The sequence below is a fragment of the Gorilla gorilla genome, chromosome 20 (assembly GCF_029281585.2).
Source record: "Gorilla gorilla gorilla isolate KB3781 chromosome 20, NHGRI_mGorGor1-v2.1_pri, whole genome shotgun sequence".
Taxonomy (NCBI): Eukaryota; Metazoa; Chordata; class Mammalia; order Primates; family Hominidae; genus Gorilla; species Gorilla gorilla.
Window position 1 is genome coordinate 44,312,908 of NC_073244.2, and position 264,641 is coordinate 44,577,548.

Below are 264,641 nucleotides of genomic sequence, written 5' to 3' on the forward strand. Positions count from 1 at the left end.
TTGACCTCAATCACTGTGGCACCTCTTTTTTTTTTGTTTTGTTTTGCACTCTTGTCGCCCAGGCTGGAGTGCAATAGAGCCATCTCGGCTCACTGCAACCCCTGCCTCCGGAGTTCAAGTGATTCTCCTGCCTTAGCCTCCCAAGTAGCTGGGATTACAAGTGCCTGCCACCACACCCGGCTAATTTTTGTATTTTTAGTACAGATGGGGTTTCGTCTTGTTGGTCAGGCAGGTCTTGAACTCCAGGACTCAGGTGATCCACCCTCCTCGGCCTCCCAAAGTGCTGGGATTACAGGCATGAGCCACCACACCTGGCCTGGGGCACCTCTTTTAAGACGTGTTTGGAAGCAGCATTTGAATGCAGATCCCCCCTGCCCCGCCCCATGGCTGGAATTCCTGTAGACACATGCAGGAATTGTGCAGCCAGAGAGGCCACCACATACGTCCCTCATTTTCCCGATTTCCTCTGTCCTTGCTGCTATTGGGGCTCTGTAACATTGTCCCAGCTGTGTTTGTCATTTGGCTCTGGCTTTCCATGCACACCTGTGGGTGTTTGTTTATAGAATGCAGACACCACCCCTTTGGCTGCCACGAGGGACTGGCCCCCCTCCAGGATCCCCAGACAGATTTGCTTCTCTGCCTTCTAATTTTTTTTTTTTCTTTTCAAGACAGGGTCTTGCTCTGTTGCTCAGGCTCACTGCAACCTCTGCCTCCTGGGCTGAAACAATCCTCCAACTTCAGCCTCCCAAATAGCTGGGACTAGAGGCATGCACCACCACGCCCAGCTAATTTTTGTATTTTTAGTAGAGACAGGGTTTCACCATGTTGCCCAGGCTGGTCTTGAACTCCTCGCCTCAAGTGATCTGCCCACCTCAGCCTCCCAAAGTGTGGGGATTGCAGAGGTGAGCCACCGCACCCGGCCTTCTCTGCCTTCTTTAAAGCAAAAGGACTGGAGTAGCAGGGATCACTCAGGGTCCTGGCTGAAACCAAACTCACCCCTGATGATTCCAATAAAGGGATATTAACCAAGGGGCCAGTTTATGGAGGTGTGAGCAGGGATAAGGGAATGAGGATGGGATGCTGAGGCCCCAGAAGCTGGCCATGGCAACCATCATCACCACCTATCAGGCTGAAGGGGCGAGGGGAGGAATCGATGCTGCTGGATCCTTGTGGAGGGCAGAGAACAGGCCACCTGACAGGGGTTGTAGTCTTGCGGGTGCAGATGGGGCATGGACGCAGAAGAGAGCAGAGAAGAAACACCGCAGCCTCTCTCTCCTTCCTCCGTCTGATTTCCTGCTGGTGCCGCCCATTGGCTAAACCCAACAGGAAGCCAGACGGCCTGAGGCCCTGAGTGCGGCCCACACAGAGCAGACTCCAGGGCCCAGGGCAGGATGCAGAGGGGATGGGGGCAGAAAACCAGCACAGGCGGGTAAGGCAACCGGGAACAAGTCTATGCTCAGTCTTGGTGCAAATCCTCCTTTTCTGTGGCTCCATCCACCTCTGGCCACAGAGCTTCCTCACTGGGCTGACAGAGGTCCTTTTGCTGGTCATGACCCATGCTCCACACACCAGCAGAGTAATCTTAATAAGCAAACCTGGCCTGGTACGGTAGCTAAGGCCAGTCATCCCAGCACTGTGGGAGGCTGAGGGGAGTGGATCGTTTGAGCCCAGCTTGGGAAGCACAGCAAGACTCCGTCTCTACAAAAAATTAAAAAGTTAGCTGGGTATGGTAGGACATGCCTGTAGTCTCAGCTACTTGGGAGGCTGAGGCAAGAGGATAGCCTGGGCATGGAAGGTCAAGGCTGCAATGAGCTATGATCACACCACTGCACTCTAGCCTGGGCAACAGAGTAAGACCCTGTCTCAAAAACAACAACAACAACAACAAACAAACAGAAAGCAAACCTGTCCTCCATGTTCTGTATGGCTCCAGTTGCTCTTGGGATATTGACTAAAGTCTGAACCCCTGCGTGTGAGAGCCTGTGTAGTCTGACCCAGCTGACCCTCTGACCTCGCCTCTTGTCCTCCACCTCCCTCTACGCCCCACTCCCTGCTCTGTGCACTGTGGCCACACTGGATATTTTTCAGGACCTAAGAATGTCATGTTCCTTCTCAATTCTGAGTTTTGTATATGCTGTTCCCTCTGCTGGGATTCTTTTGCTCCAACCCCAACTACTTATAAATACCACTTCAGATCTTCAGATCTCAGCTTAAGAAAACACACCCCTAAGAGTGACTTCCCTGAGTCTACAAAGCAGGTGAGGACTCTGGGCAGACACTCTCACCACCCCTGAATTTCCTTACTTCACAATATGTGTCACAACTGCAATTAGCTAATAAATTGTGTCACTCTCTGTTTACTGTCTGTCTCCCCAGAGAAACTAGGAGCTCCCCAAGATCCTGGTCTGTCTGCCTGTTTCACTGCTGTGCTCACAGCATAGTGCCTGGCACATAGGAGGCACTCCACCAACACTTGATGAATGAATGAAAGGAGGACTTCCAGTTCCCAGTACAGGCACACTTGATTATTTGGGCTTATCCTCTTGCTGTAAACAGCTGGATTAAAAAAATTAAAATGTATTAAAAGGAAGGAAGGGAACCACCAGGCCAAAATTGAGGAGAAAAGGAATCCAGACAGGTGAGCAAGAGAAGAAGGCACTTTTTCCCTGGGACACATTCTGCACCCCAAAAATGCAAATCTTGTTTTGATAGCCTCATGGAATGAAAGAGACAGAAATCAGACTTTGGGGCTCATACAAGGTGGGGCATATAATAGGACACCCATCCCATGTTGATGCAGAACTTCAAAGGGCTACACCCTCGGGATAAAGGTGAACCAGAAGTAAACCAGAAGTAAACCAGCCCTCATATGAACTTCCAATCTAAGTTCTCATCTCCTGGATGGGATAGGGACCACTAAACCTTAATAGTTGATTAAGGTGGCCCTGGAATGTCAGTATTCCTTGGTGTTTGGCAGGAGAAAATGAAAATGATCTCCAGTGGAAGGCACCTTTGTCCTAAATCTTTCTTATAAACGATTTATCAAAACAATGACCAGCAGATAGTCAAAGATAATCAGACACACACACAAGACACTGTGAATAAAAATTGGAAGAACTGATACACAGACTTCAAATTATTGACTATAAAGTAATTGTGCCTATGATGTTTAAAGAAATAAGACATGCTTAAAAATAACTGCAGAAATGGGAATCTATAAAAAGTGAAATATCAGATCTGCAAAAGAATCAAGTAGGATCTCTAAAAATGAAAACTACAATAACCAAGACCAAGAACATCAATGGACAGGTTTAATAGATTAAACACAGCTGAGAAGGGAATTAGTAAACTAGAAAGGATGTCAGAAGAAATTATCACAATTGTAGTACATAAAGACAAAAAGAAAATACAAAAGAGAAGATATGAGATAAAGAATAAGACCTAATATATTTCATATTGTCCTTGAAGGTGAGGAGAGAGGAAATGGAGTGGAGCCATTGTTTTAAGGATGAATATGGGTAAACATTTTCTGGAACTGATACATGACTGCGTGAGAAGAAAAACTGAGTCATTGTGCCTTGGTGACAATCAATCCATCTCCATGTTTCAGACAACCTAGAATTCAAAACATACTAATGGGAGATTCTGGACCTAGTCTACTCTTGGTCAAAGGCCACAGCGTTGTACAATACCAAGTAAAATATAGCAAATGACACATGAAAACAAGATCAGGAGTGAGAAATCAACTCTCGCCTGTCTCCTGCCTCTGTGGTTCACCCCTGCCTTCTTAGGAACTATTTGGGCCACTCTGAGATGACCACAGCTGTGTCCTCCTGTTCCTTCTTCCCTCCCAGGGGCTTTGCTGACCAGCACTAGGAGATAGCAAGACAACATTCCACAGGCAACTGGGGGTCCAATGGCATGAGTGGGTGGGTGAGGAATGCCTCTCTCCCACCCTGATTCAGTGCCGATGCTGATATCTTCCTCCTAGACACTGTTCCTCTTCTGTCCACCGACCTTTGTCTCCCCATTCTGTGCCTGGGCCCTTAAGGGTGCTTGGTGGAGACTCATTCACTAGCTGACTGATATGAATTGGTCCAAAGGAGCTTTGTCCCTCGCTTCCCAGCACACCAGCATCACCTGGGACCTGGCTGTCAAAGACCTAGGAGCTGGGCTCCAGGGGCAGGCAGGGTATTACCCAACCCTGGGTCCTACCATCCTCTACCTCCCAGCCTTGTGCTTTCTTGGACAGGCGAGTGATCTGGCTGGCAGGTGGGCAGCTTGTTTGTGACTCACACTCCCCACCTTGGTGGCCAGGTGGCCTGGTCCCTGGCCTCCTCATGGTGACTCGTCCTGGAATCAGGTTCTTGCAGTTGCTCTGTTCTGGAGGGACACCATTCATCATCTTGCCTCTGGGAATCTCGGCACGCCTCTCAGACATGCTCAAACAGAGAGGCTGCCAAACCTGTGCCGGGTCACACAGCAGGTGTGTGATGAGGCCAGGGCGCACACACAGTCCCACACCCCCAGTGGGTGGGAAGGCAGGCCCAGCCCTTGTGTAACCAGCGTCAGGGCCTGGGCGCTGTGAGCAGCTTCATGGTGGAGCTCAGGTAGGCCCTGGTCCCACCCTTGTCCTCAGGCATGTGCCAGATTCCCCCACCCCCAGCAGCAGGTCCCTCCAGGCCCCTGTGTTGGGCAGGACACCAGTCCCAGGGCAAAAGCAGAGAGGGGTGGCCAAGTGGTGGTTGATCTCTCAGCCCCTGATGAGCGAAGCCTGGGGTGTCATGTGGTCTCCCAGATCTGGCTCTGCAATGTCTCAGACATGCCGTCGATTTTGAAATTCTCAAAGATGTTCCAAACAGCATGTAGTTGATTTAATTTTTTAAATTGAAAACTAAAGGAAATTGAGTTGAAGAATGTTGAGTGGAGGCAGTGGCGGGAGGTGTGATGGAATTGAGCCAATCATGAGGGCATTAGGGAAACAGGAGCATTTCACTCCCCTGGGTGGATTTGGGGGTACAGAGGGTTAAACTACCCCACTGGATGGGGAGTCTAGGAGCTCAGGTGCCGCTCCTGCCTGTGTTCCAGCCCTGGTCTTATCACTGCTTCCGGTGAGAAGGGTCCCTGAGGGGCCTAGGCTCTATGGCACTCGGCACCTGGCTGGGGCATCTCCTAGGATGCCTGGCTCCTGGGTGAGCGGCTGGGACCCTGAGGAGTCTGATGCTTCCCAGGGAGGCAGAGGAACCCAGAGCAGGCTGCTGTCCCTCCAGCGTGGCTCACGCACCCCCTCCAGGCAGCGCTGCCCCATATAGCAACATCACTGCCTCGCTCAAGATGCTCACCTCACCTCTGACACATTTCAGGCTTGGAGCCATCGTCCCCACCTCCCCTCGGCTCAGGGGCCTGGCCTGTGACTCATGCCTCCACCTCTCCCAGACAAGATTGCTCCTTGAACAAAGGAGCACAGGCCTTGGTGAACTTGGGAATTGCACTTGAGGGGACCCTGAGCCCCTGGGTCTGACCCCTCCAGCCCTGCATCGGCCTTGAGATCGCATGCAGGTGGCACGTGGCTGCACCCGCACCAGCACCCCCACATCGCCCCTCTCCCCGGTTGCTCTGGGAGTCACCCACACCCCAGCCTCTCCTCTGTCCTTTCTGCTGCCCTGCACCGAGCCCAGCTGATCCGCAGGGTGAAGAAGCCAATGATTTAAGGCCTCCCAGCCCCTCTTCATAATTGTGGCCCTCCTTTGCCTTGGCAAGTGGAATCCAACAGCTTCCTGTGCTTGAACAGGGAGACGAAGGGGCCCAAGAGCTGCCTGCCTTCCTTGCCTGAGGAGTTTGCTTATTAACTTGAATTACCCTCGTGGTAGCATTCCTGGCAGGGCAGGGAAGAGCAGGGTCGGTTTCTAGAACCTTTTCCTGTTGGCGGCCCCGGCGCTAGGGAAGCTTGGCTGAGGCCTCCTCCTACCTGCCTTCTTGCCCCTCCTCCAGGACACCCCAGGACCCCAGAAGCTTCCCTGGTTGTTGGAAGCCCTGCCTGGGTGGCTCTCCTGCAGGGCTCACGCTGACCTCCTGGGCCCGAGCTGGGTTGGGCAAATGGAAACCAGCTGTGATGCCAAGTGCTGAGACGACGCAGTTGGGAAGTGAGGGGGCAAGGGAGCAGGATGTGTCCCCCATCCCTGACACACACAGCACATGTCTCTGGCTCCCTTCTCACCAGCAAGGGGAAGGCAGGACCCCCACCTTCACCCCTTTACTTGCTGAGGTCACAGCCTTCCAAACAGAAGTTAACTGGGAGGCCCTTGGGGCCGAGGACTCTCTCAGTACCTGGGGAGGCTGCCACCCCAGTGAGAATACTTGTTCTCTCTTGAACTCCCCATGGGTCGTCACCTGGGATTCTGCACTTGTATGAAGGACATTAAAACAAATCTTGTAGAGATGGGGGTCTGGCTATGCTGCCCAGTCTTGTCTCAAACTCCTGGCTTCAAGCCATCCTCCCACTTCGGCCTCCCAAAGTGCTGGGATTACAGGCATGAACCACTGCGCCTGGCCCACGAAGAGCATTTTACTTCGACAAGCACACGGGGCACCTGTGCCTGCTCATCTGAGTGTCGTACAGGCTTTGACCACTGTGCTTAGCCTTCAAAGTCACTGGCAAGGGGGCTCTGCCCCCAGAATGAGCTCATTAAGTGTTTTCTAAGCAAATGAAAGGCGTCCTTTGTGGTGGGGAGGGGGTGTGGAAATCTAAGCAACATTAAAATGACTTCAGTTGTTTGGTTATTTGGAACAAGCATTTTGCCCTAAATTCTTAAGAAGGCTGTCTCCTTCCACTGCGTTTTTCAGGGACCAAGGTGTGCCCTAGCCTCCCACTCTGCCTTCTGCCCCAGCACGTGGGAATCATTAGCTGGAGCCAAGTGTCTCATAAGCTTTCCCTGTTTACCTTTCACAACTCCATGACATGCTACTTGTTTTGCATACATTTTGCATAAAAGGAAACTGAAGCTCGGAGAAACTGACAGACGCAGTGCGGGGCCACCCAGTCAGCAGGAGGCAAGGCCAGGATTTGGTTTGATGCCAGGATGGCACGGCCCTCTTCCCATGGGCCATCCTCATCACGGGATGGGAGAAACGCCTCCTTGTCACCCGTGAACAAACTGCTTTGCTCCAGAAACCAACTCAGCACACACCTCGAGTGTGCACTGTGTCAGGGTGCCCGGGCTTCACTTACGTGTCCAGTACGAGACTGAAGGCCCACTGTGAGCCAGGGTTCTGTAGCCTTCAGCTCCATGCCCAATGGTCCTGGCTCCAGGCAAGTAGCACTTGCGATGCTGAATGAGGCATATATTTCAGCATGACAGACCACAGTGCCTTCAGATTGTTCTGGGATAAATCCTTTGTCCTGTGGCCTTCTGGGCTAAGGTCAATTAAACAGCTGCCAGGTAGGGCTTATTCCCTATAAATCAGTGGGAATGTGGCCACGTGAATTTTAAATATCAGATTAAAATCAAATTAGTGGGAAAATTTGGAACAAATTGCCTTCAAGTACAGTGAATGAGTCTATTTTTAAAACACTGCCGCACCAGGCAAAAGAGTGAAGCAAACACACATTTCCTAACAGCGAGTAGACACCGTGCTGGGAGTGATCTGTCATGCTTAGTCACGGTAATTGCTCTAGCAAAACTCAGGAATCAAATAAAACGTGTTTGCAAATTGTAAATCGCTCCAGGAGGCTACTTCAGACGGGTCCTAACCTGATGCTGAAGGTCACGGCGGCTCCCTTTGGAGCAGACACCCAGCCCTGACGCCCCCTTGACCCATCCCCACCCCCTTTCTCTGAGCAGGGGTTGAGCCGGCTGAGACCATTGCCCAACATGTGCACGGGAAAGGCCGCCGTAAATCAGCCACATTTCCGCATCTGTGGGAGGGCATGGCATTCTTGGGGGGTGCTGGGGAGGGTGCTCTGGTTGGCTGGAGGGAGGTGAGGGAGTCTCCGAGGCCTCCATGGCCGAGGCAGAGAAGAAATGGCGGCGGTGGCTCAGGGAAGAAAGGCTGTGTTTCTGGTGAAAGGTTGGGCTGCCATTTGGCTGAAGAAAAGATCTTCAGATCCAAGAGGGCTTGGGACAGGCGGTGAGGGCTCCCTCAAGCCCCGTCCGGGTCCCTGTGTGACATGCCCTGGCTCTAGGCCACCACATTTGGTCCCTAGCGTCCCCACCCTCAGGCTGTAGTCCCTCAATAACAACCTTGCCAGTCGTCCTAGAGTGGAGATAAGAGGAGAGACATGAAGCCTTGAAATAGCTTTTAAAGCAGAAATGTGGCCGTTCTCGTTCCCCCGTGCTCACCTGCGGCTCCTGCAGCTTGGGGGCAGACAGGGCTGCTTCTCCCCTACCCTGTCCTCTCTTTTGGAAATCTTACCTCCTCCCCGCACAGTCTCCTGCAGAGCATGACTGTCTCTCTGGGGCCTGGCCAGACCTCTGATTCTGGTGATAAACTAATCACATGAAGGCAGGGAAGATTATCTAGGACCGGATGGGTTACCTTTCTTAGGATTCTTGAATGTTAAAAGTAACTTCAGGGGCCGGGTGCCGTGGCTCATGCCTGTAATCCCAGTGCTTTGGGAAGCCGAAGAGAGAGGGTCGCTTGAGCCCAGGAGTTCCAGACCAGCCTGGGCAACAAAGTGAAACCCCTTCTCTACAAAAATATTTGAAAATTAGCCTGGTGTAGTGGCATGTGCCTATAGTCCCAGCTACTTGACCTCCTTGAGTCCAGGAGGTGGAGGTTGTACTCCCGCCTGGGCAACAGAGAGAGAGACCCTGACTCAAAAGAACAAAACAGGCCAGTCGTGGTGGCTCACGCCTGTAATCCCAACACTCTGGGAGGCCCAGGAGGGTGGATCACCTGAAGTCAGGAGTTCGAGACCAGCCTGGCCAACATGGTGAAACCCCTGTCTCTGCTAAAAATGCAAAAAGTACCTGGGTGTGGTGGCGTGTGCCTGTAATCCCAGCTACTCGGGAGGCTGAGGCAGGAGAATCACTTGAACCCGGGAGGTGGAGGTTGCAGTGAGCTGAGAATGCACCATTGCATTCCAGCCTGGGCGACAAGAGTGAAATCCCATCTCAAAAAAAAAAAAAAAAAAGCCAGGCGTGATGGCTCACACCTGTAATCCCAGCACTTTTGGAGGCCAAGGTAGGCGAATCACTAGAAGTCAGGAGTTCGAGGCCAGCCTGGCCAACATGGTGAAACCCCATCGCTACTAAAAATACAAAAAAAATTTAGCCAGGCTTGGTGGTGCATGCTTGTAATCTCAGCTACTTAGGAGGCTGAGGCAGGAGAATCACTTGAATCTGGGAAGCAGAGGTTGCAGTGAGCTGAAATTGCACCACTGCACTCCAGCCTGGGCAACAGAGTGAGACTTTGTCAAACAAAACCAAACAACAAAGTAACTGTAGAAGCTGCAACTCAGTGGGCCACCACGGGGGAGCCTTATTTATTGTGCTCTTGCGTTGCCTCTGACAATGGTGTGGCTTGCTTGGTGGACCTTGGGCCAACCCAGTGGACCCTTGGATAGAAAGGAGAGGGTGAGGATGTCTTGTAAAGAAGGAGAGAGATCCTTACATTCAAACACGTATGTTCAAGATCTGCATAGCCAGACACTGAAAGTCTGCTGTGGCCAAGTTCAGTAGGAGGCTAAGACAGGCAGGAAGGACCCCAGGAGTGGTCATTTGATTTGGCTTTAAGGGGCTGGTGTGACCTTGGGGAGAAGAGTTTCCAGGGAGGATAAAGGTGGAGGATGAGGTTGAGGGGACAGTGAGGATGAGTGTCAGAAAATGGCTCTCTGGCTATGTGACAACCACAAAGGATGTTTCTTAAACAAGCTAGTTTCCCACCCCAGCTTGATGGCTGCAGGAGAACTACGTCTTTAAGTCGGGTGAGCCTGCAGACAAGTCTGAAAAACGGGGCTGCTATAGAAGAGTCTCACTTCTTGGCTCTGCCTAGAAAAGACTTTGAATTCGTAGAGGATTCTTTGCCTGTCGCCCTGGTCCAGCCTCTTCTGGGCCCCTCGAGGTAGTTGGGCAGTGTGAACCCTGTGCCCCGCTGCCCCAGAAATCATGCTGGCTTTTGAGAGCTCAGCTGGTCTTGCTCAAAGTGTCTACCACTTTGCATTCTGTTTTTTCTTATTTTTGAGACAGGGTCTTGCTCTGTTGTCCAGGCTGGAGTGCAGTGGTGTGATCATAGCTCACTACAGCCTCCAACTCCTAGGCTCAAACGATCCTCCCACCTCAGCCTCCTGAGTAGCTGAGACTACAAGCATGTGACACCACACTTGGATAATATTTTTGGAGACAAAGGGTCTCACTATGTTGCCCAGACTGTTCTTGAACTCCTGGGCTCAAGCAATCCTCCCACCTCAGTCTCTCAAAGTGCTGGAATTACAGGTATGAACCACTGCACCCAGCCTTTGCATTCTAAGGGGAGTTTCTGGACTTCAGGCCTACTGGAGTTCCCCAACACTGTCTTCTGCTATTGTCAAGCACAGGCAGCGGATGTGGGCACAGCAAATGGAGAGAAAGGGTGTCTATGCCAGCCGAACCCGGAGAGGCCTGTTCCTAGTGGGTGGGGCCAGAAGGCTAGAAAAATATAAATAAAAACAAACCGAAGGGAAGCAAAGCTCTTGGGTGCCAGAACGGGGCTGGCCAGGGCTGCAGCTGTCTGAGTAATGGGTTCCACATTTGTCTGGCTTGGTCTGCAGCCACCAGGATCCAGGGTGCACTGTGGGCCTTGCAAGGGCTGGAGGGGACAGTCCAGCTGCAGCTGGACCTAGCATACCCTTACGGCGGCCCCATCCCCGGCAGCCACAACAGGGTGGAGATGTCGCTGTGAGCTTCCACTTCGGCACCCCAGCTTCCCTCCCCCCACAGCCCCACCCCTGCGTGGGGCTCCTGGGTTCCCCCGGCCAACACAGATTGTTCGTGTTATTAATGCCGTTTTCCCAGAGATTCCATCTGGCTTTTTAATTGCTCTGGGATGGGGCTAGGATGCTTTGATAGTGAATCGGTATCTTCCCTGGGCCTCAGCTTACGTCAAACACTCCATCCGCAGAGAGGGGCGTGGGGGAGGGGGAGAGGTGGGGTTGTCCAGAGAGAAGAGATAGCAAGAGTCTTTCACAGAATCAAGAAAGCTTTCAAAGGTGCTAGTGGGTTAATTTTATCTAAAGAAAGGAAAAAGAGGCCTGGCAGGGTGGCTCACGCTTGTAGTCCCAGCACTCTGGGAGGCTGAGGAGGGAAGATCACTTGAAGCCGGGAATTCTGAACCAGCCTGGGAAACACAGCGAGACCCCCATCTCTACGAAAAATAAAATTAATCCCAGCAGCTACTTAAAGGCTGAGTAGGAGGCTAAGGCACGAGGATTGTGTGAGTTCAGGAGTTTGAGGTTGTGGGAGTGGTGACTGCACCACTGTACACCATCCTGGGTGACAAAGTGAGACCCTGTCTCTAAAAAAAGAAAAGAACAGAAAAGCCTTCCCGTCTTCACTAGTATAGGAAAGAAACAGCTGGAATATCAACACCATCTAGGCAAGGACTCTGGCCCACGCCTGGAGAAGACCTGTGGGTGCCTTGGAGGCCCCTCTTGGCTAAACAAAGTAAGGGGTTTCTGCTATCCCTTGTCCTTCCCCATGAGTGGCCCCTTCCCCTCCTGTGAGACCAGCAGCTCCTGGAGGAGGCCTGGCAGGTTCCTGCCTGGGAAGGAGCAGGTGGGAGAGCTGGGAGGGGCAGACACTCCTCACCAGGCCCAGTGGCTCATCGCAGGTGTCAGGGCCAAACCCCACGTTCACAGATTCCCAGGAGATCCAGGAGATAAGAGTAATATCCGTGACAGCACTAAGCCATCAGGACGCATCTGGCAGCAGAGGAGATGCCTCCCTCCCTTCTACCCTTGCCCTTTCCTTGAAGGCCAGCTAACCCTGAACAGTGCTGTCACGGGACACAGGGCTCAGGAGTGGCGCAGCAAGGGGGGCGAGGTCCCTGCAGTCAGGTGCTACATGTCAAGGGGAGATCAGGGCAAAGGAGAAGCATCCAGGCATCTTGGGACTGGGGCCAGCAGGAGGCCACCCTCCCCAGGTATTTCATCAAAGCTGCTGCCTCCAGAAAGCCCTCCCTGGTGGACCCTGTTCACACTCTGAGATCCCCTTCATTGCACTTGGCAACCTTAAACCACAGCTTAGGGCCTCAAGGGTGTGAGCTCCCCGAGAGCCAGAGCAGAGTCGGCTTGTTCCCAGCCCAGTGCCCCATCTTTGGCGCAGGCCCTGGCATACAGTAGGCATCCGATAAATACTTGAGGTGTGTTCAGTGCTGGGCTCTTGGAATGGTTCTTCCTGAAGGCTGTGAGGAACTGTGAGGAACCCTGCAGGAAGTGGTGGGTGGCCAAGGGTGACTCTGTTCCCGGGAAGCCCCTACAGCTGGACACGGGGTACATGCTGGGCAGGTTCACCCCATGCCGCCCAAAAGACCTTCCTCCCCTCTACTTTGGCCCCCCCTGGGGGCCTCGCCCTCCTCATCCCTTTCCTGGGGCTGGATGTGATTGGATCCTTCTTATCCCTAACGAAGCCCACCCTGGAACTCAGGACCAGGAGGAGGAATCGGGGTAGGAGGGATCCCTTCCGGGAGCCATCAGCTTTGAAAGAGGAAGCCCCTAGTGGGCTGGCACAGCAGAGAGGAGGGGAAGGAGTGAGGGCAGGAGGGTCGCCCCACCCCCTCCCGTCCTAGGACCTGTTCTGGGGGGAAAGGGGGAAGCCAGGGATCAGCCCCCTCAAACAAGAAAAACTGGAATTAGCACTGAACTCAGAGGGTTTGCTGGGGCTTAGCAAGCTGTGGCCTGCCCCAGGCCTCTGGGCACGCGGCGGGGCTCTGCCTCCTCTGTTCCCAGGGTGGCGGGGCAGGCGCCGCCTCCTCACTGGGCTCGTGGCCTCTCCTCTGCCAAGGGCGGCCGTGGGTGAGGAGGCGGCCAGACACAGGACAGAGTGGGGGGCCGGAAGGGGTGCCAGCTAACCACGCAGGCAGGTAAAGCTAAGCTTCCAGAGTGTAAAAGGAATGTGTAATTTCTCGAAAACGCCCCAGCCCGCATTGGCACACACAGTAAGCCACTCAGTGAACATTCTCTCGGTACAGTTAAAAAAAAAAAAAAAAAAAAAGTGCAATTTATCTTTTACCCTCCGTGAGGGTAAAATCTGAAAAGCACCATCAGCCTCCTGGGCCTCTTCCTCCCGGGACTTGTTAGTTCAGGGATAAGGGCTGCCCTCCCTTGCTTGGCTGTCACTGCTGCTAAGGGGGTGCCAGAGTGCCTGACCTTACAGGGTGCTCATTGGAGTTGGGGGCACACCAGCACTCAGTCCCCTGCTGGGTCTGGGATGAATGCAGTGGGGAGTGTGGATGCTGGGTGGGTTCTTGAACAGCCAGTGTGTGGGGCAGGACCAGACCCCTGTTGCAGGCCTGCCTCGGCCCCCTTTCTTGTGAGGGCTGGGGCTGGGCAGGTGTGGAGGGCTGGATGGAGGGGTCTCTCTCTTCAGGCTGCCTTCGGGCCTCGCAGGGGTAGGGTGTAGCCACATGGTCTAGGGAAAGATGAGAGGGTTGGAGGGTCCTACCACTGGAGGCCTCTTCCTGCTGGCCGAGGGTCCTGCTGGAATCTGGAGCTGCGGTGTGTGTGAGTGAGGCTGCCCGGGCTGCAGCTGTAGGTGATTTGCAAGGAAGTCTGCACAAAGGGCTCCTTGAGCCTAGGGCTGCTTAGCCAGGCCTGCCCCTCAGGCAGAGGACTCCCTCTCCTCCTCCCAGGGGCAGATAAGAAGCCTCGCCAAGGCCTCAGCCCAGTAACCCCTTCAGCCCCCTCCCCTGACCCCAAGAGACTGCCTTCAGGCTCTGGACATACTCCGTTTGGAGCCTTGTCCTCTGCTATTTATTTGTCTTGCCTGGGGGAAGTAAGTCACCCCTTTAGGGTAAGAGGGGCTCAGGATGGATGGAGAGCTCATGAAAGTCAGGATTGCCGCCAGGGAAAATGCTGTATTATTTACAAATGTGACCTGGCCCACAGACAACCTTGGAAGTAGCTTCTTTCTGGTTTTAAAAAGACACCGACATTGACTTTGATATGTTTATATTATAGATATAATACATAAAACATCTAGAGTGAGACTCTACGTTCTCCCCATAAGAAGAGAACCAAGCCGTCCTTCCCTGCTCCCAGCCCCAGTGATGCGTTGGCGGGAGGCCACCTCCCTTCCCGACCAGGAGCCAGGGCCTCTGGGGGACAAGCCTTGTGGGCAGCCCAGGCCAGAGGGGCTGGGGAAAGCTGAGGGCAAAGGAGAACCCCCCTCACCTCATTGGTCCCCCAGGATCAAAAGTAATCCCAAAACCAAAAGGAAAGAGAGTCTCAGACCCTTCCCCCAGCTGCCGACGGAGAGTCTCATTTTGGCAAGTATCCGAGCAAAACCAAAACAAAACAAAAACCAAATAAAATGGTGGTTTAGCAGAGACGCGCACATTCACATTGCACAAGGCACTGCTGGGGCACAGAGGCCAGATACAAGTGTTGATATCGGCTGATAAAGCAAAATATTTGGAAAGCTTGTCATAACTCCGGTCCCTCTGGGATGGACTGATCGTGCTTCGTGTTCCTAGGCAATGCTGAAGGCATACAGTACAAACAAGGCTGAGGGTCCCAGTGGCCCTTCACCCCCCATGCCCGCCCCACAGCCAGATCTCTAGGTCTCCCTCTCCCACCAGGGGTATACATCCTCAGAGCTGACCCACGACCTAGCTTTCTGGTCTGACTCGGGGTGGGGGCTCCCACTGGTCACCTGGTGACCCCCATCGCAGTGAGTTCCGCCCCAAGGGGAAGCCCAGCCTATAGCAGGCTGGGGTGGGGTGTGTGCGGAGGGAGGTGGGAGAGGCGTGGAACTAGAGACCCTCCACCTTCATGTAGAACTAGGGGAATAACCTTAGGTTCCAAGCCCCAAGTCCCTATGTTTCCACCCCTTTCTAAGGACAGGCGTGGAGGAGCGGCTGGGGCTGGCGGGCTTGTCGGGATCTCAGCTCCCTGAGCCCTCCTCCTGCCACGGGCCTGCTCCCCTCCTTCTTTCATGGGGGTCTGCTGTAGCCTCGGGAAGGAGGCAGGAAACCTCCAAATAAAATGACAAGGCACGATTTGCTCCCCCTACTCAGTAGGCATTGGAGCGGTGAGTTTGCATTTCCAAGGCACAAGGTTATCCTAAATACTAGAGTTGCCGGGCTCCCAGCTCAGCCCCAAGAATTCTCCCCTCCTCGCAGGGAGAAGCCACCGCCTGGCCCCCTCATCTTAGACGCACCAAGTCCGGCGCAGAGGAAGGGAGGGGACACGCGGAGCAGGCCAGGCTTTCAGGAGGCACCGGAATCTCCTAGTCCTGGCTCGCACGGCTCGGGCAAGCCTCGAGATCCGGCGACCCCAAACCACTCCCTGGGTCCCCGCCGGAGGCTGGCCCAGGGCGGTCCCACAGCCGCGCGCCTCACGCGCAGTTGCCCATGGCCTTGACCAAAGAGCTCTCTGGCAGCTGGCGAAAGATGCCCCGCAGCGTGTCCAGTTCGCGGCTCAGCTGTTCCACCCGCTTGCGCAGGCGGTCATTGTCACTGGTCAGCTCCAGCACCTTCTGCTGCGTCTCCACGTTGCGCTGCTTGGCCTTGTCGCGGCTCTTGCGCACCGCGATGTTGTTGCGCTCGCGCCGCACCCGGTACTCGTTGCTGTTCTTGTCCACCGACTTCTTGGCCTTGCCCGCGCCGCTGCCGCCACTCGCGCGGAGGTCGGGGTGCGCGGCGCCCAGCCCCTTGAGCGCGCTGCCAGGGCCCGGCAGGCCGGCGGCACCGAGCGCGGGCGCGGGGTGCGGGCTGGGCACGGGCGTGGGCGGCGGCGTGGGGTGACCGGGCTGCAGGTGCATGGTGGTCTGGCCGCAGTGCGCGATCTGGAACTGCAGGTGCGGGGCGGCCAGGTGCGCGGGCGGCGGGTGCGGGTGCGGGTGCGGGTGCGAGGGCGGCGGCGGCGGCGGCGGCTGGTAAGGGAAGAGGCCGGCCAGCGCCAGCTGCTTGGCTTCATCCTCCTCGCGGGGCTCCTGCTTGATCACCAGCGGCCGCAGCGCCGGCGCCCCGACGCGCTCGTACAGGGGCTCCAGCCTGCCGTCCAGGTAGCCGGCGGCCGCGCAGCCGTAGCCGGGCGGGGGCCCGTGCGCTCCCCCGGGCATGACGGCGCCGCCGGGGCCCGCGGGCGCGCCCGGGTAGTCAAAGTCGCCGCCGCCGCCGCCGCCCGTGGGGCCCACGGCCGCCTTGGCCTTCTCCTGCTGCCGGCTGTGCTGGAACAGGTCGGCCAGGAACTCGTCGTTGAAGGCGGCCGGGTCGATGTAGGCGCTGATGTCGATGGACGTCTCGTGCTCGCAGATGCCGCCCAGCGGCTCCAGGGCGGCAGGTGGGGCGGGAGGCTGCGCGGGGCCCGCGCCCCGGGGAAAGCCGAAGGCGGCGCTGCTGGGCGCGTGCGGGGGGCTCTGCAGGTGGCTGCTCATCGGGGGCCGCGGCTCCGCCTCGTAGAAGTCGGCCGCCTCCATGGGGGAGTTAGAGTTCTCCCGGCATGGCGAGCCTCGGCGGCCTCCAGCCTGCGCGGGGCGTCGCCGCCGCCCACCCGGAGACCCTGCTCGCCCGCGCCCGCGCACCTCCGGGTCGCGAATGGCCCGGCCCGCGCCGGCCCAGCTTTTATACCCGGCAGGCCGCGTCGCCCCCTAGAGTCCGAGGCGGCCTCTGTCCCCGGGCTGCGGCGGCGCGGCGCCTGCTGGGTCCTAGCGCGCGGCCTGCATGGGGCTGCGAACCAGCGCGGCCCGGCGCCCCGCTCCCCAGGCAGGCCGCGGCGCAACGCCCATCGCCTCCAGCGCGCCCAGCAGAGCCGCGGCGCTCGCTCCAAGCTCCGCCCCCGGCCCGGCTGTCGCCCCCGCGCCCACGTGGTCGGTAGCGGGGGCCCCCTCCTCCTGCCTCCCCTAGGCTCCCGTATCCAGCCACGGCCGGGAGCCCAGGAGTATCCCGAGGCTGCATGGGGTAGGGGTGGGGGGCGGAGGGCGAGTCTTGGTCTTGAGCTGCTGGGGCGCGGATTCGCTTTCAAAGCCAGAACCAGGCCTGTCCGGGACCCGCGTCCCGGGGAGGCTGCAGCGCAGAGCAGCGGGGCTGGGGCCGGTGGGGGGCCGTTTGGGACGCGCGGAGAGGCCCTGAGCGCGGTGGCTCTGCGTCTCCTAGCTCTGATCTCCAGGCTACCCCTGTGATTCCTAGCAGAGGCACCTCTCGGAGGACGCCGGGGTCCCATGGGCGGCGCCGCGCAGGGCGCTAGGACCCCGCGGGGAGCGGAGGCGGCCTCGGCCCGGGAGCCTGGAGGACCTGGCCGGTCGATCCGCCCGGGCTGGAAAACTTTCTTTATAATTACTTCTCCAGGTCGGAGCGCGCGGCTTGCTAGGCGCGCGGGGCCGGCGCTGTTACCCGGCGTGGAGTCGCCGATTTTTTTTCCTGCGGGACCGCGGGGCCCCCCAGACTAGCCGAGCTGGACGCCGGGGCGAGCACGGGGAGGGGCGCACCGAGGGAAGAGACAAACTTAACTCTGGGGCCGGGATTCCGAGGCGGGGGCCGCAGCCCTCGAGGCCCGAAGCCACCGCTTCCTCCCCCGCCTCCCCATTCAGGTGGGCGCCAACGGCGGGAGCGAGGGTGTCCAGGCCGCCGGGCTGCCAGGTCCGAGCACCCACAGGGAGAACTCTGCCCAGTGGTTCGCCGGGCGCTGTAGTCCCCGGAATCCTAGGGACCGAGGCGGCCAGGCCCTGGGGCCCCTTGAGTGCGGCAGCTAATGCTCTCACCGCGGCGGGGGAAGGAGCTTGCCACCGAGACCCCCAGCCACGTGCTTCCCTCGCATTCTTTACCGGGACCGGGGTGGCGGCTACGGACCGTCAGCTGGGCCCAGATGGGGTCTTGGGAGCCCTCAAGTGTCTCCTGTCCTTGCCCGCGCCGCCCCTCGCCACTGGCGCTGAGGCCTGACGCCGCCTGGGTCCCGGCTAGAGGCGCGCTTGCTAACAGGTGAGGGAAGACCCCCTTCACCGACAGTGGCCTTAGGCCTGGCAAGGCGCCACGACCCGCCCAGGAGCCCCGGAGGGGGCGCAGCTAAAAACACCGCTGGAGAGCCCCGAGCTTCCACGACGATCGCAGTAAAGAAGCAGTTTCATCTGGGCAACGCACACTGCGCTTTAATCAAGTTCCTATTCAACATAGTCCCAGTGATTAATAGCCCAACTGCTTCGTTTTCGGTCCAGAGCTCATAAACAAGATATTTTTAGCTTGACGCTTTTGGACGGGAGGGAGTAAAAACCAGATACGTTAAATAAATATCCCGATGTGAGCCGAAGAGCTGCTTGCTGAGCCAAATGCAGGACCCATTCATACAGCATTCACCTGTGGAGGGAGACCTGGACGGAAATCAAAAAACACCAAGAGCGATTTGCATTTTTTTCTGCGGTGCTAAAACTAATGGCTTTTCCTACCTAGGAACAAAGAAACGCCACTGTACATGTACGGTTCCCGGCCTGTGGAGTTGTGGGAGGAAGGCGATGTCTGGCCTTTTTTGCACAGCTGCTGTTGCCTGCCCAGAGATCGGGAACTCTGCCCCGTAGGACTGGAAGAAACCTCAGTAATGGGAATAAGACTTTGTCCAATAGGGGGCTGATGAATGTGTGGGGGCGACAATGGCAAGGAGTGGGACTCCCGGCCTGGGGTTCGCCAACCCCAGGGGCCACAGGTCCTCCTACAATTGAACCAGAATTCACCCACCCGGGCCTGCCCTGTGCAGGGTGCCGAGAGCCCAGGGATGCATGAGAGGGTGGCTCCTGCCTCTGGGAACTGGGACAGTGGGAGAGACGGATAAGTTGTCACACAGAGGCTGCTGGGAGGAAGGAGGAGACAGAAGGAGTAGGGGATGGGACTTCATTCATTCATCAAATGCACACGAGGCACAAATGGGAATCAAGGGTGGATGTGCTGTGATGAAGAGAAGTCCTGCCCTGAACAAGGTGGCGCTGTGGAGGAGGCAGAGATCAGATTTGTCTGCGGAGGTGTTATGGACTGAACTGTGTCCCTGCCCCAAATTCCTATGTTGAAGGCCTAACCCCCATGTGACTGTATTTGGAGATAAGGCTTTTAGGAAGTCATTAAAGTGAGATGATGTCATATGGGTAGGGTCCTAATTTGATAGGATTGGTGGCCTTATCAGAAGAACAATGTCATGGGCATGCACAGAAAGGAGGTGGCCGTCTGCAAGCAGGGAAGAGGCCCCTCACCAGAACCTGAGAGTGCTGGCAGCTTGGCCTTGGCCTTGGGCATCCAGCCTCCAGAACCATGAGAAATAAATGTTTATGGTAGGTCTATGATGGCAGCCTGCTTGGACTGAACCGGCGGTGAGACAGGGCCTCATGCAGGAGCAGACCTTTGAGCTGGGCCTTGAAGGTTGAGCAGGAATTTGCTGGAAGGATAAGGGAGGAAAGCTCTTCTACGAGGAGGGAATGGTAAGTGCAAAGGTGGACAGCCTGCCAGTGCATGTGTTCTGGTAACAAAGAACGAGATGTTTGGCCGGCTGGAGAGTGGGGTGAGGGAGGGTGGGGCCTAGATAAGGCTGGATCCGCAGACAGGGCTGGGCTGATGGCCAAGGCCACTGCAGGTGAAGGGGGAACCCTTATCTCCCAGGCTTTTGACCTCCAGATTTTAGCAGGGGAGCTTCGTTGTTGGATTTGGGTTCCTGAGAAGCTACTCTGGCCAAGACGGAGAGGGGGTGTTGACCAGATGGGAAAGGATGGAGACTTGTATTGCCCCAGTAATGAGCGGGCAGGGTAGATTAGAACAAGATGTCAGAACTTGGGGGCTGAATGCCAGGCTTCTGGCTGGGATTACCCCTGACACATATAATGCCCAGGAAACTGGAGGCCCCTTCCCAAGCCCCCAGGAGGCCACTGGGGACTCATTCCAGGATACTCACCTGCCTGCTTTGTGGTTTTGGAGGGGAAGACCTTGGAGCAGTTGCTAAGATCCATCTACCATGTTCTGGTTTTTCCTTGGAAGCCTTAAAGTGTACCTTGGGATGAGGAGGAAATGGTTTTGAGGGCAAGTGGTAGGTCTCTGGCTAGGCCCGGCGGGTTTCTCAGAGGACAGGGGGTGTCTAGGGCCCTAGATAGAAGTGTCCTGCCCAAGCCCTAAAGCAGGAAATTAGCTGGGGAGTTGGGGTGAGACTCCGGGGTCGAGGGAGGCACTTTCCATGGGAGAGTCCCACCGGGTAAGGGAGAGGGGGCTGATGTCTGACAGTCTCATAGACAGTTGGCTTGTGGCTGGAGAAGTGGGAGCAAAGGAGAAATCACCTTTGATTGGGAGAAGTGGCTCTGGCTCGTGTGCAGCTGAGACAAAGCCAGTCATAAGAGCAGCTTGTAAATTCTTCTGTGACCACCTTTAAGGTCCTTCTTCCTGAGGCTGTGGATGGGGGTGTACACAGGCCCAGTGTGGGGGGTTGAGCGTGAGTCCCCGGGAAACGGTGGTCCTGAGTTTTGGATGCTCCAGGATGAAGCCTGATTCTGGAGTCAATCGCAGCACTAACCATTTTGAGAAGACAAACAGAGCCCTAGAAATGTTTTATTTTACTTTGGTTTAACCTTCCTAATGCAAGGCCCACTAGAGAATTAGTACGTCCCAAGTTTGGAAATCAATCAAATTCTGAAGAGCAAAAACGGAACTAACCCTTCTGATGTAGTTTTCTGACTTTATCTGAAGCTGAAATGTGTGTGTAAGATTGGTCGCTCCAAACAGGACAAATTCAGATAAGATAAAAGTCCAGAACTATGATTTCAGGCTCAGCTGAGCTCTGGCTAGGGGCACAAGTATCTAATATGGTATAGCTAATAATGTCTCAGTCATTCAATAAGATACTCTCAAAGGCCTTCCTCAAACTAGACAAACAAAACAAAATAAAAACACTAGTTACTTTTTGTTACAAATGGATTCACAAACGAGTTTTATACTGATTCGCTTTGGGCTTTAGATCTTGACATGTAAAGCATATGAACTCAACGCATAATCAACCCAAAGTCCAGTGTTTCTTTTTCTTTCTTCTTTTTTTTTTCGAGACAGGGTCTCACTCTGTTGCCCAGGCTGGAGAGCAGTGGTTGGATCTCAGCTCAATGCAACCTCCGCCTCCCAGGCTCAAGTGATCCTCCCACATCGGCTTCCTGGGTAGCTGGGACTATAGGCATGCACCACCATGCCTGGCTAATTTTTTGTATAGATGGGGTTTCACCACGCAGCCCAGGCTGGTCTCGAACTCCTGAGCTCAAGTGATCCTCCCACCTCGGCTTTCCAAAGTGCTGGGATTTACAAGTGTAAGCCACTGTGTCCGGCCTAGTGTTTTTTATCCACAGGCGCCCAGCTCTACCCATGAGATTACTTATCCTGTCTCCCCAGGAGGCAGGTGGTGTAGGGAGCTGCTGGGAGGATTAGGGAGAATGTTGTGCCAAGGCCAGTTCCTGGCATGCAGGACACACTTGCTCAGTAAATAAGAGCTTGGCATACGCTTCCCTACTCTCCTTGTCTCTCCATAAGTGCACTTTTGAGGTTCTAGTTTCCCCCAAAACTTTGAATATTAAGCAACTCATTTCTTTTTTCTTTTTCTTTTCTTTTCCCTTCCTTCCTTCCTTCCCTCCCTCCCTCCCTTCTTTCTTTTCTGTCTCTCTCTCTCTTTCTTTCTTTCTTTCTTTCCTTCTTTTTTTTCTTTCTGACATGGGGTCTTGTTGTGTCACCCAGGCTACAGTACAGTCATGCAATCTCAGATCACTGCAACCTCTGTCTCCCAGGTTCAAGCGATTCTCCAACCTCAGCCTCTGGAGTACCTGGGACTACAGGCATGCACCACCATGCTCGGCTAACTTTTGTATTTTTAGTAGAGACAGGGTTTCGCCATGTTGGCCAGGCTGGTCTCAAACTCCTGACCTCAGGTGATCTGCCTGCCTCAGCCTCCCAAAGTGCTGGGATTACAGGTGTGAGCCACCACACCAGGCCTAAGCAACTCATTTCAACACATAGTTATGGAATATTCTGGCAGTGTATTAGGCTGAGGTTCTCTGTGCGTTCTGCGGAAAAGTACCTAGAAGGCATGGTACTCTATGCAGAACGTTCCAAGGCATAACAAATTCTGTCTTCATAAGGTAGAGATCATTTAACCATTAGGAAGTGTAACTATATTGTATGTATACCACATAAAATCACAACCATAAGTACTCAAGTCTATAACGAGTCCATACTGTCAAATTCACAAAAATCAGCTGTTTCCAGTTTTCTCTCTCTCTCTCTCTGTCCTGTCTTTTTTTATTTTTTTTTGAGATGGACTCTTCCTCTGTCACCCAGGCTGGAGTGCAGTGGCATGATCTCGGCTCACTGCAACCTCTGCCTCCCCGGTTCAAGCAATTCTCCTGCCTCAGCCTTTCAAGTAGCTGAGATTACAGGTGAGTGCCACCATGCCTGGCTAATTTTTGTATTTTTAGTAGAGACGGGGTTTCACCATGTTGGCCAGGCTGGTCTTGAACTCCTGACCTCAGGTGATTCACCCGCCTCAGCCTCCCAAAGTGCTGGGATTATAGGCGTGAGCCACCGTGCCCAACCTCCAGTTTTTTCTTAATATTCATCTACTATACCATGTGTGTGATTTCTTTTGTCATTTTTCATGTTTATAATATAGTTAGGCTTTGTGTCCCTGCCCAAATGTCATCTTGAATGATAATCCCTGTATTCCCCACAATCCCCATGTGTCAAGGGAGAGACCAGGTAGAGGTAATTGATTCATGGGGGCAGTTTCCCCCCATGTTGTTCTCATGATAGTGAGTTCTCATGAGATCTCATGGTTTCATAAGGGGCTCTTCCCTCTTCTCTCGGCACTTCTCCTTCCTGCCGCCTTGTGAAGAAGGTGCCTTTCTTCCCCTTCATCTTCTGCCACGATTGTAAGTTTCCTGAGGCCTCCCCAGCCATGGTGAACTGTGAGTCAATTAAACCTCTTTTCTTAAATTACCCAGTCTCAGGCAGTTCTTTACAGTAGTATGAGAAAGGACTAATACAGTTTGTTTATTTTATTTGCTTGCAACTGCTAGCAGGTAAGCAGTAGCTGGCACCAAACATTCTAGAAAAAATTGAGTCAAAATTTAAAAATCAGGGCTGGGCATACTAGTTCATGCCTGTAATGGCAGCACTTTGGGAGGCCAAAGTGGGAGGATGTCTGGAGGCCAGGAATTTGAGACCAGCCCGAGCAATATAGTGAGACCCCGTCTATAAAAAAAATGAAAAAAATTAGCTGGGCATGGTGATGTGAGCCTGTAGTCCCAGCTACTCGGGAGGCTGAGGCAGGAGAATTGCTTGAACCTTGGAGTTTGAGGCTGAGGTGAGCTATGATGGCACCACTGCACTCCATCCTGGGTGATAAAGCAAGATCCTGTCTCTAAGAAAATAATTTTAAAAAAATTAAACATTCAGAAAATTCTATCTAGTAATTTTGTTGAGCAAATTGGGAAAAGCCCTTCATTCTATTTTGGTGGAAAACTTCTTTGGTAAATGATGGGTCCCCAGACTCTGCATCTAGCATTTGGGGAGCACCGCAGAAGGCAAGCATTGGATGTGGCAGGTCGCCCATGCTTCTGTGAGATCCGAGACAAGAGTACAAATGGCAGCCCCCATAGCATCTGTTTAAATATGAAAAGTTACCAATCAAACTGAGAAACTGTTAGAGAAAATATGTTCTACCTTCTTGTCTTAACACATACATCTTTATCATGTCCTAGAAGACCGGATAGAATCCAGTTTGGGAACATGGTGGTGTGGGGATACCCGGCCATACCAATTCTCTTCCCATCCCATCCTCTATTCCATTCCCCGCCAGAAAGGTCCTGAGTCAGGGGTGTGGATTCCCAACACAGGGCGCAAATGCCACCTGTGCCCCTTGAAAAATGCCACACCTTCTTCCTTCCCACATCCTGGGGCTTGGGGGCCTGGTGAAGAGGACCACGCAGGTCCAGGCAGCTGGCCCTGGGCTGCTAGGGCAGGAAACTCCTTCGCCCGTGGGCAGGAGCAGCCAGAGCGGGGCTAGCGGGCGCCCTCTCCTGTGAGGGTCCAGCACGGGGGCCCTCCTGCCTGAGTCTAAGGGTGGGACTAGGCCGGCACTCACAGGGCAAGCAGGAGAGCAGGGACCCCGCTGGTCCTCGCCTTGTCTGGGGGCCCCTGGCCCTGCTTCTGTAGGAGGACACGACAGTTGGCAATAATTCCACACCTGTGTCCCCAGTTTTTCTCTTCCCTCCACCTCACCACGCACATCCTGCTTCTTCCCTTCCCTCCACCTCACCATGCACATCCTGCTTCTTCCCTTCCCTCCACCTCACCATGCACATCCTGCTTCCAGCCCCGGGGCTTTCTCAGCTGGACCACTGCACCAGCCTCTGACTGGCCTCCCTGTGGCTTTCCCTGCCGCCATGCCCTCCACTCTGTCCACAAAGTAGCCCGAGTTATCCCTTAAACATGCACTCAGCCTGTAATCCCAGTGCTTTGGGAGGCTGAGGTAGGAGGATCACTCGGGGCCACGAGTTGGAGACCAGCCTTGGCAACATAGCAAGACCTCCCTCTCTACAAAAAAAAGTTTTTTTAAAAAAACAAAGCGAAACATGCACTCAGATCACGCCACTCACCAATTTAAACCCTCCTGTCACCACCCATTGCGCGTGGGAGAAAACCCGTGTACATCCAGCCGGCCACAGACCCTGCCTAAATTGGCACTCGTCTCTGCTCATGCCCCATCCGCTCCTTGACTCCCTAGCTGGCTTTGCCAAGCAGAGCGTCTCCCAGCCGCAAGGCGCTGCGCTTTGCACTTTTGGTTCCCTGGAATGCTCTTCCCAGGTTGGCATGACTTCTTCCTTCCTGTCGTTTGAGAAGGGGCTCTCAGGTTCCTTGCAGGGACGTGCTGCACACTCATCACCCCTCCCCCATTGTTCCGTAGGCCACTGTGTGTTTTATTTTCCTCACAGCACCCTCTAAAAATGGTATTTTATGTGTTCCTTATCAGCTTCTTCCCACTAGAGTGCCAACTCCACAAACGCAGGAACCTTGTCTGTCCTGTTCTGCCCATTCCCAGAGCTAGGGCCAGCCTCAGCCTATGAGAGAGCCTCAAATATTTGTTGAATGAACACAGATGGATTTGACTGCAGAAAACGGCTACCCCGCCACCCTCCTGGAACTGAGTCTGTTCCTAAGCCTAGAGTTGTTCAAGGGTGGCCCTGAAGGATGCTGGAGAAGACCCGACTGACCCCCGGGTCAGGGATCACTACATCTGACTCAGTCCGGAGCTTCCTGAAGCAGTTTCAGGCAAGGCTGCCAGGGCCTGGAGGGCCTGCTCAGTGCCTTTAGGGTAACTCCAAAGAGGCCACTGACAGGCAGCTATGGCCCCCAGGGGCTTGGCTAAGGAAGAAGAACCTTTGTAGGGAGGAAAATGGGGCCTTTTTTGGGGGTAGCTGCAGTCCAGCCAGGACACAAGGCTTTGTGAGCAGAGGTCACCTGAGTCGGGCCCTACCTGAAGCGCCCCCTCCACCATGGCTCCAGAGCTCCCCCTACCTGTAGGGCACTGCCAGGAGGGGCGCCCAGGGAAGCATGGACATGGCTGGGCATCAGACCCACCTAAGGGAATGGGCCTGTCTCCCAGCTGGCTCATAGGGGCCACAGGGACTGCTCTATCCTGCCGACTTGGCAGACCCCACTGCTTCAGAGATAGGGTGGAGTCCTTGGAGCCCATTCTTGTGCACCCACCGTTCTGAGCCCATTTCTTCTCTTTGCTGAATTCCAAGGATTTGTGCCTCAAGAGGCATCTTTTAAAAAAATTTTAGCTTGATGCCCCAGCTCACACCTATAATCTCAGCACTTTGGGAGGCCAAGGTGAGAGGATCTCTTGAGGCCAGAGTTTGAGACTAGCCTGGGCAACATAGTGAAACTTCGTCTCTACGAAAAATTTTAAAAATTAACTAGCTGGGGCCAGGCGTGGTGGCTCAAGCCTGTAATCCCAGCACTTTGGAAGGCTGAGGTGGGCAGATCACCTGAGGTCAGGAGTTTGAGACCAGCCTGGCTAACATGGTGAAATCCTATCTTTACTAAAAATACAAAAATTAGCCAGGTGTGGTGGCAGGCACCTGTAATCCCAGCTACTCAGGAGGCTGAGGCAGGAGATTCGCTTGAACCCGGGAGGTGGAGGTTGCAGTGAGCCGAGATGGCGCCACTGCACTCTGGCCTGGGGAACAGAGTGAGACACTGTCTAAAAAAAAAAATTAGCCAGGTGTGACGGTGCATGCCTATAGTCCCAGCTACTCAGGAGGCTAAGACAGAGGATTATCTGAGCCCAGGAAGTTGCGGTTACAGTGAGCTATGATTGTGCCACTGCACTCTAACTTGGGTGACAGAGCAAGACTTTGTCTCTAAAATAAAAAAAAAAAAAAAAAAACCTAATAAGGTGAGAAGCCAAATCTTTTGAAAAATCAAAATAAGAGTGTCTAGGGGCTGACTGCATGAAAGCCCCAGTTCTAGCCTTTTTTCCTTGTGATTCTACTCAGCTGCCTCAAGTCTAAGCCCCTCAACACTGTGTAAAGTAGCCCCAAAGTGCAGACACTGAAGCTACGGGAGGAACGAGCTGCACACAGTGGGCTACTTGGAACATTTCCAAAGGCTGCATCTGCTCTAGCACATTAGTTGGAACTCGATTTTTCCCAAAGGAAGCTAGTATCAGGTCCTGCTGTGGCCTGTGGAAATACACTGTCAACTTACAGGTTAAGAAACCGAATTGCAGAGTGTAAATTAGTTCAACCATTGAACTAATGGTTCACGTTGAAAGCAGTGTGGCAATTCCTCAAAGAGTTAAAAGCAGAACTACCATTTGGACCAGCAATCCCGTTACTAAGTATATACGCAGAGGAATTAAAGCATTCTATCATAAAGACACATGCATGCGAATGTTCACTGCAGCACTATTCACAACAGCAAAGACATGGAATCAACCTAAATGCCCATCAATGACAGGCTGGATAAAAAAAATGTGGTACGTATATACCATAGAATACTATGCAGCCATGAAAAAGAATGAGATTCTGTCTTTTACAGGGGCTGTTATCCTTAGCAAACTAACACAAGGACAGAAACCTATGTTCTCACTTATAAATGGGAGCTAAACGATGAGAACTCATGAGCACAAAGAAGGGAACATCAGACACTGGGGTTTACTTGAAGGTGGGGGGTGGGAGGAGGGAGAGGAACAGAAAATATAAGCTTTGGGTACCGGGCTTAATACCGGGTGATGAAATATCTGGACACCAAACCCCTGTGACACGAGTTTACCTATGTAACAAACCACATGTACCCCTGAACTGAAAATAAAAGATAAAAAAAAAAAAAAAGAAACTGAATTGCAAAGGTTACCATTCTTGACATCCAAGATAAAACCTTAACTGAAACAAAGCAAGTTGCAGAATAGCTTGCAGCTTCCACTTTTCTGGGGGAAAAAATAAACCTCTTTAAATATACATTTGTAGGTGTATAGAAAGAAGTTAGGAGGACTTCACATCAAACTGTTAATGGTGGGTTCTCACTTTGTGGGAAGGGGGATAATTTGCACTTTTTAATTTGTATACTCTTGTATTTTGGACTTTTTAAAGAGATGAGTATATATTTATTAATTTTATAGTTTTTAAATTATAAAAATATGTTGTCACTTCAATTTTATAGTTTTATAAACTGTAAATTGTTTTAAGTCACTTGAATTTACTCTACAAGTTATATAATGCTATAATGGATGGCATATTTTTATAATAACTTCAAAATGCTTTTCAGTGACCATATTTTCCAAATAAAAAAATCTGGAGGCTGGCGTGGTGGCTCATGCCTGTAATCCCAACACTTTGGGAGGCCAAGATGGGTGGATCATGAGGTCAGGAGTTCAAGACCAGCCTGGCCAAGATGGTGAAACCCCGTCTCTACTAAAAATACAAAAAAAATTAGCCGGGTACGGGCGCAGGTGCTTGTAATCCCATCTACTCGGGAGGCTGAGGCAGGAGAATTGCTTGAACCCAGAGGGTGGAGGTTGCAATGAGCTGAGATCATGCCACTGCACTCCAGCCTGGGTGACAGAGTGAGACTCCATCTCAAAAAAACAAAACAAAACAAACAAAAATCTGGAAACATGCTCTAAAACAGATTTTTTTAAAACTGATTTGTGGATTTTCTCATATGAAGAATCATATGCAGTTATAGATAATAAGTCACACTTAATTCTACATTTAACAAGTCATCTTTATTTTAAAAGAAAAAAGCTCATTTATTTATACATAAAGAACTTCTGGCCAGGCGCAGTGGCTCACATTTGTAATCCTAGCACTTTGGGAGGCTGAGTCTGGCAGATCACTTGAGGTCAGGAGTTCGAGGCCAGCCTGGCCAACATGGCGAAACCCTGTCTCTACCAATAATACAAAAATTGGCCAGGTTTGGTGGCACGCACCTGTAATCCCAGCTACTTGGGAGGCTGAGGCATGAGAATCGCTTGAATCTGGGAGGCGGAGGTTGCAGTGAGCCAAGATCGTGCCACTGCACTGCAGCCTGGACGACAGAGCAAGACTCTGTCTCAAAACAACAACAACAACAACAAAAAGACCTTCTAAAAATCAGTATGAAAAGGAATTACAATCCAAAAGAAAACTGAAGTATAGAGAGAGTTTATTTTAAAAAGTAAACACAGGCCAGGTGTGGGGGCTCACACCTGTAATCCCAGGACTTTGGGATGCCAAGGTAGGAGGATTGCTTGAGGCTAGGAGTTCAAGACCAGCCTGGGCAACACAGTGAGACCTTGTCTCTACTAAAAATAAAAGCTTAGCCAGGCATGGTGTTGCATGCCTGTAATCCCAGCTACTTGGGAGGCTGAGGAAAGAGGATCCCTTGAACTCAGGAGTTCAAGACTGCAGTGAGCTATGATTGTGCCACTGTACTCCAGCCTGGGTGACAAAGTGAGACTCTGTCTATTAAAACAAGGGAAATGCAAATAGATTTTAAACATGCTTAAAAATGCTAATTCTCTGAAAATGATATACAAATTGATATACAAAATGATATACTAAATGATATACAAACTACACCATTGGACAGGTGAAGTTGAAAACGTATAATAATATGCTGGACTGGTCAATGAATAGAGCAAATAGGTAGAATTCTATATTGATACAACCTCTTTGGAGGATAATTTAGCAATACTTACCTAATTTTAAAGTGTCATTTTCCTTTCAACTTGCAATTCCACTTATAGAAATTGAATCCCATAAAGTCTTATGTATACACAAAGGGGTGCGTGTCGGATATTAACTGGGGTACAAGGGATATTGACTGCAACATTGTTTTTGTTTGTTTGTTTGTTTGAGATGGAGTCTTGCTCTGTTGCTCAGGCTGGAGTGCAGTGGCGTGATCTCGGCTCACTGCAACCTCCGCCTCCCAGGTTCAAGCGATTCTCCTGCCTCAGCCTCCCGAGTAGCTAGGATTACAGGCACACACCACCACGTCTGGCTAATTTTTGTGTTTTTAGTAGAGATGGGTTTCGCCATGTTGACCAGGCTGGTCTCGAACTCCTGACCTCACGTGATCCACCCACCTCGGCCTCCCAAAGTTCTGGGATTACAGGCATGAGCACTGCACCTGGCCAACAGTACCTTATTTTTATTGCTGGCCCTGAAGAAACCTATACAGTACTCAGATACAGTAAAGTTTTTCATACAACACGAGCTCATTTCTCTCAAACATGGACTGGGGTTTCCTGTCATGTTGATTTACCAGTTCGGGGACTGTAGGTGCGGCAGGATTGTCCCATCCCATCTCTCTAATTAGTCTCGTCTCTACCATTTTCAGTCAAAATTCCAAAGGTCACTTGGAAGGCACATAGCCCACGAAACTGTCCAGACACTCCCTTTTGGCCAAATAACCCTCCACAGCCCAGATTCCAGTGCAGAGCCCTGGGAACCAGGGGCATGCTGTTTCCAATCCTCATCTGCTTAGCCAACAGGGAGAGGTGACAATGAACAAATTGAGTTTCAACCAGCATATCTTTAGAACCCAATTTTTGTTATAATTGATTAGAAAATCTAGCTTACATTCCAAATGCACTCTTTTTTCTTCTTTTCTTAATCTTAGTCAAGGTGCAATAACAGTTAAACGAAAACCAGCATGAGTCATGTTCCTATAAAACTGCTCTCAGAGTTCAGCATTTTTCTAGAGCAGGAACATTTGCCAGCAGTCAGCATAGAACGGGGTTATTCTGGCCTCTTACTTTTCTAGGGGAACTCATCATAAGACAAGCAGCTCACATGGAATCTGACACTGACATGGAATGCACACACTGGGTGGACATTGATGGAGTTCTTGGGTCTCACTCTGTTGCCCAGGCTGGAGTGCAGTGGTGTGATTTTGGCTCACTGCAACCTCTGCCTTCTGGGTTCAAGAGACTCTTATGCCTCAGCCAACCCATAGCTGGGATTACAGGCACCTGCCACCATGTCTGGATAATTTTTATATTTTTAATAGAGACGGGGTTTCACCATGTGGGCCAGGCTGGTCTGAACTCCCAGCCTCAAGTGATCTGCCCGCCTCGGCCTCCCAAAGTGCTGGGATTACAGGCGTGAGCCATGTCGCTCGGCCAGGGAACTCTTAAGTAGAATTTGAAAAACAGCAGCAGCAACAACGATACACCTAGGGACATTGGAGTCAAATTGATAAAACTAAATAAAAATACAATCTTGAACATGGTCAGAGAAAACAAGACCTTGCATACAGGGGTGCAAATATTCAAATGACCGTGGACTTATATCAGAAACAAATGAGGCCAGAAGACAGTGAAACAACATCTTGAAAGCACTGGGAAAAAAAACCAGTCAATCCAGAATTCTGTATCTAGTGAAGATATCTTTTAAGAATAAAGGTGAGGCTGGGTGTGGTGGTTCATGCCTGTAGTCCCAGTGCTTTGGGAGGCTGAGGCGGTGGGGGATCACTTGACCTCAGGAGTTTGACACCAGCCTGGCCAACATGGTGAAACCCCATCTCTATTAAAAATACAAAAATTAGCTGGGTGTAGTGGCGCGCGCCTGTAATCCCAGCTTCTTGGGAGGTTGAGGCACAAGAATTGCTTGAACCAGGAAGGCAGAGGTTGCAGTGAGCTGAGATTGTGCCATTGCACTCCAGCCTGGGTGATAGAGCGAGACCCTGTTGCAAAAAAAAAAAAAAAAAAAAAGAATAAAGGATAAAGGCGAGGCTGGGTGTGGTGGCTCACGCCTGTAGTCCCAGCACTTTGGGAGGCTGAGGCTGGAGGATCAACTGAGGTCAGGAGTTTGAGATCAGCCAGGGGAAAAAGGTGAAACCCTGTCTCTACAAAAAAATACAAAAATTAGCCAGGTGTGGCGGTGTGTGCCTGTAGTCCCAGCTGCTCAGGAGGCTTAGGTGGGAGGATTGTTTGAGCCTGGAAGGCAGAATATGAAGTGAACCTAGATCATCCTGCCACTGCACTCCAGCCTGGGTGACAGTGCAAGACCCTGTCTCAAAAAAAAAAAAAAAAAAAAAGAAAAAAAGAAAAAAGAATAAAGGTGAAATAACATGGACATAAAGATGGGAACGATAGACACTGGGGACTACTGGGGGGAGAGGGAAGGGGGTGTGGGCGGAAAAACTACCCGTTGGGTACTGTGCTCACTACCTGGGTGATGGGATCATGCGAACCCCAAACCTCAGCATCACACAATGCACCCACATGACAAACCTGCACATGTACCCTCCAAATCCAAAGTAAAACTAAATATATATATATATAAGTGAAATAAAAATGTTTTTAGCTTTTAAAAAAACTAGGAGAATTTGTTAGCAGCAAACCTGAGCTACAAGGAATGCTAAGGGTGCTTTAGGAGGTCAAGGTGGAAGGATCGTTTGAGGCCAGGAGTTCAAGACCAGCCTGGGCAACATAGTGAGATCCCATCTCTGTTGAAAAAAATGCTAAAGGAAGAGTTCTGCAGGCTTAAGGGTAATGAAACCAGATGGAAACTTGGATCTACAGGACAGAATGAAGCTCATCAGAAATGGTAAATATGTGGATAAGTAGAAAAGATTACTTTTGTCCTCTTAATTTCTTTAAAACACAGATAATTGTTTAAAGCAAAAATTATGTTGTGTTATGGGGTTTATAATTTCTGTAGGTGTAGTAATTATGACAACTATAACATAAATAACGGGGTGTACATGAGCCTATATAGTTGCAAGCTTTCTGCATTTTATGCAAAGTGGTGCAATATAAACTTTTGGCAGGCTATAAAAAGTTAAGGCTGTATATTCTAACCCTAGGGCAGTAACTTAAAAATAAGCCAAAAAGGTGTAGCTGTAAAGCAATGGACAGGTTAAAATGGAATTCAAAAATATATTCAGGTAATCAAAAGGAAGGAAGAGAAACAGAATTAAAAAACAGAAGACAAACAGAAAACAGTAAAATTACAGGCTTAAATCTAATTATATCAATAATTATATTAAATAAGAAGGAATAGCATTGTAGTTAAAAGGCAGAGATTGTCAGAATAGATAAAAATGTTTGGGAGGCCGAGGCAGGTGGATCACAAGGTCAGGAGTTTGAGACTACCCTGGTCAACATGATGAAACCCCGTCTCTACTAGAAATACAAAAATTAGCCTGGCGTGGTGGTGCATGCCTGTAGTCCCAGCTACTCGGGAGGCTGGCAGGAGAATTGCTTAAACCTGGGAGGTGGAGGTTGCAGTGAGCTGAGATCATGCCACTGCACTCCAGCCTGGGTGACAGAGCAAGACTCCATCTCAAAAAAAAAAAAAAAAAAAAAAAAAAAAAAAAAAAAAAAAAAAAATCCAAGGCCCAATTATATGCTGTCTATAAGCAACCTGCCTTTTTTTTTCTTTTTTCTTTTTTCTTTTTTTCCTTTAAGACAGGGTCTCGTTCTGTCACCCAGGCTGGAGTGCAGTGACACCAACACAGTTTACTGCAGTCTCCACCTCCCAGGCCCTCATTTCTCAATCTCCTAAGTAGCTGGGACCACAGGCATGCACCACCATGTCTGGCTAATTTTTGTATTTTTTTGTAGAGACAGGGTCTCCCTTTGTTGACCAGGCTGGTCTCAAACTCCTGGACTCAAGTGATTTGCCTGCCTTGGCCTCCCAAAGTGTTGGGATTAGAGGTGTGAGCCACCGTGCCTGGCCTATAAGCAACCTACTTTAAATATAAAGACACAAATAGGTTGAAAATTGATAGGAAAATATATATCATGTAAACCTTAAGCATAAGAAGGCTTAATTGGCTTTACAAATATTAATAGTTTTCAAGACAAATAATATTACCAGAAAAAGGAATCTTTTATAATGATAAAAGGTCAATACATTATGAAGTTATGATCATTGTAAATGTGTATATACCTAATAACAGAGCCCCAAAACACATAAAGTAAAAATGGACAGAAAAAAAGGGTGTGACTGGAGGTTGAGGGTGGAAGACTTTTCTTTTAATTTCAATTTTATACTTCATATGGTTTAAATTTTAACACCAAATGTGTATTCTGTCATCATCATCATCATCATCAAAAGAGTGAAAATAATATTTGAGCCAAGTCTTAAAAGATGACTAAGAATTTTTCAGAGAGGTGGTAAGGGAGGGCATTCCAGGCAAAGGTCATATGTGTGCCTGCACAGGGAGGCATGAAAGTGCCTGATGTGTTCTGGTCCTGCAGTTTTGGAACATTCACCCGTGCCTGGCACTGAAGCCACAGCTCCCTGTGGGCATGGTGCTTGCAGCTACAACCCTGGGGTACTGGGGGGCAGGAGGGTCCCTTTTTGCTTGGCAGTTGCTTGGCAAGTCTGAAATATAGGATTGGGTTGGTATTACTGAGGAGGAATGGGAGATGAGCAACAGACAAGTAGAAGCCAGATGTGGAAGGGGCTTATCAGTATGCTCATTTGAACTTTATCTTGACAGTCATGGATAGTCACTAATGTGTTTTTCAAAGGGAGGATACAGGATTTTCTCTGGGCTTTAGAGAGACAATTCTGACTGCAGCTTAGAGAATGGTTTAGAGGAGACCAGAGTGAAGGCAGAGTGACTTCTGGGAGATGCTTTAGTAATGCAGATTAGAAATGCTAGGGGCCTAAACCAGGAAAGTAGAGCAGAGATGGAGAAAAAACAAGTGTGGTTTTGAAAGGTACGTAGGGACCAGGCACAGTGGCTCACGCCTGTAACGCCAGCACTTTGGGAGGCCAAGCCAAGTGGATCACCTGAGGTCAGGAGTTTGAGACCAGCCCGGGCAACATGGTGAAACTCCGCCTCTACTAAAAATACAAAAATTAGCCAGACATGGTGGTGCGTGCCTGTAATCCCAGCCACTCAGGAGGCTGAGGCAGGAGAATCATCACTTGAACCTCAGAGGCAGAGGTTGCAGTCAGCCGAGATCATGCCTTTGCACTCCAGCCTGGGTGACAAGAGTGAAACTCCATCTCAAAAAAAAAAAAAAAAAAAAAGGAAAGAAAGAAAGAAAGAAAAATAAAGGTACATAGTAAGCAAAATAATGAGAATTTTGCAATTCTGGATCTAAGTGATGAGAGACATTGACATCTATTAACTCCTGCAAGTTGAGTCTCATGAAACCACTTAGTGACACGATACTTTGTTCCCATTTCCATAAAACAATATTAGCATAATGATATCTACCATTTAAAAAGTTTATTTTATTCAGTGCAATCCCTATAAGAATCTCAACTGGCTTCTTTATGTAATAGAAATGGACACACTGCTGATCCTAAAATTCATGTGAAAATCAAGGGACTTAAAATAGCCAACATAATCTTGAATAGAAGAACAATGTTTGGAGGACTTAAACTTCCTGATTCCAAAACTTACTACAAAGCAAAGGTATTCAAGACAGTGTGGTACTGACATGAGATTAGACATATAGATCAATGGAAAAGAATTGAGAGTCCAGAAAGAAATCCATATATTAATGGTAAATTGATTTTTCAACAAGGGTGCCAAAAGCATTCAGTGGCAGAAAAAAATAGTCTCTTCGATATATGGTGCTGGGACAACTGGATATCTATATGTGAAAGAATGAAGCTGGACCCCTACCTCACACCATATACAAAAATTAATTCAAAATGGATCAAAGACCTAAATGTAAGAGCAAAAACTATGAGATTCTTAGAAGAAAACAAATAAGTAATTCTTTATGACCTTGGTTAGGCAAAATGGTTTCTTAGATATGACACCCAAAGCATAAGCAACAAAATAAATATAGATAAATTGGACTTCATCAAAATTAAAAATTTGTATGCTTCAAATGACACTAATAAGAAAGTTGGCTAGGCTTGGTGGCCCATGCTGTAGTCCCAGCACTTTGGGGGGCTGAGGTGGAAGGACTACTTGAGGCTGGGAATTCGAGACCAGCCTGGACAACATAGCAAGACCCTGTCTCTCAAAAAAAAAAAAAATTAGCCAGGTGTGTGGTGTGTACCTATAGTCCCAGCTACCCTGGAGCTAATGTGGGAGAATCACTTGAGCCTAGGAGTTTGAAGCTGTGGGGAGCCATGATTGTGCCACTGCACTCCAGCATGGGTGACAGAGGGAGATGCTGTCTCAAAAACAAAAAACAAAACAAAACAAACAAGAAAGTGAAACGACTAAACAATGGCAGAAAATACGTGCAAATTGTACCTCTAATAAGGGACTTATATCTAGAATACATAAATAACTCTTACAACCCAAGAATAAAAGTATCCCAGTTAAAAAGTGGACAAAGGATTTGAATAAACATTTCTCCAAAAAAGTTCTACACCTGGCCAATAAGCACATGAAAGGGCACTCAACATCATTATTCCTCAAGGAAATGCAAATAAAAACACAATGGGACACTCACTTCACAGCCACTAGGAAGCCTATAATAAAAAAGACGGCTAGTAAGTGTTAGCATGGGGAGACTGATACCCTCATACCCTGCTGGTGGGGATGTAAAATGGTGCGGCCATTTAGGAAAGCACTCTGGCAGTTTCTCAAAAAGAGCTGCCATTTGACCCAGCAATTCCATGCCTAGGTATATAGGCAAGAGAAATGAAAATATGTTGTATTAGTCTGTTTTCATGCTGCTGATAAAGACATACCTGAGACTGGGTAATTCATAAAGAAAAGAAGAGGTTTAATGGACTCACAGTTCTACGTGGCTGGGGAGGCTTCACAATCATGACAGAAGGCAAAAGGCACGTCTTACATGCTGGCAGGGAAGACAGGGCTCGTGCAGGGAAACTCTCCTCTATAAAACCATCAGATCGCGTGAGACTTACTCATTATCACGAGAACAGCACGGGAAAGACCTGCATCCATGATTCAGTTATCTCCTGAGTACCTCCCACAACACGTGGGAATTATGGGACCTACAATTCAAGATGAGATTTGGGTGGGGACACAGTCAAACCATATCATATGTCCACACACAATCTCATACATGAATACTTATGGTAGTATTATTAATAACAGGTAAAAGGTGGAACCAATCTAAATGCTCACCCACTGCTGAAAGGATAAACAAAATATGGTATATCCACATGATGGAAATTACTTGGCTGTGAAAAGGAATAACATGCTGATATGTGCTACCACACAGAAGGACCTTGAACATATTATGCAAAGTGGCAGAGACAGTTACAAAAGATGACACAGTCTATGAGTCCATTTATATGAAGTGTCCTGAACATGCAAATCTATGGAGACATAGAGGAGATTAATGGCTGCCTAGGGCTGCGAGGAGGGGGTGATTGGGGGTGGCACATGATAGCTAAAGGGGACACAGCAGGTTTGGAGAGTGAAGAAAATGTTGTAAAATTGTACTGATAGTTGCACAACTCTGTGAATATACAAAAAAATCATTAAATTGTACACTTAAAATGGGTGAATTGTATGGTGTGGGAATTATATCTCAGTAAAAAAGTTACCAATAACATTACAAAACAAGAAAAAGAGTTTATTTTATTTTATTGAGAGATGGGGCTTCACCCTGTCACTCAGGCTGGAGTGCAATGGCACCTTCTTAGTTCACTGCAACCTCGAACTCCTGAGCTGCCTCAAACTCCTGGCCTCAAGCGAGCCTCCCACCTCAGCTTCCTGAGAAGCTGGGACTACAGGCATGTACCACCATGCCCAGCTATTAAAAAATTTTTTTTTTTGTAGATGGAGTCTTGCTTTGTTGCCCACGCTGGTCTCAAACTCCTGGCCACAAGCAATTCTCCTGCCTTGGCCTCCCAAAGTGCTAAGATCACAGGTGGGAGCCACTGGGCCCAGCCCTTTTAATTTTTGATTTTTAAGTTATACAGATGATATATGTGTATTTTATTTTTAAGAAAATCAAAGTATAGCAAGGCGTAGAGGAAAACATTTTAAATTACCCCCTTATCCCAAATTTCGAATCCTACCGCAGTTCTAAGAGGAAGCCACTGTCCTCAGTTTAATGCAAATCTTTCTTCACCTTTTTTTGTGATGTATAGGTATGAACGTAAATAAGAAGATGTAGATACATCATTTAGTTTTCTGACTTTAAAAATAAAAGGGTTCGTGTGGTATGTATTGCTCTGCTGCTTGCTTTTTCACTTAACATTGTGTTTTGGAGATCCCTCTGTGTTATTACATAGAGATCTTCCTTTGCTTTAAAAAATACTGCATGGTATAATATTATATAGCAAAGATGTGTGTAGGCTTCATACTTAGTAGTGAAATTGTTGGGTCAAAGGGTGTGGGGTTTAACATTTAACAGAGGCCGGGAGCAGTGGCTCACACCTGTAATCCCAGCACTTTGAAAGGCCAAGGTGGAAGGATCACTTAAAGCCAGGAGTTGGAAACCAGCCTGGGCAACATAGTAAGACCCTACATCTAAAAACTTGGCTGGGTGTGGTGGCACACACCTGTGGTCCCAGCTGCTTCGGAGGCTGAGGTGGGAGGATTGCTTGAGCCCGAGAGTTCAAAGCTGCAGTGAGCTATGATCACACCACTGCACTCCTGGAGGGGTGACAGAGCAAGACACTGTCTCTTAAAAAAAAAAAAAAAGAAAAGAAAAATAAAATGTAACAGATACTACACATTGTTTTTCAGAAAGGCTACACAGTTTCACACACTCACCAGCAGTAAATACATACATCTTTCAATAATATTTTGTAATATCAAATAATGGATATTAATACTTTTAAATTTTGTTTGTTTGATAGCTCATTGTTGCTTTAACTTCTATTTTCCTGATTACTTATAAGGTTAATGAATATGAAATTCCCTGATGTTTTCACTCTGAGTTATTTTTCTTAGGCTGTCTGGTGTATTTTTTACATCTTTTTATTTCAAGGGCTTTATTTTTAGTTTGTTTTACCCATAGCTCTTGTAAACAGCAAGTAGCTGATTTTCTTGGTTGAAGTTCTTATAAATTTACCTGATCTGGCAGCTGAAAAAAAGGGAACTTGCAAAATTTAACAGTTTGTTGATGACAAATCACTAATATTGTTTAAAAGTTGTCTATTTGGCCATGTATTGTCTTAGTTTAGCATATTATCATGTGCTGTAGAATTAAAGTTTATTTATATAGTACATTTTAAGTTTTTGTTTGTTTGTTTGTTTTGAGACAGTCTTGCTCTGTCGCCCAGGCTGGAGTGCAGAGGCACAGTCTCAGATCACTGCAACCTCTGCCTCCCGGGCTCAAGCAATTCCTGTGCTTCAGCCTCCTGAGAAGCTGAGATTACAGGTGTGCACTACCATGCCTGGATAATTTTTTGTATTTTTAGTAGAGATGGGGTTTCACCATTTTGGCTAGGTTGGTCTTGAACTCCTGACCTCAAGTGATCCTCCCCCCTTGGCCTCCCCAAACGCTGGGATTGCAGGTGTGAGCCACTGCGCCCAGCCCATTTTAAGTTTGACCAAAAAGAATTCCACTTGGTCATTATGATGGTTTTAAAACATGTCCACAAATTGTTTGCCACTTCTCTCACTAAACGTGGAGTCTAATTCCCCTGCCCTCGAATGTGAGCTGGCCTTAGTGACGCACTTCTAACAAGCAGAATGTAGCTCTGGTGCTGTGTTCCCTTCCAGCTTCCAGCTGGCTCTTTTCCTATTGGAATCCATGTCCTTGGAACCTAGCCACCATGTTGTGAGGAAGCCCAAGCCACGTGGAGAGGAAAGGAGGCTCCCAGCCAACAGCCAGTATCAACTGCCAGACACATGAATGAACCAGCCCTGGGATGACTGCAACTCCCAGCTTATAAGTCTTCCAACCAAGGCCCCAAACACCCTAAAGCAAAAACAGGCCATCTTCGTTGTACCCTGTCCAAATTACCTATCCATAGAATCCGTGAGCAAAATAAATGGTTGATGCCATTAAATTTTGGGGTAATTTATTATGCGGCCACAGTAACTAGCATATTTATTGATAAAGAGAGTTAGCCAGGCATGGTGGCTCACACTTATAACCTCAATGCTTTTGGAGGCTGAGGTGGGAGAATCACCTGAGGCCAAATATGTAAGACCAGCCCGGGCAACATAGTGAGATCCTCTCTTAAAAAAAAAAATAGCTGAGTGTGGTGGGGCATGCCTGTGGTCCAGCCCAGGAGGACAAGATTGCAGTGAGCTATGGTTGTGCCACTGCACTCCAGCCTGGGCAACAGAGAGAGACAGAATCTCTCTCTTTAAAAAAAGAGAGACAGTTTTAGAGGTGTTTCTCAACACCTTCCAGGTGGGGTGAAAAAAAGAAGACAATCTTGCCTAGAAATGTAATTACGTTATTCTAGTAAATCACTTCTCCACTGTCCTCAGTGAGATATGTTTGAAACTGTTTATACCATCTTATTTTAGGTTTCCTATTTTTATTTCTAAATAGAAATATTTTTCTTTTTTTGTCTTTCTTTTTTCATTAAAAAAAATCGTTTCCTTCATTGAAGAATAGGATTTTCTTTCTTCCATTCTTTTTCCCTCTGGGAATTAGGATATATAGAATTTATGCATCTTTTATTCTTCTAGGATTACAATCTTTTTTTTTTTTTTTTTTTTGAGATGGAGTTTCACTCTTGTTGTCTAGGCTGGAGTGCAATGGTGTGATCTCGGCTCACTGGAATCTCCGCCTCTTAGGTTCAAGCAATTCTCCTGCCTCACCCTCCCAAGTAGCTGGGATTACAGGCATGCACCATCACGCCCAGCTAATTTTGTATTTTTAGTAGAGACGAGGTTTCACCATGTTGACCACGCTGGTCTCAAACTCCTGATCTCAGGTGATCCACCCACCTTGGCCTCCCAAAGTGCTGGGATTACAGGCGTGAGCCACCTTGCCCAGCCTACAGTCACATTTTTAAAAGATATTTTTTCTACCAATATTTAGTGGTGCCCAGTATCTTTCCTGTCCTGAACAAAACAAAGAACTTAGTAGGATTTCACGCCTCTCCTTCTTCTCTGCCCCTCCATCTCTCATGTTTACATCATCTGAACTTGAGTTTTAGACTACCTTTAAAAAAAAGCAATTATTTATCTTTAATTATAAGTTCATGTCCCCACCCCATTTTTTTTTTTTTTTTTTGCTTGTCACTGTTTTTAGTATCACTTATCTTTCTCATGGATTCATTTTCTGACTTGTTGGAATTTGTTTTATAATAAAATTTTCAGGGAATTCTTTGAGGGTAAATTTTATGAGTCTTTAGATGACTGAAAATGTCTTTATTTTGTGCTTTCCATTTTTTTTTTTTTTTTTTTTTTGAGACGGAATCTTGCTCTGTTGCCCAGGCTGGAGTGCAGTGGCACGATCTCGGCTCACTGCAAGCTCCACCTCCTGGTTTCACACCATCCTCCTGCCTCAGCCTCCCGAGTAGCGGGGACTACAGGCACCCGCCACCACGCCTGGCTAATTTTTTGTGTGTGTTTTTAGTAGACACAGGGTTTCACCATGTTAGCCAGGATGGTCTCGATCTCCTGACCTCATGATCTGCCCACCTTGGCCTCCCAAAGTGCTGGGATTATAGGCGTGAGCCACCGCGCCCGGCCTGTGCTTTCCATTTGAATGATGGTTTGACTTGGTGTAGAGCTCTGGGTTTAAAAATTGTATTTCTTTTCTTTTCTTTTTCTTTTTTTTTTTGAGAGAGAGTCATGCTCTGTCGCCCAAGCTGGAGTGCAGTGGCATGATCTCGACTCACTGCAACCTCTGCCTCCCAGGTTCAAGCAATTCTCATGCCTAGGCCTCCTGAGTAGCTGGAATTACAAATGTGCACCACCACACACAGCTAAATTTTTGTATTTTTAGTAGAGATGGGGTTTCACCATGTTGACCAGGCTAGTCTCGAACTCCTGACCTCAAGCGATCAGCCCACCTCAGCCTCCCAACGCCTGTTGGGATTACAGGCATGAGCCACCGCACCCGGCTTAAAAATGGTATTTATTTCAGAACTATCTATAGTGTGTTCTATCATCTCAGCATCCAGTGTTGCCAGTGACAGACACGATGCTAATATGATTGTCATTCTTCTGTGGGGGCCTGATTTCCTATCTCTGTTTGGCAGGATTTTCTCTTTCTCATGCTGAAATTTCATGAGATGAACTTCCTCTTCATTCTTCTCCCTTCATCAATCTTTACCCATCTTCTCTTTTGTTCCTTCTATTGTAACAAGGGAGGTGACCCTCCTTCTGCCCCCGGTCAAGCCCTGTTCTCATGCTCTGGACGCATTTTCTTTCACGTTCTCAGGGGTGCCACCCCACCTGCATTGAACTATGCTCTAGGGTCCCCCACTTAAGAAAACAAAACGCCTCTCTCTGACTACGCACCTTTCCACCCATCTCCCTATTTCTTTCTTTCTTTTTTTTTTTTGAGACAGAGTCTAGCTCTTCTCCCAGGCTGGAATGCAGTGGTACAATCACGGCTTACTGCAGCCTTGACCTCCGGGGCTCAAGCCATACTCTCACGGCAGCCTCCTGGGTAGCTGGGACCACAGGCGTGCACCACTGCGCCCGGCTAATTTTTTTTTTTTTAATTATTTGTAGAGACAGGGTCTAGCTATGTTGCCCAGGCTGCTCTTGAACTCCTGGCCTCAACGATCTTCCTGCCTTGGTTTCCCAAAGTGCTGGGGTTACAGGCGTGAGCCACCACACCTGGCCCTTACTTCTTGACTCTTCACTCATAACTAAACTTCCTGACAGAGTTCTCTGTAAACACTATCTCTGCCTATTCACCTTTCATTGATATCCCAATGCGGTTTCATCTGCTCCCTACACTTTACTGAGGTTGTTGTTGGAAAGGCGCCCTCCCTGTTTTAAGGCCCAGCAGTGGCCCCTTCCCTGGTCCTCGGCAGCGTGCTGCAGCCTCCCGTTGGTGAAATGCTTCCTCTCTTGCTGTCCACCTGCTGCTTCCAGTCTCCGGCATCAGCTCCTCCTCTCCCAGGGGCAGCCTCACTTGTCTCCTCTATCTGCACTGTTCTTCTGGGGACTCTAATCCTCTCCCCCGGCTTTAAATATGATCGCCTTGTTGTTTAGTACCAAATTCATGTCTTCAGCCCAGAGGCCAAGCCTGAGCATCACCCTCTAACATCTGATCTCTCTATCTGTCTATTTCACAGGTATCTCGGAATTAACAAGTCTAAGATGAAATCTTGGTTTCCCTGTGAACTTACCTCCTGCCCCTAATCTGCCCCTTCTTTCCAGTTACTTAAGCCAGAATTTGAGGAGCCAATCTCTACCTCTCCTTCTTCCCCACCGTTCCATGCCTAATCTCTTATAACCTATTCTCTCCTCTTTGGCTCAAAATAGACCTATCAACTTCTTATCCCCGCTGCCAATACCCTAGTACAAACCACTGCTGTCTCCCACCTGGACCACAACAATGGGCTAACCCTAACTGGGCTCCATGCCTGCCTTCCCGTTCCCTTACAATACATTCTCCAACCAGAGGCACTGTTGCAAAAACATAATCCAGTGCATAACTTCCCTTTGCGCTTAAAATAAACCCTACAAGGCCCAGCATGATCCAGCCCCTGCTTCTCTCTCTCCAGCAACACCTATGTCCTTCTCCAGCCCCACCCAGCTTCACACCTTCATTCATGCAGGAACTTCGGTCTTTCAGTTTCAGCCTCTGTGTCAGCAAAGACCCCTTCCATTTTGAAGAGAATCAACCAGTTGAGGAGCAGGTGGATGATAGAGCAAGTTGCCCACAGAGACAGCAAATTGGACTCATTCTCCCTTCCAGTGACGAAGGATATTTATTTTTCTGACTCAGGACTAAAGGGGGCTGAGAGGCCCATGCTGGGAAAAGTACTTGCAATACATATGGCAGAGGAAGGGTTAATATCCTACACGCACAGACAGCCTTGAGAAGAAAAGCACAAAAAATTCAATGGGAAAAGGAGGGGGAGGAATTTAATAGGTTTTCCACAGGAAGAGAAATTTAAATAGCCAATAAATAAGTGAAAAGATCAGTTTCATTAGTAATCAGGGAAATGCCAATTAAAGAAACTAGAGCAGGTTTTTAAAGAAAAAACTCATCAGATTGGCAAAAATTAAAGAGTGGCTGGCTGGTAAGAATACATGAAATCAGACACTGTACCTTGTGGGTAGAATTGCAGCAATGCTTTGGGGAAATAATTCGGCAATGTCATTCAGATAAAAAAAACATACACGTGGCCGGGCGAGGAGGCTCACGCCTATAATCCCAGCACTTTGGGAGGCTGAGGCTGGTGGATCGCTTGAGCCCAGGAGTTTGAGACCAGTCTAGGCAACATGGCAAAATCTTGTCCCTACAAAAAACACAAAAAATTAGCTGGACATGGTGGCACAGGCCTGTAGTCCCAGCTACTCAGGAGTCTGAGGTGGGAGGATTGCTTGAGCCTGGGAAGCAGAGGTTGCAGTGAGCCGAGATTGCGCCACTGCACTCCAGCCTGAGTGACAGAGTGAGACGCTGTCTCCAAAAAAAAAAAAAAAAAAAAAAGGAAAAAAGTTTCCTTTGACCCAGAAATGACAATTCTTGAGAATCTATCTTCTAAAATTACCAGCCTACAAGTATATTTACACCAAGATGGCATTTTAGCACTGTTTGCAATGGCAGAAGTCAGAGGAGAGGGTAGGAAAAGATTCTACCAAAACAGAAAATCACTCATGATGTCATGTTAAGTAAGATAGGAAGAAACAAACTTCTATCACTATTACTCCAAATCTGTAAACATTGACTAAGTATATGGATAAAGGGTAGAGGGTGCCATGTATCTACAGAAATATTGATTTAAACAGCTCATGGAACTGTGGGGGAGTTTTGCTTTGAATTGTAATATTGTTTTTTGCCAATTATGTAAATAATTTTTTTAAAAATTATTTTATTTTATTTTTATTTATTTATTTTTTTTGAGATGGAGTCTTGCTCTGTCACCGAGGCTGGAATGCAGTGGTGCCATCTTGGCTCACTGCAACCTCCACCTCCCAGATTCAAGAGATTCTCTTGTCTCAGCCTCCCAAGCAGCTGGGATTACAGGCGTGTACCACCATGCCCGGCTAATTTTTGTATTTTTAGTAGAGATGGGATTTCGCCATGTTGATCAGGCTGGTCTCGAACTCCTGACCTCAAGTGATCACCCTGCCTCGGCCTCCCAAAGTGTGGGATTACAGACGTGTATTTTAACTTTTTTGAGACAGTTTTAGTCTATCCCCCAGCCTGGAGTACAGTGCTGCGATCATAGCTCACTGCAGCCTTAAACCCGTGGGCTCAAGTGATCCTCCTGCTTTAGCCTCCTGAGTAGCTAGGACCACAAGTGTGCGCCACCACGCCTGCCTTATTTATTTATTTATTTATCTACTTATTGCCATATTTATTTATAGAGGTGGGGGGTCTTGCTATGTTGACCAGGCTGGTCTTGAACTCTCAGCTTCAAGCGATCCTCCCTCCTCGGCCTCCCAAAGTGCTGGGATTACATAGTGAGCCACTGTGCCTGGCCATGAATGGCAAATAATAAAAAAACCCACAAAGAAGGCATAACTGAGCATTCTTCCGTTACTTGATGGATCTGTAGAAAAATTAAACTTTGCTTTCAATAAGACAAACTGCTTTCATCAGAGAGATTTCCAAAAATAGTACTTCCTCACTTTCTGGTGAAACTATTCCTCATTTTGTATTGCTTTATACTAATATTTTTTGGTTTAATATTGAACTCAACCGCTTTTTCAAAATCTTTGCAATACAGCTACTATATTTTCCCTACTGAAGACATCCTCTTCCTTCTAAAAAAACAATTGCTTGGTTGGTTTTGCCCATTATATAATTGTAAACAGTGGACACAGATGACCCAAACTACCCCTTGGAGCTTTAGTCTTTCGTGATGGACCAATTCCTCCATTCTTTTAATAGCTTTGGTTCCTCTTTGCACGCTGCCAGCCAGAAAACTCTACATGCTTGTGGTAGAAAGCTGCCCTAGCTAAGCACAGTTTTCTGGGTGTGGCTCTACCGTACTTCCCTCATCTGAGCAGCCGTGGCTCTCGCTGGCCTTTTTGGGTTCTCTGGCACTAGCTGGTCTGTGACCTTCTCCTGAGAGGGCCTCTTCAGTGTCTCTATGTGGCTGTGCTGCCACCAACTACGGCCACAGTCTCTACCACTCATACTCTCTGCCACTTATAGACTCCACTAAATAGATCTATAATTTCCCAATCACACGTGAGTGTTAACATGTCCAAGCTCACTTACTATGATGACTGTTATCATTTTTAAAAGGAGAATGACAAGTGTTGGTGAGGATGTACAGAAATTGAACATTCATATATTGCTGGTAGAAATGTCAAAGGGTGGCCAAGCATGGTAGCTCATGCCTGTAATCCCAGCACTTTGGGAGGCTGAGGCGGGTAGAACACCTGGGGTCAGGAGTTCGAGACCAACCTGGCCAATATGGGGAAACCCCCTCTCTACTAAAAATACAAAAATTAGCCCGGCGTGGTGATGTGCACCTGTAGTCCCAGGTACTCAGGAGGCTGAGGCAGGAGACTCTCTTGAACCTGGGAGGTGGAGGTTGCAGTGAGCTGAGATTGTGCCACTGCACTCCAGCCTGGGCTACAGAGCAAGATTCCGTCTCAAAAAAAAAAAAAAAAAAAGTGAAAAGTTGCAGTCACTGCAGAAAACAATATGGTGGTTCCTCCAAACATTAACAATAGAATTCCTATATGATCCAGCAATTTCACTTCTGAGTACAGACCTGAAAGAACTGGAAGCAGGGTCTCAACAAGGTATTTGCACATCCGTGTTCACAGCAGCATTATTCTCAATAGCCAAAAAGTAGAAGCACCCCAAGGGCCTATCAATGCATGAATGGATAAACAAAAGATGGTATGTCCATACAATGGAATATTATTCAGCCTTATAAAGGAAGGAAATTCTGGTGTGTGCTACAATATGGATAAACCTTGAGGATATTATGCTAAATGAAATAAGCCAGTCGCAAAAAGCAAATACTGTATATTCTAAGCAAATACTATATGAGGTACCTAGGGTAGTCAAACTTATAGAAACAGAAAGCAAAATGGTGGTTGCCAGGGGCTGCGGGGAGTGGAGTTGTTCAGTGGGTACAGTTTCAGTTTTGCAAGATTAAGAGCTCTGGAGATTGGTTGCACAACAAATGAATGCATTTAATACGACTGAAACATACACTTAAAATTGGTTAAGGTGGTGAATTTTATCTTATGCATATTTTACCAGGATTTAAACTTTTTCTTAAATAAAAAAAAAAAGGCTTGGAGCTGGGATCCAAACCCCATCATCTGGTGGCAGTGCTGACTCTGAACAGTAGGCTATGCTAGTCCTGCAGGTAAGAGGACCCACACACATCAGAAGGCAGTTCATGTTCCCACTCCTGCCACAGCGTGCACCCTGGCGGTCTCACTCCCCAGCCCAAGCAGCTTATCAATGGATTCCTTATATGTACATTCAGAGCACTGCACCTCCACCCCACCTCTGTCCAAGCTGGGTTCTGGTAAACTCATTTCTGTGTCTCCATTAATTCTCTCATGACTGGTGTCTTAGCAGCCACCCTCAATCACACACCACAAAAGCAGCACATCCTCTATCACCTATAAAGCTGGAGCCTGGGCCAAGCGTGGTGGCTTACGCCTATAATCCCAGCACTTTGGGAGGCTGAGGCAGGAGGATCGCTTTAGCCCAGGAGTTCGAGACCAGTTTAGGTAACATAGCGAGACCCTCGTCTCTACAAAAAAATTTAAAAAACTAGCCAGGTATGGTGGTATGCACCTGTAGTCTCAGCTACTTGGGAGGTTGAGGCTGGAGGATCGCTTGAGCGTGGGAGGTCAAGGCCGCAGTAAGCCATGATCTGAGCCACTGCATTTCAGCCTGGGCAACAGAGCAAGACCTTGTCTCAAAAAAAAAAAAAATCTGGAGCCTAGTGAGTGGTGAACACACATTAATTAATAATTTAATAAATTATTAATTGTTGGTAATTAATAATCACCATCTAGTTATTAATAAGCATTTAATTAATATGTAATAAGTAATAGCATTAAATGAATATAGAGGAAAATTGAGAATTTAAAATTGGATGTAAGAAATAACTTCTTGGTAGGTCCACTCTATTTCTTTTATTCTTTTTCTTTTTTTCTTTCCTTTTTTTTTTTTTTTTAAAGCGATAAGGGCTTGCTCTGTCATCCAGGCTGGAGTGCAGTGGTACAATCACGGCTCACTGCAGCCTTGAACTCTTGAAGTGATCCTCCCACCTAGGCCTCCTGAGTAGTTGGGACTATAGGCATGCATCACCACACCTGGCTAATTTTTTTGTTTTTTGTAGAGACAGGGTCTTGCTATGTTGCTCAGGATGGTCTTGAACTCCTGGCCTCAAGTGATCCTCCTGCCACAGCCTTCCAAAGTGCTGGGATTATGGGCATGAGCCACCATACCTGGCCCACTCCATTTCCTAATAGGTGACATTGTGGCATACACTATTTGTACATATCTATGCTATATTATGCCTTTCTGAGGTCATTTATTATTAAAAGAAATTTTTTTTTGAGACAGGGTCTCACTGTTGCCCAGGGTGGAGTACAGTGGTGAAAACACAGCTCACTGCAACTTCAACTTCCTCAAGCAATCCTCCCACCTCGGCCTCTCAAGTAGCTGAGACTACAGGTGCATGCCACCACAACCAGCTCATTTTTGTATTTTTTGTAGAGATGGTGGTCTCGCTACATTGCCTAGGTTGGTCTTGAACTCCTGGCCTTAAGTGATCTGCCTGCTTTGGCCTCTCAAAGTGCTGGGATTACAGGCATGAGCCATGGCACCTGGCCTCTGATGTTATTTAAATCTAATTCTGCTTAATAACAATTTAGGAATATGCTAAATTGCCTCTTAACGTGTTTTCCCATTGGTTAAGTCCAGAATTCATCAGGGTTTTATAGGTCTTACTGACTTACAAGCAAGAGAAACTGAGTCTAGTTAACTTAAACCAAATTATTGAAAAAATATGGAGAAGCTCATAGAAACCAAGAGAAAACCTGGAACAACTGTGCAAATGACAGTCACTAGAGCAACTCCAGGAATCCAGATGGCAGGAACGGACCAGCATCTACTATGGTGCCGCCGCTGCTGAGAAGAACCGGCCCCAGCCATTTTCTTTGTCCCTGCTGTCATCATTGGAATTCACAAGAGGAACATCTGATATTGCTCTAGCCTGCTTAACCAACCAATCTCAGTGACTCTGTTGTGGCCAGGCCAGGCTGGCTGCTCAAAGAAGAATTTGTGCCATTATCAAAAGAATCAGTGGGTGATGACAAGGACGAGCTGTGTCCACCCCAAAGACTCACGAGCCTTTCTCCTTGGCAGTGCCTTCCAACCAAGCATCTTCTTTTTTTTTTTTCGCCCAGGCAGGAGCACAGTGGTGTGATCTCGGCTCACTGCAACCTCCGCCTCCCAGGTTCAAGCGATTCTCCTGCCTCAGCCTCCCGAGTAGCTGGGATTACAGGCATGCGCCACCATGCCCAGCTAATTTTTGTATTTCTAGTAGAGACGGGGTTTCTCCCTGTTTGTCAGGCTGATCAAGAACTCCCAACCTCAGATGATCTGCACCTCTTCGGCCTCCCAAAGTGCTGGGATTACAGGCGTGAGCCACCGCACCCAGTCCCAACCTAGCATCTTATGGACGTTACTTGGCTTATATAGACTCAGGTATGGCTTTAATTTTTTAAATGTTAAGTGATTTTTAACCAGTCCCTAAAATACTGTCACCCTCCGTGACATCACCTCTCTGTCCACACAGAGAATGGACAAGGTCCAGGAGAGCACAAATCTACCCCATCCATTTTGACCCCAATTCCAGTTTATGAAATTGGTAAATACCTGGACTGTCTATGCAAGACACTTTCTTGTGGCAAGTCAAGTTCTATTTTCCTATTAAGTTATTTACAATATTAAGGTTTTGTCCTCTTCATTTTTGACTGTTCTTCAGTAAATACTGGCCATGACTATGGGATTGTCTTATGAATTAAGTGATGCTCTGTTCAAAGACTACTCCATGTGAGATCCTGTAACACTGCTGCTTCAGAAAAGCTGTTTTCTTCTACCTTTGGCTCGCCCTTGAATTCTTTCCCGGGCAAAGCAAAGAACTTCCTTGGGCTAAGCCCTTATCTGGGGCTCACCTGCCCTGCATCAGTATTAGCACAAGGACAGACAAACTGACCAGTGGAAAAACACGTACAGATACATACAGTCAACTGATTTATGACCACAGCCACCTGTATTGCAATGAGGAAAGAAAGGATGAACTCTTCAGCCAGGCACAGTGATGTGCCCCTGTAATCCCAGCTACTCGGAAGGCTGAGGCAGCAGGATCCCCTGAGCCCGGGAGTTTGAGACCAGCCTGGGCAACAGTGAGACCCCATCTCTTAAAAAAAAAAAGAGAGAGAGAGAGATTATCTTTGATAAATGATGGAAATAATGGTGGGTCACGCTGCCCTCTCCTATGTGGATGGGCCTCATCCAATCCACTGAAGGCCTGAATAGAACAAAAGGCTGTGTAAGAAAAAATTCTTTCTCTCTGTGTGGTTGTCTCCAAACTGGGACATTGGTCTTCTCCTGCATGGAACTTAAACCATCAGCTCTCCTGAGTTTGGACTTCTCAGACTCTGTAATTAGGTGAGCCAATTCCTTGTAATTAATCTCTTTATAAACACACAGACAGACACACACATTCTATTGGTCTGTTTTTCTGGATAGCCCTAATATAGTATGTTATACTTTGACAAATAATTTTTTAACTGTTTAAGAAAATATGTGAATAAAAAATCTGGCCTGGTATGATGGCTCATGCCTGTAATCCCAGCAGTTTGGGAGGCTAAGGTGGACAGATGACCTTAGGTCAGGAGTTCAAGACCAGCCTGGCCAACATGGTGAAACCCCGTCTCTACTAAAAATACAAAAATTAGCCGGATATGGTGGCATACGCCTGTAATCCCAGCTACTCGGGAGGCTGAGGCAGGAGAATCACTTGAACCTGGGAGGTGGAGTTGCAGTGAGCTGAGATCATGCCACTACATTCCAGCCTGGGCGACACAGCGAGACTCCATCTCAAAAAAAAAATAATTTCTCCAGTGACTAAGATCTATAAAAATATCATCAAATGGAAAATCTAGTGTGAAAAGGGCAATAGCCAAAATTAAGACCTCAATAGATGGAGTTAACAGTCAATGCACATTGAAATGAGGTCACTAAACTGGAAGGCAGGTGGATTGAAAAGCTGAATGGAGAGATGAGAAGGTCAGTGAACTGGAGGATAGGTCCAGACTGAACTACAGTGAGAGGAAGAACATGGAAACTATAGACAGTAATTTAAGAGGTATGTTAAAAATGTTTAATGTCCTATCATTGCGGTTCCCACACGAGGAAAGAGAGAAGGAGGCCGGGCATGGTGGCTCATGCCTGTAGTCCCAGAACTTTGGGAGGCCAAGGTGGGCGGATCACTTGAGGCCAGGAGTTTGAGACCAGCCTGGCCAACCTGGCGAAACCCCATCTCTACTAAAAAAAAAAAAAATACACACACAAAAAATTAGTTGGGCCTGGTGGCACATGCCTGTAATCCCAGCTACTCGGGAGGCTGGCGCATGAGAATCGCTTGAATCTGGAAGTTAGAGATTGTGGTGAGCTGAGATCATGCCACTGCACTTCAGCATGGGTGACAGAATGAGACTCTGACTCAAAAAAAAAAAAAAAAAGAGAGCAAGAGAATGAATCCTAAGCTGCATATATACAAAGAAAGCCATACTCAAGCACATCCTCAGAAATACACTAAAAATCAAAGAGAAATCTTAAAAGTATCTAGAGGAAAAAAATCACATTATCTTAAAAATGAACAATATAAATGACAGCTGAGTTTCTGATAGAAAGGATAGAAGCCAGGTGAAAATGGGATAATGTCTTCAATGTGATATTAAGACATAATTTTTGACTTCAAGTCAAAAATGACTTTAATAATCAAAAGAGTAATAAAAAAAAGAGTAAAAAAGAAGATAATTGCCCACCAAGAACTCTATGTTTAGTGACCTATGCTTCAGAAAGGAAGGCGAAATGAATAAATGTTTAGGCAAACAACAACTGAGAGAATTAGTTACTTGTATACCCACACTAGAAGAAATGCTAAAGGAGTTTTTTGTTTTTGTTTTTTTGAGACAGGGTCTTACTCTGTTGCCCAGGCTGGAGTGCAGTGGCGTGATCATGGCTCACAGCAGCCTCAACCACCTCTGCTCAAACGATCCTCCCACCTCAGCCTTCCAAGTAGCTGGGACTACAGGTGTGCACCACCATGCTTGGCTAATTTTTGTATTTTTTTTTTGTTAAGATGAGGTCTTGCTTTGTTGCCCAGGCTGATCTTGAACTCCTGGACTCAAGTAATCCTCCTGCCTTGGCCTCCTAAATTGTGGATTTACAGGTGTGAGCCAGTGTGCCCCAAACAGTTCTTCAAGCGTGAGAAAAACCATTCCAGAGTTAAGGGCAGAAATTCAGGAAGGAATAAAGAGTAAGAGAAAGCATAAAATATGTGGGTAAATCTAAGTGAACACTGGCCACATCAATCAAAAATAATAATGACTTCTGGGTTTTATAAACACCTAGAATCAGAATATATGTCAATAACATCACAAAACAAGGGAAGGGACTTTACCAGAAGCAACCCTTGAAACAAAGATCTGAGTCCAAATGATTTATTTGGGAAGTTAACCCAGATCACATCAGTATGGGACATGGGAAGTGAGGTAGGGAAGGGAAGGGAACCAATAAATTGTGCATAATCCCACAAAGTATCGCTCTGGGTAACTGAAGCTTAATGCTGCTTGGAAACCCTGGGAACAAAGGTGGAAAATGCAGCTCAGAGTTAATAGCACCTGAAGCACATAGAAGCTGGGCGAGTTATGCAGCAACTGTGGCCAGTGATGGGTTGAAAACTACTCCAGGGAAATTTTAATTTCCCGGCACTTCTAGCCAGCGCTATACTCAGCCTCCACAGAAGCCCTTGGGCGGAGGTGAGTCACAGATGCTGGGAGTTGTAAACTGAGCCAGGATATGCAGGAATGGGAGTGCCAGGGGATTTAGATGGGGCATAGAAGGCATCTACTGCAGGAAAAGAGGAAGTTAAAATATTCTAAATGTATTCTTAATCATCCGGGAAGAAATAAATGTACCAACTCATACTGGCGCTAGTAAGTACAGGATGCATATTGCAATCTGCAGATTTCAAATAGTAAAATTATATGTATTTGACAAGCTAGTAGAGTGGTGAAATGGAGTAATAAAAATGACTCGGCCAGGTGCAGTGACATGTGCCTGTAATCCCAGCTACTTGGGAGGCTGAGGTCAGAGGATTGCTTGAGGCCAGGCGTTTGAGACCAGACTGGGCAACATAGCAAGACCTTGCCTCTACAAAAAAAATAAGAGTTAATTAAAAACAGCTGGGCACGGTGACTCATGCCTGTAATCCTAATGCTTTGGGAGGCCGAAGCAGGAGGATCACTTGAGTCTAGGAGTTTGAGACCAGCCTGGGCAACATGATGAGACTTCATCTCTATAAAAAATTTAAAAAATTAACCTAGCACTGTGGCACATGCTTGTAGTCTCAGTTATTCGGGTGGCTGAGGAGACAGAATCCCTTGAGCCTAGGAGTTTGAGACTGCAGTGAGCTATGATCACAACACTGCACTCCAGCCTGGGCTACAGATGAGGAATTAAAAAAAATGACTTGAATAATCAAAATGAAGATAAAAGAGTTAAAACAATGGAGAGAGAAGGACTGATGATAGATTTTAATCTTATGTGTCACTAATTGCATTAAATATAAAAAGATCAAATATTCCAATTAAAATACAATTATCAGATTGAATAAAAAACAATCCAACTAAACATTGCTTACAAGAGACACACATTAAATATAAAGATATAGAAAAACTAAAAATAAAACTATAGGAAAATGTAGACACTGCAGACATCAACCAAAACACAGTGGATGCACAGTTACAGTCAGATGGGACAAAACAAGGCTAAGGCAGAAAGCATTAAGAGGTTATGACTAGGGCTAAAGAGGGGTAATGAGAAAAGAATCAATCACCAGGAAGATACTATAATTCTAAACTTGTCTGACTTTTGGCTCTCTGAGCAGCGCCATGGTGGTTGGCAAGAACAAGCGTCTTTTGAAAGGCAGCAAAAAGGAAGCCAAGAAGAAATTGGCTCATCCATTTTCTAAGAAAGATCGGTGGGCTGGGTGTGGTGGCTCATACCTGTAATCCAAGCACTTTGGGCGGCCAAGGCAGGAGGATGGTCTAAGGCCAGGAGTTCGAGACCAGCCTGGGCAACAAAGTGAGACCCCGTCTTTTCAAAAAATAAGTAAATACATACATAAACAAACAGACAAACAAGCAGACAAATAAATAGCAGGGTGTGGTGGTGCATGCCTGTGGTGCCAGCTACTTGGGAGACTGAGGTGGGAGGACCTCTCAAGCCCAGAAGGTCAAGGCTGCAGTGAGCTATGATCACAACATTGCACTCCAGTCTGAGTGATACGGGGAGACTCTGAGAAAAGGAAGGAAGGCAAGAAGGAATGCAGGAAGGCAGGAAGGAAGGAAACAAGGAGGGGAGGGAGAGAGGGAGGGAAAGGAAAGGAAAAGGAAGGAAGGAAGAGAGAAAGAGAGGAAGGAAGGAGAAAGAAAGAAGAAAGAAAGAAAAAGAAAGAGAGAAAGAAAGATTGGTATGATGTGGAAGTGTGAAAGCTCCTGTTATATTCAATATAAGAAATATTTGACAGACACTAGTCACCAGAACTCAAGGAACCAAAATTGCATCAGTTGGCCTTAAGGGTCATGTGTTTGAAGCGAGCCTTGTTGATCTGCAGAATGATGAAGTTGCACTTAGAAAATTGAAGCTGATTACTGAAGATGTTCAGGGCAAAAACTGCCTGCCTAACTTCCATGGCATGGATCTTACCTGTGACAAGATGTGTTCAATGGCCAAAAAGTGGCAGAGCATGATTGAAGCTTATGTTGATGTCAAGACTATCAGTGATTATTTGCTTTGTCTGTTTTGTGTGGTTTTACTTAAAAAATGCAACAATCAGATACGGAAGCCCTCTTATACTCAGTACCAACAGGTTTGCCAAGTCTGGAAGATGATGGAAATCATGACCCAAGAGGTGCACACGAGTGGCTTGAAAGAAGTGGTCAATAAATGGATTCCGGACGGCGTTAGAAAAAGACATAGGAAAGACTTGCCAATCTGTGTATCTTCCTTGCGATGTCTTCATCAGTAAAGTAAAAATGCGGAAAAGCCCAAGTTTGAATTGGGAAAACACATGGAGCTTCATGGGGAAGGCAGGAATTCTGGAAAAGCTACTGGGGATGAGGCCAGTGCTAAAGTTGAATGAGCTGATGGATAGGAACCACCGGTCCAATAATCTGTTTAAAATTCAGACTTTTTTTTTTTTTTGAGACAGGGTCTCACTCTCTCACTCTGCTGCTCAGGCTGGAGTGCAGTGGCCCAATCATAGCTCACTGCAGCCTCAAACTCCTGGGCTCCTCCTTCCTCAGCCTCCCAAGTAGCTGGGACTACAGGTGTGTACAACCATGCCTGGCTAATTTTGTGTGTGTGTGTGTGTGTGTGTGTGTGTGTGTGTGTGTGTGTGTGTTTTGTTTTTTGTTGGCTTTTTTTTTAAGAATTTTTACATCTATATTCATGGGAGAGATGGGCTAATAATTTTCTCTTCTTAACGATATCCTTCTTAGTTTGGGGATAAAGGTCATTCTGTCCTCATACAAGTTGAAAGGTGCTCCCTCTTTTAGTGGTCCCTGGAACAGCAAATATTTATCCTCCTGGAATATTGGATAGAATCCATCAGTGAAGCCACCTGGACTTGAGTTTTCTTCGTGGGAAGGTGTTAAATCATAAATTCAATGTACTCAATTGAGTAAATTGAGTAATGAGATCATTCAGATTTTTCTACTTTGGTAGGTTGTGTTTTTTTTCTAAGTTTCATCTGAATTTTCAAATTCATTGGCATAAGAGAGTCATTGTTTATCATATCCTCTTCTTTTTAATGTTTGTAAGATCTGCGGGCATAACAAAGTACCACAGATTGGGTGGCTTTAACAATGGAAATGTATTTCTTCACAGTCCTGGAGGCTGGAAGTCCATCAGGGTGTCAGCAGGGTTGGTCTCTTCTGACAGCCTCTCTCCTTGGCTTGAAGATGGCCATCTTCTTCCAATGTCTTCACAGAGTCGTCCCTCTGTGTGTGTCTGTGTCCTGATCTCTTCTTGTATGGACACTAGTCATATTGGATTAGGGTCCACCCTGATAACCTCATTTAGTCTTAATTATCTTTTTAAAGGCCCTACTTCCATATATAGTCACATTCTAAGGTAGTAGAGGTTAGGGCTTCAGGATATGAATTTGGGGGGCCACAATTCAGCCCAGAACATGGGGTGACTGAATGTCTCATATGCTTTGAGTGTAAGTTGATAGAACCACTTTGGGAAATGATTGGGCAACACGAAAGCTGAACAGACACACATTCTGTAACCCACGGATTCAATTCCTAGGTGTATACGCAACACAAATGCACATGTGCACATCAGAAGACGTAGGACAATGTTCATGGAGATGTTCATAACAGCCCCAAACTGGAAACTAACCACATGTCTCCAATGGATAAATCTTGGAATATTCACACAGTAGAATTTTATGGAGTAGCAAAAATGAGTTATCTTTTGCTACTCCCAACATAGGTGAATCTCATGAACATAATGTGGAATGACAAGAGCCAGATATGAAAGAGGACCATCTGCACATTCCATGGAATTGCATTTATATCAAGTTTTCTATCAAACAGACAAAACTACTTCATGGTGTTTGAGGGGGAGGGAGGGTGGAGACTGGGATAAGAATCACAAGGGGACTTCTGTTCCTTGATCTGCGTGCTAGCCTTGTGAAATTTCAGAGCTGTGCCCTTATTAGTTCATTGAAAGAAAAGTAAAGCAAGGCCGGGTGCAGTGGCTCATGCCTATAATCCCAGCATTTTGGGAGGCTGAGGTGGGAGGATTGCTTGAGCCAGGAGTTCAAGATGAGCCTGGGCAATATAGTGAGACCCCTGTCTCTATAAAAAAAAATGAAAAAAAAAAAATAGCCGGGCACAGTGGTGCACACCTGTAGTCTCAGCTACTCAGGAGGCTGAGGCAGGAGGATCACTTGAGCCCAGGAGTTTGAGGCTGCAGCGAGCTATGATCATGCCCCTGTACTCCACACTGGGCTATAGAGCAAAATCCTGTCTCAAAAAAACAGAAGGAAAGAAAGAAAAAGAAAAAGAAAGCACCTCAAACAAGCCTGATACTGATTTGCAACTCATTAAACAACAAACACTTTTGTCAGTACAATGCAAGTATCCATCTTCTTAGGTCCTTGCCAGGCAGGTGGCCAAGAGGTCAAATCAGCATGATTCTCTCCTTGCTGCTGACAACATTTCTAATTCAGCTCCTCATCAACAGTTCTGAAAATTTCCCCTAAGGGACTACATTTTCCATGGTCAGAGAAACATTAAATTGACTATTTTTAGAAAAAGGAGCTTTGATAAGAGACTACTTTTCATTATGGAATTGAGAAGAAAGAATTAGGAGAGAAAACAACTTGGGTAAACGAGACAGAAATAGACCCAACAGACGTACCCAGATGTGGTCTTGATCCCTTAGGAATCCAAAACTAATTTACACCATGGATTCTTCTTAAGGATATGGTTTTCTTATTCCCAGCTGATTTTTTAGGAGAATTTCGGTATGAGGTGTCCCAGAGCTGGCCGAGTCTACAGTTGCCATTCCCAAGCCCCTCCCTTCTCCTCTCTCTTCCCGGATACCATGGAAACCCATAATCAAAGGCAACGCCAACAACTCCTCTTCCTTCTCCCACGGGGCAGAGCTGAGCGCTCAGAGATGCAGCCTTGGATGAAAAATGAGAAAAAAAGAAAAGAAAGAAAAGAAACTGAGCTCACTGGAGATTCACCCTTGCAACTCTTAACAAGATTTGGCATCTGTGTACCTCATGTGATTCTGGGAGAATTCTGTATCAAAAACAGTTTTTGTGTGTGTGTGTGTGTGTGTGTGTGTATGTGTGTGTTTTAATGACAATCTTGACTTGATGAATATCCCAGTAATCGAAGGTGAGGTTTTCCTCATATGCCGGTGCCTCTTTTTCCCTTCCCTCTAAGGAGAGCAAACTCCTGGCAGATCTCATGTGAGTTTTTGGAAATAAGTGTGGCTGTTACTAAATCCATGCACAGGAGAACACATTCTACTCTCGGGTGGATCCCACTGGCTCTTGTTTGCACGTGTTTTGGATTGAGAGGCCCCTTCTAAAAGATAATTCACTAAGCATGTCATTTCGGTGAGTTTTACTTAAATTTCAGTTACAGTAAAATTCTCCCCGCAGGAACACATCTCTTGTCAAGAGAAAGGAACTTAACATTTTCCTTTGTAGGAGTCTAGCTGCCTCTGTGAGCACAAATCCTATATATAATCCTTGAAGAGAAGGTGGAGAGGAGGGGAGGAGACATTTCCCAAGGGAGTGACGGTGATTATACCTATGATAGCAGGTGGTAGGAGAAAAAGTGAATTTGGCAGTTTTCAGAGTAATACGACATCTCTAGAAAGCCATTCTAGATAGTCCAATCTCGTGGCCCATTTTGGGGGCTTTGATCCTATTGATGGGACTGTGTAAGTCTTTGGTTCCACATGGCCTTCTCACTGTGGCCTCGGCCATGCTATTTAAAATGTACTTTATCCCACGCCTGTTCCTCTTTAGCCTCCTCCGCTTTCCACCCCCACGATACTTACCGCCTTTTAATACAGCATGCACTGCTAGTGGGAGTGTAAATTAGTCAGAAATAATAGAAAACAGCATGGAGGTTCCTCAATAAATTAAAAATAGCACTACCATAAGATCCAACAATCCCACCAGAGGGTACAGATCCAAAGGAAATGAAATCGGTATGTCAAAGAGATTTCTGTACTCTTATGTTTATTACAGCATTATTCACAATGGCCGAGATATGGAATCAACCTAAGTGTCCATCAAAAGATGGATGAAGAAAATGTGGTATATATACACAGTGGAATACTATTCAGCCTTAAAAAAGAATGAAATCTTGTCATTTGCAGCAACATGGATGAACTTTGAGGACCTTATGTTAAATGAAATAAGCCAGGCACAGAAAGACAAAGTCTATGTGACCTTACTCATATGTGGAGCCTAAAAAAAGTTGATGTGGCCGGGCGCTCTGGCTCATGCCTGTAATCCCAGCATTTTGGGAGGCCAAGGCAGGCATATTACCTGAGCACAGGAGTTTGAGACCAGCCAGGACAACATGGTGAAACCCGTGTCTACAAAAAATACAAAAATTAGCCAGCTGCAGTGGAGTGTGCCCATAGTCCCAGCTGCTCAGGAGGCTGAGGCAGGAGAATTGCTTCAATCTGGGAGGTGGAGGTTGCAGTGAGCTGAGATCACACCACTGCACTCCAGCCTGGGCAACAGAGCTAGACTCTGTCTCAAAAAAAGCGCTGATCTCATAGAAGTAGAGAGTAGAATAGTGATTATCAGAGAAGCAGGGGGCAGGGGGTGGGGGAGATAGGAAGAGACTGATACGAAGTTACAGTTAAATAGGAGGAATAAGTTCTCCTATCTATTGGTGATCCATTGCACAGTAGGATGACTACGTTTGTTTAGCAACATTGTATTGCATATTTCAAAATAGCTAGAAAAGAGAATTTTGAATGCTGTCACCACAAAGAAATGATAAATATATGAGGTGACAAATATGCTAAATATCCTAATTTGATTATTGTACAGTGCATACATGTACTGAAATATCACACTGTTCCTCGTACATATGTGCAATTATTATATGTTAATTAACGCAAAAAAATAAAAATAACACGATGTCCAGCTTACCTCTGTTTTCTATTGTTTGTGGTCTGTTTCCCCTGCTAGAATGGGACCCCAGGAAGGCAGGGAGTTTCCTCTCTTTTAGCCCCTGGTTCATACTAAATGCTTAGGACTGTGCCTTGCATACAGTGAGCACTCAATAGATACTTGTTGGCAGTTTAAAAAATCAGTACCTTAATTAACCAAGTACCAAGGCTTTTAATCTTTTTACCTCAAATCAAACTAAAAACCTTGATTAAAAAGACTTATCCTGTCTCTACAAAATAATTTTTAAAAAATTAGCTGGGCATGGTGACACCTGCTTGTAATACCAGTTACTCAGGAGGCTGAGGTGGGAGGATCTCTGAGACCCAGAAGAGCTGTGATTGCACAACTGCTCTCCAGCAGCCTGGGCAACAGAGCAAGACCCCACCTCTAAAGAAAAAACAAAGTCTTTGCTGTTATCCAAAAGGATAAAACAGATTTTCCAGACAGAGGGTCAAGTTGTGCTATCTTTTTCCATAATATCATTTAAAACAAGTTATTAAGAAATAATAGTTTTCTAATATGAAGTTATACAAATCCTGGACATTAAAAAATTATGTCTGCAATATTTACATAGCCTATGATATAAAGCAAATTTGGGGTTAATCAGTTTCTCTAAAGAACTTAAAGACACATTTGTCTTTAATCATGGCATGAAGTGTCTGATAGAGGAAGATCATATGAAAAAGTCCACATCTGATTATAATTATTAAACTGTGTATTAAACGCTTGGTATGTGCCAGGCATTTTTGCCTAAATTATCTCCAATTTTGCCAACAACACTTCAACGTAAATATTACCATCCTCAGATGAAAAAGTTGGGACCCAGAAAGAGGAAACCGGCCAAGGTCACACGGATCTCAGATGAGGACGTGGGTTCGCTCCACTCCCGGATTTCTCCCCAAACAGCGTTCTGGGTTTTCCAGAGCACAGTGCAATGCAATTTCACATGTGTCATTGGTTTCATATTCGCAGTCAACACACATGTTTTGAGTAATTGTTATGTTCCTGGCACCGTGCAGCCTTTCTTGGAGATCACTGTAGGAAGCTTGGCATCTCGCTGGGAGGTACTCGGGAACCCTGGGCACATTTTGGGATGTGACAGCTGAGTGAGAGCCATTGTAGATGCCTGGGGAGTTCGGAAGAGGGAGGGATCCTCATGGGCTGGGCTCTTGAAGCCTAATCATGGTGTCCCTTGGCCTTCCCAGCCAGGCAGGGGCCATTGTTGGGTCTGGCTGCCTGGCTGCTGCATCCCCTTGCAGGGGCACCTCAGTCTTCAGGAGCAGTGACCTGTGCCGTACCATGTGGTCTTGGCAGAGAGGTAACTTCAGATCCATGTCTCCCACTGTCCCCCGCTGCCCCCCTGGCCTCTGTGGAAGCTGGAGAGGCCAATCCTCCTTCTCTGGGATGCTGGGGACCGGGGCCTGTGATCCATACTCAGCCAATTTCAGGTCCAGTCCACTGCCCAGAAGACCTTGGATCTTAAAGATGGCGGAGCATCTGCTCACAAGGATGGCGGGGCATCGGTAGGCGGTGATGGCCATGGCGGGAAGAGGCCATAACGGAAGATATCTGGCTGTATCTCCAACTGGCTGTTCCTAAGATGAGGCGGTGACCAAGTTCCCTGAGAACAGGATTGTCTTCCAGCTCCCACCAAACGTGTGAGCCCACGATAGCTTCCCAATCACCTCCTTTTGAATGAATACAATCTTAAACCTGTTGTCCAGCCTGTACTGGAAAAGTAAGCTTTTTCCTTTACCCTTTATCCGAAATTCAACATGGATGGATATAGGTCATGAAAAGACGTTCTGGGGACAATCACAGAATCAGAAGGTGAAATCTGCTTTTAAGGAGTTTTTCTTTACCTACTCTGATGCTTTCTCCACAGGCTGATGAAGGCTGCCTGATTCTTACTTATCAAAGCTGGGAAATTTCATCAGCCTGGGCAATATAGTGAGGCGCTGTCTCTATGAAAAGAAAATAAATACAACTTTAAAAATTAGTCAGGCATGAGGTGAGAGGATCGGTGAAACCCAGGGGTTCAAGGTTACAGTGAGCTACCATTGCACCACTGCACTCCAGCCTGGCCGACAGAGCAAGACCCTGTCTCCAAAAATAGTTATCATAATAAAACGCTGGGAACTTTCAGTGTTTTCTTCATTCTTCCGAAGCTAGGGAATCACACACCAGGACAAGAGAGAGAGCCCATCAATTTGCCACGGGAGAGCTCAGGCTTTCTGGGTTGGGCTGGGGTTCTGGCTGAGGCATCAGGAGCTGGGCATCAAGGCCCTGGGCTCCCTGCTGGGTTTGATCTGTGGATTGATGCAGGGAGAGGCTTTCCTGTATTTTGGCCCAGAGCACATGATCTTATCTGCAAAACCGCAGCACTGTGCCTGGTGCTGAAACCATGAGAGAATTAAGCCTCGGATGACCCAGTTACTGGACAATGCTGTCCAGCTCCAGGACTGCTCGTTGCTTCCACAGTATGATGTATTAATTCGCTGACTGTATTTTCAGAGTCCATCCACTGCCCTAAACTCTCTGCACCCACAGTTCCAATGGGGAGCAGTAACTTCAGTTCATCAAAGCCAATTATTCCAGTTCTTCTTTTTCAGCTTGGACTTTTCCATTTCAAGTCGTCATGGGAAAGTAAGTCTTAATAAATCCCTTTATGCACGGAGAACTAGGGCAATTATTGACATTTTAAGAATTATTGAAACATTTTTTAAAGTTTTTTGATTAAAGTTCTAAAGGACATAAATAATCCTTTTTTGGTTTTTGGAAGGGCTTCAATTATTTTCAAGGACAGAAGTTGGGCACACGGGCTGTTCAAATCTAATTAATTATCTGGCTGCGCCCACAAAAGTCACACCTTCAAAACACTGAGGTTACAGCTAATCATCTGAGATTCTCCCACACTGGGATAACTGTACCCACCCTCTGGGGCCATGACAGATACATGTACAGGATGCGTTATAGGAACTCAAGGTGCACCTCTGCAGGGAAATCAAGTTTTGTTTGTTTGTGACTCAACAATTTAGTCGTGCATTAAATATTCAATATCTGATGCAAGAGATTTAAAATCCTGAGGTGGTACCTTGAAGCAAAAAACACACAGGCTGGGTTAACCAATCACATTAATATTTTTATACCATAAATTAGATTAGAAATCCCACAGCTGGGAAAAGCCAGGGTGGAAAGATCCCAGGGAATGATGTGGCTCCGAAAAATCAGTGGCGAGCAAACTTCATGAGGCTGGATAGGGGTCTGTTTTGGTTTAGGATCAATAGGAAACTGAAGGCAGGTAACCTTTGACCATTGGAGAGACATACCCATGCCAACCAGAGTTCACTGGAGTTGATTTACTGCACTACGGTATGCTCTAAAAATAAGCACATAGTTTGACTCAAACTTGCATTTGAGTTAAAAAAAAAAAACTGTTGTTTTTAGTTTACCATGCATTGGTAAATTTCGAAAGAGGATAAGAGCTGGGCAGGAGGATCACTTGTGGGTGGGAGCTCGAGACCAGCCTGGGCAACATAGCAAGACCCTATCTTCAAAAAATTAAAATAACTTAGTTGGGCGTAATGGTGCATGCTTGTAGTCCCAACACTTTGGAAGGTTGAGGTGGGGAGATCCTTGAGACTTGGAGTTCAAGACTAGCCTGGGCAACACAGCAAGATCCTGTGTCTACAAAAAAATTTTTAAAAACTTAGCCAGGCATGGTGATTTGCACCTGTAGTCTCAGCTACTTGGGAAGCGGAGGTGGGAAGATCACTTGAGCCCAGGAGTTTGAGGCTGCAGTGAGCCGTGATCGTGGCACTGCACTCCAGCTGGGCAATAGATCAAGACCTAGACTCTAAATACATAAATAAAAATAGGATAAGAGAAAAAATACTTGACTTTGAAACCTCTATTGGAAAAGCTGCAGAGGTCATCTGTAGTAAGGCAAAGGAGAGAATGGAGCAGCCACACCTCCGTCATTGCTGAAAGCCAAATTCTTTCTATTGACTCCAGAAGAAGACATATTACGCCAGTTTTTTAAAGCTGCCATATGTCTTATCAGAGTCACAGTTGAGTAATGGTTTGTAGGTCTACGGTACAAATACAAAAATAAGTGTTTGAGCAGGTCACAACATGCCCACACACCGTCAACTGCATCTTTTCTTTGGCAGAGGAGTTTGGAATTCACGGCTCCAAGGAAACAACTGTTTGTCAGTCCAAACCTTGGATGCCGATACTGGTGGGCGGCTCAGTGATGACGTTCCTGTGTGACTCAAGTGGTTTCTAAAAGGCAAGAAGCCATCCCCGTGAGGCATACGGTGACCAGTGCTGAATCTTCCAACACCATTTCCCACAGGGATCAGTTGTAGTCAAGAGAATCTGTTTTTTTCAGAGGACGACGCCCTGTGTGAGGGACGAGAGGGGTGAGCAGCTGAAGGAAGGTGAATGGACAGAAAAGCTGGACACACTGGCCAGACTGGGGAGGGAGGTGGGGGCTCACGCCTGTAATCCCAGCACTTTGGGAGGCCCAGGGGGACAGATCGCTTGAGCCCAGGAGTCCAAGGCCAGCCTGGGCAACATAGTGAGACCCTGTCTCTACAAAAAAATACAAAAATTAGCTGGGTGTGGTGGTGCACACCTGTAGTCACAGCTACTCGGGAGGCTGAGAGGTGGGAGGATCACTTGAGCCCAGGATGTCAAGGCTGCAGTGAGCTGAGATCACGCCACTGCATTCCAGCCTGGGCAGCAAAGCGAGACCTGGACTTAAAAAAAAAAAGAAAAAGAAAAAAGAAAAAGAAGAAGGTGGACATAGCAGGCCAAAAAACTGAGTTCTACTTGATCATTGTTGTTGAATCTGGGAGAAGTGGTATTTGGACCCGAATGCCTGAGAGCAAGTATAATACTGCCAACAGGGGCTATGACTTGGCTACAAATGGCTTTAAACTGAAGTTGCCAGTGTGTGCCCCCTACTCTGTGTGTGCCCCCTACTCTGAAACCTCTGGCAGCACCTCACCTTTCTGAGGATGGGCAGGGAGCAGGGCCGCCACTAACTCCGTATCTCAGTTGCCCAACTTGTTCCGAAAGGCCCTCGACTTTTCGCCTTCACCTTTTCAGGAATCAGATACAGAAATTCATGTGACGAAACCAATTGCTGATGAAAAGTTCATTTGCCAAAGGTCCTCATTATCCTAGGACAGATAGAATGGCGATAACAAAAAAGGAATTGGAGTGAATCCACTTAAAACAGGAACCCATATTGCATATACAGTGAAAGAAGATATGATTGGAGCTTTGCCTTGAGAATTAAACAAGCATTACAAAAAGTCAGTTTTATTTTATATTTCAGAAAACTAGGTTATAGATGCAATTATGCATTGTTCTTAAAAATCAATGACGAATGAGTCAAGTGTTGATGGGGGAAAGCTCTGATGAAGGCACGTGATGAAGGCATGTGATGATATTCTATGGATTTCCCGTTGGACTGTCACAGTGTAATCACAAAGACAGCCACTTTATTAATTTTCCGAAGAGCATCCAAATCCTCTGCTATTAAACTCATTCTCTTTCATGTCAGTATCCTGTATCCACCGATTTCTCTTCTACAGTTGTTAACCTGTCTGAATCTTGTCTCATTCACCTGTCAATGGCTTTGCTCCTGATACAAGCAATCAATATGGCTTTCACAGGCTGTGTATAATCTGGCTTCTTCTGCAATTTCACTTATGGTAGACGTATCTTAATGTGTCTTGCATCCCACTCCATTGCTAGGAAGACACTGAGCCCTCAAAATGGCCACATGATAGGCAAAATGACTCCCCTGTTGGGTCAGGTATAAATAAAGCTTTGACTATAACCTCAAATTGTAATATATACTGTTCACATCACTTTTTTTTTTTTTTTTTTTTTTGAGATGGAGTCTTGCTCTGTCACCCAGGCTGGAGTGCAGAGGCGCAGTCTCAGCTAACTGCAAGCTCCGCCTCCCGGGTTCATGCCATTCTTCTGCCTCAGCCTCCCGAGTAGCTGGGACTACAGGTGCCCACCACCACACCCGGCTAATTTTTTTGTATTTTTAGTATAGACAGGGTTTCACCGTATTAGCCAGGATGGTCTCAATCTTTTGACCTCGTGAACTGCCTGCCTCGGCCTCCCAAAGTGCTGGGATTACAGGCATGAGCCACCGCACCCAGCCTGTTCACATCATTCTTTTCTCTTTTTTATTTTTTATTTTTTTATACAGATGGGGTCTTGCTATGTTGCCCAGGCCGATCTTCACCTCCTGGGCTCAAGCCATCCACTCACCTTGGCCTCCCAAAGTTCTGGGATTATAGGTATGAGCCACTGTGACCGGCCCTCATCATTCTTTTCTAAACATAATTGAAATTGCCATATTGTATCTGAAAGATTTATTATACCCCGAATACTTTTCTTTTTTAGATGGAGTTTTGCTTTTATTGCCCAGGCTGGAGTGCAATGGCATGGTCTCGGCTCTGCCTCCCAGATTATCCTGCCTCAGCCTGCTGAGTAGCTGAGATTACAGGCACATGCCACCACGCTGGGCTAATTTTTGTATTTTTAGTAGAGACGGGGTTTCACCATGTTGGCCAGGCTGGTCTCGAGCTCCTGACCTCAGGTGATCCACCTGCCTCAGCCTCCCAAAGTTCTGGGGTTACAGACATAAGCCACTGTGTCCGACCTCCAAAAGATTTTTAAAAGATGATTTCTCTTTTGATTGGCAAGTTATTTGATTATTTTAAAGATCCTTTTTATTGCAATTTGGACAATGAAAGTCCTACTTTTTTGGAATATATTAACTTTTCTTTATTGCTTAAGGTAAAATTCTTTTGTGTGTGAATGTTCTATCGATACTTAAAAAGAATGTATATTATTTGACCTATACAGCATTAATGTATTTTCTCTATTAAATCATGTTGTATGTTGTTATTCAGATCTTCCTTGTCTATTTTAAAAAACAGACTTATTAAGATATAATTTATATACAATTCAATGATTTAAGGTATGCAGTTCAATGTTTTTTGGTACATTCACAGAGTTATGTAGCAATCACTATATTGTAATTTAATTTAGCCTAACTTACCAAAATCTGTGCATATTTATAACGACTTAGTTCCAGTGAAATATAGAATCCTGAATAGCTCCATTATACTCCCTTCTAATGCTATTATTATGCATTATAGTATAATAGTATTTATGCATTTTTAATAGTATTCCTGGATTATTATTGTGTTTATGCTAATATGTTATACATACTATTATACATATTATGTTTCTATATGTTAAAAACCCAACAATTCTTTGGTATTATTAATGCATTATGTAGTCTGAAGTCTTAAAGAAACTGAGAGAAGAAAGGAGAAAAAGTATATCTACACAGTTGGGCACAGTGGCACATGCCTGTAATCCCAGCACTTTGGGAGGCCAAGGAGAGTGGATGGCTTGAGTCCAGGAGTTGGAGATCAGCCTGGGCAACATAGTGAAACCCTGTCTCTATGAAAAATATGAAAATTAGCCAGGTGTGGTGGCACGTACGTCTATAGTCCCAGCTACTTAGGAGGCTGAGGTGGGAGGACTGCTTGAGCCCAGGAGGTCAAGGCTGCACTGAGCTGTGATCGTACCACTGCACTCCTGTCTGGTGACAGAGCAAGACCCTGTCTCAAAAAAAAAAAAGTATATCTATAGAGTTTTAAAATTTATTTATTTATTTATTTATTTATTTATTGAGATGGAGTTTTGCTCTTGACGCCCAGGCTGCAGTGCATTGGTGAGATCTCGGCTCACTGCAACCTCTGCCTCTTGGATTCAAGAGATTCTCATGCCTCAGCCTCCCAAGTAGCTGGGATTACAGGCACCCACCACCTCGCCTGGCTAATTTTTGTGTTTTTAGTAAAGGTGGGGTTTCACCTTGTTGGCCAGGCTGATCTCGAACACCTGACCTCAGGTGATCCACCCGCCTCGGCCTCCCAAAGTAATGGGATTACAGTGTGAGCCACCATGCCCGGCCATTACCTTTTAATTTACCCATTCCGGTTGTCTTTGTTTATTGCTATAGTTTCAGCTACCATCTCATATCCTTTCCTTTTCCCAGTATAGCTTTGCTCTCACCTTCCATGTAGCATCAGTGTCAAGTACACTGTATTTCAGTAGATTATAGCCCCAACAACACAATTATATACACATTGTTCTATGAAATTACTTTATAAATCAGTTAAAATAAGAAAGGAGAAGAAGGTCAGACATGGTGGCTCAAACCGGTAATCCCTGCACTTTGGGAGGCTAAGGCAAGAGGTTCACTTGAGGTCAAGAATTTGAGACCAGCCTGGGCAACATGGTGAGACCCCATCTCTAGAAATTTTTTTTTTTTTGAGATGGAGTCTCGCTCTGTCACCCAGGCTGGAGTGCAGTGGCGTGATCTTGGCTCACTGCAAGCTCCGCCTCTCAGGTTCACGCCATTCTCCTACCACAGCCTCCCAAGTAGCTGGGACTATAGGCGCCTGCCACCACGCCTGGCTCATTTTTTGTATTTTTAGAAGAGACTGGTTTCACCGTATTAACCAGGATGGTCTGGATCTCTTGATCCACCCACCTTGGCCTCCCAGAGTGCTGGGATTACAGGTGTGAGCCACCGCACCCGGCCTCTACAAAATTTTTTTTTAAAAATTAGCCAGGTGTGGTGGTGCGCATCTGTGGTCCCAGCTATTTGGAAGGGTGAGGTGGGAGGATTGCTTGAGCCCAGGAGGTTGAGGCTGCAGTGAGCTGTGTTTGCACCACCACACTTCTGCTTAGGTGACAGGGTTAGACCGTGTCTCAAAAAAAAGAGAGAAGAAATATACAATTATATACTGTCTTTTGTAATTTCTACATAATTTCCTTTACCAATGTTCTTTGTATGTGTGTATTGTGTGTTTGTGTATGTTGTGTGTGTGTGCATGTTCACATTACTGTCTGGAGTCACTTGCTTTCTGCCTGAACACTTCTTGTCAAGCAGGTGTGCTATCAACAAATTCAGGTTTTGTTTATCTGGCAATATCTTTATCTTGCCTTCGTTTTTAAGAGAGAATTTTGCTGGGTATAAGATGCTTGCTAGATGAAATTTTATTTTCAGCACTTTGACTGTATCAACCCACTGCCTTTGGCTTCCATTGTTTCTGATGAAAAGACTGCTGTTAATCTTACTGGGAACTCTTTACATGTGACACGTTGTTTGCTCCTGTTGCTTCTAAGATTTTTCTTTGTCTTGCAGCATCTTTACGGTAATATATCTGGATGTGGATCTCTTTGTTTGGCATACTTGGAATTTGTTGAGCTTCTTGGCTGTGTAGATTAATGTTTTTCATCAAATATGAGAAGTTTCAACCTTTGTTTCTTTGAGTACATTGATGCTTCTGCCTTTCCTCTTTACCTGCTAATTCTTCTGTGTGTATTTTGGTGCATATAATGGCATCTCACATCTTCCTGAGGCTTTGATAATTTTTCTTTCTCCTCTTCATTTTTTTTAACTCTCTGTACTTATGATTGGATAATCTATATTGATCTAGCCTCAATTTCACTGATTTGCTCCTGCCAGCTCAAACCTGCTGTTGAATCTCTCTAGTGAAGTTTTAATTTTTTTTAATTTTGCTTTTCAATTCTAGAATTTCTATGGGTTTCTGTTTAAATACCTTTGTCTTTTTCTTGATGTTCTCTGTTTGATGATATGTTGTTATCATCCTTTCTTTTAGTTCTTTAAGCATGGTTTCCTTTAGTTCTTTAAGGATGTTTATAATAGCTGCTTTGAAGGTTTTTCTGCTATTTCACCATCTGGTCTCCCTCAATTTCATGTATTTTTAAGTATTTTTCTCCCTGGCCTGTCAAAGAATGAGAGGTATATTAAGGTATCCCACTAAAAATGTGTTTTGTACATTTTTTTCTTCAGGTTTCTAACTTTCATTTAAAAAATTTTGTTGATGTTAGTAGGTGTATAGTTTTCTATTATGGTATTATTAAATATTGAGCAGGTATAAATTAACATTCATAAAATAGGAGTTAAATATTAATGGCATAACAAATATCTGAGTTTCTACCCATCGCATTTGAGAAAACACATTATCACAAATTTTTTCCCTTTTTATTTTGAAGAATGAATTCGGAGGATTTATACTACCAGATGTCAAACCTTATTACTATGTTTACCATAGCATATTATTATGCTATCATAAAAGACTGTGATATTAGCACTAGTGTAGACAGACCATTGTAACAAAACAGAGAGTCTAGAAATAAATCCACACATATATGGCCACTTAATTTATAATTAAGGAGACAAATGCAGAGTGGTAGACTTGATGTATAGAAGCTCATATATTAATAGTAACCCCGTACGTGTTATACATGTTACAAATGTTTTCTCCCATTTGGTAGTTTATTCTTTAACCCTTTAACTTAAACCTCTACTTTTTTCTTAATAGCTGTAGAGTGTAATAAAAAAGAAAAAAAACTCTTTTTTTTTTTTGGTCACACAGAGTTTATTTACTTATTATTTTTATTTTATTTTTTTGAGACTGGGTCTCACTCTGTCACTCAGGCTGGAATTCATTGGTGTGATTACCACTCACTACAGCCTCGACCTCCCCAGGGTCAGGTTAGCCTCCCACCCCAGCCTCCTGAGTAGTGGGGACTACAGGCACACGCCACTATCCCTGGCCAATTTTTGTATTTTTTGTATAGACAGGGTTTTACTATTTTGGCCAGGCTGTTCTTGAACTCCTGGGCTCAAGTGATCTGCCTGCCTTGGCCTCCCAAAGTGCTGGGATTACAGGCAGGAGCCACCGTGCCCGGCCTACTTTTTAATTTTAGGTGGTCAAATATGTTGCTTGTTCTTCTTTGGATCCTAGGTCTCATGAGATAATTACTAGAACTTTCTCTAACCCAAGTTTATAAAAATATTTCCCTCTAATGATACAAAAAGGGCTTTTTAAATACTTAGATCTTAATTTTCATTCAGAACTTATTTTCATGCACAATGCATGGTAGGTGTCTAACAACAGCAAATTGTCACTTTACCATTTATTGACTAAGCCTTTCTTCCCCCAGTAACTTAGAGGGCCAAATTTTTATCCTGTACATTCCCACATGTAACTGTCTGTGCTTTGGGGCTGTCTGTTCTGTTCCACTGGTTTATTTGCCAACTCTTGGGCCAATATCACATTCTTTTAATAAATATAACTTACTACTATATTTAGAGTTGTGCTAGAACAGTGTCTCTTCATAGTTTTTTTCCCCAAGCCTTTCAAATCTAGATGCACTGGCCTAGGCCAGGCAAAGCTCCTAAGTCAGATTCCAAGAAATATCTTTGATGGTAGGGTTCCTAGAAACAACCACACAAATACACTGGACAGAATTCTATCTCCAGCCCCATGCTGCCCTGAAGTCTCACTTTTTCGGGGTCAGCTCTTTTTTTTTTTTTTAGATGGAGTCTCACTTTTTCACCCAGGCTGGAGTGCAGTGGCATGATCTCTGCTTACTGCAAACTCCGTTTCCTGGGTTCAAATGGTTCTCCTGCCTCAGCCTCCCGAGTAGCTGGGATTACAGGTGCCTGCCACCACACTGGGATAAATTTTGTATTTTTAGTAGAGACTGGGTTTCACCAAGTTGGCCAGGCTGGTCTCGAACTCCTGACCTCAAGTGATCTGCTGGCCTCGGCCTCTCGAAATCCTGGGATTACAGGTATAAGCCACCATGACTGGCCCAGGGTCAGCTCATTCTTTCTACTATTCTTCTTAGCTCTCATTTCACACTTAACTCTCTCTGTAAATCACCATCTCTCCTTTTCCTCCTCCAGGATGAACCTTCCTTCTATTTTACAGAGCAAAACCCATGATATAGAAACCCCTTAACTTTCTAATGGCAAACCTAAAAACTTACACTTAGATCCATCTGTTTCTTTCCCTATTATTAAAATAAGAGTAGAGTCCTGCCCTCTCTCTTCCTCCTAAGCTAAAGTAAGCTCTATTGAGTGAGATCTGGTTTCCTCCCATACCCTTAGGATACAGCTCGGCTCTGTCCTCCCTGTCTGTGTTTAAACATGCCTGTCCCTCCCACTCGAACACACACATGTTCACACACACATCTTTAGGCTCCAGATTCTCCTGCAGCCATCTTGCTATCTCCTCTCGTTCAAAGCTACACTTCTAGAAAAAGTTGTCTAACTCATTGTTTCTTCTCTCATTCATTTCTCAGCCTACTGCAAGGACCGCTGGTCACTTCCTTACTGTTAAATCTTTACTAATATTCCTGTCTCCAGTCTTGCTCTCCTCTAAACTGTTTCTCACCATAGAAGCCAGAATAATCCTTTTAAGATGCAAATTTGGATATATGATTCCCCTCCTTAAAAGCTTTCATGACTTCTTATTGATCTCAAGATCCAAACTCCCTGACAAGGCCTCTGCCTCCAGTCTTCTCAATCCCATGAGCCCTTTCCAATCCTAAATCCTGGTCACACCAAGCCTTTCCCTGCCCCTGGCTTCCTCACTATGCGTTCACCTGGTCTTTCATTCCGCACGTTTGCCTGGCTGGCTCCTACTCACCTTCAGTACTCCAGCAAGAAGACGCGAGTGACCACCCCACCACTCCTTCCCCCACCCCAAGGCCACATGAAACACCCCTACTTTGTATTTTCCCGGCACCCAGCACTTATTCCCACTACGTGGAACATTCCTTACACTGTTTACTTCTCTCTCTCTCCAACTAGATGGAAAACACTTTGACAAACGGGGTCATTTCTTAATTATTATTTAACTCCAACATTCAGCAAAGTGCCTATCGCACAGAAGATGGATTATGGCTATCAGAAATGAACGAATAGCTCCTCTATTAGCCACAGAACTCAGCATCACCTGTGACCTTTTGTTTTAACTAAAGCTATTCACTCATTCATTCATCTTATTGCGGTAAAAACACATATCATAAAATGTACCATCTTAGCCATTTTTAAGTATACAGCTCAGTAGTGTTAAGTGTATTTACATTGTTGTGAAGCAGAACTCCAGAACGTTTTCATCTTGCAGAACTGAATCTCTGTACCCACTAAATGATTCCCCACTTCTCTCCTGCTCCCAGACCCTGGTAACCACCATTCTGCTGCCTCTACGAATTTGACTGTGTTAATACCTCCTATACTGAAATCATTTGGTATTTGTCCTTTTATGCCTGGCTTATTTTATTCAACGTTTATCCAGGTTGTGGCAAGTGATGGGATTTCCTTCCTTTTTAAGGCTGCATAGTATTCCATTGTGTGTATATACTATATTTTATCTGTTCACCTGTGAACATCCATGAACATCATATTTTTACCTGTCTGACTTTTTATGATGATTTTCCATAGTATTTAGAATTTTGGATTTTTTGCAAGTTTCTGATTCCACAACATTCAAATACACTATTACAAAGAATACATGCAAATATATGCTTTCTATAAATACAAAGGGCTTTTTAAAATAGAAGCTTTTGTTACTATCATAAAGTTGTTCACACTTTTTGAAATAAGAAGCTCTTTTTGTTCAAATATTTTATATTTTAACATATATTTCACTGTATCAGTCCTTTTTTTTTTTCTCCACAAAAACACTTTTTATTTGAGGCAAAGAGAAGTCTTGCTGAAAGGATTACAGTTCCAAGCAGCCAAAACTCAACCGTTAGTGGCACTATTTTGACCTGGTAGATTTTGCTTCTCTTTGGTCAGAAAAGGGTATTCAGGTTGTACTTTTCCCAGTGGGGCAAAAAGGAGGGCAAAGCAAACTGGAAGAGACTTCTACTCTATTGACAGGGCTCTTCAGATCCAACATCAAGCTAGACACGCCCTCGCTGGCCACTCCACAGGTTGCTGTCCCACTGCTGAGTGACACAGGCCATACTATATTTGCAAGGAAAAAAATGAGACAGGAAACACAGGTATAGGTCACTTAGGGATGAGCAGGCATCCACAGCTTCAAAACTCTTCATGGAAGGGGTAATCCTTGTGGGAGGCACAGCTCACCAAGGCACAGACCCTCCAGTTCCTGTTGTAGCTGAGTAAGGCGGTCATATCCTGGCTGTTCAGTTCAAAGTCAAAAACCTTAAAGTTGTCAGCAATGAGTTCTGGTGTCACAGACTTGGGGATCACACCCAAGTTCCTCTGCATGGGGAACCGGATCAGGACCTGGGCTGTAGTTTTATTGTGCTTGGCTGCAATCGCCTTGATCCTGGGATCCCTCAGGAGGGAAGGGTCCTCGGGGTTGATCCAGGGCCTGCTGGGAGTGCCGACGGGGCTATAGGCGGTCACCACGATGCCTTTGGACTGGCAGTACTGGATTAACTTCTCCTGAGTGAGGTAAGGGTGGCACTCAATCTGGTTAACCACAGGCTTATACTTTAAGCCAGGTTTGTTTAAGAGCCTCTCCACCTGGAGGTGGTTGAAGTTGGAGATGCCAATAGCTTTCATCAGCCATTCATCCACCAGCTCTTCCATGGCTGCCCATGTGTCCAGAATGTTGGTGTCACTGGGAACCACATTACCCAACTCATTCAATGGAAAAATTCCTTCCCAGGCTTAAAGCCAGTCGGCCAATGAATAAGGTAGAGGTCCAGGTAGTCCAGCTTCAGGCTGCTGAGGGTCTTCTCGCAGGCTCCTTTCACCAGGCCCTTCCCATGGTATGTGCACCACAGCTTACTAACGATGAAGAGCTCCTCACGCTTTACCACCTGCTCCCCGAGCTTCTCCTGAATGGCCACCCCCACCTCATTCTCAAGCTAGTACACGTGGGCACAGTCAATGTGGCAGTACCCGACATTGATGGCCACCTTCACGGCCTCAGTCACCCGGCCTGGAGGGGACTTCCAGGTGCCCAGCCCCAGGATGGGCATCTTGGCGCTATTGTTGAGCACAAGGTGGCTGGCCATGGCTGCTGCGCTCCCTGGAATTGTTTCATACTGTCTTGTGTGCCTTGGAAGACTTATCTCCTGTTCTCTGCCATGCTAACCAGTGCTATGTATAACCCTGCCTAGTACAGGGTGGTGAGGGAGGGGTGCCTGTCTCTTCAGCACAAGGCTACTTCCACTCCCCACTCCCAGCAAAAGCTGATCTGACCGGAACAACGATCAAAAGTAGGAAAATAACATTGGCCAGGTGCAGTGGCTCATACCTGTAATCCCAGCACTTTGGAAGGCCAAGGCAGGAGGACTGTTTGAGCCTGGGAGTTTGAGACCAGCCTGGGCAACATAGCAAAACCCCGTCTCTACAAAAAGTTTAAAAATTAGCCAGGTGCGGTGGCACATGCCTGTAGCCCCAGCTACTTGGGTGGTGGAGGTGAGAGGATCCCTTGAGCCCAGAGAGCCACGATTGCCCCACTGCACTCCAGCCTGGGCAACAGAGCAGGACCCTGGCTCAAACGAACAAACAAACAAAACCAAAAAACCCAAACCCACCAAAAAAAAAAAAAGGACAAATAAAAAATTAAGGAAAATAACATTGACATAATACTATTAACAGACTTACAGATCCAATCTGATTATTTTCTCGTTTTCCCACTGATGTCCTTTCTGTTCCAGAATCCATTCTAGCAGCCTATGGGACATTGTTGTCATGTCCCCTTCATCTCCTCCACTACAGAGCAGTTTCTCAGCCTTTCTTCATTTTTCATGATATTTTTGAACAGTACTGGCAGCTATTTCATAGAATGTTCCTCAGCTAGAGTTTCTATGATATTTCCTCATGATCGGATTGAGACTGTGTATTTGGCAAGAATGCCACATGGGAGTGAGACTGTGCACTTCTTGGTGCATTGCAGCAGGGGGTCCGTGATGTCTCCGTGTTTTATTGCTGGTGATGTGAACTGTGATCACTTAGGTTAAGATGGTGTCTTCCAGGTGCACCACTGCGCCCAGCTAATTTTTAAATACGTTTTGTAGAGACAAGGTCTTGCTATGTTGGCCAGGCTGGTCTCAAACTCCTGGCATCAAGTGATCCTCTTGCCTCGGCCTCCCAAAGTGCTGGGATTACAGATCTGAGCCATCATCCGGCAACTCTCTCACTGTTTCTACCCAGTTCCCATATACCTCTTGTAGGTAACCATCTCATTAGCCTCTGATTTATTCTTCCTATACTTCTTTTGCAGATATGATCCCCTGCCCGAGTTTGATGGTAAATCAACAGGTGCAGCAGCCAAGACTTGAGAAGGACATGGTAATAGAGCATGCAGATTTCTCAGACATGAAGGTGTGGGTCACCCCACAGGTGAACTACTTAGACCAGGAGAGGTGTGCTAGCCAAGGGTGAGGGAATCCAGAATGGGTAGTAGGGGAGGCAGATGATGAAAACCAGCTATAGCCTTGAGGTCAGCTGTAGCAGTAGGAGCTGCTGTTCATCCTTCATCCCACTAGCTGTCCTCTTGGAGGCTTCTCCAGGAAAGGAGGCCATCCAGAATCCCAGAGAAGCTGTTCACTGATGGGATTAACTTACTACGTGTAAGTAAGAAGTGGATCCGAGTGACGCAAGAAGTGGATTGTAGTGGAGGTCATTGTGTGCCTCCCAGATCCCACATTCAGGTTGGAGGGACCCATTTCCCCAGCTGTGTTTTCTAAAGTCTCATAGGTACATAGCACAGTAATATGTATATACAACAGAGTCTTGCCATTGGCTCATGCCTGTAATCCCCATTTGTGGGGCTTAGGTGGGAGGATCACTTGAGCCTAGGAATTCAGGACCAGCTTGGCAACATATTGAGACCCTGTCTTTACAAAAAATTGAAAAATTAGCCAGGCATGGTGGTCCACAACTGTAGTCCCAGCTACTCAGGAGACTGAAACAGGAGTCTCGCTTAACTCTTAAGCCCAGGAGGTCAAAGCTGTAGTAGCAGGCCATGATGGTGTCACTGCACTCTAGCCTGAGTGACAGAGCAAGACCCTGTCTCTAAAGCACACACACACACACACACACACACACACACACACACACACACAGAGAGAGAGAGAGAGAGAGAGAGAGAGAGAGAGAGAGAGAGAAAGAGAGACAATCTTCTCTATAAGAACAAAGTATACACACAGGCCAGGACTGAGACTGGAGTTTGGGGAATGGGAAGGATTTGGATATATGGAATTGGGAGGAAATGGCCCACCAGATGGCATATCAGAATGAGGCGGGCATTTCCAGCTTTTCTTGATCATCCTCCACCTCCCTCTCCCTAGAAGGAAGAATCCTCCTCCTTCCCTCTCCCACTTCCTTCTGCCCTAGACGCACTCCGATCTCACAAGCCATTCTGGCTGCTGTGACTTTTAGTTTTATCCGTTGTCTAGCTGAGATTAAACTGGAATGTTCCATTTGCTCTTTTGGCTCTCAAGTTGGCCCAGGGCTTCCCACCTATGGGTGCAGTTGGATCTTTTTCACTGTAACAGAACAAATGCTCTGACCTCCACCACAAAGTGTTTCTGAGGGTGACCGGCCTTAGTGAGTTCCTGGGCACCCCCCGTAATGTACCCAGGCCATTCATATTTAAGGCCCCCAAAGTCTCCTGAGGGCCTCAGTGGAGCCTCTGCTTCAGCTCCTTCTTCTTCTTCACAAAGTTGATACCCCTATGCCAAGGGCACAGATTCCTGATTTTTACAAGAATCACTTCCTAGAGGCATCAAAGTGATTTCTGCATTCACTCCAGTTCCCACTTCGCTGAAGGCACAGGGGATCGTTCACGGAGGTGGGCGGGAAAGTCACTCTCTTTGTAAGGACTACAAAACAGCACTTGTCTCTCCCCAAATCCCAGTTTCTTCTGCACCTCAGTTCCCCCCCAGAAACCTCTGCAAAGGAAAGACAACAACCCCACCTTCCTCTTCCAGCCAAAACCCCAACATTTATGCAAATAGACTGGCGACTCCACCTGCTAAACCCAAGTCAATATGAATCCCAGTTGAGGCTGACACAAGAACTGATTATTACCGTGGGAATCTAAACGAAAAATAAGATGAAAAAGGAGCAGTCACGGCGGCCTAGGAGTGGACGCAGATTCCTGACGCTAAGCACAGGGATTCTAGGCCACAAGCCCACCTGGCCTGGCTGTGTCTCCTTGGCCCTGTCTCATCTGTTGGGCACCAGCTCCCCCCTGCCCCCTTCTCCAGCCCCTTGGCTTGGTCCTCACAGGACTCCCAGAACTTGGGACAGGGCCTGGCTCAGAGCAGGAATTCAATCAACATCTATTGACTGAGACAGATGAAAGAGAATAGGAGAATGAGTGCCAGGGACAACCAAGTCCCTCTGTCTGGGAAGCTTTTCATTTCCTTCTCAGCTCAGTCTTGTGGCTTCCAGGGGTTGACCTGGTGTTTGGACCTTCAGCGGAGGATGGGGCTTCCCCACTAGACCCAAAAATGGTGTCCTGGGCTTCTCCGTCACCCTGCAGTCTCAAAGTGGACCCCTCCACCTCCCCTTCCTTCTTTCTACCCCTCTCTCCTCCTGGAGGAGCTCCTGTAGATCTACTCTCCCTCTCTGCTCCATTTCTCTGCATGATTTGGGTTTGCCTGGCAGAAGCACAGTCACCACTCGTGGACTGAGGGAGGGAGTGGGGCCCAAGGCTCTTCCGCTGCTTTCTTCTTTACCCATTTGGCTAAAATCTGGCCTGGGTTGTTAATGTTTTAAAACAGTACTGTTTTAGGTTAATGTTAAGACTGCAATGCATCCCAAATACTTAAAAAAATTTCTCAGAACTATTTTATTTTTAATTAATTATTGTAAGAGATAGGGTCTCGGTCTGTTGCCCAGGTTGGAGTGGGATGGCGCTATCGCAGCTCACTGTAGCCTTGACCTTCCAGGCTCAAGCCGTCCTCCCGCCTCAGTCTTCCAAGTAGCTGGGACCACAGGCACACGCCCATGCTTGGCTAATTTTTAATTTTTTTTTGTAGAGATGGGGCCTCACTATGTTGGCCAGGCTGGTCTCAAACTCTTGACCTCAAGCAATCCTCCCACCTCAGCCTCCCAAAGTGCTGGGATTACAGGCACTGTGCACGACTCAAAACAACTTAAGATTTATAAAAAATTGAGAAGGAGGTATAGATTTCCCAGTTTCAGCTATTACTAACACCTTACATTCATATATTTGTTATAGTTAACGAAGATATATTGATACATTATCATTAATTGAAGTCCATTATTAAATATTGCCCGTACTTCAAATCTGGATTTCCTTAGTTTCTAATATCCTCTTTCTGTTCCAGGATCCCATCTAGGATACCACATCACATTTAGTCATCATGTCTCTTTAGGATCCTCTAGACCAGGTGTCCCTATTTCCTGAGCCACAGACCCATTAGCAACCGGGCTGCCCAGCAGGAGATGAGTGGCAGGTGAGCAAAAGTTACTGCCTGAACTCTGCCTCCTGTCTTATCAGCAGCGGCATTAGACTCTCACAGGAGCGCGAACCCTATCGTAAACTGTGCATACAAGGGATCCAGGTTGCACGCTCCTTATAAGATTCTAATGCCTGATGATCTGAGGTAGGACAGTTGCATCCCGAAATGATCTCTCCTCCCCTCCTGCTCCCTATCTGTGGAAAAACTGTCTTCCATGAAATTGGTCCCTCTTGCCAAAAGATTGGGGACTGCTGCTCTAGACTGTGATACTTTGTCTGACTTTCCTTGTTTTGATGATCTTGACAGTTTTGAGAAGTCTTAGGTAGGTATTTTACAAAATGCTGCTCTATTGGAATTTGGTGTTTTTCTTAGACTGGGGTTATGAGTTCTCAGGAGGAAGACCAAAGGGTAAAGGGCCATTTTCATCTCATCTTATCAAGGATACTTGCTATCAACACGGTTTATGACTGCTGATGTGGACTTCGATCACCTGCTAGTCTTTGTCAGGTTTCTGCACCATAAAGTTACTCTTTCTTCTCCTCCATATTCTACGCTTCGAAAGGAAGTCACTATGTGTAGCCCACAGTTAAGAATCAGGGAGTGTAGCTCTCCAGCCTGAGGGCAGACTGTCAATTATTTGGAGTTCTGCATGGGAGATTTGCCTCTTCTCTGTCATTTATTCATTTATTCCATCATTTATTAACATCTGTAGGGACTCATGGATATTCATCTCATACTTGGGGTTATAATCCAATACTACGTTATTTGTTTTGCCACTCAGATAGTTCCAGCTTTGGGCACTGGGGGCACTTTCATTTGGCTCCTGTGGCCCTTTGATATAGTCTTATGGATGGAATGTTTATGTCTCCCCAAATTCATATGTTGAAGCCCTGCCCCACATGTGATGATACTTGGAGATGGGGTCTTTGGGAGGTAATCAAGGTTAAGATGAGGTCATGGGGTGGGGCACTCGGGATGGGATTAGTACCCTTATATGAAGACATGCTGGAGAATTCGGTCTCTCCCCACACAGACTCCCCAACAAGTGCACAAAGAAGAGATCATGTGAGCACACGGGGAGATTGCAGCTACCTCCATGCCAAGAAAAGAGGCTTCAGAGTAAAATTTACCTCGCCAGCACCTTGATCTTGGACTTCCCAGCCTCCGGACCATGAGAAACAAAGTTGTGTTGTTTACGCCCTCAAGTCTATGGTATTTTGTCATGGCAGCCTCAGCTGACTGAGACACACCTCCCCAATTGCTTCACTTTCTGAGGACTTCCTTACTTTCTGGCACTGCAAGATGTTCCAGGCTCACCTTGTATATGTCCTGCCCCAGCCCTAGAATCAGCCACTTCTGTAAGGAGCCGGCTCCTGTTATTGGAGAATAGTATTGGAAACCAACAACAGGCTCCTAGGTAGCAAATTATTCTTGGATGGACACACTAGACAACACTTATTTTGTGCCTCCTATGTGCCAGGCACTATGCTAGCTCCTTTTCATGTTGGTTTACTTAATCCTCATAACAATTCCATAAAATATTTACTGTCAATCCTCCCCAGATGAGGACTGGAGGTTTAGCTGGGTTGAGTGCTAGCCAACACCACTCTGTTCTGTCTCCAAAGCCCATCACACTGCCTTGATAAAGACTGGTGTCACATACCTCACAAACACCATTTTTTTTTTTTTTGAGACAGAGTCTCGCTCTGTCACCCAGGCTGGAGTGCAGTGGCGCAATCTCAGCTCACTGCAACCTCTGCCTCCTGGGTTCACGCCATTCTCCTGCCTCAGCCTCCCAAGCAGCTGGGATTACAGGCGTGCGTCACCATGCCGGGCTAATTTTTGTATTTTTAGTAGAGGTGGGGTTTCGCCATGTTGCCCAGGCTGGTCTCGAATTCCTGGCCTCAAGTGATCCCAGATGGCACACATCTCTCCTTATGTGCAAAGATGACAGCCACCTGTGTGTGCACAGATGCATGCAGCTCTCCTCATGTGTGCAGGTGATATGTACCTATTTGCAAGTGCTCACATACCTTTGTGTGCAGAGATGACATGTACTTATCCTTAAGACAGATGATGTGTCTCAACTCACGGAATAATGAAATCTGACAAACTGAAAAGTGCTTTAGAATGGACATTCACAGTACTTGCCAACTGCTCAAGCTTAGACCGTGTCAGATTTTTTGCTATTATCCATAGGACTCCCTTATGAGATGTGGGGATGTTCTAAGACAACCACTTAGCATCACAGCTGTTAGGATTTCAAACAGTGCTTCCAGAGATAAAACTGGAGGTTTACACTTTGCCCTCAAGCATGGGGATCATATCACACAAGAAAGAACGGATTAGTCAGCCAGGGTGAGTAAGGCTTCCATCAGAGCAACCACAGTGTGATCTGCCACTTGAAATGCCTATTGATGGGTTTGTCTGCCCAGCACTTCTTCTTCCTCCGAGATCAGCCCCTGCCAACCTCTCCAGAGCAGCCATGTTCGTCCATCATGACCTGCTTTTAACACTTGATCATTCCTAGATGAGCACGTGACCCAGCGGTGCCAGTCCAAGAGTCCTTGCCTAGGACTGTTGGAACAGGAACTTAAAATGAGAGTTGGCCCTTCTTTAGGGACTGAAGCTGTGAACACTGAGATTGTCATTGGCCATGTGAAGAAGGTTTATGTGCCAGCAGAAAGCATAATGAAATCAACAGGAAGACACATACACACACTTACACACACACACATACACACAGAGAGAGAGAGAGAGAGACAAAGATATCTGTTCTTGGTTCTGACATGACCTGGGTATTTCATGGAGTGGCCTAGCATCTTTCACCAAGGGCTTGCTTAATGCTTAGGCTAGTCAGGGATGGTTTTCACTTACTTCCAACCAAAGAGCCTTAACCAATGCAGAATGATTGATAATCATATTATCACCAACATACTGCAAGACATCAACTGAAACTCAAATCTGACAGACATTTTCCCAGCTCTCAAATATTACAGATACAGTCTGGATCTCCTGTCAAAGGTGGTTAACTTGGCTCTTTAGTTTTTCAGAAACTTTCCAAATATACATTAATTTATTTCAGTTTGCATAGTAAACTTCTATTGATCTGGCTTTCAAATACAAAAAAATCAAATTACTAAATTGTTCCTCCACTCTACCTTGTGGAAACAAATGAAATAAGGTGTGGTAACTAAGGAACTGCTCTAAAAATAACACCTTTTAGGATACAACATAGGGTCAACATCATGACCTTCAATATTATGTGTTTAGTGCCTGAATCAGCAAAGCAGTATAAGCACAGCTTGGCCTCATTTTGCAGTGTGTTTTAGTCTACTATGATTCTATGGATGCAATTTGTTTATAATTCATGTATGAGCATCGTGGTAATAATAGCTTAATACTTTTTTTTTTTTTTGAGACTGAGTCTCGCTTGGTTTCCCAGGCCAATCTAGGCTCACTGCAATCTCTGCCTCCCGGGCTCATGCAATCGTCCCACCTCAGCCTCCTGAGTAGCTGGGACCATAGGCACATGCCACCCATCACACCCAGTACTTTGGGAGACCGAGGTGGGAGAATCATAAGCCCAGGAGTTTGAGACTGGCCGGGACAACATAGTGAGACTCCATCTCTAAAAATATTTCATCTCTCAAAAAATTTTAAAAATAAACCAGGTGTGGTGATGCACGTCTGTAGTCCTAACTACTTGGGAGGCTGAGGTGGGAGGACTGCATGAGCCCAGGAGTTCAAGGCTGCAGTGAGCTATGCTCATGCCATTGCACTCCAGCTTTAGCCTCCCAAAGTGGTGGGATTACAGGAGTGAGCCACTCTACCCAGCCATGTAGCTAATACTTTTGAGGTACCAAGCAGGCACTGTTTTAGGGGCCTAGCACACTAATTCCTTTAATCCTCAAAACGACACTGTTGTCTTCTCCATTTACAGATGACAGAGAGGTTAAGTAATTTGGCCAAGGCTGCACATCTAGCAAGTGGTGAAGCTGTGGACACTAGTGTTCATATCTCTTAGGTAACTAATGTAGTTAATCATAGTGGCTGTCAGGTAACTACAATATTCAATGAATACAACAGCCAACTTCCCAAGTCCTTTGGAGGGTTTTTTTATTTTACATTTTTTTTAAATTAAATAGAGATGAGGGGTCTCACTATGTTGCCCAAGCTGGTCTTGAACTCCTGGCTTCAAGTGATCCTCTCACCTCGGCCTCCCAAAGTGCTATAGAGGCTACTTAGTCTTTGGATTTGTGGAATATATATTGATTACTGTAAGGCAGAGAGATATGCAGGAAATTTTTCTTTTACTGTGATGGCTTGGATTCCTGTGACTTGTAAAAAAGCTACATAGTAGACCTCCAAGGCTTCACCAGGCTCTCATTTCCTTATGGAGAACAAATCTTTCGGAAGCTTCTATCTCTTAGGGTAAAAATCTGAACGCTTCTTGGGCCCACATGGCCCTGCCTATCTTGTTGGTCTCCACTTTACTTTCAGCCACTTTAGCCTTAAATTTCTCCCATCACAGGACCCCGGACAAGAATTCCCTGTGACTGCTGCACCCACGTCCTCTGTATTGCCTAGCCCAAATCCTGTCAATTTTTCAGGCCTCCCCGGACCCATCAGACTAGGTCTGGTTCCCTTCTGATTTCTCACAGCGTCTTGTACTGCTTTCTTGTAGTATCTATGAAAATGGTAATTGAAAAATTGTGGACCAGGGGAGTTAGCTCATGCCTGTAATCTTAGCACTTTAAAAGGCCGAGGTGGGTGCATCACTTGACCTCAGCTGTTCGAAACCAGCCTGGGCAACATGGTGAAACCCCATTGCTACAAGAAATACAAAAATTAGCCAAGCATGGTGGCGCATGCCTTGTAGTCCCAGTTGCTTGGGAGGCTGAGGTGGGAGGATCACCTGAGCCCAGGAGGTCCAGGCTGCAGTGAGCCATGCTCGCCCCACTGCACTCCAGCATAGGTGACAGAAAGAAAAATTGCGTAATTACCAAACGCCTGTCTGCCTGGCTGTAAGTGTAAGTTCCATGTGGGCAGTGACTGTGTGTTTGTCTTGCTCATTGCTGAATCTCCAACACTTAGCCTACGGCTTAGTACATAGTTGGCACCAAATGCATACTTGTAAACTGAGTAGAAGAAAAAACTACCAGCTACCAGCTGAAAAGGAAATAAATACCCGAGTGTCCTGGGCACTGACTAGACTTGCTGGGTGTGTAAGAAGGCCTGCCCAGACACAGATACAAAGAATGCTGGAACAGCTTGGCAGAGCGGTTTGCAAACCAAAGGATAACTGAATATACCTATACAAGTTCTTTTTTTTCCCCTTACACATTTTTCTTTTTTCTTTTCTTTCCTTTTTTATTTTTATTTTTTTTTTTTGAGATGGAGTCTTGCTGTCACCCAGGCTGGAGTGCAGTGGCGTGATCTCAGCTCACTGCCAATATTTGCCTCCTGAGTTCAAGCAATTCTTCTGCCTCAGGCTCCCGAGTGGCTGGGATTACAGGCACCTGCCACCACGCCTGGCTAATTTTTATATTTTTAGTAGAGACGGGGTTTCACCATGTTGGCCAGGGCGGTCTCAAACTCCTGACCTCAGGTGATCCGCCCGCCTCGGCCTCCCAAAGTGCTGGGATTACAGGCGTGAGCCACTGCGTCTGGCCCCCTTACACATTTTTTAAGTGATTAGGAAATATTCAGGGTAAAATTATGATTTTGTGAGCAATAAATCACAATCCTATTTTAATAGTACTAAAATCTTGATCAAAGCAAGTTCAGGCAGGACTTGGTTACTCACACCCATAATCCCAGCAATCTGGGAGGCCGAGACAGAAAGATCACTTGAGCCCAGGAGTTTGAGACCAAAGTGGACAATATGGTGAGACCTTGTCTCTACAAAACATTTTAAAAAAATTAGCTAGGTGTGGTGGTGCATGCCTGTAATCCCACCTACTTGGGAGGCTGAGGTGGGAGGATGGCTTGAGCCCAGGAGGTCGAGGCTGCAGTAAGCTGTGATCAAGCTGTGGAGTGCCATTGCACTCCAGCTGGGGCAACACAGCAAGATCGTCTCAAAAAAAAAAAAAAAGAAAAGAAAAGAAAAGAAATTTCAGCTGAGAATACTGAGAGCCAACATGAAGAAACACACTTGTTTCAATGACACTTATTCTCCTAAGTGTGCATCTGTGAGCATTATTACCTTGTTTTTTTTTTTTTTGGAGACAGGGATCTCATTCTGTGGCTCAGGCTGGAGTGCAGTGGCTCAATCTCAGCTCACTGCAACCTCCGCCTCTCAGGCTCAAGCCATCCTCCCATCTCAGACTCCATAGCTGGGACCACAGGCACAGCGCCACCACACCCGGCTAATCTTCTGTATTTTTGGTAGAGATGGGGTTTTTCCATGTTGCCCAGGCTGGTCTTTAATTCCTGACCTGAAGTGATCAGCCTGCCCCGGCCTCGCAGAGTGCTGGGATTACAGACCTGAGCCACCGCGCCCAGCCCATTTTTCACTGTTGTGACCCCTTTTAATTTTTATTTATTGCTTTATCATCTTACTGATTCCTCGAAACAATCTTACGGGGCGAGCCGGTTCCATGGGCGCTGAAGAAACATTTCCTCTTTCAAAGCCTCAATTTTTTGAACGATACGCGTTGCTAAAGAGGAAGCAATTAAACCTATCAGGCGAGTTCTGCCCTCCGCCCAGCGAGCTGCTGCTTCCTGGTGTTAAAACGCTTTCGGGTCCTCCTGGCGAGTTTTAAGTCACACTGGATCGCTGCTTATTTTCAGAGATCATCTCGCACCCATGCACCTGGAAGGCACCCAAAAAGAATCATTTTAAGAAATTCACTTCATCTCACCCTAAAAACAAAGCACAGCCTGCAGCTTTCACCCATGTGACATCAATGCTAATCCTATGTGTGAAACATCTGGGTTCCTTCGATTTTTTAAAAATTAGTAACTGAGATGGGGTCTCGCTATGTTGTCCAGGCTGGTCTCCAACGCCTGGGCTCAAGCCATTCTCCCGCCTCGGCCTCCCTCGGCGCTGAGATCACAGTCGGGAGCCACCGCGTCAGCCTCCACTCGTTTTTCGGCGACAAAGCCCGCCCGCCTGCGGGGCGTTCCGTTCGCAGAAACTCTGTGAGGGACGCCGCGGGGGCTCCCAGGGGACGCGGCGAAACCAAAACAGTCGCCGGTGGTTCACAAAACCACCTCAGAAAATGCTTCCAAAGGCACGTCTGGCCTCCACAAGGTGACGGCTCTTCAGCCTCCCACTCGAACTTGAGTCGTCCACAGCACTAGGCCGCCGCCAGCCCGGGCGAGCTGCCGAGGGACCGCGGACGCCGCAGCAACCAGCTCCCTGCTCCCGCCACACCCGCCGAGCCAGCCGCGCGGAACCCACTCCCCCACCGTGGGCCCGCCTCCCGCCGCCAGCCGACCCACGATTGGTCGACTGGGCTGCCCGTCGCGAGAGAAGGCGGTGCCTCCGGCAGGCCGGCGCTCCCATTGGTCGGGATGGCGGCGGCGGCGCGCGCGGCCCCGGCGAGTAGGGGAAGCCGGTGGCCGCGGCTGCGGAACGGGCGGAGGCTGCCGGTTTCGTAACCGTCGCTCCTCCTCGCTGACTCGCGGGCTGTGAGGCCTGGGTCGGCTCGGGCCGCACCGCGCGGGGCCGCTCGGAGTGGAGGCCGCCTGGGGGCAGGCGGGCTGGAGGAGCAGGTAAGGAGGCCGCGGCGGGCGCCCTGAGAACGGGGAGGAGGAGGCCGCGGCGACGCCGGCCGCTCGACTGGGTGCGGGCCCGGCTCGGGGAAACCCAGCCCTGGCCCCAGACGGCCGGCTGGCCCGGGAAGGCCACGCGAGGCTGGAGGCGCGGGCGGCGGCGCCGCGCGGCGTCTGATGCAACCTGCCGGCAACACCCGGCGGGGACGCTGAGCTCATGCCTGGCCGCGGCCCAGCGCTGCGGCGCCGCCCGTCGACCCCCGCACTGCCCGGGGCGCCCCTCGCGGCGGGCCGGGAGCGCGCGAACGGCCGGGGAATGCCCCCTGCGGAGCCCGGCCCCCTCTCGGTGAAACGGGCGCTGTGACCCGCCAGGCTCGCATTGGCCCCTGGGGATGAAGGGTGTTCCCAGAATAGCAGAAGGTGGACCGAGTCGAGCTTTAGAATCCTGATCTTCTAGAAGGGCTCAGCTTGCGGTGATCGAAAATCTGTTCAGAAGTTCAAAGACTGATCAATAAAATAGGGAAAGCAACTGGCTTTTAAATGCATGACTTTGCAGAGATAATATTTTGCTTCTTTGTGGAGCTGTTCGAATGTCCTGCACTTTACTGTTGAACGTAGTTTAGAAGAACACGCAACACCTACGGGTCGAATAGAGAAGAAATGAAGCACTTCGCGGGCATAGTTGGAGGGAGCGGAGCAGGGCCGACAGCCAGCAGAGGTGTCCAGATGCGAAGGATGGAAATGCATGTGTCGCGGGGGAGGAGAGTGTTTTCCAGGGCAGCTGGTGTGTTGCTTCTCTTCCGCAGGTTTACGTGTTGGGTTTTCCTCTTCTTTGAAGTTTATACTGTAATCTGGCATCCTGAAATGTATAAGATTTAGAAAGGTCTCAATGTTGATGGGTGACACCAAAATTGGTAGTTGTGTCAGAATTGACTGCTTATATGAATAGGTTGTCACTTAAGGCAGACTTCTCCCAAAGAAATGTGACTTCCAGAGAAAATTTTAAAAGAAAATCCTGTAAGGGCTTGCTTTACGAAGACATTCTACACCTAGAAGCTCTTGATATTTAAGATGTGGTCATCTGTTAGCCCTTGAGTAGTATTTGGGATAACCTGTTCATAAGGTCGATTCTGCTTCTGGAAAAAGTTGCTGTAAACAAGGCTAAATAATTACAGGGTACAAGGGAGCTGAAGCATATTTCAGCTTCTTGATTCCTGCTTCTGGTGGGCACACTTGGCTGGTTCAGTTATTTTTAATACCTGCCTTTAAAAAAAGTAGATGGAAACAAAACTTCATTGAGAATATCCTTTAAATTCTCAAGATCACATCGTGTCTGTCTGCAAGGCTGTCTGATCTTGGAGAGATGGTTTCATCCCTGGGAAATTAAACACTATGTGCTGAGCCCCTGGTAAAGACAAATAGGACCTCGTGGGGCTGAATTTGGTCTCGTGGTCTGAGATTGCCTCACTTGGTCACAGTAATGGTAAATACAGGTAGCCGCGATTCCAGCTGTATTGTGCGTTCTTGGGAGGGTTGGTTCCGTGGGTTGTTATATTGATAGGTACACTGGCCTCCTGCGTTTGTGGCTTTCTAGCTCTATCAGTAAAAAAAAGACAAAAATGAGCATGACCTCCTAATGGATGTTCATTTACAAATAGTCTATTTGTTTTGTGTGTTGTAAATCACTTCAAAAGGATTGGGTTAGAAAGATGATGTTGATGTTCTTCTCATGCTCCAGTGACCCACTTCTGTACTCCCAGAAAGGGGACGTCCCCTTCCTCATGGACCCTGCACTAGATGCTTGTGAAGATCTGCAGGGAGACACGGTGCGGCTGGAGTTGACAGACCTAGGGAACAAATCTTCCCAGATGCCCAAAGAGAAAGCACAGACCATTTAGGATACAGATAGTGGTCTAGTACTGTCAAGATGTGGTGTGAGGGAGGAGAGAGGGTCAGGACCTTGGATTTGATCCTGTAGACTGGAGCCAGAGATGAATTTTCACCAGGAGAATGACTCACTCAGGTTTGAGTGTTCAATTGCTCTGGAGACAGAGGTTGGAGGAAGCAGGCTAGACCAGAGACCAGTGTCCCTGAGAGATGATAGTGGCTTAAGGTGATTTCGATGGGATTGGGATGGAGAGGAAGGGTAGATGGGAAGTTTTTGTTTGTTTGTTTTAGGTGGAATTGTCAAATCCCAGAGACTAAATAGAGTTAGGACCAAGGAGAAACATCTGTGACTATTTTGAAATGTTGACCTTCATTGAGGAAATCGAGTGAAAAATTTATTTTGGTGGGCAAGGGGAGGAATATTGGGTTCTAGGTCTGTGGAGAAAAGGGACAAAAGGGTTAGGAAAATTCTTGATAGGTTTATTTTCCCGGGTGAAACTTGAGAAAAATCTGATTTTGTTTTACTCATTCTAACATTCTGCGCTTTCGATGTGACTGACGTGAATGAACATTACTTGAATTAAGTTTGAATTAAAACAAAGCCTGTTACCCACTTAGTCCACCATTCTCAATATTCATTGGGAATCAGCAGCAGAGGCCCTCAGACTTCAGTGTATTCAGAGTTACTTGGAGGTCTCCTTATGAAAAGATTACTCAGCTCGGTTCTTAGAACTCCTGATTCTAAGTCTGGGGCAGCCTGAGAAGTTACATTTCTAAAGAGTTCCTGGATGATGACGATGCTGGTCCAGGGACCACACTCTGAGAACCACTGCTCTTCAGCTTTCCTGCTGTTTCCTCCTTGAGTGATTCACATGGAAGGAAGCCAGGCGCCGCCCTGCTTCCTGTAGCCTGAACTTTGGAATAGTGTTTGTTCACAGAGGAGCCAGACTTGAATTTAGGACTGAGTGTCCAGCTTTCAAATAAACACTTTTTGCCTGTTGTAGGTGTTCAGTAAATGTGTGTGGAGAAGCAAAGCGTAAATGAGAGTGGCCTTTTCAGTGTAAAATCACTTAGCTCTTTGATCCCCTTTTACTTGGTTAATCTTCACTTTAAGAGCTATTTATATGGTTAAAGAACTTACTAAACAAAACATTCTTGGAGTTATTTTGATTATCTCCAAGTTTCTCTTTCTTACATTTTCACCAGTTTGTAGGTTCAGTGAATACTCTTTTCAGGCCAAAGGGCTTACCTTTAAAACCTCACCTACCACACATGTTCAGCCTAGTACCTTGCAAGATGAGTCAGGCAGAGGTGAAAGAGCCCTTCCCTGTTCCTGTATCTTTGGATACGGAAACAGGCGTGAACGTTGCTGAACGTGGACCCTGTAGTGAGTGAGAGCTGTTTGTTAGTGACTGAAGGTTGTGGTGTGTTGTCTGTAGGAAAGTGTCTTACTATTCCACATCCCTCATTTGTATGTGGGGAACAGACACCCATGGAAGAAAAGAGATTTGCCCAAACTAAAATAGGGGGAGCCACAGCCAAGACAATAACTGGCCTGGTCACTGGTCTCTACCGCTTTGGATCATTGCTATCTCTGAGCATGGACAAGTTGACTGTAGAGAGCTTTAAAGGCTAAAAATATAATTGGTATATTAAAAAAAGTAGAGAAATAAGGTGAACATGCTTATGATTGTTAAGACAGTCTCAGGAGAGGTGTTAAACAAGTTCTTAAAAATTGAGTAAAGCACCTCTCACTTGACACCAAATAGATAATAATAATGTTAGGTGGCACTAAGTGTGGCTCAGATTAATACTAAACAGCCACTTTTCTACTGGAAGAAAAATGAGGCAACCTAATGATGACCAAGGGAAATTGTGAACTGTCCATTACTGAAGATAGGCTTGGAGTGGATCGCCATCATGGTTTGGAGGGATGCTTTTTGTCTTGCCTTAGTGTTGGAGTGAGAACAGATGACCTACTAGCTCAGGGCCGGCTGTGTGGCTTTGAAAACAATGGAAAGTAATGACACATGGACTTTTCAAAGCAAAGATGTTTTTAAAAAGAGACCAATAAACAGTGTACAGAATTGCCTGGCTGAAGGTTTGGGTGTAGCTACTGGTGTTGCTAACTGAGCTTTCCCTCGTTGTGGGATCACTGCATAAATCTGGCTCCAGATTTTTTCCACTGATGTGATTTTAGCAGTTTCGTGAAAAGAGTACAGGATAGTTTTATGTTCCTAATACTGCTTTCTAAATTTCTAAGAGTGCCCTGATTCCTTGGTGGACACCGTTCACTGAACTTAGTTTGTCTTGAAGTGGCCTCATGATGATAGGATAGTCACACTTTTACACTTCTTGGGGCAACTGTAGGGACTTAATTGGATTCAGAGTAATCCACATGTGACTGCTTTTCAAAACCGTGCCTTCATTTTTGCAGGCAGCAGCACAGGGATGCTTCAGAGCTGGTGCGTCCTCTGAGCTCACACGAGCTCATTTGGTAGCACGAAGTGGCCACAGGCACGGCAGCTGCTCAGCTCCTTTGTCCAGCCTGGGTCCCAGGACCCGCACTTCCTTGGATGCATCATGAGGGCTTCTGTTTCTTTCCTTGTGGTTTCAGGTTGAGTGTGTTTCGAGTTTTACTAATTATGTCAAGAAGAAAAAACACACTTTTTACAAGCTTGGTGGGATGGGGAGCAAATTGAGTGTCAGAGCTCCTAAATTCAAGAAACTGACTCAGTAAATTTGGTTAAACTGTGGAATTATCATTTGAGGTCATTAAAAAAATAAAGCAAAAAACTACCTTTTCAAAATATCCGATGAAGAGAGCTCTGGGAGAGAACTCAAGTCCTCGATGACTCCCTCTCTGCATATTAGAACATGGAACCTGCAGAGGTGATAGCATGAGAGCGCTGGAGACAGGGTGCGCAACCCCAGCCTTCTGTTTTGACTTGAACCAACAATGGAAACTTTCCCCCCTTTCATTGCAGGTGTCTCTCCTACTACAGTCAGCTGCAGCTCCTCCCTGGCAGATTGTCAAGTGCTGTTAGTTCACATGCGCCACCTAATTAGTGGCAGTCTTTTGTTTTCCTCCCATTTTTGATAACAATCGCAGAGGGGCAGTGCCCTCAGGGATCCAGGTGGGCTGAGTTTCGCGTGATGGTGCTTCTGTGCTTACTTACCTTTCTAAGTGAAATGATTTAGACTTCAGAAACATTGGAACAGTTGGCAGTTGCTGTAGACTTTACTCAGCAGAATCAATTAATGTTGGCCTGATGTTAGGTACGTACAAGTTTGATCTCATTTGATCCTGTCATTTCAAATATTTTAATGCAATTTATTTTTTAACTAGGTACATGTGAAGATTTTTTGGCAGCTTAGCGTGGAAACCATTGATCACCCTGCTCTCATTTCTACCTGTTCTGTGTTGGCAAGGGAGAGTGCCCAAATGAGCAAGATATCGCAGCAAAACAGCACTCCAGGGGTGAACGGAATTAGTGTTATCCATACCCAGGCACATGCCAGCGGCTTACAGCAGGTTCCTCAGCTGGTGCCTGCTGGCCCTGGGGGAGGAGGCAAAGCCGTGGCTCCCAGCAAGCAGAGCAAAAAGAGTTCGCCCATGGATCGAAACAGTGACGAGTATCGGCAACGCCGAGAGAGGAACAACATGGCTGTGAAAAAGAGCCGGTTGAAAAGCAAGCAAAAAGCACAAGACACACTGCAGAGAGTCAATCAGCTCAAAGAAGAGAATGAACGGTTGGAAGCAAAAATCAAATTGCTGACCAAGGAATTAAGTGTACTCAAAGATTTGTTTCTTGAGCATGCGCACAACCTTGCAGACAACGTACAGTCCGTTAGCACTGAAAATACGACAGCAGATGGCGACAATGCAGGACAATAGATCTCACCCTTTCCAGACTTTAGAGCTTGTGGCTTGAATGTTAAAGGTGCGACCACCGACACCACTCATGTCAATGGCTGAAAGTTGTCCATTTCCATGACTCAAAGACCCATTGGAGACTATTTTCTGAGATCAGCACTGAAGAGTTGATTAGCTAAAAATGTTAGCCTTGTAATTCGAATATCTGGTTTTAAATGATAGAGATTTTTGTGGGAATCAAAATCCCCCAAATGTTAAGGTATTTGGTAAAAAAAGAAATATCTGGGATCCCGATGTTCTTAATAAATCCTGACTTCCGAAGAAATGCTTCTTTTTTAAGTTGACAAAAGGAATGGGGAACTGGCAGGCCGTGCAGAAGGTTCTTGGTTTTAATGGATAGGCTGAATTGGATTAAGAAAAGTTGAATGCCACCTATGGTAATCTATTTGTGATTTTCTTCTAAATTATGTATTATAAATTCGTAGAGCTATAGAAAGCAATGAGTGTGTAATTTGGAGTGATTTTATATATGGCATAAACTTTGTTTTAACATAATTAGTACTGTTTTCCCCCAAAAGTACAAGTTTTTGAATAGTGATGTCAGGTTAAGTAAAGAAACCTCATCACATCTTATAGGTAGTGTGTGGCCAATTGACTTAAAAAATACAAATAACATTTAGGAAGCAAAAAATTAAACACAGAAATAAAACTAAAGCATAGGAATTATGTTTTTGAGATACCTTTGGGCTTAGATTGGCATTGTTTTATTCTAAAAACCCAATTCAGTGGTGTAGAGAAACTTGTGTACCAAAATTTTAGTTTCTGCAGATGCTAGTGTTTTTTTGGATACAATTTTGACAACTAAGTTAGTAAACAAAATATCTTAACAGTTTGATGACACAAGCTACTGATTAGGGTTTGGAATATTAATTCAGAAGGTAGTTTCTCTTGTGTTCAAAATAGCTGCCATGGGGCCGTTATTTTTAAAGTCAAAATTTTCTTCTGAAGGCTCATTTTGGTATTTGATCTTAACCAAGTGATTATTAGAGAAATGTATCAACTCCATGCCATCTCCCAAAATAATTGTCTAAGAAAACTTGAAAGTGTAAGGTTTTAACCTTTAATTTATTTCTCTTAAATACATCTTTTGATATTGTTGTTGTGACATTTCTTTTTCTGGTTAGTGGGCTTTCCAGACTTTGTACCACTGCTTCTGTTTATTCATTTATATGCTTTTGTGTCCCATAAATTATTTTAGAAAATGCTGATAAAACTCAGGATATTGACATTTTTGTTGGGACTAAAAAATGGCAGTCGCTAAAGTAGGGACTCTAGAGTCTGGCTTACGTCAGTGTTGGTAGTTTTAGATTGTCTTTGTCAACGTTTTTTCTTCTCTCTTTTGCTTTCTTTTCTTTCTCTTTTTTTCTTAGCACAGTTCTAGCTCAAATTTGTGTATTTTTTATGTGCCTGGGCTGGAGATGAGAGACTGAGTCATAACTGATTTAAAAGTCTGTGTTATCAGGTATCTTATTTGAACATGGTCATTTTTGGCCACGTTGCTGTTTCATACTAGGACTTGGGATGATGTAGCCAGAATGAAACTCAAGTTGCACCCTCCGGTTGGTGGAAGATTGCTGACCGTGCCGTTTCTGGGCAGGAGAAGACATCATGGCGTCCAGCAACTCAGCAAAGCCGTTCTTAGAGTCGTGAGGTCCTTCTGAATGTAAAACTGGAGCCCAGGAGAAGCTGTCCCAGGAGGGCTGTTAACTCCCTATAGAGCCAGGAGACAGGATGGGGGTTTCTAGGGTCCAACACCAGCTTACCTTGGAGTATGGATCTACCCATGAAGGATGAGAGATGTTTTGAAAAACTAGCCAGGACACACCCACAGGATCCTACTGGCTCCTTAGCAGCTGATTGGTGTTACATAATTAACTTAATTGGAGATGCATTAGGTCACTTGAATGTATAAGCAAGCACCTGTGGTAGGCGCTACAGACATTTAAATCTCTTGGGAATTCGATGCTCACATGGAATTTATGGTTACCAGTTATATGAATTGACTTAAGTATCTTGAAAAAGAAACTTGAAAAAGAAACTTTAGAGAAAGCATCAGGGGTGTGTACTCAGTATTTCAAATCAGAACACAAGATTGGAACTTTTGGAAAAATGGGTTCAAGCTTTCCTATTACCCATGGAAATGCAAAGTTTAGCAGAAGCAAGCAATTAGGCAGAGAACAAAAATGTTAAGCATGGTGTTGTCTGTCTTATTGAAGTGGTTGGAAATGAAAGCTTTTAATTTGATAGATTTATCAGTATAAAATTAGGGAAACCACGTGTGGGGAATGAATCAATTTAGAGCTTTGGGAATTGTAAGGTGACTTTTGTAACTTTTGTTCTGTGTGTGACCTGTGAACCACTAGGATGTGATCTGCCCTTGTGGACAGGTCCAGCATAGTTAGGAGTTAGGCTTTAGCATAAATTTCTGGCTGCATCTGAGTCTCCTGGGATGGGTGCTCTTTGGCTGGTTTTGGCTGCGGATGGTGAGATCAGAGCAGCTCTTCTGCTGCTGGCCCCTGCAATCAGTTGTTGGGATGCCAGTGCAGATACTAGGTAGTAAGATTTTAATCAAACACGACCAGGTCTGAAACGCAGGTCATGAGTGTGAAATTCTCAAATTTACATAAAAAGTAGAAGTATAGACAGTTTAACATTTGGTATTAAAGGAGAGGAAATTGTAGCAGCTTTTCATGTTTCCCAATCCCCATTAGAGGGCTTGAGACCTTGTACCTGAACAACCCATTTTGCACTCAGTGCTTTCTGATGCCTTAGGAATAGGAGAATTGTTTTGTTTCACAAAAGCTGGGAAGGAAAAAGTCCATTCTGCAGCTGTTAGATCTGCCTCTCAGGAAGAAGTACTAACTTGTTCTTTTTGTTCCTGGCTTTCATCAGTTTGTGAGATTTCTCTATTTTTTTAAATATAATTTTATTTCTTTCAACAAATATAAAATAAAAAACAACTTTGGAACAATGACTTGTCTTTCATCGTGGCTTTCTTTATATTAGATACCAAAAAGCAGTCCAGATGTTAAACAGCTGGGAAGCCCAGGCAGGTGCCTTGCTGTCTTTCCTGTTCCCACACTGGACGGCCGGGGGTAGGGGTGGGGAAAGTGGGGAGACAGGCAAGTATTTGTGTCCAAGTCTAGATCTCCCCGTTTGCCCTTAGTGGATAGGAAAATAGTTTTCTCTGAACATGGGATACATCTTTAGTTATATTTTTAGTCACTTGGTCTAAACTAAAAATTATACCAGAATAGGGAAAGGAATAACTGAATAAATGGGTTCCCGCTTAATCACCTAGTGTCTCAGAGCATGGTTTCCATTTAGAGAGGGAAGAAATTCTTATGTGTCGAGGTAGATAAGAATTTAAAGTAAGGCCTTTCCCCATCTGGAGTTTTGTAGTGCATGTGGACACCGTCCTCATTTACGTCATGCCATAGAGTGTCTGTAGAGATGAATTTGCTGATTTCATAAATTGTTGAGTCCAGGGAGCTGATGTGAATTGAATATTTCAAGAGAATGCCATTTAAATGCTTTTCTTCTATGATGCCTCAATTATTTTCATGTCTTGGGAAATAAATCTCTGCTTGCTGTATCTTAATGAAAAGTGGAGGTCAGGAATTATTTCTATGGGAAGTGTGGCCCGTTTCACTTTTTTGAATTAGTTGTAATTTAGAATTCAATAACGTGTCTTGGGGAATTTTACCGAGTGATGACATCTTTGTGAGGGGGGCCGGTCTTTTTCTGACAAAAGCACTTTTAGACCAGCTCATCCACTGCCTGTGCCTAGCCAGAGAGTTCATAAGCGTTTTACAGTTTTACATACATTCAGAGAACACCATTGCCTAGGTATTCTTTTACTGCAATATCCCACTCCTCACAGAGCTCTAGGCCTGAAAGCTGTATAGAGGCATCTAGAGAAATGGGGGTTATAGAATTGGACTTGGAAAAGGAATAGAATTGTCAGTGAAACAGTCACGCGTTACACTTTTTGCAGCCCAAACGCCACCTCTTGTCCCTCCCTTTAAAGAAGCTGTTAAAACCAGATGCGCTTCCACATCGCCACCTTTCACTTCCACCTTCTGAATGGAGCTCCTGTACCTGTCTGCTTCACCCACCCTGACCCCCCATGCAGAGCCATCCTCTTCGCTTGCCTGGACTTGGTGACTGGCTCCTCGTTGGTGTTCCTGGATGGCAGCGTCACTGCCTGCTCTCCAGAACCATCTGTTGCTCCCCATTGCACCCGGGGTGAGACTCAGTCTCCTTGTGTCGTGGCGTTTCCCCTCATCAACTTAATTTCCCTCCATCCTCCTGTGTCACTCTACTTCGGCTCTAGGGCTTTTCCAAGCTCTTTTCTGCCCTTCCTGGGACAGCTCCTTCTGTCTGGAATGAAGCATCTCCTCTGGCTTTTCACTAACAAGTTCCCTCTCTGTCTCAGCCCCCTGGCTGTCTATGCCAAGCCTATCCTGTTGCTTGCTTCATGGCACTTTGCAGTGTTTGAGACAATATATTTGTTCATGCTGGTTTGAGGTGAAGGCCTCGCAGGAGACTAGAGGCTCTGGAAGGAGGGGTCATGTTTGTATCCTGCACTGGCAGAGTAGATGCTCAATTATGTATTGAATGAATACCTAGACACTGAGTTTCAGAAGGGTTGTAGCACTATACAGCTTTCTGGAGGGGTCTCTAATGGATTTCTGAAGCTACGTGAATTTCTGCAGAGGTTAGAAGAGACAGAGTTAGGTACAAACATGGGGGTAGCGGAGGTAGCTACTGCTGGCCCTCTAGACCTGTGCTTCCAAAGAATGCCCTTTGAGACAGGTGGAGACTCACACCTGTAATCCTAGCACTTTGGGAGGCCAAGGCAGGAGGATTGCTTGAGGCCAGGAGTTCCAAGGCCAACTTGGCCAACATAGCAAACTCCTGTCTCTATTTATTTAAAAAAAATTTTTTTTTTTTTTTTTAAAGAGCACCCTTTGACCTACTGGCTCGGGAAAAACATGTGACCTCTCTGTTCCTAGTGACCCTCTGAAAAGTGTTTAGATAGAAATAAGAGATTTCTCCTTGCTCCTTTTTGTTCACTTCTTGATAATCAGAGATGTTTATGTGGAACGGGCAGCTTTGGTATGGAATGTCTGAAAGGAAGGAGAAAGATGTATGATGCACTCAGCTCTGTTTCTCAATTAACAGAACTAAACTGTCCATTTTGAGTTTCATCCTGACTTTGAGTGGTTTTATCCTGAAAGTGGTGGAAATTAAAGCCCTGTACACCAGACTGTGTCTGTCACAGGGGGACAGGGGTGGAGAAGTGCTTGGTGAACTCTTCAACTTTCCTTACACTGAGAAGATATATATATTTTTTTTTTAAGAGACAGGGTCTTGCTCTGTTGCCCAGGCTGGAGCACAGTGGTGCGATCATAGTTCACTGCAGCCTTGAACTGGGCTCAAGCGATTCTCCCACCTTAGCCTCCAGGGTAGGTGGGACTATAGGCGTGTGCCACCACACCCAGCTAGTTTTTTATTTTTACTTTTTTTAAGAGACGGGATCTCCCTATGTTGGCCCAGGCTGGTCTTGAACTCCCAGCCTCAGACGATCCTTCAGCCTTGGCCTCCCAAGGCATGAGCCACTGCGCCTGGCCAAAAAGACATAATTGCTACTGCTCAGTGTCACAGATGGATAGCTTAGGGAATGTATCTGTACCAGCAGAAAACCTTAAAGAATGGATGTTATAAATCTAAGAAGCAGATAAGAGAAATGGTGATTTGGAACCAAGATTGGCTTTTATTTTAATGTGACCACTTTATAAGCACTTCTGTGTTATTACCATAGGAAGAAATCAATTTGTATTAAACTCTTTGGTGACTTTTTTTTTTTTTTTTTTTTAAAGGCAGTCTTGCTTTGTTGCCCAGGGTGGAGTGCAGTGGCATGATCTTGGCTCACCGCAACCTCTGCCTCCTAGGTTCAAGAGATTCTCCTGCCTCAGCCTCCGGAGTAGCTGGGATTACAGGTGTGTGCCACTACGCCCAGCTAATTTTTGTATTTTTAATAGAGATGAAGTTTTGCCATGTTGGCCAGGCAGGTCTCAAACTCCTGACCTCAAGTGATCAAAGTGCTGGAATTACAGGCGTGAGCCACTGTGCTGGCCTTTGGTGACTTCTGAAAATGTCTCTTAAGCTACAGTTTTCCACCCCCTCATCCTCATGGTTTCATCTGTGGCATCCTTCTCACTTGTCATCCTTCACCTTGGCTTCGGAACTCCTGGATGGGAGCTCTGTGAGAAGGCAAACCTGGAATGGTGTACAGAATTCTAGAAACCAGCTCCAGGGGTGGGCTGTTCTGTGGGACCCTGGGAGAACTGGACAAGCGGAGGCAAGGACAGATACTTCACCAGGCATGGCTGGGCCCTGGCTGGCTTCCTGCCTGGTAGAATTTGTTCAAGGACTACACTTAGGGAGGACAAGCGGTCTCTGCAAATTTGCTGTGGCGCTGCCTTCGTTGGCAGTGTCTGTGACAGATGCTGGCTTTGGCTAGTGTGTCCCACATGAAAAAGAAATCAAGGACAAGAGATCCCTGCAAGTCTCAGGTCTTAAATATCTGCAGCTCAAGCGCTACATGATTCTACCACCTTCAGAAATCTAGTTTGGAGGCAGTGACCATATCGGAAAGACTTGTGTTAAATCAGTCCGCCTTTTAACTTGCACAAAGGCATGGCGCGGGGTGACTTGGCCAGTCTGACCTGAGTGCCTAGGATCTTCCTGCAGCGTTGCTTGCCCCACCTCAAACCTCGGGCTGAGCTGGTACTGACAAGCTAAAACCACCTTGCCTGGGAGTACTTCTCACACGTGTCTGTCAGGAGCATCTGGCGGGCGCTTGTGAAATACACAATTCCTGGGCCATTGCCCCTAGAGGTTGGGTCAGATGGTCTGTGGGGGTCCCAGGAATCTCTTACCAAATGCCCCAGTGGTTCTGATGCCTGTTAGGCTTGGGAAACCTTGCAGCAAGTGACAGGGTGACACCAGAGCCCCGAGTCCCAGGGGCTCAAAGCAGGCTCCTCGGGGAGGACTCTGCCCTTGTCCCGCCAGGCCAGTCTGAGGCAGAAGCAGCCGTTAGAGGGCCTGTGCTGCCAGCACCATTTTCCTGGAACTGACTTGACTTGATACTGACACCAGGTGAGCCATCTTTTCAGGGTGCACGGGGTCCCAAATGCTCATCTGCAAAGGAATAAAGGGGAAGCCATGCACAAAAGGACCACTTTAGGAAACCTTTTATTGCAAATGCTATTCTGCATATTGATTTTTGACAGAAAGTATCAGAAATGCTTCTTTCCTGGGAAAAGGAATATAAATGACAGCAAGACACATTTTAGTTGCTACTAAAGAACAGCATTATTTTCAATCATTTTAAGTCACTCAAATTTAATAAGCAAGGTATAAAACAGATTAAAGGTGGGAGCCTGCAAAAGGGTAATTAAAAAAGTGTTTCCTCCCCAGGAAACAGCACTGTTTGGTCTGATCAAATGCCGAAGCTGGGATCTGATTCTGGGTGCCGTCTCTCACTGCTGGAGTGCTGACCAGCAGGCTGCCCATCACGAAAAGAGGTTGCAAGGCCAGGCCCCCAGGTGCGCTGGGATTTCTGGCTGGCTCTACTTGGGGCCAGAGAAGGGGGTAAAGGCCTTGTCACAGCCTGCCATGCATGCTTCAATCTCTTCCACAGTGCGGGGCACGCAGGTCAGCAGCTCTATGCCGCTGTCAGTCACCACGACGTCCTCCTCGATGCGGACCTGGGTCAAGCCGACAGACAGACACACATTGTCATAGAGCAGCCTCATGTGCCAGGCTAGAGGGCCGGGCCCATTCCAGGCCCACCCCACCATGGGATGGGAGCAGCTGACACTCCCTGGGAGACGGGTGGCCTCCGGGCTCCTTCATGGAGCCATCTGCTCATGTCACCTGCTCACCCTGTCTTTGCCAGGTGGATGGGAGCCCCTGGAGCGGGCAGGGGTTTTGCAGGATCTCTGTCTGTTCCTACTGAGGGGTGAGGCTCCATCCTGTGACAGACCACACGAAGGGGCAGGCTGAGCCCACCTCAAGGGAAGACGTCACTAGGGCCCCTGTCTTGGGACTAAGGAGTCTGCAGCTGCAGTGGAAGTGGCAGATGTTCTGGGAGCAAGAATGGGGCCCATGGGCACTCACCCCGCCAAAACCGCGAAAGCGCTGCAGGACCTCGCGGTTAAAGAAGGAGGCGCGGGCCGGGTCCGCCAGGGCCTCATCCAGGAGGTGGTCAATGAAGTAGATGCCCGGCTCCACGGTGAGCACCATGCCTGGCTGCAGGTGCCGTGCAGTGCGCAGGCTCCGCAGGCCGGGCTCGTCGATGCGCTCCACGCCCTGTGGGGAACAGAGGTGAGGGGCCTGATGAGCAGCTCCAGGGCTCACCGTGGCCTCATCAGGAGAGATGGGCATGTGAGGGCCGGTGCCAGTCTCATGGGCTCTCTTGACCATTGGGGTCCTCAGCCTAGACTCGCCCCTGCTGTGCTGGGCCATGGGCACCCTGATAAGACCTTCCATCCTGCACATACCCCTGGATCTTGAGTGTCCCTGGCCACACTACCCTAGGGCTTGCTTGAGAAGCCCTGTGGCCGCCCATGTGCACACACCCGGGGCAAGCTGCCCAGACAGGCCTGTGGGGCTGGCTGAGGGTTGGGCTGCCCTTAGCCAGGCCCTGCTGCTGGCCAGAGGAGTGGCAGATGCCAAACCACTGAAGCCAAAAAAGCTCTTAAGGCGGCTATGAAGCCCCTTGGGGCCACAGCTTTCCTTCCAGGCAGCCCAAGTAGAAACTGGCCCCAGAAGTCGTGGTCCCAGCTCCCCTAGGCCGAGGCCCAGGTTTTCCGTGTGACTGTCCAGGGAGGACAGGTGCCGTCATCAGGGTGGGTCTGCCAGCCTTAGTGCGCCAGTGCAAATGTGCCGTGTGCGCGTGGCTTGGCAGGTGTGGCTCCCAGAGGAGAGCTCGGGGCCTTACGGCAGGGCCCTGGGAAATAGCCCCCAGCCTTGGAGAACGCCTGAGGGACAGTGGTAGAGCCGCTCCCTGCAGGGGCCCCTGTCTGCGCCCCACACTGCCCCAGTGCACACCCAGCCTGGCCTTGTCCACTCACAGGCACAGCTGAGGGGCCTCAGCTTGGCTGAGGGCAGCGGGTGCTCTGGGAATTACAGGAGAGCTCCTGGTCGCCTCAGGTCCCCGGGGCACCATCCGGCCAGAGGCCAGGGCCTCTGAGCCAGTGGGCACGAGTACGCTTTCTGGTCAGGGGATGAGCCTGCCCTGCCCGGCTGCACTCCCTCCCCAGGAAGCCCAGCTGCTGGAGCGGGAGCTGTCATTTCTGACTGTTTGGGGGCCAAGAACATCAGACTCCAATTAGCAGTTCATGTAAGGTAACCAGAAACAGGCTGGCTTGGCCTCCACGCTGGGCACGGCCAGAGAGGCTGTGACTGATTCCATGGAGGGCAGGGACAGCCACGCTGACCTGGAGAGAGCAGGCCGGGCGGGAGGCGATGAGGAGACACCACAGCCTGGCTGGTGTGGCCCCGGCCCCACAACACTTGCCTCTGGGCCACTGAGCAGGAGCTGAGGCCGGAGGGCAGGGATGCCCCGTGGCTGAGGAACCGTATGGAGTGACAGTCCCTCTGCGCAGGTGAGAGGTGCATGTGGACCGAGCTGGGGCCTGTCTCCTGCCCAGAAGCTGCTGGAGGTCCCGGGGTCTCTGCTCCAGGACCTTCCCGTCCCTGTCATCCGAAGCCTGTGCTGGGCACCCCCACCCCACCGCCGCCCATCCCTCTCCTTCATGCTACTCCTGAAGTGTCCGTCCCTGTCTCCACCCACAGCAATCGAAGCCAGGGGCCTGGGGGAAGCAAGGGCCTGCCAACGTCAGGTTTCCTTCCTCCCAGTCACCCCTCCATCCCCATGGGCCCACCCCTGGCTGCTCCATGGTACACGGTTGAGGGGCAGGTTTGTTTCCCCAGAGAAACGAACTTTCCTCCCCTCTGAAATCTTGAGGTCCACCACTGAAATGGGGTGGGGGAGATTAGAAAGGATCCCCAGCGGGCACAGGGCAAGGCCTGCCTCAGCCCAGTGGTGCAGTTGCCCCTTCAGGGTGTTGGCTCTAGGGGCCTGCCCGGGGGACCTGCTGAGAACAGGGCGCAGGCGCCATAAGAGAATGGGAAGGGCTGGGCCGGGTGGAGCGTAGAGCCATGTGGGGAGGGCACGAGCCCCTGTGGCCCAGGCCCCGCAGCCTTCAGGGGTGGGGAGGGGTCCTGCCCTCACCGCGCCCATGCTCGCCTCTGCCTGGGCACAGGGCTTGACAAGGCCTCAACTTTTATTGGGCTCCAAGCAGAGGAGCCCCAGATGTGTCTGCAGGCCTGAAATAAAACAAATGACTTTTATAGGAAAAGCCATATTTTTTCCACAATGTTTATCTGTCAGAAGAATAGACTCTGAGCACAAAGAGGTGCTTACTGGAAAAGATGAAAACAGTTTGCTGCCAATTTTTGCTGGTGGAAAAAAAGCGCTTTGGCGACTAATGAATAACGAACCTCAGCTAACAATGTCTGGAAGGCCCAGCTCTTGGCTCCCTGCACACAATGGGATGAATAGACATTAGGAAATTAAAACTGATTTTGTTTCTCCAAATTTAACTGTTTACACTTGAGGAAAAAAATAATTGAATAATAATGCTTCTCTTAAGCAATTCCCCCCACTGCCCCCACCCTGCCAAAAAATCATCCTTAGTGCTTTCAAAACACCCTGCAGCCAAGAGGCTGAGCCTTGTCTTGGCTAACTGGCTGGGGGGCCCCAGGGCGTGCACGATTGCACAATCAGCCCCCTGCATTGGGCAGCCCGCCAAGGGCAGGGATGGGAGCGCCCCACCCGCCCAGCCGAGAGGCCGTAGCCACCTGCCCGGTTGGGCCTCCCCAAGCCTCACTTACCCTCTGGGTGGTCCTCTGAGGGCTGGGGAACCTTGTCTGGAGATGGCCCCCATCCTCCCTTATCTGCCAAGGGTCCCCAGAATGGCTGGGGATGAGGAGGCTGCAGGGTCCCAGGTGTGCGGCCCAGGGGCCTGGGAGGAGAGGGCGAACCAGCAGCAGAGCAGGGCTGCTCCGGGTTTGTGAGGGGCCAGGGTGAGTCACCAGTGGGTGGGGCCTCATCAACTCCCCACGCCCCAGGTCTGAATGAAGCCAGAGGCGGCAGGACGTGAGGGGTGTCATGCAGCTCCATCACGAAGACCTGTCCTTAGCACCACTGTCCTGTGGGGCCCCATGCACCGTATCCTGACTGTGTGCCACCTTCTGGACAGGTGACACCTGGGCCCAGCATGCAGACAGCACCGCCTCTATGTCCAGTTCTGTGGAATGCTCACAGATGCACCCGTTTTGCCAGGGCCCCGATTCCCCCCTCCTCATGGCCTCCGTGTACCACAGGGAGCCATGGGGCCCATCCCTGCCATCCCAATACACGCCTGCTGCCTCCTAGAGTCCCACCCTGCCCTGGAGGTCAGGCTCAGCGGCAGCTGATGGGCGGGCCACTCCGCCTGCCATGTCCACACTGACCTCTGGGTAGCCTCCCACGTCGTGCACGTCAATGCCCAGGAAGTGGCCAAGCCCGTGAGGCATAAACACGGCCCCCAGGTGAGCCTGGACCATGGCGTCCACGCTGCCGCTCAGGATGCCCATGTGGGCCAGCTCCTCCAGGTGGATGCGGTCAGCCAGGCGGTGCATGTCAGGCCACCAGACACCTGTGGGCCAGAGGGAGCTGCCGTGACCCACAGAGCCCAGCAGCCAACACCGCAGGGCCAGGGGCTGGGAGATGTGAAGCCCTCACACTGGCTGCGGTAGGAGGGCCTGAGGTGGGAGGTGAGGGGGGCAAGGGTACTACATCGGGGGCCAAGGACTAGGGTGGCCCCCCGTGCTGGGCTTTCCCAGCAAAAGCTCTGGCCCTCGGGACCCTTCTTGTCCCTCCATTCTGCCCCTAGGGGCAGGTTCTTGTCACCTGTGGCCAAGGGCCCAGCCTGGGTCTACTCTGTAGCCCATGGTGTGTCCACCCTGAACAGCCTGTGCTTCTGGGCCCAGGGAAACCTAGCCAAATCCCTGGGCACCAGGAGAAACATGCACGTCTCCCCAGTAGCAGACAGCAGAAGACTCTGTGGGCTCTGGCCCTGAGGCTCAGACCCAAACCCTGGCTCAGAGCTCCGATGGGGTTTTGCTGCTGTGGTGTAGCGGGGAAGCCCGAGGCTGAAAAGAGGGGTCCCTGCACATCCCAGAATGGGGATGAATCACCCCTGGAGCTGCTGCAGGGAGCAAAGGTTTCTGGGGAGAAGGTGCGGCTGGCACGGCCCCACGAGTTGGCTGGCAGGGGTTCGGGGTCCCGCCTGCCAACAGCAGTGGCACCATCTCCAGGGGAGCCCAGATGTCCAACTCCCGGCTTCAAATCCAACTCATCTCTGCCACATGTTTGTGGGGCAAAGGCCACCAAAGAGATAACTTCCTAAGCACAGAGCTTTGGGGGCCACACAGGCTCTGTGGGGCTCTGGAGCATGGCCCCTAGGAAGGAGGCCCTTAGAGAGCTCCCCACGTAGAGCCTCAGCAGCCCACGGGTGCGCCCGTCCCATCCCCGGACTCTGTGGAATCCCAGCATCAGCCTCTCCTCATGGCAGCTTCCACTGCTGGACTTGGCTTGAGCACCAGATAAGGACCCGAGGCCGGTGAGGCCTCCTGCCCTGGCCCCATAGGGGCTGGGTTTGGGCAGGCCATGTGCTGGCAGAGGCCAGGGCCCCAGGACACTCTGGCCAGGCACGTGGCGGGGGGCCCCTATCAATGTGCAGCTCACTGGCTGGAGAGGGCGCCCAGCAAGTCCCTGCAGCACCTCCTGGAGAAGTCCAGCCCCACCAGGCGGAGTGACCTTGGCTCCCGAGGGCCTCCCTGCCAGGCTTGCCTTGGCGCAGAGCCAGGGCCTGCTCTGCATGGTCCCGATGACTGCTGTGGGAGGGGCCGGGGAGACCCTGAGCTGGCGAGGGCTGGGCTGTGAGACGCAGGGTTCTGAACCTCTGTGGCTGGCGGAGGGCAGATGATGGGCTCAGCCGGCGAACAGGGATGAGAGTCCACACTGGGACACAGGCCATCACCCCCGACACACTGGGCACAAGTCCTTCATGTTGGGACCCCTTTAGTGCCAGAGTTGGCCACTCTGGTGTTGGGGTCTCAGGCGGGCTGGGGGCGCACGGCTTTGGGCAGGCAGTAGGGCTGTTGCCCGCCATTCACAGCGCAGCACCCCAGCCACGGCAGCAGCCTAAGGGTGGCAGGGGTGGAGATGCCCAGACCTGCCCCCACCCCCCACACAGAGCAGGGATCCTCCTCAGAGCCCAGCTCCCCATCAGCCCAGCCTCCTAGGGGCTGAGGTGGGGGCGGCCGTCCCGGGGTCTGGGGTCTGGCGTTGGGGAGGCCGTCCCGGGGTCTGGGGTCTGGCGTGGGGGAGGCCGTCCCGGGGTCTGGGGTCTGGCGTGGGGGAGGACGTCCCGGGGTCTGGGGTCTGGCGTGGGGGAGGCCGTCCCGGGGTCTGGGGTCTGGCGTGGGGGAGGCCGTCCTGGGGTCTGGGGTGGGGGCGGCCGTCCTGGGGTCTGGGATCTGGCGTGGGGGAGAGCCCGGGCAGACCTGGGGCAACTCTGGCTGCAGCTGCCCTGTGTCTGGGGCAGCCCTGGGCACACACACACCCCTGGCTGGCCCAGCCCGCACCCCTGGCTTTTCTGAGGGGCACAGCATCCCGGAAAAGGACACCTGGATAACTGGAGCCCACTTGGCCGCTCCCCCGCCTCCGTGAGCCTCAGCTGCCGCTGGTCAAACAGTCACAATGCAGGCCCCGGGGGGCTGCTCTCAGAGCCTCTGTGTCACCTGAGGGCTGGAGGCAGCACCCCGGACAGTGGCACTGGCCACCATTCCTCCATTGCGCATGACCAGCCAGGTTCCACACTTGACATTCACTTGTTCCTGGGGGTGTGCGCCAAGCCTGCCCAGCCTCTGCTGCTGCTCTTCTCTGAGACCCCAGCCCGGACAATCCTGGCCCACCTCGCCCTTCCTCTCTGCTGCTGCATCCTCCAGAGGCCAGACCACCCTAAGGCACACAGGCCTTTTTACCTCAGGCCCTTTGCTATGGCCTGTGCCAGGCCTTGGCTTGTGATGCCTCATCCAAGGGGTCTCTGCATAAAAGCTGTCCCCTCTCAGAGGAGACCTTCCTGCCTTGCTGTCCCAGGCCTGGTGATTTCTCCTTGCACGGTCCATCCAGCCTGCAGCCGTCCCCTGGACGGATCTGCTCGTTTGCTTCTCATGTCTCACTCCGAGGGTGGGGGTCTCCCGAGGGCACCGCTGGGCGTGGCATAAAGTGAGTGCCCCTCAGGTCCCCCAACAGCCTGCAAAGTTGGCACATGGGGCTGGGAGGCCTCCTGTGAGTGGCTCGTGCCCCAAGCCCAGCTCAACTGCTTCCTCTTGGACGCGTCCTTCTCTGGTCACCAAAGGGGAGCCCCGGGAAGTGCAGCCAGCTTTCCAACCAGGCTAACTTCAGCAGTGGGCTACGTTCTTGGCCCAGCCTCTGCAGAGGGCGGGAATCAGGTATAAATCATGCTCTGCGGTGGCCCTTCCCAGGGGCAGGCCCGGCGCCGCCCGGACGTGCCGGCCCGGGGGTCCCCTCGGCGCCGCTGGTCTTCCTTGCCTGTGCACCCTCGGGGAAGGCCTTGCACACAGCTCTCTTGGCCGGGAGCAGGGAGTTTCTGCCTGTGTGTGGTTAGGGTTGTGACAGTGATTCAACCTCCAGCAACTTGGCCCCAGCGTCTGGCCCGGATGGTGGTTACGACACCCACCGCCTGGGCGGGGGCCCCTGGAGTGTGTGAGGGTCACTGTCCTTGCACTAGGCTGGCGGGGTGGGCACCAACTTGAGGGTTCCCTTGCTGGCCTGGGCCCACTCTCAGGCTCCTCCCACCCTGGCAGCCTGGAGACACCGTCAAGCTCTCTAGTCCAGGTTGGAAGGCACCCCCAGCCCCTAGCCAGCCTATACCCAGATGCCACACTGAGAATCACACAGCAGAAATTGGGCACCAGCTGCCCTGCGTGCCCCAACCCCCAGCAAGCACCAAACCTCATTCTGGCTTTCCCGAAGCACCCCTGCACCTGCCCCACCCCTCCCGGAGTCTGCCTGGCTCCCTCCCCCGCTGCACGCCCCTTGGATGCCTGGGCCATCTCTTTAGAACGAACGGGGCAAACAGGGCCATTCCCGGCCCCGGACGAAGCCCAGGTTCTCAGCTTGGCCTGGTCTCCAGCCTCTCCCTCACCCACTCCTGGGTGGGGCGGCTGGACCAAGGCCACGGGTCCCAAGAACTGGCCCTCCCTACCTGCTGTTTCCTTAGCTGGGGCCACCTCCTCCAAGCCCGTTTTCCCAGATGTGCTCCCATTCCTCCTGTGGGCCTGTGTGTTGAGGCTCCTCCTCCAGGAAGCCCTCTCTGATTGCCCCTTCCTGTGCTTTGAGAATTCATGGCACACACAGCACAGCTGGGCCTGGTTATGACCTCTGGGTCTTGCAAGGGTGGTGCCCGTACTCTGCTCTGTGCCTGGCATGCAGCGGGTGCTTGGTAAACGCCTGGAAGGAGAGGAGCCCCAGCCTCTCTCATGGCTCTCCTGCAGCCAGTGTTGTGCCCCATCACCCACTCCTTTGTGTACTCAGACCCTAGAACGGGCAGGGTGGCCTCTAGGTTAGTGTCCCATCATGTGCCTCATGAAATGGCAGGGCTCAGGAACAAGCCCCGCTGCTCCTGCCACCCAGGCCCCAGGTGTGGCCAGCGTAGCCCCTGAGTGGTCTTCTGGGTCCACTTGGTCTCCTCAGGCAGCACCCGCTCCTGCTGGGCCTAGGGCCCAGGCCAGCTCCTTGGAGCCTCAAAGCATCCATCACAGCCCCGAGGCCTCCTACCCGGAGTGTGACAGCCCCAGGGGGCTCCCGGGCCTGACCGAGCTACAAAGGCAGCGTCCTCAGAGCTGCCTCCAGACAAAGAGCGCACTTCATCTGTGGAACATGGCCCTCGGGATGGATGGGAGTGAGCCAGGCTCTAGGGGTGTAGGACAGCAGGCTCCGGCTGGGGTCCCAGGGCAGGCCCTGAGGGCTGGCTGAGCTGGCACGGGGCTGAGGACCTCCAGCTCACCCCACCCTGCACGGGACGTGAGTAGAAGAACCCCATCTACTGCCAGAAATTCTGGGGACCCACTCACCCTGCGTGAGAGCAGGGTGCTGTGTTGGCCCAGGCTGCTCCTCGAGTCTCCTCCCCCACACCCTGGCAGAGTGCCCCGAGGAGTAAGAAGAGGCCAAGGAACTGGCTCACCATTGCGGCCGGCAGGAGGGGTGGACATGGTGCCCACACTGAAGACAGTCCTCCCCGTCCTGGCACCTGCCGCAGAGGGTATCTATGGCTGGGGTGGCACATGGCCGCCATGCCTGTCTGCCTGAGCCCTGCACTCCACGCCATCTCGGAGGATGAGGACTGACCGGAAGTCTAGCTGCTGGGCCCCTGCCCCTGGCGCTGGCTGGGAGGGGAGCAAAGCTGGCAGAGGTTCCCCCTGACCACGGGGCCACAGGAGACATGCCAGGTGGGCCGGGGCGGGTGCTGCTGGGTCCCTCTCCCGGCCACCTGGTCATCCCGAGCCTCAGTGCCCCTCTCTCGCCCCATCAGGACTGTTTTGGAGGTGGGGACACTTCCTGCCACTTCTTTCCCCTCTTCTGACCTCACATCGGCAGCACCCCTGTCACTCACAAGTGGCCAGGACCCTGAGGGCAGGGACAGAGCCAGGAGCGGGGTACGAAACACAAAAGAGCTCATGAATCGTGGGCCACCACTGCTGTTCCAGGTTGATAGGGGCTGGGCCCCCAGTGACAGGGGCACAGGACGCTTCTGGGTGAGCACAGGAAAGAGGAGAGAAAGGCGGGGAGGCCAGGGAGGGTGGGTGGGTGAGGAGAGAGGGAGCTGGGTGGGGGCTGGGAGGCGAGGCTACAGGAGGCTCTGGGGCTTGCAGGCGGAGGGCATGGGGCCCTCAGTGCTGGGGTCCTCTGGAGCTCCAGGGTGGCTGCAGGGACTGAGCCCGCAGGACGGGGACAGCTGTGCTGCTTCTAGGAACAGCCTTCCTGCTGTGGCTGTGCCAATGCAGACCCTGACTCAGGGCCACCCTGCCGGGCTCGCCCATCCGTCCCAGCAGCGCCTCCCCCCATTCCCCTCACCATGCATGCAGGGGTCTGCATGGGGTGGGCAGCCTGCCCCAACACAGGAGCCGCGCTGAGCTTGGATCCCACCCAACCTCCCGTGCATGGCACTCCCCGAGGTCCTGCAGCTGCTGGGCCTGCCCTGCCACCCGCCTGTGGACTCCCATCCGCCAGGGTAGGGTCCCCGTCTAAGCGAGCACAGCCTCCTTCCTCGCCAACTGTGAGTGACAGTGAGGAATGCTCCCCCACCAGCCCTAGGATCAGGGGCCAAGGCCTGCATTCCTCAACCCCCCAGGGTCCTGACCATTCTTTCCTGCCTCTCCTTTGGGCTTAGCTATGGGGTTTCCTGCTTTATTTACTCTCCCTGGAAGGTCACAGGATACAGTCGGGCAGTCTCGGTGGGGTGTTTGTCTTGGCCCAGGAATTGAACCCACGAACCCAGGGCATTTCCGCTGGGACAAGGCAGGGGGCTGACCTGGCCATGGCCTCCTCGATGCTATGGGAGGCGACCTGCCCCATCCGGAGGGCAGCTCTGTGGGCCCAGGGCCTGCCCCACGGGCCTTCACTGTGTGTGATCCAGATGGAGTCCGACTCTGCCCTTGGGGGACACCAATGCCACACAGCTCAGTGTGGGTGGTAGGTGTGGGGGAGCTGCTGGGGGGCTGCTCCATTCCCTTACACAGGGATCCTCCAGACCCCAGGCTGGGTCTGGGCAGCGAAGCCCAGTGGTGGGTGGGAGCGGGGCTGGGGGAGGACCTGCCTCCCATGGTCTGATATGAGCCTAGCTGGATTTGACCTGGTGGCCCCAGACACCCCTGCCAGGCCTGAGGCCTGTGCCTGCCCCAAGAGTCAGCATGAACCAGGCAGCACCACGGGATGGGAGACCCAGCTCAGGCCTTTCTCAGTGCCACGTGGGGCCTGGGGACTTGCCCCGAGGTCTGGCCACTTTCTGGATAGAATTGGGGCTGCTGAGTTGGGCCAGGGAGCTGGCCAGGATGCCAGCTGTGGAGATGCCACCCAGGTCCTGCCCAGGCCGCAGCAGGCTTTCCTGCAGGTGAGGCCAGCCAGGGCTGGGCCATCCCTGGTTTCAGCACAGGAGACTGAGGGGTAAGACAATGGCTTTCCCAGCAAACACCCCCCAGACCTTGGCTCCCTATGCTGCGTCAATCCGCCGCCCTGCTCCCCGTGGCCTGGTGCTACCTCTGACACCCTGATGGGCCCGGCACTGCCTGCTGACCATGCTGAGCTCCTCAGCCTGATGCTTGGGTGTACAGGGTTGCTGGGCTTGGTGGGCCCCCGCCCCTCACAGGCTGCAAAGCTCTGCTTTGCCGCTGGGAGCCTCAGCCCCTTGCAGCCTGGGGCTCTGACTTCCTGGACATCTGGATTTCACAACTGCCCGTGGATGTCTGACACTACCACTTGATGCGATGGTGACACAGTTCGCAATGACACAGCCCACCTTGGCACAGCTACAGAGTGGGAGGCCAGCCCCGTACGTGGAGGGTGTCTGAGAGACTCTGGCCCACTTGAGAGGCTGTGCCCGGCGGAGGGCTCTCCGTGGAGGGTACAGGAGCTGGGCTCACAGATACTAGGTGAATACACCACAGGCCACGCTCACCTGCCAAATCCTCCTGCTGGATCTGAAACACTGATCATTCATTCGAGTGACTAGCGGTATTTAAAACTGAGCAAGAAATTCTCATCCCCAGAATGAAGGAAGGAGGAGGAGTGGCACCCCTTGGGCGACTGCTTCGTGGAGGCTGGACTGGATTTGACAGCTAACGGGGGATGCTTCCCATGGCTGAAGAGTCAGAAAGAATAAGAAGGGACGCAGCGAGCAAACTGTCCCGTCCCTTCCTGCACCTCCTTTATGGCTTTCACAGGTGTACGGGAATTCACGCTCTCACTCCCTCTTCCTTTTACCCACAAGGGCCCGCTGGCCATACCCTCTGGCGCTCTTCTGTCCTCACCCACCCATCTGCCTGGAGACACCTGTATATTCATACTCAGGGGTGGCAGCTCCTTTGTGTTTGTTTTTTGAGACAGGGTCTCACTCCATCACCCAGGCTGGAGTGCAGTGGTGTGATCTTGGCTCACTGCAACCTCCACCTCCTAGGTTCAAGCGATTCGATTCTTGTGCCTTGGCCTCCCGAGTAGCTGGGATTACAGGCGTGAGCCATCACGCCCAGCTAATTTGTGTAATTTTAGTAGAGACAGGGTTTCTCCATGTTGCCCATGCTGGTCTTCAACTCCTGACCTCAAGTGATCTGCCCGCCTCTCAAGTGCTGGGATTGTAAGTGTGAGCCACAGAGCCCGGCCTGCTGCTTTTTAAGCAAAGCAATTCCGCACAAAATGCTGTTTTCCTCGGCAGCTGCTAAACCAGGTGAGTCCGATCAGCGCTGTCACCCCATCACGAGCTTATTGACTTTTGGATTTTCTGTCCTGTCTTCCTTTTGGGGCACATCTGGGGTCCCCCTGCTTGCACTCATGCGTTTGTCAAGCTGTTCCTGTTGGATGCGTGAAGGTGTGGGGCTGGGGCCTGGCACTGCCCCCAGCGTCCCTCCGTGGCTCCTCAGCCTCTGGTGGGGGCTCTGGAGGCTGGACTGGGCACCATCTGCAAAAGCCTGCCCACAGTCTGCCTCCTCTGAAAGTGACGGTGGCTGAGGGCCCCTCTGAAGCAGCACTTGGGCCAGCGATCGAGGCTGCAACTCATCCCAGCAACGGGCTGTGGGGCCACAGGGACTGCTCAGTCGACCGCCGAGCCATCAAGTTCTGAGGCCACATTCTGGAGGTTCCAGATCTTTCTTTCTTCTTTTTTCCTTGAACACTGAGGGCGCACTGGGCAGCTGCCAGCTCTCTGTGGGTCCTTAACAGAGGGCACTCCATGTCTAACCAGATGCCACAGTCCAGAGCTGGCCGGGCCCGCTCTGAAGTGGACTCTGCCTTGGGAGAGCAGGGGTCTATCCTTGGCCTGTTTGGGGCTTAAGTAAGGTACCTGGCCAGCAGACGGCAGAGCTGGGGCTGGGCTCGGGGCACTCTGGGTCTGGGGCCTGCATCCTGGACTCTGAAGCCTTGCTCTACTGGGCTATCCCCTCTGCCCGCGGTAAGCCCACCTGGCTCCTGGAGGACGCCTGAGCTCCCCTACACAGGGGGCTGCCTTGGGCCTACCTGTCTCTCTGGAGGTCTGTATAGCTGTGGATGAGAGGCAGTGGGCGAGGGTGGGGGCAAGCTGGGGGGCTGGACTATGACCTGGGCTTGGCCAACACGAGGTGATCTCTGACCTTGACCCAGATGGAGGGACTCCAGGCTGCAGAAGGTGGCTGGAGCCTGTGTGCTGAGGGCGGGCCCTGGCCAGACAATCCAGCTGTGAGTACAGGGCCATTGTCCTGTGCCGCTACAGCCCTGGCCCCAGCCCAGACCTGATTTTCCACCTCTGTGAATTTGTGGCAGCCCCAAATGACCGAATTGGCTGGAGACTGTTCTGTTGCTTATAACCAAAGATGCAGAACCCGCGTGCCTTGGGGGGCCAGCTGTGCCTGGGCTGGTGTGGGCAGGGAAAGCCCCTCTGCGCTGCAGGCTGGATCCTGGCAGCTGCCGAACAGATCTCAGTCAGAGTCGTGGGAGCCATGTGCCTGTAGAGGGCCAGGCCTAGGGGGTGGCCAGCACATGGTGATCCCATAGGAACCTGCCCAGGCTCTGGTGAATCCAAGGATTACGGCAGGGGTGCTGTGTTGAAGCCCTGGAAGGCTTGAAGCAAGAACATGAGAAGACCACATCCCTCAATTCTCTCCTCTGGGCAAAGGTGACAAGCCAGGACCTCCCATCACTGCTGGGAAATGGTTTCTATTGTTGCAGGGCAGAGAGCTGGGGTTCGATCCTGTGGGTGCTAGACTCCACCCCTGCCAGGGCTATGGAGGACCCAGGGGTCACTCGGCAGGAGGCTGGCTGAGCGGGATGGGGACAGCGGGAGGTGCCCAGGGGGAACTCCTGAAAGCTGGCCTTGTTGGGAGGATGCTGGCTCCCCTCCAGGGGACCTCCTCTGCCTGCCCTGACAGACATCAACGGCGTGCGGTGGGAGGTCAAGAGGTACCAGTGGGGCCTGTGCAGGCTGCCTGGGGTTGGGAGGGGTGAGGGCAGGACAGGTTGGCCTATGCTGGCCGCTGGGAGAGAGAAACACCAGGCCCATCCTGGCCTCAACATGGCCATCACGGTGGTGACTGTGACCCCTGCAGGGCACTGCCACAGGCCAGGCGGCCTTGCAGGTGCTTTACACAGCTTCACTCAGTCTCCATGAGTCGCTGCCTCCCCATTTACAGATGTGGAAATGGCCACCCAGAGGAGGGCTTTCCATCCAAGGTCACAGAGCGCTGAGCGGCACGTGAACCTGCTCTGACCCCATGCCAGTGTCCAGAGTGGGTTGAGCCCTCCCTGGAGTAGACACCGCTTAAGGACAAAGCAGGAGACAGGCTGGCGTGCTAGTGGCCAGTGGAGATGCGCAGGTGGAGGCCAGCAGGCCGGGGAGCCTTGGCCTGAGACCCCCAATCCCTGGTTCTGTCTGTCCCTGCCTGGTGGTCAGCCTTGTGTCCTAGGAGTGACCCTGGAGGCCTGACGCCACTGGAATCTCGGGGACTAAGCATCTGGAGTGTGGCAGATTCAAGCCACACAATGCAGACCTGTTCCTGCAGGCACCTGCCACACAGCAGCGCCCCCAACGCCACGTCAGATGCGCCTCCCCCCACCGACCCGCTGCTCACCTGGCTTCATGGCACCCATGACGGCACGGGAGCTCCGCAGCACTGCCTCATAGACGGCCTTCTGGTCTGCAGTGAACTTGCCGTTGGCGGGAAAGGAGCAGGTGATGTCGGAAGCGAAGCAGTAATACTCACCGCCCATGTCGAACAGGCTGCAGAGAGAGGAGGGCAGGGCAAGTGGGTACTGGGGTGCCACCGCCCCCTTACCCTTACTGCTCCCCACCTGCCCTGGACTCGAGGGCAGCTGGCCTGGGTCCCGGATGCAACTCCCCCTCACAATGAGACTGGTGTGGGGAACTGCCACCTGGTGTCTCCCACGGGTACGTGGGCAGCAAGGAAACCCGAAGCCATCCTGGAAGACCTGTGTCTTCCAGGGAAAAAGGGGCTCAGGGCTCAGCCCAGGCAGGGAAGGCTGAGGGGAGTGGGGCTGTCCTATGCAGATGACACCCACCCCTGTGGCCTGGCCTCCGAGAGCTCAGAGCCATGGAGAATTGTTTGGAGAACTAAGGAGAGGCAGAGATGCCCCAGGACCCCGCCCGCTGCCTGGCCTCCACCCGGCACCCCAACAGGCCCTCCCAGGTCTCCCTGCACCCAGCACAGAGCACAGGCTGAGGCCATGCTTGTGGGAAGCAGAGGAGGAGGGGGCTGGGCAGGGACCCCGGATGGGATGCACGGCCTAGAACTCCAGGCCTGAATCACACCACCTGCTTCTTCCAGGACCCAGAGCATGTGGGCAGACACTCAGTCGGCGGCTAGGGCCTCTGGCTCTGCTGCAGCTCTGGGGCCCCCTAGCTGGAGGGGTGTGCCCGACACTACCCCTCTGCCCACGGGGATGGGACGGACGTATTCTGCCAGGGCCCAAGGGGAGGGCAGGGAGGAAGTGCCAGACAACCTCATGTCCAGCAAGGCTTTCCCAGGGCCTGCTGGCCACATGTCCCCGAAGCCAGGTGGGCCCCCTCACCCTGTCCACCTGCACCCTGGCACCCTCCAATGGCAGGCAGAGACCAGCAGGACACAGGCAGGGGCGTGAAGAATGGGGCAGAGGTGCCAGCTGTCCAGGACGGGAGGGGCCTGGGGGCCAGCAGAGAGGCAGGATGGCATGGGACAGATGGCGTGGGACAAACAGTGTGGGACAGATGACAGGAGGCCTGCTGAGGCAGGAGGATGGTGGCTGGGGCTGCCCTCTGGATGCCCTGTAACAGGGACCCTTGGCACAGCAGGGCCCAGAAGGAGTAGGGCCTGTCCTTGCTGTGCAAAGGACCTCGGGGCCCTCTCCGGGCAACGGCGGAGAAGCAGCCTCCCGCTCATCCTGTGGTGCGGAAGGGACAGGATACGGGAAGGGCTGCTGGATCCAAACCTGGCTCTCAGGACTCCCCGGAAGCAGCCCAGGTGGACAAGGCTGGGCCTGGCTGAGGGGGCGGAGGGGCGCAGGTGGTGCCCCTTTCCATCCATCCCACCTAGGCACCTCAGGAGGCTGCAGGCAGCAGACACAGAGCGGAACCCTCGGGTCCACCAGCCCCTTCACAGGTCATGGCCAAGTCACGACACTGATGGTGATGACCCTGGCTGGCGGAGGCTGGTCTAGCCCTAGGACCAGAGCCCACCACGTCTGCAGGGTCCAGAACCAGAGCCAGGAGGGCTGAGGAAGTGCAGCTGCCCCTCTTTGGCTCCACCCTGGGCTTCCCATGGGGTCCATCTGTAGCTGGGTGAGTCCTGACAAGTCTGAGGCCAGGGGCACAGCCGCGGCTTCCGTCACGAGGGCCTCTCACCCAAATCCCAGCTCTCACGGTAAACACAACCACTCCACAAACATTCCAGAAGCTGCCTGTGCGCCTGCCTGTGGGGGGTCCTGTCCCATGGGAGGGAGCCAGGGGGTGGAGGACCCTGGCCTCATGTGGAGCAAGGAGCAGGGCCACGTGGCTGGACAGGCAGCGTCAGCCGCCCCATGGAGGCAGATTTCTAAAGGAAAAACTTGAATGCACGGCCAGGACGCTTTGCTGAAATCCAAAGTCCCCAGCCGGGCACTTTTTAATCTCCTGTCTTTTCTGATTGCAAAACACCATAAGCAGTGTCAACAGGGCAGAAAGGTCCAGATAACACCTCAGGTGACTCTCAGGCTGGGGGGAGGAGCCCCGCCTGCATGACAGGGAGCTTTGGGGTGGGTCAGAGTCACAGGATCTCTGGATGCAGTGGGCTGCTTAGGCCAACAACTGCCTGGAAGTTTACTCCTGCACAGGGCCTAGGCTTCCCCACGGCTGGCCGGGAGGGCGGGGCACATGGAAGCTCTAAACTGAAGGGAAACTGAGGCTCAGATCACGGGTCCAGGAAAGCCCTGAGTCAGGAGGGTAAACAACTCAAAGCCCAGCAATGGGTTCTTCGGTCCTGGCGGCAGCGCTCAACCTTCACGGCCTCAGTTTTTCCATCTGTAAAATGGGACCCTCCCACTGCTGTAGCTCTGGGGAGTGGAGCCATATGGAACACAGCCCAGTTTTGCCTGGGGACAGCTAAGCGTTTTCATTTAGGTTCCCCAGAGTCAACCAAGAAAAATGGTTTGTGGTTTGTTGGTTTTAGAACATGCAAGAATAGCCTTGGCAGAGAGGACAGGGCCAGGAGTATGGGGGACACGGATTCCTAGGAGGCGCCAAATCAGAAGGTGACCTGCAACAGCAGCCGGGGCAGAAAGTCCTACCGGACTGTGCTGACACAAAAGAAAAAGCAGAAACTGAACTATCGTTTAAAAAAAAACAACAACAACAACCAGGAAGCCCACAAGAATACCCCGAACGATGAAATCATCTAGGAATGTAAAAACAAGACTGTTCTCCAGTGCAGACCAGACTCAGATCCCAGTTCCCCAAACTCCTGCCAGCAAAGCAGAAAGACCATGGGATGGTGGGTGCCTGGATATCATCCGCCAGCCTGACTTTATCTTTCAGCTTGTAGAAGACTGTAACTGCATTTCTTGTTTGAAAATGATCCGCTTTCTGGAGGGGGAAGTATACACCCAGCCAGCCAGCTCCATCCTGCCCAGCGAGGCTCGGGTATGGAGCTGAAGTCTATTTTCGTGCTCCTCTCAGTTCCCTATCTTTTTCTGCCTTAAAAAAAAATCCCCCTAGAGTTTCTACACACATAAGTTATTCAGATGCAAGCTTTTCTGGAATCTAGGGACGAAAGCCATGGCTTTGATAAATCATCTCCCTCCCGCTCCTCTGCGTCCACTTCATCCATCCTCTGAATGCAAACCGACAATGGAGAATTCGGTCATACGCTGGCTCAATCGAGAACAGGCATGCAGGATCCCTCCTTCCTGGCTGTCTGGGGACCCTACCATCTTTGGCCGAGTGAGTCGATGATAATACAAGACATCTGGGAGACAGGACGCATCTCCAAGCAACATGCTGGCGTCTCACTCCCCACATGTGTTCTGAGGGCTCTGTTTCTGGCTCCTTCTGGGTAGCTTTGGGCCTGGGCTACCTGCCACCACTGGCCCACCCAGACCCTCCCTGGGCCCCATGGCAGGGACCCGCCAGCCCAGAGGCAGAAGGCCTCCAAGATGGGTCGGCCAGTGACAGAAGGCTTGGGAACAGTTTTCTGGGGGAAATGCTGCAATGTTTATATGAGAGCCACTTTGGACTTGGTTTGCAGTTTCATTTGAATCTCCTGAGTAGTGGCACGGCTCTTAGCTGTTCAATCCAACAGTTTACACGCGCTCATATTCGGGGCTGCAGAAGCACTGCAGACTCCGATGTGCAGCTGCCCTGGTCAGTGTCCCAGGCCAGGCTGGGGGATTGCTGAGCAGCAGGAAGCCCTTGCTTCTCCTCAGTGTGAGACCGAAAGGGAGGCGTATGGGTCACTCTTCCCTTCATCTGCCCCAGTGGGTGGCCCCTGCAGACACGGTGGCGAGCTGTGGTCTCCAGGGTGCATGGGCCGGCTGCCTGCTCCCAGCCAGGCCTTCTGTGGAGTGCCAAGCTCCAAGCGTGGCCAGCAGGGACAAAGGCCACCACTCGGAGTCCCTGAGGCTCCCCGTGCCATGGCCTAACCCACCAAGGGGACCTCTCTCCAGTGCGTTCCTGGGCATCTCTGCCCCCTTTTTGTGTGACGGCCACTCCTCCAGGGCCTCGGCAGACAGGAAAGCTGCCCGTGCCGCCAGCCCATGACAGCAGCAGCTTCTGGTCCCCAGAGCCAGCAATCCCTGGTGCATGCGGTGGGTGACGGGAGCAGCTGCGTGCTGTGGGCCTCCTGGGTGCCTGGAGGGAACTGGCATTGCCATTTTATGCATGACATGGACAGAGGCACGGCACCAGTGAGGGGCCCCGGGTCCCAGAAGAGCACTGTGGGGTGCCTCGTCCAGAGGTGGGTGAGACACAAGGACAGCTGCCAGGAAAGCACAGTGGGGTGAGGCCCGGGCGTCAGGGCAGTGGCCTTGGCAGGCGGGAGGGAGAGTCACACGCGCAGCACATGCTGTATTTTGCTTTTTTTGGTGACCAGTGTCTCATGATGTCTGGGAGCACCCAGGATGTCTGGACAAGTGCTGTTCAAACTGTGGGTCATGACATCAGCTGAGGAGGGTGCAGCCACGAAGCACAAACAAGAGACAAACCGAAAACGCGTGGGCAGGTGTCTGCTCATAACCAGGCCTGTCCATGTGTATGAGGATGGGTGAGAATGGAGAGCACGCTCCTAACTGGGATGGGATGGGACGGCCATGCCTGTGGGTCTGGACCCTCCTGAGGGCGTTCTGTGGCCCCAAGAGCATGTCTTTAAGACCGCAGAGTGCTCAGGGCAGGGCTGGCTGGTGACAACAAGTCTCCCTCGGAGGAAACAGCAAGGTGGTGGGGGAGAGCTGGGCTGGGCCAGGCAGCAGAGAGCAGGCCTGGGGGCAACGCTCTACCCTGGAGCTCACCAAGGCATTGGGCCCCAGGTGGAGTGGGGCAAGGGGGTCCCCAGGAGCTTGCCACCCGTGGGGGCCGCAGCGCGATGGTGGCAGACAGACTCAGGCTGAGTAGACAGCAGGAGCAGGCTGGCCGCATCCCAGGCTGCAGGGCCCATGTGAGGTCAAGGTGGCTGCTGAGGTCCTGGGTGAGCGGGCACCCCACGGCCTGCAGGGTCGAGGTCTCGCCATTATCTAGGCAGGGAAGGAGGGGAAGAGGGCACTGGTGGCTGCTGAGTGTGAGGGCTGGGACAGGTCTCTCCTCCTAGCCAGGCTGGCCACCCACCCCCCATGCCCAGGAGCAACACAAAAGACCAGGCCCAGCAGGGGTGAGGCCTGGCCCATCGTCCTGAGACAACACTGCCCTCTTCTGGCCAGTGCTGGAAGGACAGGCTTGCTGCCCACCAGCTGCATCCCGACTGGGACAACCAAGGCCTGGGGCATCCTGCGACACGTGCTCTAGAAACTCTGCGAGGGGCCACAGTAGATTAAGGCCCCCCTCCAACCCCCACCACCTGATCGGGAAGTGAGGGAGGCAGGAGGAGTGTCCCAGCTGCTTTCCCAACCAGAGCCCTCCACCTCTGCCCTGTGGGGTGAGCCTCTCTGGGACCTGGGGCGGCCTCAGGCCCGGAGTGCTGCAAGGGATGGGCCCTCTCTGGGCACACTGCTTCCCAGAATCGTGGACCATGCGCCCCCTGCCCTAGCTGCGAAGCTTGCTGGCCTGCAGTGGCTCTGGTGCCCACAGCCCAGGCTGTTTGTGGAAGGAGGGGGGCGGCACATGGGGGCTCAGAAGACGACCAGGAGAAGCAGGGGGATGAGTCCTGGCCACCTCTGTGCTCACACAAACCTGTTCGGGGCTGGAGTGAGTGGGGAGGGGTCTTCTGGGGCCTCCCACTTAGGAATGGCCTCCAGTGATCTCAGGCACCTCAATCTGTGTGAACATGTTGAAAGTGTTAATTAGCAAGTGTGCTGCGCTTTTGTAACCCTGTTCTTGAAGGTCTGCCTGAGGGGTTTAAAAAGGAAAACAAAAAAAGCAGCAAATGGCCCCTCTGGTACAGTGACTTGGAGATGGGGTTCATGGCGAACCCCAGGATCACAGCAGGAAAAGACTCTGAGAACAACAGCAAAATCCCCGGAGGCTTGGCGGCTACAGGCCCCACATGGGGCCGCTTGGCTCTGAACCAGGCTGAGGGTGTATGCAGCCACCACAAAGTCCCGTCCCTCACCCCTGCGTGCATGCGAGTGGGTGTGGCGGCATCACACCCAGAGAAGCGGGAAGGGGCCCGGGGGTGGCTGGCTGGGGGTGAGGGACGGCCCTCAGGATGTCTGTCTCAGTCCTTGGCTGACAAGCCTGACCTGAAGCAGGAACCAGGGTGTCTGGTTCATAGGCCCTCTTGGACCATGACTGTGGCCAACAGTGGACTCAGCCTAGCTCCAGGGAAGCTGCTGGAAGGGTAAGGACGGAGGAGTAGGAGGGGGGCCTAGCCAGCCCCAAACCCCGCTTGGTGTACACATGATGGAGGACACTTTTGGGTCGAAGACACAGAACAGGACAACCACGGGACGGGAGCTGTCTGAGAATAAACCAGGCCTGGCCCGAGCTCTGCCTGTGGCTCCCACCTCCAGCCTGTGCTGCAGAACCAGCTGCTGGAAGTGGGCATCAGGGCCTGGCCTGCCCAGCTCGGTGAGGACACCGGGGCTGCTGCTCTTGCCCGAAGAGGGCCCACGCTGTGCCAGGTGGCCACCAGGGGCTTACACTGTGATCACTGCCACGCAGCACAGCCTCGGTCGGTTCCCTGTGTGTGTATCCATGTATGTGCGTGTTGGGGGAGTGCTCATATCTGGGACTGTGGAGAGAGGGATGGAAAAGGCTGGCCTCCTCTTAGTACCCCCCACCCTTCTGCAGTACAGCTGTATAATCTGGCTGCCCTGGACCAGCTCTGATTCACCACAAAATCCCATTCCTAGAAGCTAAAATATCTCTGGGGTGTCTTCCCCCAGTCAAAGGACTAAAACCCAGAGCAGGCCGTTGCAGTAGGCGCACTGCTCTAGGAGGCGCTCGGCTTCGGGGGAATTCTACGCTGGGCTCATGCTTTAGTTTCATACCTTAGGATGAAGCATCGTGGCTTTCATGTTGGGATAACAGACTGATTTATTATTTACCGAACGCAGTAGGCGCTCGGCAGATCAATTTCAATACAACAATGGATTATAAATGCCACCAGCAATCTGGCAGTAGCAGTAATCAACAAAACATGTTGTTCTAAATGCTGCATAATAAATTGACTACAATAAACTCATAATTATTCTACTGGCTACGTTTCAAAGTTAGCACTAGAAAAATCAAATCACCAATTTGGACTTGGCATTAACATCCTCGGATCACTCCTGCCTCTACAGCTGCAGCTGGGAGATGCAGGTGCCATGTGCTGTCCCGGAGGGCCGAGGCCACAGCATCTGGGATTATGCCAGGACCCTCTCCGGGGCAGATAAAGAGGGTCATAAAGGAGCAGTCACTTCTTCTGGGGTGTGCTGAGCCCACAGAGGAGAAAAGCTCATGGCCACGTGGCTCTGGCACAGGGCTCTCCAGCCACCCAGAAGTGCCCCCTGGACTGTGAGGACCCACTGATGTGGCCTCTGCCGTGAGACTGGGTTCCCACGTCCTGTCCTCCAGGCCCAGCCAGAATGGGCTACAGGGTTAAAGAGTTTTAGAAAAGGTTTCAGGGCTGGGCACCGTGGCTCACATCTGTAATCCCAGCACTTTTGGGAGGCCGAGGCAAGAGGATCACTTAAGTCCAGGAATTCCAGACCAGCCTGGGCAACAAGGTGAGACCCTGTCTTTTTAATATTAAAAGTAAAAAAAATTAGCTGGGCATGGTGGCTTGTACCTGTAGTCTCAGCTACTCAGGAGGCTGAGGTGGGAGGATCTCTTAAGCCTAGGAGTTTGAGGCTGCAGTGAGCTATGATTGTGCCACTGCACTCTAGCCTGGGAGACAGAGCAAGACCGTCTCTTAAAAAGTTTCAGGACGCCAGGTGGTGTCTGGAGCCACTGGTGGGTCCACGGTATGGGGGCAGGGCTGCCACCCCCTCTCCTGCTCTAGTCCCCTGCTGAGCCAAGTCTGAGTTTGCCAATTCTTTCCCTAAGTGCCTCTGGCCTCACACCTGGGCCTTGTGCCCTCCTTGTGTCTGAGTTCCTTGGCCCACACATGGGGTGAGGTGCCTACATCGCAGGATCAGGGTGAGGAGTGGGTGAGAAAATCCAGAGACCCAGAAGAAGGGCCCAGTCACCTTGTGGCCCCAGGCATGTAGGAGGAAAGCTGAGCTCCGCTCTGACCCTCCCAGCCCCGAGCACGGTGGCTACGCAGGGGGGACTGGGGACTGGCCCACCATTTGTGGGGCTCACTGTGGTGCCAGAGTGAACCAGGATCCGTGGAGCCAGTGCTGTCGGGTAGGCCAGGGAGTCCACTGAGGCCCAGCGCACAGTGGGCGGCGGTTCCACTGGCCTGCCTCCGCTTGCACCCTCAACCTGCCATGTTCCTAACACAGCCCTACTGCGGCGGCATATGCTGACCCCACCCAAGGTCTGAGCTGAGCTCCTGCCAGCATGGCCCGAGCTGGAACAGCTCATCAGCTATGGACCTGGGTGAGCGGGGAGCCCGGGCAGTCTCAGCAGGCCATGTGCCCAAGGGCAGGGAGGACCCCGAGACTGAGTGTGTTCCTGCAAATACTCGGCCCTGACAGCTCAACGCTCGGCAGCTCTCTGGGCAGCTGGTTGTCAGTCCATAGGTCTGGGCATGTGTGTTCCTGTCCTTCAGTGGGCATGGCTGGGGACTCTGGGGGGTGGGCTCCCACCACTACCTGCTGTAGGGTGAGGCGGGGTCCAGGCCCGTGGGCAGCCATCATGGGAACTCCCGCTGGAGGAGCTGGCACATTGGGGTGGCTCCTCGATGGGAAGGCGGAGGCAGCCCAGCTGGGCGCCACGCAGGCCTGAGAGGACATGCCATGCTGCTGGGGGGCAGAGGGCTCTGCAGGAGGCTTGTTCGGGTGTATCTGCCATAGAAGAAAGGGCACCAAAGAACTGGGAGGGACAAGGCACCTCCTCTGCTAGTCAGTGACCACAGTGAAATGTCTGGAGGCCAAGACAGGGCCTGCGTGGCTGTGGCTGAGCCCCAGGGCCCCAGCACTGGGGTAGCTCTCAGGAGCTCTGCACTGCCTGGGCTGGCCCTGGCTGACATCTGACGTGCAGGGCACAGGCAAAGAACTCGGAGGGACTGAGCAGAGGCCAGGCTGCAAGTACTCACACACCCCCTCCCTGCCCCAGGGCAGCGGCCCAGCTGCTCTGCCCTGCACACCGAGGGGCTGTGGGTAGGACTGCAAGTCCTCCAATGAGAGAAAAGACTACCCGAGGGGCGGAGGCCGCAGGGCCTGCCCACATCTGCTTGTCGTGGCTTCTAAGAAGAACTGTGAGCACAGCACATCGTGCTCAGGAAAGCCCTGCACGCAGCCACGGGTCAGCACTGCTGACTTGCTGAACGCAGCGCCGCAGAGGCCACGGGCTCCTGCAGCAGGAGAATGGCAGGTTTCAGAGCGTGGGAGGCTCCCTGCGGTCTTCCCAGCTCCAGACCAAGAGGCCTGCCCTCCTGGCACCAAGACAGAAAGATGCGAGCGTGGTGCCCCCTGAATGGAGAGGACAGCCTGGACAGAGGCTGGGGATGGTTCAGGCCCCCTCAGAGAGCCCACAATCCCATGGCCCACAGGAAACCATCAGGGGCCCCTCTCCTGCACCCTCGCTCTCAGTGCTCCCTAGGGGGTGCAGGCTTTTGGCCCTGGAGAAGGCACCACGCAGGCCGATAGCCTTGGCAGAGAAGTCTGGGCCAAGAAGCCCAGGGACTTGCTGTGGTCAGCCCTCTCAGGACAGGGACCCAGAGGCTTCTGGGCCATCTTGAAGTTGAGTCCAACCTTGGCCTGGCTGTTCACACACAGAGCCAGGGCCGCTGGCCCTACTTACCACATGTCCCCATTCTGGATTGTTTGGTCGTTGGGAGCTCCAGCGTGTCCGTAGTGTAGCACGGCTGAGTTCTCACCACTGCAAAGAGCCAGGGGAGGGTGATCAAAGCCCATTCTTCTGCAGCAGGCTCTGGAGGAGGGGGTGGATGCTCGATCCCCTGCCCATGAGCAGCACTGTCCCCACCTCCAGCACAGGCCCAGGCGTGGCTGGACCAGGTCCACAGCCAGAGGTGAGGCCGGGGGACATGGTGGCCCTGTCACCCCGCAGTCACATGGCTGGCAACCAGCCTCAGTCTGCGGGCAGAGCCTCCTGGCTGAAGGCGTCGTTAGGCGGCTGCCCTCTGGGCTGGGACGTGGGCATCATGTGGAACACATGTAAAACTTAGCAATGGGCCGGGTGTGGTGGCTCACGCCTGTCATGCCAGCACTTTGGGAGGCCAAGACAGGCAGATCACTTGAGCCCACAAGTTCGAGACCAGCCTGGGCAACATGGCGAAACCCCACCTCTACAGAAGATGCAAAAAAAATTAGCTGGGTTAGGTGGCTCACAGCTGTAATCCCAGTTACTCAGGAGGCTGAGCTAGGAGGATCACCTGAGCCTGGGAAGTGGAGGCTGCAATGAGCTATGATCATGCCACCGCACTCCAGCCTGGGCAAAAGAGGGAGACCCTGTCTTTAAATTAAAAAAAGAGCAAAAAAGGGGAACAGCAGTTCCTGGGCCTGGAGAAGGGCCCTACGGAACCCCTCCTTTCCTGGTGGCCAAAGGGGAGAGGGCCTCTATGGAAAAGGCCCCGGCTGTCCTGGAGCTGCCCTGGCGTCCTGACTGGGCTGGAGAGAGAGGAAACCAAGAGGATCCTCGCTCCTCTGCCTGAGAAGGCTTCCCTAATGAGCGATGCCTTTAAGAAAAAAAGGACTTTTAAGCCTGTCCAAAGGGGGGAAGGAAACCCCCACCTGGGTGTAATATTTATGGCCCTGCTCAGGAGTCTTGGGAATCATAAAAGTAGAAATAATGATTTTCTCTCCATCCACCAGAGAAGAACATTTCCAAGGACTGAGATTTCACATGTATTATTCATGTGCTGGGGACGTGCGCATTGGCAGAGCTGCCTGGCTCCATCCTGGCCGGGCAGGGGCCAGACCCGAGGGGCAGAGAGCAGGGAGACTGGCTGGGAGAGCGCGGGAGACGAGGGGGCCACGCCCACAGCCAGGACGCATGTGGGGGCAGACACACCCCAAGGGACACATGCCGCTGTGCATGGCCCACACAGCATGGCAATGATCCCATATCACTGTCATTTCTACCATGTGTGTGCCTCCAAGCACACCCAGCCAGGTGTTGATGGCACACACCCAAGTGCACACACCCACACAGAGCCCTGCCCCTCGGCACCATGTGCCACGAGCAGGCACACCAACAGTGACATGCACACCCACATACAGCAGCACTGGTCGCCACACAGCCACACCCACATAGACACACCACCACCACTTTCTGCACTGACCCTTCCACACTCCACCCCTGCTGCACACAGAAGCTGCCCAGCCTGAGCTCACAGCCCGGTCCCCACATGCTGTGTGTGTGCCCGTGTGGAGGAGTGGCCTTCCTATGCTTAGCTGCTGTGCTGACCAGCTGGGGACAGGAGGGAGGGGACGCCAAGCAGCCCCTCTGCAGTGGGCAGGCCATGCTCCCTCCTTCACCCAGTGCCAGGTCCTGCAGGCAGAGGCCACCTCAGCTCCGGGAGTCTTGGGAGGGAGGAGCGACTTCCAAGCTTGGGCCGGGCGCTGGTGTGGGTGTGTGAGTGAGCAAGTGTGGCTGAGCTGGGGGATGGTGGAGCCCCCCACTCACTAACTGCCCTACCTCCTCCCACTGGTCACCCCCAGGGGAGCCAGGGTGCCCCGCTTACCTGCCGCAGATGCAGGTGTAGGAGCTGTGGCGCATGCCGCCCCGGGAGTAGCAGTAGTGCTCGAAGAGGCTGCAGCGGGAGAGATGCGTCAGGGTCTCTCAGGAGCAGGCACACCCCACTCCACGAGCCCCATGAACCCCAAGGGAAGGCCCTCGGCCCATGGCCTCCCCTGCCGTGGCCCCACAATGGTCCAAACTCTCAGTGTGAGTCTGTGAGGCTTACAGCCTGGGGGTCAGTCATAGGCTGCAGAATCTCAGAGGCCAGTGTGGAGTGACAGAGAAGCTGGGGGCCCAGCAGGGCGCAGCCACCTGCCAGAGGAGCTCGCCAGCCTCCACTGACTGCCATGGTGAGTGGCTTTCCAGGCACATCAGGACAGATGGGACTCCTGGAGCCTGCGCCCTGTGGGAAGCCGGGCTGGGGCAGAGGCCACACATTTCTGCAGAGCTGGAGGAAGTGATTCCCTGTGACTCCGTGCCCAGAGGCCACCACCCACCCTGCCAGGAGGGGCTGGATCTACGGCCTGCGCTCACCCGGGGAGAGGGCACAGGAGCTGTGGGCAGAAGGGGCAAGGGACAGGCCTCCTGCAGGTGGGGCAGGGCAGGGTGGTCTCCAGGGATGTGAGAGAGGCAAGGCCTGGGGCACACATCCTGCTTCTCCCTCCTTGGAACGAGCTGCCTGCTGGCTGGGCCCGCTCTACAAGCTCCCACTCTGAGCGGGTAGGGCCACAGCCAAGTCTGGAGAGAAAGACAAGTCCTGGCCCCAGGCTAAGCCCAGAACCAGCACCGGGGAGGCCTCTAGGATGGCGGATGGTAGCACAGTCACTGCATGGATCTTTGAGCTCCAAGGGACTGAGCCATTCTGCCTTGGTCTTCCTCTACTGAACCCAGCTGGTGAGGGGTGTGATCGTGGGGAGCTGCCCTCACCCCCTCCCTGAGGCCTCGGCAACGGCTTTCCTGCCGGACCACAGCTGGTCCACCTGCCACCACGTGAGACAGGCCCAGGTGGCCCCCACCCGCCCACCCCCGATGAGGGCAGTCGTTGCGGCCGCCCAAGGGCACGCCACATGGCGGTCCTGCCCTGCACGTTCCAGGCCTGCCTTAGAGAACGTCCATACAAGGGAGTTTCATCTTCTAGGCACTGTCAACACAAATTATGTATAATTGTCATGATTGGATATTAAGCAGTTGTTATGCAGGAACGGCTGTGGTAGACTCAATCGGCTTTCAGACTTGCCTTCCAAACCTCACAGGATAATTGGGTATCTGCGAGTGAAATATTTCCTGAAAAGAAAGGATTTCAGGAGCTGCCAGGGAAGCAAGAAAGCCACATGCTCCTCTCCTCAGCCGCCCCCGTATTCGTGGTGCAAGCGCTCAGGAGGCCGCTTCCACCTCGCTCCTGGGAGTCTCAGCCCTGAGTTTCGCCACAGTCCAGGCACGTTCCTACCAAGGCAGGCAAGGGCAGTGCCCCACATGGCAAGCCCTGTGCGCCAGGCCAGACAGGCGGCCTCAGAAGCCACTTCACACCTCTGTGGCGCCCTCCCAGAAAGCCCGAGAAGAGGCCTGACCCACGCCGTGGAACAGGGGTGCTCCCTTGGCTTTGTGAGATGTGGTCCTGCACCGACAGAAGTGAACCTCAGAGGCCACATGGTCATTCTCGACGTGATGGGGACAGCGGACCTCTGTGGGACTAGTGACCTGCAGACAACCACGGGCTGCACTGGGACCGGCCGGCTTCAGAAAAGACAGGCAGAGGGACAGAGATGCCATCCGCATGTGCAGAGGAACTCACATATTCTACAAGAAAGGAGCGGCAGGCCGGGCGCAGTGGCTCACACTTGTCATCCCAGCAGTTTGGGAGGCCAAGGTTGGAGGACTGCTTGAGGCCGAGAGTTCAAGACCAGCCTGGGCAACACAGCAAGACCCCAGCTCTTAAAAAATCAATCAATCAATACAAGAAAAAAAAATCAGAAAGGGGAGGCAGTGAGGAAACTTGGCTCTCTCGCCTGCAGCAAGCTTCCCCCTGCATAACCCACTCAGTGGAGACAACTGTCTTTGAATGCCTTTGCTGCTTTTTAAGAAAAAAATAGTGCTTTCAAGAAGGCACAGCTCACAGAAGCATCAAACTAAAGAAAGGCTGACCCAGTTTTCACCTGCAAAGTGCAGCCAGACACTGGTCACCTTTGCCGGCCGCGTTGACAACTCCACACACTGCTCCATAGGAAGGAGTTGAAAAGAGGAGGAGCACCACGTGCTGGATATTCATGCCAGCCTAAAAGAGGCTGAAATGCTTCACAGTGGACTTCAGTCCTGAATTTTGTTTTAAATGACCTTTTCTGACGCAACTTGAGGACACACTGGTGCTTTGGTGGCAATAACAGGTGGGCAAAACGAGCCCACGTTTTCTGCAGACTTTAGGCTTGGGGTGTGGACGCACAAGGGCACCCAAGTTCTGGGCAGATGTGGCGGCACAGGGGGCCTGTGGACACGTGTGAGCCCGGCGTGGCACAGTTCTGATCTTCAAGCGGTGAGCACTGAGGGGCGGACACTCCAAACTGGGGCCCATGCTTGATGCGGAGGCAACGTGTGCCCCCGCACAGCTGGGCCAGAGCTTGGCGAGTGGTGCTGGGATGACCAGGAGCAAGTGCGGGCTATGAGGACAGGCTAACAGCCTGTCCCGTGGATGACCGACATGCCATGGCAGTGGCAGCATCACTACTCCTCCAAGTGCGAGGCAGGAGGGGTCCAGCCAAGTCATCCCTGGAGCAGGCTAGCTACTGCCCACCCAAAATAATTAACACCTGGAACAGGCTCTCCAGCAGAGGGCAGCAGCCAGCAAGACAGGCAGGAGTGTCACCGCCCCACTGCGACCATCTCCATAGGCTCCTTCCATAAATTTATGACTCACATCGTGCAGCCCCAGACCAGCTGGGTCTAACAGCCCCTGCTCCCTCCTGCTCACCTGGAAGGCGGATGGGGTGGTACACACACCCCAGCCAGGCTCAAGCCCAGCGCACACCTCCTCCCCAGCAGCAGGGAGGGGCTTCCTGATTGGCTGAGAGGAGGCCGTGGTCTGCCTAAGTCCCAGCCAACGACATCCCGGCTGCTGTGTGGGCCCCGTTGTTTTTCCTTATGTGGCCATTCCTCTAACACCCTCACCTATAAATTTCTCCCAGGCAAGACTCGGGTAGAAGAGGCTTGTATCCAGGCATAAGTGAGAGAGCCCTTAAGCAACCTGGGGGAACCTGCATGAGTGGTGAATAACGAGGTGGATGGAGTTACTGCAGTGTCGGGGGGGCAGGCACATCTGTCAGTGCCAGGAGATGACAAATGGGGCAGGAGCAGCAAGTTCCCAGACCCATATCTGCAGGAATGGGGTCCCCAGAGACGGCGTCGCTGGGCCTCCCGCTGGGACCCACAAATCCAGCCCATGGAGCGCTCCTGGGCACACGGCCCAGCTCCTGCCCTCAGAAGTTTATCACCTAACATGAAGACGAGTCACAGTCCTATAAAAATGCTGCAGCTGCCCAGAGAGCGGTAGAAGGGCTGCCTGGCAGCAAGTGTCGGCCAAGCTATGTGCCTCAAGCATGGATGGGGTAGCGCCGAAGAGGTTAGTGAGGCAGTGTAAGGGGTGGCCCTGGCCACATCATTCCCTTTCCCCGGCTGGGCCTCAATGGATCTCTGGTACTCAAGAGGTGGAGAGGGGAGGCTGGGCCGGAAACAGAAGCTTGGGAGTGAAAATGGGCAGAGCTGGTAGAGCCCCCTCAGCTGGGCGGAGGGCTTAGGAAAGCAGGTAGTTGGGACATGGGGTTACAAACCTGAGGTGGGGAGAGTGTGTTCCGCACCCCGGTCCCTGTGCTGGGCTCCCTGCTCCGGGCCCCACATACCCAGCCTTCTGGGACTCAACACCAACCTCAAGGGCAAATCTTGGCTCTGCTGCTGGCCAGCTGAATGGCCTCCCCGTGCCTCAGTTTCCTCAGCTGTAAAATGGGGATGATAGTGGTGCCTCCCTCCCAGGGCTGCTATGCCAGTCAAATGATTTAACATACATGGAGTATACAGAATGGTGCCTGGTACCCAAGGAGCTCTGTGTACAGTGACCTAGCCATCGTGGTCACTGTTCAGAGGCCTGGAGGGAGGCTGGAGAATGGGGATCCCTCCTCAGGCAGCAGGAGAGGAGGTCATGGGCATCCTGTGCCAGGCTTTGAGAAACAGCCTCTTGACTATTCCTTTAAAACCAAACAGAATCTGCATAGGTCCACGGCCCGGACACCCACTCCCGCACCCTCCAGGCAGCCAAGTTCTCTACAGAAGTCCTTCCTGGGCCCACACACTCCCAGCATCTCCAGGATGTTCACCAGCAAAAACGCGGAGGTGTGTCCTCTGCACCAGCTACCGGGACACGTGCGCACAGACAGGCTTCTGGCTGGACAGAGGGGGCCTGTGCCCACCATCCCTTCACAGCTGCCCCTCGCCCTCACAGAGCTGATCCAGGGTCCCCGCCTTCCCGGGGTGCGCCCAGGACTGGGGCACGTAAGAGGGAGAGAGCCACAGAGAGTGAGAAGTACCTCATGATGTTTGGGGCCAAGCAGTTGTGCTGTGTATAGTCGTCTCAGCACTAAGTTGCTTATAATTCACATTTATTTTAAGTAATTGCTGCGATATTTTCTGGGTACACATGACCATAATTGTGTAATTAACATGATACACCACTTACTAAGGGAAAATCCTTTTCAGAGTAAGGGCCATGCAGTCCTGCAGGGGATGCCCTAAGACACCTCGGGCTGAGCAGAGGGTGTCTTATGGTCCCCAAAGTGGGAGCAGCTACTATGGAGGACTTGGAGCCAAAACCAGATGTTTCTACCAGTGGAGCCCCGGCATAGCTCCTTTTGCATGGAACCAGAAGCATGTACTACATTCTTCTTGAATTCCCATGGAAGGAGGGAAGCTGCTCCACGCCCTTCTGGGGTGACCAGTGGGTCATCAGAAGGCACAGGCGAAGGCGCCCAAGCCCTACCCTTGGAATCGCCACCTGGGTGGTACCAGCGACCTATCCAGGACCCCAACTCCCAGGCAGGTTCTGGCTCTTTTAGCACTGTTCCCCATGGGTCTTCCAAAGAGCAGGTACTGGGACTTGGCAGTAAACTGGGGGACTGCTGCGTGCCTCCCCTTCCCCAGGCCCCAGCGTGACGACAAACACAGAGAAAGCTAGGAATGAGCACCCGCTGAGGCTCCGAGTGCCTGAAATGAGCAAGAGGCATTCACGTGATGTGTCACCAAGAAGGGACTGACCTGAAGCCTCGGACTAAAGCCAGAAATGCATGATTAATAAAACTGGTGCTAGCGGAGAGCTGGTCAGCATCACCGTGTAGCCGGCACCAACATGGCGGCGTCAGACACAGGCCGTCTGCAGCAGATGCGATGCTCCGCTTCAGCAGCTTGCTCTGCTGCCCAGAGCTCCTCACTCCCTCTTCCCGCCGCTCCTACCCCAGTCCTGGCCCACAGACAGAGACTGTTTGACCTGGGGCAACACCTTCCCACCAGGGCTTCCAGAAGGCCAGCCAGCATGGTCACAGGGTATATGGGGCCAGGCTTCTTGGGCTTGCATGGACCATCTCCATGTGGGCAAGCAGAAGAAGTCACACTCCTGGAGCCCCACTGCCGCCCAGATCACTCTCCCTGACTAATCAGCTCCTGCCAGGGGGCCCCACAAGGCACTGCACTGTGGGGATGGGTGGGCAGACTGATTCAATCCAGGCCCTGCTGCCCACTCAGTCTGAGGCTTGAGGCAGGTTGTGTAGCTGCTCCAGTAAGAAAAACTGAACAGTCAACTGCAGCATTTAGCATGATAACAACCCTTTGGGGGCTGAGGGATCTTCCCACTGCACAGAGGATGCTGCAGTCAGAACAATGACAGGCTGAGGTCAGGAAACCCACTGAATCCGTGTTCGGGCTCGGAGTCCACGCAGGGTCTCCGACTGCAAAGCTTATGGTCTTGACCCGGATGCCTCTGAAACTTCAGGTCTGTCAGTAGGTGGGTGCTGGAACAGTGCTGACCTTGGGGCTTGCTGTGAAGGCTGAAGAAGATGCAGGGAAAAGCTTCAACTCCATAAACACTGGCAGTGGGTGATGCCATGGCTAACGCCTTCAGGAGCCCTGACCTCGCACCCATGCACGAGGCCAGAACTGAGCAGAAAAGGGTCTGCAAGGACAACTGGCCCACCAAGTCCTGGGCGAAGGAGCCCCAGGCCAGCTGGTGGAAAGCAGGAGCTGGGGTCTGAGAGAGGCCTGGGATGCTGAGGCCCCGCCCAGAAGGGGGGATCCGCCAATCACAGGCAAGGGCAGTGGCCAAGACAGCAGCGGTCACAGCAGGAGGAAGAGACACAACAGACAGGAGCAGCTCACCCTCTCTGAGAGCTGCCTTATCAAGGCACAAGATAATTAGCATTTTAATTGGATAATTGGGAATTCTAAATTGCCTATCTTGTATTAAGCATAACTGAGGACATAACATGACATTCAATTAACAAATCTTCCCCTTTATTTTCAACATGCTTGATTAGGTTGAGTTTCGGAGTTCCTCGGATCAGTTACGGATAAAACATTCTATCTCCTTCTCCGTCCCCAAAGCCCTGGCTCATCAGACTGTAATATACTTATGTTTTATATGTACATGGAGAAGTCTTAGAAATTCTCTGCACAAAGAAAAAAAGTCACTGATCGTGTTAACACCCAGAGGTCTTCTCTATCCAATATTTTGTTGAACATTCTTCCAGGCATTTTTTTTTAAAGGTATAAACACAGATTAATATTTAATAATTATTTTAAAAATAATTAGCTGTGGCCGGGCGTGGTGGCTCACGCCTGTAATCCCAACACTTTGGGAGGCCGAGGTGGGTGAATCACCTGAGGTCAGGAGTTCGAGACCAGCCTGGCCAACATGGTAAAACCCGTCTCTACTAAAAACACAAAAATTAGCCAGGCATGGTGGCGGGTGCCTGTAATCCCAGCTACTTGGGAGGCTGAGACAGGAGAATTGCTTGAACCTGGGAGGCGGAGGTTGTAGTGAGCCGAGATCACACCACTGCACTCCAGCCTGGGCGACAAAGCCAGACTCTGTCTCAAAATAAATAAATAAATAAATAAAAATGATTAGCTGTAATTAAAAAAAAAACTCACCTTTTTACAGAAGTGAGACATACATACAGAAAAGAACCCAAATCCTACAGACACAGCACAATGGCCCGGCACAACTTGCGCATGCCTGTGTGCCTGGCCCCCCTCCTGGTCAGTCTCTCTTCCCCAGGGGTAGCCTGACTCCTATCACCATAGATTAGTTTGCCTATTTTTTAACTTCATGTAAATGGAGTCAAACAATATGGTTTCCTGCGTTGGCTGCTTCTGCTGCCACAATGTTTGTGGACCCGTCTAGGTGGGCAGCAGTCCCTGGTTGGTTCTCACTGCTGGCCGGTGTTCTGCTGCGGGGGTGGGCCCCCGTGTGTTTCTCCATTCTTCTGTGGGTGAGCGTTCGGGTTGTTTCCAGATCATAGCTATTATGGGTAGTACAGCCATGAGTTCTTGTACAGTCTTTTGGGGCCCATGCATGCATCTCTGGTTGAGCAAACAGCCAGGAGTGGAAATGCTGTGTCAGAGGGTTTTTGGGGGGTCAGCTTTAGTAGACAAAGCCCAACAGGTTTTCTGAGTAGTCACATCTTTGTGGTCACTGTCCTGAAACTTCCTCCCCTCCATACCTGTGAATGGGGCCCAAACTGGGCTGAAACAAGTCTGCAAGGACAAACAGCCTAGCCCGGTCCAGCGCAGGGGCTGGGCTGACCCACTGAAGGTTCTTGTTAAAGCAAAGAACATTTTCCTTATCAACAGATAGATGTATGTACTTTTTATTTTTGTTTTTCATTTTTATTTTTAGACAAAGGGTTTCACTCTGTTGCTCAGGCTGGAGTGAAGTGGTGCAATCACAGCTCACTGCAGGCTCAAAGTCCTGGGCTCAAGTGATTCTCCCCCTTCAGTTTCCTGAGTAGCTGGGACTACAGACATGCACCACCATGCCCAGCTAATTTTTTTTATATGTTTTGTGGAGATGGGAGTCTCGCTACATTGCCCAGGCTGGTCTGGAACTCCTGGGCTTAAGCGATCCTCCCACCTCGGCCTCCCAAAGGTCTGGTATTACAGGTGTGAGCCACTGTACCTGGCCTATTTTTATATTTAATGCTGTCACTATGTCCAGAATCTGACCACTTCTCCGCACCACCACTACTCCCTCCCTGGTGCAGGCCATGGTTCTCTCTCCCCTGGGAGATGGCGATGGTGGCTGGGGATGGTGAATGGTGATGGTGGTCTGGCTGGCCCCCCTGCTTCAGCCCTTGTCTCCTACAGAGTGTGCTCCACAAACAGAACCTTCCACAACTTAAGTAGAATCACAGGACTCCTCTGCTCACACCAACCCCGGCTTCCCATCGGCAGCCCACCTCCCCCTTACTCCCCCGTCTTCTCTTGTCTTCTTAGTCGAACTCTGCGCTGCTCCTGGAACGGCCAGGCAAGTTGCCACCAGGCCACTGGAACAGCTTTTTCTCTCTGCCTGGAGTGTACACCCCAGAGAGCCACAGCATGCTGTCTCTCCCCCTTCAGGTCTCTCCTCCCCTTCACAGGGAGGCATCCTGAGTCCCTGGATAAAGGTAGCTCCCTCCCCTGTAACCCTCACCACCATCTGACATGTTTATCTAGCTATCCCTATCTAGCATCAATCAATCAATCAATCATCTGCCTATATCTACCTACTTATCATCCATCTACCCATCCATCCATCTATCCATCACTCTGTATCTACCTATCATCTACCTACCTATAATCTATCTACCCATCCATCACTCTATCATCTACCTATCATCCATCTACCCATCCACCTATCCATCTATCATCTATTTACTTACCTATCATCCATCTACCCATCCATCCATCCATCACTCTATATCTACCTATCTACCTAAGTGCAATCCAACTACCCATCCATCCATCCATCCATCCATCCATCACTCTATCATCTATCTATCTACCTACCTCCTACGTACCTATCATCCATCTATCCATCCATCCATCCATCCATCCATTCCTCTATCTACCATCCATCTACCCATCTATCCATCCATCCCTCTATCAATCATCTATTTCTGTCAACCTACCTACTTATCATTGATCCATCCCTCCCTCCCTCTATCTATCCACCCATCCATCCTTCTATATCTATCTATCTATCCATCTATCCATCCATCCATCTCTCTATATCTATCCACCCATCCATCTAGTCCTCTATCAATCATCTATTTCTGTATCTACCTACGTATCATCTATCCATTTATCACTCTATCTACTCATCCATTACTCTGTCAATTATCTGTTTCTATGTCTACCTACCTACCTATCGTCTATCCATCCAGCCATCATCCTATCTATCCATCCATCATCTATCAAGGTGATGATCATCTATATCAGCCTACCTACTTACCTACTTATCATCCATCCATCCATCCATCCATCCATCCATCCATCCATCTATCCAACCATCTCTAGCCTCCCATTAGGCTTGAGCTTTATCTTTTTGTTCACTGTAGTAAGTATCCCTCAAGAGACCAGAACAGTGCTTGGCACATCAGAAGTCTTTGGTATACCTCTGTTGAGTGACTGAATAAGTGATTGGCTGTATGAGCAGCACCACAGCCTCTAATTTACTTAACCAACTTCCTGCTGTTAGAGATGGAGGCTTCTTCTGCCTCTCTGTATGATGGCCACCCATGGCCTTGTGCCTCTTCACTGTCCTCGGGCTAAATTCCTAGAAGGGAGATTATTGACCAAATGCACATTTCCAATTCTCAGGGCATGTTCTGCAAAAAGGACCCCTGAACACTCATAAGGATTTTGGGGTCCTGAGCAGCACACTACAGGGCTCGTCTGCCCACAGGAATGGGAATCTGGTGGGTAAAACACAAAAGTATTTCACTGTTTCACTGATGAACTGACAAATTTTAATATGCTTATATGTCTACTTCCTCACATTTCTTCCTTTGTGAATGGCTTGTTCTTTTTTTAAAAAATGCGAATGTTCATCATTTTCTTATTGATCCTTAAGGGATTTATACAGGAAGAACACAGGCAGTGGATCTGACTATCGTTTATGTAACAAGTTTCCCCTTTGCTCCTTAATTTTCTTTATGGCATTTCTGGACAGATAATTTACATTTTTATTGGCTAGATCTGTTACATTTTTTTCTTTATGGCTTCTTCCTTTAAGAAGTCGTTCCCTGCCCCTATGATTATATAAACTCTATCATCTTTTGTGGGCTTCCTGTTTGCACAGTTACTTAATCAATCAACCTAGAATTTATTGTGATGTAGGTCATGAGGCAGAATGCCATTTGATTATTTTCTTTGCTTTCACTAACTGCCCCTTGTGTGCTGGCTTGGAGCACCGTCTTGTTGAAAGATAAATCCTTTACATAATAAGGGTGGTTGGGGGCTGCGCCTGTCACCTGCTCCTGTGCTGGGACTTCCCACTGCCCTCACTGGGGCTTTCAGGGCAAGTCCACCCCCTCCCCAAGCAGCTGGCCCTGTAGTGACCCCCTCCAGTAAGTACCTTCTCTACTGATTCCCAGGAAGAAGGACAGGACACCAGAGGCAGAACTTGACTGGTGCCTGGGAGGCTGACAACACAAAACAGAAAGAAATTCAAAGCTCGCAGTACCTGCCTCGAGGGAAATTCGTAATCTGTGACTCTAAACCTGTGTTTGGCACCTTGAGCCAGCGAGGGAGCTCCGGCTTTGGAAGGCCTGGGAAGAGCTGTGTAAACACAAGCACCATTGGCCAACTGTTCTCTGACTTATTCTGGGATCAACACCTGTTCGCGTCTGATCCAATCTCACTAATCCATGCCATGACCGTAGAGATGACACCTTTCTTGGCCCTAGAACAAAAACTCCCCCTTTTAAAAAGGACCAGAAGGCCAGTGTGGTGGTGCATGTGTGATGGTGTACTCAGGAGGATGAGGCGGGAGGATCGCTGGAGCCCAGGAGTTTAAGTCCAGCCTGGACAATCTAGTGAGACCCAGTATTCGTCCATTTTCAAGCTGCTGATGAAGACATACCCGAGACTGGGTAATTATAAAGAAAAAGAGGTTTAATGGACTCAACAGTTCCATGTGGCTTGGGAGGCCTCACAATCATGGTGGAAGACAAGAAGGAGCAAGTCACATCTTACATGGTGGCAGGGAAGAGAGAAAATGAGAACCAGTGGAAGGGGTTTCCCCTTATAAAACCATCAGATCTCATAAGACTTATTTACTACCATGAGAACAGTATGGGGGAAAGCACCCCCATGATTCAATATCCACACAGCCAAACCATATCAGACCCCAGCTCTTTAAAAAAACAAAAAAACAAACAACAACAACAATAAAAACCAGGTTACCCTCAGATACATCCAGAGAGGCTCAAACCACATGACCAGGAAACAAAAAGAATTGCCAGAGGCCAGGTGCAGTGGCTCACACCTATAATCCCAGCACTTTGGGAGGCCGAGGCGGGTGGATCACTTGAGGTCAGGAGTTCAAGGCCAGCATGACCAACATAGTGAAACCCTGTCTCTACTCAAAATACAAAAATTAGCCAGGCGTGGTGGCACACATCTGTAATGCACCACTGCACTCCAGCCTGGACGACAGAGTGAGATTCAGTCTCAAAACAAACAAACAAAAAGGCTTGCCAGAGTGGCAGATGATCCTAGTTCAACACAACCCAGAGGCCACATTGTCCCTCTAAGGAACGCTGGCACCCTGTCTCCATCCTCCCCAGGAAGGTGTGGGGGAAGCAAGCCAGGTATGCAGGGAGCTTTCTGGAGGGGCAAGCAGGGGCGAGGGGAGGGAAGGGGCTGCTTTTAAGCTCACATTTCCCAAAGCACAATACGAGTCCACGGGATGACATTATGTAGTACCCCACTAGCATATTTCCTTCATGCACTAGGTATTTATTTTGAAGCGCTAATGTCTGTTAATGGCAAATTAGATTGGGTTTCATTCATGACGAGGATAAAAAGCATCTTAAAACATATATTTAAAGGAAAAAAAACGAGTCAATTGAAAGAAAACGATTAAGCAGATAATAGTAGAGGCGAGACAAGAACTTGACCAAAACTGCCAGGGTGTCCCATGGAATGACTAACTCTGGGAGATCCCGCCTTAAGGCTTCTTTGAGGAAAAGCCTGGTTTTTCGTTCTTGAGCGAGGCCTTTGGTTCAGAAGCTCCCCAAGTCCCCAGATGGCAGCCTCAAACTCCTGGGCTCAAGCAATCCTCCTGCCTCAGCCTCCTGAGTAGCTAGGACTACTGGCGTGCACAACCACACCTGGCTAATTTATTTTATTTTATTTTATATTTGTAGAGACAGCGTCTTCCTATGTTGCCCAGGCTGCTCTCGAACTCCTGGCCTCAAGTGATCCTCCCACCTCGGCCTCCCAAAATGCTGGGATTACAGGTGTGAGCCACTGTGCCAGGCCCAGGTTCAATATTTAGGGAACACATGTTTGGCAGAGGATCTCAGGTCTCATGTCACTGCACTCCAGCCTGGGCAACAGTGGGAGTCACCCAGATCCCACCTTGTAGAGTGAGGACAGAATCCCCAAGTCACCCCTTCTAGAAAAAGCAAGTGCTTTGCTTTGGATTCCCTCTAGGGCATTTTTCTGTTTTGTCTTGAAAGAGTCCAGTACTACTTTATTTCTAAACATCAAATTCCTTTTTCAGCCTTACAATCTGAAAATACTTCACAAATGTGTCGTTTCAGATCTAACTTTCTCTGGAAAGTGCTGTTTCCTATCAATGCCTTTCTAAAGCACTGTCGCACCTGGGCCCAGCTCTGGGAAGCCCCTGAAACTCACTCAGTTCATCCTGAGGGTCTAGTACCCAGTTCCCTCCCTATTGTCCTCTGCTGAGGGCTCTGGAGAAGAGAGGAGAAGCAGTCTGTCCACATGGACTCACAGCCACTCTCGGTACTATGAGCACAGGACACTGGATACAGGGACCTGGTCACCTGGGAGGCAGCGCCAAGCCAGTGGTCACTGCGCTGCAGGTGGCCTCGGCTACCCCATTAGGCTGGAGGGAACCAGGAGGAGCTGGGTCACTGAGGAAACAGGAGGAGCTGGGTCACTGCAGCCCCAGATCCCCAGCACCTGCAGGAAGCGAGGACCACAGATGCCTGTGAAAGACGTCTCCTCTCTGAGAAGGTTCTTCCAAGCATCCAGGAACCACAAGGCCCAGGACGCAGCGAAATGTGCCATCTGTCAGGGCCAGCCTGGACAGGCCCTAGGTGGGCAGGGCCCCTCCACCGCGTGCGGCTGTGTTTTATGGCAGCGAACCGGCTGTTAGGCGTGAACTGCCGAGAACCCCTCTTCTAATGAGCCTTTCCATCCTCACTCACGACTCCAAACGTTATTTTAGTCACACTTGGCTGAAGGAACAACAGGAACGCTATTTATCACTTTGAAAGTCTTTATCTACTTAAGATGATGAATGGGGGTGGCAGTCACGCCGCCCCTACAGAGATCAGCCTTGAGAAGAGGAGTGCCTTGGCCAGGGATGCACTCCAAGCATGGAGCTGGGGAGGCGGAGGCTGTCGAGGCTCATGGCATCTCTGGCATGTTCTGCACCTGTGCCCCATCGGGGACCTCTCAGTGCGGATGCCACCACCCAGGTCCTCAGCACCCTCTCGTGCCACAGAGCACAGAGGTAGGAGGTGGGGGAAGTGGGACAGCCCCAGGCGCCCCCCATCGGTCCCCACCTGCAGCAGGATGTCCACTTTGGCTCCACAGAGGATGGGAGGGGCGATTTAAGAACCAACTCACATGTCCTAAACCTTTGCTGCTGACATCCCAGAGACGCAGGGCAAGTTCCAAAAAATCCTCCAATCGGAGGATGCCAGGAATAACTCTTGCAAATTCAACTTAGGGGTAGCTTAAACCTATTTATCAATAGCTAATTAATAAAGTCTAAGTCTTTGGATGACAGGATGATTAAACTGGTTTTGAAATAATCCATTTTTAATTAAAATGCTACCCTCTTTTGGCTTCTGGATATATTCAAAAGGAAGCCTTAACAGATGTCTTGTTTTTAAATATACATTATACAAAGCCAATAATTAGAAGAATTTGTGCTTTTAATTATATCTTAATTATTCTTTGCCTATTGATGCAAAGTTAAATATCCTTTCTTTATGACACCAACACTACTCCCCAAAGCCAGTAGATTGCTAGCAGGAATTCTGTGTGTGAAGCCTGCTCCCGGAGATCCGTGCAGCAGCGACAGTGCCTGTAGGCAACCCATACCCCCGTCCTGGCAGGCGGCAATCTGATCATGGCAAAGCACTGGCTCTGGGCAGCACTCTCCTGGCCCCCACCTTGTAAGAGACACGCTTGAAGACAGAAGTGGTCGTTATGTGATGAGGGTCTGGGCCCCCCTCCTGCATAGCCAGGAGCCAGGAAGTTCCTTGACTTTACTCGCCAGCCTGCACACACTCTGAAGCATCTCACCAGCGCCACCCACTGAAATTTAGAAAATTCGCACAGTGCCAAGGAGGGCTTGGAGGATGCAGAAGAGGGAGTCACGCCCGTGGATGCCGGGCTTCCTGATGTGCTTTGCTGGGTCCCCGCAGGGAGCCCGGGCATCACACACCTGTCCAGCATACCCCGAGCTCCCTCTTCCAGGACCCACAGCAACACCTATCCCAAGCCCACCCACTTCTAGCACCTTCTATCGGACACCTTCCACACTGACCCTCAACCACCTGCCAGTCTTTAACAGGTCCCCTCCTGGCCCACCTTCCCACCAGGAGGTCATGGCTAGAGGGGTCTCAGTGGACTCCTGGCAGCTGCTGCCCTTCAGGAGCTGGGAGGATGTCCACGCTCCACCTCCTGCTCACCGCCAGTTACCATCCAAAACCACCGTGCACCAGGCTGACGCCCCTCTCCAGAAATCTCCCTGGGTTCCCCAAGGGGCTTCTCCCACCTCTCACCACCAAAAGCCCTCTGTAGGCAAGTCCCTCCCCACACTTCTACACTGCAGAACTTTCAGCCTGGCACCCTCCCGTTCCCTCCCAGTCTTGAAGGGCACTCCTAGAGGCAGGCCCATGTCACCCATACCCAAGGCTGGCCACAGTGATGAGCACACAGTAGGTCCTCAGTAAACATGTGAAGAAAGGGTAACGGATGGCAGGAACAGCAGGCCTGAACATGCCCAACAATCCAAAGAACATTCACACATACATGCACATATGCATATACGCACACATCCACAGGCAGCCAAAACCCTGTCTGCCCAGGCAGCCCCGAGTGGAGATCTAGCCCTGTGTTCACTCTGCTTCCTCTTTCTGGGCACATATCTTAGCCTCCCTGCAGCTAGGCTGGGACCATAGGACTGACTGTCATCCCAAGAGGAATATGAAGTGACATGTGCTGCTTCCAGGCCATGGCTTTTAAGAGTGGGTGTGAATTCTTCATGTTCTCTCTCTTCCTCCTCAGAGGGGGCAGAGTTGGGCAGTGGAAGCAGCCCTGCATCCCTGCTGGAGGAGAGCCACTGGGCCAGCCACAGATGGCAGCATGAGCAAGAAATGAGCCTTTACCGTGCTAAGCCACCGAGATCTGGGTTTCTGTTGTTACCACCCCAAAGGCTACCCTATACTGACTAATACACCTGGGAATTTAGAATACAGCAAAAATGGAATTTTACAATGGGGGGCAAAGACATTACTCCAAAGACAACAGGTCACTTAGTAATTACGCGGGGGCAGAAAAGCCAGAATCCTTGTTTATATATTATTCTTAAATGCAGTTTAGCTCAATTAACGTATTAAATATAAAAGACGAAACCATGTGGATACACAGATATCTATTAAACTATACACAGCAGTGTTTGAAATATTTCATAATTATGCAAAAACTGTTATTTAAAAGAAAGTCATAAGACTATAAAGATAAAAAAACATGCCGATAACTGGATTATATTGAGGTAGTAGAAAAAGCAATTTTGCAAAGGCATAAACTATACAGGAAAGGACCAACATGACAACTGATATTTACAATTTCTGTACAACAAATTGGGAAAAATATTTTCAACACACAGAACAATAGTACAAAGAGCCCAATTACAGAGCAATAAGTCACCCACAAATGTCCCGATTGCAACTGGGCAAAGGACTGAAAACCCACAAAGATAAACGCCCAAGAAATATTTACAAGAGAAGTTTAAGCTCGTCAGTAATCAAATCAGCAAAAATAAAGATGGGGTATTACTTTTCCCTAATCAGAATGATAAAGGTGAATAATGGAAATAACACGATTAATCTTGAGGCCTGGGTGGGCACACCGGCACTCATGGTTTGGGAGGAGGGGTGTCCTGCACGCTGGCTGAGAACATGGCTTCTGGAGAGAGGCCACCTGGCTCCTCTAAGACCCATCTGTCTACTGTGGGGTCTCTATAATGCAGAGAGGATGCCACACTCCTCTCCGCTCCCCCTCACGGGATTAAATGAGAACATCCCCGGGAAGCACATGGTATCTGCTCACCAGACACTAACCCAGCCCCAGCCGTGAAGGGAGAACAACTTTTCTAGATGGCACTGGGCTTTGGGCATCAACATTTTTCCAGCAATTCCATCTGCAGGAGTTTACCCCAAGGAGACGGTCAGTTTGACACCCGAGAGACGGCGAGGTAGGGTTGACGGTCGCAGTGTCGTTCACACTGGGAACCACCTGGCTTCCGGGGGCAGTCTGGGTAAGTGGATTATGATGCAGCCCCAGTGTGCCCCAGTTCACTGCCGGGAAGAGACTTCCGCTGCACAAACTCTGCCCAGTGTGAGCCCAGCAGATCAAAGCCCGTCTGTCTGTGCCCCAGAGAGACCGGAAGCCTGTTTGCTAGAGCAATAAGGTTTTGTGTGCCTCTGCATCAAAGGGTTTTTTTCCTATCTTGTTTATAATGTTCTGTACTGACTGGATTTCCTATTGGCATATGTACCTTTTTATCAGAGTAAAGCTATTTTCATTTTGAAAACACTTTTGGGAAGAAATAAAAGCTACCTGTCAAAGACCTGCTCCCCTCGCCCCAGCCTCGCCCCACTGGCCCCAGGGGGCTTCTTGTCCTGATGTGTTCTGCCCAGTGGACACAGCGCACACTCCCCAAGCACAGCTGCCACCCAGGACGACAATGGGAAGCTGCCACCAGAGGTCGCAAGTGCATGCCGTCTGCCACCCACACAGAGCTCCTTGAAAAACCTTCAGCCTGGCTGGAGGAACCACAGTGTATCTCTGTTTTGTATACCATTGTTGTGTACAAAGTAAAAAATAAGCAATCCAGCCAGGTGCTGTGGCTCAGCAATTTGGGAGACTGAGGCAGGAGGACTGCTTGAGCCCAAGAGGTCGAGGCAGTGAGCTGTGATCGCACCACTGCACCCCAGCCTGGGCAACAGAGCAAGATCCTATGAAGGAAGGGAGGAAGGGAGAGAGGAACAGAGAAAGGGAGAGAGGAAGGAAGGAAGGAAGGAAGGGAGGGAGGGAGGGAGGGAGAGAGGGAGGGAGGGAAGGAGGGCAATTCAAGCCCAATTCCTTCCAGAAGGAAGGAAGAGAGGGACGAAAAGAAAGAAAAGCAATTCAAGCCCAATTCCTCCCTGACTCTATCAGGAAACTCTACCATGGGTTGAAATCACCCAAAATCTGAATGTCCAGGTCCCCCCCGGAGGCCAGGGCTGGGGGCCCGTTTTCATCCTCCCAAAACTCATGTGGGAAATTTCCCCAAGAGGAGACAGAAAACAAAGCAAAGATTTCCCCTCTTCATTCCACCCAAGACAAAGCATCTGAAATTCCACTCTCGATGTTTCCTTCATTATCTCCCACTTTCTACCTCTCCTTTTTGCCACAGGGGGGAAAATTCTTCCTGGGAAGGACATCCTCGGAGACACTCCCCTCCCAATTAACACCCATCTGGCAGCACCTCTGCCTGAAGATGGGTAGCAAATGCTAGTGGAGGGACCACTCTTTCCTGCTTCCTGGCCTCATGATCAAAATGGGAAGATTAGGCAGGTCGTGGAGGCTCACGCCTGTAATCCCAGCACTTTAGGAGGCTGAGGCAGGTGGATCACCTGAGGTCAGGAGTTCAAGACCAGCCTGGCCAGTATGGCAAAATGCTGTCTCTACTAAAAATACAAAAATTAGGCAGGTGTGGTGGCAAATGCCTATAATTCCAGCTTCTCAGGAGGCTGAGGCAGGAGAATCACTTGAACTTGGGAGGCGGAGGCTGCAGTGAGCTGAGATGGCAACACTGCACTCCAGCCTGGATAACAGAGCAAGACACCACCTCAAAAAAAAAAAAAAAAAAAAAAAAAAAAAAGGGAAGATTAAACCCAGAGTGACCATTACCAGTCTAAGAGTCATAGGCTGAAGCTAAGAAGTCTTCTCAGGTAAGGGCCACTCTGGGAAGAAAGTGCAGCCCTATCCATTCCTCCACCCAGAGCTCCTGAGCTGCTCCACCGCACCGGCAGGTTTGGAAGCAAGCTCTGTCGGCAAGGCTCTCTGGTATGCAGCCTGGAGAATCCAAACCCCTAGAAGGCCTGCCAAGTCCTGCTTCAGGAGCCCACTTAGCCTTCTTCTCTGGAATCAGATTCTTTGGCAAAACCTCTGTCTGCACACGGAGGTATCCCTTTTGCACAGGGAGCTAGAGAAGTCAGAGACTGGTTGGAAAACAGCCTTGCTTGTCTCCTCTGGCTAAACACTCCCCACACGGGGCACCCCACCCTGGGGACCACCCACCCAAGCAAAAGGAGCCCACTCCACCCCAGGGGAACACCGACAGCTCAGGTTTCCACTGCAGACAGGATGGGGCAGAACCCACAGCTCTGAAGAGCCGATTGAAAAAGCAAATTTCCCTCTGGTGCTCTCACTGGAAAAAAACATGATAGCTCTCTCCCCTGGGAGCAGGAGGAAGCCTCTTTGTCCAGGAGGACTGTGCTGTTCCTTGGAAACGAGCCTGCTGCCATGAACAGATCCAGCAGGTATGGGCAAATCACCTAGAATGCATAAAACATTACGTTCGCCAAATCCCCCTGGACAGAAATCTCGGATTCAGCAAACAGCTCAGATCTGAATGGATTTCCACTCACAGCTTTGAAATCCCCCAATTAAAGGCACAAGCGCATGGCAAAGTTGGAAGCTTTGGGGCTTCCGGGCTCCCAGTACCCACAGCCTGGAGATGGTGGCAGTGACATGGCCTGGGTCACATGCACACGCCTTCCAGAGGCACCTCGGCCTCCTCGGCTGTAGCAGCTAGCGGGTGTGGCTGGCCTGGAGCGACAGGCTCCCTCACTGCCATGCTGCCTGCAGCTGGGTTCCCTTGAGTAAAAACACTTTAAGGGAATTGTTTCTATCCCTCCATTCCTGAACAAGCCAGTGGTCGCCAGGGCCCCAGGAGCTACACACCCATTTGCATGTTGTCCCTAATCAACTGCAATCCATGTCAATCAGGGCCTTACTGGTCTCGGGCACAGAACATGCTGGGTGATGCCTCAAAGTGCCAGCCTCCCAGCAACTTCACTAAGGAAGAGGTTTCTTTATAAAATGTCTGCAGTCTGATGGCTGGCTCTCCTCTCTTTCAGTGTGAGCTGCTGTTTTCTCCTTAAACTGCAGAGCCAGAGCTCTCTTCTCCCTGCCAAGGGGGCACGCCCACTCCACAAACACACAGGGTACACCAAAGCCCTTGAGACACTCTTGGAATAATGATGCCTACTCTGTACCTCCAGGGGACTTAACTAATTTATAAGGCAATTTTAATAATAACCATATATTAATTTTACATCCCCTTTTTTACCTATTTCAGTGGCTATGAACTGTTAGGAATTAGGTAATATATTACAATGGGCTCCTGGGGTCTTTTTATTAACTAATGCCCCATATTTAAAAACCTTCTTGTCAAATGAGAAACATTAAGAAGCGCTGTCCCTTTTATAATTGCTTCTAATAGACTCGATATTCAGATCCTGGCCTGAACAGAGAGCCCAGGCGATACTTCCTTAAATTGCATTTAACTTTTCATTTTCTTTCTGTCATCGGCCAACAGAATAATTCTGCAAGCGCGCAAATGGTCACTTTACCCTGTCGGTCTGTAGCTCTGGAGATGTCTGTAAATCTGCAAGTTAGGAGGACCACTCAGGTCAAGAGATGCACAGCGTTTCTGCCTGGAGTCTGGCCGCAGGAGCAATGCTTGGCCATTTTGGTGTGTGTGTGCAAGCCTATTTATCAAAATATATGCCAGTAAACCGCACCCATCTTAAATACCCAGATTGATGACATCTCACAAACGTGCCCCGTGGGTGAAGACCCAGGACATTTCTTGTCTCCTAGAGGGTTTGCTCACCACCCCTCCCCTTCCCCTCTCCTCCTCTGTCACCAGTTTTGCTTGCTGGGAACTTTATGTCAGTGGGATGGTACGTGCCTTTCTGAGCCTGGCTTCTTTTGCTAGACATCACTTTCAGCGCTGTTCGTGTCCCTGACTGTGGCAACAATCTGCTCGTTTTCACTGCCCCCGACAGTTCTCCCTGTATGGACACCCACAGTTTACCCACCTGCCATACACAGGCTTGGCATCTCCCCAGCTCTAGACTCCTCCCCCACCTCATGTGTCTCCGGTGCACATGGGGCAGGCAAAGGGGGAGTGTGGGGCACCAGGCATGGAATGCTTGGTTTTGTGTGGACGCTGCCAGCTGTGTAACGGCGATGGTTCTAGCATCTCTGTTTCCTGCTTTTTCATCCCCCCCGGCGGAGAAGAAACTTTGAAGCTCATCACTTTGTAGGCCTAGGCTGGAGGCATCGGGGCACCTCAGTAGGCCCAGGGGCTACTGGGCCTTCCTCCACTGCACCATCCCTGGCAGGGCAGGCGGGAATGGGGTTCTCCTAATGTCAGGATTCCCCGCAGGACGAGGGCGCATCTGGCCTCCCTTGGTCTCGGGAGTGAACTTCACAGAAATGGAAAGTTTATCGTGAATGAGGAAAGGGCAGTAAAACCCAACCCCATTTACTGGGTGGGGAGAAAGCTGCCACCCAGGGTGTCCAAATCAGCTGGGAAAGGTCACGCCCTTTGGGTGGTCACTGGGCCTTGGGAACGGGGCCAGAACCCAGCCAGGTGGAGCAGCAGAAGCCTGGCACATCACACATATGGTCCAGCCCTCCTCGGTCCCTGATCCTCCCTGTTCTGGGAGTGAAGGACTGAGACAGGGCACTCAGGTGTTAAGGTTGGGGGGTGGTGGGGTGGAGGGGGCAGGTACAAACCCCTGAGGACGGCCTGGAGGGAAGGCAGCTGGGTAGACAGCAGCCTCCATGCCCAGGGACTCGGGAAAGATCAAAGTGTGAGCCGGAATGTGATGCCAGAGGAAGACGAGGGATGGAAGAGGCAGAGAACCTTGGGCGCTGGGGAGGCCAAACGAGGCGGCCGAGACGGTAGCTCCCTCATCCATCCGGCATCTCCAGGCAGAGGAGAGCAAAGGCCTGGCCACCCGCGGCTGCCCGAAAGCCACCAGGCTGGGATCCTTTGTTTTCATTTCCAAACCCAAAGGCCCCTCGGCTGGGCCGGCGTCTGATCCCGACTCAAAGCCACAGGGAGCCTCAGCTGGGACGCAACCTGAGGGCTTGGAAAATGGAGGACCCAGAGCCAGTTTTAGCAGTTGATGAATAATAAATGTAATTAACATGATGGAAAACAGAAACTGGAGGCCCGGCTGAGGCCCCAGAGAGTGACTCATCAGCTGCCTCCCTGTCACTTCCGGCTGCCCGGGCCCCTCGGCAGGGACAGGTGCCAGGAGGTGAGGGGCGCCGAGCCCAGACGAAGGACAACTGGGGCAGGTCTGGCTGGGGACAACAGCCCCTCCAGAACCAACCCCCCTCGTTCGGTCCCAGCAGGGCCTGCCCTGGTGCTGGGGTCCCTGGGCCCTGCAGTACGCCGCTCCAGCCTCAGGTGCTGCGCTTGTAAAGTGGGAGTGACAGCCACGCTTTGGCTGTCGTCCTCTGGGCACTGTGTGAGAATCTGCTGATGCTCGTATGGCCCTTAGTTCTCAATCACGACAGGACTGGGGGTCAGAACCTCCCAGGGCCATGGGCAGAGGCCATGCAGCCCAACCCACGCTCCCATGGCGTCCCTGGATTGGTCACTGGGATGCTCAGGTGAGTCTGAGGCCAGGGGGTGCCCTCCAGGCTCTCAGCAGGTCCTCGGCCTTCCCAGGGCTGTAAACACTGGTGGAAGGTGGGGGCATGGGAGAGGCACACTGGCCTCCAAGAAGTGGTGAGCAGGGAAGCGTGCGGGCAGCTGCTGGAGGAGAATATGGGTCTGAGGTTAGCGCAGCCCAGGGCTCCCTCTGACATCTCTGCCCCCATCTTGGTTTCAGGGCACTGCTTTTGGCCTAGAAGAGCAGAGGAGAAAGAAGCGGAGGAGTGGGAGGAGGAGAGCGGGGAGAAAAGAAGGGAGAAGGGAGGAGAAGGAAGATGGAGGAAGAGGAAGGAGAGGGAGAAAGGAGGAAGAGGAGAAGGAAGAGGAAAGAGAAGAGGGAGAGGGAGAGGAGGGAGAGAAGGAGAGGCGAGCAGGAAGAAGAGGAGGAGTGAGAAGGGAAAGAAGCATGGGAGGAAGAGAAGGATGAGGGTACTCACCAGGCAGCCTTCCCAGCAGGCCCCATGCCCTGCCTAAGAGGCAGGCAGGAGCCGTTCTCAGCATCTCCCAATGGCTGAGTACAGGGGTGCTTCTGCCTCACCATGATGGGCCTGGTCTGAGGGCTCCAGTCCCGCCTGGGCGGCAAGGCTGCATGGGCTATGAGCCAAGTTCCTGCCTGGCAGGCCCCACTCGAGAGACCCACCCCACTCCCCTGCAGGGGCAGAGGGGCTGGGGGAAGAAGATGGTTAGGTCCTGCCAGGAAGGTCCTCTCACCACAAATTCCACCTTTATGGGAAAATCAATGTTATTACCTCCTCCATCTTCCCACACTTGCTGCTGGTCTAAAGCAGTCACCTCATGGGCACTGAGCCAGAACTGAGCCAGCGCTCTGGGGTCACTGGCCTGCCCACCCCTGCCTTCCGGGAGGGCCAGGAAGGGAATTGGTTGGAGAGAGTCAGCATGCCTAGCTCTCCGGGTGCGAAGAGAGGCCCCTGGGGCCGGTTCATTGGGTCCGAGCACCAGCCATGTGATGCCTCGCTCACAGCACTAGCAAGGCAGGCCCGTAGTCCACAGGGAGGAGGGAGATCTTGCTTAACTACGAGAGCGTTAAAGTCCAACGAGGCAGAAGCCACAGGGTTTGATGGAAGACTTCCTGGAGGAGGAGGAAAGAAAAAGTGGGAAATCCAGAGAAGCTGGCACGGAAGAGGAGCAGCAACCAGGCAGAGCAGCCAGTGCTCCAGGGGCCACGGGAGAAGCAAAGCAAGTGGGGCTCTCTGAGAACACGGCCCAGGAGCCTAAAGAAGAGACACACCACCCCCAACCACCGGGCTCCGGCCCTCAGAAAGGCTGTGTTGCCTGGCTCTGCACACTACTCTGAATGTTAGTGTCTCAAAACAGTCAACTTTTTCCTTTCAAGAGTCTTCTAAACGATAGTTTAACTACCTCCATCAATTGGCTGGCAATTCCACGAACAAATGGTTCTCTGCTTGTCTCAAAGTTCAGCCACTTTTATTTGTCCCCAAGTATTTGGCAGGAACCAGTTGCATCAATAAAGAAATGTCAATTTTCAACAGCCACACGAGATGCAGGGGTTCAGATGGATTTTGTGTCGGCAGACGGGGCGCCTGGAGGAGCTGTTATTAACAGCCAGGGGAGACACGGGGGCAGGCCTGGGAGACAGCACTCCAGATTTAGACTAGATTAAGAAGATACTGTAGGCACCAAGCCTCTAAGCCTCATAAATAATGCTAAAATTTTAGACTGTGGTTGAACTCTCTGCTGTCACAATCGTTTAGATCATGATACGTTTGATGTTTTATAGCAAGATGACAAATATCTTTCTCAACTGCTAAGTGCAGAGAGCCCGCTGGAATAAATCCAACCAAACTGCCCACCACAGGTAAGTAGGTGGTGTCATTAGGAGGAGACTTGGGGGGGCGGTGGTGTCAGAAATGCCTCAGGCAGTGATTTCCAAAGGCACGCCCCGACCGTGCAGTTCGGGCCATTTTTCTCAACCCTCGCCAGTTTCTGGCACAAAATCTCATTGTTGGAAGAGGCAGGGTCCAAACTCTGAATAACACATGGAGTCTGACACCCTGGCTCTCCCCTCAGCAACAATGAAGTCACAGCAGAGCCAGAGAAAGGGACAGAAAAAACAATGCAGGAAGGACAACGTGGTGAAATGTCTAACCGTGAAACAGGAGCCGGTGCATGAGAGCCACGGGCAATTCTCCTGGGCTCCTGGAAGTAGCCCTCCAATCACACCAGCTGGCTCCCTGCCCAGACACAGGCTGCAGGGATGTCCAGGAACCCAACTGGGATCTCAGAGGGCAGACCCAGGGTGCTGGGTTTCTAGCACGGACCCTCAGCTGGGCACAGAGAGAAGAGAGCCACCTGCTTGCTGGGCCCAGAACGACTCCCCACAGTTCTCCCAGGGTACAGGCTGTGCCCGCTCTGCAGGGAAAACAATGCCCATCTTACAATCCTGCCCTGCAGGGGGCCCCAGACCAACACAGCTGGCTATCTCTTCTCTGAGCCAGACCACAGTGACTCTTGTGGTTGCCAGAAAATGGCAACTGTGGGACATCAAGAGAAGAGGCAGGTCCAAGGGTCTCTCTCCCCTGCCCTTTGCCTTATGAGGTCTGATGCCAAGACCTACGTCAGGGCACTCTATGCCCCCAGTCTTGCCAACGGTGAGTGTTGCCACTACCCAGGACTGGAGTGGCCCTGAGGTGATGGGGGGTGGGCAGGGTTCTGCTGGAAGCCGACAGCCCAACCCTGGCAGGGGCAGCTGTCCAGGAGGAAAATATTCTCCCCACGCTTTCTCCTCCTCGGAGCTGAACTGTGACACCTCAGTACCAACCAATGGCAACCCTGGGACAAAGGAGTGCTTCCTACCCTTTTTTTTTTTTTTTTGAGACGGAGTCTCATTCTGTCGCCCAGGCTGGAGTGCAGTGGCACGATCTCAGCTCACTGCAACCTCTGCCTCCCAGGTTCATTCAAGAGATTCTCCTGCCTCAGCCTCCTGACTAGCCGGGATTACAGGCACGCACCACCATGCCCAGTTAATTTTTGTATTTTTAGTAGAGATGGGGTTTTGCCATGTTGGCCAGGCTGGTCTCGAACTCCTGAGCTCAAGTGATCCACCCGCCTTGGCCTCCCAAAGTGCTGGGACATAAGAGACAGGTGGCATGCCTTCTAGTCAAACAGGGGCCTATGCTCAAGGCCAGGCCAGTGGCACAGTTCTCCTCCCTGGCAGTGCAGAAGTGGCTGCCCAAGGTCAGGACATGGAGTCGAGGTTGGAGGGGCTGCTTGAGACGTCATGGACTGTTTACCCCACGTGCTTCCCCTGAGGAGGGAAAAGTGCGACGTGGACAGGGCTCCCATAACCTGGGCACATCTCACATGCATCACAGCCCTGAGGGTGCCCCACCAGCACCTGAGTCCTGTGCCTCCTGGCCTCCCTGCCCCCTGCCTCCCTCTGGGCTGGGCACCTGAGCCGAGGGGTCCTGGCTGTTGGTGGCCATGACTTCTGGCAGGACCCTGAGGAGCAGCACCAAAGCCTGCAGATCCTGTCCCAGAGGGGCCAGACCTCAGGCATAGGCGGGTCCGCGTAAAGACTCCTCCCCTTTGTGCACATGGGCCTGGGAGTGCGTGGGCCTAGGCCAGGGCGGGCTGGCCTCTGGTGTGGGCTGGCTGTAAGGCTCATTGAGCCTCCCCAGCTGCTCTCACTAGCAGGGCTGCCCGGCAATGCCTCTGGGGCCCAGGTCATTTGCTTTAGCTCCTTGGAAGCTCTCAGCAAAGGAGACACCCCAGGTGGGAAGGATCCGGCTGAGGGATGCCCACCACAGGGGTTTCCTCTAGTGTCTGTGGGTCACACAGCCCAGCACCGTCCTGAAGAGGCTGTCCCCAGCTCGTGTGGGGTGGCTGGCACCCCCGACTGTCAGCCTGTCCTGTGATTAAATGAGATCACAACCTACAGGGTGCTGCCACCCTTAAGGCTGATAAATGCCTTTTATAAACTCCCTGGAGCAAATGCCAAACTTTCCAAGGTGGGCTTCCAAGAAAGGTTCTTGTTTTTGTAGAGATGGGGTCTTCCTGTGTTACCCAGGCTGGGCTCGAACCCCCGGCCTCAAGTGATCTCCCTGCCTTGGACTACCAAAGTACTGGGATTACAGGTGTGAGCCAAGTGTCTGCCAGAGAGGTTCTTAAATAATGATTTGACACTGGCTTTTCCTCAAGCGTTTCTAAACCTTCTAAGTGACAACCACTGGGACCTGCGCAAGACGAGTGATCCTGGCTGGAAATGAACCTCTGAACCTCTCCCCAGATGCTCTTCTGTTCATCCCTCTGCTGCCTCAACTTCCCCAGGCACAAGGGGTCTGGACTCTTCTCCCTGTCTTCCCCACCTCACTCAATAGCAGCTCCATCCTTCTGGTTGCTCAAATTCAGATCCCTGGAGTCATCCTGGACTCTTCCCACAACACCCAGCCCTGATGGGCTGCTGAGTCCTGCTGGCTCTGCCTTCACAACCTACCCAGGGCCTGCCTGCTCCTTCCCCATCCACTCCAACCCCAGGGCTACAGGAGCCTCCTCCTGGGCTCGCTGCTCCTGACCTGGCCCCTCCATCTCTGCTTTGGACAGTAGCCAAACGGCTGGACCGTGGCCCTCCTCTGCTCGGCCCCTCACCTCTCTGGCCCCACCTCCCACCTTTAGTCCTCTCCTCTGCCTGAGTCTCCTGGCTGTTTCTGTTCCCTGACACCCCAGAGCTCAGTCCCTTGCCCACTTTGGGTCTCACTTGACTGTCCGCTCTGTGCAAGGCTTTCAACATCATCCTACTCAACACTGTCAATCACTCCCAGGACTCCCTCTACTGCCGTCCCCGCTTTTATTTTTCCACAGTCCTGGTCACTATTGAATGCACTATGTATTTTACTTCTTTATTTGATTGATTTCCCCTCTAGAGCTTCACAGATGGGAATCCTTCTGTTGTGTCTCCCCAGCTCCTAGAAGAGTGCCTGGCACCTGTTGTTACTCAGCACATGTGTGTAATCTGGTGAGGGGCACTGGCAGGCTGGAAATGAGGAACACTCACCAGCCAGGTGACAGGGCAGGTCCATGGGCAGCCTGACTTCCCAGGATGGGTGGTGCATGATGGGCACCCATCAGCCTGCTTGGCTGGGAGCAGGGAGAGGATCGGGAGACCCAAGCTGTACTCCAGACAAACCCTCTGGATGGTCAAATTGGAGTTGTCTGAAATGGACAACCCCACAGGTAATGTTTAGATGGTTCTGGCCCCACCTATGGCATCTGGAAATGATGTCTGATCCTGAAGGGATGATGAGCCTGGTTCTACTATCTCCACCAAGCCCAGGGAGCTCAGCCCTGGCTCTCCAAGGCCTCCTGAGATGGCACCTTCAGAAACACGCCCTGGCATTTAACATCTTTCGGGTGAGGCTGGCCTTTGGCCCTGGGACCACCTGGGAACGGTTGCCACATGCACCTCATTACAACACCAACATGTGCCCCTTATCAGCCAGCCCAGTAGTGCAGACCTGATTCCTCGATAACCACTGGGCTATCAGGCTCACTGGGGCTGGTGACCACATCCCCAGGAAATACGGCCGCCTGCAAGAGTGCACAGTCCCGGGGAGGCCGCCACCTTGCTCGGACCTGCACGTCTTTGCGCCCAGCCAGGCTGAATCCCTGGAGGGCTGAGTGAGGAGCCCACCCAGTCCTCCTTCGCCACCACCAGGGTAGGAGGCAGCCCTGTTCCTTCTCTTCACTTAGGAGCATTTATGAGCGCCTGCTGTATGCCTGACTCTGCCACAGAGAAAACAGTGTTGGGGCTGCAGCAATGGCCCCTGGCTTCCTGGCTGAGGCCGACCTTGACCCAGAGGTGGCTGGGGGATCTGAGCCCCTTCCCAGGCAGTCTATTTCCACTTCATCAGGCAGAAACTTCTTCCTCACTAAAGCTGGCCTGACTCTGGTAATATGTCATTTGTCATCATAATTCATAATGCAACAGGTATTTGTCCTTTTTATGGGTATTTTAAAACTAGAACTTCTCTGCAACACAACTGTGCCTTTCCAGTGCCCTGCACTGAGACAGTAACTACCGGGTCGGAAGAAGCAGGTCTCCTTCTGTCGGGCAGAGATCACCATGGAAAAGTGGAGCACAGGCCCTGGGGCCAAAGATCAGGGTTCAAAGTTGGCCTCCCCCACTAGCTTGTGGTGTGATCTTGGACAGGTTACTCAGCCTCTTTGTTCCTCACCTGTAAAAGGGGCTTAATAATAGTCCCTGGGCCTGGCACAGTGGCTCACGCCTGTAATCCCAGCACTTTAGGAGGCCGAGGTGGGTGGATTACCTGAGGTGAGGAGTTCGAGACCAGCCTGACCAACATGGTGAAACCCCATCTCTACTAAAAATATGAAAAATTAGCCGGGCATGGTGGAGGGTGGGGGGCATCTGTAATCCCAGCTACTTGGGAGGCTGAGGCAGAAGAATTGCTTGAACCCAGGAGGCGGAGGTTGCAGTGAGCTGAGATTGCTCCATTGTACTTCAGGCTGGGTGACAGAGTGAGACTCTGTCTCAAAGAAAAAAAAAAAAAAAAAAAAGCCTGGGCGCGGTGGCTCACGCCTATAATCTCAGCACTTTGGGAGGCTGAGGCGGGTAGATCATGAGGTCAGGAGATCGAGACCATCCTGGCTAACACAGTGAAAACCCATCTCTACTAAAAATACAAAAAAAAAAATTAGCCGGGCATGGTGGCACACACCTGTAGTCCCAGCTACTCGGGAGGCTGAGGCAGGAGAATAGCTTGAACCTGGGATGCGGAGGTTGCAGTGAGCCGAGATTGTGCCACTGCATTCCAGCCTGGGCAACAGAGCAAGACTCCGTCTCAATAAATAAATAAATTAATTAAATAAATAAAAATTAAAAAATAAGTAAATAAAATAATGGTCCCTTTACTCAGAGGGTTGCTCTAAGAATTAAACCGATCTTACCTGTCAATTATAGACATGCGCAGGGCCCACACCAGAGGCTGGTACGTGGTCAGGCCTCGGGGAACGTCCACTGGGGCTGTCCACTGGCTCTCCCCACAGAACTGTGCTCCATGGGGGCTGGGCCTTTCCTCCACCACTGCCTCCCCAGGGCCCAGAACAGCATCTGGCACACAGTAGGTGCATCATAAATGTTTGCTGACAAAACCAATTTCCTAACATTTTTATTACCCACCAAAGAAACTCAGTACCCATCTGCAGTCACTCCTCCCTGGTTTCTCCCCCACGGTCCTGGAAGCTCATTGCCCCATCTCTGTGGACTTGCCTGTTCTTGACATTTTGCACAAATGGAATCACACAGCGTGTGGCTCTCTGACTTCTGTCACTGAACACCATGTTTTCAAGATCTATCGATTCTGTCATATGTCCCTGTGCTTCATTTTAAAAATTACTGAATACTATTCCCTCGTATGGCTAGACTGCACACCACACTTTATTTATCCGTGTAGGAGTTGGTGGACATTTGGATTCTTTTCCACTTTGGGGAGAATGTGAGATTGTAATTTGCCATTCTTGATACATGACTGAACAAGTTAATAAAAAGATATTTAAATAGAAAACCAAAAATTATTATTCATTTAAATTTATTCATAAGATTATATGCTTATTTATGATTCTATTTCCTACATAATTGCTGTTTATAGGTATGAACATAATTGCCGTGTACACAATACCATGTGCCATGATAAATGGCAAATTTCTTTAAGGATTTAAATTTAAAAAGAAAACGACATAAAAACAAGTCAAAGATAGGAAATTTTTTGAAAACCCAAATAAAGAAAAGCCTTTTAAACTCTTATTCCAAAAAAAAAAAAGTTTGCTGAACAAATGAATGGGCTGAAAGAGGAGTGATCTGACAGGCAGGTGCAGGGTGAGGGGGTGCGCGTAATGGGTGTACACATCACACGCACATGCGCATGCACACAAGCACACACACAGTGTGTCCTCAGGCAGGGAGGGTGAGAAGAGTGAGTAATGGGTGTACACATCACACGCACTTGCATGCGTACGCGCGTGCACACACAGTGTGTCCTCAGGCAGGGAGGGTGAGAAGAGTGTGTAATGGGTGTACATATCACACACTTGCGAACATGCGCGTGCACACACACAGTATCCTCAGGCAGGGTGAGAAGAGTGTGTAATGGGTGTACATATCAAGCACTTGTGAACATGCATGTGCACACACACACAGTATCCTCAGGCAGGGTGAGAAGAGTGTAATGGGTGTACGTACCACATGCACTTGCACGCATACAAGTGCACGCACGTGCGCGCGCACACACACACAGTGTGTCCTCAGGCAGGGAGGGTGAGAAGTGTGTGTAATGGGTGTATATATCACACACACTTACGTTCGTACATGGGTGCGCGCACACGTACAAAGTGTGTCCTCAGGTGGGTAGGGTGAGAAGAGTGTAATGCGTGTACATATCACACGCACATGCACACACACACGCTGTATGTCCTCTGGCAGGCAGGGAGAGGGGTGCGTGCAATAAGCGCATACACCACATACATGCATGCATGCTCTCAAGGCTGGGACAGAAAGCGCAGCGCCAGCACCCTGGGGATCTCTCTCCATTCAAAATCATGGACTTCATAAAAGCATAGGCCGTGGGCAGAGTCTCTGAGGTTTAAGCAGGAAACAGCGACTGTGAGGCTGGGATGGAAAAGGCAGCGACTGATACAGCCCCGGCTGTGTCCCGGTAAGGGGCCAGGCCGTGGACGCATGCCATGTGGGGCCTGACTTAGTCTAGACACTGGCTCAATGCCACTGGGTGGTGGGGACTCAGGGCCCCTCCTCCTCCCCTTCCACCCCCTGCATCCAATCCACAGGTGAGCGCTCTCAGCTTCACCTCCAAACTCACCCTCCAGCCCCCTCCCTCCCATGGCCAAGCCTACCAGTCTGCCCCCATGGTAGCCTCCTCACTGTCCTCCCCACAGCCACCTCCGTCCACTCAGCCCCCAAAGCCAAGCCCCAGCTGGGCCAGGCACTCCCCAGCTCCCAGAAACCACTTAGTGTCTCATGGAGACCTGGCTGTGTGGCCCACTCCTCTCTTACCCGCCACACCCCATCCACCATGTCTCTCTCCACGTGGCAAGTGCCGGAGATCCTCACCCCTCTCGGCCTCAGCTCAAGGGTCACCCCATTTTCCTGGACAACATTTTATCACCGTGTGTAATCCTCCCACTTGTCTGTCTCCTACTTTGGGATGTTGGCTGTGTGTCCAGCCTGAGGCCAGCCCAGCCCTTCAGAAAGCTGGAGGTCACCACAGTGAAGTGCAACGCAGGCTCCAGGACCAACGCCAAGGTTCAAATCCTGCCTCCCCCTTTAGCCCACAGTGTGATGCTGGATGGATTACTCAGCCTCCTCAATGGTCCCATACACAGAGGGTTGCTTCGAGGATTAAATGGATCTTGTCCCTCATTTAACTACACACATGCAGAGGGCCCAGACCAGAGGCTGACACATGGTCAGGGCTCAGGAAATGTCCACTGGGCTGCCTGCTGCCTCGCTGCTGAATCAGCATGTATGAACCAACAGATAAGGAACCAGGCCTCGTTTCTCCAGAGACCAAATGCACTATTTTAATCAGCTCAACAGTGTTCCCCCAAATTTATACATCAAAGCCCCAATTTACAGTGCCTCAGAATGTGACTCTTTGGAGACGGTGTTTTAAACAGGTGATTAGGCTAAACTGAGGACATTAGGGCAGGCCTAATCCACTCTGACTGTTGTCCTGATATGAGGACATCTGAGCATATGAGAGAGACCCCAGGGATGCGTGCACACAGACGAAAGGCCGCATGAGGACATGGCAAGAAGGCGGCAAGCCCAGGAGAGAGGCCTCGGAGAGTAGCAGCCCTGCCGATGCCTTGATCTTGGACTTCCAGCCGCCAGAAGGGTGAGAAAACACATTTCTGTTGCTTAGGCCACCAAGGCTGTGGTCTTTTGTGGGGCAGCCATAGCACACTCACACAGGCGCCTTCAGGCCAGAGGGTGGAAGAAAGGACCCCAGATCCACCAGTGAGTGTGTGAACCACCAGGGCCTGCACTGCCCATGACCTGAGCTCTGAACTCGAGTCCCACCAGGCTCAAAGCCAGGACCTCAGAGGACATCAGACAGGTGTGATGAGTCCCTTCCCCCAAGCCAGCTCTGGCCACAGCCTGCTGCCCACCAGGAGCGGCCTGAATTATTCCCCGTGGCAGAAGAGAGAAATCCACGACCTCTAGCCTGCCTGCAGCTGCCCCCACCACCAAGGAAGGGCCGCCTGTCCAAACCACCCGGACCCCGCAGCCTGTTCGGGATTCATTTCTTTCCTCTTCAAAACATTACAGATTGATTGCCAAGTCTTGCCGTAAATCAAAAGACAGTCACTACTCATTACCTACTTAGAATTCCCCGAGTTCTTCCTGGGAAGCCATTTCTCATCTGTTTGATCTCGGAGCCACCAGCACTATCTCCAGGCACGCCACCCATCACGGCAGCCGCCAGACACTTTTTTCTTCTGGGCTCCTTTCTCAGCACCTAGATGAATTTTTACCTTTCTCCAGCTTTAAGAAGAGCTGCCAAGATAAATGATTCAAAGACTCCAGCTCATGCTGAAAATATATGGACTGCTTAAAGCCTATTATGAATCAGCCAACACTGGGGAGAGACGCACTGGCCGCATCCTCACCGGACGGGTCATCCTGGCTGCTAAGACCTAGACCCACCCGGGCACGTGGACACTCTCTGGAGTCTTTTCACCCGTGGGATCACGACACTTGCCCAGCTTCAACCAGCACCAGGTGCCCCTGCCATCCCCAAGCCTCTGCGACCTCTCAGCACAGGGTGGCCGAGAGCCCCACAGTCACATGCTGGCCTAGCAGAAGTGAGGGGTCCCCTGTTTGCACAGTGCATCCAGGAGGAACTTCGGTCCCCAGCCTTGAAGCTGGGACCCCTTTTGCAAAAGCGGCATGCTCTCAGCCACGGCTGCTCACCACCCAGAGGGGAGGGCCCAGCGGGCATCAGGACCCCGCACCGAGGGTGGTGAGGCCTTTCTGCCACCTCTGCTGATAGGGTCCCAGGACCACGGCTTTCCGATGTGCCTCCCACTGTCCAGCCTATGCGCCAGTCTCCATAGCCATCAGCAGGCCCCATGAAGGGCATCTAGCCCCTCTTCTCTTGTTCGGATGGACAGTAAGAAAGTAAAACAGCACCAGCAAAGCCCAGCCAGACTCCGAGTCAACCAGCCACCCAGGCATTGGCTGTGTGGGGGACTAGACCGCCAGGGCCCTCCAGCAATGAACTGCGGTCACCTCGGGCTGAAGAAGTAGCTATGGTGCACTTCGCCCTAGCTGGGATGCCCAGGAGGGCCACCTGTGCCACCATGCTGCTTCTGAAGGTTGTGACCTGGGAAGAGCTCTATCCCCAGGTGCAGACATGGAGGTCAGCAATCACCACTTGCCAATGAGGGGACCCCAAGTGCTGTCACAGGTGCATCCACAAGGCTTGTGGCACACTCATGGAGGGTGGCCCCAGGGGAACACTGCTGCACCAGTGCTGGATGACTGTGGGTGAGGAGGGACACAGACTCATGGACCCTGGGGCTCTGCCTCCACAAAACGGGCTTTTCTAACAAGAGGGTGGAATTCACATGAAGGAAGCTGGCTGGTTCTGTGGGCAGCGGTGACAATGACCCCAGATGCATTTCCCGCTGTCCCCCTGCCAAGTTCCTGCAGGTGCAGGAGATCGGGATGCATGGCAGTGACAATAGCATTGTGCAGGCAGGGCAGGGGCGTGCTAGCCCAGGCCAAGTCTGAGGCCTGTCACTGACATGGGATGGAGCCTGTGCCCGCCAGCAGCCTGGCTCCTGGGCATCCAGGCCTGTTCAAAACCTGTAACACGGCAGCCAACAGAAATCCACAGCCAGCGGGAGCTGCGAGAGGACGGTGGCTGAGTGGGGGGGGGCCAGGCCAGTTTTCCTCCTGCTCAGCCACCCCCAAGATGCTTCCTCACCCTACTCTGGGGCAGCTGAAGGAGAAGGCAGCTGTGGCCAGGCCCATGGCTCCCTCCTGGACAGCTGCCAGAGGAAGCACGAAGACCCACACTGCCCATCCTCCATGCCACAGACAGAGTCCAAACCCTCAGCCTGAACCACAAAGGCAGAGGATGGCCTGGTGCGGGAGGTTCCTGAGGATGCAAACTTAGCTTCACAGCCCCGGGACACAGAGACTGCTGTCGGAGTATCTAACAGGGATGGGGAGGAGCCTCAACTTTGGTTTTATCATAAATTACCTCCAGGCTTCAAGAGCAGACATGCTTGCCAGCAGGTATGGAGACAGCCCTTCCTGGATGAAACCATTCATGTCATCCATAGAACTCACAGCTAGGAGGAGAAAAACTCACGGCCCGGAATAATTACTCCCGCAGGGAGCGTCTTTCGCACCAGCAGGTGATAGGTCTGGATGAGGATTTTCTAAAAACTGGCACCAAACCTCACAGCATAATCACTACTGCCTGCCTGTTCTGGGAGCCAAATCTCAATAACTGCTCCTGCGGGGCCGCTCCTCACCAGATGCGCCCAGGACTTGGAGCCACGCCTTCTCACGGGCAGAACCAGACAGGACACAGCCACCTCCGAGGTGGGCGTCTGGTCCGCCTGCCCAGCTCCACACCCTCCCATCTACCACGGGCTCCTTCCGGCATGGAAGAACAGGAAAGGCTCCTTTAGAGTGGGGGACCAGCTCCAGAGGCCTGGAGGCACCCACAGGAGTGAAGCTGGCCAGGTAGTGGCATGCAAAACAGAAAAAAAAGCCTTTTTTTTTCCCCACAGCTCTCCTATTTTTCTTGAAATACATGACCCTTTCGACTATCTTTTTTTTCTCTTTGATAGAGATGCTGGTATGAGAAGGCTTTCTCATTTATGAAAGAACCGACAGCATGAAAGCCATGAAAAGAGTCGGCTTCAGTGCTCGGGGAGGTGACGGGGAGCGGTGGGGCCTGTGGCGTGCACCCTGAACGAAAGCTATGTAGCAACCACCACGCTGCTGCTCTGTGGAAATTCCAGCCCACGGTTACCAGCTACTCTGGTTTTCAGGAAAAGCCAAAAAAATCTGATTTTTCAAATTTGGTTGACTTCAATGAACCAAAATAAAGTGTTAAAATACCTATTGCCTGGGCCAAACGGAAACTGCGTGTGTACTGGATGTGGCCCAGAGGCCACCAGTATACAAACTCTGGCCTTTGTCTTGCTAGAAAATTCTTCCTGGAGAATGAGAGGTGGGGACCCAGGGTTTCCCCATACTCCTCAACCAAGACCCTGATGGGACAGAGGCCCCCAGAGGCTGCAGTCCACTCTCACAGGGGCCTCGGGGAAAGGCAGGCAGCAAATGGGGGTGTGGCCAAAGCCAACTCCAGGTAGCTGGCCCACTGTAGAGAAGACATCTTCCATGTCCACCGAGGTGACTCGGTACTGTCTGGACCACCTGGTGCAACTCATAGCCCCCTCCTCAGCTCCTCTGGGGTCGCCCATCTTGCACAGTGAACCTACAAGCAACCTAAACCGTTCCTCCCCCTTTCTCCTGGGCCTGAGCAATTTCAGCAGAGCCCCGCATGGTGGGGTCAATCAGACAGCTCTTGGCCAGCTGTGCAGAAGGAGCCAGAGAGGTCTCCTGGGTGAAAAATGAGAGGAAACCTAAAAAGAGCCACCAGCCCATGTTTTCTCAGGATCCATGAGGAGAGCCCAGCGGAGAAGCCTGCGCCAAAACAGGAAGGGACCAAGCCACAAAATGCACACAAGAAAACAGCAGCAGAACAAGTGTGCAGGGTCACAGCAGGAGAATGGGAGACAGGCTTGAGTTTCTCACTGGTGCACAAGTGGACATCATGAGACGAAGCTAACAGCCCCGGATCACATCCAGGAGACCTAGTACGTGAGGAGGAGGAATTTCAAAGATGACCCTGAGATGCAGAAAGCTTTCACTGCTCAGATGAAAGAAGTCGGTCATAGACTATCGCGGGTGCTCACAGGGACCACCCCAGGCCAATGTGCATGGCTCCAATCCCAGCGGGTGCCATGTTACCTTCTGAAACTGATAAGGAAGCCACAGAGAAACCAGGGAATGAAATCTGTCCGGGGTGACATGATCAATAATTATATCACAGGTCTCAGGTAGCAGGACCCAAGGGGATGAATGCTTGCCTCTGGGAGTGACCAGGGAGGTAACAGACAGGAAGCAGAGCATGTGATGCCCCCGCTTGGGTGCAGGAGTGGCCACTGCCACTGGCCTGTCCACTGTGTGCAGACCAGCCTTGCTGGTGGCCAAGCTGCCTCTGTCTCCGCAGATCTGTCACGTGCACCACCTGGTCTCTGTGTTAGGTGTGACTGCTTCTTCTTGACTTTTCATCAGTCTAGGTCAGAACACACCCGACGTGAACTTTATGGCCTGAGTTGCTTGGCTCTCCAGACCCCCCGTGCTGCCTACTGGCTGAAGAACTTGGAGGCTAAGCAAGCCCCGGCTTGTGCCCCTTCCCAAGGAGCCTGCCTTCTCCTGGTCCTCCCAGACAGCTGGCAGGATTCTGAGCCCTGAAGTGCAGCCCCTGCCCAGAAAGGCAGTGAGACAGATCCTCAGGAAATACTGTTACTTCGAAGAATCAAGAATCCTATAAGCATCCAGGGCAAGAAAATGAAAAGTTCCCTGGAAAGAAGGAGGAATGTGATATGCTAAAGATCTCTGGCAACAAAGGAGGGAATGGTTTTATGGAACAAAGAGTCAATACCCACTGAAGCCACCATTCACGCAGGAGACAACAAAAGAACCCTCCAACAAGCAAGGCACTGAAAGTACTGAATCAAAACTTAAAGCACTCAAAACATGGTACAAAATTGGGGTCCACACTGGATTGAGTGAGACAGTGCTCACTAAATAACCATTGGTAAAATGATGGTAAGACAATGCAAATGTTGAAAATAAAGGAAAAAGAAGTTATATAATAAAAAACTAGAAGGTAGGGGAAAGGGAGATTATAAAGTAAAACTGAGGCAGGAGGTAGGACTTGACTCTGGAGGCGGGGCTCGGACACCAGACCAAATGGAGAACTAGCCAAAACAGGTCCCAGGTAAAAGCAGCTTTCCATCAGACACGCCCACCAGTGCACCATGTCAGTTTACCATTGTCATGGCAACACCAGGGAGTTACCGCCCCTTTCCATAGCAATGACTTGATGAACCAAAAGTTACTAACCCCTCCCTAAAAATGTCTGCATAAACTGCCCCTTACTCTGCATGTAATTAAAAGTGGGTATAAATATGACTGCAAAACTGCCCTGAGCTGCGGCTCTCAGCACACTGCCTGTAGGCAGCCCTGCTCTGCAGGGGTAGTCACGGAGCTGTCACAATGCCTGAACTGTAACACCGCTGCTTTAATAAAGCTGTTTCTTCCTACCCTACTACTGGCTCACCCTTGAATTCTTTCCTGGGTGAAGCCAAGAACCCTCGTGGGATAAGCCCCACTTCAGGGCCTGCCTGCCTTGCATCAAAACTATGCTAAGTTTCTAATTTTTTAAGGAAAATTTTCTAATTTTTTAAGGAAAATTAGAAATTAAAATTGTTAAATTGTTAAAATTAGAAAATTAAAATTGTTTAACTTTTGAACATAAGTAGAAAACAGAAATACAGGTCTTTTTTTCTTGATTTAAAGGTGATTCTACATTTAACATGGCATACATATAAAAGTGAGCAAAGGAAATTTCACCAACCTTCCAAAGATAGAAAAACTTTTTTAAAGCCACAAAGGAAAAAACAGAAACCAGAAAACACAAAATAAGGCTGTAGAAAAGAGAACAGATGCTGATTATCACTGTGAATTCAAACAGCTCTCCTAACACGGGGAGGCTCTCCATTTGAACAATGAGTATGCTGCACCTTATAAACAACCTATTTTAAAAAGTTAAAAATACAGGGATAAGCAAAGATATGCCAGGAAAATGTAACAACAACAACAACAACAAAAATAGCAACACCAATGTCAGGTAAAGTCAGATTCAAGACATAGATTAAATAGGTTAAAAGGGGTTTCTTGAAAGCTATAAAAAAGCAAAATATATAATAAAGACATAACAATCATCAACTTTTATGCCTCAAACAATTTATCATGGAAATGAATAAGACAAAATCTATCATGAATCACAAGGAATTATAAAACCATCTCTCTAAATCTTAGAGCAAATATACAAAAATAGGGGAGGGGGCAGAGGACTGGAATTAGATAATAAACCTGATTCATGTACACCAAACTATATATTCTAAAGATAAAAACTAAACACTTTCCAGTATTCCATAAAATACTGACCAAAATATTTTTAAATAGGCCACGAAGAAAAACTTCAAAATTAAAAACCAAAAAGATTCACACCAGCTGCATTCTCTAGCTCCAATGGTGACAGAACTAGCAGCTAAAAACCAAAAGGTCACCAAGAAAAATTCAACCACATCTACTGGGAAATGAAAAGAAATACGCTAGGTTAGCTCTTAGGTTCAAAAACAAATCACTCTAGACATACCAGGATATAGCTAAGGCAGTATTCAAAAATAAACTAGCCAAAATCTATTTATTACTAAAGAGGAAAAAATAAAAAATAAACTAAGATTCAACTAAACAAGTTAAAAGACAGATGCGTCAAAACAAGGTTCAGGAAGAGAGGAGAAAGGAATTAATAATAAAACTGGAAATCAATGAGTTTGACCAACAGTAGAACTGAAAAATAAATTTAAGAGCTGATTTTATGAAAAGGCCAATAAAGAAGATAAAACTCTAGCAATTATAATCCATAGAGAAAAAACACAAGTTACATTAGGAATGAGAAAGAAAAAACAGCTACAGATATAGAGGAGATATTTTAAAAACATAAGATTTTAAAAATATATGAGAATAAAATTGGTTACTTGGTTACAATTTAAAATCTTTGATGAAAACAAAGACTTTATAGGAAAACATACTTACTGACTCTAAAAGTGATGAATTTAGATTAAAACAATCCCATAGGAAAATCTGAAAAGTTACCAAAGAAATCTTCCCCAGAGAAACAACAGGGTCTGAGAGATTCAAAGGACTTCATGCCTTCAAGAAACAGCCAAGCCCTATGCTTTCCAAGTTGTTTCAGAAAACAGAAAAACATGGGGGTGCTTCCCAAAACATGATCTCAAAAACCTTGGTCTCAAAATATGGCTAAGAGTTAAAGGAAAAAAAAATATAGCTCAATTTCCTATTTTGAGCCTGTATAAAATGCTAGTGAAAAAATAACAACAATGGCCAGGCATGGTGGCTCACGCCTATAATCCCAGCACTTTGGGAGGCCGTGGCAGGAGGATCGCTTGAGTCCGGGAGTTGGAGAGGCAATATAATGAGATCCCAAGTCCACAGAAAAATAAAAAATTAGCCAGGCATGGTGGCGCGTGCTTCTAGTCCCAGCTACTCCAGAGGCTGAGATGGGAGGGTCACTTAAGACTGGGAGGTTGAGGCTGCAGTGAACTGTGATTGCACCACTGCCTTCCAGCCTGGGCAGTAGAGCAAAACACTGTCATCAAAAAAAAAAAAAAAAAAAAAGCAACAACAAGCACCATAAGGATGCTTAGTGGATGTCCATCTGCTCCATGCGTTATGCATACAGGCATGCCTCATCTTACCGTGCCTTGCTTTTTTTTTTAGAAATTGAAGGTTTGTGGCAACCCTGCGTTGAGCAAGTCTACTGGTGCCATTTTTCCAACAGCATGTGTTCACTTTGTGTGTGTCAGCATTTTTTAGCAATAAAGTCTTTTTAAATTATGGCATGTACATTGATTTTTTGAGACATAATGTTATTGCACTCTTAAGAGACTACAGTATACTTCAAACATAAACTTTTATATGCACTAGGAAACACGAAAATTTCCAATATTTGCTTTATTGCAGTAGTCTGGAACTGAAGCCACAATATCTCTGAGGTATACCTGTATATCAATTCGTTGGATCCTCCTAATCCTCCTATGAAGTGCTATTATTTTTTTCCAGATGAGGAAACTGAGGTAGTGTTATCAATGTGCCCAAGCTGGTAATCAGCAGAGCTGGGACCCAAACCAAGAACACTAGTCTCTGGGGACCATGCTCTACCCACTCTACTATACTGCCTCCTAAGTCGGCTTCTTAAAGTCCTGATAAACCACAATAAAGTAGCGTGTGTGCTGGGATGCCTCACTGGCTCTGCACCAGGATGTCTGGTCATAAAATTCATCTAAGGTGCACCCAGCACCCAATCTTGGTTTCTAATACCATCTTCCAATAAAAGGAACCGGGCTCCTTAGTGAAATGGCTAACTCTGAGGTTGGAGCAGGGAACAGACAAGATGAGCCCGGTGCAACCCGCAATGCCAGAAAGTAAGGGAGTGCTCCAAAAGTAAAATGACAGGGTGCATCGGAAAGACACAGGAGTCAAATGAAAGAGCCCTCGATGCCCAAAGCTGGAAGGATTTGAGCATCACAGAATACTGGATTATAAAGTATAAAATAAATATCCATGGGTCTATACAAGTTTTTTAAAAAAGAGGCCAGGTGCAGTGGCTCACACCTGTAATCCCAGCACTTTGGGAGGCTGAGGCGGGAGGATCACTTGAGGGCAAGAGTTTGAGACCAGCCTGGCCAACATGGCAAAGCCCTGTCTCTACTAAAAATACAAAAATTAGCTGGGCATGGTGGTGGGCACCTGTAACCCCAGCTACTCGAGCGGCTGAAGCAGGAGAATCATTTGAGCCCAGGAGGTGGAGGTCGCAGTGAGCCGAGATTGTACCACTGCACTCCAGCCTGAGTGATGGAGCGAGACTCTGTCTCAAAAAAAGAAAAAAAAAAGAAAGAAAGTACAATTTCAAGTTTCAAAAAAAAGGTTGAACAAATAAATAAATGAGGGAGAAGAGACAAATGTGTACAGAAGGATCACAAATAGCATAATTCCCATGCCTTAAGTGTGGGTGGCACAGAGTGACTGCTTTCCAAGAGTACAGAAGAGTGGGTAGGGGAGTGACTTTACGGTGGAGAAACCTGACAAGCACTACCTTAGCCAGGTGATCAAGCTCAACATCATCAGTGATAAGTCATGCTGATCTGATGTGATGACAATGGCACTTCTGTGCTCTCCTTCCCAGTAACTCATAACTCCTGTCTCGCTGAAAGGAAAACTAAAATTGAAAGGCATTCTTCAAAGTACCTAGCCATACTCCTCGAAAGTGTCAAGGTCATCAAAACCAAGGCAATTCTAAGAAACTGTCACAGCCCAGCGGAGGCTAAGGAGATGCGACAATGGAACGTGATGTGGTCTCCCAGATGGGATCCTGGAACAGAAGGAGGGCATTAGGTAAAAGCTAAGGCTGCTGGAATAAAGCATGGACTTAAGATAATAATTACGTATCAATAACGTGCATCCATGGTAACAAATGTTCCAAAGTAATGTTAATAACTTTACTAATAAATAATAGGGAAAATGGGTGCCAGGTACATGGAACTCTCTAATGTTCCTGTGACTTTTCCGTAATCCAAAACTATCCTAAAATAAAAAGTTTACTGATTAAACACACACGTGGAAAAGGCCAAGGGAGATGCTGAAAAGGCAGCTGATAAAATTTGACATCCTTTCCTGATAAAATCTAGTAAGCCAGGAAGACAATGCTACTTCCTTAAACTCGTGATAAATATTTATCTGAAATCAACAGTTGGCATCAGGTTTTTGGCTTTTTTTTCTCTTTTTTTTTAAGAGATGGAATCTCACTCTGTCGCCCAGATGGGAGTGCAGTGGTGTGATCACAGCTCACTGCCGCCTTGACCTCCTGGGCTCAAGCAATCCTCCTACCTCAGCCTTCCAAGTAGCTGGGACTACAGGGGTGCGTCACCACACCCAGCTAATTAAAAACTTTTTTTTTTTTTTTTTTTTTTTTTGTAGAGGCAGAGGTCTCCTATGTTGCCCAGGCTGGTCTTGAACTCCTGGCCTCAAGCAATCCTCCTGCCTTGGACTCCCAAAGTGCTGGGACTACAGGCATGAGTGTGTAATTACCATGCCTGGCAATATCAGGTTTAATGGTGAAACACTAGAGGAAAATCCATAAAGATGTCCACAGGGAGCACGGTTCCTTATGATTTCTAATATGATTCTCCAGGAGCAATGTGCCCAGCATTTGAAAAGACAATGCCTATTTATGTTAGTTTTGCCCCAAAATCTCTAGTCCTTCATCGACCAGGTTACACATTTGCAGAAAGCTCTTCTCTCTGGTTCTCTGTCCAGCTTTCTGGCTGGACACCAAGTTGGTTTTCTCCACATGCCCATTCCTCAGTTACTCCTAGAGGCAAAATGAGCTATCCCTGCTTTAAGCCACAGGGTCCCACAGCCTGACCCCGCTGCGAGCCCCAGTTTCATTCTCGGATCCCTGGCTCTGTCGAATCTCTGGTGGAGAGACTCTCCACACTCGCCTGTCCCCGACTCCCTCCCTCATGCCAAGTGGTGTAGACAGAGCAGGATGGACGGGCACACAGGACCTGCCCTGCCAGCATAGGGTAGCTCTGGACCAAGGAATTCTCCACCCAAGACAGCCCTGGCTCTCGGGAAGGGCTCAGCTCAAATCCTCCTAGGCATGGCCAGCCAGGGTGCAGGACTCAGGGACTGCCCTCCTAGGGCGTGGACACGCAGATGGTGTTTCCTGACTGCTCTCATGATAGGCTAGGGCCCGTCTCCAACAGCCAAGCAAGTGCTAGCAGCAAACCTACTCCAAGCCACCTGAGGCAAAGAGGGCGTTTCTCCAGCCCAGACCTGTGTCTGAAGGGGCCCTCTTCTCTGAATGGGCTGTGCCAGTGCCCTCACCCATCAACACAGCCATCAGAGAAAGGATGTGTCTGCTCAGCGGGTGCAGGGTCCTGCCCACAGACACACAGCTGGCCCCCAGGGCCCATCACATCCATTCTTACCTGGGGGCTCCGGTCTCAGAGGCCGCCTGGACCCAGACTTGTTCCAAACAGTCCTCAAAACTGCAGCACCCTTTGTGGGGGTGGCTAAATGGATGGCAGTCTCATTGATGCCCACATTTGTCCAGGCTGAGAGCAGATTAGGTCAGACTATGCCTGGATGATGGAGACTGCATCTCCAGGACCTCCCGGAGGAAGACGGGGACCTCCTAGTGACTTCCCTCTCCAGTGAAACCTGGGTCCTCTGCATGCCCCGTGAGGGGCCCCAGCCCTGGTCAGAGACACACAAGGTGTCTCACCATCCACCCAGAGTGCCTGGCAACACAGCCTCGTGTAGCCCCACACGGGAGGAGGACCATGTGGGCACAGGCATCCGAGATACAGTTCTTCAGGAGTCGCTGCACAGGAGGGACTCGGATGAAAAGCAGAGGGTGCCAGGCCGGGCATAGTGGCTTATGCCTATAATCCCAGCACTGTGGGAGACCAAGGCAGCAGGAATGCTAGAGCTCTGGAGTTCTAGACCAGCCTGGGCAACAAGGCAAAACTCTATCTCTACGAAAAATAAAAAATTAGCTGGGCAAGGTAGTGAGCACCTGTGGTGCCAGTTATTTGGGGGGCTGAGGCGGGAGGATCACTTGAGCCTGGGAGGCAGAGATTGCACCAAGCAGAGATCGCCCCAGAGGGGCGTCCTCTCTGCGGCCCCACGCCCCTGCAGCCCTGAGCACTGTGGGTTGGCAGGGATGAGGGGGGCTGCCCACAGACTCTCCCACCTCCTGGCTGTCCTTACTGGAGTCAAAGTTTCTAGTCTTTTTTATTTACTTATTTTGAGATGGAGTCTCGCTCTGTTGCCCAGGCTGGAATGCAGAGGCTCACTGCAACCTCCACCTCCCAGGTTCAAGCGATTCTCCTGCCTCAGCCTCCCAAGTAGCTGGGACTACAGGCGCCCGACACCTAGCCCAGCTAATTTTTTGTATTTTTAGTAGAGACGCGGTTTCACCGTGTTAGCCAGGATGGTCTCGATCTCCTGACTTTGTGATCTGCCTGTCTTGGCCTCCCAAAGTGCTGGGATTACAGGCGTGAGCCACCACACCCAACACCCAACCAGTTTCTAGTCTTAAAACAAGAAAAACAAAACAAAACAAAACAAACAAACAAAAAAAAACAGAAAAAAAGAGAAAAAAATCTGTCCTGTTTAACAAGAATGCAGCAAGGATTTTGCAACCTGCTCCCAGGCTGGATTCACGGAGAGCTCCATCCCCGCCCCAGCACCCTCGGCTCGGGTGGCTCTGTATGGGTTGGGGGGCGGGTGTGAATGTGGTATGTCAATGGGTGTGGTACATACCGTGTATGTGAGGCATGTGGTGGGTGGCGTGTGTATGGTGTGTAGTGTATGTATGGGGATGGTGGGTACATGTTGTGTGTGGTGTGTAGCATATGTGGTATGTATGGTGTGGTGTGTGCATATGGCTGTGGTGCATGTGTGTGGTGTGTATGTGTATGGCTGTGGTGTGTGCAGGGTATTGGTGTATGTGGTGTGTGGCTGTGGCATGCGATGTGTGGTGTGTAGGTGAATGTGGCATCAGATGTGTGGTGAGTGTGGTGTGTAGGTGCATGTGGCATGCGATGTGTGGTGTGTAGGTGAATGTGGCATGAGATGTGTGGTGTGTGTGGTGTGTAGGTGCATGTGGCATGAGATGTGTGGTGTGTGTGGTGTGTAGGTGCATGTGGCATGAGACGTGTGGTGTGCAGGTGTGTGTGGCAAGTGATGTATGGTGTGTGTGGTGTGTATGGCATGTCATATGTATGCAGTATGTGGTATATGTGTGGTGTGTGTATGGTATGTGGTGGGGGTTGTGTGTGGAGGTGTGTGTGTGGCGTACATGGCGCATGATGTGTATGTGTGGTGTGTGTGTGGTGTGGGGTGTGTGTGGTATGTGGAACGAGTGTGGTGTGTGTGTGGTGAGTATGGTGTTGGCGGTGTGTATGTGTGATGTGTGTGGTGTGTGTGTTGTGCTGTGTGTGGTATGTGGCATGTGTGGTGTGTATGGTGGGGGTCTGTGGTGTGTGGTGTGTGGTATGTGGCATGTGTATGTGCTATGCAGCATGTGTGTTGTGTGAGGTGTACGTAGTGTCTATGGTATGTGTGGGGGTATGTGAGGTGTGTGTGGTATATGGCATGTGTAGTGTGAGGGGTGTGTATGTGGTGTGTGGGAGTGTGTGTGGTGTGTATGGCATGTGTGGCGTGTATGTGGTGTGTATGGTGTGGTGTGTGTGGTATGTATGGTGTGTGTGTGGTGTGGGTGGCATGTATGAGGTGTGTGGTGTAGTGTGTGTGTGTGGCGTGGGGGGCATGTGCACGGAGTGAGTGTGGTGTATGTGGCATGTATGGGGTGTGTGGTGTGTTGTGTGTGTGTGTGGTGTAGGGGGTATATGTGGTGTGTGTGTGTGGTGTATGTGGTGTGTGGGGCATGTGTGTGGTGTATGTGGCTCGTACAGGATGTATGGTGGTGTGTGTGTGGTGCATGGTGTGTATGGTGTGGTGTGTGTGGTGTATGTGGTGTGTGTGGTGTATGTGGTGTGTGGTGTGGGGGCCGTGTGTGGTGTATGTGGCATGCACGGGATGTGTGGTGTTGTCTGTGTGGTGTGTATGGCGTGGTGTGTGTTGTGTATGTGGTGTGTGGTGTGTGTGGTGTAGTGTGTTGTGTGTATGGTGTGTTGTGTGTGTTGTGTATGGTGTGTATGGTATGATATGTGTGTCATGTATGTGGTGTGTGCTGTGTGTGGTGTGGGAGGCATGTGTGTGGTGTATGTGGCATGCACAGGATATGTGGTGGTGTGTGTGTGGTATGTATGGTGTGTGTGTTGTGTATGTGGTGTGTGGAGTGTGTGGTGTGTATGTGGTGTGTGGTGTGTGTGGTGCGGGGGGCATGTGTGTGGTGTATGTGGCATGCACGGGATGTGTGGTGTTGTGTGTGTGGTGTGTATTGTGTGGTGTGTGTCATGTATGTGATGTGTGGAGTGTGTGGTGTGGTGTGGGAGGCATGTGTGTACTGTATGTGGCATGCATGGGATGTGTGGTGTTGTGTATGTGGTGTGTATGGTGTGGTGTGTGTTGTGTATGCGGTGTGGAGGGGCATGTGTGTGGTGTATGTGGAGTGCACAGGATGTGTGGCATGTGGTGTGTATGGTGTGGCGTGTGTGTCATGTGTGTGGCATCTGGGGCATGTGTCTGGTTGGGGGAGACCCTCAGGTCGTGTCCCCTCTCCCCAGCCCATCTGTACTCGACGGGTGCTGGGCACACAGAATCACAACTTGCTCCATCTGGCCAAAGAGTAAGAAAAGCACCAAGGCCTTGAATGAGAAGGAGCACAGCTGGGCAAGTCCCTCACTCACAAGGGACTGACGGGGACAGGAGCTGCGATTGAGGGCTGTCGCCTGTGGCAGGAGCGCCCAGAAAAGCCCAGGCCTGTGGAGAAGGGTCTCCAGTGGGTCTTGGCCTGGAAGGGGACGCCACCACACGGTCCCCGTCACACTACACAGATCCTCTCCCTTTCCCATGATTCTCATGACCCCCCAGAAACAAAAGGGCCCCAAATGCCCCATTCACAGCTCAGAGAGAAAGAGCATAATTTCAATCAAGGTTCCAGGCTGTCAGACACATCGCGTTATTAATCTCCTTGTGGCAAATGTGAGCTGGGACTCGCTTACACAGCCAATGGAGCATGCTCTAAATTAGCGTTTGCAGGTAATGGATCCGGCCGCCAGCCCCATGCCAGCTGGCTACAAGCTGGGTACGCCACTAACATGAAATAATAGGAGGAGGAAAAACGGATGGCCTGATTGGGCCTGCTGTTAGAGCCCGATTTACCCAACACGGACGTCTTATTGGTTTAACACAATTTACTACATCTCAGTTGCGGAAAATGATTTTCATTCCTCTGAACCCTCAACTCCCAGGCGCCGCATGAGGGAGGAGTCTTCATAAATGCCATCCGCTCGCTCACTTTTTTTTTTTAACATGCCTTCAAGATTTTATAACAAATCATAGATAATAAAACAAAAATAGATGAGGCTTAGAACTGGGGGTCCAGGCCACCATCTCTTGAGTCCTGGGGTGGGTGGTGTGTCCACCTTCGAGAAAACCAGCCCTGACTCCTGCCCCGAGTCCTGAACTGCAGAGCTCCCTGCCTTCATGCTCAATGTCCCTGTGCAAGGCTGAAGCCAGCCAGGCCCCCAGCAGAAAGTCCAGCAGGCCTTAAGGATGCCCACCTTGCTCACAGGGTGCTGTCAACACATATAGAAGAGCGGCTGGTTTCCTTTGAACCCAGTGAGTCAGCGATTCACACAGCAGAGCAGCTGCCCCCCAGCCTTCCCTGGTAGCAGTTGAGCCTGTGTTCAAAGAGGCACACCCCCGGGTAACCAAAAACACGGGCTTTAGAAGAGATTCTTATTCCCCGACTAGTTAAGAAAAGAATTCTCAAGTTCCCAGTGACACAGAAGATGGCAGAAAAATCACTTAAAACCTTTTCTTCTCTTTTCCATCCATCTATCAAACCCACCCACATACGTTTCCCGACACCTACAGTGGGTCAGACACCGTGCAGATAAATGAGACGTGGTCCCCAAGAAGGCGCCTCCAGGCTCTCCAGGACAAGGACCACAAAACTGCATCACATAGTGATCCTGCCCTGGAGAGGGAGCTCCAGGCGGAAGAAGTGTCAGCCCACCTCCCTGGCTGCAGATGTCCCCAGGGGCTTCAACCTGGACACTGGCAATCGGGGCGCCTCCTCAAATCTGGCCAGGGATACTCCATGATGTGACACTTTCCCCAGACACCCATCTTCCCACCATCTTCAGAGGGGGTGACCCCTCTCTCCCAACTTGGTCCCCTCAGGAACAGCCTCCATCTCTCGTTCTTCCCGTCTCAGTCCCCGTACCCACCCCACTGCTCTAAGCTCTCAGGGGCCCACAGATCAGATAGCTTCCCTGGTGGGCACGGTTTCCCCTCCCTATGTCCTGTGGCCTGCAGCAGGTGGGTGCACATGGCAGGTGCACAGCATGGGCAGCAGGTACACACGCTGACCCGATGCCACTCAGCACCCTGTGGGAGGCTGCTCCTGGCTGAGAGCTTCCCGGGGCACTCGGCTGTGGCCTCTGGCTTCGAGCTCATCTCTCCAAGAGCCACTCTGGTCCACGCAGGAGGCGGCAGCAAGGCCAACCCAGGGTCTTGGGATGGGGGTGGAGGGAAGGTGGAGCAGTTTGTAGACAGGGGTGACATCTCCCCAGAGCTCAGGTTCACGACACCCTGCTTCCAACAGCAGCCAAGTACAACATGTGGACTCTGTGTGGATCCTGACTTGAACAAACCAATGCTAAAAAGAGTTTAGGATCAATATGGACTAGATATTCATGACATGAAGGAGTTACGGTTCATTTGTGATAATGAATATGATATCGGCATGGTGGTTATGTAAAAGTAGAAAAAAGTTCTCACCAACTGGAATACCTACTGAGGTATTTACAGGTGCTATGACACGATGTCTAGGATTTGGCTTTAAAATGCTCTAGCAAACAAAACTAAACACAAAAACCTGATGGGGACTTTGGGGTTCATTATACTTTTCTATTATTTTGGATATTGAAATTTCCTGTTAAAAAAAAAAAAGACCTCCATTACCTGGAAGGCATGAGGGCTAAGGAACGGCGGGTATTCCAGGGCCCCTGGCCCCTGACCCATAGCCCATGCAGCCCTGTCCCCAGGTTGGGCAGGGTTGGGCTCTGGGACGCTGTGGGGAGGGAGGCTCAGGGCCCCTCCCAGTAGCCACCTTGGGAGCAGGACTGCCTGCAGCACGGGGCTCAAGCAGCCAGCATGCGGAGGACGGCAGGGTTCCACATTGGGCTCAGCTATTCCTGCCCCAATTTCTCGGTTATTTTTATTTGAAGCATCAGCTATGGATCACTGTGATTCAACTCAAGCTGGGACAGGTTTCCGGGGCAGTGCCAATGTGAGGGACCCACTGTCCAGCCCACCTCGCTGGAGGAGCCCCACAACACACTTCCCATCCCAGATCCTCGGAGCGGGCAGGGGGTCCTGGGAATGCTGGGCCACAGACACCGCACTGCAGAAGGAGACCACGCAGACGCAAGTGCTGGGATAGCTCTGCGAGCCCTTCTCAGCCTCCCCGGCTGACAGAGCTGGGCTTCTGATTAACGTGTGTTACATGGCCCCTCCCAGGATGCCAAGCGCCTGGGTCAGGCCATTTTAACCTCCTCCTGGGCGGGGTAAGGAGAGAAGCACAGACGCTGACTGCTCAGAACTCCTTCCAGGGCGAGACCTTAAAAAGACACTCATCCCCTAAGCACAGCCACAGCGAACTGAAGCGTCCAAGCAGCCCACTACGGGCCCCATCCGACCTCGGCCCTGCACCCCACTGATGGCACGCAGGCCAGCGGGGCTGGGAGGGTGATATGGAGCCAGCACCCCCAGGGCCGGGGCTCTCAACAGAGCAGGCCCTGAGGACATCTGGGGTGGACTTGGGCCCTGCAAGGGGGGTAAGGGATACCAGAAACCAAGCTCTTACAAGGACAGGCAGGAAAGGAAAGCCCAGAGTGAGGACATGGGGATGGCAGCCTCTTCAGTGTCACCACCCCAGAGCTTCCAGGTGGTACCAACACTGGTGGGAGGTCTCGGAATGGGGGCCTCCTGCCCCAGGACACGGGTGGGAAGGGAGCCACTGAGGCAGTTTGGGTCTGACCCAAAGGTTTCCTTGTACCATGGGTGGCAGCACACTGACTTCTGGGTCCTGGAGCGGGGCTGAGCTGGCCAGGCCACACCCGCCACGGCTGGGCAGCCACCGGAAGCTCCCCAGGTGGCACTGGCTCGCTGCAGCCCTAATAGGAGCGGAAGGCCAATGGAGCTCTCCAGAGCTCTTTATGGGCCGTTTAACCATCCCTCAACCCAGTCGCCCGAGCACAGCAGACGTAACGGCAGTGTTTACACATAAAAATGGCAAGCTGTTTTACTGGCGGCTTTCAGAGTCATAAGAGCAGCAATTTGGTAAAGTTTCCTTCAAATGGCAGAAACAAAGTCCGAGAGTAGAATGGTGGGGCACTAAACCACCCTGAAAAGTCATCGAAGACCATTACATCAAACACTCTGCCAAGAGCCAGGGAGGCGGGCGCAGTTGGAAGAAAAATAATCTTTGCTTGTGATCCTGAAGCCCTGTTCATAATCTCCGCTCACGGTGTGTGTGCCACTGCGGCGTCTCATCTGTTACTCACTCAGGGAACATAAATTACTGTTTTTTACCTTTTAATTTTACCCGGAGAAACATGGTGGCTTACCTTTCCAACTCATATTCTTTCATTCCCACTTTTACAGCCTTCATTACCTGGAGAACGGATATTAAGCAAAGACATTTGTATTAAGCAGATCAGTAACACAGCGTGATAAATAACATACAGCACTTCTTCAAAAGCACCTCTTCTTTAAAAAGGAGAAAAAGAATGGTATGTGCATGCAGTGGTACAGACATGTGACAAATTAGAACTTTTTAAAAGCTCCAAAATCCATACAGTTTATTTAAACTGCTATGAAGCACTTCCATTTGGAAGCCGATAAATGCCATGCCTCAAGTTACAGCTCAGAGGCCACCAGCAGCCCGAGGACAGTGAGGATTTAACCACGAGGTGCTTGGTGAATACTTAATGCCACGAAAGCTATGACGATCACTAAAAGGCCTCTTTGTTTAACTTTCATAAAACACAGAGAGCATTATCTCGTACAACAGAGTACGCTGCCCATCAATTACCCTTGTCTGTTTCCTAACACAAAACTACAATGTTCCTGAGCAGACGGTGGGCCATCCTCATCTTTCAAGACATGTGTTTCCTTATTTGGTCTCATTCCTCCAGTAAAGTGGGAAGGTTTGGAAGAGAAATTTTCAGAAAATGGATGATGGTAATCAGTGTGTTTGAACCACAGTTAAGGACAAAAGATTCTTTAAAATGAGCTGAGAACTGCTGGGATATGAAGAAGGAGCACTCTACCCTCCCAGAATTGGGACTTTTTGTTGGAGAATTTCCTGAGGATTAGTGTCCACGACTGCATGATGGGCAGGTGCCCTAAGCTGAGGAATTGGGGCAGAGCCCCTTCTGTCCCTGCCCTGTGCCCACCAGGGAACAGAAAAGAGAACAATCACTGTGTAAAACTTCCTACCTCTCACTTGGCCCTCGGGTATTAGAGCCCACCTGGAAACCCTTCATCCTCACGCAGTTCTCTCGCCACACAGCAACACCGCTTTCCCCACTCAACCAGAGCCGGTGCCTGACTTACCTCACGGTGGGCCTCGCTGGAGATTTTATTAGTGTAGCGCAGAACCTCCAGCTCCATATCCGTCTTAAACACTCGGCTTCAGAGACAAAAGAACAAAGCAGCAAATCAGTGACTTTCAGGAGGCACTGGCTGGACCCCTCCAGGGAGAGCTCAGCGCCCACCACACCCTGCACAGCCCAGAAGGCGTGTTGTACAAGGCCAGAGTGGAGCCACCAAGGCCCAGGAGTGACAAGCTCCATGGAACAGTCTAGAAGAAAACCTCTAGCGGGGAGCAGAGCTGCTGCCCACCTTCCCTAACACCAGCCAGCGGGCAGGCTGTTTCCAGGGATAAGATCTGGAAGCCACTGCGGTGGGAGAAGAAGCCTGGTTGCTGCAGCTTGTCACAGGCTGCCTCCCTCAGCCTCAGTTTCCCCATGCATGGAAGGGGGATGAAATCTACATGGCATGGCTATTGGGCCATAATCCTAAGCCTGCTGCCTCCCAGGGCTCTGTCCTGTTGGCTGAAGAGGCCTCGTTTCCTCCCCATCCCCACCCACCTGTCCACGGGTGGGTGACAGGGTCAGGTGAGGGGACCGAAGCCATTCCAGTTTCGTGTGTGCTGGTACAAATGTGGAAACAGCTGGACAGCAGACATAGCAGGAGACCAGGAGCAGAGAAGAGGGAGGCAGCCGCAGATGAGAGGGTGGTCTACGTGGGCAGGGGAGTCACAATCGAGGGACCTTGCTGTCCCTTCCTGGCTGGGCTGCGCCTCCTGCAACTGGACTCCTGAGGCTCCCAGGTCCTCCCAACAAACTTGTGTTAATTTGCCCAAATGTGGTTAGGTTTCTGGTGGTTGCAATCAATCTCACCCGCGAGTAAGACCCACAGAGAGGAGCCAAATAAGTATTCGTTTTCTACCTCCACCCATTTAAAAAATCCCTGGGTCCACGGGCACAGAAAGGGCAGCCATGCTGAGGCATTCAGAGCACCGGCCTGGGAGAAAGGCCCTGGGCTCCAGTTCAGCTCCACCCCTTCCCAGCGGTGTGGCTGAGATCCCTACTCTGTGCCTCGGTTTCCCCATCTGAAAAACAGAGATATGAACACTATTTTCATCATAGGTTTGCAGTGAGAACGGAGTTGGCATTTTTAAAGCACTAAGGACAGTGCCTGGCACACACTAAGTGCTGTGTACGCTTGTTCCAGAAACCAAGCTAAATGCAAAGCCTGCAGACACCACGTCATCCACACTTCCCACCCCAAAGCCAGGCGGAATGCTCTGATGTCCTTAGGTAGGACATCTTGATTGTCATCAAAACATTACTCCCCAGTATTCATGACAGGCCCACAAAGCTAGAGAAATCTCAGCAGGCAAACGCAGCTTCCCTTCACTTTAAATTGCCATTTATTGGGGACCCACCCCATGGTGGGTCCTGTAAGTTGCAGTGGATGCTGGGTGCACTGCCCAACTCATCCCCTGAGGCCACACCCCTCTACTGGTCTCCTTGATGTGATGGAGGGAGCCAAGACTCAGCTCCCTCGCTTCAGCTGGGGACATCTCTGGGGGCCACTCCAGCACCAAAGCTCCCCATGGGAGCAGCCGAGATGCCCTTGTGACAGCATCGCAGCCCAAGCCTGCTTCCTTACTCTGACACACACGCTGATCCTGAGAGCACTCCTCAATACGCTTCCTGCCCACTTGGCTCAGAGACTCAGCTTCCCATGGAACCCAACCTAGAACAGGTACTACCTTCCCATTTTACAGATAGCGACACTGAGACTTAACTGAGACAATGTCAAAGAGCGCGTGACCCACTCTGTTACACTCACCCCCTTTTTGTTGCACTCCATGCAAAAATAATAGAACCCTACACCCAGACGAACTACTAACCAAATACAGAAGGAAACTAGTCCTTTTCAGACATTCAAAAACTCAGAAATGGGGGAAGTACTTAAGGGTGTACTCCAGCAGAGAGAGAAGGGTAGAAGGGTGGGGAGAGGGAGAAAGCACAAGCCAATAAAGAGAAGGAGGTGATATAATGGGATATTTTTAAAAACTGGAGTCAATCCAAAAGTATAATTAGACACTGGACAGCAAGCCTAGAAAGCAATCAGTAGAAATTAGAACTCCAAGTATGTGGCTCTGAGAAAAACATCCACAAAAAGAATGGCATGGATTCCTTTCTGCAGATAAAATCAATAGGAAGCTTAAAGCTCTTAGTGATATGGTGAAGAAGATATGTTTCTTCTCTCAATAAGAAAGAAGAAAGGCAAATTAAAACTCTAGGAACAACAAAACAAAACAGATATATGTATGAAGGCTGCATTTATTCACATGGTACCAAAGTAACACCAGGCAGATTACTCTCCAGGTCAAGGGGGAAAAATGTAACCCAGTGATCAGTCTTAGCATCACTGATTGTGGGTCAACTAAGTATAATTTGTGTCTGAATGTAGTGCAGTAAGAAATACACATCACCTGGGATGTATTCCGGCAAATGTTTTAAACTTCTACGGCTTTAGATCTAACTTCCAGTTTGCAGGAAATATGGGGATAGAAGAACAAGCTAACCGCCACCACAAGCGAACAACCATACAAATCCAGAATTGGGATGCTGTGGTACAACTGGCCCGGCCTTTCAGTATCTGGGGGGAAAACCATCACAATACCCAGGTAAAGAGATAGAACTATATTGGCCACGTCCAGGATGTCTTATGGACAACTGGAGGAATTCCTGTTTATGTGAACTTTCTAACTTTCAGCAATGCATGTATGTATGTTGCTTTTGTTCTAATGAAAAAAAAAAAGAAAGAAAAATATTTTTCTAATAAAAAAACCATTCTTTAAACAGAGAATAAACTAAAATATGGAGTGATTTTGTACAGCTGGTGGTTATATAAGAAAAACAGTCTAGGCCGGGCACGGTGGCTCACGCCTGTAATCCCAGCACTTTGGGAGGCCGAGGCGGGCAGATCACAAGGTCAGGAGATCAAGACTATCCTGGCTAACACGGTGAAACCCCATCTCTACTAAAAATACAAAAAATTAGCTGGCCATGGTGGCGGGCGCCTGTAGTCCCAGCTACTCGGGAGGCTGAGGCAGGAGAATGGCGTGAACCCAGGAGGCGGAGCTTGCAGTGAGCCGAGATCACGCCACTGCACTCCATCCTGGGCGACAGAGCAAGACTCCGTCTCAAAAAAAAAAAAAAAGAAAGAAAGAAAAAGAAGAACAGTCTATGTGCTCTTGATGCTAGGAGCCTCCTCTTGAGGGAGGCCCTGGGCTTGTGACATCCGACCCAAAGAGAAGGCACTCCCGCCCTGATACATTCCTTAGTTCTGCATAGACCACGGTCACAGTCATCATAGAAACACAGTTTTATGGCTTTTTTTTTTAACCTTTTAGAGTTAACGTCTCCCCCAAACAGGTAAGATTTACTGCTCACATAAATGCAATGGAAATATTACAAACCCTAACAAGGAAACAGCAACAGAAGTCGGGAGGTAAAGATGGGTTGGAGAAAAGATGTGTAGAGAGAGCAGGGCCCCATCTGTGCAGCCTCAGCTCACCCAGGGCAAAGGCAAGATGGGGTGGAAAGTTCACGGAGCAAGAACTAAAGGAGGCTCAAATGTATGACAAGAAGGCAAATGGAACCCACGGAAGAACCAGCAATAAACATATGATGAAAAGATGGGTGGGGGTGACAGAAATGGCCCAAAGAATTCGCTTTGGGGAGGGGTGGTGTGGAGAGAGATGAGCTGGCAGGAGTCGCTGGTTTCACGATAACCTAGCTTTCCCGTACTGATTTTGCACTAGCGGCTTTTTAAACCAAGGGTACATATTGCTTTGACAGCACTTTAAAAACCTTAATGAGGTGCTGTCCATAATGGTAAATGTCCATTCATTCATTTCACATCACTAATAAGTAAGTGTCAGCTGGATGTACCAGGCACCGGTGATGGAGTGGAGTGAAAGGGCCACGTCCTCCCCTAATGGAGTGCAGAGACCATGGAGAGACGGATACAGCGCGAGTAAACACACAATGATGGAGTGGAAGGAGGGCTGCTAAGAGCAGGAGCTGGGGTGCTATGTGAGGGAATGATGGAGAGGCATGAGCCCTTTCGGTTTGGGGCTGGCCACCCGGTGAGTGAGGTCTGTAATACTGAGAGACCTGGAGAATGGAGGTGGGCAACCCAGCTGAGTCCCTCTGCACAAGGCAGAGAGTTCCCGGTGCACCCCCTGGCCAGCTCCTTTTCCTTTACTAAAGATGACCTACCTGCACCAAAGCTCCCAAAGGCCCACCCACGACTCTCACAAAGGTATCAATGCAAACACTCTCAAGATCAGCAAAGCTGGAGTGTCTGAGGACGCAGACCAGCACCCACGCCTCTGTTGGAGCAAAGCTGGGGTGTCTGAGGACGCAGACCAGCACTCGCTCCTCTGTCAAAGGGCACCTCTCCTGCATCTCCTCTTCCTCCTCCTCGGCCTGGCCAAGAGCCCACCTGAGCTGGCCTCCATCGAGGCAGCCCAGACAGAGGCCCCGAGGCAGGCGAGGATGGCGGGAATGCGAGGGGCCTGGTGGCTCCCCCACTCCCATCAGAGGCAGCAAGCCCTTGGGAACTTCAAGGGAGCAGCCCATGCCAGCCAGCCGCTGACTCACACGGTCTCCGTGACGCCACACAGCTGGGACAGCCAGCCATTTGTCACTGGGAAATGAGGCGGGCACCCTGCAGCGCAGCGACACCTTCCCGAGACCACAGAACCTTCTGGGGAATGTGGAAAAAACAAACCCACAAGCCCAGGGAGACTTTCTCGAATGAACGCCCTTTCTCTCGGCGGAGGCAGCCCTAAAGCCTGACAGCGTGCTGTTAATCATCATGAAGGTGTCTCTGATACCGCCATATGGCGGGTGCAGTCCCATTATCTGGGACCAGGCACTTGCTCCTGTCCCCAGAGGGTGACAGTTCAGAGCCATGGGCAGGACAGGGGCCAGCAGCTCAGGCTCCCGAGGTCCGAACCCACTTGCGGTCCCTCAGGTGTCATTCCCACTGCCACCCTCTATGACGCCAGCCCGGGGAACCCACTGTCAGGGAGCAGGTCTCTCTTCTCTCAAATGCAGCGATGATCACTAGGTGACAGCACGGGTGAGGGCCAGGATCTCCCACCCTCCAACCCCTTACTTTCTCCTGGAGCCACCCTCTGCCTTCATTCGGCTTAGATCCCTGGCCCTTCTCTATGGCCACTACTGTTGCCAGTGCTGTAGACTCCTCAGCCCTGTGCCCACCCATCCACACAGGCTCGGCCTGTGCCTGCTCCAGGAGCACTGAGCACTGCCAGGGGAAGTCATGCACTGGCAATGGCCAAGCAAGCCCCAGTCACCTCAGTGAGGCCCCCGCTCTGCCGTGAGCTGCAGGGGAACCCGCAGGAGGGCTATTCTCAACTTCCCGCACCTTCAGAAGATTTCTACCCCCAACTTCTGCCCCCCACGGGAGCCGCCACAGATGAATGAATTCCACTCCTACTTCTTGGAGCGCGCAGCAGCCAGCAGATGGGTCCACTCTCACCTCTCCTCCTCCAAACTCCAGGACTCCCCATCCGTCCTCTCCTCCCTCCCTTTTAAGGGAAGGTGCATCCTCTTCCCAAGCTCACACGCCCACCTGGGGATCCCAGCTCCAACCTCCACTAGCTCCTGCTAGAAGCTCCATGGCCACCGAAACAGCTTCCTCTACAAGTGAAGAACCCTCCCCTCACTTGCCTCCTTCTCCTCTTCCAGCCAAGCCTCCCCTACGCTGCCTGCCAGGCCCTAACAGTCCTTGCCTTGGGGGAGGAGGGAGAGCAGCTTTTGCGTTCTATTTTGAACTTCCTCCCCATCTCCTCCCCTCTCCTCTCCCCTCTTTGCTTCTCTCTTCACCCCCATCATGCTGCCAGCCCTCCCCTCCCCTTCTCGCAGAAGGCGTGGTTCCCTCTGCCTCTCCCTGCTTTCCCTCTGCACCCACCTGTGGGTTCTGGGTGCCCTGGAGCTCAGCGTGCGAGAACCCCCACCGTGCCCCCATCTCAATGAGGCTCTGCCATCTTCCTGCTGCTTCAGCAGAGACCCAGGCGTCATCCTAGACGCCCTCTCCCATCACATCCATCCGCTGCTTCCCACATCCAACTCACGGCCAAGGGCTGCCACTCCCCCTCCACGACCTCCCTCAGGCCCCCCCATTTCTCTCTATCCAGCCCCAGCCTCTCTGGCCTGGACAAGCCCTCCAGCCTCCAGGCCTCCAGCCCACCTGCCCTGATAGCAGCTGGGGATCTTTAGGAAATGCAAACCTTATCAGGCTTCCCCTCGTTTCCAGTGGCCTTTAGGTAGCCTCAGGATGAAGGTAAACCTCTAGTAGAGCACAACTCGCGTAGGTGCAGGCCATCTCCACCACTCACCCCACGTGCTCTCCCAGCCTCCTCCCTCCTCTGCCTGGAACTTGTTCCTGCCCACCTCTAGCACCCACCCGAAACACACTTTTCTAGGGGTTGGAGACGACCCCCTTCTACCCTCCCACCCTGGGCTAAATCCCTTCTCTGTGTTCCCTGGGTAGTCTAGACGAATCCTCAGAAACCTCTAACACTTAGAATTCTTTTAATTTAAGTCTCTTCTGAAAGGCCATATATAGTCCTGGAAGACAGGGTCCCAGCACCGGCACAGACACACAGTAACTATGTGTCATCAAAGCTACCTGTCCTTCCACCGAAGCCAGACAACAGCTCATTTCCAACAAGGAGAGCTGATGGCCTCATTTCAAAGAGAAAAGGAGGCCTCTCCACCCAACCCTCCCCACCCCATGGCAGCATGGGATGTGAGCCAAACCGGGCACAGCAGGGGCAAAGCCTCCTCAGGCTCCAGCAGCCCAAAATCCCTCTGCCACTGCCTCGTCCCAGTCCCACAGGTAGGAAGAGCAGCCCAGGGTGGACAACAGGAGCCCACACTCCCAGGCTCTGCACTCTGCCTCCCACTGCAGCTGGGGCATCCTCCTATGGTGATGAGCAGGAAGAGGTCATAATCTGCCAAAGGAGAAAGGACCACATCCTCCTCCCAGCAGAGGTGATAATCATCTCTGCCATCGAGGCCCAGGGACCTACTTGCTTTTCTAATCTTACTTTGGGGGAAGCGGAAAAAAAAAATCAAACTGAACCAGGGCGAATTATTCTACAAAGGCAGTTCTCTAATGAAACCAGCCTGGCTGGGCTTTGGCCTGGCCCAATTGAATCTATGCTTAAATAGACGTCTGCTGTGTGCTGGCTTAACCAATTATCCATAGGGCACTCTGGGCCTGAAGTCTCACCCAGGCGCCAGGCATAGAGGGATGCACCCCAGCCTGGCCTGGTTATCTCACAGCACAAACACCGGAAACTGTTTTTAAGATAACTGTAGAAAAGAACAGGATTTTCCAGCATTCCGCGCAGTTTCTCCCTGTCTTCAGGAGGAATGCACCACCCTGAATATGATGAGCCCATTTCCAGTGTTCTTGAGCATGAACAGATGAGGACAAAAGGGTGCCCCAGCCTCCGTGGGTCCACCGGCTCCTGGAGTGAGAGATGCATGGTCACACTCAGTCCCAGCCTTGTCTGCCCCAGGGGATGTGTGGGGTGGTTGTTAGAAGTATGATCTACAAGGCTGACAGCCCCATGAGAGGACAAAGGCCACCTCCTCCAGGAAGCAACAAAGAATCATGGCTCAGGACAGGATGACAAAGATGCCACCTAAGAAGTTTGAGCAGGCCAGGCATGGTGGCTCTCACTTGTAATCCCGGCACTTTGGGAGGCCAAGGCTAGAGGATCTAAGGCCAAGGCTGAGCACAGGAATTCGAGGCCAGCCTGGGCATCACAGTGATAACCTGTGTCTACAAAACATTTAAAAATCAGCCAGATGGCCAGGCGCAGTGGCTCATGCCTGTAATCCCAGCACTTTGGGAGGCCGAGGCAGGTGGATCACCTGAGGCTGGTCAAGACCAGCCTGACCAACATGCAGGAACCCCGTCTCTACTAAAAATACAAAAGTAGCCGGGCATGGTGGCACATGCCTGTAATCCCAGCTACTCGGGAGGCTGAGGCACAAGAGTCGCTTGAACCTGGGAGGCGGAAGTTGCAGTGAGCCAAGATTGCGCCATTGCACTCCAGCCTGGGCAACAAGAACGAAACTCCATCTCAAAAAAAAAAAAAAAAAAATCAGCTAGGCATGGGAGTGTGCACCTGTAGTCTCAGCTACTCGGGAGGCTGAGGTGGGAGGATGACTTGAGCCTGGGAGTCCGAGGTTGCAGTGAGCCATGATTACAACACTGCATTCCGGCCTGGGCAAGAGCATAAGACCCTGTCTCTAAAAAGAGAACTTTGGGCAGAAGTCAGCTCAGGCTCTTTGGCCAGGAAAAAACGTGCCAGGAAATGTGGGCACTGCACAGCCTCACAGAGAGTCCCCAGCTCATGGCCACGCTGTGGGCATCAACATGCCTGGAGGCTGCTCAAATAGACAGGGAGGCTGGGAGGCAAAGTCTCCTACCCCATGTAGGCCTGCTCTCCTGCTACAGACCTAAAATCACAAAAAGTAGATGAGGCAAAGATGTACTTGTGCAACCTTATTTTTTTCCTTAAACATTCACAAGTCACAGCACTGCCTCTGAGCATTAAACCCTGAATTAAGATATCAATTAACTGAGGTCTAAACACTCCACTGATTAAAATAGTAGTGAGACAAGGATGAAGGATTTCCAAAATCAGCCTCTAAGCATCAAAGTGGCACCGTGTTGAACAAAACTCATTTAAAGGGCCAGGAATTCCATCTCTCCTGGAGATGGATGTGCAGGGAATGATTCTATTGGAGCCAGGTGGGCGGGAATTCAACACCACTGAACCCGAAACACCTATCCCTCCCACACTCCATGACCCAGTGATGCAAAGGATAAAATCCCACAAGGGGAAGGACAGAAAGAAAAGAGCTGGTTGGAATTACATATCCTCCGGGGAATCAATCAATAAGTCCTCTCCAAGAAACCAAAGCCATGAAGAAAATGATGGTTTAGCTCAGCTGCGAGCTGAGTGTGCCTGAAACCTAGCCAGGGACGGGCAGACGTGGGGCAGAGGTCCACCTCCACGCTGGACCAGGGCCTGGCCACGCCTTTCCTTCTGTCTGATGCTCCCACATCCATCTCCTGCCTTCTGGCGCGCAGTGACTCAAGTTCTCACTCTCCCCTAGGAGTCCCACTTCCCATGTGGCTTTCTTGCTGGCGTAGGGTTAAATGCCTATTCATGAGGACACAAAGATGAGCAACGCTACTGGAATCCTTTTCACAGACACACCGAGAATTTAGGTCATCATCTACGTATCTTTTCTAATTTGGGACATGTTACCCAGGATGTAGAATCCTGGGACACGTCTACCTGTGAACCAACCACGGCTTCCCATCTCCTGTGCACACAGAGAGGCCGGGGAGCAGAAATAGACACGTTACCCACCGCCTGATTAATGCATGCAGGACACTTTTCGTTCTGTGTAATTAACAGCTCTAAAACCAGCAGATGACTCAATTTAACACAGTCTCGCTTAAAACCCAAGAAGGCACACGGCAATTGCTGACACGCCTGCTCTCCCCTGACGCTTCCAGAGGTACTTAACCGAAACCCAAGGCACTGAGCTATCAGGTGGTATGAAAGCATCTCCTTTTATTTCCCACCTTGCCTTCAGATCAATTTAATCATCTGCAAAACAGTAAAGCAGAACCACAGCCTAAATTATGGAAGTAAGATGCCTGCTCTTTTGAAGTTTCAACTTTTGACCTTCACATTCAAACTGCACTACCCAGCACAAGAAAAGAAATTATCCAGTTATGATCTCATGTTTGTGGCGAAGAGTATGATTATAGAGGAATTTACAGGAAATCAAAAAGGCGCTCCTTGAGAGAATGGAAAACAATAAAACAGTCACAGGAAGGAAATGAATGACAGCCGAACAAAAATGAAAAAGCGAGTTTGCCTGTGCTAGGAGAGGCTGCTTGCTGCCTTCCAATCAAGACAGGCTCCCGAGGAACCCCGTGTCCCCAGCCAAGCTGCTAGCAGAAGCTGGGGTGCATGTGGGTGCCAAGGAAGCCAAGCATCTGCCCCCTGGTTCTCCACCCTACTATACCCTGGCCCCAGCACAAGACCATTCCAAGGGTGCTGGACCGTACGTTCAGTGGCACCAGCAGTGAGCTGGGAGGATGACTGACACTCAGGCAGCCCCACTCCACGGGTGCCCCCTCAGAGCTGCAAGGAGCAGTGCAAGAGCCTGGGATCAACAGTCTGGGCTCAACTGGCATTTTCTTGGGCAAGTCACTAACTTCCCTGTACCTCAGTTTCTTCATCTGTAGCATGGAAATAACTAGAACACTTACCTAATACACCACAAATAAAATATCTTTAAATACAGTGACATGTGTTAAGTGCTTAGCACAACACCTTGTACACATGGAGTCTCAACAGGTGACAGTCAGTGTTATCAAGATGTGCCAGGCTGCAGCCTGGCTAACATGGTGAAACCCCATCTCTACTAAAAATGCAAAAAGTAGCCGGGCATGGTGGTGCGCACCTGTGGTGGGGAGGCGGGGGCTGAGGCACAAGAATCACGTGAACCCGGGAGGCGGAAGTTGCAGTGAGCCAAGATCATGCCACTGTACTCCAGCCTGGGCGACAGAGCAAGACTCCATTCTCAAAAAAAAAGTGCCAGGCTGGGTGCGGTGGCTCACGCCTATAATCCCAACACTTTGGGAGGCTGAGGTAGGAGGATCTCTTAAGGCCAGGAGTTCAAGGCCATCCTGGGCAACACAGGAGACCCCATCTCTACAAAAAACAGAAAAATTAGCTGGATGTTGTGGCGTGTACCTGGAGTCACAGCTACTTGGAAGGCTGAGGTGGGAGGATCACCTGAGCCCAGGAGGTCAAGGCTGCCGCAAGCTACGATCATGCCACTGTACTCCAGCCTGAGAGACAAAGTGAGATCCTGTCTCTTAAAAAAAAAAAAAAAAAAAAAAGACATGCCAGCCCTTCACTTATACTTTCAATCTTTGAGCCTACTTTGCAGGAGAGGAAACTGAGGCTGGGTGAATCTTCACATCCGTACCATGAGTTAGGTTTCACCACATCTCCGTTTTACAGATCAAGAAGCTGAGGCTCAGAAAAGTCAAGTGACTTCCTGAGCAGGGAGGAGATGGGGCTAGAATTCACATGTGCCCGAGTTGATGGTTTCCTGTTATCCCCATGACCCTTCCACAGAGAGAGGGTGGTGAAGGCATTCAAGACCTAAGGGCAAAAGATGAGTCCCTGAGTCGTAATCTAACATCATGGAAAGCCCACCCATTCCTGTTAATAAAGGACCTGCCCGCTGCCCCACACAGCATCCTTCCTTCAGTGCCCCAGGCAGTGTGATGATCATGACTACAGTGGACCCACCGAGAGTGACTGGGACCCGGGCTATTAAAACATACCCCTGAGCAGCAGGGACAATGTGACATTTCTAAAATGGTTCTACTGCCATCGACTTTCTGCTGCTTGCTTTAATAAAGTTGGGAGGTATGCTTAGGAACGCGGGCTCGACCTCAAAGCCTCAAAAATGTCACTTGAATTAAAGCATGCTTCTTTGAAAGTGACGAATTAATGACTTATACCTTAGGAGACGGCAGGAGTACAGGACCCAGCCGTGGTCTCCAAGGCACCCAAGCTGTAAGTGACCGCAAGGGAATGTCCCATGTGAGGCAGTGTAAGTGGACATGGCCCATTCTAAGTACCCAGGATTTATTTTTCTGCCAAATGGGAGCTACAGATAGGACAGGCTCTCTGGTTTCTCTTCAGATCCTATGAATCATTTGCCTTTTACGGACAAGTCAGGCATTTGTTACTTTATTTTTTTGAGACAAGGCCTCGCTCTGTCACTCGGGCTGGAGTATGGTAGCATAATCATGGCTCACTGCAGCCTCGACCTCCTGGGCTCAAGCGATCCTCCTGCCTCAGCCTCCCAAGAAGCTAGGACTATAGGAGTCCAATGCCGTGTTTGGCTAATTTTTTAAAATTTTGTTTTTGTAGAGATGGGATCTCTCTATGTTGCTCAGGCTGGTCTCAAACTCCTGGCCTCAAGTGATTCTCTCGTGTTTGTCTCCCAAAGTGCTGGGATTACAGGCGTGAGCCACCAGCTTGGCTTTGTTACTTTATAAAAACAAGAGGTGGCTGTGAACTTGAAGAACACCAGCCCTGTCTTCACAGAGTGTGGCTGTGAGGGGTGTCGGACCCACTGGCCTCTAACCCCGAGGGTCAGTATTAGTGCCTGTCATCAGCCCTCAGTTCTCCACCCCCAGCTCAGCCCTCTCTCCCACTGGCACCTACCTCAGACTCAACACACCCCAAGTCCCAGATCTGCCCCGGTATCTGGTCCTCCCAGTTGTCCCCATCTCAGTGACACACCACCTAGCTATGCGGGACAAAAACCTGGAGTCACCTTCAACTCTGCCCTTCACTCACGCATCATAACCGGTCCCTCCCAGGAGCTTTCCCTCTTGACTGCAGCTTCACCACTCAGATCTGTCCTGCCACAGCCCTCCACTGCCAGCTGGACCCCTGCAACAGCCTCCTAACTTGCCACCTGTTCCCACATTTGCCCTACAGCTGGGTCTCTAGTCTGAGGCCAAAATGATTTCTTATTTTTTTTTTTTTTTTTTTTGAGACAGAGTCTTGCTCTGTCGCCCAGGCTGGAGTACAGTGGCGCGATCTCAGCTCACTGCAACCTCTGCTTCCCAGGTTCACACCATTCTCCTGCCTCAGTCTCCCTAAGAGCTGGGACTACAGGTGCCCGCCACCATGCCCTGCTAATTTTTGGTATTTTTAGTAGAGACGGGGTTTCACTGTGTTAGCCAGGATGGTCTCAATCTCCTGACCTCATGATCCACCCACCTCGGCCTCCCAAAGTGCTGGGATTATAGGCCTGAGCCACCGCACCCGGCTCGAAATGATTTTTTAAATGCAAACCCAATTCTACCATTCTCCTGCTTAAACCCTTCAAGGGTTTCCTGTGTTTCCCATTCCTCTCAAGAAAAAGTCAAAACAGACACCAAGGCCCACCCAGTCACTGCCTGTCTCTCCAACTGTTCTCGGGCTCTGCTCCCTGGCTCCGCACTGGCCACACAGAGCCACCACCCTTTCTCTTGTTTCTGTGAACGAGTGGTCCTTTTGCCAGGGTCACTCTCTCCTACTCCTTCTTTTTCCACAGCCGATGCCCATTCATCTTTCAGGATACCTCCTTGGTCCCAAGCTCTAAGACGAGGCGAGTCAGAGCTCCCAGCTAGACAGGAAAGAAAATGTGATCATACAGACTTAGGGTCATATGTGAGAAGGCTACACATCTCCTTAGCAAGTGATGATGTGGCAAAGGCCTGGCCTCGCCTCTCTTCTACATTCTCAGTACGTGCAGCCATCCATCAAAGAAAAAATGCCTTGCTGCTGTCAAAGAGCAATGCGATGGCTTAGGAAGAAAACTGGTGGCACACTGGGATGGGAGGGCCACCTCCAGGGCCCACAGAGGTGGCGCCCAGCATAAGACAGCTCACTTTGTAGGCAGCTAGTAGAAGCCAGTTGTGCAGCAGGTAAGGGCTAACAGTATCACCACGGGAAGGAAGAAGGTGACAGAAGAATGCGTAGAACAGAATGCCACCTTTGTCAAGACACGCGCGTGACATGTTTACCTTTCTGGCAATGGGATTATGTGTTATGTTTATTTCTGCCCTTTTCACTGTCTACCTCGTGCTGGAGCTATCTAAGTTTGGTTTACTTATGGTAGGAGTTTTTTGTAAGATTGCAAATAAGGGAAATAAGTTTAACTGATGTTTAAGTGACTCATGCCCTTTCAAAAAAAGTACGGCCAGTCAACCAACAACAAAGAACAAGCAAAACAGAAAAGGCTATGGGAGAAGGTTCTGGGAATCTGCTTTCTGAGGGGCTCTCTGAGATGGTGTGGGCAGGAACAACAGGGCATTCCATCCCCATGAGCCGAGCACAACAAACAGGCAAGGTGACCACAGGCCGTACTCACCACTCAACGATCTCTGGGTGAAGAATGGTATTGTTGACTTCGAACCTGTAGGGTGAAAAGAAATCAAGCCCATTAATCCAACGGTCTGCCATGTCCCAGCAAGAACTACCTCATTCAAGACATGCACACATGATGAAGAGGGTCCCACACTTTAATTTCATGACTTTCTGACCCACAAAAGGCCTGTTGATCCCTTCCTTCAGCAGACCTGGCAGCCTGGGCCATGTCCTCCAAATGCAGTCAGTTGGAGAGCAAGCTTTATGGCTACAAAACACCAGCCCTGATCCCCACTAGGCAGACAGCATAGTCTCTTGTGTCAAGTATATCAAAATACACACAATAGGAGTACCAGAAGGAAAGAATGCAGAGAAAGCAAAAACCTCACCAATTTGATGAAAAACATTAATCTACATATCCATAAAGCTCCATGAACTCCAAGTAGGATAAATTCAAAGATATCCACACCTAGACACATCATAATCAAACTGTCAAAAAAGTATCTTGAAAGAAGCAAGAGAAAAGTATTAATAATTCATCACTTACAAGGGATCCTCAATTACATTAATAGCTGATTTCTCATCAAAACCTATGGTGGAGAGAAGGCAGTGGGATGACATATAAAGAGCTGAAAGATAAAAAAAAAAGTCCACCAAGAATTCCATATTCAGCAAAGCCATTATTAATAAATGAGGGAGAACTAAAACATCCCAGATAAGCAAAACCCAAGAGAATTTATCACTAGCAGACCTACCCTGAAAGAAAAACCAAAGGGAATTGTTTCAAATAAAATGAAAAGGTACTGCAGAGTAACCTGAATCCATGTGAAGAGAAAGAGAGCACTGGCAATGGTAACCATATAGAAAAATATAAAGACAGTATAAATGTATTTTTTGTCTGTAACTCCTTTTCTCTCCTGACTTAAAAGACAACTGAATAAAGCAACAATTGTAAATCTGTATTGATAAGTACAAAATGAATAAAGACACAATCCACATGCAATAACAGCACAAAAGAGAAAGAGGAAAAGGAGACATATAGGGGCAAGCTTTTGCATGCTATTTAAATTAAGTTGACATTAATGCAAACTAGATTTTCAAGTTTAAGTAGTCAATTGTAATCCCCATAATCATTAAGAAAACAGCTAAAACATACAGCAAAGGAAATGAGAAAGAAACCAAAATGTTACAATAAAAAAAAAAATCAAACACAAAAAAATGTAATGGAGAAAGTGAGGAACAAAAATGTTATAAGACATATAGAAAACTAATTTTAAAATGGTAGAGTTTTTCCTTATCAATAATTACTTTAGATGTAAATGGATTAAATTCTCCAATTACAAGGCAAGGATTGGCAAATGAATTCTTTTTTTTTTTTTTTTTAATTTTAAGTTCAGGGGTACATGTGCAGGTTTCTTATATAGGTAAACTTGTGTAATGGGGCTTTGTTGTACAGATTATTCTGCCACCTAGGTATTAAGTCTAGTGCCCATTAGTTATTTTGTTATTTTTCCTGATCCTCTTCCTCCTCCCATCCTCCACCTTCCAATAGGCCCCAGTGTGTGTTGTCCCCCTCTATGTGTCCGTGTGTTCTCATCATTTAGCTCCCACTTGTAAGTGAGAACATGTGGCATTTGGTTTTCTGTTCCTTCATTAGTTTGCTGAGGATAACAGCCTCCAGCTCCATCCATGTTCTTGCAAAGGACATGATCTCATTCTTTTTTATGGTTGCATAGTATTCCATGGTGTATACCATACCACATTTTCTTTATCCAGTCTACCATTGATGGGCATTTAGGTTGATTCCATGTGTTTGCTATTGTGAATAGTGCTGCAGCGAACATACACATGCATGTGTTGTTAGAACAATTTATATTCCTTTGGGTGTATACTCAGTAACGGGATTGCTGGGTCGAATGGTATTTCTGCTTTTAGGTCTTTGTGGAATTGCCACGCTGTCTTCCACAATGGTTTAACTAATTTACACTCCCACCACCAGTGTGTAAGTGTTCCTTTTTCTCTGCAACCTTGCCAGCATCTGCTATTTTTTGACTTTTTAATAAAAGCCAGACAGAATGATTTTTTAAAATATGATCCAACTATATGCTCTAAAGAGACACACTTTAGATTCAAAGACACAAATAGGTTGAAAGTAAAATGATGAGAAACGATATGCTACACAAACAGAAACGAAAATGGAATGAGAATGGCTATACTAACATCGGACAAAATAAGCCCTAAGATACAAAGTTTTACTAAAGACAAAGAAGGACATTTTATAACGATAATTAGGTCAATCCGCAAAGAAGATAAAACAATTACAAATATATGCACATAACAGAGCCCTAAGATATATGTATCAAAAACTAACAAAATTGGAGAGAGAAACTGACAATAGTTGGAGACGTCAATAATCTACTTTCGGTAATGAATAAAACAATTAGACAGGAGATTAAAAAGGAAACAGAAGACCTGAACAAAAACACGGTGGCTCACACCTGTAATCGCAGCACTTTGGGAGGCCAAGGCGGGTGGATCACGAGGTCAGGAGATCGAGACCATCCTGGCCAATATGGTGAAAACCCGTCTCTACTGAAAACACAAAAATTAGCAGAGCATGGTGGTGGGCGCCTGTAATCCCAGCTACTCAGGAGGCTGAGGCAAGAGAATCGCTTGAACCAAGGAGGCGGAGATTGCAGTGAGCCAAGATCGCACCACTGCACTCCAGCCTGGCGACACAGCAAGACTCCGTTTCAAAAAATATATATATATAGCGTGTGTGTGTGTGTGTGTGTGTGTGTGTGTGTGTTTGTGTATATATATCTCAAAAACCTAACAGGTAGCTCTAAAATACTCAGCCAATAGCAGCAGAACAGCCATTTTCTCAAGTGCACATGGATCATTCTCCAGGATACACTTTATGTTAGGTCACAAAACAAATTCCAATACATTTCAAAAGACTGAAATCACACTAAGCATGCCCTCTGACCACAATGGAATGAAATAAGAAATCAGTAACATAAGGAAAATAGAAAAATTGACAAATATGTAGAAATTAAACAGTAGACTCCTAAATAACCAATGGATCACATATCAAACCTTACAAAGGAATGAAAAAGGGGGAAATTACTACTGACTTTACAGAAATAAAAAAGTTTATAAGGGAATATTATAAATAACATACAGTAACAAATTGGATAACCTATTTGAAACAAATCCCTAAAGTCACAAACTATTAAATTGATATAAGAAATAGAAAATCTAGGCTGGGCACAGTGGCTCATGCCTGTAGTCCCAGCACTTTGGGAGGCTAAGGCGGGCAGATCACCTGAGGTCAGGAGTTCGAGACCAGCCTGGCCAACATTGCAAAACCCCATCTCTACCGAAAATACAAAAATTAGCCAGGCGTGGTGGCTTGTGCCTGTAGTCCCAGCTACTCGGGAGGCTGAGGCAGGAGAATTGCTTGAACCCAGGAGGCTGAGCATGCAGTGAGCCAAGATCATGCCATTGCACTCCAGCCTGGGTGACAAGAGTGAAACTCCATCTCAAAAAAAAAAAAAAAAAGAAAGAGAAAATCTAAACAGACCTTAACAAGAGATCAAATTTGTAATAAAAAACTTCTCATAAAGAAAAGCCCAGGACCAAATGTCTTCTATGAAATGAATAGAAATTCTATCAAATGTTTAAAGAATTAACACCAATCTTCATAAACTCTTACCAGAAAAGGGCCAGGTGCAGTGGCTCATGCCTGTAATCCCAGCACTCTGGGAGGCAGAGGTGGGAGAATGGCTTGAGGTCAGGAGTTCAAGACCAGCCTGGCCAACATGGCAAAACCCCATCTCTACTAAAAATAAAAAAAATTAGCCCAGCGTGATGGTGCACACATGTAATCCCAGCTACTTAGGAGGCTGAGGCAGGAGAATCACATGGACCCAGGAGGCGGAGGTGCAGTGAGCTGAGATCACACCACTGCACTCCAGCCTGGGAGACAGAGAGAGACTCCATCTCAAAACAAACAAACAAACAAACAAACAACAACAACAACAACAAAAACAGAAAAGGAGGCAATACTTTTCAACCACTCTACAAGGTCAGTATTACCTTGATGCTAAGCTAGACAAAGACACCTTAAGAAAACAAAATTACACACCCAAATTCCTTGCGAATAGAGACAAAAATTTTTCAACAAAACACTAGCAAACAGAATCCAGCAACATATAAAAAGAATATATATACATCATGACCAAGTGGGATTTTTTCCCAGGAATACAAGATTCCTTCAACATACAAAAAGAAATCAATGTAACACATCAATCATATTAATAGAACACATAATAAAACCATATGCTTGTATAAATAGATGGAGAAAAATAAACTGATAAAATCAAACACCTTTTCATAATAAATACTCAATGAACTAGGGAGGGAAGGGAACTTCTTCAACTTGATAAAGAGCATCTACAAAAAACTCCCTCAACTAACGTCATAGCATACTGAATGGTAAAAGACTAAAAGCTTTCCCCTAAGATGAGGAACAATGCAAGCATGTCTGCTGTCTCCAATTCTATTCAACTCTGTACTGGAGGTTCTAGCCAAGGCAAACAGGTGAGAAAAGACATGAAAGGCATCCAGACGACCCTGCAATTCCACTTCTAGGTATATACCCAAGGGAACTGAAAGCATATGTTCACACAAGAAGTCTGACATCTATGCTCATAGCAGCATTACTCAGAACAGCCAAAAGTTGGAAGCAACCCAGGTGTCCACCAACTGATGAATGGACAAACGAAATGTGATACGTATCCATAGAAAAAAATATTTTTCAGCCATAAAACAAAGTAGTAGTGACAGAATAAGCAAGCAGGGAAATCAGGAAAGATATAGAAGATATAAACAATAAATTAACCAACTTGACGTAATTAACATATACAGAACACTATGGCCCATAACTGCAGAATACATGCTTTCTTTAAGTGTATGTGAACATTTATCATAATGGTCACGTGCTGGAAGTTTCAACATATTTTAAAGGGCTGAGATGCAGAGAACGTTCATTAATCACAGTAGAATTAAATGAGAAATCAAAAAATATCCATGGCTCAAAGATAAAAATACAATGAAATTAGAAAATAACAATATGAAATATCATAACCTGTGAGAAATGCAGCTAAAGCAGTGCTTACAGGAAAACTCATAGCTCTAAACATACACAGCGGAAAAGAACACTGAAAATCAGCGATCTAAACTTCCATCCTAAGAATGCCCCTTGAAGAAAGCAATGAAATAAAAAGGAAACACATAAGAAAAATCTACAAAGCCAAAAGCTGCTCTTCGATAAGATGAACATCATTGAAAAGGTGACCCCAGGAGACAAAAGGATCAGGTCAGAGCACATCTCTGACACAAGAGAACCCTGTGTGACCCAGAGCTCAAGCTGGAGAACAAGGTAGCCTAGCACAAGCTATAGGTCTCAGCAGAGAAGCCTCGGCAAGACTTCAACTCTCTGGATTCCAAGACCTGCTCCTTAGCCAGGTGTGGTGGCTCACACCTGTAATCCCAACAGTTTGGGAGGCCAAGGCAGAAAGATCACTTGAGCCCAGGAGTTCAAGACCAGCCTGGGCAATGTGGCGAGACTTTGTCTCTACAAAAAATTTAAAAATTATCTGGGTGTGTTGGCGCACACCTATAGTCCCAACTATTCAGAAGGCTGAGGTGGTAAGATCGCTTGAGCCCAGGAGGTTGAGGCTATAGTGATTCATGATTGCACCACTGTACTCCAGCAGCCTGAGCAAGAGTGACTCTTGCCCAGTCTCTTTAAAAAAGCCTGTCTCTTTAAAAAAGAAAAAAAGACCTGCCCCATCTTAGGGAAGGATAGCACACACAAGCACATGCAGGGTCGTGACCTCCTGTCCTCCTGCCAGCCAGGGACCCTCCATGGCTTCCTTAATGGTGTTGAAAACACCTATGTAATGCCATGGTTGTGAGGCCAGCAGCCCTTCTAGCTAAGCCAACTGAACAGGGGCAGGGACAGGGGAGAGAAGAGAGAAGGGGGTAACAGCAGACTGAGAGGATTCCAGATCTCTGAAGCTTTCAGGATCCTTAACTATACAAACAGAACTATATGATTCAAAGTCAACCTAAATGTTGTGGAATCAAAGCCTTACTTATGAAATATCAAAGAGACTACGGGCAGCCAGTGTGGGTCAGAGTGAAGAACAGGGCAGCAGGTGACATAAATCAAAACTACAAAATAGACTCTGGCTCCCACTGCACCAAATGCCACTTTGACCCTAGGAAAAGCAGAGGCTAATCTACTCAGCAGCCAAACACACCACCACCATTTCATTTTACTCAACGTACGTATGCATACACACGTGCTCATGCACACAAGCAGCAAAGTGACCCAGCACAGAGTGACTCAGCACACAGACACAGATGCACACACGCAGACACACAGAGACAGGCATACGCTTGGAAAAGAGGCACACACGGACACACACAGCCATGTGCACAACAGGGGCATGCTCGGACACACATAGATACACCCCACTGTATATGCACACACACAGATGTAGGCAGGCATGAACAGAACACATACACACAAACACACACTAAGGCACAAGCTTAGGGGAATGTAGACACACATATACACACACATACTCAGACAGGCAAATACTTAAGACACACAAAAAGATCCACACCCTGATATACACACATACAGGTACACACAGACACAGATCAATCTATATACACAGATAGACACACACACGCACACACTCAGACACAAAAATATACTCAGAGAAACACAATCAGACACACACGGAAGAATCCAAAAGACAAGGTTAACAGGTTGAACCCTGGGTAATAAAATTCATATAGTTCTCATTTTTGCCTCCATGCTGGTTAGCATTTTCTACAATGAGCATGTATTAATCGTGTAAAAGTATCAACGAAATCCCACTGGGCCTGTGAGGGTAGGCGTGCCCTGGAAGCAGAGTGTAATTTCCTGATGAGCTCTAAATGTGGGCTGGGAGATGAGAGGGCCAAAGCCTCTGTCCCGGGCCACTGGCTTCTTCCCGGGCATATCTCACCCAAAGATGAGGCAGCCCCTCCACTCTGCTCCCTGCCAAAGGGTTGGGTCAGGTTCTCACCTCTTGAGGGTCCCTCCCTTCACCGAGAACTCCATGGGTCACAATTAGAAAGCCAATCCTGGCTGGGCGCGGTGACTCACACCTGTAATCCCAGCACTTCAGGAGGCTGAGGCAGGTGAATCACTTGAGGTCAGGAGCTTGAGACCAGCCTGGCCAACATGGTGAACGCTGTCTCTACTAAAAATACAAAAATTAGCCACGTGTGGTGGTGTGCACCTGTAATCCCAGCTACTTGGGAGGGTGAGGCAGAAGAATCATTGCAATCTGGGAGGTGGAGGTTGCAATGAGCTGAGATCGTGCCACTGCACTCCAGCCTGGGCAACAGAGCAAGACTCTGTCTAAAAAAAAAAAGAAGCCAATCCTAAATATTAACTTGATATCCAAGTTAACAGTAACCAGAAAACCATGGTCCTCAAACCACAGATTGGTATTTTGCTGTAATCATCAAGTTTTAATAATGTCCCTCTACTTCCTGGGTTTTAAAATTCACATCTTTGGATATTAATTAATATTCCTGCATTAACAACCCCCAAATTCAGAGTTTCATCTTTAACTGCTTGCTTAAACGGAATCAATTCGTTACCAATTGTCTTCAAATATGCAGGGTGATCTAAGTAAATGCCGAAAGATAAGAAATACACTTAGCCTGAATAAGTGTATTTCTTACACTGATGTAAGAAATGTAAAATACTGACCATATACAATGGCAGGAAACAGAGCCCCTGTCACTCGCTGCCCCGGCCCAGGGCTCCTGGGTACAGCTTCTGTCTGTCTGGGAGGCGACTGCCTTGTGCCAAGAAGGCATCCCCGTTAAGGCATGGAAACTTGATGGACAGGCAGCCCTCAGCTCAGGCCACCCGGCCCCTGCCAACAATCCCCCAACAGACCATCTCTCCTTCATGGTCAGTCTCCTGCTCTCAGGAAAACCTGCCCTAACGTCTACCTCCTTAGATGTTTTCAGAGATCTACCATGTCTGACTTTGCTCCCAGCCTTCAGGAGCCAAGTGTTCCAGGGAGCCTATCTTGCCATCCACAGCAAGAAGTCTCAAGTCTCTTGCTGCAGGGTTCCCCTCCCCACCTCAGCCCCCACTAGCCCCCAAACCAACCCCCCATCATGCCCCCGCCAGGACCTGGCAATGAGCACCCGACCCCATGCCCACACCCACCCCTCCTGCCAGAGCCCGCAGCAAAGCTTCCTCTTCCCAAATCTTCCTCGAGACTGCTCCAATCAAGCCACACACGGAGCTGCTGCCTGGGCCGGACCCCAAACTCACAAGCCCCTACAGACCATCCCGGCCTACGCCCTTCACGCTACTGTCATCATGCCGAGCCACACCACTGGGTGAGCCCAGGGGCCTCGGTCCACAGGGGGCTCCCTCTGGTCTCTCCGGCCGTGTGCATGCCCACCACCCTCAGCCTACCTCTGCCCTGTCCCCTCTGCTCCTTGTCATCTGCTGTCCCCACACCTCGAGACCCCACACACTCTTACTGCAGGCAGCAGGCGGCCTGGCCCTGATCTGGGGAGGTGGAGGGAGGTCTGAGACCAAGGCTGAGCCCAAATGGGACAGACCCCAGGCCAGGCACCCCAAGTAGCCACACCTGGAGGGGTCCTGGCCCAACCATCCAGCTGGACCAGGGTCCCAAGGGTATAGGCTGGGTGGACAGGTGGGGACCACTGTCTACCACAAGCTCCTCTTCCCTGCAGGCCAGGGGATAAGGGGAGCTGGGGGGGCCCATCAGGTCAAACCAAGAGGCCAAACCTGAACTTCTGTTAGAGGAGGAGGTCAATCGAAGCCCAAGGTGCAAGGTGCTGCAGAGACATTTAAAAGGGTCAAAAAGGACAATGCCAGGAACAAGGAGCTTCATCAGAGCAGTGAGAGGCAACTGGGGCGGAAGCAGCTGCGTATTGGAGAGGAGGACGACAGCAAGATTCATCTTGCTTGGGAAACAGGCTATTAATATCCCAGCTAGCAGCTGGAGGTGCACCCGGCAGGCAGGGGAATGCGGTTGCTGAGCGGCAACGGCTCTTGGGGACGTGGTCTCTGCCCAGCCCGGCACAAAAGTGCTGGCAGCCTGGGTGAGTGGAAGGCAGGGGGATGAGCTGCACCTGGACCCCAGGAATGCAGACAAGACTGTCCACAGGGAAGCGGCTGGGAGCAGCTGGAGGCAAAGGCTGGGGCACCATGTCAAGGCCCACGGCATGCAGGGTAGGGGGCACCAGCCACAGCTCCTGCCTCAGTGAAACAGCCCTAGTGGCAGTGAGGTGGAAGGCCCCGAGGGGAGAGACATGGGTGGATGGCCCCCTGCAGGGGACAAGGAAGGGAGGGAGGAGAACAAGCAGGCCAGAGATGGCCACGAGGGTTATCACCCGCTGCACATTGCATCAGCCAAGTCAGAGACTCGGCCAGCAGCCCGACACGTAGGTGCGGAAACTGACGCACCAGCACCCGGGGTGGGGGGCAGTGTCTCAGCCCAGCCCCCAGCTGAGGGGCCGGGTGAGCACCCCCCAGTCAGCCCCAGCCTGGCCTGGATCAGAGATTGGAGAGGTACCAGCCCGGTGCCTGGGGAGATGGTGCAAAAGTAAGGCAGTCCCTGGCTCTCCAAAAAGTGTCCCAGTGGTGACAGGGTGGGGTGGGGAGTTTGCAGAGCACCGGCTCCTCTGGGCTCTTGGCAGGGGCCACAGGGACTGGGGGGCAACAGGGGACAGAGACTGGGATGAGAGGTCACACCTAGGAATCCTCCTGGGGGGTAGAACGAGACCTTTGCTTCCTGACACTCACTGACAGTGATGAGGGCCCTGGGGAAGCCCGGGGCCCCACCTGCCTCCCTCGGGGAACCTCAAGGAGCAGCTGGCAGAGCTCTGCTTCAGGGGCCACATCTTGAGCTCCTGGCTGGGAACCACACCCACCACACAGCTGCCAGACGTGGTCCGGGGGTGCTCAGCATTCTCTCTAGAGGAGGAGCAAGCAAAGCTCTCACCGCTGAGAAGGCCCTCGACTCACTGACATCTGGGAAACTGGGAATTGGTGATCCTGGAGCCCACCTGGCCCACCACGCAGATGGAGAGACTGAGGCACAGAGGAGCAATGGGATTTGCTGGGGTTTGCGTGCGGGCAACTGTCACTGAGCACCAGCTCTGTGCCAGGCTCCAGGTGAGCATGATCTCCTCCAGTGCCCACCACAAGCCCAGGCAGCACCAGGTTACACGTGGAGGAGCTGAAGGTCCCCCTGCTGCAGAGACCCAAACAGAGGCCAGAGAGGTTCCATGACATGGTCGAGGTAAGGTGTGCAGGACACTGGAGACCCAGCACCAGGTAGTGCTGGGGGGATTCAGGGAGCCCCGGGACTGGGACAAGCAGCAGCTGGCTGTGCCCGCAGCCCCTCTGAGGGCCTGGGGGCCTGGGGAGAGAGAGCAGTTCCATGGCCAGCATTTCAACAAGCTGGGCTAATTGCTGCCAGGCGTGGGAGGCGGGGCCGTTTTGGGGAAACTCCCAGGAGGACGCGAAGATCTGTGCAGTGAAAAAGCAAACCTACTACCCACCCCTCCACCCGCCCCACTGCACTTAGCATAGGGGGAGGTGGGAGGTGATACATATTCATGAGCTCATAATCCCTCATCACCCCTACATCACACACAGAGATTCCAGCAGCTTGGGCTCATACATAATTATAAGGCGGTTCCTCCATCACTGCCTTGGTCCACCAGAGGACAACAGAAGACATGGGGGCTGTAGGGGATGCATGATAGGGGAGGGGCTGGGGATCCAGGTCCCAAAGTTGGGGCTGGGATCTGCCCACTGTCCACGTGCAGCAGCCTCGAGCGCAGGGGCCTTGTCTGCTATACCATCAGCCAGCAATGCAGGCCACAGACCCTCAGGGCCAGTCACCAGCCGGTCCAGGGACCCAAGCACATCCAGTGGGCAGGGCTCTCCCCGGGGACTGTGGGTGAGGGGTGACAAGCAGGGGAGGGGCGTCTTTCCCTGTGCCCAAGGTCTGTCATCCTCCCTGGAGAGAAAAGGGGAACCGCTTCCCAAGCAGGGTTTGGAGGCTCAGCCTGGTGCTTGGTTAAGAGTGAGAAGAGGTTAAGGGGATCCTGCCTGGGATTAGGACAGCAGGGGACACAGGGGAGCTGCTGAGAGCCGGGTTGGAAGGGGTTAATGGCTGGGACTAAGAGAGGGGGCTTGGGACAGGCACATTGTCTCACATCTGTAATCCCAGCAGTGTGGGAAGCTGAAGTGGGTGGATGACCTGAGGTCACGAGTTCGAGACAAGCCTGGCCAACATGGCAAAACCCCATCTCTACTAAAAATACAAAAATTAGCCGGGTGTAGTGGCGGGTGCCTGTAATCCCAGCTACTCAGGAGGCTGAGGCAGGAGAATCACTTGAATCCAGGAGATGGAGGTTGCATGAGCCAAGATCGGGCCATTGCACTCCAGCCTGGGTGACAGAGCAAGACTCCATCTCAAAAAAAATAAAAAAATAAAAGAAAGGGGGTGGTGGCTTGATGCACAGACCACAGGGGCTCACAGCAGATGTTTAGAGGGAAAACAAGCCCACCTGTGCCTGCCCCTGCCCTTGCCCCTGCCCCTGCCCTGGCCAGGGCTGCCTGAGCACTTTCCTTATGGAGCAAACAGACACGGGGCACCTTTCCTTCAAGAAAAATCAAGGTGATTTTTGGCAAATTATGCTTCTAAACATTTCCTCAAAATGCCCAAACTCCTTAAAAAGAAGTTTGCATAGTTCATGTCTTATTTGTAGACTGGGAAAGACCTGCTAGTGAAGGTGGGAGTAGGGGAGGGTGGGGAAAGAGTCCCTGGGGGCCCAGGACTCACTTGCTGATGCCGTCAAAGGAGGCCTCCCTGCAGACGCTGCCGCTGTCCGTGTTGACGCCACGCTGGGGAGAGAGAACACAGACATGACACACGGGGCCGCATGGCGCCCCCACAGCCTGCACCCCTGAGGCCTCCAGCTAGGCTCAGGACAGGTAAGAACAGGATCCCCTCCTGCCTTCCCCCAATAGATGAGCCACCCAGCCAGGCAGCTCCAGGCCCAGCCCCAACACAAGGACAGCCCTCTTTGCTACCACTTGCCAAGTGGAGGAAGTGGGGGCCCCCCAAACTCTGCAGCATCCCAGCTGCACAGCAAGGCCTTCTCCATGGAGGTCAGAGCACTCTGCTGAAACCAGCCAGGCTGCCCAGGCACAGGCGAGGACCCGGGACCACTCCCACTATAAATCTGCTCTCCCCAGCCTGGTCCATCTTCCCTCTCCTGCACACGCTCCCCACTAACTGTATAACATCCGAAAGAGTCCTGTCGAACCCAGCCCTTCTGGGGAGGTGTGCAGGACCTGACTGTGGCAGGACTGCTGTGAAGCAGGGTGACATCCCTCTCTTAACTCCAAGGAGACTCCAAATGGGACTTGGACAGGAGTGGAGACAAAACAAGGGACTTGGAGAAAAATGGGCCATCTCCAGAGAGGCGAGGCATTTTATTTTATTTATTTTACTTATTTTTTTTTGAGACAGTGTCTTGCTCTGTCGCCCAGGCTGGAGTGTGGTGGCACCATCTCGGCTCACCTCAGCCTCCACCTCCCAAGTTCAAGTGATTCTCCTGCTTCAGCCTCTCGAGTAGCTGGGATTACAAGTGTGCACCACCATGCCCAGCTAATTTTATATTTTTAGTAGAGACACGGTTTTGCCATGTTGGCCAGGTTTGTCTCGAACTCTTGACCTGAAGTGATCCGCGCACCTCCGCCTTCCAAAGTGCTGGGATTACAGGCATGAGCCACTATGCCCAGCCTGGGCAAGGCATTTTAAATCACCATTTCTTTACCCAGAACTTCAGCTTGATGTCTAATCGTATATCTAAATTGAACACATTGGATCTATGACCATAATCATCTCACATAAGTTTCCCTTATAGCCATCAAGACAGTAAAGCAAAAAAAAAAGGGGCCAAGTGCTAAAGGAAATAACTATTTCGGTAAAAACCAATTAAGAAAAGAGAAAGGCTGGGCACGGTGGCTCACGCCTATAATCCCAGCACTTTGGGAGGCCGAGGCGGGCAGATCACCTGAGGTTGGGAGTTTGAGACTGATCAACATGGCGAAACCCCGTCTCTAACAAAAAACACAATATTAGCCGGGTGTGGTGGTGCATGCCTGTAATCCCAGCTACTCAGGAGGCTGAGGCAGGAAAATTGTTTGAACCCGGGAGGTGGAGGTTGCGGTGAGCCCAGATCGCTCCACTGCACTCTAGCCGGGCAACAAGAGCAAAACTCCATGTTTGAAATGTTTGTTCTTCAGTGCCATAAAGAAATAGCACTTGAACATAAATTTAATTTATTTAGTAAGGCCATTTTCACTTCCTGCAGAAAGGGTACACTCTCCAGCAGTTTTGCCACGAGAGTTCACCAAACAAAGGAGACAGGGTCGTTTATAACCTGGCGTGTCCACCCTTCTGCTGTGTCCAGTTTCCACTGGCTGGAACAGGACCTCACATTCTGTATTTGTCCCCATTGGCTAGCAACTTAGAAGTTTTTAAAAGCGGCAAAGGTAGAGGGGGAGAAAGGAAGGAGGAAGTAACTTGTGGAATGCTGAGAAAGGTAAAAACACTTTTAAATAAGGAAGAGGAACAGGCTATGACCTTATGTTTGCTTGGACCAGCATAAGCACGTCAGGGCAAATATTTAGGTTACATTGTGGGAGCTAAAAACATAAAGTATATTGATTTCTTTATTACAGCTAGCAGATATTTAAGAATGTTAGCACAGGTCTTTGAATAAATTTTGCTTCTAAGAGAAGTTACTGTTTATTTCTAATTAGACGGGGAGGAAAGTCTTTGAAGAGAAACCTCTACTTTACTTTTTATATTCCATCTCAAAAAAAAAAAAAAAAAGACAAGAGGGAAGGGTGACTTTGGGGGGAAGGCTTGTGGACATGCCTCTTATATGAAACTCCCAAGCTCAAAGAAGTGTAAGAAAGCACACTTCTCTGAGAAATTCCAGAGAATTCTTTGGGGGCACACCACAGCTCAAGTGCCCCCAAAACCCTGCCGGCGTACCCAGAGCCCACCTCCCACCCCCCACCCTAGCCCAGGCCCTCGGTCAGTCACTGCGCCCCACACCCCTGCTACCTTGAGGGCAGACGCCCGGGGGTGTGGTTTTCAGACCCCTTTAACAGGAGAGACAGAGGGTGGGAATAAACTTTCTTTTTTCCTTTTTAAATTTTTTATTTTTAGTTTTCATGGGTAGATATTAGGTGTACACGTTTATGGGGTACATGAGATATTCTGATACAGGTATGCAACGTGGAATAATCACATCAGGATACATGAGCTATCCATCACCTCAAGCATTTATCCTTTCTGTTACAATCCAATTGCACTCTTCTGGTTATTTTTAAATGTACAATAAATTATTGCTGACTGTAGTCACCCTGTTGTGCTATCAAATACTAGATCTGATTTGTTCTACCTAGCTATATTTTGGTACCCATTAAACTGACTTTCTACATCCACACATTCCATGAGCTCAGCCTGACACAAATACATCTTCTAGCCAGGTTTAACCTTAGGAGTGGGTGTGGTGCTAGGTCCACATCCTCATGACAGGACACAGCAGGTCCCAGGGAGACTCAAGGACGGGGGTCCCATAAACAGCTATTCAGACTGAGCAGGTATCGCTACTTATCACTGATGACCATTCCTTTTGGTTTATTTTTTTCTTTTTTTGAGACAGGGTCCTGTCTGTGGCCCAGACTGGAGCACAGTGGCGCGATCATACCTCACTGCAGCCTCAAACTCCTGGGCTCAAGCACGCCTCCCACCTCAGCCTCCCAAGTAGCTGGGACCACAAGCACATGCCACCAGGCCTGGCTAACTTTTTAATTTGTTGTAAAGACAAGGTCTTGCCATGTTGCCCAGGCTGGCCTGGAACTCCTGGCTCCAAGCGATCCTCCCACCTTGCCTCTCAAGGCACTCGGATAACAGGCGTGAGCCCCTGGACGCAACCCCTCTCAGTTTTTTAATCCTCCCCTATGGTCCCAACCTCTGCAGGAGAGGTGGCCCCCATAAAAACCCTCCCCAGAGCCAAGCACTGCCCCACCCTTGGACACCAGCCACTTACCAAAGTGAGGAGGACAGAAGGCTTCTGTGACGTCAGGACACTGGCAATCTAGAAGGTTGGAAAGAAAAACCCACTTTAGAGGCACCACTAAGCCTAATGAAGATGACATGCCACCATTCCTTCATAATGACAGTGCATATTCATCAAGCAAATCCTTAGAACAGGCGACGCGGGTGCTGCCCTCACCCTGCAGGTGAAGAAACCCAGCTTCCCCCGGTTGAAGGACTTCTGAAAGCCACACAGCCATCGAGGGGCAGAGAGGATAAACCTACACCTGGCTCGCTTCCCACCGCACCGCCCTGCTTCCAGGCACCACACAGATCCCTGGCTCCAAGCAGCCAGCCCTACCCACCCTCCAAGGCCAGCCCCTCTGCCCATCTGCAAAGTCCCTGCTCAAAGACCCGTCCCCCGGGAACCCTTTAGGCTCCAGGCCTACCAGCCTCTGGTTCCTAGGGCAGAAGACTCCCTCCCTGCTCCCCATTCAACCCCTAGACCCAGGGGAGTTGGCCTTCCCCAATCCCACCCTCTGGCCCCCACCCCACAGCCCACTCTCTGTCCCTCCACCATGACCCACTTGGACCTCCTGGCACTGCAGGCCAGTTATTTCCCGGCCCAAGCCCTTGCATCTGCATGCTGGGCCAGCTCATCTCTCCACGCCTCTGCTCCAGCTCTTACCTCTCCCTAAGTGCCTTCTTCCCATCTTAGTGCCTCATCAATGTGCACTCAGGATGGAAGCCCCAGCCCCCTGGGCAGGTTCGTTCACTCCCTCCTCTACTGCCTCACTGACAGTCACCACTCCCCCAGCAAAGTGCCATGTGCCAACCAGCCTGCTGGGAGCAATTTCTTCCTCTGCCAGCCCCTCCTCCTCAGTCTGCCCTGCATCTTGGCTACTGCAGACCCTCTTGTTTCTGAGCACCCCCTGGGCAGAGAACAGTCTCATCTCCACAGCCCTCGCCTCTCCCCACACCCCTATCCTAACTCTTTACACCCGAAACGCAGGGGGAGAGTGAGGAGAATGTGTTGTTGTTTTAACAGCTTGATTGAGTGATCACTGACATACTCTATGCTGCCTGTATTTAACATAGACATTTTGATAAGTTTTGACATATGTATACATATACCTTTTTTAATACTGAGATGCCTCCCAAGAAAACCTGGAACGTATTGAAAACTATAAAAAGATAAAATGCACGTACAATCCTATCTCCAGAGACGTTTTAGCTTTGCTCATAAAAACAGAGATCTGTAATGACATTTGGATCATATGAAATTACATGCTTCACTTATTTTCTGTCATTATATATTCTTCAAACATGCAATTTTTAGCAGTCACTACCGCTGGGGACAGTAAACGTCCAGTAGGTCACTGAAGACGGCCTGTGCCAGTCATCTTACACACAGCATCTCATTTAACCACACAGGGAGACAGTGCGGCAAACGTGCAGGTTTCGCAAATGAGAATGGCTTACAGATCAGAGAACTTGCCTGAGTCTGGTTAAAAAATAACAGCGCAGCCCAGATTTGAACCTATGGCTGTAGAATACTCTCTTAATGGACGCTACTCATTCCTCTACGGACACTTAAATTACATCTAATACACTTTGGGAGGACAGGGCAGGCAGATCACGAGGTCAGGAGATCGAGACCATCCTGGCTAAAACAGTGAAACCCCGTCTCTATTAAAAATACAAAAAAAATTAGCCGGGCGTGGTGGCGGGTGCCTGTAGTCCCAGCTACTCAGGAGGCTGAGGCAGGAGAATGGCGTGAACCCGGGAGGCGGAGCTTGCAGTGAGCCAAGACTGCGCCACTGCACTCCAGCCTGGGCAACAGAGCAAGACTCCGTCTCAAAAAAAAATTTACATCTAATAATTAGCTACTATAAATAACGCTGTGATGAACATCCTCGCATACAAGTATTTCCTTAAAATTAAATGCCAGCCAGCCACAGTGGATCATGCTTGTAATCGCAGCACTTCTGGAAGCTGGGGCAGGTGGATCACGAGGTCAGGAGTTCGAGACCAGCCTGGCCAAATGGTTAAACCCCCATCTCTACTAAAAATTAGCCGGGTGTGGTGGCACGTGCCTGTAGTCCCAGCTACTCGGGAGGCTGGGGCAGAAGAATCGCTTGAACCCAGGAGGTGGCAGTTGCAGTGAGCCGAGATCATGCCATTGCACTCCAGCCTGTTGGGTGACAGAGCGAGACTCTGTCTCAAAAAAAAAAAAAAAAAAAATTAAATGCCTTTAAAACTGTTGGGTCAAAAGTCACAGACTTTGTCAAGGTTTACAATGCTCCTGGCCCAATGATCCTCCAGACATGTATCAACAATCTCCCAGGATCCTCCCTCATGTTACCGAGTGACTGCTTGGAGAATGGCTGTGTCCTTTGGCCTCAGTGTTGCAAAAACACAAAAGGCTCGGCTGGGTGTGGTGGCTCATGCCTGTAATCCCAGCACTTTGGGAAGGCTGAGGCGGGTGGATCACTTGAGGTCAGGAGTTCAAGACCAGCCTGGCCAACATGGTGAAACCCCGTCTCTATTAAAAATACAAAAAAATTAGCCGGGCTTGGTGACTGTAATCCCAGCTACTCGGGAGGCTGAGGTAGGAGAACCGCTTGAACCTGGGAGGCAGAGGTTTCAGTGAGCCGTGACTGCGCCACTGCACCCCAGCCTGGGGGGCAAGAACGAAACTCAGTATCAAAAAAAAAAAAACAAAAAAACACCCAAAAGGTTCAGCTGTGTCCCTACACACCCTCAGCCCCTCCCGAAGGAAGGGGAGGAACAGGGGTACACGTGCTGGCCCTGGGTGTGTTGTTACATTGATGTGAAGGTTCTGCATTCAGCTGCACAGAAGGAGCCCGTCAATTACAGCAGCTGAATCAGAAAGCCAGGAGGCACTTGGGGATTGTATCTGCTATCGTCTTGGGAGGGAGGAGCAGGATAACAAATGTGTGGGCTGATGGTTTTTCTCCGGGCGACGACTCTCAGGACATGCTGGTTAGGAATAATGGAGGAGGGGAGAGCAGCCGTCTCCTTGCAGCCCAGTGCTCAGACAATCCAGGCCTGACTCTGAGAGCGGCTGTGCGTCTCCTAGTTCTGGCAGGGCAACATCTTTTATTGATCACAACTGCTTGAGTGGGCCCTGGTTACTTCTGCGGCTGCAAAAACCTCTCCCGACCTGGCAGCTCCACCCGCCCTTCCCCATGGAGACCCATTAGTGCTACGCTCTCATCAGCACACCCTGACTCCGTGCCTCAAATATTAAGGGAACACGACGCGCTGTGCGTTGCTGGCTCCCAATGTATCCCCAGCACACAAGACAACACGGCTCTGTCAACTCAGGGCCTCGTTTCCACGGAGTGGTGGCCACTGGGGACCTCTCACACCCTGCGCTGTTAAATGACCCTGCCTTGCTTCATGCCAGAGCCAGCATCGATTTCTCCGGCAGCCCCCGGCCTCTCTGGCAGATGGAGCTGGATGGTCACGGGCAGAATTCATCAGAGCCCTGTGGGTGTACATCCTCCCCTGGGGACAATCAGAGGCTTCCCACGAACACCTCCTGCACTTTCCTAACCAGGGCCCAGACCAGGCCCGAGGGCCGCTTTTTGCAGGGTGATAAGCTGGACAAAAAAGCTGGATATGCCTTTGCCAGCGCTGGGAAAGCCTGCAAGGCTCCAGAGAGCTGGCTCTGCCCTGCAATCACTGAAGCTTTTGAAAATAAACCTTCTTTCGTGGCATTCTCCTCCAACAGTACTGCACACTGGTGGCCTGCACTGCTTTTACAATTTCAAATTTGTTTCTCAAATGTAAACATCAGGAAACATCACCAACAGTCGGGATGTGTGGCTACTCCTGAACAATCAGGTTCCTGGAGCCATGGGCTTGTGGTCCCACAGCACGGTGGCCCCTGCTGACCCCATCGCTTCCGATGCCTGTCCCTGTGCTGCTGCGGTTGTCCTCTTACATCTGTCCTGCCTGTAGCAGACTTGGTGACCCTCGGACCTTCTCACATATGCCTGGCGCCATAAAGGGAAGCAAGTGCATGGAACGCATGCTTCACCTGCCAGCTCTCAGCCGGTGATCCCGCCAGCCTTTGCACGGGGCCTTCACGGCAGAGCCTCGGGGCCCCACTCAAGGTTCTGCTGAATGCCTCCTTCTCAGGGGAACTGCCTTCTCAATAAGCTCAGGATCCTCTGTGGGGAGGAGGGAACCTTGGAGCCAGCTGTGCCCCATCAGACACCTGCATGGCATACATGCTATCACGTGACCAGCCACGGCATTGGAGGCCTTCCTGCCTTTTTTCAGAGGAGACAAGCATTGGCTGTGATTTGTCACTGACAGCTAAGGCCACCCCAAGTGAGATGGGGCTGAGCACTGCAGAACCAGCCTGGGTACCCCTTCCCTGCATAAAGGGCTTCCCATAACCTCCCATGATGCAACAGGCCCTGGGTACCTCAAGCAACCTGGGATACCTCCCAGCTCAGGGGGTTCAGTCCAGCAAGTCACACTTTTTGGCAGGCTCCCTTCAGAGCCACAGAAAATCAAAGGCACAGGGAGTCCATGTCGCCTCCACAGGAGTGTCCTACAGCAGCCCTCCTTTATGAGGGGAAAGGGAGGCCTGGAGGGGAGGCCCCTGGCGTCACATCCCAGTACCACTCCCCTCCAGCTGTGGGACTGTGGACAAGGCCTTTCTCTCTGAGCCTCAGCCTCATATCTATGAACGGGGTGGGGGCTACGGCCCAGCACAGTCCCTGCCCCACTGTGTCCCTCCCGCAGCAGGAGGGACAAGGGGCTCCAAGAGAGCTCTAGTGTTACTGGAGCCAACGTGGGCCGCCCCGGCATGAAGCGCTTGCTCTACTGTCAAAGTGAGCCTTGTTCCCAGTAAAAACAGTGGCAGTAACAGTAACATCAACACCAATCTGCAATGGCAGTGGCGGTGACGGGGTGCAGTGGGGTGCTCCCGAACCCTAGAGATTCTAGCCTTTGTACTCTACTGAAGCCTCGACATTCTGCTTTGTATACGAAGACGAAGAATGAGCCGGTCTCTGTGCTGTCATTCTGTGCAACCATTAACAACTTCCCTGCCCTAACACTCAAGGTGGCCTGTCTCTTACTTTGCTTAGAGACCAGTTCTCCTTCCTCACCCCCAGAAATCACAGTAGACACGGAGCTGAATTTTCCCCCAGTTATAAAGACAAAAATGTCAGACAGTGGCTGGGGAGGCTGTGGTCCAGAGGTGGCTCGGACTCAGCAGCTGAGTCCAGGGCGGAGGCAGGTGCCCATCCCACCAGGGTCCTTGAGACAGGGTCCTGGAGGCAGGTGCCCGTCCTGCCAGGGTCCTTGAGACAGGGTCCTGGAGGCAGGTGCCCATTCCACCAGGATCCTTGAGACAGGGTCCTGGAGACAGGTGCCCATCCTGCCACGGTCCTTGAGACAGGGTCCTGGAGGCAGGTGCCCATCCCACCAGGGTCCTTGAGACAGGGTCCTGGAGGCAGGTGCCCATCCCACCAGGGTCCTTGAGACAGGGCCCACCCCAGGCTGCCCCTCCAGGTTTCACATCGAAGAGACCTGAAGGGTCAAGGTTTCAAAGGACAACAGTGTTAAGAAGCAGTTTCTGGGGCAGGGAACACATCTGCCAAGGAGAGGGTCGGAAGGAAAACGAGAATGAAGGAGTAGGTGCCTCCCGCTCCACTTCCGAGACATACAAGGCAAGTGGCAGATGGTCTCGTTGGGAGCATGCAAATAAACGTTCCGTCTATTTTAGATCCTGTACTCAATGGGATCAATATGATAGGTCACATGTGTATTGACAGAATCTTCAGATGTTAAGAGTCACCCCCAAAAGCTTGGAATTGAAATAACATAACATAAAGATCCATCAAAAGCCTCCTCTCTCCACAGTCCAACCAGGCAGAAGATGCTGTAGAGACAGGCCCCCGTGTCCCTGTAGAGGTGGGCAGTGCCCTTCACAGAGACTCTTCCAGGGATCTCTGCCCAGGCACCACCACTCTGCGGTGACTGTTCACTCATGTGGTCACCTCCTGCACTGGACTGTGCCCTAGGCTGTTGAGGTCAGCCCTGGGTCTCGGCCACCTCTGATGCCCTACATGTCCCTGGGACTGGGCAGGGAGAGAGTGCAAGAGGAATGTCTGGGGAAAAAGAACTGGACGTTCAAGACAAATACAAGACAGTCAAGGGCAGGGTGCACATCAGAACACAGTCAGCGTCCATGGTGTCCACAACTATTCCTGAGGGCTCAGGGAAGGGGCACCAGTGTGGGCCAGAGTCTACAGCAGATACAGTGGCTGGTACAAGGCTGGTGCAAGGCCTCAAAAGATGGATAGGAGAAAGACAGAGAAATGGAAAACATATTCCAGGACAGCAGTACTGGGGGCAGGGCTGGGCACATGGTACTGGCCCACCTGCAGTCAAAGAGAGCTGGCCACCCCCGAGCTGGATGGGCCGGGCTGGGCCCCCACATGCTGGGCAGAGACAACTGGTCTCTCACAGCACTGTGTCTGGCCACGATCCCTGGGAACCTGCTTCTCACCCAGTGCCGTCATCTTCAACCAGGCTGTGTCCTGCCCAGGGGAAGGGGGAGGCTGCTTGGCCGCCAGAACTGGCTCCCCTGGCTACTTCCACACTGCAGCCCCGGCTCTTAGCATGGCCGACACATGATCTCTGTCTGGGGAAATGTGGCTACAGGACAGCCCTGTCCAAAGCTGATGCTGCCAGGTCCAGGTTGGACTCCCAGTGGCAGGCATTGACTTCTGGGTGCTTCACATTCTACACGGCACTGACCTGCACAGGACGTGGGGTTGTGACAGCGCCCAGGGCCAGAGCACAGAGGCCTCCTGTGTGCCAGGCAGTGGTTTAGTGTCAGGGCCTTTGGTCACGTAGACCACAGGGGCTCCCAGCTGTGCTCTCGCCTCTGTCCCAGCCCTGCCCCACTGGCAGGAAGGAGAGCTGGAGTCGAGGAGTCAGGGCAGCCCCTTTGACCTGCCTGGACTTGGTTGGCACAGATTCAAAACCCCAAGAGGACAACCACATGCCTACCCAGGCCACACGACACCTGCTGGACAACCCCACTGAGAAGTGGATTGAAGTCAGGGGACCTCCAACGCTACTCGACAAGCCTTTCACAGCCTCGGGCTTTTCTGACAGTGGCATCTGCAGTCAACCAGGGCTCGAGACACACGAAGACCCCGGCCCAGCCTCGTGGTGACTTAGACCATGTGCCACCGCTGCAGGCAGGCCCGCCTCTCAGAGACACCTCATGTATCTTAGCGGCCACAACCCAGGTCACCAGACACTTCTACCCACAGAGTCAGGGGCCTTCCCAGGCAAAGCAATGGCTCCGTAGAGAAGCCTGAGGCATGGGTTGCTGCCTACTCCTTCCAAATGGGAGCACCTGCGGCGCGGGGACTGGTGGCCAGGCGGTAGTGTCCCTGACATCCAGCAAGGTTGTGGCAGTGGAAGGAGAGGAACTCCAGGAGTGGAAGGCATGCTGGAAACCCTGGGCTGCTCAGAGGAGGAGCCGGCTACCCACCTCATCTACGTACTGGACGTCGTCCACGGCATACTTCTCCTTGAAGTGCTCCTTGGAATGGATCCTCAAAGAAAAGCACAAGGAATATCAGGGTCAGGGCTTGGTAATGGCTCAGCGTGGCCACCTTCCTGCCTGCCAAGCCCAGGCCATGGAGCCCCAGTCCCATCCCCATCACGGTCAGCACCCAGCACCCAGCACCTGGCACCGAACAGGTCGGCCCAACACACACTTGGAGGGCAAAGGCCATTACGCCACGGAGTGACAGCTGAACCACAGCTGCTTTCCTCAGCAACCCCCGCTCCTCCATGACCCTAGCCACCTGCAGCCAGCCCCTGCAGACAAAACCCCTATCATCCCCTCCACTGCCAGAGACAGTCCACCAGGGCAGCCAGCCAGTGCACCCGTCCCTCTGTGGCATAAAGCAATCTGCCTGCCAGGTCTTCATGGAGCATCTTTAAAGGAAAGTTTATTTTAAGGTCAGCCGCAGAATCCCAGCACTTTGGGAGGCCAAGGCGGACAGATCACAAGATCAGGAGATCCAGACCATCCTGGCTAACACGGTGAAACCCCATCTCTACTAAAAATACAAAAAATTAGGGCGTGGTGGCGGGTGCCTGTACTCCCAGCTACTCGGGAGGCTGAGGCAGGAGAGTCACTTGAACCCAGGAGGTGGAGGTTGCAGGGAGTCGAGATGGCGCCACTGCACTCCAGCCTGAGTGACAGAGCGAGACTCCATCTCAAATAATAATAATTATTATTATTACTATTTTATTTTATGTTCTAGAGACGCATCTCGTTCTGTCACCCAGGCTGGAGTGCTGTGGCACAATCATAGCTCACTGCAGCCTCAAACTCCTGGTCTCAAGCAATCTTCCTGCCTCAGCCTCCCGAAGTGCTGGGATTATAGGCATTAGGCACTGTGCCCAGCCAAAAATTAACATTTTTAGAAAGTCAGTATCAGTGTTACTCAATGTGATGAGAAAAACTCAAGCTTACTCATTACCCCTGAAAAATCTGCCAGTGAGAAGACACAGAATGGATGAGGTTGGGAAGCCCTCGTCCACCTCCTGATGGGCCCTTTGGTCACAGCTGTGCTAGGCAGACCTCCAGCCTGGGTCCAGCAAGCTGCCACCCCCAGGCTCTTGGTCAGCAGATAAGTCAATGTCTCTGTTAGTGACAGAGCTTACGCAAGGGGAAAGGAACACAAACTGCACAGGGGAGACACTGAGAGCCAAGTCCAATGACGCACGCATACTCGGTCCTACGTCATCCCACACCTGGGTCCCACCTCATCACAGGGGCTCTATCCCCAGCCGCGCTCCAGCCCTCCAGCCGTGCTCCAGCCCTCCAGCTGTGCTCCAGCCCTCCAGCTGTCTGTGACCTCACAGCGTTACAGTCACCAGGTGCTGGGTCCCAAATAGGCCTCAGACAGAAAAACAGCAGATGGTTTCTGGATGGTGTTTCCTGGGCTGTCAAGGGGTGGTGGTGAGGCAGGAGAATAGGGTCGGGAGGCGTTAGGGCTTTTTCATGCTGACTTCCTAGAACTAAATTGAAAGAAAAACCCTAACTTTCCACACCTAAGTAACAAAGGACCAGAGGCTGCTCCCTTTGCAAACCCCCCCTTTTTTTTGAGGCAGATGGGAAATTGAAAGTACCTCTGATTGCAAGCGGAGTCTTGGTTTGCAAAGAAACGCAACTTTGTAACTTCACTTTAGCCTCTGATTGGTTGCAGAAGTGAAGTTACAAAGGTTGCTTTCCACAACCAATCAGACTGATGGCAGGCCACCACTTCATTTACACGAGGCGAGCACCAAGTGGCCAATGGGAAACCTCCTGGTGGTATCTGGACCCGAGAAGATTCTGTCACTAGGCCTTGAGACTCTGCTCAGCCGGCTCCCACACTGTGGAGTGCACTTTCATTTTCAATAAATCTCTGCTTTCATTCTTTCGTTGCTTCATTCTTTCCTTTGTGTGTTTTGTCCAATTCTTTGTTCAAAATGGCAACAACCTAGACAACTTGCAGTCAAGACCCTCTACGGATAACTGGGGGGCGGGGGGAGGGTGTTGCGGGTGCCAAGGATAATGTGCCTGGAGAACCCCACGGAACACGGTGGAGGAAGAGAACCTTGGGACTTGGAGGTGATGAACTTCACGAGTGAGCTCCTGAACTGGTGTCCTATGTGCCATTCTCAGCCTTTGTGACACTAAGGACCAGCATCACCTGCAGGAAACAGAATCTGCTCCTCTCTCTGAGTCCTCCACCACTTCCCTCCCCACCCAAACCAGGAAGTACTGGCCACAGGGCCCAGGGACGGCTGCAGGGAGCAACAACAAGGAGCACTGAGGGCCCGGGAGATGCTGGTCTCACTGCGATCAATGGACTGCTCAGTGCAGCCCACAATGCCCTTTGCTTTCTCTCCCTTTTGGCTTCTCTGAAATGATCACGGGGTACCAAGCTCCTGCTGTTAATTAAATTTGCATGATTCAGTCACATTCACTTGTGCATTTGAGACAGGACTCAAAAGTTAAATGGCCAAGGTCTGACACCTCCATTAGCACAGCCTCGAGCAGTTACGGGGCAGGAATTGATGACGAGCACCTCGCCTGGACTCCGGAGGCCCCAGACGCAGGGCTTATTGTGCAGCTGGCTCAAGGGAAGCCTGCAGACCCTTTGCTACTGAGCAACCACACTCTCAGCACTGAGTTGACCCCACAGCCCGGCACAAAAGCAGGTGTCAGAAATACAAAAGGCAGGGCCATCAGCGAAATGCATGGCTGGGATCAACACATCAACTCGGACTTTCTGGCTCCATAACAAACACCCTGCGTCCCTCAGTTGTTCCCAGCTCTGCCTCTAGCCCCCTCCCTTCATTGCCTCCAGCTGTGACAGGAGTGGAAGGCAACCTCACGGCAGAGTGGGGAAGTACAAAGGATCTGATTTTGAGGCCAGCGCCCTACAGAGGGGCATCTCAGCCATCAGTGTGGCACCTGACCTTGTCACCTCCACTCCCGTTATGGGCCTGAAACCTCCCAACTCACCCCAACTGTGCAGAGGGAAGCCACCAGGAAATGCATTCCCGCCCCTCCTGCCAAAAAGCGCCTCCCAAGCCAGAGGTCTTGTTCTCAACAGAAGAGCCATTCGACAGATACAACCTGAAAAGCTGCAAGCAGCTTTTCTGGCAACTGTGCATTTCATTCTCTTTTAAAGGGCAGAGATAATTAAGTTTAGATAGTACTTATTTTTCATGTTTGGGGGCTAATTATAGTAAAAACCATTTAAACGTCATCCTAAGGGATATGCGTGCCAGACTCCCACGTCAAACCAGCCACCGAAGGCTTGGCAGCCATGATTTGGTGGGGTTGATGAGAAAAGAAGAGGTGTGGCCACACAAGCCCTGCAAAGCTGGCTGGAGAGGCCCCTGAGTGGCTCAGGACTCCCTGAGGCCAGGCTGGCCAGGGCAGGAGGCAGCCACTCAGAGGGAGGGCCTGCACCCTGCCATGTGGGGAGTCTGGGGTCCAGCAACGGTACTTCATGTCAGGCCCCATCGCATGGGAAGTCTGGATGGAAACAACCAGACTGGAGGCCGGGCACCGTGGCTCACGCCTATAATCCCAGCACTTTGGAAGGCCAAGGTGGGAGGATCACCTGAGGTCAGGAGTTCAAGACCAGCCTGGCCAACATGGTAAAACCCCATCTCTACTAAAAATACAAAAAAATTAGCTGGGTGTGGTGGCTGTAATCCCAGCTACTCAGGAGGCTGAGGCAGGAGAATCGCTTGAGCTAGGGAGGTGGAGGTTGCAGTGAGCCGAGATTGAGCCATTGTACTCCAGCCTGGGTGATGAGATCAAAACTCTGTCTCAGAAAAAAAAAGAAAAAGAAAAAGAAATTACTGGACTGGGGAGGATGGGTCAGCAGAGAAGCTGCTGTCACCCCACACACACTCCCTTCAAATGCCAAGGATAGCTTTGGGAGGAGAGAGGAGAAGTCCTCCACAGGGGTCAGCATCCAGGGACCCCAGTTGGGCCCTGGCATGAATGAGAGAGGCCTTTCCCAGTCCCCGGAGTCAGAGCCCATGACTGCACACTCTGCAGTGACCGCCAGCAACTGTGGGGGCCACGGGTGGGAAGGAGACATTAAATTAATACCACACAGTGCAGACACGAGGAGCCCTCTAGAAAATGAAATTTCAAAAAGCAGGTCTTGCCGGCTGGCTGACCACCTGCATGCGGTTAATGAATAAGTAATAGGGCCAAATTACAGCCGTCACCATCCATTTCCCGCGGCCCGGCCCGCCTTCAGCTACAAACAATGCTGCCTCGCCGACTCTCACTCTGCTCTCCACAGAAGGCAGCGGCATTTGCTCTGCGGTGGAAGCTGGCAGCCATCTGAGGATGTTAGCTGGTCAGAGACAAAAGCAGACCTCGCCACAGTGACGCAGGTGCCTACGCCCAAAGACCACTCCCGGAGCAAGCTTCCTCGCAGGGGCCACAGAGGGGACAGCGCTGCCCGGGAGGCTGGAGACCAGGTCCAGTGACCAGGCCTGCCCAGGGTCAGTGCCTCAAACCACCCGGGCAGCAGCTGAAGGAGCTCCTCAGCCCCTTCTCAGAGGCCTGCACGGCAAAGAGGGCCCCCCACACCCTGCCAATCACAAGGAGCGTGGGAGGGAGGCACCAGAGAGGCTGGGGAAGCCTCGATCCTTGGGACACTTAGTGGGGCAGAGCTGGGAAAAACACACAACACACAACACACCCTCATCACAAACACCCTACACAACACACACACCTGCACACAACACAGCACACTCACACCCACCACGCCCCATCACAAACACCCTACACATTATTTACTCACACACCCACACACCCACATACACCCTCATCACAAACACCCTACACACTACACACACACCCACACACAACACAGCATACTCACACCCACCACACCCCATCACAAACACCCTACACACTACTTACACACCCACACATACCCTCATCACAAACACCCTACACACTACGCACACACCCAATACAGCACACTCACACCCACACCCCATCACAAACACCTTACACATCACTCACACACCCTCATCATACCCTACACACTACACACACACAACACAGCACACTCCCACCCACCACACCCCATCACAAACACCTTACACACCCCCAGACACCCACACACACCCTCATTACACCCTACACACACATCCACACACAACACAGCACATTCACACCCACCACACCCTACACAACACTCACACACCCACACACTCTCATCACAAACACCCTACACACTACACACACACCCACACACAAGACAGCACAGTCACACCCACCACACCCCATCACAAACACCCTACACACTACACACCCACACACACTCTCATCACACCCTACACACTACACACACACCCACACACAGCACACTCCCACCCACCACACCCCATCACAAACACCTTACACACCCCTCAGACACCCACACACACCCTCATTACACCCTACACACACATCCACACACAACACAGCACATTCACACCCACCACACCCTACACAACACTCACACACCCACACACTCTCATCACAAACACCCTACACACTACACACCCACACACACTCTCATCACACCCTACACACTACACACACCCACACACAACACACACCCACCACACCCCATCACAAACACCCTACCCAACACACACACCCACACATACCCATATACACCCTCACATGCACCCTACACACCACACACACAACACAGCACACACACACACTTCCATCACAACCTACACACCACACACACTCCCATCACAAACATCCTACACACCACACATGCCCACTCACAACACAGCACACACATGCCCACACATACTCCCTCACATGCACCCTACACACCTCACACACCCACACACAACACAGCACACACACACTCCCATCACAACCTACATACCACACACCACACACACACCCATCATAAAAAACCTACACACCACACACACACCCATCATAAAAAACCTACACACCACACACACACCCCATCACAAACACCCTACACACCACACACACAAAACACAGCACACGCACACCCACATTCACCCCTCCTCATAAACACCCTACACACCACACACCCCCATCACAACCACCCTACACACCACAAACACAGCACATGCCCCCCCACACACAACATACTCTACATGCATCACACACCTCACGCACACCCCCAACATATGTCCTCTCCACATCACATCCATACGTACCCACCCCTCCACATGCACCACACCACACACAGGTGTGCACTCCATATGCACACACAGCCCCCCACACATACACCATGCATGTGCAAACCCTCCCACCATACCCGCATCCATCTCTCACACAAGATGTGGGTATGGCCCTGGGAAGGCTAAGCGCCCCTCCCTGCATACCCAGAGCCGGGGACGGAATGCGTTACAAAGGTTCCAGGAAGGTCCCCCGACCTGGTCAAACTGGCTCCCCAACTCTGGGCTCCGAAGCTGCCTGGGGCGCTGACTCACAGAGGCCCACAGCCAAAGCCACCCTCCACTAAGCCCAACTCCGATGAAAAATGATGGGAAATGCTCTCACATCAAAAAGACACCACACACTATTGTTAGCAGAGACTCTGAATAAAAATGCATTCAGAGCTACCACCCTCCCCATCCCAGAACAGGCCTGGGGTGAGGAGTGGGCTGGCTTCAGGCTGCCCACGGCCCCTGGCGTCTGCAACCCTGACAACAGCAAGACCGTTTCCACAGGAAGCGGCAGATCCTGCAGACGGGGGTGTCGTCTCCCTGGGCGACTTTGGATTGCAGTATCTGCCAGATGGATTTTCAAAAACCATCAGATAGGGACTCAAAAGGAAGCTGAGGAGCTGAAGGTCAAATGTGAAGTCTGGCGGGTTTTGCTTGCAAAGGCCAGGTACTCCCGTCAGCCTCGCTCCTGGTGCCCTATTGATTCCAGGAGCGGCCGGAAGCAGCCGTACGCAATCAGATCTGGCCACTCCCCAGCTCCAGTCCCACACAGTCAACCCCGCCACCACTGCTCTGTTACAACTGAGCCTTCTCTCCTGAGGGCTCAGGATGTGGAGACTCAGACAGGGTCACTCCAGGACAGTGGAACGGAGAGGCCTGCTCGGGGTGGCTGTGGTAGGGAGCCAGGACAGCAGGACACAAGGCTCTACCTCTCAGCTATGGGGCCAGACGCCCCCTTGGGACCAAGGCTGCCTGATCTGACCTGCCCAGCATGTACACAGCCTTTTCCAACAGGGGAGACCCCTGTTGGAAACCCCTGGAAACCCCAGGTGGGGCCCTGTTTAGCCCCTGATCAGAACCTCCCTGAAGCTGTTTCTCCTTCTCTGTCCATCCCCACATCTCACAAAGGAGGCATCCGACCTGACTGCTGAGCTACTTCTCTGAGCAGTGGGACATGTCAACAGGCTCTGAGCCAGCAGTGAGGGCCATGAGGAGGCGAGAGGGCAGCCAGGTCAAAACTGCAGGTGTCACCCGGAGCCAAGGGTACCCTGGCACAGGGGCCCTCGCTCGTCCTGAGTCGTGCCCCTTGCAAGAAAGGCTGAGGCCACAACTCTGCTCTGGGTAGAGAGGCGATGCTGGGAGAATCCTCCTGCAGAAAGCAGACCTAAACTCTTCGTCACTGCTGTCCCAGTTACAACGGCTGGGGAATAAACGACTCCAACACTTAGTGGAGTGCAAAACCACCAATCATGTTCATGGACTCTGAAGGTCGGGAATTTGGACCGAGCCCCGAGAGGACAGCAAAGCTCTGCTCCACATCTAGGACCTCAGCAGATGGAAGGCTGGGCCTCATGCACGCTGGCGGCTGGTGCTGCTGGCAGCTGGGGTCCCCCTATGGGGAGTCTGCGCTTCCTCATGATGTGGCGGCTGGGTTCCCAGGGCAAGTACTCCATGGGAGAGAACCAGGTGGAAGCCACAGTGCAGTTTACAGTCTAGCCTCAGACGTCACACAGCAACACTGCCACATCCGTCATGAGGCCCAGACCTGGGACAGGCAGGAGGGAAATAGATGTCACCTGCAGACAGCAAGTGTCCAGAAACACTGCTGTGGCCATTTTTGGACAAGACAATCTGCCTCCTGGAACCATCCCTGCCTCATGTCAGTGTCAGAGATACAGTGGCCAGCACTGTAACTCCAGTCCTGGGGGGCCTCCAGAGCAGCATCACAGGGAAGGAACTGGAGCCCCAAACATGACCAGACCCACTCGCAAGCCCCACGGCCTCTCAGAAGCCACATTTAGCCAGCAGGCAAGCTCAGCCTCCAATTGCAGCTCCAGCAAGACCTGGCTGCAGGACCTGCACAGGTCACACCAGCATGCTGAGCCATCTCCTCTTTTGTAACAGGGCAGTCATAAGGATTCCACCGGGAATGGGATGAAGGTCGACAATAAAGATCACGACAGGATGGGAAGGCACTGTCAGGCCAGGGCCTCCGAGGGGCAGCCCGGCAGAAGCCCCAAAGGCAGTCGGCCCGGGTGTGTCCACTCTGTGTCCTTCTTCCCAGGGGCCGAGCCAGGAGACCACCCCCAGGAGAAACAGTCCTCTTTTCTTCTGCTGCCAATTGTGCTCCAGGCTGAGTCCTGCCCAGCAAAGATCCCAGTCTTGCCAGGCTGGGATCCTGCCAAGCGGCCTAAGAGCAGAATGATCACCAACTTGCAAGCCTGAACCCCTCTCCCTGAGACAGCAGGAGCAGCACACACCATGGCCAACGAAGGCAGAAACGGAGTCTGCACTGAAGGGAGGGTGAGGGGAGGGTACCACTGGAAGCAGGGGAAGCTCCACTGTGGCCCCAGTCCTTGGCAGAGAGCCCAGTCCCTGTGGCAGCCAGGGGCCTTGTCACTCAAACCAGCCACAGCCTCTCCAGCCCACCTGGTAATGAGCGTTCTGGGGCACCAGGCAGCAAAGGCTGCAATTTATACATTAGCCCAGAATAATCACTCTCCAGGCGGAGATGACACGCAGTGAGGCAGCCGGCATTTAGCGGGATCCTCTGATCACCTCAAACCTCCCTGGTTAAGTACAGCGTCCGCCCTGGCACCACTGAGCAGGCAGAACAGCTCCTCGGCGGTGGGGGTACCTGGAACAGCAGGCACCATGGAGGGTGGAGGAGGGTGCCCAGCAGCCCGAGCCTCTGCTCTATCTCACAGGTGAGCTGGGAGGGCAGCAAATAACACACCCAGCATATCAGCGATGGGCCTCAGAGAGGGGGTTCCCCGATCCAAACCCAACCCACCACCCTCAGGCACGCACAGGGCCATGCCACACCTGTCGATGCCATGCAGGAGTGACGGCCTCGCAGGGCCAAACCCTCAGGCGTTTTCACAGAGCGGAGAAGCTAGAATTTCAGGATTAACAAACTGCACTTCTAAACAAACAAGGCCCCCAGTTGACAGGGCTCTGATGAGTGGAGGAACACCAGGGTTCTTGGTCTCGAGTTGCATTAGAGAAAACGACACGGACACACGTGGAGTGGTTTTAAGGAGCGGAGAGTTTAACAGGCAAGAAGGAAGGGAGAAGACAGAAGGAAGAAGCTCCTCTGTATGGAGACAGAGGGAGGGGGGCTCCAAAGCCAAAAGAGGAGGTCCCCAAGTGCAGTGGACACCAGCCAAGTATATAAGCAGAGGCTGGAAGGGGCGATGTCTGATTTACATAGGGCTCAGGGGATTGGTTTGACCACGCATGTTATTCACATAGCCCACTAAAAAGCTGGCTCTCCCACCCTAGTCTTTTAATATGCAAATGCAGGGTGCCATGGATGTTCTACACATGTGGGGATATTTGGGGATGTTCTACACATGTGGGGCGGCCATGTTGCCAGGAACATGTGGGGCAAGGGTAAGAAGGCCTTGGGAATTGCCATGTTGGGTGGACCCAGTTTCTAATGGCCTGCATTTGCATATCAAAGGTTGCCGGCCTGGCTCTAGGAGCTGGGGCTTTACCAGAAAACTTCCCAAGGACCCCTTTTCCTCTCTATCTACCTAAAATAATTTCTCAATAACTCCTACCACACAGTCATACTCCAGCTCTAACATTCCTTCCCAACCAAGGGTGCAGGGCTCTGGCGAGAGGCAGGCTATGACAGCCCTGACCGCATGCCCTTCCTCCTGCAGCTCTTCCCCCCTCCCCGTCCCCAGGCCCAACCCCGCTCTCTCATCCCACCTCCCCTACCCACCCCCAGCCCATGGTTGGTAGCCACGGTGCCCTGGCCAGGCTGCTCCTTACTTTCCCATCCAGGTGGCATGGCTGGCAGGAAGCCTGGGCACAAACAGGGTCGACTTCCCAGTGTCAACATCGATGACACCATAGCAGCCTGGCTCAGTGACACCGAACGCCCAGTGAAAGAAGGACTCCTGTGGCGGGAACAAGAACTATTGTTAGCCAGTGGAACATGAGGTGCAAGGAGGGACCGGTGGCTGCATCACAGCACCCTAGAGAGCCAGCTCAGACTGACAGCCTCCTGTAACTGACCCCAGCCCCAGACATCCCTTCCCCTCAGCACTTGACTCCCCAGCTCATCCTCCCGTAGTTTGGCAGGGGGCAGCCTGGCAGCTCCTCTACCCTGCTGGGAGCCCTCCCTGATGCTGTGGCTGTCAGGCATGTGCCCGAGCCCACCTGTATCCCCACCCCCGGGCCCACAACAGGGCGTCCAGCAGCACCACACGTCCAGCTCAGCCCTGCCTCTCTGCCACATGCAGGCAGGCAAGACGCCCCCCCGATTCCGACGCCCAGGCCGGATATCTGCACGGAAATGGATTCCTCCATTTAAGACTTCTTACTTCCCTCTCCCACCCCCGGGACGGCTGATGACTTCAGTGTTTAGGGATGAATGCTGCGCTAAAAGGACGTCATAAAGGTATGGTGGAGGAGGATCTCTTCCAAAATTAGCCTTGCATACCATCAGAAAGGGAGCCAACAGCTGAATTTAGGAAATCGGTTTTTAAGCCGCAGAATATTTAAACCTGGAAAAGCATCAAGACTAGCCAGAGAAAACTTATTTAGACCTCCATGTTTCTCACAGCCATGGGATTGCAGGCTTGCAGCTGCGCGAACAATGGAGTGGAGAGACGGGACCCTTCAGGCAGGAGGTGCTTTTAGTAAATAAAAAACAGTCTGCGGTCACTCAGCAATGGGTCTCAGCCCATCTGTGGCCTGCTGGGGCGACAGGGTCCAGCTAGGGAAGCCACGCCTTCCCATATCCTCTCCACACTCAGCTCCCCTTCGCATTCCCATCTCTCCTCTTGCCAGGATGCTGCATGGACACACTCCCTAGGCTCTGCCTGCCCCAGAGAGGTGCTGAAGTTCCTGCTGTGGTCAGGCTCCAGCTCTGGGCATGGCAGCGGGGAGAAAACAGCACTAGATTTAGAGTTGGAAGACAAAGTTCTAATCCCAGCTCCACCTCTTGGCAAGTCATTTCCCCTCTGAGCCTGTTTTCTCAACTGCAAAATGGGTGTAATGCTAAGATGTGTGAAAGTGGGCCCAGCTCAGAGCCTCACAGTCTTCCTGGGTGGGTGTCCTCATGTTCCTGTGCCTGGGGACTGAGTGCTGCCAGTGACTCTCAGCCATGGCCACCATGGCCAGGCTGCTTTCCTGCAGCTGGGCCACCCGCTGCCCCACATCTTCAAGTTCTACATCTTCAAGGAGCCCCTGGACCACTTCCCAGGCGAGGAAACAGAGGCTCAGGGAGGGCCACAAGGGGCAGCACTGGCCAAGCTGGGGCCTCCAACTCCTGCTCAGGACAGCAGCAGCATCACACACCTGCTCACTTGTGGCTAAGGGGGGAGGCTCACCTGGCGGAAGAGGACCCCGGTGTCGGTGCAGTAGCGCTGCGTCTCCTCCCCGCCCTGCAGGACCACGATGGAGCCGGCCTGCACAGCAGGGTTCTTCCGCAGCCGCTCACACAGGTGCTGCCGGTTCAAGGCAAAGAGCGCCAGCGGCACCTTCAGGGTTTCATTCCCCAGCCAAAACGAGGGTCTGCAGAGGCAAGAGCACACACCGCCACACAGGCCTCTGTTAGCATCTCCAAGCGTGCCCACACCTGAGGTCGGGGTGACCGGAGGCCCGAGCCTGCCGTGGGACCCCCATCAGCACGGGGCAAGCTGCCCAAGCTCCACCTACTTATGAGCCAGAAACAGCCCCTCACTGATCCCCCTGAGGACCACAGGGGCTTGTCTCCCCTCCACCACCCATGCTGTCCTGACTCCACCCCCCTGCTCCTCTGCCCCCCAACCAACTGCCCAGCAGGCCACAGTGACCCCACGCTCCCGAATCTGCAGCAGGTCCCCAGTCCTCACTGGCCACTTGGTGCCCATGACCCTGGGGGCCACTCTCTCTGCGGAAACCTTCTCCAACAGCAGCCGGTCCAGGCTCCCTACCAGCCAGGCCCCTGGCTCCCGGCTCAACCTCCCTGCTACAGGCCAGCTTGGCCCAACCCTGGGGCCTCTTCCCTAACTGGCTCCCTCCCTCAGCTCAGCTGAGCTTACCCAGTCCTTCAGCTCAAAGGACCATCTGCATCTGCAGACTGATGATGTCCAGCTCCAGACTCACAGACCCATCAGCCACCCTCAGCAGGCAGAAGATGCACCTGAACCAAAGTCGCTCCTCCCCAGCCTCCCCCGACACAAAGCACCTGCACCTGGACAGTCCCAAAAGCCATCCTGACCTCCTATCTCATCCCACCTCCTGGCCACCAGCAAGGTCTACCCTCATTGCACATCCCCATCCCCAGGGCCACCTCCCCATGTCCCGTCTGGACAACTGCAGGCAACTCTCAACGGTGCTCTTGGCCACAACTTCCCCGTGGCCTGGTCTGCACCTTCCGCCAGAAGGGCCCTTTCAAAATGCCAATCCCAGCACACACTCCCTGCCCAACCCCGTGCCAGATGGCTTCTCTGAGTGCAGACTTCACTCCCCAGCCACAAGGGATCCAGACCCCCAGTTCACCCTTGGCTTCCTCTACTTCGGCACGGGCATCCTCGCTCTTCCCTAAACCCCCAGAACACTCCAGCCTTTGCCGCTGCGGTGCCCTGTGGGGAATGCTCTTCCCAAGGGCATCCCATGCCCTTTTACCCAGCCTCTGCAGAAATGCCCCTTTCCTACCCACCCCATCCCCCAGCTCTCTTCGTGTCTCTCTAGAGCCCCCATCACTCTTCATTTATTTGTTTGCTGGCCCTCCAGGTAACATGTAAGCTCCCTGAGGGCAGGGACAGAGCAGGTGTCGGTATCTATGGAATGAATGAATAAACGGATGGTGGTCCCAGCAAGCAGGCTGGAGGCCGGGTGTGGAGAGATAATGGAGATGAGGTGGAGGAGGAGTAAGCAGGGGCAGGGTGTGCAGGAGGGAGCCCCTGCAGGCTCTCCAGCCAGGGGGCAGTGGGTGGGCACAGAGGTCAAGGAGGCAGGGACATCCCAGAGCTGGTGCGAGCAGAGAGCTCTGCCTGGGGACTACAGTGAAGCTGCGGATGCTGCCCTCACAGCACAGCACGTTGAAGTGGCCTGGGGCACCTCACACTCACCTCACATGGGACCCTCAGAGACCCTGACCCTCCTGCCAGGGTCACATGAGCAGGTCACACCTCCTGCACATCTTGGCTCCAATACAACCTTTTCCAGATGGTCTTCCCCGGCCTCCCTCTTTGAACCTGCAACTCTTCTCCTTGCCCGATCCCCTACTAGTCCCTGGCCTGAGGTTTCCCCACTTGCCCTCCAGATACACGCCCCCTGCACTGTGCCCAGAGGCTGACCTACCCAACCTCCTCAGCATGCACGCTGCCTCCTGTCTCCAGGCGCACTGAGCCAACGACAGCCACACAAGGCTGGGGTCAGGAGGAGAGGGAGGAAGACAGTGGATCCACTTCCCTGGCTCCCTCCCTGGGAACCCTGGAACTAAATGGCTGGGGGCACCCCTCCATCCAGGGCCACTGCTCTGATGACAGCGCCCTGCCCCACAGCACAGCCCCTGCTGGGTTTCTGACCAGGTTCCCCACTCTTCTTTCCACTGTCTTCCTCCCTCTCCTCCTGCCCCTAGCCTCATGTGCCTGCCTTCCCTTAAGGTTCGCACAGCTCTGCGTATCGTCCCCTCTCTCGACTCTCCTTAGTGGCCCCCTGGAGTAAACTCCTAATGTGGGGCCAGGTCCCTGGCTAACACAACACTTAGCACTCAGCACCTTCCAACCTAAACGCAGCGGGTGCTGCCTGGTGCTTCCTGGTGTTCTCCGGCCCGCCGCCTCGGGTGGAAACACTGGGAGATGGAGCTCCAGGTTGCCTCGGTCACTGCCGTGCCCTCGCCTGGCGCCTTGCCTGACACGCAGCAAACGCTCAACACATATCTGCTGAATGACAGACGGGGCCACACACACAGCTGTGGGATGAGAAGATGCCACATCAGCCGCAGCAGGGCAGGAAGCAGCCCTGGAGTCCCAGCCTGCCCAGGAAGGGTGGAGGGTCAGAAGCAGCCGCACATGCTGACATGACTAGAGCCCCCGCCCGCTCCCCCACGTGCCCTTCCTACCCTCCCAGGAGGGTGAGCAGGTGGCTGGGTGGACACCAGCGGCCAGAGCTTCCTCTGGGCTGGGGTGCTTTTCTGCCACGCTCAGCCATTGGGATGAAAGGGCAGAGGGAAGTCGGTGAGAGTTTGTAAACATGACCACATCCCAGATGGCCATGCTGTCAGGAGCTAAAAGTGCAGTCACCAGCACCTTGTGCTCGGATGTCCCCCATGGCCTCCCACGCCCTTTCCCTTCACTCAGGAAAGCCCATGGTGGGATGGGCACAGAGGCAAAACTCATCTCTGCAGAATCCCCAACAGCACAGGGGCAATGACACCGAGACCCTGCTATGGACAGCCTCAGCCACAGTCGTCGAATAGCATGACCGGCCGAAAATGCCCATCCTCAGCCACCAGCCTGCATAGCCCAGCCCAGCCCACCTCTCCCACACTCCCCTCTCCCTGCCTGGCCACGCTCCTTAATCATAACAGGTGCTGGCTCCCCATGGCCTGACACCATGCCCCCCACCTGTAATGCTCACAGAAGGGCTGGCCTTCCCCTTGTTCAGAACCTTCTGAGAGACAAATTTCTCAGGGCACCCAGACTGGGATCCCAAGGGCTGAGCAGAAAACTTGATAAGCCACCTTCTCCCTGAACACTCAGCTGCCACTGCAAAGAAAATCTACAACCATGCTTACTTCTCCATGGGGCTCCGCCAGAACAGAACCCACCCTGTGCAGGGCTCTGGGCATAAGAAGGGCTAGCCTGAGCCACGAGGCAAGGCAATATACTACAGTCATTAATTACAGGACATCAAGTAATAAAGTTTTATAGAGACATGCCCTTTGATTTCCCATGGCATAAACCAAGCCCCCAGAGAGACTGTCAGGCTCAGAGTCAACACAGACGAATTCTTCCTGCAAATTCGGCAAATGTAGCACCAATAAAACGTCTCTAACAGGTTTCTGCTGCAGCTTTTGTTAACTGGCACCCAGAATTTAAAAGGCAAAAGCCATTATCATCCCCAGGTCCCAGGGTAAATAAGCCATGCTTTGCTGCAGACAGACAAGGCACAAGAGCTCCAGGGCCTCAGAGACCCACAGAACAAGTCTCTGAGCCCCAGAGGCCAGGACCCCTGCTGCCCTGGCAACAACCAAGACCCAGTAAGCAGCCCAGGACCAAGAACGGAGTGACCAAGACTGAGGCCAGTCCTCAAGGAGGGTATGATGCCACTGCCCCTGCAAGCCGTCTCTGTCTCCACACAACCCACACCCCCATATCAGTACTGGGACACCCTCTCCTCAACAGCCACGTGCAGGGCTCTTACCTAAGGCCTAGGTACCCCCAAGGATTCATCCTCAAATTCAGGGGCTCCATCTACTAGATGGGAAAAAGCTATACCTTTATTTTCTCTAACCTCCAATTCGAATTTACATTTTCTTCAGTTATTAACATAAGCAACAAACTACTCAGTGTCAGCAATGCATGTTAATCTGTCACCAACAAAAATCAAAGGTATTTTAATATCATGTTATTGCTCTTCCAGTATCTCAAAATATCACTTTTGCTCCTCACAACTTCAAAGTTAAAGTAGTTGGGCCAGGCGCAGTGGCTCATGCCTATCATCCCAGCACTGCGGGAGGCAGGAATTCGAGACCAGAATGGGCAACATGGCAAAACCCCATCTCTACCGAAAACACAAAAATTAGTCAGGAATGGTGGCTTGTGCATGTGGTCCCAGCTACCCGGGAGGCTAAGGCAGGAGGAACGCTTAAGCACTGGAGACGGAGACTACAGTGAGCCGAGATCGCAACACTACACTCCAGCCTGGGGGACAGGGCGAGACCCTGTCTCAAATTTATGTAACATTTTGATACCTGTATTTCCATATAATTGGGTTTTACTTTTGTAATATTATGTACTTATTTCATACATTTAAAAACATTATGCCAGCCAGGTGTGGTGGCTCATGCCTATAATCCCAACATTTTAGGAGGCCGAGATGGGCGGATCACCTGAGGTCAGGAGTTTGATACCACCTGGCCAACATGGTGAGACCCTGTGTCTACTAAAAATACAAAAATTAGCTGGGCATAGTGGCACACACCTATAATCCCAGCCACTCGGGAGGCTGAGGCAGGAGAATCACTTGAACCTGGGAGGCGGAGGTTGCAGTGAGCCAAGATCAAGCCACTGCACTCCAGCCTGGGTGAAAGAGCAAGACTCCGTTTCAAAAAAAACAAAAAACAAAAAACAAAAAAAAACCTGATGCTGAGAATGGTACGTAGGTTTCACTGATGCCCGTGGGGTCTACCGCACAGACAAGGAAAGATCTCTGCACTAGAATGTGGAGCCACTGGCCAGGTGCGGTGGCTCACACCTGTAACACCAGCACTTTAGGAGGCTGAAGTGGGTGGGTCATGAGGTCAGGAGTTCGAGACCAGCCTGGCCAACATAATGAAACCCCATCCCTATTAAAAATACAAAAAAATTAGCCAGGCATGGTAGTGGGCACCTGTAATCTCAGCTACTCGGGAGGCTGAGGCAGGAGAACCACTTGAACCCGGGAGGCGGAGGTTGCAGTGAGCCGAGATCGCGCCATTGCACTCCAGTGCGAGACTCCCTCTCAAAAAAAAAAAAAAAAATGAAATGTGGAGCCACTTCTAGACAGGGTCACATCGCTAAGTTCCCAGTAGGAGAGGCCAGCCAAGGACCAGCCACCTCCACCCCTCAGCCTCCAGCGTGGGGCCAGGCACCAGACAGATGTTCAGGCAGCCCACTGGGCACCAGACCGTAAGCGCCAGGCTGGAGAGGGTCGCCACGGCTGAACAGGACCTCGAGGCAACTGGCCAGCAACCTCCACCTTGCACCTCTGTCTCCTGGGGAGGATCGGGGTGCCAAGCATACACAGAAACCAAGAGACAGCTGTGTGGAATCAGGACCTGGGAAAGAGCCAGGGAAGGCATAGGGATACTCAGTGGCCAGCCTGCCTTCCATAGGCCCACCCGTCCCTAGCCCCCAGTTGGCCTGAGTCTTCTGCTCCTGGAGCACAATGTTCACATTGTGGGGTTGGGCTCTTGACCCAGAATGTGAGTTCTGCAGAAGACTCTCCAGAAGAATGCTGACTCCAGTGTAACCTACGGCTCAACAGGGGTACACGCCCAGGGCAGTTCACCTGTTGCCTCTTTCTGGCTCTGCAACAGCTCCTGGGAGCCACTCAGTTAAAGAATTAAGGCTATTTCTTCATCCTACTCCTCGGAATTCTGTCCCCATTCCCCACCATGACTCCTTCCCTCAATCACTGGGAGTCTCCCAGGAAAGCACGATGGGATGCTGGACTAATTTAGAGTAAATCCCCTTTTCATTCATTTCACCAAGCACCAATCACAGGGCAGCCACAGACTGGCCCTGCGGATACAACAGAACCCCTGGGCTCTAAGGATGCTAGGAGAGGCATGAAGGGAAGCAACTCCTAACCCACAACGGGCAGACGTGGAAATGTGTACTGCTGGGGAGAAAACTGAGTGTTCTGGAGTTCTGAGCACTAAGCCTTTACCCGAGGGCTGGGAAAGGCTTCTGGGAAAGGGAACCATCTGAGCTGGGCCTGCAAATACGTGAACAATCATATAGAGGACAAGAACATTCCAGGGCTAGTTGGGTGAGTGTGCAAGGGAAGAAGGGAATGGAAAAAGCCATGTGGGGGAGCAGATGCAGACAGGTCTGGCTGGAGCTGACAGATTTCAAATTATCAATCCTGTCTGTGGAAAGCTCAAAGCATTGCTTAAGGAAACAGCAGCAGTGCCACCAAGTGCCATGGGATAGGGACCCCTCTCCATGAGGGGATGGGAGGTGACCTCAGAGCACTCTGTCTCAACCTGAAGCCTACACCCAGGCTAGCAAGAGAAAGTAGGATCAACCCTGAAACACCCCACATCTTAAAAAGAGAGACGCATTCAGAGTAGATTCTTGAGTTTCAAATTAAATCTGAGATGCTAGTTTAGGGCTTACCCTACTCCCCAAATCACATGGGGCACACCCCAGTCACCTGGAACTCTCACGGACCCCCTCTGTCCCAGGCTCTGGTAGGATTCTACAGACAACCAAACCCAACTCCCAGTGAGCCCATGGCAATGGCTGTGACTTGCTGGCGTCATGCCTCGTCATGCCTGACTCTATGATCTGTTCTGTGAGTGCAGCTAGGAGCTGAGCTTTGCGGGAAACACACTTAATCATTCTGCTCTAAAGGAAGCCACTGGGGTCAACCTCAGGCTCAAAGTACATGGGAAAGCCCCATACCAGACTGGGATGGCTCTTCCCAAGGAGACTGTCAGGCTCTGGAAGCTCCCACACCCTCTCAATAGCAGACCTCTCTAAGACCTGCCACTCTGTTTTGCCTCCCTCACCCACCCTGTGTGGTGGCCCAGAGAATCGGTTCTGCTAGAAAAGCTCTCATTCTGGGGCCAGGCGCGGTGGCTCACACCTGTAATCCTAGCACTTTGGGAGGCGGAGGCGGGTGGATCACCTGAGGTCAGGAGTTCGAGACCAGTCTGGCCAACATGGTGAAACCCCATCTCCACTAAAAATACAAAAAATTAGCTGAGTGTGGTGGCACACGCCTGTAATTCCAGCTACTCGGGAGGCTGAGGCAGAAGACTCGCTTGAACCTGGGAGGTGGAGGTTGCAGTGAGCCATCATGCCATTGCACTCCAGCCTGGGCAACAAGAGCAAAACTGTCTCAAAAAAAAAAAAAAAAAAAAAAGAAAGAGAAAAAGAAAAGCTCTCATTCCAGGATCCAGTCAGTTCCAGACTTGCTCCCATCCAGATATCAGCTTGGTTCCTTCAGGAGAGCAGCAGGTCTCAGGCCAGCTTGGAATCCTGAACCCAAATGCAACCCCTGGCACTCCCTGTGAGCACCGAGCCAGCCTAACCAGAGAGATAGCACACCCACAGCTGGGCACCAGCCTACTCAGTCTACCCTTTAAAAGGGTCACAGGCTGGATTCAAGGATCTGACCCTGAGTTCCTTGACACCCATCTGAGACTTTGCACTGTTCTCTACCTGAACGGAGTCTCATTGCTAAAGGACTAGCACAAAAGTCACCCAGGGAGTGAAGCCTTCCCACACTTCACCTGAGCTCAGAGTCCATGCCCCTCCTTTGCAAATGGCAAGACCACACGGCAAGCAGATGGATGACAGAGTCCCATGTGGCCATCTGCTCCAGTGGCCTGTGAGTACCTTAAGGGAAGACCCACTGCTATTCCTGGAATATAGCAGGTGCCCACAAAATGTTTGATTTGTATGCTCTAAGCTCCCTCAACCTTGGGGGCCAACTTAGAACCCACTTTCTGTTGCCATTTTCCCTGCATCTTAAAAAGAGAGATGCATTCAGTTCACTAGATCCCCCATTCTGACCTCGGTTTCCAACCTGGCATCTGGAATACTGCTCCCTCCTACACCATGCCCCCCCTACCCCACTGTACCACCAGACCCACACCTTCTCCCACTGAACTCACACATAGCTCAGGGAGCCTAATCTTTAAAAAACAGATCAAGCAGCTTGTAACAAAACCCTTCCAGCCCATCAGGGCAAAGTCTGAAGCCGCCACCTGGAACACCACACCTTCCAACCAGCCCCAGGCATGCACCCCTGTCCCCAGAACACTCTGAACTCTCAACCTTTGTCCCTTACCCTGGGCTCAGATGCTCCCTATCTGGGAGATTCCGCCCAACGCTCTGGTGAACCCATCTGTCCACCCTTCCTCCCACTACGACCACTCAGCTTTCTTTCATTTAGCCCAGTATGGAGCACCTACTGTGTGCAAGGCACCGGGCTAGTGAGAAGCAGGTAACATACCTGCCCTTGCACTCTAAATGCAGAGAAGATAAAGAACAAGTACAAACAATGCTCTATATAGTTTATCAGGTGATGATGAGGGCACAAAAAGTGGGATAGATGGTTAGAGAAGGATTCCCTGAGGGGGTGACATTTGGCCCCTGAAAGAAATGGGGAAGTGCCCTTCTGGGAAAAGGGAATTCCAAGTCCGTCTCGAATACCGCCTCCTCCGGGAAGCGCCCGGGTCCCTGGGGTCCTCGCAACGCCGCCCTCCTACCCGGGGGTCTTGGCAGCGAACATGCGTGTCGACCCCAGCCCCCACCGCAGTCGCACATGGTGGGGCCGCCAGACGCGGGCAGGTGGGGCCGGAGCCAGCCAGGAGGGTGGAGAGGAGCTGCGGCCCCCGCGCTGACCCTGACTCGGAGCGTGCAGCTCGCCGACCGGCGCTCGGACTCTGGGCCGACGGGAAGAGGCGCCTACCCGCGGCATTCAGCGACCCCGGCTGACGCTCTCACCCGCGGTCCGGCCGGGACACCCATGCCCCTCTCCACGCCAGCAGGAAAGAGCGAGGGAGGCCCAGCACTCACCCGGTGGCCGCCGCCATGTTCGCCCGGCACCGGCGTCACGTGAAGCGCGGCGTCAGCTGAGCCCCTCCGGGTACCAATGCATGGGGCGGGGTAAGGGCGGGGCAGGGGGCGGGGCATGGAGTCCTTGACCCACCTCCTCCAGAGCCAAATTCCACGGGACGGGAAGGGGCGGTACCTGGGGAAGGGCGGAGCCCCGATGGGGCGGGGTTCCTGGAGATTGGGGGCCCAAGAGCTCCGCCAGGATAAATGAGCGGGCTGCCGGCTGCAGACAGTAGGTCGGGTTAGCGGGCAACATCTGCAGCCTTTTCGTGGTGGGAGGGAGGTCCTGAAGCAGAGGACATCTTGATTCTGGTTCAGTCCCCGATCTGGCGTACCAGCCCACCCGGGAGAAGAACACATAGGAATAAAGAAACCACGTGGGAGGAGAGGAGGGAGACTGACCCAGGCTAGGGTCGGGGCAGAGGTGGCGATTTTTGTTTAAGAAGGGAAAGGGCTTGAGCAAAGGCAGTGGGGCAACTGGAGGACTCTAAATGTGCAGCGTCCAGGAGAATGTGCGCGAGAGAGGGGCAGCCTAAGGGAAGCAAGGGCCAGACCCTGCGGGGCCTCCACTGTGGGGCCTATGAGTTAAGTCTGGTAGGATCTTTTCTAGGTTTCCTGGGCTGCAGAATGCAGAAGCTGGAGGAAGGGAAGCCAGGGAGGAGGGCAGGCGAGAAGTGGGCACAGCCGAGAAGGGTTTAGGAGGGAGAGTCTGCCAGAAGGCTTACTCCTCTGCCCCACTGGGCACTGGTACTGGGTGCAGAGTCCTGCAGAGAAGGGGTAGGGACCCTGCAGCAGACGCTGCCCTCCCTACTGCCAACAGAGTCAGGGCATTACAAGCACGGCCCAAATGCGTTGCACATGTGAGCTCATAGAAACCTCACCACAGCCCTATGAGGTCGAGACTATCTTTAAGTCTATTTTACAGATGAGGAAACTGAGGCCAGAGAGTGCTCACACCGGGGCTGAGCTCATGAAGCCATACCCTGAGGAGTGACCTCACTGCCCCTGTGAAGGAAGGGGGCCCCACACTGTTGGGGGAGGGCGTCCCTGGCGCCCAGGGTGTACGGATGTGTGTGGTGTACAGGTGTGTGTGGACAGGTGGATGGGTGGCCCAGGATAGGCCTGTGGGGCTCCCGACCCCAGCCTGCAGCTGTCCCACAGCTGGAAGTGGCTTCTGATCAAAGGTTGTGGGTTGGGGGATGCTTCTTGTTTCTTTATTGAAACAAGGATGTGAGTCACTGTGGCCAGGCTGGTGGGAGCCAGGGGCTATGACTGGAGAAGCAGCTTCTGTTTGTCCCCATGAAGCAGGGAGGAGAATAGGCCCCTTAAATAGGAGCAAGGGAGCCAGCCATAAGCAGGGTAGTGAAGGGCACGTGGCACAGTTACCTGGAAGCCCAGTACCATCCCTGCTGTCCTCATCTGTCAGGAGAGAGCTAATGGGGCCACCTCACGGGGCTGCTAGAGGGTTTTACACTCAAACCTGCAGGCACAGCCAGAGGCCAAAGCTGCCAGGAGGAATGTGGCCCCTCCAGGCAGCCCCTCCCACCTCCCGGACCCAGATAAGGAAAACAAGAGCTAATGGAAGAGGGGGGGCCTCATCCCTTCTACCCCTTCCCACAACACATGGGCAATTTGCAGGGGTCCCTGACCTCCAGGCAAGGTCCAAGAGGAGCTCTCTCCACCCTCTTGCCAGTTTCCAGGAAGAAGAACAGAGGTAAGGATTCACACCCCACTGCCTGGCCTAGGGGCCCCTGAGAACTTCTAACACCCCTAGTTAAGCAGTAGGTCCGCCTTCAGCTTAAGAAACTCAACTCCCTAGTAAGTGGCACTTTGAAAAATATATAATAACAAAGGGTGAGCAGAATGAGCTTTCCATGCGCCTTCAAGGAAGGAAAACATACCCCCCAGCTCATTCATTGCACCTGCCCCCCACCATTTCTTTTGACATAAAATATGTCAAAATTAAGCCAGCTGCCAGCTCTGAGTGCTTACTAATATGAAAAAGAAGTCAATATCCCAAACACTCACAAAATAATAGGAGGAAGGCACCCACCACCTGAGTGGAGCTCCCTTGTTTGTGGACAGTAATATGGAGGCACTGCCCATGACCCCTGCCCACCCAGGTCCCCTGCCCTCTCCCCTCCCCATCAGGGGCTCCGGCAGGACTGCCCCTCACCCCTCACCCCTCCCCATCAGAGACTGTGGCAGGGGCTCCAGAAGCCGCCCAGAATATGGGAGAAGACCGTTTAGTTACTCATGCAGGGCAGACCCAGGACGTTGCTGGAGCCAGGAGGCAATTGGGGGAAGATTGATTTTAGAGAGTTGAAGTGGGAGTGTGTAAATCAGCCAAGGCAGCGCGCCAGGCAGCACTCTCACGCAGCATTGCCTCCGAGGTCACAGGCCCTTGGCTGAAACAGTCTCCTCTCGTCAAGCCCTACAGGTGACTGGTAGGTGTCTGCACTTGGTCAGCCTGGTAGCCCGGTAGCCAGCATAGCATTATTCTCCAGAAGGGCCCCCCCACTCCCGTCAGGCCTTGCAAAAGAAGCTTCACCCTGGGAAGACACCTCTTGTGTCCCGGGACATTGTGTCCAGCCAGGTTTCCCTCTTCCACCCATTCCCCACGGTGTAGCCCCCACTCTTGCAACTCCGTGGATGCTGCTGACAGCTGGCTGCCTGGAGACGGCAGGCCCAGATGTGGCAGCCTGCTAGGCTCTGACTCATGAGCCACCCTTGGGCCGTGAAGGGGAGGTCCCGGGGAAGAGCCCTGTCCATCTTCTGCTGTGGATTGAGGGCACTGGTCTACCAGAGGCTCTGTGGGACTGCACTGGAGGTAGCCTGGATGCTGGTTCTGCCCCGCACCGCCCAGTTGTTGCCCACGGTGCCACTCCAGGACTGGCCATACTGTGAGGGCCAGGGATCCAGACCCTGCCCTTCCCTAGAGGAACTTTGGTCTGGGGACAGAGGTAGAGGAGTCCTCCACACTGTCCCTGGGGAGTCCACCATCTGGGAGGGCCTCAGAACGGGGCTTCGAGGGTTCTGCTTTTGGCTAATGGGGAGATGCTGGGGGATTCTGAGCTGCAAGCTGCTGATCCAGACCCCTCTCTCCAGCAGGAGCTCAGGAGGATTAGCAGAGAGAACCGAAAAGAGCCAATACGAGCCAGTAAAGCCACTGCACGGGGCCGCCAGCCTCAGATGGTCAAAGCCCTACACAAGATGGCATTTGGGTGTTTTGCGATTGTTTGCTTTTGCTGAGAATAGAAGACTGGATGCAGAAAGCCAGCACCAAATAAACAGAAGAGGAAGAATAGAGGGGACTATGGGTGTGAGATAGGGGCAGGGTGGCATATAGCAACCCAATGTCTTCCCAAGTGGGAAAGCAAGGAGCGTGATGGGCGTGGAATACCCAGGAGACCGTCTCTCCATCCTGGTTCTGGCAGATCCCAGCCTTGGGCCTTTGCAGGGCCTGCAGAGGTAGCCACAGCTCTCCCACTCCAGAGGCCTGTGTGGCCTGCTCCTTCCTCCAGGCCTACACCCCAGCTGTCACCACCATCCATCAACCCCGCTCCTCACAGGAGCCCCCACATCACGTTCTACTCCTCCTCTCCTTTCTCCCCCGGCCCAGCCCACCTGGGCATCTATCTTCCTGTAGAAAAGAGGCAGGCAGAGCTGAGGGGCCTTCCCAAAGAAGCCCCCATCACCGCCTCAGATGAAGTGGTCCCTGCTGAGTGCTTTGCTGGGGTCTACGAGGCAATTCAAGATGAGAAATGGAACGGTGGCTTCGGAAAGGCAAATCATTCCAACAGCACCTGAAAACATCGAAGGAAACAAGCTCTTTTTGTGTGTGTGGAAATGGGGAATATATTGTTTCTCACTGTTTGGAAGACTGTTTTCCCATCTTGAAATCACAGGCTGTTTTCTTCCAGAGAGACTTATAAATACATCCAATTATCGACATTCAATATAAGAAATAAAGTTCTGAAATGGTTTTCTTCAGCACACGCAGAGTGAGCCGACCAGGTTGGGCAGGTGATAATTACTTTTATTTCTTACGAGTGGGTATCACCGCGGAGTGGCTGGAAGCTTCACCTTTTATTGCCTTCACCTTTTATTACATTTCCCATGTTGTGCAGGGCTATTCATTGGTAATTTTATTATCCCATATCAAGATCTTGATTTAAAAAAAGGATGAAATTTCTAATTTCAAAAGATATGAGTGCAAAGTCCCAGAGTAGGGGGATTTGGTCCTATACCTTGTGACCTGAAGAGCAACCCTCCAGGGGGATGGACTGTCCTTGTGCCCAGCTCCAAGTGACTGAATGTCACTGACTAGACAGTGGGTGTCTGCTGGCATTCACAATTGTTCCTTTTTTTTTTTTTAAATAGAGATGGGGCCTTGCTTTGTCACCCAGGCTGGAGTGCAGTAGTGTGATCATAGCTCACTGCAGCCTCAAACTCCTGGGCTCAAGCAATCCTCCCGCCTCAGCTTCCTGAGTAGCTAGGACTACAGGTGTGCCCCACCACGCCTAGTTAATTATTTTTAATTTTGTATTTTTTGTAGAGATGGGGTCTCACTATGTTACCCAGGCTTGTCTCAAACTTCTGGCCTCAAGGCGTCCTCCTACCTCGGTCTCCCAAAGCTCAGGATTGCAAGGCATGTGCCACTGAGCCTGGCCTCAACTGTTCCTTTTAGGGACTCTGCTCAGGGTGTCATTTTAAGAAGGATGCTTGTCATTTTAGGATGGTGTCATTTCTTTTCTTTTCTTTTTTTTTTTTTTTTTTTTTTTGAGATGGAGTTTTGCTCTTATTACCCAGGCTGGAGTGCGATGGTACAATCTCGGCTCACCACAACTTCTGCCTCCTGGGTTTAAGCAATTCTCCTGCCTCAGCCTCCGGAGTGGCTGGGATTACAAGTGCCCGCCCCCACACCTGGCTAGTTTTTTGTATTTTTAGTAGAGACGGGGTTTTGCCATGTTGGCCAGGCTGGTCTCAAACTCCTGACCTCAGGTGATCCACCTGCCTTGGCCTCCCAAAGTACTGGGATTACAGGCGTGAGCCACTGCACCTGGCCAGGATGGTGTCATTTTAAGAAGCATTTCATGAAAGCACCTGCCGGTCCTTCTGTCCATGCCACTATCAAGATGAGATCACCTGTGTCTCCTCCCTCTCTATCCACTGGGATTGCTCCTGACCCCACCCCTGTCTGCACTACCTCCTCAATGTCTTGTCTCTCCTCCAGCCTCTCCCTTCCCGTGGCTCTTTTGCTGCTCACCTGCATAACTACTTGGCTGCAGTCCCTTCTCATTCTGAGCCCCGACTTGTCAAGATTTTTCTGTAGCAAGCAGCTCCTGAGTCTCACCTCAAGTAGAAGAGGGATACATTCAAATGCTGTCCAGTTGCACAGTTGCAGGAGAGGCAGACTCAGAAAACAGGCAGAGGCAGGGAGGCTGGCAGCTGAGTGCACCACCAGGCTACCCCCAGGACATGGCAGCTGGCACAGCTGCTCAGACCCTTGCCATCACCTCTGCCTTTGGGCATAACTGGGACTGATACAGCATCCTGGCTTCACCCCCTGCATGCTCAAAGTGCTTGATGGACAGTACAGCCAGTTGCAGTGCCCAAGTCTCATGCCCACACCTTGGCTATCATGTCCCTTTTGGCTTCTGCTGGGGGTGGGGATGTGTGTGTATGGGGTGAGATGAGGTGGGGGTAGATACACAAAACCCACCCCCACAAGTAAAACCTTGAAAAGTTTAGCTTGGATAAAAGCCTGAATATTTCAATCAGAATGTCTAGAATGCAGCTATTTTCGTTTTAGCATAAGTGTGAGTTTCTTGTTTGATGGTTTGGTGTAATTTAAATTTTTGATTTACATGCTGGGGGACAGGATACACAATTTTCTTCTTTTTTTGAGTGATGGGGGGACAGGGTCTCCTTCTGTCGCCCAGGCTGTAGTGCAATGCCACCATTATAGCTCAACCTTAAACTGCTGGGCTCAAGCGATCCTTCAGCCTCAGCCTCCTGAGTAGCTGGGACCACAGGTGTGTGCCGCCATCCCAGCTTATTTCCAGTGTCTTGGCTCTGGAGCTCTTACCTAGCTCTGCCTCCATGTCATTGCCAAATAAATATCCCTGAGCACAAAATGCTCGAATAGAAACTGTGTGGTGGAGAAAGAAGTGCATGGACTTCAAAGCCAGAAGCCTGGGCTTGACTCCTGGCAGCTTGACGTCTCTGGTCCTCGCTTTCCCCATTTGGAGATGAAGATGGGATGGGCTTTACCTCCCTGACAGGGCAGTTCCAAGGGGTCAGATGAACATTCCGCCCAAGACAAAGCATCTGAAATTCCACTCTCAATGTTTCCTTCATTATCTCCCACTTTCTACCTCTCCTTTTTGCCACAGGGGGCAAAAAATTAGCCCCCAGCTAATTTAAAACATGTTTTCTGTAGACATGGGGTCTCACGGTGTTGCCCAGGCTGGTCTCAAACTCCTGGGCTCAAGCAATCTTTCCACCTCAGCCTCCAAAGTGCTGGGATTACAGGCATGAGCCATCATTCCTAGCAGTACTTATTATTAGAGAACCTGGACACAGTGGTTAGGAATTGGATGTAGGAAGCTAGGTCCGATTCCTGGTATTGCTATTTACTTGCTGTGTGGCATTGGGAAAATAACCCAAACTCTCTGAGCCTCAGCGTCCTCATTGGTAAAATGGGGACGATGGGTCCCAGCTGGGAGGATTGTTGAGAGGATTAGATGAGTGTCACAGGAGACACTCAGCTCAGCCCCTGGCTCATGGGGGTGCTATCCTTATTTCAGTGGTCATGTGAGGGGTAGGGGTAGTGAGGAGAGACAAGCATCCTTATCTCCAAGGTGTGAAGGTGGGAGAGATGACCTGTGAGGTCACTGTAGCCCTGCTCAGCTACAGAGCGACCTTGACCGAAGGAGTGAGTCCATAACCCCAAGCCCAGGGGGCCAGTGCTTAGCCCCTTCGAGAGGACTGGCTGGGACCTGGGGTTGCCACACCACCTCAAGCAAGCAGGCTGGCAGTCCAGCCAAACACAGCAGTGCTAAAGGGAAAGAGAGGAACAAGGGTGAGCAGGAAGTCTTCCAGGGTAGGGGAGATGCTTCCTGGCTACACCCAGGGCCTCTGGTCCAGTCCGGGGCTTCAGCCACAGGGCTCTGCTTGTGCGCATGGATTTGCATGTAGGGAAGAGATAGCCTGCAAGGAGGTTTGTAAGAGGAATTACAGACATGTAATAGATTGCAGAATTGACCTCAAATTCTTCTACGTGCTGCGTCCACAACCCGCTTTTGTGATGTTCAACCCCTCCCATCTAGAGGTAGAATCTATTTCACCAGCCCTTGAATGTGGCGGCCACGTGACTTACTTTAGAAAATGAGAAGGAATGCTTGGAAGGTGCTCCTCCACCAGGCTCACCTTCTTGCCATTCTTGGAAGCCCTGCTACCATCACCATGGGAAGATGCCCTCGCCGGAGAGTGAGATGCCTGGTCAACAGCCTGCTAACCAGCAGACACACAGGTGTGGGCAGCCTTGATTATCCAGCCTGAGGCCAACTGCTGGCCCACGAGTGAGTCCAGCAGAGACCAGCCAAGCCAGCCCCCGCATCCTGAGCTCTCTCAGGGATCGTCTTACCCATTGCATCCAGCAGCATTTTAGAGCATGATTATAACCAACACAGGGTGGAAGGAGGAGATCCTGGGACTACTGCCCCAGAGAGAAGGCTGGGGGAGACCCTGCAGGGGCTGTGTGCACAAGGAGCTCTGCAAAATGCAGGGTCCAAGCAGCACTGCTGTGTGGCCCTGGAGACAGAGTGTGACCTTCACCTCCCCACCCCTGCCTGGGGCACAGCATGGCTTCTGAGCAGAGAAGGCTGCAGGGACCCGTAATCCCAGCTACATGGGAGGCTGAGGCTGGAGAATTGCTTGAACCCAGGAGGCGGAGGTTGCAGTGAGCCAAGACTGCGCCATTGCAATCCAGCCTGGGCAACAAGAGCAAAACTCCATCTCAAAAGAAAAAGAAAAAGAGAAAGAAAAAGAAAAGATTAATAGGTACCACTGCCGTGCCTCGTTCAGAGAGTCGCACGGTCTCTGAGTGAGATGCCAAGTTCCCTGATGCCGTGATGAAATGACAGGAGTCTCACTCCTTTCCCCATTCTTTCTGGATATTCAGTTCAAACAGCTTTTGGGAAAAATCACAATTTTATTTCCAGATCTCAGAGATTGACATCATACTATGCATTTTAGGGCTTGTGGGGAAATGAACCGAAATCATCCTGCAGTGGTGAGGCCGGGGCAGGGGCTCTGCACCTGCAGGTCCTCCAAAGTGATGCCATCTCAGTTCCCAGACGAGCCCACCTGCAGGACCCACTATTGCCCAGCACAAGGTCTTCCTGAGCTTTCCTTTCCAGGTGTGGCCAGGCAGCTGCCCTCATTGCTCAGAGTCTCAGTACCAGCCCTGTTGGGGCAGCAGCCAGTCCTTTCTTCACAGGGATCTGGGAGCAGAAGAGACCTAAAATCTCCAGCAGGTGCCATCTCTGCTTGAAAGGAAGAGGAGGCCAAAACTGGGCTGAGAAAAGCTCATGAAATTGTTACGAATGTTCCCTGAACTCCAGGCTGGAGAATTGGCTGCACAGAAAACTGTTTTTAGCTTTGGATGTGGCACCAAGGACAGACTTTGTCCCTTCTGTCATCAGTGGACGCTTGTTATGTGAAGACTAACAGCACTTTCTGAGGGTCTCCAAATCCTCTGGGGACAGTCCACAAAGCAGAACGATAAGTGCCAGGCTCCTTTGCGGGTTAGGGGGATAGGTGGGTGGGAATGCAGCCCGCCCCCAGAGATGCTGATTTGCTGGGCTTGAGTGCAGCTCAGGCTCCTGGATTTTGCTGTTATTGTTTAGAGATGGGGTCTCGCTCTGTCACACAGGCTAGAGTGCAGTGGCATGATCCTAGCTCTCTGCAGCCTCCAACTCCTGGGCTCAAGCACTCCTCCCACCTCAGCCTCCCAAGTAGCTGAGCCTCCCACCTCAGCCTCCCAAGTAGCTGAGAACACTGGCACGTGCCACCATGCCCAGCCAAATTTTTAATTTTTATTTTTTGTAGAAATGGGGTCTTGCTATATTGCCCAGGGTGCAGGCTGATCTCGAATTCCTAGGCTCAAGCCATCCTCCTGCCTTGGCCTCTCAAAGCACTGGGATTACTGGTGTGAGCCACCTTGCCCAGCCCAGGCACCTGGATTTTTAACCAACACTCCAGCTGCCTGTGGTTTGTAGCCAGGTTTGGAGTTCGTTGTCTGGGCAGCCACCTAAGGAAGCAGCCTCTCTTGTGCCTGGAGGTCAGGCTGGCCCTACTGGCTGCCTCTCCTGAGATGAAGCTTGGCCACTGGGCATCCATTTCCCAGCCTGGTTTATTCCCTCTCTTCTCCCAGTGAGGGCCCATCAAGCCCTCTGATACCGACTCCTTCTGCCCTCCCCACAGCTCAGGCAGGAAAGCTCACTGGCCTGGCCAGGGGACTCATGGGATCTACAGGGGCTCCCTACTCCCACCCAAGCCTGGCACCAAGTACAAGCTTGCTGAGATCAAATGTTGTAGCGTTGTGTGGAGAGAAATGGAAACAGCTACTTTGGAAGGTGCTTTGACAATATGTGTAAGAAAGAAAAGAAAAGGAAAAGAAGGAAGGGGCCGGGCGCGGTAGCTCATGCCTGTAATTCCAGCACTTCGGGAGGCCAAGGCAGGGGGATCACCTGAGGTCAGGAGTTCGAGACCAGCCTTGCCAACATGGTGAAACCCCATCTCTACTAAAAATACAAAAATTAGCAGGGCCTGATGGCACATGCCTGTAATCCAAGCTACTTGGGAGGCTGAGGAAGGAGAATTGCTTGAACCCAGGAGGCCGAGGTTGTAGTGAGCCAAGGTTGCGCCACTGCACTCCAGCCTGGGTGACAGAGCGAGACTCCATCTCAAAAAAAAAAAAAAAGAAAAGAAATAGAAAAAGGGGTTAATTACTACTGACTTTACAGAAATAAAAAGGATTATAAAGGAATATTATAAATAACATATAGCAACAAATTGGATAATCTATTTGAAACAAACAAGAACCATAAAAATGGGCAACCAGCAGCCATTCTTTTTTTTTTTTTTTTTTTTTAGATGGAGTCCTGCTCTGTCCCCCAGGCTGGAGTTGCAGCGGCAAAATCTTGGCTCACTGCAGTCTCTGCCTCCCGGTTCACACCATTTTCCTGCTTCAGCCTCCTGAGCAGCTGGGACTACAGGTGCCCACCACCACGCCCGGCTACTTTTTTTGTATTTTTAGTAGAGACGGAGTTTCACCGTGTTAGCCACGATGGTCTTGATCTCCTGACCTCGTGATCTGCCCGCCTCAGCCTCCCAAAGTGCTGGGATTATAGGCGTGAGCCACTGTGCCTGGCCCCAGAATAGCCATTCTTTTATTCCTCTACTTTCTTTCTTTCTTTTTTTTAAATCAAAACTATTTTTTATTAAAGGAAGGTGCATTTAGATTTAAAAAAATTTTTTTTATTCCTCTACTTTCTTAATAAACTTGCTTTCACAGTGCTCTGTGGACTCACCCTGAATTCTTTCTTGTGGGAGATCCAAGAACCCTTTCTTGGGGTCTGGATCCAGACCCCTTTCTGGTAACCACCATGGGTCCTGGAGTCTGTGGAACCTGTTCCCAGACACCCCTACCTCACCCCCACCCAGCCCATCACCACTGCTGTCCTGTCCCAGCTTCTGGTTGCAGAGTGACACGGTAAACTGTCTGGGGAGGGGAGGTTGGTTGCTTTGTGTTTTGCAGGAAAAGGCCTGGTTGTGATTTATAAGAATCACAGACAGAGCTCTCCAGGGGTGGGACCAAGGGGACACTTGGGGTCTGTGAGGACCAGGGGCTGCCATGGCTGATGGGAGTTCAGACCCCACGTGCCACGCCCCAATTCCCCACCCTGGCCCCACCACCCCTGCCTGCCTCACTCCAACCCCACCATCCAAACTCCATCTCTTCCTGCTACTGACCCCATCTTCCAACCTCCACCTCCTGGCCCCAGAGCCCCTATGCTCAACCCCAGCTTGACCCCAGAGCCCCACCTCCACCACACCAACCACTACCTCTGACTCTCATCCACCTGCCTCTCCCCCTGCCCTGCCCCTTGCTTCCCACCCCAGGGTCTGCTAGCTCCTCCCACCTCATCTGCTCAGCTCTGGAGAGAATTGGGAACCCATCCTTTGGCGAGGTGGCTGCTGGTGAGAAAAAAAATGGTATTTGAGGCTTTTACTCATCAAGAAAGGGAATATCCCCCTCCCCCTCCCAGGACTTGCAAGGCAGCGCCCAGCCCCCTCCTCCTTCCTGGTTTCCAGCCTCCTGTGTGGTTTCCATGGATTCGGAGATTTCCTTCCAGCACCTGAGCCCCGAAGTGAGGGGGAGGGGAGGGAGGGGAAGGGCCCAGCCATCTAGGGGAGGGTGGTGGAGAAGCTGCTCCAAGACTGACCCCACAGGTCCGCTGGCCCCGTCCCCTGCTCCCAGAGACCCTGAGGCTGGGCACCAGGGGACTTGCTGGGGACTCGCTGGGGGCCTGACAAATCCCACCCTCCTTCTGGATGGCCCAGGGGAGGTCATCCCATTGGGTCATGTTGGGTGAGAAGAGCTGTCTCAAATCCTGACCCTGTCCCTGACCTTGACCCCTACTACATCCCAAATCCCAAGACCTGGTCCCAGAATCCAAGCCCTGGGTTCTGACATTCAGTGGACTGTGAGGAGGACAGTTCAGGGAAGGGACCAAGGACATCCCTGGGTCAGCCTCCATCCCGCTGAGAACTCACTCGAGTCCTGTGTTTCTGGGGCTCCAGTGCTGCCTGCATATCTGGGATCCCAGAGAGAAGGCGAGAAGGGTTTATGGTGGGGAGTTAGTGAGCATCAGGCACTTGGGGTTCTCCATCCTGCCCAGCATGGCCCCTTCCAGAACAGGCACACGGTGTTCACGACCTCCTCCCCCTCTGCCAGAGTCCCCACTCTGCCAGAGTGGCGGGTGGAGAAGCTGTGGGCACTGTCATGGTGGCTGCCCAGAACCCCGACACCTTTTCTCTTGGCGGGCAGCTGGGGTGCAGGCCCAAGCACGGCCAGGCCCATGCCCCTGCCCAGGCTTAGCTCAGCCAGAAAAGATTCGTCGTGGCTGCAGCAGAGCAAGAATCAGAGCCGGAGGCTGGGGCAGCTGTGGTGGCTGCAAGGGCAGAGCCAGTTGCCCACAGAAAAGCTCGGCCCAGGTGGGGTTCCTTCCCCAGCCTAGGACCTCACAGGTTCTGAGAGCTGCCCAATATCCTTCCGATGGGGTCCTTTTCTGCATACATTTGTCTGTGTTCATTTTTATTGGTTGCGGTCGAGAGCTCATCCTGGCATGACATTTGCCAGTGGGTGGGTAGGTGGTCTACACTCTTGGTTAGGCTCTTGGAGACCCCATGTGCCGCGCCCCAATTCCCCACCCTGGCCCCACCACCCCTGCCTGCCTCACTCCAACCCCACCATCCAAACTCCATCTCTTCCTGCTACTGACCCCATCTTCCAACCTCCACCTCCTGGCCCCAGAGCCCCTATGCTCAACCCCAGCCTGACCCCGGAGCCCCACCTCCACCACACCAACCACTACCTCTGACTCTCATCCCCCTGCCTCTCCCCCTGCCCTGCCCCTTGCTTCCCACCCCAGGGTCTGCTAGCTCCTCCCACCTCATCTGCTCAGCTCTGGAGAGATCCAGAGGAACTACTACCATGTGAGGACCCAGTGGTCCTCTGCCCTGGCTTCCAGTAGAACCTGCTGGAGTTTATTTATTTATTTATTTATTTATTTATTTATTTATTTATTGAGATAGGGTCTTGCTCTGTTGTCCAGGCTGGAGTGCAATGGCACAATCATGGCTCACTGCAGCCTTGAACTCCTGGGCTCAAGCCATCCTCCTGCCTCAGCCTCCCAAGTGGCTAGGACTACAGGCATATGCCACCATGTCCAGCCAATTATTTTATTTTTTGTAGAGATGGGGGGTCTCACTATGCTGCCCAGGTGGGTCTCAAACTACCAGGCTCAAGCTATCCTCCTGCCTCAGCCTCCCAAAGTGCTGGGATTATAGACTTGAGCCACTGCACCTGACCTCTTGGAGAATCTTTAAAAGCTTCTAGCAGGTGAGGCACAGTGGTTTGCACCTGCAATCCCAGTACTTTGGGAGGCCACGGGAGGAGGATGACTTGAGGATAGGAGTTTGAGACCAGCCTGGGCAATATGGTGAGAGCTCCATCTCTTAAAAACTTTTAAATAAAACAATAAAATAAAAGCTGTTAGTGCCCGAACTTCGCCCCAGACCAAGTAAAACAGAATTTCTAGGCATGGGAATCTGTGGAAACTCCCTCAGAGTTTTCATGGGGAATACTGGGATTTTTGACAGTTCCCTGGTTGATTCTGCTGGAAGCCAGGACCAAGAAAGCTTCAAGACAGAGTCCTCCCCAACACGGACAGTAGGTGCTGGGGGCAGGGGAGGGAAGGCAGGGGGAGCCCCTGGGCATGGCCTCCTCTCTTCCCACCCTGTGCGTGACAGCTCCCCCTTGGTCCCCATCCCTCTGCCTTGCACCTGCCTCCTAAAGGCTGCCCACGGGTCCTGCCCCCTTGTCCTCTTTGTCCCTTCATCGCACAGTCCAGATCTTGCCTCAGTCTTCACAGTCAGCCCAGATGACTCATGAAACCTGGAAAGGAAGCCATTCATTTGCAACCTTAAAACAGTCCTCATCTTTGACCCAGAAACTCCACTCCTGGGTGTACGCTCAGCAGAAATGTGAGCCGACGTCTGCTGGCGGACACAGGCGAGAGGTGGCTCATAGCTGCACTATTCAACATACCCCCAAACTGGAAACTCCCCAAATGCCCATCCACAGTAAACTGGATGAATAAAGTGGTGTTTTCATCCAGTGAAATTCACATCACAAAGAGGATGGATGTCAGAAGCACGACACTGAGTGAGATCAGCTAGACACAAAAGAATCTGTGTTGTATGACCCCATTTATTTAAAGTTAAGAAGAACACAGAAGCCAGGCGCGGTGGTTCATGCCTGTAATCTCAGCATTTTGGGAGGCCAAGACGGGCGGATCAAGAGGTCAGGAGTTCGAGACCAGCCTGGCCAACATGGTGAAACGCTGTCTTTACTAAAAATACAAAAAATTAGCCAGGCGTGGTGGCACGCACCTGTAATCCCAGCTACTTGGGAGGCTGAGGCAGGAGAAACACTTGAACCCAGGAGGCAGAGGTTGCGGTGAATGGAGATTTCACCACTGCACTGCAGCCTGGGCCACAGAGTGAGGCTCCATTTCAAAAAAAAAAAAAAAGAAAAAGAGGAACACAGGAAAAACTAATCTAAACTATGGGAAGTCAGAGTCATGGCTCCTGGCAAGCAGTGAACAGAAAGGGACACAGGAGGGACTTCTGGGGTCAGGGATGGCAGGTTTAACTCATCTGGGTGGTTACAGGGGCATATTTGGTTTGTGAAAATGTAAGAAGCTGTGTGCTTACAGCTATGCACTTTTCAGTGTGTGTTATTCTTAAGAAAAGCTGTCACAATTAATCTACCTGCCCTCAAGGAGGACAGGGGAGAGAAACATTTGTATTCACTCTTTCCAAGGCAGGAAAGAAGAAAATGTAACCTGTTAGGTTTCCTTTTTTTTTTCTTTCTTTCTTTCTCTCTGTCTCTCCCTTTCTTTCTCTTTCTTTCTTTCCTTTCCTTTCTTTCTTTCTTTTTCTTTCTTTTTTTTTTTGAGACGGAGTCTTGCTCTGTCGCCCAGGCTGGAGTGCAGTGATGTGATCTTGGCTCACTACAACCTCTGTCTCCCAGGCTGAAGCAATTCTCCTACCTCAGCCTCCTGAGTAGCTGGGATTACAGGCATGCGCCACCATCCCCGGCTAATTTTTGTATTTTTAGTAGAGACGGTGTTTCACCATGCTGGCCAGGTTGGAGGTTTCCATTTTTAAAGGCAGTTGGACATTTACATCCTGCCAGGGAGTTCCCCCCACTGCTCCCCCAAAGCTTCCTTTTACTCTCACACCTGGATTGCACTAGACTCCAAGGAAGGAGAAAACCTCCACTTGGGGGCTGGGAGACGGGGGCAGGAGGAGCAGCAGCCCAGCCCAGCCCACCTCTTTGTCCCTCAGAATCCACTGAACACCTTTCAGCCTTGTCCCGCTGGGACGGTCAGGATTTTAGGGCTCTGGGGATCACTTCTTATTCAATTTTTTTTTGTGGGGGCGGGGCACAGAATCTCACTCTGTCATCCAGGCTAGAGCTGAAGTGCAGTGGCGCGATCAATTTTGTTTGTTTTGTAGAGATGGAGGCCTTGCTATGTTACCTGGGCTGGTCTTAAACTTCTGGCCTCAAACAACCCTCCCACCTTGGCCTCCCCAAGTGCTGGGATTATAGTCATGTGCCACTGCACCCTGTTCACAGGTCATTTCAGATGGTAAAAGGAGCCAAGAAGAAAACAGACCAGGATGACCAAGGGACTCTAGAGAGGGTAGAGATGACACTGAAGCTGAGGGTTGAAAGGGCCTGTCTCCTCCTCCTGCCAACATCGGGCTTGGCCTCAAGTGATCCTTCCACCTCGGCCTCCTAAATTGCTGGGATTAGAGGCATAAGCCCCCTCCTGGCCTCACTCCCTATTTTTGAAACTGTCTCTTGCTTGCCTCCCAGGTGCCCTCCTTCTCCTGACTGCCCCTCTGGTCAGTCCTTCTCCAGCTGTTGAGACTCAGCCCCACCCTTGGGAAGACCCTGTCTTTTCCAACTGCCCATGAGGTGCAGGCAACTCCAGCAGCCCTAGTTCCAGCTCAGAGTCTTCCCTGGCTCCATTTCTGTATTGCCCATGGCCCCTCTCAGTTATTTCCAGGTGTATTCATCCGTTCTCACGCCGCTGATAAAGACATAACCAAGACTGGGCAACTTACAAAAGAAAGAGGTTTATTGGACTCACAGTTCCACATGGCTGGAGAGGTCTCATAATCATGGCGGAAGAGGAAAGGCACGTCTCACATGGCAGCAGGGAAGAGAAGAGAGCTTATGCAGGGAAACTCCCCTTTTCAAAACCATCAGATCTCATGGGACTCATTTGCCATCAAGAGAACAGCGCAGGAAGACCCGTCCCCATAATTCAACCACCTCCCACAGGGTTCCTCCCACAATACAATGGGAATTGTGGGAGTTACAATTCAAGAAGAAATTTGGGTGGGGACACAGCCAAACCATATCACCAGGCAAGACAAAGCCTTAAACAGGCACAGCTTACCCACCGCCCTGCTCACTGCCTTGGTATTCCCCATCTCAGCATCCACGAGGCCAGCTGTCCACATCAGAGACTGGGTGTTGCCCACTTTCAAAGGTACATCCCAGCCATCACCAAACGCTGCCCATCCTTCTAAATATTTCTGGAATCCCTCCCCTCGCCCAGCCCTAGTCTCCCTGCCCTGGCCAGGCCCCCTCTTCTCCCACCCCGGTTATCACTAGAACCTTCAACAAGACCCTCCCAGCTTCTGCTCAGCAGTTCTTTAAATAAAAGTGATCTGGCTGGGCTTGGTGGCTTGCACCTGTAATCCTAGCTCTTTGGGAGGCCAAGGTGGGTGGATTACCTGAGGTCAGGAGTTTGAGACCAGCCTAGCCAACTTGGCGAAACCCTGTCTTTATTGAAAATACAAAAATTAGCCGGCCGTGGTGGCGCATGCCTGTGGTCCCAGCTACTCGGGAGGCTGAGGCAGGAGAATTGCTTGAATCCAGGAGATGGAGGTTGCAGTGAGCCGAGATTGCACCACTGTACTGCAGCCTGGGCAACAGAGTGAGACTCCAACTCAAAAAAAGTTTTTGTTTTTTTTCTTAAATAATAAAAGCAATGTGATCTTCTCCCTCCTGGCTGCTTACAAGGATGCTGCATTACTCTTAGGCCATCGGAGTGAGGCCTCAAGCCCGGCTGCATTTTAGCTATGCCTGGATCCCATCCCCAGCCCCACCTGAGCCTAACTCCTGGGTATGGGGCCTCAAACATTGGTACAACTTGACCGTCTCCTGTGGTCAGCTCCAGCCCCATCTTCCTGTGTTCTCCTTACCAGGTACTGGGCTCCTAGGCTTCTGCACATCCAAGACGCTGTGCCCCTGCCTCAGGCGCTGGTCCTCCCTGCCACATCCTGGCTCCACCTCCTTCAGATATCAACTTGGTCCCTTTCTCTCCTTCCCTGGCCACCCCTGCCTCCTGCCTGCCCACTGCCCTTGCTGTATGCACTCACCCACACCTGCGTCATCCCCATCAACCCACACTCTCCTGGGCAGCCCTTTGACTTGTCTGTGTTCCTGTGGGGAGATAGCTCCCAGGAGAGCAGGGCTCACCCCGGCTTCCACCTGCCTGGCATGGAGTACACACTCCTGGACAAAGACTCTCTCCTCGGCCACACTCAGGCTCCTCCAAGCCTTCTTCTTGATGAGGGCTCAACCTTGGCCTGTAAGAATTGCTGATTCGGCGGGGCACGGTGACCCACGCCTGTAATCCCAGTACTTTGGGAGGCAGAGGCGGGCAGATCACTTGAAGTCAGGAGATTGAGACCAGACTGGCCAACATGGCAAAACCCCGTTTCTACTAAAAATACAAAAATTACACGGGCGTGGAGCTGTGCACCTGTAGTTCCAGCTACTCAGGAGGCTGAGGTGGGAGAATTGCTTGAACCCAGGAAGCAGAGGTTGCAGTGCGCCGAGATCATGCCTGCCACTGCACACCAGCCTGGGCGACAGAGTGAGACTCTCAAAAACAAAAACAAAAAAAGAACTGCAGACTCTTAGCCCATTTCCTTCCACCAGCACCCCGCACCCACCAATGCACACCAAGAGACTTGGAGCAAACTCTAGCCTGGGGTCTATCAGCTGAAGACTGCATTCTTGGGAAGATCCAGACCCTGCTCAGAGAACTCAAGCCTGCCAAAAACATTTACTGTCTGTTCCTGCCAGCATCTGAAGATAGGGCCCTAATTTCAATAAGCACCAGTTAGCAAACTCAGATGGCTTAACCCCAGTGATCAACCTCCCCTCCCCAATTTTCTTTTTCTTTTTCTTTTTTTCTTTTTTGAGATGGAGTCTTGCTCAGTCACTCAGGCTGGAGTGCAATGGCGTAATGTTGGCTCACTGCAACCTCCATCTACCAGGTTCGAGTGATTCTTGTGCCTCAGCCTCCTAAGTAGCTGGGATTATGGGCACACACAGCCACGCCCAGCTAATTTTTGTATTTTTAGTAGAGACAGGGTTTCGCCATATTGGTCAGGCTGGTCTCGAACTCCTGAACTCAAGTGATCTGCCTGCCTCAGCCTCCCAAAGTGCTGGAATTACAGGCGTGAGCCACCATACCCAGCCCCTACCCACTTCTTATTTCGACTCCCTGACTCTGCACAAACCCCCACTTGTTCTACCTCCACCCCCTTTTCCCTTTAAAATGCCCAGTCACCGCTACCTGGGTTAGAGTTGAGCTGAGTTCTACAGTAAAGTCTCTCCTACTGCAGTAGTTACTGACTGAATAGCATCCATCTTTACCACCTCTTTTTTTTTTTTTTTTTGAGTCAGGGTCTCACTCTGGAGGCTGAAGTGCAGTGGCACGATATCAGCTCACTGCAGCCTCAACCTCCCGGGCTCAGGCAATCCTCCCAACTCAGCCTCCCAAGTACCTGGGACTACAGGTATGTGTCACTGTATCTGGCTAATTGTTTTAATCTTTTGTAGGTGAGGTCTCACTTTGTTGCCCAGGCTGGTCTCGAACTCCTGGCCTCAGTCTCCCAAAACACTGGGATGATAGACATGAGCCACCATGCCCGGTGTCTTTACCAGCTTTAACTAGCATCTGGCTTTGTGTCCCTCCAACATCCTTTAGCAGTGGCTGAACACTTGTATGACAGGGAGGTGGAATGTGAACAACCTCATTCCCACCTCCCAGAGGAAGATCTGAAGTCCTGTGGCTGTTGCACTGGGTCAAGCCCACGCAGGAGGGAGTGGTACCCGCTGAGCCAAGCCCCCTGCTCCTAAGTGAGCTTTCCAGGTGTCCTGATTTCCTGGGGCCGCTGTGATGAATGATCATGCGCTGGGTGGCTGAAACAACAGAAGTGTGTTCTGTCACAGTTTGGGAGGCCAGAAGTCCAAATCAAGGTATCAGCAAGGTGGGTTCCTCCTGGAGTCTCCCAGGGAGAATGCATTTCCTGTCTCTCTAGCTGCTGGCAATCTTTGGCATTCCCTGGCAGCATCACTCCATTCCCTGCCTCTGTCTTTGCATGACGTTCTCCTCTGTGTCTTCCTCGTGTCTGTCCCTTAAAAGGACACTCATCATTGGACTTAGCACCTGCCCTAATCCAGGATGATCGTCAGCTTGAGATCCGTTACTTAATTACACCTGCAAAGGTTCTTATTCCAGATAAGATCACACTGTGAGGCTCCAGGTGGACGTAGGTTCTTCTTCCAGATAAGATCACACTGTGAGGCTCCAGGTGGACGTAGGTTCTTCTTCCAGATAAGATCACACTGTGAGGCTCCAGGTGGACGTAGGTTCTTCTTCCAGATAAGATCACACTGTGAGGCTCCAGGTGGACGTAGGTTCTTCTTCCAGATAAGATCACACTGTGAGGCTCCAGGTGGACGTAGGTTCTTCTTCCAGATAAGATCACACTGTGAGGCTCCAGGTGGACGTAGGTTCTTCTTCCAGATAAGATCACACTGTGAGGCTCCAGGTGGACGTAGGTTCTTCTTCCAGATAAGATCACACTGTGAGGCTCCAGGTGGACGTAGGTTCTTCTTCCAGATAAGATCACACTGTGAGGCTCCAGGTGGACGTAGGTTCTTCTTCCAGATAAGATCACACTGTGAGGCTCCAGGTGGACGTAGGTTCTTCTTCCAGATAAGATCACACTGTGAGGCTCCAGGTGGACGTAGGTTCTTCTTCCAGATAAGATCACACTGTGAGGCTCCAGGTGGACGTAGGTTCTTCTTCCAGATAAGATCACACTGTGAGGCTCCAGGTGGACGTATCTTTTATGGACCACCATCCAATTCACTACACCAGGGCTCAGCGGTGGGTACCCTCCCTTCTTTCTGGCACAGATGCTGGCATCACTAGCGTGGGAAGGCAGATCCATGAGGTGGGGAGAGCTGGGCAGGGATGGTCTCAGGAGTGTGGAGGGGCCTGGGATGGAGAACCTGAGACCCCCCTGCAACCCATCTTCTGGCAGACACACCCTCCTGGCCTCCTCCCCAAAGACAAACACTCGGTGTAAAGAGACCTGGGTTCAAGGCCTGGCTTCACTCCTTGACTCGTGTGATCTCTGGCAAGCACGTGCCCTCTCTGGGTGGAGATGATTCCCCAGCTCCTCACAGCCCTGGCTCTGGGACTCTGAGTGGGAGCTGACAGCAAGAGCTGTGTGTCTGCGTCTCAGAGCCTGGCACCCTGTACGCATCAGAGCACAGAATGACACTGAAGAAAGGAGTGATTGAGCAGTGGCTGGGTGTGCCTTGGGATGGGCTGAACTGGGCATGTGGTGGGATCTGGGAAGCCCCTGAATTCCCCAGATGGTCATATCCCCACTGCAGAGGTGATGTTCCCTGCCGATATACCACTGGTGGCTCAGGGTTGGGCCATGCATATTCTATCACTGGAGGATCAGGACATGAGGACCAGCCAGGGTCAGGAGTCTGCAGCTGTGCTTAGGCAGTGGCTAAGGCAGGAAGGTGAGGAGGGGACCAATATTTACTCAGCTCCATCTCCTTTCAGTCTCATAATGTGCCAACAAAATAGGTACCACTATATGCCCAGTCTATAGATGAAGACACAGAGGCTCAGAGAGGCCGAGCAACTTGCCCGAGGTCACATAGTTCTTGAATAGGGCAGGATTCCAACTTGGTCAATTAGGCTTCAGAGTTGCTCCGTAACACATCATCTTCACCCCTGAGGCCAGGCCAGGGCTCTCAGTGCCCAGAGTAGAATAATAAACACATCACGCAGGCTCATCAACCACATCAGGGACCCTGTCATTCTGTTCTCAAAAAAATATTTTTAACCATGGTTGCATTAGGGTTGTAAGATTTTCAGAGCTCTTTTTCTGTTTTTCAAATGTTTGCTAATGTGCTTATATGATCTTTGTCATTAAAAAGGTAAACATTGAAAAAATCATCTACTAAGTGGCTTCTGTCAAGAGTGCAGCTAGGGTAGTTGTCATTCGGAAGAGGCTATTCCAGGGACAAACCAACAATTTAAAGGTTTTCTGCTGGGTGCAGTGGCTTACACCTGTAATCCCAGCACTTTGGGAGACCAAGGCGGGCAGATCACGAGGTCAGGAACTTGAGACCAGCCTGGCCAACATGGTGAAACCCCGTCTCTACTAAAAATACAAAAATTAGCCAGGCGTGGTGACAGGCGCCTGTAATCCCAGCTACTCGGGAGGCTGAGGCAGGAGAATTGCTTGAACCCGGGAGGCAGAGGTTGCAGTGAGCAGAAATCGTGCCAATGCACTCCAGCCTGGCGACAGAGCGAGACTCTGTCTCAATAATAATAATAATAATAATAATAATAACAACAACAACAATGAATTATCCAAGCCCTGTTTCCCTTGTTTCTACCCAGATCACCAAAAAGTGTATTTCTCTGCTTTCACACAGAGCTGTTTTTACCAAACCATGTCTTAACACTCTGTCCTTGGTTTCTGCTGGGGATCAGTAGATTAAATGTGCACGTGTAGATTGTCTCTTTATTTCCCACAAAACTGTTCTCTCAAACACCGCCTGTTGTGTCCTTCACATTTCTTGCAAAGATCCAATTGACAAACTCCCGTTAGCTTCATAGCCGGGAGAAATGCTCTCTTGATCAATCTATAAGCTCCCGAAGAGCTCAAAGATGTCTGTTTTCACCCCTGCTATTTTCACAGCGCCCAATAAAGTACTAGGCATTTACTCTGTGCTCAAATATTGCTTTTTGAGTGGGAAAAAAGGCATTGATTGACTCATACAGCTGAGAAGTCCAAAGGAATGTCTTGCTTGCTTCAGGTACGGCTGGATCCAGGGGTCCAAATTGTATCTTCAGGACCCTACCCTCCCTCTTTTGGTTCCGTTTTCTTGTGTTACTGGCTTCATTCTTGGGCAGGCTGACTGCCTGTAGCAGCCAAAACAGCCACTCACATTTCCCAAAGTTCCTTCCACACACCGGTTTGCAAGCCTGGAGAAAAGAGGGCAAGCACTCAGTTCCCCAAAGTTCCAGGGAAGATGCCCATCAGCTGGCTTGGGTCTGTGTGCCCATCGCTGAACCAATCAGGGTGTCTGGGGGGAATGACGTAATCTCATTGGCCAGGTCTGGGTCAAGTCCCACTCTTGAAGCCAGGGGGCGGAGTCAGCTGCATCCCACTCAAGGACACAGCAAGGATGGGCTCTATTATCAGAAGAGGAGGTAGAGAAAGGCAGGCTGGGCAGGAACCTAGAGCACTGCAGTTTCTGCAACATCCCAACCCGGATTCCTGATTTTGCTGCCATATTGATAAACGGTGCAGCCACCAACTCTCCCGTTCCTACAGCCAGAAAATTATTGATTATTCTTTGTTCTTTCTTTTTTTCTTTTCTTTTCTTTTTTCTTTCTTTCTTTCTTTTTTTTTTTTTTTTTTTTTTTTTTTGTGAGACAGAGTCTTGCTCTGTTGCCCAGGCTGGAGTGCAGTGGCGTGATCTCGGCTCACTGCAACCTCTGCCTCCCGGGTTCAAACTATTCTTCTGCTTCAGCCTCCCAAGTAGCTGGGACTACAGGTGCGTCCCACCATGCCCAGCTAATTTTTTGTATTTTTAGTAGAGACGGGGTTTCACCATGTTAGGATAGTCTCGATCTCCTGACCTCGTGATCCACCCGCCTCAGCCTCCCAAAGTGCTAGGATTACAGGCTGAGCCACCACGCCCAGCCTTCTATTAATTTATTAATTAATTAATTTATTTATTTTGAGACGGAGTCTCACTCTGTCACCTGGGCTGGAGTGCAGTGGCGAGATCTCAGCTCACTGCAACCTCCGCCTCCCGGGTTCAAGCTATTCTGCCTCATCCTCCCGAGTAGCTGGGATTACAGGCGCCTGCCACTATGCCCAGCTAATTTTTTGTATTTTTAGGAGAGACAGGGTTTCACTATGTTGGCCAGGCTGATCTCAAACTCCTGACCTCATGATTCACCTGCCTCAGCCTCCCAAAGTGCTGGGATTACAGGCGTCAGCCACCACACCTGGCCAATTCTTTCAGCCACCACACCTGGCCAATTCTTTGTTCTTTCCTTTCACTCCCTTGCAGGCTGGTAGAAACTTGAGGCATGTGGCTACTATGTCCAGCCATCCTGCAGTCCAGCCCCAGCCTGGGAGCTGCTACCCCCCAGCCCACATCCAGCTCCGAGAACCCTGGAACTGAGACAGCATTATACCCATTTTATGGGTAAATGTGCCAAGGCCAAGCTGAACTAATGATGTCTTTCCTAAGTTCACACAGGAAGCTGGTGGCAGAATCTGGGCAGAGTCTAGGTCTCCGACTACTTGGTTCAGAAATACACCCACTCATGCCCCACTCCGTATCCTATGGCCCTGGTGCACCAACAGATCATCAGCAGCAACAAGCCAAGCTCCCCCATCCAACCACCCACCTCCAGCGCAGCCAGACCCCAGGGTTCAAGGCTTGGGGGCACTGGGCTCCCTCAGCAGATGCGTGTGCAGGGGGCAAGGCTCCTGTGTGTAGAGGGAAACTGTGACAGCATTGAGGATATCTCTCCTTGGGAGTTCCTGGCTTCTGGATGCCCACGCAGCTGGCAGGTGTGCCTGAGCATGCACTAGTCTCTCTACAAAGCAAGATCCCGCATGACCAAGGCTTGGAGGACCTGGAGCCGAGACCGGTTGCTGCTGGGGACACATGTGTGTACCCTTGCTCATGGAATTCCTGGCACTGGGACATCATAGTCTCTGATACAGAAGAAAGGAAGTGCTGTGGCTCAGATTCCAACTCAGCTCGCACAGTCTGGGACCCCCGAAAGGCATCTGGACGAGTGCAAGGTGCAGCTCCAGGCAGCGCCCCCTGGAGTTGTCCATCCCGCCCCGGCATCTTCATTTATGGTATCTTGTTTCTTCCTTGCTACAGCTCCCAGAGGAAGGCATATGGTCATCTGTGTCAGTCGGGGCCCCCAGGAAGCAGGTACTGAGATGGGGTTGGAGATGCAACAGGTTTACTAGGGGTAAAGTCTATGGAAGATAACAGGGGAGGAAGTGATTGGGCAGGGAGAGCCCCAGACACTAATGAAAGCTCACAAAGTTTCAGCCAACCTATTGGGGAGCTCCGCAGTAGAAAGTGCCCACAAGAGGAGTCCAGGTTAGGCACAAATGGCCAGGTCCTGGGCCCCCTGCCATGGACAGTCGCTGGTTGACGAATGCCTGGGAGGAGCCTGGCTTCATTCAGCTGGAACGCTCCTTGCACCTCAACAGCAATTCTAGAAGGGAGGCCTGAGCACCTTCATGGCAGCCTCATGATCCATTTCACAGATGCAGATGCCAGCACCCAGAAATGTCAATGACCCTCCCAAAGGCACATGGCTGGCACATGGCAGAGCCAGGCTGGCATGGGAGCATCTGATCCCAATGCCATGCTCCTGTCAGCCCCAGAGTGACTCTTGGCTGCTAAGATGCCCTTTGCTACTGCTGGGCAGGACTCTGGGACATGTTTCCCTTCCATCCTCCAGGGACAGTGACAAGGTGGCCTGACAGAGTGCCCAGGTCCCTGCTGAGCCCCGGCCAAAGCTCCTGTCCCTGGGAAACATGAGTAGGGACAGCCCATGTCATGCTTCAGTCTTTCCAAATCTCAGGAAACTCTTGGGTAGAGAAGCCACTTCAATGTGGCAACTTCGATTCTGGCAGGGATTCATCAAAAGTCCACAGTGTTTCCCGCGCCTTCCAGGTCCCCTGTCTGTCTGGGGTCACCCAGGACCATCTGTCTGTCACCACAGCGGTGTGGAATGCTGAGGATCACCTCTGTGGTGACAGACAGATGGCCCTGGGTGACCCCAGACAGTCGAAAGGATGACTTACAAGTGGCCCAACTGGAGAGAGTCCCATAGGGCTGGCTGCAGTGGAAAGTTGCTGCCAAATGCCCATCTCGTTCCATAACCCTGTCTTGGTGCAGCGACAGTGCACACAAGTGTCCCAGAGGGACAATGATGGCTGCTTCAGCTTGAATCACAAGGGAGGAGGTAGGGTGTTGGATACACTCAATTATCACCCCAAACCCTATCATCACTCATAATCTGCCTGAGATAAATCACAGGCAGGTAATTATTATGTCAGGCCAGGTAGCAGAGAGAAGTTCTAAAATAGCAGTCAAAGAACTTCCTGGTTAATTCAAATCCATCCTAACTCCCTCCAGGGGACAAAAGTGCTTTGGCTGTAGAATTGACCAGGCGGAGAGAAATACGATTGCTTGATGCAAAATGGGAACTCCTGGACTTAATGTTTCTCTCTGTCAAGTTTCAGAATAGCACACCTGTCAGAAACCCTAAATCAATGATCCACCATCCGGGGTAAATCATACTGCAGGGATGTCCTATTTTCTTGGTGTCAAAACCAACCTCCCCAGCCTGCTCGCCAGACCGTGTCCACTTCTGCTCAGCCCAGGCCTCTGGACCCAATTAGTCCTGCCTGCTTGGCTTCCCACACCTGTACTTCTTCCCCCATCCAAATGCCACCAAGACCCAGCTCAAGCCACCTGGCCCCCAAAACTTCTATGCCCAGGCCCATCCCTGGATCCAGCTTAAGCGATTCCACTTCCTGTCCCCACCGCAAAAGGCCAATGCTGGGTTTATCCATCCCTGAACTGGTCACAACCCCAGATCTGTGGCTCTCCTAGAGCTGGGTCTCCCTGTTCTTATCCTTTTGGCTTCTGGAGCCAGCTCTTCTGCTGGGCAACAGAAACTGCTTTGGATTCACTTAAGCCAGAAGAGTGGAGGTGGGTTTACTGGAAAGATGCTGTTTGTAGGGAGGTTTCTTGGGGTGCCAAGGAGCAGAACACCTGATTCACCCGGGCTGAGTAGACCCCTGTCCAGGGCAGGCTGGCCTCAGGTGGGGCTGGATTCAGGCACAATCTCTGGGCTCTGGCTGACTCTGTGGACGACTTTCCTAGGCTCTTCATGGTGGCAGAGTGGTTGCTTACACCTGTCCAAGTGCAGGTCCACTTGGACATGGCAGACGATTACTCCAAGTTGCTCAGACAAAAGCCCTGGGCTAGGGCCAGGTGCAGTGGCTTAGCCTTTAATCCCAGCACTTTGGGAGGCCGAGGTGGGTGGATCATCTGAGGTCAGGAGTTTGAGATCAGCCTGGCCAACATGGTAAAACCCGTTTTTACTAAAAAAAAAAAAAAAATACAAAAATTAGCCAGGCGTGGTGGCGGGCGCTGTAGCCCCAGCTACTCGGGAAGCTGAGGCAGAAGAATCGCTTGAACTCAGGAGGTGGAGGCTGCAGTGAGCTGAGATCACACCATTGCACTCCAGCCTGGGTGACAGAGTGAGACTCCATTTAAAAAAAAAAAGCCCTGGGATTAGTCTTCATGAGGCCTGACTATGTGACCAGAGGCACATGCCCACCTCAGGGCCAATCCTGGTGGCCACAGGAGAGCAGCGTTCTCATGGGCAGAGGCCCTGGGTCACAGGCTGCTGCCCAGGTGGACGGGGCAGCTCCACCTGCAGCTCATAGACTGAGAACATGGGAGTAGTGATTCCCACAGGTCAATCAGGGCACCAACAAGAAGGAATGGAAGGTGGGCAGCTCCAGACCAACAAACACTGAGAAGTTGGCTCTCTGGACCGGAGAGACTGCTGAACAAAATCAGACTGTCCTGGAGGCTGGAGTTTTGGGGTTTTCCTCTCCCTGGGACTGGCCATGAATAAGGCACTCAACTTCACCACCTCTGGTTCCTGGAAGAGAAAATCCACTTGGCCAGTTCTAAATCACAGGTGCTGCGGCCAGGGCCTGGCCGAGTCTTGGGTGCATTTCCAGAGAAGGGAGAAAGGGCTTTGAGAGCCAGGAGACATCTTCCCAGCAGCTGCTAAAATGTGGATGTCGCTACTGTTTTTTTTTTTTTTTTTAGACGGAGTCTTGCTCTATCGCCCAGGCTAGAGTGCAGTGGCGAGATCTTGGCTCACTGCAACCTTTGGCTCACTGCAACCTCCGTCTCCCAGGTTCGAGCTACCCCAGCCTCCCAAATAGCTGGGATTACAGGTGCCTGCCACTGCGCCCAGCTAATTTTTGTATTTTTAGAAGAGACGGGGTTTCACCATCTTGGCCAGGCTGGTCTTGAATTCCTGACCTTGTGATCCACCCGCCTCGGCCTCCCAAAGTGCTGGGATTACAGGCATGAGCCACTGCACCCTGCCGGATGTTGCTACTGTTGCAACGCAAGCCACCTTAACTTTTTGTTTACCCCAAATTAGAAATTAAACAATTTTCTTTTCAATGTCACCAGTATGTGATGCAATTTCATGATGATGGTTTATCTGAGTAGAAAATTGCCCTTGGTATCTATTCTACCCTCCCCTGCTCTGGAGGCCTGGGTATAGCTGAAGCCACAGCAGGGATGGGGGCAGGTAGGGAGCGGGAGTTGGCGAGTTGCCCATTTTCTCCCTTCCCTGGGGTCAGGAGGAAAAACAATGCCATTAATTTTGTTGTGATGAAAACCCCATCTCTACTAAAAATACAAAAATTAGCCAGGTGTGGTGGCAGGTGCCTGTAATCCCAGCTACTTGGGAGGCTGAGGCAGGAGAATCGTTTGAACCCGGGAGGCAGAAGTTGAAACAGCGCCACTGCCCTCCAACCTGGGCAACAGAGTGAGACTCCATCTCAAAACAAAACAAAACAAAACAAAACAAAAAAAACGCACAGATAAATTTGGAGAGAACTTGAATCGTTACAGCAGCGAGCCTTCTCATCTGGGAAAGGCCCATTTCTCTCTGATCCTCCAGGATGTTCTCAGCTCCAGCCCCTCTCCCCCACCATCCCAGGAATAGCAGTGACCTTTTGTACATACGCCTTAGTCCCTCATCCTCCAGATACATTTAAGCGCTTTGTCTCAGGTCTCCCTGCCAAGCCCACATCTGCCACCAGCCTCGTGTCCTCTCCTCCCCAGCCTCAAATCCTGCGCTGGCTGGATTTAGGAACTTGGGCGGCATGTTCCCCCACATCTCCAGGCTGCGGTTCACCGGCACGCTCCTCCTGTCTCATCCACCAGGGATTCCTATCTGTCCCTTACATTGTTTTCCTCTCTGCAGAGCCAGGCAGGAAGGGCCATGTTCACCTTTCAGCTCGGTGCCCCACCCCCATCCCCCAGTTGCTCACTCACATGCACAAGTTCATCTTGCTGCACCAATGAGTCTTCTCCTCCATGCTCACCCAGTCTTCCTTGGATCCCCAGGTGTCGTCCTGGGTGTGTCCGGTGGTGGGTGCTCAGTAAACGCTTGCTGGAAGGAAGGGGAGACAGCACCACTGTGGGGGGGTGGGGGGCGGGGACTGTGTTTCCACCAGCCCTCGGTAGGATCTTTTTTTTTTTTTTTTTTTTTTTTTGAGACAGAGTCTCGCTTTGTCGCCCATGCTGGAGTGCAATGGTACAATCTCAGCTCACTGCAACCTCCGCCACCCGGCTCCAAGCGATTCTCCTTCCTCAGCCTCCCGAGTAGCTGGGACTACAGGCGCCC

The 264,641-nt window shown here is 50.9% G+C and overlaps 4 protein-coding genes, 2 long non-coding RNA genes and 2 pseudogenes across 14 annotated transcripts; 4 read left to right on the top strand and 4 right to left on the bottom strand.

The window, feature by feature from the left end:
• Positions 1–14,126: 14,126 nt before the first annotated feature.
• On the bottom strand, positions 14,127–16,842 carry CEBPA (CCAAT enhancer binding protein alpha). The gene has a single exon (XM_031004588.2). It carries the CDS (start codon positions 16,611–16,613, stop codon positions 15,531–15,533), a length of 1,083 nt encoding a protein of 360 aa, XP_030860448.2. The 5' UTR covers positions 16,614–16,842; the 3' UTR covers positions 14,127–15,530.
• A 36,969-nt stretch (positions 16,843–53,811) lies between these two features.
• On the top strand, positions 53,812–55,103 carry LOC101146997 (small ribosomal subunit protein eS1-like; annotated as a pseudogene).
• Positions 55,104–73,253: 18,150 nt separating this feature from the next.
• Positions 73,254–74,582, bottom strand: LOC101147349 (aldo-keto reductase family 1 member B1-like; annotated as a pseudogene).
• Positions 74,583–83,112: 8,530 nt separating this feature from the next.
• On the bottom strand, positions 83,113–86,960 carry LOC129528490 (atherin-like). Of its 4 annotated transcripts, XR_008673714.2 has the most exons (3): positions 86,427–86,960; positions 85,597–85,827; positions 83,113–83,288 (listed from the first exon to the last, which is right to left on the bottom strand). XR_008673714.2 is itself a non-coding variant. In XM_055368904.1 (2 exons), exons 1-2 carry the CDS (start codon positions 86,949–86,951, stop codon positions 85,774–85,776), a joined length of 579 nt encoding a protein of 192 aa, XP_055224879.1. In that variant the 5' UTR covers positions 86,952–86,960; the 3' UTR covers positions 85,539–85,773. The 4 variants fall into 4 exon arrangements, 1 of the variants encoding a protein (XP_055224879.1); XR_008673715.2 differs by lacking the exons at positions 83,113–83,288; positions 86,427–86,960 and adding an exon at positions 86,229–86,415 and having other exon boundaries at positions 85,539–85,827; XR_010131947.1 differs by lacking the exons at positions 83,113–83,288; positions 86,427–86,960 and adding an exon at positions 85,979–86,076 and having other exon boundaries at positions 85,539–85,827.
• Positions 86,170–95,530, top strand: CEBPG (CCAAT enhancer binding protein gamma). Of its 5 annotated transcripts, none has more exons than XR_010131946.1 (3): positions 86,597–86,732; positions 91,969–92,933; positions 94,070–95,530. XR_010131946.1 is itself a non-coding variant. In XM_019015862.3 (2 exons), the coding sequence occupies exon 2, from the start codon at positions 92,065–92,067 to the stop codon at positions 92,515–92,517; it is 453 nt and encodes a 150-aa protein (XP_018871407.1). In that variant the 5' UTR covers positions 86,170–86,268; positions 91,969–92,064; the 3' UTR covers positions 92,518–95,530. The 5 variants fall into 5 exon arrangements, 3 of the variants coding, with proteins under 3 accessions (XP_018871407.1, XP_004060507.1, XP_018871406.1); XR_002003681.3 differs by lacking the exon at positions 86,597–86,732 and adding an exon at positions 86,959–87,516; XM_019015862.3 differs by lacking the exon at positions 86,597–86,732 and adding an exon at positions 86,170–86,268 and having other exon boundaries at positions 91,969–95,530.
• Positions 95,531–99,803: 4,273 nt separating this feature from the next.
• Positions 99,804–235,970, bottom strand: PEPD (peptidase D). Of its 2 annotated transcripts, none has more exons than XM_004060461.4 (15): positions 235,819–235,970; positions 226,702–226,885; positions 225,137–225,264; positions 214,869–214,932; positions 207,324–207,371; positions 204,032–204,093; positions 192,052–192,096; positions 177,998–178,073; positions 177,007–177,053; positions 126,415–126,483; positions 124,512–124,589; positions 114,577–114,725; positions 104,149–104,333; positions 100,747–100,938; positions 99,804–100,334 (listed from the first exon to the last, which is right to left on the bottom strand). In XM_004060461.4, the coding sequence occupies exons 1-15, from the start codon at positions 235,833–235,835 to the stop codon at positions 100,197–100,199; spliced, it is 1,482 nt and encodes a 493-aa protein (XP_004060509.2). In that variant the 5' UTR covers positions 235,836–235,970; the 3' UTR covers positions 99,804–100,196. The 2 variants fall into 2 exon arrangements, with proteins under 2 accessions (XP_004060509.2, XP_055224880.1); XM_055368905.2 differs by having other exon boundaries at positions 235,712–235,860.
• LOC129528491 (uncharacterized) lies at positions 204,062–208,526 on the top strand. The gene is made up of 2 exons (XR_008673716.1): positions 204,062–204,183; positions 206,937–208,526. It is a non-coding gene; the product is annotated as an uncharacterized lncRNA (long non-coding RNA).
• A 37-nt stretch (positions 235,971–236,007) lies between the features above and the next one.
• Positions 236,008–241,814, top strand: LOC109024125 (uncharacterized). Its single transcript, XR_002003570.2, has 3 exons — positions 236,008–236,089; positions 237,496–237,571; positions 238,966–241,814. It is a non-coding gene; the product is annotated as an uncharacterized lncRNA (long non-coding RNA).
• The last annotated feature ends 22,827 nt before the right edge of the window (positions 241,815–264,641 follow it).

Coding starts and splice junctions, on each gene's coding strand:
- PEPD (XM_055368905.2), bottom strand. CDS start 235,770: ATGGGTGTCCCGGCCGGACCGCGGGTGAGAGCGTCAGCCGGGGTCGCT. Junction 226,886..235,711: donor GGGGTCGCTGAATGCCGCGG/GTAGGCGCCTCT, acceptor TTGCCTCTGCAG/ACCCTCGTTTTGGCTGGGGA. Junction 126,484..177,006: donor AAAGAATATGAGTTGGAAAG/GTAAGCCACCAT, acceptor CTCCCGCTGCAG/CCTCTTCGAGCACTACTGCT.
- CEBPA (XM_031004588.2), bottom strand. CDS start 16,613: ATGGAGGCGGCCGACTTCTACGAGGCGGAGCCGCGGCCCCCGATGAGC.
- LOC129528490 (XM_055368904.1), bottom strand. CDS start 86,951: ATGAGCTCAGCGTCCCCGCCGGGTGTTGCCGGCAGGTTGCATCAGACG. Junction 85,828..86,426: donor CGGCGGGAGGCGGGCCCACG/GTGGGGGAGTGG, acceptor GGTGCCTTCCAG/GTGCATGGGTGCGAGATGAT.
- CEBPG (XM_019015861.3), top strand. CDS start 87,478: ATGTGTCGCGGGGGAGGAGAGTGTTTTCCAGGGCAGCTG. Junction 87,517..91,968: donor AGTGTTTTCCAGGGCAGCTG/GTGTGTTGCTTC, acceptor TTTTTTAACTAG/GTACATGTGAAGATTTTTTG.